The sequence below is a fragment of the Drosophila subpulchrella genome, chromosome X (genome assembly GCF_014743375.2).
Source record: "Drosophila subpulchrella strain 33 F10 #4 breed RU33 chromosome X, RU_Dsub_v1.1 Primary Assembly, whole genome shotgun sequence".
In the NCBI taxonomy this organism is placed as follows: Eukaryota; Metazoa; Arthropoda; class Insecta; order Diptera; family Drosophilidae; genus Drosophila; species Drosophila subpulchrella.
Window position 1 is genome coordinate 8,581,530 of NC_050613.1, and position 243,369 is coordinate 8,824,898.

Sequence of the window (243,369 nt, forward strand, 5' to 3'; positions counted from 1 at the left end):
GTGTCTTAACATTTTAAAATTAAGAACGGCATTTTAAATATAATATGATAATATATAAAATTTAACTATACATATAATTATGAACAATTAATTTCATTCTTTAAAAAAAACGACCATGTATTGGAACCAGGTGTATTTTTCGATCCTATTTTAGGTCTTAGCGTTAAGAACTCGCAAGTCCTAACCAACAACTCATTCATATAATCCCCTAAGTTACACCTCTTCCTTCTGAAAGAGGTGTCCTAACCTTATCTAATTGAGAACAGTGCTTAATTTGTTTATTCACTAATTGGAAGAGAATACAGGGGAACTGAAAAGTGTCGAAAAATGCGCAGCCTCATAAACATTAGACATCAACAGCTCGGCAATCCAATCAGAGATTAAAAAGCCGCCCGCAGAGACAACGCCCACTGATTGCTTCCTTCCGCTGCTCAAGGCTCATCCTGCGGATCTGCAATACAAACATACATGGGTATAACCCCCCTAGTCCACAGGAAAAACACCACCCCTGGGTGGTTATGTCAGAATGCAAAATTCAATTGCTTAGCCCTTTGTCGGGAAATTGACATAAGAATCCATTTGTCAGCCCCTTCAGATTAAAATCAAGGATTTAAAGTGTAATTTGATTCACGGCCAGGATGTACTGGCACTGGATGTGGAAATGGAGGTGGAAGTGATCAAAAGAGCAAAGCGTGACCCCAGAAAAAATCACACAATACAGGAGAGGCCGGAAGGAGGAGGTGACCAGGACAACAGCAATAAATGACAACAAACACACCCCTCCCGAGGGGTCGGGGGTGGCTGACAAGCCCCCTTCCATCCGCCACCAGCAGCCTCTGCTCGAAACGGAAGAGTGATTTTAACGCGACTCCTGCGGCAGCAGGACGAAAAGCAGCAGGGTGCCCAGGCACTGCGAGAAAAGTTCGAGTGAATAATATAGGGGAATATTAATCTATTTTCTAAATTTCTAAAATTCCAATTTAAATTGCCAAGAATAAAATATAGGATAAGATTTATTTTGTTCAAAAAGATTTTTATATATATTTGATATATATATTTACTTCAATATAGTTTGGTGTAAGTATTGTACACTTTAGTTTACAGTTACAGCCTTAAAAAATAATCAATAATGTAAATAAATTATTTAATTTATAACATTCCAAGCTAACTTGCCAAGAATAAAATATAGCATAAAATGTAATCATTGAGGGAATACATTTATAATTATTATATTGCTTATTACGTTTACAGTTTTGTGTTGTAAAATATTATGTAATATATTTATTATTATAAATAAATATTAATTAATTTTTAGCATCCCTTATTAACTTGCCAAGAATAATATATAGGAAAAAAATATTATCATTCAGGGAACATATTTTAATTTATTATATTGCCTTCTAAATTTACAGTTTAGGGTTAACATTGTATAATATATTCATACATTTTTATAAATATTAATGCATTAATAACGCAACTTTTCAACTAGCCAATTATAAAATATAGGATAATTTCTAGTTACTAAGGAAACATATTTCAATTTATTATTTTGTTTCTTATATATATTTACAATTTTGTGTTTATTTTCACATTTTACCTAACAATAGTAAACATTAAATAAATAAGTTTTTTAATGTGAATGTTTAAGAAAAGAAGCATATAAATATTTAATATTTATTTTTTATCTCATTGCTAGCTTATTTTCTCACAGTGCACCCATCCCCAGCCGTTCGATTCTCTCGAGTGCTATTTTATGCTGAAGTGTGCCAGACGCACTGTTCCTTCTGTTTTTTCCGCTGGTGGCAAGGATGCTCCTTTGGCGAGGATGTGTCCACGACGGCGCCACCATGGAGTGGATAAAGTCCTGGTGGCTGGTGGCTGGTGGCTGGGGGGAATGTGCTGTGCAACCGGTTGAGTCCATTAATCATTTTCTAATTTGTGGAATGCAGAGGGCGGCGGCGGCGGTCTGTGGGTGAATCGAGGGGAGAAACATCCCCCTCTGGAGGATGGCAGGAAAACAGGAAGGAAGGACGGAGGTTGGACACTGAAAATGAAATTTTCACATCTGTAATTTGTTAAGTGCGTTTGTTATTCCACCAAATTATTTCACTTTTATGGGTTAAGTGCTTTTTGAGTTACGACGCTGCCGCTCTGCACCAGTTCCAGGTCCTTGGGGTTACGATTACTTCGAATCCCCAACTCAGGCTGAGAATTAGGCATTCCCAGACGACTGACATTAATTAGTTGTGGGGGAATTGGCCACCGGAATTGGGAATTCTTCTATTGGGAAGGGGAATGCATCTAATGCAATTAGCTATTCATTTGGAGAAATTTGGGAAAATTGTTGAAAAAGGCTTACTGAAATATTGGACAAGGTTTAACTACGCCTTTTAAGACACAAAAATATATAATCCTTTTAAAGATCTTAAAAAAATAAACTCAAATCAAAGAAATAATTTTCTGAAGCTTACTATCTACTTTTGGAACTATTCACATCTGAAGATCTGTTATTTTGTTAACCTCTTTGTTATTATTTCAACCAAAGGTAGATATCATTTGATGATTTGCTCTGCGTAATCTCCTTGGGATCATCTTGCCGTATGTTGCAATAACTCCTCCTTCCGAATAGATCCACAAAACCGAATCAACATCATTATCAACAAGATGGAATGGCGATGGCGGTGGAGATGCTCGGATGGAGATGTCATCATCGATCACAACATTCTCGAGGCCCGAGGATGGAAATCAGACAACTGTAAACTAATGACATTTGGTAGAGTCGAAGTCGGGGTCGGGGTCCTGAGCCCTGAGTCCTGGTTACTGCGTATCCGCTTACAAACGAGAGGATGGGCCATCCACCACCAGTGGAAACCAGTAACCACTCGAGGGTGGTTTCCATACCAATCCCAATCCGAGTCCCAATCCCATTGACTCGAATCCACTCGTCTCCCGAGTCATTTGTTTGTTTTCGAGTGCTGCGAGTTGCTTGTCCAAATATGCGGCAGCTTGTAACAATTACCAAATGACACCCTCGACAATCGGAAATGGACAATAGCAGCCGGGAAGATACATTTATATATACGCAGGCATATATGGAGTGGGGGTAGAAATCGGATGAATGCGGCAACAAATGCGCACTTGTCGCAAAAGCAATGACAATATTTTCACCATTAGTTGTTCCCTTCACTAATGCTGTTGCTGTTGCCCGAGAATGAAGTAATCAAGCGAAATCAACTTAAAATTCAGTTTGAGGGCAAAGTTTATGGACTGGAAGTGCTTACGTCTCCCAAACGAGGCTTTCATGGGTTAAGGGGGAGTGCGATGGGGTTGAATGGTTGGGACAAATGGTTTTTGGGTTAAGCCGTTCCTTGGCGTGCAAAACTTCCAATCTGTTGAAATTTGTATCCCAAAAATACATGGGTTGCTATCTTTATAAATGTTGGCACCCTATGAAAATATCCTTACCTATCTTTTAAGATCTTGACCAATCATTATAATGAAAAAGGTGTATGGAATGTAGAGAACTTTCCAATATTTAATTAACTTTAATTCTGAAAATTCATTGTTGTAAAATTATAATATGGAAAAAGCCGATCTTTAAAACTTAGCAGCCTTAGCACTTGCAATAATACACAAAAATCCTAACAAAAGTTCTCACATCCCCCAAAAAGATCCCCCACCCTATAACAGCTGCCTTAGAAAAGCTTTTTCCCCAACCAAAAATTATGAAAAACCGACGACATCTGCTGCAGTTTCAGTTCGTACATCTATATCTATATCTTTTTCTCGAGGGGGCAACATCAGACGTCAATATGATTTGTGATTTACAACAGGTTTCAATTAACCAAAAGAATGTGCCCCAGGCTTTTTAATTTTGCATGTTTTCGGTGGGAGGCGGGATGGAGAATCCCGCATATAGGGAGGGGAATTTCAGAGGAGAAGGCGGAGCAGCTGAGAGGCGATGACAGGGACATAAATAAGCGGCGGTTAAGTATCGTGTAATGCTAGACGAATAGTTTTGAGTTTGTCGTGCAACTGTAAGTGGAGAAGTCGCTCCATATAAAATACCCACCCCAACTATTCAATTCCCGAAATTCCCGGGGGTAAACAGCCGCCGATGTTGCTGCTGTGCGCGATGTTGCTGCCGTACATGTTGCTGCTGCAGTTGCAACTAATTGAGGACAAGGCGGCATAAATTAGACAACGCTGCTCTAAGTGCATCGAGATCGGAGATTGGGCTCCATACGATACCAATATATACCATATACGCCACATCCGATTGACGCGCTGATGGATTGTCAAATTGTGTCTGCATCGTGGCGACATCTTTCAATTAAAAATGCATCCCACTCCCGCCAGCATCCTTCACTTCGTCCCCCTTTCGGTGATGTAATCTCTGGGCTCATTAAATTCAAATGGAATTTGTTTGAAAGGCAAAACTTAATCCGCTCGTAAACATCGACTCCCCACCTTCGTGACGTCGCTGGGCTCCAAACATAAATCAGCTGTAGCTAACCCGAGGATTTGCCAGGCTCAACTCAGCTGTATTCCCAGCTGCACTTGGAAAAATTACTAGAAAAAGTGGCAGGAAATGAGGTAAATATAAAATTTAATAAAGATAACTATAAATTATTACTTGAATATTAAAAAAAAAAAATTAAATACTGTTAAGTTGATTTAATATTCTATCATTTGTATACATTTTTTAACTATTTTTAAACCTAAACAATGTCTTATACATACATCTTTAAGTATAAAAAACAATATTTAAAAAAAATTTGTTTAATTATAGATTTAATCTCTAGTTTTGGGGTATATAATTTTGCTTAGCATCTAACTTGATAAATTATTTTTAAACTTTTTCAGTGCATAGAAATTAAAATAAATGAGGAAAATAAAAAGAAATATTCCGGTACCCTTAAAATACTAATGTTGATTAGCTAATTTTTGATCTTTTAGTAATCAGAATGGTTCCAATTCTTAACAATTTTTGAGTGTATGCGAATCGTATAACTGGCGAACTGGAGAACTGGAGAGCGTGTGCCGCCGTAAACCTCGTAACGAATGCTGGCCAACGGCAGAAATCTAATTTCAAGCACCAGAGAGCAGGAGAGGCAGGTGGAGGCTGCCTTTTCCACTTGGCTGGCTTAACGATTCGAACTGCTGTCGGGGTTTTCGGGCTTTCGCCGGGTCCAGAGAACACACCCAGAGAATCCGCAGACCCACCATCACCCATCCACTTTCACTTTGTTGTCTATTTGATGTCTTAATGCGAACCACCCAGCCAACCACCCCCCTGCATACGATTTTCCCGCCCGGGCATACCGTTTTAATCAAATGGATTTTCCTTCTATTTCCCATCCAATTTTCCCCCGTGGCGGTACGGAAATAGACCTGCCGAACAAGCCACCCACCCACTCGAGAGCGGCGACAACAGGAGCCACGATTTATTAGGTTCTTTCACGTCTGATCTCTGCCGGTATTAGCCGGCTATATGGTATAGCCTATGGGTGCCAGGAATTATTCATGGAGGCATCGATGGCCTGATGTCATATACAACATTTTAGTGGACCATATTTATTGCATCTCAAGTTGCTAGGATTTTCGATTCTAAAATTTATTAGATTAATACGTTGGCACGATTTAGTAAAATATACTATAAGACTTATATAAAGATTAGAAACAAAATGTATATAAATTTGTTCTCGATGTCTTAACAAGATTTAAGACTTTAGAAGTAATTTTTAGGGGTAAAATATTATATAATACTCTTTTCTAGAAAATATGAACATATTTTACTTTAATTTTAAGTTTAACAACATTTAACAATTCACAACAACAAAAATTTTTAATATTTCTGTTAAACGGGCTAGATGCCTGTTTTCTCGGCCCGTGGTAAACTAAGAATAGTTTTTAGCTCTAGAAATTTAAAAAATATGTGCACTTTGAAACCTACTTTAAGTTTAACATGAGAACGAGAAAAAACCCCTGTTAGAAGATTATTTTGATTTTATAGCACGACTTTATGGCTACCCAACATTTATAAAATTACTGGGAACAGTTTTGAAATGGTGGCCAAGCTAAGACACACACCCATAAAAGGTATTAAAATCAGCTAAGGTAAAATAGTTGTCAAGTAAAAATAAATCAAATGCAATACAATAATATACATACGAAAAGTTAAATAATAAAATTGTTAAATAAAGTATTCTCAACGGATAGCGATATATAATATATATAAATATATAACATTTTATATAAAACATAAAAAAATCGCTGTCCAAAGAGCAATCACTTTTCTTTAGTGGTTTTCCATACACTTGTCAATTTGTGAAAAATCTCATCGATGGACCGCAGTTTCTTAAGACTTACTATTCCTGAAACCCCGAAAAACAAAGTTTTACCCCAAGTCTAATTCAGTTCCGAAGTATTGTTAGTTTTGAAATGTTTTGTGAAATGTTTGACTGAAATCATTATACCCTCTGCAAGAGTATAAAAAAAAGCTGTTCATCGGGGAAAATTATCACACAAGTTGCTTTTTTTGGAACGCAAATATGGCAACGTGAATTCTTTAGATATTAACAATTATAATTAGTATTACATTGGAATTAACTGCATAATGGTACGTCTTTTAATTTTCAAATTCGGTTCCGATTTTCATGACTCTGATCCGAAACCGAAACTGTGCGTCCAAAATGTATTAAAATTAAAATTCATTAGGAACTTGGTTGTTTTCTTTTTTTATTAGGCGATGCCCAGTCGAATCAGGGTCTTGCGTCTCGATCAGTTCGAATTTTACCATCGAGAAAAAGATACCTCCCTCTGGATTAACCACTACTGAGAAGCGTCCAACTCTAGAACGAGGGCGAGAAGTTCACACGGAGCTTCCAGAAGAACAATTTCATTCTTCCTATTTTCTTTAGGAGCTCAGCGCTTTCCTCGTCGATATAGGTCAAAAGAACCCGGTTCTCTACCTCAATGTAGACGACATTCGAGTCGTATTCCGCACTATCAGGCTCTAGAACGGTTTGCTTCGCGATACACCATCTATCCGTTTTAAGTCCTTCGTTCTGGTTCTGGATAACATAAAAATACCAAGCTAAAGGGAACTTGACGATCATCGGCACAACGAAGGATACCGTCTTCATTTCAATATGACGAATGACAGATGGTACTGTTTGTGAGGGAGACATGGTGTGCGATTGCTCGAGGACGCGGTTGTTGGTCCCTTCATCTGCTCCTAAGGTCACCACGCTGCAGGCAGGTGGGTCCTGAGCAATACAGTGGCTGAATTTGATCGAGGATACATCGTCGGTCCTCCGCGAGTGCCTGCGGATAAATGCCAGGGTGCAGGCCACGCTCGCATCCGTTCCTGGACCCACAATTTCCTCGTATTTCTTGACCACTGGCATCACCTTGGCTACAGGTTTGTGGACGATGTCCTTCGAACAGACCGACTTTGATGATTTCGAGGAAGATGGCACCTCCGTTGAAGGGGAATTGCGGATGATGTCCTTAGAGCAGCAAGGAATGTCACTGACTGATTTCCTTGAGATAGAGAAAGTCGGCTCCTCCGTCAGTGGGTCTTTGACCGGATTATGGATGATGTCCCTTGAGCAACCTAACTTTGATGATTTCGAGGAAGATGGCTCCTCCGTTAAAGGGGAATCGCGGATGATGTCCTTGGAGCAGCAAAGAGAATCACCACTTGGAATGTCACATACTGATTTCCTTGAGGTAGAGGAAGTAAGCTCCTCCGGAAGTGAGTCTTGGACCGGATGGTGGATGATGTCCTTTGAGCAGCATGGAGGCGAATCACTTCTTTGAATGTCACGAACAGACTGCGTTGATCCCGCGGAAGAGGGATGCTGCGTCGGTATGGACTCTTTCGAGTCATTGGGCTTGGAAGTATCCATTGGGAAGCTTAAATGAAAAATTTGGAACCGAAAAAATATTCGTGTACAAAACATTATCGAAATAAAAATAACACCAATTTTTTGAAAATTTGTTCTACTTAAACACACAAAAATATAATAGTACTAGTCTGAACGAATGTCGGTTCACAGCCTAGACAAATGGGGAAACGGTGAGGTCACAGCATACTTTTCACAACACTTTTGAAAATTAACGACACTTTGGAACTGAATTAGATTTCGGGTAAAAAGTATTTTTTCTGGATTTTGGCATCCATACATCCGAAGCAGCCATCTCAATTAAAGACAAGAAAGGAAGTTAATTAAAAATTTCTGATATCAACAATTGTGACGAAAAATTATATTACATTCGATAAAATAAATAAACTATATTAAATTTATGATTTCGGCCCGCAACAGTAAATATATTATCGAATGTAATATCATTTTTCGTCACAATTGTTGATATCAGAAATTTTTGTTAAAGGCGCGTTCGCCACTACTTTTTACCTCGTTGAGAGGTGTTTTTGTTTGATTGTATTTATTGGAAAGTGGCCGAATCGGTCTAGTCATGTCCGTCCGTCCTTGTGAACGCTATGATCTCGGAAACCATAACAGCTTTTGGAATTACAGATTTTGGATTCCTTAGCTTCTGATTCAGCACCCACAAACCGCTGTGACTCTCACAGTTTTAATGCTAGAATACAATCTTCCTACAATCTCGATAAAATCTCCTTTGCGCTACCCTTAGATGAGTAACGGGTATGTGAAAGTCCTTGTTTCTTTTTACGAATCCACTGAAAATGTAGAGGTTTTGGCGTGTTTAGACCCAGAAATAAAACAAAATTATCAAGAACTGGTGTTTCTCGGACAGCTTTTTATAATTTCCACACTTTTAGGCCAATATACGCCAACCTCAATATTATTAGTACATTCGTAAGCTATCTAGTTAGTTACTTAATAAATATTTATTTAATAAATTTAATAAATAAATAACTAACTTTATTTACTATTTTCCAAAAGCTGAAAAAAGAAGTGTTGTAAAACTAAAGAGGTGGAAACCCTTTCCTTAAAACGATATATAATCGGTGTTGACAGTTCACAGATAAAAGTTGACCAGTCATAATTTTTCTTTTCGAAGGAGCAGTCGCAGTCTTAACCAAAATGGACCTCCACCAGGAACGTGCTTCCACAAGGCGGGGCCTGTCCCGCTGGCTGCCCCGTTGGCTGACCCTTCGCAACTCATCCGATGGTGATTCGCCATCCGAGGGCAAGACACCCCCCTCGTCGCCGCTTGCGAAGCGCAAGAAATACTCGCGCCGATCTTCAACCAAGCCTCGCGACTCCGCCAGGGACCTCTCTCCGATTCCGGGAATGGTGTACGATGGATCTGCTACTCCTACTCCCAGGAAGAGCCCCAGGCCAACGCGGAGCACCATGACAATCAGAATGGATCAGCATCGCATCGTTACGCTCCCGAGCACTGACTGTGAAAGGTGCGACAAGTTCATGACCTTTCATTCAAAATACAATCCGCTAGATTAAATAAAAGTCTTTCCTCAACAACCCCATGTTACCGGAAAAGCCAACAAAAAAATATGAGTTATTTATCTTTGGTTTTCGCACTACACTATATCTCTCCGACGAAGGGGCTTTCGGGTGTTATGTGCACTTCGGTAAGCCCCATGTGCCGTATAATCCGAAGTGGGGCAAATAGATTTTGACAGGCATTTAAAATTCATATATGAAAGAGAAGTAATATTGTTGAAATAGGTATTAGGATAAATCTTGAAAAGGCACACATCTCTTGGTCTAAGGTGGTAGTGTTCATAAAAAAAGCAAGAAAGGAAGTTAACTTGGGCATGCCGAAGTTTGTATACCCTTGCAGTTATAATTATTAAATTTAAAAATACAAAAAATGATATTCCCAATAGTATAGGATAATATGTCAAAAAACACCGAATCTATGATTTGTTTCATATAAATTTCCCACCAATTTTTCGATCGTTCCTATGGCAGCTATATGATATAGTCGTCCGATTTTGATAAAATTTAATTCGAAATTCAAAACTAATTCAAAAATGTTATTTCCAAGCTTAGGAGGTTATATGTTAAAAAACGTCAAAGATATAATTTTTTTAAAATTTTTTTTCGATTATTCCTATGGGAGCTATAAGATATAGTTGTCCGATCCGGCTGGTTCCGACTTATATACTACCTGCAAAAGATATAAGACTTTTGGGAAAGTTTCAGCTCTCAGACCAGTTTGCGGAGAAACGGACGGACAGACGGACAGACGTGCATGGCTAGATCGACACGTCTAGTCATGCTGATCAAGAATATATTTACTTTATGGGGTCGGAAACGTCTCCTTCACTGCGTTGCAAACTTCTGATTGAAATCAAAATACCCTCTGCAAGGGTTTAAATATATGTTTCAAACATATACAATCAACAATTATAAAAGTCGTGAAAAAATAAAAAAATTTTATATAGTCTTCATAGACAGCGATTTCTCAAGAATTCGCGTGACCACGGATAACCAGTATACAAGTTTTTCATCTAAAACTTTAAAACTCACGGTCTAACAAGGAACAACATTTCTTTTGTGATTTTTGGTCGTTACACTAGCCAATTTGTGAAAATCCTTCTCGATGGAGAGCGGTTTCTTAATACTTAATATTCCTGCTCTGAATGTATGGGTGCGAAAATTCAGAGAAACAACATTTTACCCAAGACTAATTCAGTTCCCAAGTGTATTAAATTTTCAAAAATGTTGTGAAAAGTATGCTGTGACTTCACCGTTTCCCTAGTTTCCTAGGCTGTGATCTTTTCAGGCTCATTCTAACAAAAGCATCCGAACAGACTAGTACAAAACGATTTTGGTGTTTTAAGAGAAAAATTTTTAAAGAAATTTGTGTAATTTTTATTTCGATAACATTTTTGTACTCGCATATATTTTGTCGGTTCCAAATTTCTCATTTACACTCCCAATGGATTCTTTCAACTCAAATGATTCGATCGAATCTATTTCGGCGAAGCAGTCCAGTTCAATTGGATCAACGATGTCGGGCAGCGATTATTTTGGTTGTGACTCTCCTTGCTGCTCTAAGGACATCATCCGCAGTTCAAGCGATTACCCTTCTTCGGTCAGTGACTTCCCAAAAATCGAATCTAGTTCGATGGACATGGTCCACAAGCCAATAGCCAACGTGGGGCCGGTGTCCAAGGAGAACGAGGAAGCTGTGGAAGCTCCGAAAGTGGATGCGAGCTTGGCATCCATTGCTCGGGGAAGTGCCTGCAACGTGGTGACCTCAGGAGCAGATGAAGAGACCAAGAACCACACCGTGTCTTCCTCACAAGCAGTCCCCGCTGCCATTTCTCATATTGAATTGAAGCGCGTATCGGTCGTTCTTCCGATGATAGTCAAGGAACCCCTATCTCGGTATTTAAAGGTGATACAAAACCAAAACGAAGGACTTAAAACGGATCAATGGAGGGTCGCGGAGCATACCGTTCTAGAACCTGATAGTGAGGAATACTACCGCAATGTCATCTACAGCGAAGTGGAGAACCGGGTTACTGTGATCCATATCGACAACGAGAGTGCAAAGTTCTTAAAGAGAACAGGTCTTTTTAAGTTCATGTTCTGGAAGATCCCAGTTAACTTTAAGCCCACGCCTTAGAGTTGGAAGCTTCTGAGTAGCTGTTAATCCAGAGGGAGGTATTTTTTTAATGAGTTCTCGATCGTAAAATTCGAACGACTCGAACCGTAAGTCCCTGATTCGACTGGGCATCGCTTAATAAAAAATAGAAAACAACTAAGCTCTTATTGGATTTTTTTGGGACACAGTTACGGTTTCCTTGGGACCAAGACGTACCCTTTGTGCAGTTGATTCCAATAATAATAAGCTGTAATTTGTTCAGCAGCAATTGAAGTCGTCCTCGACTATTACATAACCGTCACACAGTAAAAGGAACTGCGAGGGAGATGGAGAATATTTTTAAAAATGTTAAATTGTAAATGTGATTTTTCGATTATCAATACCTATCTAAAAAAAATTTCTCCATCTCCCTTGCGCTTCCTTAAGTTGAGTATCCTAAAGAATGATCTTTGTCTCTGTCCATATCTAAGGCAAACACTTTTCTGGAATCGGAAAACATGCAAATGAAATTAAAGGGTCATCGGCACACTAAAATACTAATCTAGACCAAACAGCATTATAAATGGTCTATTATTGGATGAATATATCAATTGTAGTACATGAAACACTATTTAATCACCTCAAGGGGTATTTCTCTTCACAAAAATCTTTATAAATCTGTGTTAAGTATCGGAATATTTAAGGAAATTCTTCTAAACAAGGAAATAGCAGTGCAATATTATCAATGATTCCTAGCTTCTAAGATTCATTCTTATATATAAACTATATACGCCTTAAATGGACAAAAACATTTCCTTACACATGGTTACATTTCCAATGTTTAAAAAAAAAAAACCGCCCTAATTAACATTGAACTTTAATACACAAATAAATACAGGAAGTTATGTAAATACAATACATATTCAGGATTAGCCTAGCGCGACGCTAGTCCCTGCAAGCGGGACCAAAACGGGTGCAATCAGTCTTCTTCAAATAACTACGGAAATTTGTGGGATATCGTTTAAGCCTAAAAGAGAATTGTGCTACAGAGATTTGGAAAGCAACTAGGGACTAAAACTGTTTAAGGATCTGTCTTCTCTAGACTCGGGGTCTAGAAACGCATGCGCTGCGGTCCCGGCGTGCGTTTGGGTGCCACTTCGTTGCCGTTGGTTGGCTGTTGGCGTTTCCTTGGTGTGTAGCTGCTGGTGCTGGTGCTGGTGCTGCTGCTGCTGCAACTTGGGACTTCCGATGGTCTGGGGGAATTCACGTCAGTGCTGGCCTCCTCAAGAGGTGCTTCCTCTGCCTGCTGAGCTGGCTGCTCCTGCTCCAGCCCAGCAACGGCAGAGGCAACGTCATCGGGGTTGGTATTGGGTGCCTCTTCTTCATCCTCGGCGTTCTCCTCTGTGAATAAAGTACGACGGACGCCTCGTCGACTGGTTGGTGGCGATAGAGCGTCGTCGGCCTCGTCGTCTGTGCTTGGATTATGGCGGGCATTGCCACGTCGTTGAATGGATATAGCAGTGGGTGGAGCCTCTAGAGTGGATCGGTTGAGGGAGCCTCTTAGACCCCGATCGTAGACGGCCAGACAGATCTCGATGCCGCGCACTCGACTGCTGGCCAGTTGGGTCATTCGATAGCCCAAAGTGAGATGGACCGCGGAGGATTCGCCCAGCTCCATGCCGCCGTAGCAATTGTCACGCTTTCTCAACCGTCCAACGGCCTCCACATATTTCAGGCTATCCATAGGGTAGCTCGAGGGCCGAGGGGGCGTGATCAGGGACATGCGAAACGCATGGGGTCCCGACTCTTCATCGCTCTCGGCACGCAGATGCAAATTGGTGGTGGTCTTGTCGCGCTCCTTCTGCTCGTAGATGCGACGTCGCTCCCGATCGAAGGACCTGCCGAAGCGCTCCTGCAAGAGGACTTCGTCGCCGATACTGGGACAAGCGGCCTCGTCGAAACCCTCGTGCTTGTAGCGTCGTGTCACCTGGGTCCTCAAAAATCCGCTTATGTCCTTGGCGCCCCGCACATTGCGGCTGTAGAAGTTAAGTATGCAATCCTCGGCCAGGTCGCGCCGCACTGTGCCATCTTCCACGCCCCTGATGAACTCATGGACCACCTCCAAGGGCGTCATCTCTGGAAAATGTGCAAAAAGCAAGAGAATGCGTTTCCTATTGATCAGCCATCTGTGCAAACCTATATACCGTGGGTAACCACTCACCATGATCTCCTGATGTGTTCATTGCTTGCGTTGTAGCCTCGGGAAGCGCCGATCATGCGGCTTCACTTAAAAAATATAGAAATAATTTACAAAATAAAGTACAACGACGTTGTTGATATTGAGAATGTTTTTGTTCTGGCTTCGATTCGGTTATCGCCGCCTATCGGCTATCGGCTGGGCGATTTACATTCCAGGGACTGCTAAATTTTGAGTTTCCGGAACTATCGAATAGAAGCGCATCGGCTTAACATTCATTAAAAAAAATAAATATGTAAGAATAACGATGGTTCCTGTTCATTATCAATCGATAGGAATATTTTAAATATATATAACATTTATTTCGCAGTATTTTATAACGAAATAACCTCAAAAATATTTGTTAAAATAAGGTTTTTATTTCTTTTACCGAATACCATAAACAGTCGACATATCGATACACTAGCGAAGTAAGAATATCGAATAGAAGCGCATCGGATTAGCATTCATACATAAAAAATAAATGTACAAAACTATTTATTGTTTTTAACGATGGTTTCCGATCATTATCATTCGATATAAGTACTTTAAATATATATATCATTTATTTCACACTATTTTTTATTTTTTTTACCGAATACAGTCGAAATATCGATATACTAGCGAAGTAAGACAGTGCACTCGCTAAATGTGGAGAGTGTACCCGCTAAGTGTAGAGTGGGATGGTGACTCGGCTAAATTAAACCGGTTGCCGCGACATTTTTCAACACTTTTGCGCGTTTTTTCAACGCAACGCTCTTAAAACCCTCATGCACCTTCTAGTATAAATGTTTGCCATAAAAAGTATACATTTTAAACATAGTTATTATTTTCTTGGCTCTGTTCAGTAGGAAATGACCGATTTTGAATAACCCAGAACAAACATTTCAAAAAACGTTAATTTAGTATGATTATAAAAATTAAACGGTCCTCTCCTTTAGAATAATAATGTTAATTTCAATCGGCTCAGCTTATTTAATTTTAAATTCGAAATGCGAAATTTTCCCAACAATTCAGCCATGGTGATTCAGTGGGTAATTGACTTAATCATAATTTTGGGTCAGTAACATGGCCAATATGCAAGCTCAACCATTTTTTTTTTTCATCACACTTCGTTTATTTATTTTGCTATTCGCAGACGTGATGACGGAGTTATTGAATGCCGGCGTATTTGAAATATGCAACCGGTTTTTGCACACTCAACGCTGCCTTAAAGGTTGATTGCTCCACAAACAGTAAATGAAAACCACACCTGAACACAGTGGGGTAAAAAGGTACATATATTGTACAATAGGCACAGAGTATGCAATAAAATTGTCTTACTGCGATAAATTCAATAAAGGATAACAAATGTAATGCTTGTTTTCATAAATTAAATTCTATTGTCCATGAGTTTATAAATTTAGATGCAAATCTGGCCTCAACATCTGTTTGTGTATTATTGCTCTTGCTATTTTTGTATTCTGCAAATTGCAAGTAATTCATTAATGTCGCATTACAAAATACAACCTGCCCCAGTTGATTTAAGAGCTAGGTCATCGCTTTCCACAAACCTCCGTGTGTGGCCCACTGTGCACGTGGATCATTTGCATACAAAAGGGGAAGAGTTGACAAACTGCTGATGGCGGCGATAGAAGATTGCGTTTCCAGTCCCACGACCACAAAGGTTTAAGCCACTCGGAGGCATCCGAATCCGACTCTGAAGTGGGTCACCATCACATCCCCACAATGCCATGCCCCGCAGGAGCACCCATCAAATGCGGCAATTGAAAGACGTTCGCTATTAGCTGGTTCTTTGTTTGTTTAGTTTCATTGATATTTGCCAAAAAGCTTTATTGTACGGTAAATATAAATAGTTTAGTGGTGGTTTGGTCAATGGCAATTGCCATCATCATTCGTGTATACTATTGCGGGTGTATTGTGTGAATATCAGGGGGGACTGTTATTTCTATTCTATATAGCTGCACATTAATGCCAAGTTTCAGTTTCGGTTTCATTTAATTGCCATTTCAGACAATTTTTGTTCCGCATGTTTATCTATAAAATGTTCCCGCTCTGCGCCATAAATTAATGGGCACGCACACGCCTCCAAAAGCGAATTATTGATATATTCCTTACGAATGCCATACATTATATGATAATTATCGTTAAAATACTCTTGCTCTCGCGGGAAGTCGTTCGAAAATCGCTTTCGAGGGCGTAGGCGTTGCTTTGCAGACTTTTTCGATATTTTCTTAGTTATAGGCTAAGTTAACAACAGTTTGGTGTTTCGTAGGGACTTAGCATCGATATAAGGGCTAGAACTTAGGGTATATTCGTTGTGAGGATACAGGGATGGGACTCGATTTCGGTTTGGGACAATTGGGTTAACAATCGATGTTTTTCATTCACATTTAAAGGTATTCAATATATATACATCAATAGCTTAGCCAATAGGGTGGTGTACAAAATACGTTTATTTACAATAGTCAATAGTTAGTATCAAAATTACAATCTATGTTGGTGTAAAGTATTCGCTGCCTTTGTCTCAGTCATTCGATAATTTCATTTTCGATTCGTTGCTTAGGATTAAGAGAAATGTATAAACTACATAGGAGAAGAAAGCGCTTTCCTCGTTGATTATGTACAAGTAAATATATATAAACATTCGAATCCTACCAGCATCAGTATGACCGCTCTTTAGTACGGGGAGAATTACTTTTGGCCTGAACACTTTGGAAGTTACACTACATAATACAAATGTTACTCACGCACGTTGAACGTGTAAACTCGTCGTAACTCGAGCAATAAATTAATATTAGGTTATTAAAAAAAATAATTAATTGATTAAATAAAAATAATGAGAAATAATAATTGTACTGCATTGTAGTTTCTGCGGTTGAAAGACCTAAAGTACATAAAATACGTTTGGGGGGGGGAATACAATACGGATTTATCATTGTTTAATTAAGCGCGCTTTCTTTTTTACCATTTAACCTTGATCGATAAGTATCGTTGATCTTCTGATGATCAATTTGTGGCGTTTCTGTTTCTGTTTATGCCTTGGAGTAAATAAATTTCGTTTGTTTACTCTAGGCATAAAAAAAACATTTTAAACATTTTTTCCAAGGAAAAAGATCATGCGGCAAACATAAAAATAGTTCTAGTCAGCATTGTTATTCCAGTATTTCAGTAAAAAGAAAAAAAAAACCAAAAAAAAAGTGATTAGGCAATGGAAAACGTCAAACACATACAAAAACTGGATGCAAGCAGTGTCAAGTGAATGGAAATCGGGGAATTCAAATCTGAATCAGCTAATTTAAATGTTAAACATCCGATATGAGTGTGCATGTGTGTCGGCTGTTTTTCTCACACTTGAGATTTGAGTCGGAAAAAGCAGAGCAGCGATCTTAACTAAACAACAACAAAAGTGCCTCAACAGCGAATTCCTTGTGGTTGCCAAACACATACATACATATACAGATTTTCTGTTGTTTTTTTGTAAATTGTTGCTTAGAAGTGCTTTGAAGAAAGAGCCAAAGCAACAGCAACAATAGCAATCTTTTGTTTTGTCCAATGTGAATTCCTGTTTGGCTGCACATTCCAGTTTCAGGCATTTCGCAACACTGACCAGAGTGTCCAATTAGAACGTGTTAATGTGACCCGAACTGCTCTACCGTTATTCTGCTTTTACTGCTTCGAGCAATGAAGATGAGCTGATGATGATGGTGATGATGATGATGATGAATAAAATAATACGTTTCTTTGTGCTGGCTCAAATTGAAGTTGAATACTGGCGTATACTGAGTACTTTCTGTTCCACAGCGGTTGTTGGCCGATTTCAAAATCACGCGCAAGACGCTTACACACACACACGCGCACGCAATTAGCTGGTCAGCAGCTCGGCTTTTGTTGTTGTAGTTTTTGTTGCGATTGCGCAAGTGTGTGCCTCTCTCGCCGCGAAACTCCAGCTTTTTGTTCGTTTTGGTTTTTCTTTTTTTTTTTTCTTGAGCTGCCCATTGCCATTATTTCGCTCGTTCGAGGTCTGGACTTTTGTATCCGGGGCCTGACTTTCGCATTGTCGCTCCGCGTCTCAGTTGTCTGCAAAAAAACGAAAGAAGAGGCACAAATAAGTACAACTTTTTTATATGATATGCGTTGTGCATACGCACAAGTACAGTGCGCTCAAAATATTAGCACCAGACGGCAGTGTTGGAAAGGGCACTAGTAATTTGATACTTCGGCTTCATTGAAGAAAACGATTTTAATGCACTTTTCTAGCATTTTAGTTTTCACAATAAACTTAACATATAGATGGGAATAGATTAACTCATGTTTGTAACATTATTTAATTCTAATTTAAGAATATTATATTCTTTGTTAAAAATAGTAATCGTGTGTCATAAATCGAAAACAAAAATGTACTATCCCAACAGAGAAAATCAAAAGAGGCATGGATAATGAGGCCCCAAGATAAAATGTTGTTCTTGGCTGGAACATCTGCGGATTGCTCATAATCTTTCGAGAAATAACAGCAAGGCGTAATCAGAATTTCCGAGATTTATTTTGTTTTTCAATTCTTGGTAAGAGATGCTAAATGCGATATGATTTGATGTGTGAAACTACTGGTCAATGGAAATCTTAGCATTTGCAGATCGTAATGTTATGTTTATGATATAATGTTTATAAGACTTAGAAAATAAAGTAGCTAGCACAAAAAGTGAATGAAAAATAGCATAGACATTTAATTTAAATCGATGAAGAATTTCTTTTATTCCTGTAATATTTCAGAGCTATAATATCAACCGCAATTGTTACTGCATGACAACAATACACTCCCCTTCCCTTTTTTCTCCTCCGACAAGGAATCAGATGACGACCGACGATGCAGGCACAAATTAAAAAAATAATGCCCTGCGTAAAATGTAAATGGGCCACAGTGCAATTATAAAATGAAAAACTGCAGAACGTTCAAATTAAAAATTGCCGCTAAACTCAAATTAACGCAGAGCACATGTGCGTGTGCGGTTGCGATTGCGTCTGGAGATGGACATTTAGCATTCTTACAACGAAATTTGTGCTAATTTGTGGAAAATTTAGCAGGAAGGAATTCATTAGGCTGTCAAGTGGGTTAAACGTTAAAATGTCAATGAAAAACTAGCCAGATAAAAGCTAACCCAGAAAGAAACTGCAAAGTGTTGACCTCTTTCAGCAGATTAGATAACTCAGAACGCATCAGCTCATGTTTCGCTTTTAACGGTTTAATTTCAGGGTAAGTCACGTTCGACAGTAACTGAGAATTATCTGCGTTTATAAAAAAATTTAAGCTAATCGGAATTTTGTCAACAATGAACATAGCTCTATGATTACCAGAATTATTATTATATTAATATAGAATTTCTCTTAATCATGTCAAACAAGTAAATGCTGGGCATCAAATTTAAATGTAATATTGGCTAATTGGTTAATAGAACAACGAATCTACTAAGTGCTGACGGGGATAAAAAGTGGAATCCAAGCGTAGCCAAGCTATTAGTTTTCATAACAAGCTGGAGTACATTTATATGTAGTTTTACGATATTTGATCATTATGAATACCGACCCACTCAAGATAATTAGGGAAATTATTAGTTGAAGAAAGTGATTTTTGGTGATCCGAGAAGTAATTTTAGGGGAACTTTCGATTTCGATTATAATTGGCAAACTAAAATGTCCCTAAAAATGTTTAAGATAAAATGTTAAGTATGAGAAATATCACTCAATCGAAATAAGTTGGATTCGATTTTTTTTTGAAACATCCTATTTAGAAAATCGGTTTAAATCGATCGTTTTCCTATTTTTTTAGAGGGTACTGATTCTGGGACACTATAATTCCCAACTGGTTCTAGCTAGGTGAGTTTATATTTTCGACGTTAATGATCAAGTGCAATGATCCTTCCTTAAAATATGACACGTCGATTTCCATTGATACAATAAATAAATGAATTGCTGTGTATTTTTCGTACGTTTTCCTGTGCCATTGTGCACCCGTGCAATTTGGTTGACAAACGAGGAGCACACCCTGCATCTCCATTTTTGCACCGTCGTGTTGTGATGAGCGTGACGGGGACACGCTGCTCTGGGATTATGCAGATGAACACAAATGGCACAGCAGCTGCAGTTGCAGTTGCATTTTCATATGCATTTTCTGTTGCAACACACGCACCTCTCACATGCAGGTCACAGTTTTAAGGCAACTGGTTTTGAGTCTTATTGCGTGCGAGCCACAATTTCAGGGGCCAGGCCAAATAACTCGGTTGCATAATCCCCGGAATGGGCCCATGGGCCGAAAACCCAGTGTTTGTTTTGTTTTCTCTTTCGTTGGGCAAAACCTCAGCTTCGGACACACAGTCATCTGTTTACCCTGACGGACGCGGATCCAAAAAAAATAATAATAAATGACGCGATCAGGGCCCAAAAATAAAAGTAACAAACAAAAAACACGAGGGCAAAGAAATACAGTCGTACAACAATACCTGGTACTTTGTGACCAGCTGTCACACTCAAAAGGGACACATAATTGCATTTATATCAACAAACCTATGAAATCTAATGTACCTTTGTATCAAAAATATTAGGGATGTTTTACTTAAAAATGTAATATAAAAATACATATAAGGGAACAAAACTAAAATCATTTAAAATTGTTTCGATCATATTGCTTTCTAAAGTTAATATCACTTGGGTGTAGCCCCCTTCTGAAGTTAATAAAAAAGTTCAATACAAATGTTCTAACCTTTCCTCAGGATAATTTAAAACGTGTCGTATAATTATATTTAGTCTTACAGGTAAAATATAAATATATATACCTCTATAAAAACAAAGCTAAAATCATTTAAAATTGTTTCGATTATGTAATACCGCTTAGAAGACTCACCATCTTAAGTTTTTCGAAAAAAGTTGTAAACCCTCCCTAAAGAGAACTTATAACGTGTGATAATGATTTTAAGTTTTACAGGTAAAATATAAAATATAAATACATTTATAAGAACAAAACTAAATTGATTGAAAATTGTTTCGATCAAATAATATCACCATCTTAGATGAAAAAAAAAACTATTTAAAAAAGATCTTACACCTACCTAAAAAGAACTTGAAACGTGTGATAATGATATTTAGTTTTACAGGTTGATATCCGATTTCCAGAACTGGGCTTCCTTTATAGCTCTGAGCTAAGATTTGTTTAGGTAGTGCTGGCTTTATTTGTTTGCCAGTCTCGATGACCGACTGTATGTAGTTTGTGTTGATCATTTTGGATGTGTAAAAACCACTTGAGGGGCAACCAAAGTAACAAGTAACAGAAAACTAAACAGAAAGGCAAACAAGACGGATCGCTACGCTTATCGTCGTTCGTCGTCGTCGCCGGTGAGTCCAATTTAAACTCAATTTTCCCTTTCGGTCCCGAAATTACCACTGAGATACGTTAACGCAACGATCCGGTCCCATTCCGTTCCGGTTTTCCATTTCTATCTCCTATCTGCGCTTGCGTGTGTGTCAAGGGTTGCGCTGATTACTTTATGGCCATGTGGAAATCGACAGGAAATCAGCCGACCCGGCGTCAGAGTTTTCCGATGAAAAACATAACGGCACAGCGGCAACATTTTCCTCTTTATGGACATACTCGAACTCAAGTGCTGCACGCGAAATCGTAAACTTGGCGCATGTTGTAAACAGAATTTGGGAAATGGCAATGGAAATGGAAACGGGCAATGGTCATGCAAATGGAACTGGCCGACCAATCGGCGGGTGAGCCCTACATGAATTTTCCCAAAGCCATAAAACAAGGGACACTGCGAAATAAAAAAAAATAGAAGAAAAGAAAAACGTGCTGGACTTTTCACCCGGCGCCTGGTTGGAAAATCGCCCCAGGTAGCTAGGAAATCTCAAACCCTGAAATTGCATCTGGATAAAATACGTTCGCAAAGGGGGGTGATTACCGATTTAAGGGGTATTTTCGAAAGGACACGTTCCAAGGGGAACTAAACGAATTAAACAATACTCCAACATTTTTCATGATTTTCCCCTACAAACCCCTAGATAGCAAAACGAGTTTTTTTCTCTTCGAAACGGTGGTAGGTTCATAAAAGTTGTCAGCGTAAACACACAAATATTTCCCTGACATACCCAGAGTTTTCAATTTGTTTTCAAGTTTTTTAAATGCATCATTGGTATTTGGGTTAAATCTGTAGACTGAGTAATTATCACATGAATCTCAAATTAAAGAGAATAAATAACATAGTATAATCTTCGCTGGCATATGTGATAACCACATTATCTACACTCTTAGTTATGTACCGGAAAATCCAGCTGAAGTGTTGATCTTTTCAATTATTCACAGATTCTGGTTAATTTTCGGGTTATTATAGGCGAGAATATGGAATTCTTTGAGACCTGATAGTAGCTACCAAATAATATTATTTCAAGTAACTAGTTAAATCCAAATAAATTATTTTTAGAACCAATTCAAGGTCTAGTACATATTGTATTAAAATATCTGAAGATCAAATTATTCCAGTTAACCAACTAATGAAATCTAAATACTTATTTTTGAAACCAATTCTAATGGTTCTCTTTATAAATATGATCCGTTAACTTATTATAAATTGTACTAAAACAGATTTTCTTTAATAATACAAAATGATTTTTGTTTTTAGGATCTCAAAAATGATGGACTAGACTTCAATTCATATTTCCTCAAACTAATTTTGTTGGAGATTTAAAAGAAATATATCTAAACCCTACGATTACATAACAAAAAGTTTTAAAATCTATGAAAAAGAACCACTTTAAACGACATCCGATGGAACTACCGCTATTACATTGGCCCCACCTGTACGTGTACTTTGTAGAATCGAACCGGCTGCGATGCATGGCATAACCGGCGAACGAACAAGCGACCAACTCATTGAAAATACTTTGCATTCCTGGTCGGCCCTGGAGCCCATTAAAGCCGATAAGTCTATCAGCGAGTGTGTGCTTAAAGCCACATGTTGTAAGCCACTTTGTAAACTCGGACGGGGGGCACAGCGAGCGCTTTGTTTGCCCTGGCAAATAGGGTTATCTCGCCAGCACTACGCTGACTATCGGGTGTTCAACTTACGTTTAGCAAACAGTCTCCATTTTGACGACGGGCACGGGGGGATTGTGGGTCTTCTCCGGTATGTCCTCCTCCAGTCCACTGTCCGCGGCCGGACTGCTGGGCATGGTGGTGTTTTGGGTGATCTCCGTGCCGCCGGCCATCGATGGCAATCCCTGCGAGCTGCTCGAGTGCTGGACTCCGTTCGTCGTGTTGGTGATGTCGTGTCGCAACCTCGGGCAGAAGATCCTGCGGCAGGCGGTCCACACTTGCGGCTGACAGCCCACCACGATGAAGATGAACACGCCCTGCAGGGCGTTGATCAGGTCGGTGAAGAACCATACGCCGTGGGGTCCACCCACCAGCCAGGACAGAATGTCCGCTATCCAGGTGACGCCCATCACGACCACCAGCTTCAGGCAGACCCTGCCCAGCGCAGACTTCTCCGAGGATGACTTCACATCCTCCCGCTTCCACAGGCCGCATGTCAGCTGATGGGTTGTGGATACGAAGAGCGCTATATTGGCGCACAGCAGCAGGCCAATGGGTCCGTAAAAGTAGGCGAAGATGGACAGGTTGCGATTGTCGAACCAGCAGTACAGCTGGCCAAAGCCCGGCTGGAGTAGCGTCGTCTCTGGCAGCTGATCCACACAGGCGGCCGCAAAGGTGATGAGCATCGGTCCGCCCCAGGCGTACAGGGAATACAGGAACCGCCGCAGCGTCTCCTGGTTGCGCTCCAGCGAGCTGGGTCGAAAGTCCCGGAAGGTCCACCAGATATTGAAGCACATGGTGTTCAGCCAGAAAAAGGCGGCCAGAAAGAAGAACTGCATCATGATGGCCAGCGTATGGCAGGTCAAAGTTCCCGGCTGCAGTGAGGAGCTCAGCTCCTCGATGGCCAACAGGATTTTGCCGATCAACAGGCAGGTGACATAGCAAATTTGGCACCGCCAGTGGAGGGCATGATGCGCAGTGGGCAGCAGGAAGCCGGCCGCCAAAGTGGCGGCTAAAAAGACGATGGACACGAGTATACCGCCGGTGAGGACGGCCTTCTGCAGGTTCTGTCCACTGACAGCCTCGACAACGTCTTCGGTGGATCCCTCCAGTGAGCCATCTCCCTCGGCCCTAAACAAATGCTGGCAGGCTATGATCTTGACCTCGCCCTTGCGCTCCGTGTGCTCCAGGCAGTACTGTTCGGCGCTGAGGTTCTTGTGCGGCAACTGGAGACCGCCCGTGATCCGATCCAGCCTGGCATCACGCCAGTCCCCGGCTATGGAGTAGCCCCCTGATCGGGCGCAGACGGGCAGGCCGTAGCTGGTCATGTAGCTGCCCTCGGGAAGCTGTGGCGCGAGTCGCAGGAGTCCATCGTTGGGCTTTTGGCCGTTGGACTGCAGTTCGCAGTTTTGTAGCTGAGTGTTGTAGCTGCCCCAGCGGCCGCAGCACTTGCTCAGGCGCAGATTGGCCGGAGCATCCTTCTGCGCGGCCGAGGGAGCCTCTAGCGCGTCGGCTGGCGGACTGTTCAGGCACACCAGGGCCACCTCCCAGTCGACACAGTAGTCCACCGGCTGGACCAACAGTCCTCGCTCTCGCACATACAAAGTGCCATTGGGGAAGAGCATAACGTTGGCGCCGCGGCTGCGGAAGAGCTCAGTGGTTTGATCGCTGCGGCAGGAGGGCCTGATGTTGGGCAGGAACTTGAGGAAGCGCGGACTGGCGCCGTGGGGCTCGAAGAAGCGCTGCTGCTGCACCAGGTAGACCATGGGCAGCCACAGGGCTTCGCTGCCGGCAATGCAGGCGCCGCTCGTCTCATTGAGGTACTCCCCCGAGTGGCAGCACTTGTTGAGCTTCACTGTGGGCGGAGGCGATGGGCGGGCAGCTGGGGGAGGAGCAGAAGCTGGAGAGGATTCCTCAATGGCCCAGCACAGGGAGCCCATCATCAGCAGCAGCAGGATCGCGCTCGTAAGTAGGCCAGCATTCCTGGGCAGGCTATACATCTGGCTGGTTGGACTGGCTGCTACCTCGTCAAGATCTCTAGTTTTCAGGTTCTTCGCCGTCGTCGTCGTCGTCGTCTTCTTCTTGCCTTGTCTTGGCCTCAATCTGCAATTTATGTGCTATGTACACATATCTCTAGATCGTTTTGGTTTTTTCGCCTTCCGTTTCGCCTCGTCGGATAACACTTTTCACTTTTCCTCTCTTTCAGGCCAGCCAGTAAACAAATGGGGGGGAAAATGGAAAATGCGAGATTTCACCTCCGTTTCACGTAAGTTAAGCAAACAAACAATTCGAATCGCATAAAATAAACACACACGGTTTGGTTCGAATTTTTCTATAGACGCCTCCAAAAATAAGAGTTGTCAGCGCATTATGTATGCGTATATCACAATTTCAGCATGCTCGTCGTTGTGGGAAAATACATATAATTTCGTGATAGTCCCACCGACAGTTTTTCGCCTCAGTTTTCAGTCGTAAACACTGCGCGCGGTGTAAAAAAAAAATAAATATTATTGCGCTCTGGTTTCAAGCCACCTTTCTTCGCGTTTTTTACAAGAGTACTCTCGTTGGCCAGGGGGGAGGGAACTTTATACGGGTCTGCTTAGAGTGACCGCGTGCCGTCCGAATACCTGCGGGCGCACGGTCACACCAGATGGCAGGGGTTTGGGGTATTCCCCTAACCAGGGATCGTGACGATTATTATTTGTAATATATGGAATATAATTTAATTCCATTGTTTGATTGTCATAGAAACCAACATATTTGAAATACACCATTTGGGTTAAAAGATATTTGCATTGAATACGTATTTTTAATTTTGTATAGTACTAGTTGATAAATAGGTAACAATAAATTAAATGTTATATTATAAAAGTGAATTCAAATGTTTTGTACTTTTGTATTACAAACATGTATAAATATTAGTGATCTATAAAATGAATCATCAAATGGTATGTATTAAATCAAGGGTATTTTTAGACTTTTTTGATACACAAATAAGTTGTTTTCAATTTGTATATTTAAAATTTGTAAATAAAATTTATTAGGTTTTATTTTTTATTACATAGTTCCCAACAGATTTTAGTGCATGTACATTTTATGTTTTTTTAATGCGGTTCCATCACCTGCCTAAAGAAGCCTTAAATTGCATTTCCAATCTGTTACATTTTCAAGCTTAGCAAAATCACCATTCTAAACTAAATCTGTCAAACAAACCCCATAATTTTTATTTAACAAATGGTATTTAAATAATGTTTTATATTTGACTAGTTTATTTTGTAATTTTATTGTCCAATTAACAAAAATAAATATATATGTCAGTGCGTGCCAAAAAAAAAGTGTTGGAAAACGGGGAATTGTGAAAAACTCATGTCCCGCCTTAAAAGTATAACCAGATTGATGCGATAGTATCGGCACAAGCCACACCACCGCTAGAAAGATAGTGTCATCTCTACTCTGCGGCCGCATTTTTACTTGGTTTTCGCGTTTTTAGCAAATTACAAATTAACACAAAATGTCGAAGGCCCATCCTCCAGAGCTGAAAAAGTAAGTGCAGTAAGGGGCTTATAGATTGGCTTCTTATGCATATAACCGAATTATATTTGCAGGTACATGGACAAGCGCATGATGCTGAAACTGAACGGTGGACGCGCCGTCACCGGCATTTTGCGGGGCTTCGATCCCTTCATGAATGTGGTCCTGGACGACACGGTGGAGGAGTGCAAGGACAACACGAAGAACAACATCGGAATGGTGGTAAGACGGTAGTCCTTGAGCTCCTCATTACTTTTAATTAACTTTCCCGCTTTACCAGGTAATCCGCGGCAACAGCATCGTCATGGTGGAGGCTCTGGACAGGGTCTAGCACCCGCCTCGGATCGAAATACCCTCAAGCACCCCAATCGTTAGCCGTAGTGTCTAGTCTTAAGGCTCAGAAACATTCATGCGCTTGTACACCGTCAGAAAAACACAAGAATTCTTAAATAAATTATACCCTACAAAGCCAATAAACTTGTACTCGCCTCTCATATATCGCCAGCTGTATCCCAAGACAAAGTTGGGTACTTTCGTCGGGTATAATAATATCACATGTTACCTGAAGCTTACAAGGACAGAAAAACATCTCCAACTTTATATCACATGAATTTCGAGACAATTATAACCTCACACAGTCATACTAAAAATATTAGCAATCGAAAGGGTGCTGTCATATAAAATATATTTTATAAAATATGATTTAAGTTGAAATATGGTTTTTGGACCCTTTGAATTAACTGAAATTGCATTGTTAGTTTTCAAAACATGATAATATCGTATTATATGATACAATCAAATATAAAGATGTAACCTTTTAATACGTTTTTGAAATATTTAAAATGGAAGCTAGTTTGGCAAGCAAGCTTTGTATTCAAATCATATTTCCTTATACTTTTCCGATCTTTCCTATGGCAGTGAATTTATATTGTCCGATATTTTAAATTGTATTTTCTTATTCAACAATTAAAAAAAAAACAATAATTTGATTCCTTATAATTTCGTATTCATTTTGCCATCGTTCCTATAGGAGCTAAATGAAACGGTCCTCTGATTTTCATTTAATTAAATTCGTAATTCTGAAATTTTAAAAATATTGTGGTATAACATATCTATAAGATTTCAGAACTACGAATTAAATTATATGAAAATCTGTTTCATTTAGCTACTATAGAGTAGAAGAGAATACCACGAAATATAATAGATATCCAATCAAGCCCGTCCGACTTAAATGTGTACTACCTGGAATGGAGCAAGCAACTTTTGGAAGTTTCTATTCAAACAGCATATAACTGAGTCTAGTTTGCGTAAAGACAGGACTGACATGGCAATATCATATGGGTTTTTGGAGCTGTTTAAGGATATATACTTTATGGGATCGGAACCCCCTCCTTCCCTTCTTAACATAATAATAATACCCAATGCAAGTGTACAAACATGGGGTTTTAAGGCAATACTTAGCTTCTTTATATTGTTTTTTTTTTTAACAACTTTTGGGCATCGTAGTTTTTGAAGGAATCATAAGTGATGCTTAGATGGTACTAACAAATCCAGATCTGACATGGTTAGCTAAAAAGTAGATCTTAAAAACATCTCCTTTTCTTAGTTAACTGGAAAACGAGGACATATTTTACGAAATATAAAAATGTTTGGGGGCGTACTAAGATTTTTTAGTAAAAAAAAACTAACTATTGAGTAGGTTATATAAATTCGGCATCTATAGCACTCTTTTTCCAGATGAGTATAAGAATAAAGAAAGCTAGCTTAAGACATAACTTTATAAAAATTATAATATCGAATATTAAAGTTTAACAGGCCCTATGGAAAGTTGTTGGAATTGACTTCAATTGGAAAAAGAGATATATGTAGGTGTTCCTCTTTTAATTAGGCCCATATTAATATTAGTTCACTAGGATTGTTTTCTTGATGAATATCTAATCAAATTTCCAACTATATCCCCATGAGTAGCAATACTTTTCCTTTAGAAAAAGGCCCTTTAACAAGACACTACCCTGGCGCATTAGCTTGCTAGTAAAGTACCTTATAAATGCATAATTCCTTAAACTTGAGAAACAATAGTGATCATTGTCCAGTCCAGACATTAAAAGTTCAGCCAAAACGCTAGTTTGTTTTCATTGCTAAGCAAGATCAAAGATATATTGGTTAATCTTGAGGTGAATGATCACATCGATGGTATTAACAATAGCTCCTTAACTCCAGGTGATAGTTACTCCCCTCATGGCAGGCAATATTAAAACTTAGAGAACATCGGAACGCTTGTTTCGTAGACTTTTACAAATTGTGGTTGGTTTTATTTCATCTCATCTCTGTCGTGCAAACAAAAAGCGCTTACAATGTGAAGTCTAAAAATGCGATTTTAGAATTCGAAAGGGCGCCGCGCTGCGTGATTACTTGGAAATAACAAGGGGCCCAGTCTGCTTGGCGGCATCGCGCTGCTTGACCACGATCTGGTTGGCGATCCGGTCCAGATCCCGCTGTCCGATGGAGCTCAGTTTGCGGCCACCGTCCGGGTGCTTCTCGACCAGGCGGGCGTGCTCCAGGGCCTGGAGCGCCTTGCGGGCAGCACCGTCGGCGGCGCGGCAGAAGTGCGAGGGGTGGACGCCGTTGCGCTTGCGTCCGCCGTAGATCTTGGTGATGGAGCCAACACCAGCGGGACTGCGGTGGTACAGATGGCGCAGGATCGAGGCGCAGCGGACGTAGAACCAGTCGGGATCGTAGGGCGCCAGCTCCTTGAATTTGGCGGTCTTAACGATGTCCATCTGGTCGGGCACCTTCAACTTGCCAGTCCTGCGGATAAACAAATAGGGGGTTGTGAGGTTATGTGGCTGGATTGTTAACCCTTTGACCATACTCACTTCTTCAAGAAGACGGCGACCGCCTTGGTAACCGCGTGCTGGTCAATATCCTTCACTGTGACGCCTGGCATCTGCGGGGGGAAAACGAGCAAAACAATGGGAAATCTATTAAAACTTTGCCAAAAACACGTTGTCGCGAGTTCTTCGACTCTCTCACACACACACACACGAACACACTAGGTCTCTCGCACGCACACACTTGCAGGGGCACAACAAAAAACTGCCAGCCGGGTTTTGGCCCGTGAAAATCACTCTGCTCGTGCTTGCAGCCTGCCCATTCTGTCATTCGCCGCCTGGCGGGGGCTCTTTCATTTAATTTCACCCATTCGAAACATAAAAAAAATAAAGTTCACTTGAAAAGAATTCGGGCACAACCTTTCTCGTTAAAGTCAACCGGAAAAAAGAACAAGGCGAGTGAAGTTGGCTGCGCTCTAGAGGTGGCGGTGGCGAAATATCGATAAGACATCGTAGAGACCTTTGGAAACATCGATGTTTGGTGGAATGGTCATCATAGGCGTTTCAACATCACTAAAATGTTACAGTGTCTAACAGAACTGTTAAGATACAAGCTGTTTAACAGTGGCTTCTGTTAAAGAGAGAACTAAGCTGTAAAGAATTTGGCGCGCAACTTTGAATTATTCAAAGAAAAATCTTAAAGCATCAATTTATCTTAGCATGTCCCTATACATTTAGAACATTATGTTAGAAATGAAGTGGTAATGGAAAGGTTTTATATGAATATGACATTTATCAAATGAGTAACATATCTCAAAACTAGCATTATTAGCATATTTAAAGTTTTCAAGGGTTGTACGACTTCCGGCAAAGCTATCACACTTTCATTTCTCACTCCCTGTGTATGATTATTAATACTTGATGTTTTAATCTTGATTTTTTTACATTTTATTTATTGTAAAATAAGGTGCGTGAAGTTGGCTGCGCTTTGAAAGGTGCAAAAACATCGATGGGTATAAATTGGCAGTCGATTATCCGATTTTAGGAGGGTGTATTTGCTAACAATAAATGTTATTGAATATGGAATATGCCCACCTGTAGGCTCTGATATATGAAGACCCCTCGCACTTGGCCACACTGCACCACAAGCTATCGATAGTCTGCGATATCTCCGATATGTAAACATAATTACGAACACTCAAAGCCTAATACAGATAGAGTCACTAGTCGAAAAATCGTATTCCTTGTAGTGTGACCGAAGTTTTTAAAGTTCACCCGCATTGCATGTAGCATGGTCTTACTGCCAAGCAGCTGGGTTTGTTTTGTTGATGATTTTAAAAAGAAGAATCTGCTGGTGCACATAGCTTAAGGCTTTCTTTTTGTGTCGGCAGAACATGCTTTCTTTGCATGGAGCGAAGTACTATTCGTCATGCTCCTTCCCAAAGCGCTCTCGATTGGATTATCTTCAGCACTTCCGCTATTCTGCGAATTTGTCCTGTTGTGGTATTGCTTCCTGTGGGACAAGTTCCACAATAATGGGCAACCTGGATAAGGCTTCCTTTTCTTTCGTCCTTTTTCATCTGCACTGACCTACTGCAGGCGTTTTGAGTTTTGCCTTCCATTTTTAATATTTCGATTCAACACCGCTTCTGCACGAACACACCAAAAGTTCAAATTTTTTATTCTTTGCGCGGTGGCTAAAGACGTTCATCGAAATTCACTCGCGAAATTTGGTATTTTTCTGGTATTTCCTTAGCTCTCTGAGTACCGCGCTGAAAAAAAAAACCGACGTAAAGCGTTAGCCGCGTACTTGCCTCTCGCTCACTCCCATGGTTAGCTCGCGACTTACGTCGATGTAAATACTACGCCTTACGTGGCTCTTACGTTTTCTGGCACTTACGTTTGCTGCGATAACAAATCAGGTGAAAACTATCGCGATATATATTATTCAAAAAATACCGATGTATTGATATTTTGGTGTACTTTGCACATCCCTAACCACAGCACCGAAACCGAAAGAAGAAGTGCAACGCGCAGCGTCTAATTAAAACCAAATTGATCGATTTGGCCGCGGCCGAAACTGGACATTCGCAATTTGGGCGGTCAGCCGCCCCCGTCCCGTCCCGCCCCCCCGCGCGTTTCCCCGCTGCCGCCGAGCAGCACGTCGGTGTGACGCACATCGGTGTGTGCGTGTGTGTGGTGGGCCTTGTTATTGTTGTTGTAGCGCTTGCTACGTTCGCCGTTCGCTGGTGAGCTGGTGTGCGAGCGAGTGGTGTGCCTGTGTGTGTGCAAAGAGGTAGCGCTGGAATTAACAAAAAAAAAAAAAAAAAGAGTAACGACGAAAAAGAAAAACAAGATTGGGAAAAACGAACCTAAAAGCCGAGAAACAAAGCTGATCCTTAGCATCCACCCTTTGGCCAGGCCAATCGATTGCAGAGCCAACTGTTGCATGCGGAGGACCAGTGTGGAGAATCCTGGCCAGCAGCTGCAGCTTCAGCCTCAGTTCCTCTGTTTACCTGGTCATCCTAGTAGCTCCTGCGGAGAAGGCGCCTTCTCCCGGAGCCGCCAGGCAACACAGGCACCTGGGAACACCCACCCGGGTGCTCGACTGCGTCCGCATGTGGCGTTGGCGGCACTCCACCAGAACAAGCCAGCGCCAAGTGGTGCAAAGCACCATCCTCTTCCGCACTTGGTGACCTCATCGCCAGAAGCACACTAACCATTACCATTGGCATTCCCATAACCAGACGACCATCTCCCATCAGGTGAGCAGCATTCTCTGCCTTAATCAGCTTATAGATTAACACCATCTCTTTCCGCCTTCAGGAGGAGCAGCAGCTAACCACCAGGAAGCAGCAGCAGCAGCAGTAGCAGCTGGACATACCCTCCTTTTGCATGCCAGCTGGACGAGAACCTGTGGGCAGCCAGCGCAGCATGGATGTGGAACGAAGGCGCCGGTGAGTGCTCGAGATGGCGGCCCAAAAGCGACTGCTCCACTCAGTTAATTGTCACCCGAATGGCAGCATAGATACGTGCGATCTGTACAGATAGATTTGCGATTCGTTCGATTTGTTCAACTACGCTGGCAGCCCAGCCTACAAAGCCTAGCCAGCACAATTCAGCGCAAGCCAAACCAAGCCTGGCCAAAACACAAATCAAAAAGTAATACACCGCTGCCGCTGGCAAACACCTTCCATATCTCATGTTCAAAGCGACAGCGCGGCAATCAAATTGACAAGCGAGTGAACAAAACGGGGGGCGACTTTATAATAAATTTGCCATTTTCGCATTAAAATTTGTAACCAAACCAAACTGAAACGAACGCAGTAGCTGATGCCGCCGCCGTCGCCGTCGCCGTTTTGTCAGTTGCAGGCGTCGCGTTGCATCGGCTGCATCGTTTTGGGCCAAACCCGAATCCGTATCCGTATCCGAATCCGAATCCCCGGTTCTCCCATTGGACAGCAGACGGTATAGGGCATGTGGCCATGGCTGTTGCCCGCCGCCCTCCATTCGAGCGAGCCGGAACGGTACGTTGCTCGTCCTGCTCCGCTTCCAAAAATTCAAGAATTCGATCAAATCCGCCATGCAAAACCAAAGCTACTACTTCTCCGCCAATCTAAGAATTCCATAGCTGCGACTATGCATATAAATTCTTTAGTTTTATTACCCATCCACTCAATATCTGTTTTGTAAGCACAAACGGAAAGGTATTTGCGTACCACAACACAAAGGCCAATTGCATTGCGCATTGCAGTCATAAAAGCCAACCAGTTCCTTTGTTTTTGGCCAAATCCATTAGAATTAATAAGGTGCGAAGAGATGCTGCAACGCAGATGCAAGAGCAGATGATCTATAGTCGCAATTTAAAGCGTTCAATTTGTTAACTTGAGAGAGAACTGCTAACCAGATCGAATTTGGCAACGTTGTATAAATTAAACTGAAAATTATATTGTCTATAGGTGACGATAATGTTGTCGTTTGCCGTCGTTGCAGCGGTTATTATGTATTATTATTGTTGTTGTTGTTGCTGTTCATAATTATGTTGTTGTTGCTGCTTTGGCCAAATCGAAATCAACAGCGGCAACGAAAATTCATCGCAGCATTTTTGAAAATTCCACTTTCCCAAGTTGTTTGCGTTTGCCGTGCTGCCATTACCCGCTGTTTGGACGTTTTGTTTTTGGCTTTTCTGTCATGCCGTAAGTGGCGATGATGAAATCACAACAATTCAAACACCTTTTAGTATCAATTTTTAGCGCCGACTGTCATCGCAGTTCGCCTGAGACCTGGGCTCTCTCGTCTCGAATCCGATACATCGTTTTCAGTTTTTGGGGGCAGTGCAAATATTTGCCTTTCTGCCAGCTAATTGCATATAAATCTTGGTTACTTTGGGCCCACGATAAAAAAAACTATCGGATATTGGGTATTACCTGATTATTGCCTAGAAATCCCCAGAAAATAGCTTTAATTGCTCGGCTCTTCTCCGAATAAGCAGTTTTATTTCCCCAGAATAGCACTTTTCCCATGGTCCACTAATCTCGAATGCAAATACCTATTTGTTATAATTAATTTACCAAATGTACCATAGCATCTCCATTTGGGTTCTTTCCATAAGTACATACATACTTCTCGTTGTTTTTGCATTCCAATAATATTATTTTTGATCATTTATTCAATATTCTAGTATGATTTGTTTGTATAAAGGGTACTTTACCTTGTTCAATATTATATATACTTTGTTCTTCAGATTTATTAATTAAACTTTAATGGCAAAAGCATCAAACATTTATTGAGTAATTTTAAGCATGCATTTTGTTTAAAATTTAAAAAGAATCGTAACTCAAACAACAAAGTTAAAAGGAAAAATATAAAAACCACATTTACTGATTAAGCAAATAAGCGTACTATGTGTATATACTATACTATACTTTATTTACGCAAATTTGTTTATGTTGAACACAATTTCATTCACTAAAATTTAAACTAAGTATTTTAGTGATAAACAAGTTTGAAGGAAACATAAAAATATTTTTTTTTTGATTATAATTCATTCTCAGTAGTTTATAAAATATTTGTTTTTATTTTATTTCATTCACAATGCGCCTGTCTAAACTCTTTTTTTCAATGGCATTATAAATATTATGAGAAACTGTTATTATGTATACTTAAAATCAGGGTTAGCACACAACAAAAGCACTATATTTTCCTGATTTTTTTCTTAAACACTTTGCCGAGTCCATATCTGCGCACATAAGTCTAGTTTTCAATGGGTGTCAGCCTGAAGGTGGCTGGTTCCATTCATTAAAAAACAATGCAGTCGGTAAGGGGAGGCAGAAAAACTCAGGGTGCTCATCATCATGGCTGCTCCCGCTGCTCAAGTGGGTCGTATCAACTGCAGTCGCTGTCAGTGGTCTGCATTCCATCCACATTTTATCAAAGTCAACAGCGTTGGGTGATAAAGTCAGCGCCCCCCTTCCCTAACATCCGGCCAGCTCCTCTTTCGCCAGGTTATCAATGACGAGCAGTGTTCTAAATGCCATATTGCATGCATTTCCCGGCTTGTGCCGCCAATTTGTCTGCCATCGAGCCACCAGATTGGGACAAATCTCCCGGGAATTCCGTGTCCACTCCTCACTGAGTCACTGCCACTCCAAGTCCAAGATCTGAAACCCCATAGCATTTCGGCTGTTTTTTGTTTACACTGTCAGCGCATACAGTCGCGGTCAACTTAATGGCATCTAAACATTCGACTTATTTTCCAAAACTTATTTTTTATTTGGGGCATTTTTAACGACTTAAAAGTATTTAATATTAGTTATAAATATTTAAAAACTAAGGAATCACTTAAAAAGTATTGTAGAAATTTAGATTCTTAAGGGTTATAAATCTGAACATAGTTTCCCGAAAAGACATGTAACCAAGGTCTGAAACCCCATATCATTTTAACAGCTTTTTGTTTACACTGTCGGCGCTCACAGTTGCGGTCAATATGATGGAATTTATAAATAATATTCGATTGGGGTACTATTTCAGCATATTATTTATTATTCGGGCATTTTTACTGACTTCTCTCATAAAAGTATTTTACATATATCGTCAAAAATTAGTTATAATAATTTATAAATTAAGAAACCATTTAAGAGCTATTCAAATCAGTTAGATAAATACTTTTATGGGTTATTAAAAAAAACTATTTTAATTATTAGATCTTAACATAGTTCCCCGAAAAGACATTTAACCGAGATTATTTTGTTTACGTTGTCAGCGTAGACAGTTGCGGTCAATTTAATAGCATTTACAAATCAAATTCGAATATGAAAAAGTTATGTGGGTATTTGTACTGACTTCTTTTTAAAACTACTTATCAGTTACATAACGTAAAAAATTATTTATAATCTATTTAGATCAGCTAGAAAAATATTTCTAAAGGGTTTTAAAATAAATGTGATACTAGGGGAATGGGCCTATTATAATTCCAAAACTATGCCACATATGTTCTCTTCCAGCAACATGGCCAATTAAATTCGCTGAAGCGGGAATAATAACAAATCTTTCATTTCGACGATGTGCGAAGTTATAAATGCCATTATTTGGACCGCAGCTGTAGGATTTGGTATACCAGGGGTACTGTTTATACGTCCATGAGTAATATGCGCACTTTTCCCTCATAGTTCCTGCTCGTTTCCCCCCTTTTTTTTTTTGTTTGTTTATGCGAGCGATTTGCATGACGACCAACGGAAGAACAGTTGAACACTCAAACACTCATCGAGGGTAAACAATGAACGAATCACAGATGATTAATTCGGATTGCTGAACGCCTCCAATTTCCCATTTTCAACCTTATTCTTCACCTTTTCCTTTTCCAGGGCGAATACGCTCGAGCGCGAGATGCGCGATCCGACCAGCATCTGCAATGTGGACTGCCTGCTGGACACGGTGTCGGCCTTGGTCAGCGATTGTGACCACGACTCCCTGCGGCGGCTGAAAAACATCGAGCAGTATGCGGCCAAATGTGAGTTGTCCTGGTTATTCTATCATTTGGAATCCCCTGATAATCCATCTCCTTCCATTGCAGACAAACCATTGGCCCTGCAGATCAACCAGCTGCGCATGAACGTCGAGGACTTCGACTTCATCAAGCTCATCGGCGCCGGCGCCTTTGGAGAGGTGCAGCTGGTGCGGCACAAGTCCTCCAGCCAGGTGTACGCCATGAAGCGGCTGTCCAAGTTCGAGATGATGAAGCGCCCGGACTCCGCCTTCTTCTGGGAGGAGCGGCACATAATGGCGCACGCCAACTCCGAGTGGATCGTCCAGCTGCACTTTGCCTTCCAGGTGAGCGGGCTGTTCAACCTCTATCTAGTTCAAGAAAGGGATTTAAGTTAGATGTAGTCAGTGAAGTTACCCCTGTAAGAAATTATTGTACCTAAACTTAAACATTCCCTAATGGGCTTAAGCTAGAAATGTAAACAGAGTACCTATTTATGACATTAATTGAAGCTCTTTAAGATATTATTACTTAAACATTCCCTTACGGGTTTAAGATAGAAATGTACTCGACTTAAGTAAGTTATTGAACCTTTCATAGATAATATTCTTCCTTGACTAAACTCAAATACTCCCTAAATAGCTTAAGTTAGATATGTAAAGAAAGTACATCTTTATGTCAGTAATATAACCTCTAAGTTATTATTGTACCTTAATTTAAACATTCCATAATGGGTTCAAGTTTGAAATGTAACTGTACCTTTTAAAGAATATTATTGTTCCTCAAATGAAACGCATCATGTTAGCCTGGTTATCTACAGGTTCAAGATATTTATTTACTTGCCACAAGTAAGCCTTGCCAAATACTTTAAGTCATATCACTACAATTTTCTATCTACATAGTAGCTCCAACAAAACGTATATATAATTTTGTGTCTGAAAAAAATAATACAAGAGCATTACAAAACGAGACCGTGAAATACCTGAAGAATATAGAAGCTATCTAGAAACCACAATGCACAATTTGATAAAGAGTCGCGCCCTTTTCGAGATCCTCAAGCGGCCTTTGCCGGACAATTACTTTGAGGACAGCGAGGAGGATTGCGAAGATACTACCATCGATCTGGCAGGTCCAAAGGCGGTGAAGCTGTGTGCCAATGCTCCGGAGTTTGTGCCGCGCTTCATGAAGGCAGAGTCTACCCAAGACGAGGATAAAGTGGATTTGACCGAATTAAAGAAAATGTTTGAGGCCTTGGACGAGCAAAAGATGTCCTTTGAAGAGAAAGACGACTTCAAAGTGGATTTGACTGAACTAAAGAAAATGTTTGAAGCTCTCGATGAACCTAAGCCAAGCAGGTCGATTAAAACGCTACCTTGGAGGGGATTCCCCAAGAGAAATGATGGAAGTAATGGAACCCTTTTCGTTTTTAAATAATGCATTTTGTATGCTCTTTCATTACTTTTCATTTTAGATACTCGCAGTACACAGGTGATTCTGTTGAATGATCTGGACTACATGATCGTTCCTCGCCACAAGATAAACAAAAATTCGCATGAGGAACACCTGGTTAATCCGTCTGAATGCAAGGAAAATATTGAACCCGATATCGCTTTCCCCACAACATCCTATTTACCAGCTCCCGATGACAGGCCCGCAAAGGCCTATCAAAGGCGAGTCGAACAGGAACGAAAGGTGGCCTTGGAAGCCCTGAAACTGGTGGAGCAACGACGCATGAGGGATCCCCTGGTGCCCTCGTCGAATCAGGCCAATGACAACTCGGAGAAAACCCAGCCGGTTGTGCATATCTCTCGATCGCCCATAAGATTTTCGCCAGAGGAAAAACTTAAAGTGGATCGTTTGCGAATCGCGAAGAGGGAGCGAATCGAAAAGGCCCTTTTGGAAATGGAAAGCGAGAAAAAAGAGCAGCAGCTATTGGAATTGGATCAGGAGAAACGAGTCCTGGCGCCCAATCGTCAAAGCAGCGTTCAAAATAATCCTGAAAAGGAGAAGGAGGTGGAGGTGGCCACCAAAAGATACATACCCACCGTCAAGGAATGGTCCGAGCTACGTCGGGCCAGGCACCTGGCCAAGGTGGAGGGCGATAAAGAGAACGTTAAGCCAGCTAAAACCAAGCCACCTGTAACCAATGCCAACGAAAACAATAGCATTCCATCAAAGTCTTCTAAAAAGGGCGATCCGGGGCAATTTGCAGCCAAACCGCTCTATTCTCCACCAGTCAAACTGCTCGAAGTGGAGAAGCGCAGGGGAAATCTAACCCATTTCCAATCGTTTCGCAAGTTTTCCAACCGTAGAGGTTCTAAAGCTCCGATAACGATAGTGCTCGATCAAAACGGAAAAGTCGTACAACGCTATAGTATTGAGGAACTGCTGCAGTTCGAACCGCAGCCTGAGGATCTTGAGAAACCCAACATCGATGGACACTTCGAACGATTTGGATTTCTGTGCAATTGATATGATCACCATTTAATTCTCTCCGTATCTTTTTTTTTCCGTATCTGTTTAGTTTCTGTTATGTTTTTTGGTTCCATGTTGATCAGTTTTCATTTGTTATTTATTTTGAATTCTCAATTTAAAAACCATTTAACACTTATGGGTATTCATATACAGTACATACATACATATACAGCTGAAGAAAAAATGCCATTCTAAATGTATGTTTTGTTTAAATAAATCATTGTTAGCCTGTTGTCAAATTCAAAATATTCTATTTCTCAAATAAGTAAATACCACTTTATGTTAAACCCTTTGATTTCAAAGATTATTGCTAAAATTAAACTTTCGTTATGAATAAGTTCATGTCTGAAAGTCCTCGATACTAAATGTCATAAGTTAAATACTTTTGTTCTTATCATTAATTTTTAATTGTAACAGAGTTAAAGCTCTGTAATATTTATTTAAATTATTTATATTCTTTGTCGTTTTCTTTCTTTCTGTCTTTAGATTCTTCATGAGTATAATTTCCCTATTTATTCAGTTTGTAAGGGGCTTGTTTGTTTTTATATTACCTTTAAAAGTACCCTGTATCTTGTAATCGAGTATGATTTCTACACTTCAGAAATATATTTATAAGAAACCAAATATATTTCTAATTTTTAAGGTCATCTAAATGTATATTATAATGTAATACATAAATTAAGTATAATATAAATTAATTATTATAGGTATATAAAATTAATTTAAAACGAACTAAGTTGAATCCACTAAACTTACCACTCAATCTCTCTCCGCAGGATGCCAAATATCTGTACATGGTGATGGACTTCATGCCTGGCGGCGACATAGTGTCGCTGATGGGCGACTACGACATACCGGAGAAGTGGGCCATCTTCTACACGATGGAGGTGGTCCTTGCCCTGGACACAATTCACAACATGGGCTTCGTGCACCGCGACGTCAAGCCGGACAACATGCTGCTCGACAGCTATGGCCACCTGAAGCTGGCCGACTTTGGCACCTGCATGCGGATGGGCGCCAACGGACAAGTGGTCTCCAGCAATGCGGTGGGCACGCCGGACTACATCAGTCCGGAGGTGCTGCAGTCACAGGGCGTGGACAACGAGTACGGACGGGAGTGCGACTGGTGGTCGGTGGGCATCTTCCTCTACGAGATGCTCTTCGGCGAGACGCCCTTCTACGCGGACTCGCTGGTGGGCACTTACGGCAAGATCATGGACCACAAGAACTCGCTCAGCTTTCCGCCCGAGGTGGAGATTAGCGAGCAGGCCAAGGCCCTCATCCGCGCCTTCCTCACCGATCGAACGCAACGTTTGGGTCGCTACGGCATCGAGGACATCAAGGCGCATCCGTTCTTCCGCAACGACACCTGGTCGTTTGACAACATTCGTGAGAGTGTGCCGCCGGTGGTGCCGGAACTCTCCTCCGACGATGATACGCGAAATTTCGAGGACATCGAACGGGACGAGAAGCCGGAGGAGGTATTCCCCGTGCCCAAGGGCTTCGATGGCAACCACCTGCCCTTCATTGGCTTCACCTACACGGGCGACTATCAGCTGCTGTCCAGCGACACCGTGGACGCGGAGTCCAAGGAGGCCAGTGCGGTGAATAGCGGGGCGGCCAGTAATAATCACGGGCACAACCACCGCCATCGACCGTCGAACTCCAACGAGCTGAAGCGCCTGGAGGCGTTGCTAGAGCGGGAGCGCGGTCGGTCGGAGGCGCTGGAGCAGCAGGACGCCGGTCTGCGGCAGCAGATCGAGCTGATCACGAAGCGCGAGGCGGAGTTGCAGAGGATTGCCTCGGAGTACGAGAAGGATCTGGCCCTGCGCCAGCACAACTACAAGGTGGCCATGCAGAAGGTGGAGCAGGAGATCGAGCTGCGCAAGAAGACGGAGGCCCTTCTCGTGGAGACACAGCGCAATCTGGAGAACGAGCAGAAGACGCGGGCACGCGACCTAAACATAAACGACAAGGTGGTCTCGCTCGAAAAGCAGCTGCTTGAGATGGAGCAGAGCTACAAAACCGAGACGGAGCACACGCAGAAGCTGAAGAAGCACAACACCGAGCTGGACTTCACGGTCAAGTCGCATGAGGAGAAGGTCCGCGACATGGTCGACATGATCGACACGCTCCAAAAGCACAAGGAGGAACTCGGCCAGGAGAACGCCGAGCTGCAGGCGCTGGTGGTGCAGGAGAAGAATCTGCGCTCGCAGCTCAAGGAGATGCACAAGGAGGCCGAGAACAAGATGCAGACGCTGATCAACGACATTGAGCGAACTCTGGCTCGCGAGCAGAAGGCGCAGGAGGACAATCGGGCGCTGCTTGAGAAGATCAGTGACCTGGAGAAGGCGCACGCGGGTCTCGACTTTGAGCTGAAGGCGGCCCAGGGCCGTTACCAGCAGGAGGTCAAGGCCCACCAGGAGACCGAGAAGTCGCGCCTCGTCTCCCGCGAGGAGGCCAATCTGCAGGAGGTCAAGGCGCTGCAGTCAAAGCTTAACGAGGAGAAGTCCGCCCGCATCAAGGCCGATCAGCATTCGCAGGAAAAGGAGCGCCAACTGAGCATGCTATCCGTGGACTATCGCCAAATCCAGCTGCGCCTCCAGAAGCTCGAGGGCGAGTGCCGCCAGGAGTCGGAGAAGGTAGCAGCTCTGCAGTCGCAGCTTGACCAGGAGCACAGCAAGCGCAACGCCCTGCTGTCGGAGCTCAGTCTGCACAGCTCGGAGGTGGCGCACCTGCGTTCCCGCGAAAACCAGCTGCAAAAGGAGCTAGCTGCCCAGCGCGAGGCGAAGCGACGCTTCGAGGAGGACCTCACCCAGCTAAAGGGCACCCACCACGAGGCGCTGGCCAACAACCGCGAACTGCAGGCCCAACTCGAAGCGGAGCAGTGCTTCTCGCGGCTGTACAAAACGCAGGCGAACGAGAACCGCGAGGAGAGCGCAGAGCGGCTGCTCAAGATCGAGGATCTCGAGGAGGAGCGCGTTTCACTCAAGCACCAGGTGCAGGTGGCCGTTGCACGGGCGGACTCGGAAGCTTTGGCCCGCTCCATTGCCGAGGAGACGGTGGCCGATCTTGAGAAGGAGAAAACGATCAAGGAGCTGGAGCTGAAGGACTTCGTGATGAAGCACCGCAACGAGATCAACGCCAAGGATGCGGCCCTGGGCACGCTCAAGGAGGCCGAGATCGAGCTGCACAAGAAGCTGGGCCAGAAGGGAGTGGAGTGCGAGGATCTCGTCCAGCAGCACAAGAAGCAGCAGGAGGAGCTGGCGCTGATGAGGAGCAGCAAGGACGAGGAGATCGCCAAGCTGCTGGACAAGTGCAAGAACGAGGTCCTCCTCAAACAAGTGGCGGTCAACAAGTTGGCCGAGGTGATGAACCGTCGCGACTCCGACCTGCCCAGTAAGTTGTATCTGTATTTATCACCCGACTCCTCTAATTCCAAACATAATGTACTTCCCGCAGAGCAAAAGAACAAGGCCCGTTCCACCGCGGAGCTGCGCAAGAAGGAGAAGGAGATGCGCCGGCTGCAGCAGGAGCTGTCGCAGGAGCGCGACAAGTTCAACCAGCTGCTACTGAAGCACCAGGACCTGCAGCAGCTGTGCGCCGAGGAGCAGCAGCTCAAGCAGAAGATGGTCATGGAAATCGACTGCAAGGCCACCGAGATCGAGCACCTGCAGAGCAAGCTCAACGAGACGGCGTCGCTCTCCTCGGCGGACAACGATCCCGAGGACAGCCAGGTGAGCATTATTGCCAGCGCCCAGCGTAAACACAGAACACTCACACAGAACCCACACCACACACACGCTCCCCCAACCTTCACTCCACTCCCGCGCCTCTCTAGCACTCCTCTCTGCTCTCCCTCACACAGGACTCGGTATTCGAGGGCTGGCTGAGTGTGCCCAACAAGCAGAACCGGCGACGTGGTCACGGCTGGAAGCGCCAGTACGTCATCGTCTCGTCGCGCAAGATCATCTTCTACAACTCGGACATTGACAAGCACAACACCACGGATGCCGTGCTCATCCTGGACCTGAGGTGCGTTTGATTTTGAATCTAAGAGAAATAAGTATTAATGATTATTTCTATACATGCAGCAAGGTGTACCATGTTCGTAGCGTTACTCAGGGCGATGTCATACGCGCCGATGCCAAAGAGATTCCGCGCATCTTCCAGCTGCTGTACGCCGGCGAGGGCGCCTCCCATCGTCCCGATGAGCAGAGCCAGCTGGATGTGAGTGTGCTGCATGGTAATAGCAATGAGGAGCGCCCAGGCACAATTGTCCACAAAGGTGAGCTGGCCATTTTCAAGGAACTAAACCAATTGATTTGACCAAACCCATCTCTTTCGGACAGGTCACGAGTTCGTCCACATAACCTACCACATGCCCACGGCCTGCGAGGTGTGCCCGAAGCCCTTGTGGCACATGTTCAAGCCGCCGGCGGCTTACGAATGCAAGAGGTGAGTTTACGATTTTATTTTGATGATCTATTGAGTTCCCATTACCGACTCTAACCGTGTTACCACGTTTCCAGATGCCGCAACAAGATTCACAAGGAGCATGTGGACAAGCACGACCCGCTGGCGCCCTGCAAGCTGAACCACGATCCTCGCAGCGCACGGGACATGCTGCTGTTGGCCTCCTCGCCCGAGGATCAGTCTGTGTGGGTTGCGCGCCTGCTGAAGCGTATCCAAAAGAGTGGATACAAGGCCAACTCGTCCAACAACAACAGCACCGATGGCAGCAAGATATCGCCCAGGTAAACTAGGCCCAGGACCTTGACGTTGCCAGAGAGTAAAGTCAGCAGCAGTCAGAGTGTTTCTCCAACCACCCTACTAACTGATCTAAATTGTGTGAATCCCCACGGCTTTTGTGTCCCCCGTATCTCTGTATTGTGTGTCTCTAATCTCGATTGGTATTTCTCTTTCTCTCTCTCTCCCCAACCCCCCCACTGTCGCTGCTAACCACCATCAATATCATGCAACCTCATCACCATTCATCATTCATTCATCACTCATCGCCTGAACCGAATTGGCAGCCAATCGACGCGATCCTCCTACAAGCCGTATGCGGTTAATGTGCAACGCTCCGCCACGCTGCCAGCCAATTCGTCGCTGAAATGAACGCCAAGCGATCCAATCCGATCCGATCCGATCCGATCCCAGATCCCAGATGCCAGATCCCAGGCGTGGCAATGCAGCTGGAGCCGGGAGCCGCAAGTCTCCAGCCCCAACGAAACTAAAGCTATGCAAACTGATACTGATATATAGAGAGAAAAGAAACAGAGAGAGCAACTGCAACTACTATCTTAAATATATATATGCTCTAAACATACATGCTACAGTAATCTACAAATATTTTTTGAGTAATTTACAAGCTAAACTAAACTACAACTAAACTGAAACTAAACCTAATACTAAAACTGTATCTTAAAGAACATGTGTAAAGCCAATGCAACTCGTTTAACGCTTACCTAACACATCAGGCAGGATGGTGAGAAGAAGGTCTAGAAAAGAAGTGGCAACGTCAAGCGGGTCAGATGAACCATGGATTGTACTTTATATACTATATAATATATACAAATATAAATACGATATGGTATTGTACGACTTGCTATTATTGTCACCTCAGCTCAGCACAACGATGAGAGCTGTACTTAGTTAAGTGAATCCATGTCGCAGCAAGGGAGAGGAACTTTGAAGGAGTTACTTCCTCCGTCGTCTCCCTTTTTACATATATTGATGCCTTGTAAGAACTTTTTTTTTTGATATATATATATATATTGTATACATATACTTGTTGTTGTTGTGTAGCGAATCTGATTGGCCAAACGTTGTTCTTAGTTGATAACAAATAATTGCATATGAACAGAGCTATACAATATATAGATATTCATATATACTCCTCCAAGAGCATATCCTGTAAGCCACATGCCAGCTAACAACAAACGAATCGAGCAACCAACAAACCAGAACTAAGTTAAAGCCACTTTACAAAGCTTTAACTTGTATTCCATTTAATGAGCACTCTTTTTACATAAATAACCTAGATTTACTTGTACAAGATCGAACGAATTGCGCGATATTGATAAAGGCGAATATCCAATCAGTTACTTAAATAGCAAACGCGATAGCATCTAAATATATAAAAGTCCTGTTTCAGTTTCCAGTTCCGATTCACAGTCGGTGTAAAGTAAAACCTACAGTTAATTTTTTCAAACGGAATTTCCCCAAGCAACGAACATGATGCGGGAACCGGAAACGGAAACGAAACGGAACAGAGTGTCTCTAGCCATGGACAGAGCGAAACATGAATCGAAACTAAACTAAAGTAACGTAAAGTAAATAAAGTAAAGTGTACACCTAACTATACAAAACGAAAGATGCGACACAGAGTTGTGTGTAAAAGGCTACATCTAAGTATTAAATATCCAATATGTTCTAGTTGTAAGCTAAGCAAATTATTTATTTATATCCTTGTTCGACGGCGCCATCTAGCGCCCGACAACAGAAACGGCAGCAGCTTAGCACTCTCCCAATTTGTATGATTTGTATTCCATTAATGTTGATTTTACTTATGATTTCGAACCCGTTTTGAGTTTTGTAATTTGAGTAGCAGTAGTTCGTTTAACAGAGTTTACAAAGTGAGAGGCGCCAGCGAATTGCATTTAAAAGTAACGATCATAGCGATATATATATTTCGAAGTTTCGTTTCGGGTTTTCTTTCTTTGAGCATCGGTAGTCGATTGTTGTTAATCGCTAATCGCTAATTGCCTATCGATACTTTTGGACTTTGATTTTGAAATCGAAGCGCTGCTTTCATTTTAACTTTGTATCTTATTTGCACTATTATTATGATGATCATTCGTATTACGTTTATGTTTAATTGTACTCTCTAGTTTAACCACGTTTGTAATTGCATTTGTCCTCGAATCTTATCGACAGGCATCCAAATGGAATTGCAAGCGTCAAGCAAATAAAACGATAATGTGTATAAAATCAGTATTCATTTGGTTTCTTTTGATCTTTTTTTTTTTGATTTGGTTTGGTTTTATTATCCCTGTATACGTGAATACCTCCCATATCATAGATCTTCTGGAACAGCATACATATACCAATGACGAGACTGTCCAACTGCCTTAAAGGTAAACAGGAAAACGGAAAAATCGACAGGAATCGGAGGCAATTTATTGCCCACATATAAACTACATATGTAGATCTGTCTTTGTAAAATGTAGTTTTAACTAGAGCTAAGCCCAACGGAAAGTCTGATCAAATGCGAACCAAAGTGGTTCATACAAAACTTGCATAAACTGATTTTTATTTGGGTCCGGATCTGAATCTGTATCTGTATCTGGGGGCATTAATCTGGCCCCTAAATACGAGATGGGCATGGAAATGTGCCAGTCGTTAGCTCTATTTGCATGGTGATTTGCATTTGGATGGGATCTTAATGGAACTGGGATGGAAATGGCAGCCATTGTCCCGCTGCATATTTGATTAATAATATTTTTAACAAGTTTTGTGGCTTATGCCTTGCAGCATTGCGTCGTTGTATCTGTATATCTACCATCTATGTTTCTCTCATTTTTATTTTATTAAATACAAACATGTTTTTTTTTTTCCTCCATTTTGGCAGACATTTTGTAGTTCAAGGTGAGTTGGCCAGTCTGCTGGAGCTCGAAGTTAATTAGTATGGCCCACAGTCGAGTGCCGCCAAAAAATCAACACCTGGCCGCAGAACATCTGCAAGAGTTCAAAGCGATCGTTAGCTGGGTGTGTGGAAGATTAATTAGCGCCCATCATTGTTGTCACCCGTAAAACGTCTGCAGACGTCACCCTTCAAACGCCGCCCCTGCCACGCCCCCACTACGCCCCTGATCAATCAGTTCAAGGCCGCGGCGAACCCACAAAATATGCATAAATATGTCTGGCTTATCTGTCTTTACAGCTTTTCAATTTTGAGCCATCCCATACCTTGAATTGGTTCAGGCCCTCTCATTTCGAGATCGATCTCGGCTCCTAAGATACTTTAATTGATTGCATTTTGAATACATTTTAAGTCATTTCAAGATAAATATTCACTTTAATGTTACTATTCGAATAACAAATTGTAGGTTTTGGGATTATAATAGAGGATTTACTTTACACTTATATCTTATTCGACAAGTAAAGCACACTCCATTTGAAGCTGTTAAGTTTTATAACTTTGAAATTGGTTCTTATTTATAAAGGCCCTAAATATAATGTTTTATTATGATAGAGATGTTTACAAGACTAAGACTAATAAAGGAACTTAAAGTACTACAAAACATGACAGCTACCAGTATATTATATTAAAATCAAAGCATATCAGGTATAAAAACGCAAAACCTTAATTCTTAAGAAAAATGTTTTCAAAAACTCTATAAAAATTGGATAAAAAAGTGTACTATCTTTGTAGCAACTTATTTTGGATGAAGTAATATATTTGGATGCTAAGTTTTTGAATAGAATACCAGATATATTTCGAGATACATAGGAAAATATACTTGTTTTAGGGCATTTGCAGTGCGTTGACAGTTGGCTCATCTTTTTCTTTAGTTGACTTTTGTGTGTTTCATTTTGTATGATTTTTAATCGTGAACTAAGAGATTTACATGCGGGACAGATGTGCCCTGTGCTTTTGGGCGGCGGGGCTTTGGGGATCGGTGGATGGGTCGCCCGATCGGGATTTACCAGATCGGCAAAGAGCCAAAACAACAATTGGCCTAAAATCAATAAATTAATTAATAAAATATACAAATTGCGAACGCTGAATTGAGTTGGCTCCGCTCAGCTCGGCTTGGATTGGCTTGGCTCGGCTTGGATTGGAGTGGATTGGGTTCGAAAAACCTGTCATAACCAGAGCCCAGGCCCGTGACAAATTGGCTCCGAAAAACCAGAAGTACTCCTGCACTCTCTGCCAGCATAGATCGCATGGGCACACGGAGAAAAAGCGGATAATTAATATCATTTTGATATGCAAATAATGGTAAATGGTGAGGGATTTTTTATTGGCAATGGAAGGCGTCCGAATGTGGATTCTTTTTGGTTCTGTACTTTATATGGGAGAAAGTGAAACTAGGCATACATTAATTCGAAATAATGAAACAGAATAAAGGTGCCACTTGCGCACTTTCATAAAAGATCTATCTAACAGCCTTTAAAATAAAATTCTAGGTTCGAAAAGTAAAGTGAATAAATACAATCGAAGCAATCCAAATTTTGTGTATAGTTGTGATTACTTAAATAAAATCATTTCTTAATGAGTAAGATTATTTTGTATTATTTATAACTAAGAGTTCAAAATTAATTAGAAAAAATTTGAAGTAAATTAACTTGAAGATCAATAACAAAGATAATTTATGAGAGGAAAGATTGGGTCAAAATTAAAAACTATTCTACAAACAAATTTCTCTTCTTCTTCAACAAAAAATTCTTTATCCTATACATTTTTAAAGCATTTCAAAATACATGGTAAGGTAAACTTGTGGGATGCTTAAAAAATAAATCTATGAATTTGGGTGGATAGTCTCAGACATTAAGGTCATATCAAATGGTACTTTGATTCAGTGCAGAGACAGAGAAGTATATTCAAATATTCGTATGCATGTTACGAAAAGTGCCTGAAGAAACTGAAGAATTCGCGTAAACATTTTTTTATTAACTTTTAGATTAAAGTCATATTATATTGAAATGTCTTTCTGTGCAAAAAGGTATATTTAAATATTAATGTGATCTGAAGACTTCGCGTGCATTTTTAAATACGATTAAGATTATAGTCATATCATGTGGAGTTTTCTTTCTGTGCAGAGGAATATATTCAAATAATAAACGACGCATGCAGTGTCTTAAGGATCTGAAGAATTCGCGTGAATATTTTTAATACATCTTTAGATTAAAGTCATCTTTTGTGCAAAGGAATATATGTTTAAATAATAAAATAATCATAAATAATAAAGAATCTGAAGAATTCGCGTGCATATCTTAAACGTTTAAGATTAAGGTCATATCATATTGAGTTTTCTTTCTGTGCAGAGGAATATATGTTTAAGTAATAAACGTTGCATGCAGTGTCTTAGGAATCTAAAGAATTCGCGTGAATATTTTAAATACATCTTAAGGTCAAAGTCATATCATAATGTGTTTTCTTTCTGTGCAGTGAAATATATGTTTAAGTAATAAACGTTGCATGCAGTCTTAAGAATCTGAAGAATTCGCGTGCATGTCTCAACAAATTTTAGATTAAAATCATATTATATGGAGTTTTCTCTCCGTGCAGAGGCAGAGCTTTGAGCAGAGATGGAGGGGCGAGGGCGGAGGCGGAGGCGGAGAATGAGGAGGTGGAGGAGGTGGGGGAGGAGGAGGCGGTGGCCACGGGTTGGAGGTGCAGGCGGTTTGGCTAGGGCGGTCTGAACCTGTTGCTCGGCCGCTGCCGCAGTCTCCGTCGAAGCCTCCGTCGCTGCCACAAAATATTGGATGGCCGTAGGTTAACTGTGTGCACACGGCATAAGTAACGTTCAGTCTGCCTCTAGAAGTCGATCGTGATCGTGGCCAGTCAGTTCCGCTCGCTAGCTAAAAAGCCGTAGCCCTCGTCCCCCCCAAAAAAATAAAAATACAAGTGTTTTTTTTCTAGTTTAAGTTTAAGACGCGCGCGCCTCGAGTTCTTACTTGTTGTTGGTCCAAAGCCCCCGCATAAAAAACACACACACATATCTCGACAAAATGAAGTACTTCAACATGTGAGTGATCCCTAAATATAAAAACCAATAAGATGATTTATTTTTTTTGCAATTTTATAATGTGACTGTCAGAAGGGAAAACCTATTTTTTTTAAGTGATGATTTGCATATTGGAGAATTTGGAAAATATCTATACATATTTTCTGTACTTTAACGAAATAAATGAGATATATTTAATGACATGCACTTGGAGGAATGATATGATATCCATGATCTTAATTAAAATTCTTTGGGATAGTAGTTTGATCTTAAATTTCTCTGGGATTTTTTTTTGCGAAAATGCAACTTAGTTGCCAGCTGTCGAAACGAATTGGCAATCGCCTCGGTTGCATACTGCAGGTTGACTTGCAACCTTTTTGGGGCACGACCACATGCAGGTGTAAGCTCGGCTTAATGCCAATTTGAACTTTAACACGTTGCCGCTCCAAACTGGAACTGAGCCGCAAATGCCAAAGTTTCATGGCGATGATGATGAAGTTGTCACGGGATGTGAGGCTGGCATTTTGCCGGCAAAGAAATGGCAAAAGTTAAGGCTTAATCTGGTAATAAAGATTGAGAATGAATGTGGGCTGATGGATGGATGGGTGGGGGAATGAGTTTCAAGGTCGGCGGATCCTCTTTCTATCTTCGCCCTCCTTTCTATGCTTCCAAATGCTACCCGTCACTAAACCCCCCTGACTTTCCGCAGCTGCAGCAAATTAAGTATATTGGATTAATTACCACGGTTGTCTTATAAATTAACGGTTGCATTTTTAATGCCAGCTGACAGACAGACCGCATATCTGCATGCATTTATCGCCGCATAAATGCAATACCACTCGGATCGGTTCAGCATATATATACACATATATATATATATATATATATATATGCATATAGCCGCACAGATATGTGTTAATCGCTGCGTTGTATGCGGGAATTAATCAACCCAGATCGAGATCGAAAGGGGCGAGGTGGAGGCGCCAGGCTGACGGCTAAAATCAGGATTTTCTTTCCATTACGCGCATTATGCAATTTGTATTTAAATAAATGAAAACCAAAAACAACGAAGCGGCGATGCCTTCAGAGAGATTCAACATACAAGATTCAAGGACTTTCGAGTCTCAAATTGGCAATGAGTGAGTCTGTGAGTCTGTGTGAGTAATTCGGTGCACTTCATAGGCCAGCGGCGAATTCAATGCGAACAAAAACATAAACACCACTCTGGGCCAAATCAAAAGACTTAGCCAGCGAACTCGATCGATTTGGCATGCAGCCAGCGGCCAGCGGGCAGTGGCAATAGACAACAACTAGAAAACACGTACTTGGCCAACTAACAACGACACACAATGCACCGTTATTGAACCCACTTGCCTTAAGCCACTTGGCTTTTTTCGCCTTAATTCCGACCAACTCCCCCCTCCCCAATCCCCCCCCCCCCCCTTCCCCCCCTTAACTGGCTTTCTTGGCTTCAAGTTGATCCAACACGGCAGCAATAAAAGCAGTTACAATCAAATTGAATTCGAATTTGAATCCGATTCGGTGTCGAATGTGCACGTTTTGGCCTGTAATAAGTGGCTATACATATGCCACAAGGGGCAGGGGTTTCAGGGGGGGGCAGGTGGAAAGGGGGAGTGAACGCGTAATGAGGGCGCCTGGGCAATTAGAAAACGTGCATGGATTAACTGGGGCAGGTGTCGCATTTGACGGGGAAAACTGACGGATCGTATCGGTTCGGTTGAATACTTCCAGCCCAGCTCAGAAACACTAAGTTCTGTTGAAGAAGATTATACAAGTGGTCCTTATGATCATGTGAAATCATCTAAAATATATTCTAATAACTCTAGGAAACCTAGTGAAAAAAAGGGTCAACACTAAGTTCTTCTGGAGAAGATTAAAAAAGAGTTAGTAATACTTGCTGAAATTAAAAAAAAAATCTGAAGTATATTTAAAAAACTCATTGAATCCTAGAAAAAAGTGTCTACAGCTAAACAACATTTTACCATCTAAAATATATTTCAAGAACTCATGGAAACCCAGACAAAAAAGGGTCAGAAACACTAAGTTCTTCTGGAGAAGATTAAATAAGAGTTAATATCACAAGCTAAAATTTAAAAAAAATCTTAGACATATTTAAAAAACTCATTGAGTCCTAGAAAAAGTAGGGTCTACAGCTAAACAACATTTTACCATCTAAAATATATTTCAATAACTCTTGGAAACCTAGAAAAAAAGGGTCAGGAACACTTAGTTCTTGTGGAGAAGATTAAAAAAGAGTTAATAATACTTGCTGAAATTTAACAAAAAAATCTTAGACATATTTAAAAAACTCATTGAATCCTAGAGAAAAAAGTGTCTACAGCTAAACAACATTTTATGAAATTATAACCAGATGTGCCATAGGTTACCATAACTTCTTAAAATAAACCCAATTTGTAATTGGAAAATAAGCAAGAGTCATTGGACCATTGGAAACTCTTTTTTCCAACCTTTTCCCAAATTTTTGAGTATCTAAGTAACATATTTTTATTTCTTTTATATTTAGTATGTGTATATTTTTTCGATCTTTAAAACAAAAATTGGATTTAACTTTAGACAAAGGCAGGAAGATTCATTAATTATTTTAATTGAAGACTAAGTTTTATTTAAATGCTCTAGATATTAATACAGATTTAACTTAAAATGCACACGTTTACAATATTTTAGAAACAGATTTTCCCAGATTTTTTCTTAGTTTTTCAAAATTGTAAATTGCATTTAATTCAAAAGCTTTTATTTTATATTTAAAAAGAAACCAAGAGCCCAGACATAAATACATATATACACTTAAATGAAAAGCAAACATAAAATACCCATCGAGCATCCGGTATTTAAATTTGCTAAGTGTTTTTGCCGCTTAAATTGCCAAAAGCCAAGGAAGTTCTACAGCGGCTTTCATTTGCATATCCGCAGTAGGCCCAATGACGCCATCCCATTAAATCGAATAAAACCATGAACCAACAATGAAATAAAATACAAAAAAACAAAAGCAAAAAAGAACGAAACCAAACAAAAGCGAAATGAAATGAAATAAAATAAATTAAAAGTCAAACCGATTTGTTGACCAAGCTCTCAAAGAAGATGATGATGATGATGAGGCTGCATTAAATAAGTGGTTCCGCCTGCCGCACGAAATTCTCGCCAACGCGATGCTTATCATAAATTCGCAACTAATGTCGGCTTATATAACCGGCTGGCACTAAAGACGCTTTGCAAACAAGCCCACGGCTAGAAATGTGCCAGGTACAAGTGCCTGGTACCCATGCCCGTGTCTACCTGTCCACCAGTCCACGAGTCCACCCAATGGTTGTGGGTGTGGACTGGGTCTCCGACTGGGACTGGCATCGTCTGCGATTGTTCCCGTTGGCCAATCCAGTGTAAAACCGGTTGCGAAGAAGCTCAAGCGCGGGCCCTAGCCAAATGTCAGGCCCAGACTTGGTTCGCCTAGAAACCAACGTTTGGAGACACTTCTTTTGGGACTTGTACGAAATCTCACACTTGAAAAAATCCTAAGTGAGGTTTATAAATGTGGTGAACTTCTATTTACTCTATTTAATCATATACGTATTTAAAATATACGTCGGGTAATATGTAAAATCGTTTTCATAAAATGAATAAACTAAGTATTCTCCAAATCATAATTATATATATGAGCTTCATCTAATTTTGGTTTTAAAAAAAACGTAACCTTCGTAAATATTGCTTACCTGTTCTGAAATCACTGAGAAATTTTGAAAAATACCCATTTCACACCTTTAAGCATCCGAAATGCCGGTATTAGATGACAACATATATGTAAAATAATACAATATATCCATGATAATTAGTTAATCATAATTTTACCCATATTTATTAAAAATACAATTATAATTAATAATTATCAGCCATTTTATTTTATATTAGGAAGATAAATATATTTTTATAATGAGAAAAGAAAAATTTAACTTTCATAAACGATAATAACAGTTAATTGTCTCGAATTCTTCAGATTCATACATAGATTCATACTTTCCACCTATTAAAAGAAAAACTACTCATAATGCAGATGGAAAATTTGAAGGCAATTTCTACGAAAGAAAAAAGGAATAAAAAAAAAAGTGGGTAAACGTGACCTATTAAAAATGCAAGACCTATTGATAGGGAGAAATAAAGTGTGGGACCAACCCCCTTTGGCAACATTTCTGGGCACGCCCCTGCTGGGGGGTCACTGTTTTTTTTTTGCCGGGGGAGCTGAACCACTGGGAAGTTGGAGATGCCAGGCACGCACCCACAAATTGGGCCCACGCCTTTCACCTTTGCCAGTTGCATAATCGTCGCTTAACTGGGCCATCCACAGCCACAGCCATATCTTCATATCACCATATTCGACAGATATCCAATACGATTCCAATCGGTTGACCCCAAAAGCAAATAAATAACCATCGGTGAAATGCAGCAGGCCTGAATGCAAAGTAAAAGAGCAATCAAAATATATATGGATAGGTGAATTAAATGAAAATGAACAACGGTGTTGGCTAAAAATAAAACTTGGCTTGCACATTTTACCGTTATTAGCCAACTGCAGTGTGAGCGCGCACTTAAATTTATTCTGGCGTGGTGCTGCTGCCAACTGGTTTCCCACTTGGTTTGTTGACTGCCTTTTGCATAAGCACCTGTTTCCTTTGGCCACTCCCCCCGCCTCAATCCGCTCAACCCCCCCCCCCCTCTCCAGACCACCCCCTTTCCAAAAACAACACACACTCTTAACTTCAACGTTGCCTAGGAAAGAATTTCAAAACGAGTTCGCTGCCTAAGTCTTTTGTTTTGCATAAAATATGAGCAATTGGAATGACTAAAGCCGACGGCGGCAAAAGAAAAAGGAGGAAAAAAATGCTTAAAAAATTAAATAAAACACAGAAACAGAGCAACATTCATTCGCATTCGAATTTGGCATTAAGGCGAAATCCATATCCATATCCAAATCGAAATCGAAAGTGAACAAACCCGTTTGCCTGACCTTTACACATTAATATCTGTTAGCACATCTCCGTCCTCCGTCAGCAAGCGACATAAAAAAATATAAGAAAAAAACTAACAAATCTTACAGGAAAACTGAATGGCATTCAATGGGCGACTACTTTTTGCTTAAGTTGCAATAAAATGCGGCTTCCGTTTTAATAAGCGATTGTCTGAATTGAAAATACCAACGTTTATGGCTCTGATTATACAGAAAAATCGTTAAAATAATGTATATACAAAGCAATTTTGTACCTTTGGAGTTAAAATATTATAAATTTAATTTGATTACAATATCTAGAAGGATTTTCTTTTCATAGTTCAATCCATATCTTGATTGAGAATCCCAATTGATTTATAAATCTTTAGTTTATTAAACTTATATTCCAAATACATGTTTTTCTATATTTCTTTGGAATTTCCCAAGTGTTTCTCCTAGCATATCTCCACTGTATAGAGAGGCGGGCACATATCTATCTACACAATATTTACGACTTCAGGTTCTGTATTGTATAACCCGTCCAACCAGACCTGCCTGATCGCTCAAGACTTGGGTTCGGGCTGGAAGTCACGAGGATTAGATGCGTGTTTGTTGGACAACCTTGCCCCGGGGATTCATCATACCGCAACCCGTCCTAAAATAATTGGACAACGTTCCATTAGATCCCTTTATTATCGTTAAATTTAATATTATTCAAGACTGGAGTACAATGTAAATTTGTACTAAAAGCTTCTTGGTAAATCAAGTTTTTCCAGTAAATTCTGGTAATTAATGAAACATTGTTCGTTTAACGAGGTGCACTCGTATTTTTATGGCAATTACCCAGGATTGATTTATGTAAAATTTGAATATTTATGCACTTAATCAAAATTTAAAGGGGCCTTTGCAATTAAATGCTAATGATGTGCATTAACTTTAAAAAGGACTGACTGACTGAGTAGAAAGATCAACATATTTCATTAGCATTTAAATAAATGTCTAGAAACCTTCAGACTAAAAACCAAAATTTCCGTTTACTGCGGAAGTCTTTTGAAATTAATTAACGCATTCGTTAGACTTACAGAAGTCTCTTGAAATACTCAATGGAACTTATCGAAACAGAAAAAAAAAGAAATGTACTGACACTTTAACTTAATGTTTACTGGTAAATGTAGGCAAAGTTAAATTGATAATGAAAATTGCAATCCCTTATTTAGCATCCTTAAGCTCTTATTACATTTTTTGTTGGTAAACCTTTTTATTCGATTGATGGTTTAAAGTTCCTTCTACATTATTAATAAAAATATACTCCGATAAGTGATTTTTTACAACCCTTATTCTTTCCAAATTTTAATTTCTAAATTTTTATTAAATACTAATTTATTTTATCTAATTAATTTTCCCCCACAGCTGCCTGCTCTTCATCGTCTGCGTCCTGTGCTACGGACTGGTGTCCGCCCAGGAGGAGGCCGGACCCTTGTCGCCGGCGAAGAGGATCTCCCTGCGCCGTCCGGTCGGGAAGGCGGCCAAGGTGACCACCACGACGACGGCGGCGCCAGCACAGGCGGATGCCGGCGGCGAGGGCGAGGAGTACGACGAGGAGGCCGGCGAGCATGGCGATCATGGCGAGGAGGGCGACGAGGCGGCCTTTGCCAGCTCCACCACAACCACCACCACGGAGGCGCCCAAGAAGGTCGGCCCGGTCATCCGGCCGTTCCGCTCCAACGATGACTTCCTCAACTCGCTGAAGCGCCGCCAGGCGAACGCCAAGAAGCATCGCGCCGAGAAGCCCCCCAGTCCCAGCAAGCCGTCCAAGAAGAGCGAGGAGTCCAACTCCGGCGAGCAGGAAGAGCCGGCCTCCGCGCCAGCACCCGCCCCCGCCGCCAGTCCCGCCAAGGGCTACAAGGGCAACTCGGCATGTAAGTTGAGCAGGGACTAGGGAGTTTATTTGGAAATAGCTATTTTGAAAAAGTATTATTTTCTTAAAGTAAAATTTATTTCATCGAACTTTTTTTTATTTTACTGTTAAAATAATAGGTTAAACATCTTTAAAATATTAAAAAACAAAAGGTTAAATCAAAAAATTAAGTAAAATTTGCTATTGTTCCATAGTTGGTATCTATTTTGTTAAAGCTATTAATATATTTTGAAGATTCATCCATTAAAATGCTCTTAATTATATTAAGTTTTGAAAAATAAAAATCCTGGCAATTCGGCATGTAAGTTGAGCAGGGACTAGGGAATTTATTTGGAAATACCTATTTTAAAAAAGTATTATTTTCTTAAAGTAAAATTTATTTCATCGAACTTTTTTTTATTTTACTGTTAAAATAATAGGTTAAACATCTTTAAAATATTAAAAAACAAAAGGTTAAATCAAAAAATTAAGTAAAATTTGCTATTGTTCCATAGTTGGTATCTATTTTGTTGAAGCTATTAATATATTTTGAAAATTCATCTATTTAAATCTATTTAAAGTTTTATAAAATAAAAATCCTGGCCTTTCGGCATGTAAGTTGAGCAGGGACTAGGGAATTTATTTGGGAATAGTTCTCTTGAAAAAGTATTATTTTCTTAAAGTCAAATTTATATTATCAAACTTTTTTTTATTATACTGTTGAAATAATAGGTTAAACTTCTTTAAAAAATTAAAAAACAAAAGTTTAAACCAAAAAAATTAAATAAATTATGCTATTGTTCCATAAATGGTATCTATTTTGTTAAAGATTTTAATATATTTTAAAAATTCATCCATTTAATGTTTAAATGCTCTTAATTCTATCAAGTTTTTTAAAAACAATAGCCTGGCTAACTTGTCGAATGAGTAATATTTTCTAAAATCTTTTTTTAATAGTTCTGAAACTACATAATATAGATTTTTAAAATTTAAATAATGGTAAATCAGAACAACAACGAATTTACCTTTCATTCTAATCGAAAAGGTTAAAATATATCTGAAAATCATAGGCTTTAATAAATATATTGAATTTCCTGATTTGTAGACTTCGGATTATACTTGAAATGGGATTTAAGTGATACTTGCATTGGTTAAAAATTTTGTTTCAGAAAATCAGAGTTTTTCAGAGATACATTTTTTCAAAATATCCTTAATGCAAATATGGTTTCATACATAAAATGTGAAAAACTGAGGTTTTCAAATGTGATTTCACATAGTTTACCACCTCTACTGGGGAACATTTAAATGGCTATCAATATTTTTGGGTGTCAGGGTAAAACGAACCTATTTCCAATACTAAAGTCTGATCCTTCCCCGCAGTGAGCCGTCGCAAACTGTCGAAGCCCGCCAAGGCGACGCCCGTGGAGGCGGTGGAGGATGCCGCCGCCGAGGAATCGGAGCAGCAGCAGAAGGAGGAGTCGAAGCCCAAGCGCCCCATCGGTCGCCTGGCCCTGCGGAAGCGCAACTGAGCGGGATCGGGAATGCCAAGACCCCACACTCCATGCCACAAATCCCGCGGAATACCCCCCCCCCCACCCCCCTTCCTCGCCAACCCATCAAATCATATGGCTAGCTATGTGGCAGCCCGACCTGCCCTTTAGTTCTTAGTTCGCAATTGATTCTTTGTGTATGTAATATATTTGTAATTTTATGTTCTAAACAAAAACACGCACACACACAAACACACACAACACTCACTCAATCACGCCCACGCCCACGACCACGACCACGCCCACAATCCAGAGCCAGCCCCATCCTCCATGTCCGCGATAAATACGCCTATATATTTCGCGAATATATAGGCGGACATTTGCACGGGCACAATTATGTATTCTTCACAACCATCAATCAAACAATCAATCAACCAGTAATAAAAACAACAAAATCGAACACTTGACGTTTTCATTCATTTAAAAAGAAAACACTGGGAAAATCAAGAACTTCGTATGCTTGGCATTTCCAAGCTGAAGTCGAAACATTTGATTTATCAATTTCAATCCACATCCCAAATTTCACATCAATCAAGGAAAAACAATAGTCACAATATTAATTTTTGACTCCTTAAATACATACATACTCAGAAGATCTACTTAGTTTATAAAATATTAGTGAATGTTGAGTGGGATGATAATTATATATGTACAGAAGCAATCTATATTAACTAAATATTGCCATTGCTATAATAGCTCTTTCTATATACTCCTTACAACGATCAATATATCATTCAATCAGTTATAGGCATAAAATCGAGCACTAGCCGTTTTTGTTTATTTAAAGAAACAGTTACTAGTTAGTAACTAACTAATAACATTAGAAAAAAGATAATGCAATCTTTAAGATTTTAACATATCTTCCTATAGAACACAACTTTTGGATACTAGAGATTTCCAAGCTGAAGACGAAACCTTTGATTTCCCAATTTCTATCCACATCCCAAATTTCATAACGATTGAACCAATACTATAGACACAATATTTAAAAATAAACATTATAACCTTTTACTTCTTACATACATATTCAAAAGATTTCTTTTATAAAATATTACATGTGGATTGGGATGATAATATTGATATATGTACAGAAGCAATCGATATAAATTGGTATTATAGCATTTTACTTTAAAAGATCCATTTAATTTATAATATGTTATTATCATCCCAAATTTCATATCAATTGAGCAAATACTATAGCCACAATATTATTATTTTGCTACTTACAAACATAAATACCGAAATATTAATGTAATATGTAATATAGGTAATGTTAATAATATGTACAGAATGAAAACGATATTAATTAATTATTGCTTATAAATCATATAGTTTAAAAGATCGACATAATTTACAAAAAATTCAGCATGGATTGGAAAGTTATATCCAGAAGCAATCGATATTGATCAAATATTACTATTACACTTTCTATATACTACCTACAACAACAGATATCATCCAATCAGTAATTAAAACAACAAAATCGAACATTTTTGCATTTAGGTTTATTCATTAATTAATAATTACACGGGTTAAATCAAAAAACAGAACAAAGAATGTAAGCTAAAAGATCTAAAATATTTTCGAAATCGGGAATGTGTTTAAATATATATGTCTGGAGCGTTAACATTTCACACGGTTATGTATATATGTTTATCAGATGCATTAACGTGGGGCCTAATGTAGATGATGTTTAAAAATATGTCCAAAATTTAATATGCTTCTCCACCTCTCTTTTCATCTCTTTCTTTCTCGCGCATCCGTCTCTTTTCGATTCACACCTTCGTTGTTTTCGCTTTGCTTAGTGTAAGGTTTTGTTTTTATAAAAAATATATGTGTATATATATATATATCGATTTTTAACATTATCTCTTAGCGTATATAATATATATTCGAACAATGTTTTATGGGCTTGTTAAAAAAAATCAAACACACATGCACACACAAATTAATATTGACAAGAAGAGAGCAAAATGCAGAAATAATTATACATAATGTAAATGATGATACCCGGGGCATGCTAAATGCTACATATATCGATTCTTGGAGGTGCTTGAAAGGCACATTGCATTCTCTTCTGGAATGGCAGTGGGAGTGCGACAGGATATGGATATGGGGGTAAGTGGCTAAAATGTGGGTGTGCTGCCTTAAATGACTTTACAACGTTTCGAGGGATTTTCGGGGTTTAAGTACAGTTGCCAAACTGAATGTTGTTAATACTAGAATTTCATAAATGGATGCCCACGGGTCGGCGTGGACCGTTGTCAGTGGGGCGAAGTGGGTTTGGTGTCCTTTGTCTACGGATGGTGTCGCGCATTGCGCATCAACGGCACCAGCAGCGACGGCGGGCCCGCCTGGCGCAGGAAGGGATGGGCCAGCAGCTCCGCGGCGGTGGCACGCTGCGCCGGATCCCGCACCAGCATCCGGTCGAGGAAGGATTGCAGACGCGGCGAGACCTTGTGGGCGTTCTTTAGGTTCGGCGGCTGCATGTCACGAATGCGGCGCATCGCCTGCAGCGGCGGTTCGTTGAAGAAGGGCGGCTCGCCGTCCACCATCTCGATGACCATGATGCCCAGCGACCAGATATCCACCTCCGGTCCGTAGGGCAGGCGTGATATGACCTCCGGCGACATCCAGTACGGCGTGCCCACCAGACTCTTGCGCTTCGGCAGCTCCTGGGAGACCTGGGCGCAGAAACCAAAGTCCGATAGCTTCACCCGTCCATCGGCGGCCAGCAGAATGGAGTCCGACTTGATGTCGCGATGGATGACGCCCTGTTCGCCAATCGGAAGCATAGAAAGCACCAAAAAAGAGAGACGTAGAGAAGGGAAATTGGTTAAAAGTGCTCACAGTTTGCGGTTTTCCCCCACCCCACTCCCTTTCTCCCAGACACTTATCGCATTACACGAGCCAACGTGGGACAAAAATGCACAAAAGAAACCAGCTCAGCTCTGTGACGCCCAAAAAGAATGCCCTGCCCATGGGAACTAGTGCTTACTTTACCTAGAAACTACAGCTAACTGGTTCTAGTTCTAATTTCATTCAAATCCATCAAATATTGCGCTGGTTTGGGATAAAAAATTCTAGGTATCTACAGAATATAATAGATTGCCATTTAAACTTGTATACTAGTGGAACTTAAATCTTTAATTGACAACTTTCAAATAAAAAACAAAAAGAAAACTAACCAAAAATAAACTATTCTGCAACTTGTTTCGAATTATGGGCCTTAAAATGCAACATTGAAATGGTTTTTTGCTAAATATTGACCATATTGATTTATAGTTTATACATTTTTAAAGATTTACCATCTTAAAAATGATCTTTGATTGTCTAAAACTTAGGAAGACATTGAGTCAAATGAATATCTATCTAACATCTTTCATAGAAACCTATTTTCAACGAGAAATTTAAGTTTCCTATTGGAAATAACTAGTTCTATTGATTGAAAAGCGCTGTTTTGGGGTAGGGCATGCACGTGCGATTTCACCCGGCACTTTGGGCGTGCAACACGACTGATTGCCCCACTGTGCGGCCGACGACTCTTGTTGGTGACAACATTTAGAAATTGAAACCAAAGCCACGCGAAAGCGTAGGGCGAAGAAAGCGCCGCAAATGGCACAAAGAATCGCATGGCGAGTACAGGCAGGGCTGAGTACTTGGCCAGTTTGGCCAGACAATGGTTAGGAAACCAACAGCAAGCGATGAAGGGAAAGGGCAGCGCGAACGGGAGCGGGAACTGGGCAGCGACATGCTGGTCACGCACCTGTGAGTGCAAATAGGCCAAAGCCTTCAAGCACTGCTTGCAGACGGTGGCTATCTGCTCCTCGTCCATCCGCGAGTGGGTGACAATGTCGGTGAGGGCGCCGCCCTCGAGGTACTCCATCACCACCCAGAGCTCATCGTTGACCAGAAAGCTGGAGTATGTCTCCACGATATTGGGATGATGGTAGTCGCGCATGATGACCACCTCATTGAAGAGCAGCTCGCGCCGCTGCTGTTTGCGCAGGTCCATCTTCTTCACGGCCACCTGGCGACCTGGCGACAAGAAAACCATTAAATCAATTGCTAGCCAAGATTTTTAAGGGTGTGTTTTCTTACCTGTCGATTTGTCTGTGGCAATGCACACAGTGCCCGTTGAGCCCTCGCCTATTTTATTGAAATGGTCGAGATTCTCGCGCGGATCTCCGGCGGAAACGACCATTTGCAGGGCGGCACGGAACTGTTCGTGGGTTAGGCGCTGATCCTGCTTTGGCTGACCACTCGCTCCGCCCGCCTGCTGGGCAGCACTGCTGGCACCGCCGCTGGAGCTTGAGGCCCTTGAGGCCGACTTGGCCAGGTGCTGGTGAGGATGCGGATGCTGGTGCGGATGGGCATGTGGATGTAGGGGGTTTTGGTTCTGATCGCCGCCCTGTTTGGCCTGCTGCTGCTGCTGCTGATGGTTTGTGGAATACATGGGAGGATAGCTGCCGCTGTTGCCATTGTTCGTGTGCGAGTGATTGGATCGCGTGCCGCTGGCCACCGAACCCACGGGCGAAGTCTGCTGCTGCTGCTGTTGTTGCTGGGGAATGGAGCCGCCGGATGGCGGGGCCAGATTGCTGCGATACTGCTGCAGGTTGGTCTGATCCGTGCGCACGGCCAGCGGACCAGTTGCTCCATTGGCGTGCGCATGCTGACTGGTATAGAGCAAGGCGGGATGGCCACCAGGATTGGGAGGCTTAAAGGCGCCAACTCCTCCTCCTCCAGCTCCGGCCGGAGGACCCTCCTCCTCTGGCACCGATGGCGGCACATTGGCCACCCGTCGCACTCGCGGCGGACTGGAGCTCCTCAACGAATTGGACCTGGCCACATGCGAGGTCTTGGGCAGTATTATGCCGCCCGCCTCGGGTGGCAGCATCATGCCGGGGCCATGGTTCATCAGGGGATGCGAGCCGGGTGCCATGGGGTTCATCGGTGCCATCATCATGGTGCTGCTGCTATTAAGCGATGTGGTGTCCGCCTTGTTGTTGTTGTGATGCGGACGCACAATGGTCTTCAGGTCGAGGATCTCCGTGGGCGTGATCTCGGAGGGATCGACGAGGGGCAGCGGGCGATTGGAGGACTTGAGGATCTGGTTGTTGCCCACAATGGAGGCCCATTGGAGGGGCAGGCCCACATATTTGTTCTCCCGCTTGTCGAAGCCCGTGTGGACGCGATGCTCGAAGTTGCTGGGCATCGAGATCAGCGGTTTCTTTTTCTTCTTCGAGAACATCTTCAGCGACGACTCGGATTTCCCGTGCTCCAAATTTCTGCCTTCTGTTTGCCGCCCTTTTCTTCGGTTTCCCCCTCTCTCTCTCTCTCTCTCTATCTCTCCTTTTTATTTTCCTATTTTGCCTTGCCCCCGCGACAATGGAAAATGCACTAACAACAAACGATGGCAACGGCAACGGCAACAACAACAGTAACAACAACTTCTTCCCGATCCGATCTCACTCACACACACACATGCACGGACACGGGCACGCACACACACACATAGCAGCGGACGCGACTGGGAAACTGCGCTTGGATTGTTGGCCAAATGGAAATCCGCAACCGAATCACCCGTCACTCCAGTGGTCAGCACATATCGCTATTGGACGACAGCACGAGCAATTTGGGGAGCAAAAAATAAAAACTTAGGGAAATAATTGCCGATGCCAGAAATAGAGGTGGTGTTTATCGTGACTATTGGCGATGGAACGGCAGTCGATGGTTATCGGTATCGCCTATCGATGTTGGCTGTGGGTGTGTTTATCGGTCGATCTGTGGTGAGTTTCCAAGTGGTGAATTGGTTTTTCAAATTTGATTGTTTTGCTGATCAGTATAAAATCTTGAGTTTAAATTACTGAAATTTCAAACTTTATTTAAATATTCCCCATGGAACTCCTAATTTATGCACCCCCAAAACCCAGAGCAAAATGCACAGCAAGGTTTTAATTATGGTGAGTTTCCCAGTGGTTAATTGTCTTTTCAAATTTTAGGTTTAGCTTATCAGTTTTAACTACTCAAATATCAAGCTATAATTAAATAATCCCCATGGAACTCCTTATCTAAGCACCCCCAGAATTCAAAGCAAAATGCACAGCAATTTTTAAATTATGCTGAGTTTCCAACCAGTGGGATTGGCTTTTATTTTTAAATTTAAATTAAATTTTATGATTAAGCCATCAGTTCCACATTGAACTCCTTATCTAAGCACCCCCAAAACTCAGAGCAAAATGCACAGCAAGTTTTAAATTATCATACCGCATATATTTACTTATTTACATTATGATACCTTTTCTTTCTCAACATTAAGACTTCTGATTTTCACTTCTGTCGTCGACTTAAACATGATCAATCTAAAATTATAATAAAATATTCAATGTCCATCATGAATATATGTATATAAAAAATCGTAATCGCTCTCCATCATTGCCAACCGACGTCTCAGTATCCCACCAATCTTATCTGTTAGCTATAGGTTCTGTTTGTTTACGTTGCTAGATAGTTGTTTGTTTTAATTTGTTGGCTTGTTTCCACCTTGGCTGCTGCACTGATGCACTGCCGCACATTGCTGTTGCAGGTCTCCCCTGGCAACTCGTGTTTGCATCGTACATAAATCTAAAATCTAAAATCAATAATCAATAACAAAAACTAAGACTTAATGCAATCGTACACCTCTATCTCTCTCTCTGGCTGCAACCATTATCTTCTCGGCTCATCGATCACCGATCACTCTGCGTTCGAAAATTGTCTAGACAAATGATTTTACTTTAATAAATGTAATATATATATATATAATGTAGTTTAGTTTTTGCGCTATTATTTTCTTTCGCATCTGTCTGCAGCACTTATTCGCTTCTTTACAATTTCACAAAATAATTATTACATAATTATCGTATAAGCATTATGGATCAACAAAAATCATTAATTTAAAAAAAATGTATAAATCTTAAAAGGTAGACAACACACGACTGATACTCCCATTTCGGGGCGTGTGAATAAACCAACGAAATTTATATAATTTATAATCATGTAGGTGTATTAGTTTGGAGTCATCGCTGCTCCTCCTTGATCGGTCTCATCCAGGTTTTTGCGTCGTCTCAGTCGTCGTCTCGCTGCAGTTGATGCGCCGCACTAGCTTGTAGCGACTCCTTAGCACGTGTTCTCCGGCTGTTCCAGATCCTGTTCGTCCCGTATGGTTGATGACCTGGTCCTCCTGGTCGCCATTTGGCCTCTGGCCACGGCCCTCTCTGCCGTGGAATTTGTTGCGTGGCCTGAATGCGTATGGTGGGGCTGGTGGTGGTGCTGCTGCTGCTCCTGCTGGGGCGCCACCACCCACTCCTTCTGTCTCCGGTCCTATACTCTTTGTAGGGCCTGCTCCCGCTCCAGCGAACGTGCTGCTGCCGCCGCGGACGAACCGGTACCTGTCCAGACGCGGCTGCTGGCACTGACGCTTGAGCACTTGGTGCAGCAGGCCCAGCTCCAGCTGCTGATAGTGTTCGATGAGCGGGCGATTGCGCTTCTTGACCAGGTCGTTCTTGGTAACTCCAGCTACTCCATCTCCTCCTCCCACTAAGCCTAATCCGATGGCGGTCTCAGCAGATGCATTTGCTATCTCGACGACCGACTGCGATGCCATTTCTACCGGGGCGGTAGGCGGCGCACTGGATTCCGAATCTTGCGACGTGCCATCTGCGAATTCTGCGCCGAGTTGCCGGCTGCTGGCGGATTGAAGCTGCGGATTAATAAACGATTAGTACATCATGTTTGGGCCACCGTTTCTCGAGACTTCTGCGGGCGGCTGTGGCGGAGCGAGTATACATAATACATAATATATATGTATTCATTTCGTTCGAGTCTTCACACAACCGCAAAATACTAAAAACATTAACCAAAAAGATATTATGGCAACGAAATGGCAAGTGCTGTGGACAAAACGAAACAATGGAACGCACACACAAATAAGACAAACACAAACTATATAGAGGAATACGGCAATCGGATGGTCAGGGTATATTGAAAATCGTATAACCCATTTAGACAGAAGTACATATAACATTAAGATAGGAATGGATGCTATAAAAACGTGTCAAGGCAACATGAAATGCACAAATCAATTTTAACTTGATGGTGGCTAGTCTGTAGTCCTGGTAAAATTATATCTTTTAACATGAAATGTGCTTTTAATGGGCCAACCCAAACTATATTATTGTTTCCATATGAAAATGCTATGTAAACGTTAACTCAGATGTGGATTATGGTCGCATTTAATGTCTCTTTAAATTTTTGGTTTAAAGCAATAGAACCCTTAGCTTTTGGCTCAAATGAACTTTTAAGCTATATATAAATTAATGTAAGATATATATCTATAATTTTTTTATCTCATCTAGTTTTCTTTAAAATATATCATTGATAAAATTTCTTAGGGTTCTTTTTTTGATAAATATCGAATTTGATTTGACTTTTAATATTGTATTATCATCTGAACTGTTATACAAATATGCTTAGTAATTACATGCTTTTCTTTAAGAAAAATACTACTTATATATAGTAATACTATCAAATTCTTTAATCTCCGATTAACAGAAACTTCAAAAACCTCAAAATACAAAAATACCGTTAAGAACTGTCTTGTAAATGTTAATGTAAGATCTGTTTAAATATGTCCATAGATTTCTCCTACCTTTTCTTACTTTTTTTTTCCTTTTTGCTGTAAAACAAAGACAAAGAACGCACAAAAACAAAAACAAATGCCTTACGAATTAGTTAAACATAAATGCAATTATAACGGTTAATTATGCAGCTGTGTGTGTGTTTGTTGTGTACTAAAAACATCTGTGGGTGTGGTAGAGTGTGATTGTTTTCGTGTTGGTAAATTGACCAATTCAATGTGGGAAAGAAGGAGACGAAAAAGAAATAGATGCGTGATCATCTCCTCTCTCTGTTTCCCCGCGGTGTTTCTGTCTCGCTCGCACCCGTTCAGGTGTGGGGGGATGGAGGGTGGTGGTGGTGGGTTTGGTGGGGTTGGGTTCAGCCGCCCGCCAACGGATCACCCGTCTCTGTCTTACTTACGCAAATATATTGGCTGGCGCTGGGGAACCGGCGCTAAATTGGAACGGTGCATTGGCATTCGGCGTTGACTGCAAGAAGAATATTTTTGGTTTGTTTTCCTTGGTAAGTTGGTTTTGTTTCTTTTTTAAGGTTTTTCAAGTAATTTTTTTCATAGGCGACGGTTCACGATGGTTTGGTGGGTTTGGTATTTTTTTTTTTTCATATGGGTGGTTATTTACAGAAAGTCTTCATATAAGAAGACTTCGGATCGAGTGCAGAAAGGAATGAAAAATGACAGCTGGTGTGGATCTGTGTGCGTGTGTGTGTGTGTGTGCGTGAGCGGGGTTTCTGTATAGGTGTGAGTTGGGTTAGGGAGGGGGGCGATGCAGGTGTGCATGTGTGAATGCTTGCCAAAATATTACGGTAAAAGCATGCTAAACTACACTTAAAACAATTGACACTCTAAACATAAACTAATTTTATTCTAAAAAATCATTTTAATCAAATAAAAATTTGACAAGCCCTGCGACACAAGCACTTTGAGTTCAAACAGCTACGCAAATACGTTAAACTAAGCATGCGGTTTAAGTTAATGCTAAAGCTAAATGGAGCATGACGAGATAAGCACGATTTAAATGGTATGTATATTTATGATTTTTGTACCAGGACCTGTCATAGAAATCCTACCACTCAGTAACAGAAATAAGCTTTTCATTGAAAGTTAGAAAAAATTATTTTGAAAGTTACAAAAAAATCATTTTCGAAGTTACAAAAAAACATTTTGAAAGTTACAAAATTTAAGATCTTGATATCAAAACAAAACATAGGTATTTACAATAATTTTATATTTCAATTTTATAAATCTACTTGAGATTTTTAGGACATTAATTGATATATTTTAAGATTCTAATGATAAAAAAAAATAAAATTTAAAAAAGGTTACCAAAATCATATTCTTTAAAGCCAAAACTCTTATAAAAGTACGTAGAGGTTTTTCAAACTCAATTGTATAAGAATAAAACTGAAAATATATATATTTTAACATTAAAATTACAACAAAACTTTGAAAAACGAATGGATTTGCAAAGTGGCAAGCAATTACTACACCTAAGAAACACAATATCATACATAAAACTATATCTAGGCAGATTTCTTTGACATTCCCCAATGGTACATTTCAGTGCATATAGTGGTCGAGATAAGCAATCGTGAATCGTTTAAGTCGAGTCGACGGAACGCTCTCGAAATTGACCATGACTTCGCATTACCTGCATCTGCGGCGCCGCGGCGCTAAAATTGAACATGCCGGCGGAGGAGTTGGCTCCTCCCGCTCCACTGGCCTGGTTATCAACCGCCACTAAAGGATTACCAAATTGGAAGATGCGCGGTTGCGCCTGCGTTTAAATTCGGTTTCGGTTTAGGATTCAGATTCAGATTCATATTCAAATTCAGATCCATTGGGTTCATTATTATGTTCATTTAGTGGGTTCGTTCATTTGGTTCATTTTCATTTTTTGTGTTCATTTAGTGGATGGTTCGTAATCATAATCGTGGTTTTCATAGGTGGTAGTAAGATGGATGGTAGTAAAGTTGGTTCGTGCCCGTGCCCACAAAGTTTTTCAGATTTCAGTACAGAGAGTGTACATTACAGATTTATGGAAGTGGCGTAGTTAAGGAGTATACATAAATTACATGGTACACGACAATATTTCAACAGTAACAACACGCACGATCGTTTGTGTGTAGAAAGGGTTGTGGAAAAAGATATAAAAAAAGAAAAGGAGAGAAGAATACAAATAAATATATGTATATATAGATATTATGTATAATGTTAAGTGGTAAAATCAATAGTGTAAATAGGTTCTAAATCAATATAATCGAATCGAATTGGTCAGTTATGTTAGAAGGATCGATCGATTGTCAAGCGCATTGTTATCTTCGCTATAACGACGGGGGGTGTGGCATGCAAGACGGAAAATCAAAAGGAATTTTAACGGACAGCTACGACTACAAACAACCGCGAACAAATTTGCATGGATGAAAGTGAGAGATTGTTTATATCATCACATTGGGCTCTGCTCCCATCGATCATCTCTTGGTTTTATCGGGATACTTTGTAAGTGGGTCAGGTTAAGTGGGTGGTTAGCTGGGTAGGCTACTGGGAATATTGGCATTGCAATATACTTACATCGCCGCCAGAAAGACTGGTGGCTGCCGCCGGATTGGCCGTAAAGTTGAACGTGGCCGCCTGAGGTGTTGAGCTTGTCGTGGAGCCCGAAAAGTTGAACGCAGGTTTGGCCGCCGTCTCGTTGGTGGTGCTTCCAAATTTAAATGGGGCACTTGAGGGCTGCAAAAGTACGATAATGGTATTAGCCACATTTAATCAGAGAAACATTTACGTTAGGACGGGCTCTAAAGTCACATATACTCACAGCTGGCGTGGCTGCGTTTGCTCCGCCAAAGTTAAATGCTATCTTCGATGCTGGTGCCGCTGTTGTGGCCGCCGCCGCCGCTGCAGCTGCTCCGAATCCTCCGCTGGTGCTGCTGCCGCTGCCAAAAACAGGCGCTGCCGCCGCAAAGGGCGCGGGATTGCCAAAGAGGTTGGGCAGCTGAGCAGCGGCTGAAGCAGCGGGCGTGGTGGCAGCAGGTGCTCCCGCAGCCACCAGGGAGTTGCCCACATTCCCAAAAACGCCAGCGAGGGCTCCGTTACCGCCCAAACTAGCTGACGCCGGTGTGGCTGCGGCTGTTGTTGCCGTCGATCCGAAGGGTGAGCTACTGGTGCTGGTGCTGCTTCCGGCTCCAAACATGGAACTGCCGCCAAAGACTGGCGTGGCCATCGTGGAGGCCGAGGAAGAGGATACCGCCGCACTGGTGATCGCAATGCTGTTGCTCTTCGACGCGGCTCCATTGCTGGACCAGCCGAAGCTGGGTGTGGTCGTCGTTCCCGATCCGGCTGGCGATCCAAAGGCGAATGCCTTGGCCGCGCTGCTGGTCGTGGTCTCCGCCTTCTTTTCACCCCAGTTGCCCCCAAAGAGCTGCGGGGTCGAGGTGGGCGCAAAGCTTGGTGCAATTGCGTTGGCCGTGCTGGTGCTGGAACTCGAACTGGAGCTGGCCGTGGTGCTCACCGCTGCCCCAAAGATGGAACTCACGCTGGTGTTGGCTGGCGTCGCTGGCGGTGCAGCTGGTGTCTGGCCAAAGAAGAAGGCTCCAGCGCTGGGAGTGGTCGCCGGTTTCGGCTGACTGCCAAAGCTAAAGTTGACAGCTGGAGCAGGTGCTGAGGTGGCCGCCGCTGGCGCTGCTGGAGCTGGAGCTGCTGCCGGTGTTAGGGCTGTGGTAGAGGTCGTCGTTGTTGTAATGGCATTCGAGGAAACACCAAAGCTCAGAGTGGCCGATTTGGGCGTGGGCAGCGTGCTACTGGTGCTGCTCACGGCACTGCCGGCTCCCGAAAAGCTGAACATGGGCTTGACAGCCGTGGGGTTCGCACTAGTGCTGGCCGTGGAACTGGAAACGGTCGAGGATGACGATGGAGCACCAAAGCTAAAGCCACCCAAAGCAGGAGTCGCGCTGGGGGCGGTGGTGATGGTGCTGCTGCTGCTGCTGTTGGTAGTGATTGAGCTGGCCGTGGTAGCAGTAGTTGGAGCCTTGAATACAAACTGGAGGGCTGGAGCTTTTGTTTCCGTGCTGGAAGTTGCCTGCGTTTCCTTGGTGTCCGCCTTAAAGCTCACCGTCTTGGGCTGTTCCACTTTGTTTAAGCCAAACGAAAAGGTCTTCGTGGGTTCCGTCTTTTTGCTGTCCGCCACATCCTTACTCTGATTGTTGTTCGTCGGGAATCCAAAGCTAAACGTACCGGTGGCTGAGGGTGGTGCCGGGGTCGCTTCCAGAGCTGGCTTGACAACTTCCTTCACTGCTGCAAATCCAAAGCTAAATTTGGGCACCGAACTGGCGGTCGAGATCGCCGAACCGCTGCTGCCGGAGGAAGCCGAGTTAACGGATGTTGTGGAGGCGGAGCTCGATGCTCCCGGCTTCAGTTGCTCGCAGCAGATGCATTTCACTCGCGACATATCATTTTGGGCCATGCACGCATCGCAGTCCCAACTGGCTGCCTTTTGTGCTGCCACCAGCTGCTTGAATCCATCATCCTGCTTGGGCGCCTCGGCTGCTGATCCTGGTCTGTAGCCATTCTGAGAGCTGTCGCTCGAGGATGCAATGCTGATGATAGACGGCGATGATCCTCCTGATGTTGCAGCGGATGATCCAGAGGATGAACCAGAGGATGACCCAGAGGACGATGATGAGGAGGACGACGACGACGCGGATGGACTCCGGGCGTCTTCGTTCCTTGTGCTTTTCGCTTGTGCATTAGGCGTCTGGCAGGCAATGCACTCGGCGGCGCTAGAATTGTTCATTACCAGGCACGTCTGGCACTCCCACGTGTTGGCCTTTGGCTTAAAGGCCATACCAAAACCGGATCCAGTAGACGCCAGATTGTTGACGATCAGCGGGAAGCTGTTAACCTTTGGCGCCGCTGTTTTTCGCGGTGTTTCGCAGGCAATGCACTTGCTGGCCTCCGCCTTGTTGGACAGCATACAGGCGTCGCACTCCCAGGCAGACGAGGATTTCTTAAAGCGGTCTCCAAAGCCACCACCCAGTGGAACAATAGCTGGCGTGATTGGTGCTGCCTGGAGGGGAGCAGTGGGAGCCGGATTTGCTCCCGGTTTGGCCGTCTCACAGGCCACACATTTGCTGACCTCCGCCTTGTTGCGCACCATGCACACATCGCACTCCCACTCCTTTGAGGACTTTTTAAATTGCTCTCCGAATCCCTGCGGGGTATTCTTAGGTGGCTCCACTGACACTTGCTGCAGCTCATCAAGTGAAGCCGGTGCCGTGAAGGAGTACTTGCGCCTGATATCCACTTTGGCGACACAGTTCTTTTGCGAATTTGACAAAGGTATGGGCTCCGAGAAGCTAAATGTGCGTCCCGCTGGTTTGCTGACGGCCGTAATGTTTCCATTGGCCGAAAAGTTTACAACGGGTGCCGTTTGCTGTGGATTGGCCAGGAAGTTGGGCAGCTGCTTGGAGTTCGTAGAAACGTTGCTGATGCTGGTCTTATTACTGATGATTGGGGCAACGGGAGCTGGCTTTGAGACAACTGGCACAGTCGGTTTGATCACCAAGTCGAACTTTGGCGCACTGGCCATTTCTGGGAAGCTGATCTGGGGTAAATCCAGCGGCAGGGGTGCCTCGTCCAGTTCCGCGCGTGGCTCCTTGTTGCGCGTCTGATGTGAGAGTCGCGATCGCATCTTGTTTGTGTGATGACTATGGCTGTTGGGCTGATCCACCGGAGCAACATAAGGTGTTGTTGCCGTTGTTGTTGTTGCTTGACTGGCTTGCTTCTCTTGGTTGTTCTCCGTGCGAGGGCGTGTGCTTTGGCTTTGCACCACGTCTCGTGAGTTCTGGGTTACGCGGTGGAGTCGCCGACGTTCCAGTAGCTGCTGCATTGTTGGTACCAGCAGTTTGTTAGAGCGCAGATCCGACAACTCGGCAGCCAAACTGGGCACTGAAGTGGGGCGACTGGCGTTCAGGGGATACGAAGGACGCGGATACGGCGTGGCCGGAGTAGCCTGGCGTTGCTGGCGACTGCTTTGGTGCTCCTTGAGGGTACTGCCCATGCGCTTGGCATCGATCAATGGCGTGGAGTAGCTGTCCAGCAGGTTGAGGATGCGAAGCGTGGTGTTCGACAGGCCGGAACCGGACTTCTTGCTGCCACTTTGACCCACAGTGGTTTCCGAAACGTTACCGCCATCGGAGGGTCGCATGTCCACCGCTTTCATGCCGTATCCAATGCCACCGGTCAAGGAACCCTGTAGCGGATGCGCCGGTGAACTGCCGGCAGAATTAATGGCCAACGTGGAGGATGCGGCGGAGGAGCTCAGATTGCTGCGACTGAAGATGCGATTGTTCGCGGAATTGCCGCCAAAGGTGGTGCGTCCCTGGTAGAAGGGCGAGCTGGAGGCAGACGCAGAGCCGGAGGTTGAGGCACTGCGGCTTAGCAGGCGACTGTCACTCAGCGCCGAGGTGCTGCCATAAATGGAGGCATTGAAGCGTCGTCTCTGGTTTAGGGAATTCAGTGACCACGTCGAATTCCGATGCGATGGCTGTGCGTTGGTGTTGCTTCTGTTAAATATCGACTTGGTGCTCTGCAGATTGCCGTAGAACTCCAGATTGCTGTTGCTGTTGTGATGCGCGTGCCGTAGTCCATCGTGGCCCTCGCCATTGTCGTGGTAATCGTTTACATCGCTCTCGGATTGCGAATCTCCGCCAGCAGCACCACCTCCCGCCGCTAACAGTTCAATTCGTCTTGACTTTGACTTGATGACATTATTGTTGTTATTATTATTATTGTTGCTAATGTTGTTGTTGGTCTTGCTGATCCTCAGCAAATGATCAAGGCGTTCTCCGTCCGCATTGGATATTGAGCCCAGGCCCAGTCCAGCTCCCGTCTCGTCCATGGTAAGGTCACGACGATGGGTTCGCTGGCCCAGAAGCGAGTGTCGCTTGTGGTTAGGAAGGCTGGAGAGGCTGTTGTGGCTGGTGGCGGTGCCTCCGAAAGGTATGTTCAGCGAACGGCGGATGCTGAAATTGAATTGCAAGAATGGCATTAGTAAGTTGTCTAAGGAGTTTATACTGTTTGGAAAAGAAGTACTTAAGTTAGGAAAATCGTTTTATGGCCTTTCAGTGGACCACATCCCCTTTCGTTTGCATTTACCTGTGCGGCAGATCCCCGGTGCTGCCCTCGGCGGCTTCGTTGCCCGTGAAAAAGTTGTAGGCGGGTTCGCGCTGCCGTTGATTGCCATACAAATTGAGGTGGTTGCGCCGGTGTGGAGCCAACTGACTGCCGATCCTGGATCCAGCCATCTGGGAGCCGGAGGAGCTGGTGGCAACCACGAGTGGAGCCGCAGGCGTGGATGACAACAAGGGCAGACGACGCATGTTGGGCAAGTTGACGGTGGTCTCCAGCTGGAAGGGATTGATGATTAAGAGCGGATCTTGGACAGAATTTAAAGTGCCACGCTTACCTCCAGACGTCGACGCTTGGGCTGCACTGCGGCGGCCTGTAGGAGATTATCCTGCTCCTCGTCGTCCTCCTCATCGCCTTCGTCCTCCTCCTCATCCAGTTCATCCTCCTCGGCCTCATCCTCGTCGCCGCCGGCAGCGGCAACAGCCTCGCGTCGCTTGCGCAGCAGGAAAACATTGTACTCGCTGCGCCGCGTCTGCTCATCCTCGGCGGCCAGGTCGTGCTCGGCTATATTGTCGGCCAGGGCCACCTCCTCGTAGTTGAGCCCTTTGGCATCGGAGCCGTCGTCCAGATCGTCGGCAGCATCCGCATCCACTTCGGCAAGCATGATGCGACGGCGTCCACGTTTCCGCTTCGTGATGGAGCGTCCGTTGGACTGGCGTGGCTGTGGCTGGCGGAGATTAGCTGAGGATGATGAGGCGGAGGGGGATTCGGGGCCACCTTTGGACGAGGGCGAGAACCAGCCGCTCAAGGAGGCGGGCAGAATGCTGGATACGCGCATCTTCATCTTGCCCATGATGGACTGGAATTGGTAAATGGCGGGATTAGGAGATGGGAGCGAAACGAATCCCAGAGATCAACATCCATCGTCATCGACAACGACGACTGTACTTACGTTGTTGTTATTGCCGCCGCCGGACTGCAAGCCTCCCGCCGAGGATTCATCCTCCTCCTCTTCTTCCTCGGGCAGCTCCTTAAGCGGCGTCATCGGATGCAGCTTGGCCAATTCCGCTTGCGAGGATTCTCTTTGCTCCTGTCCATCCTCCATTATGCCAATTTCAAATTTCGGGTTTCCTTTTTAGCCGGCGAAGCAACGGCACAAAAGGGAGACACGAAAAGCCAAAAAGAAGCGCCGCCGCACACACAACAACAAAACGTAAGTGAAGAAGAAAAAAAAAAAAGGAGCACACACTGTTGCAATTCCTGCCAGCGAGTTTATGTGTGTGTGTGTAGCGCTCGCTCACTTGCTCTTGCTCTTACTCTGCCTCTCTCTCTGTCTGTCCGTGTGCGAGAGTGTGAGTGCGCTTACGCACGCCGTCGTGGTTTTTTTTTTTTTTTTTTTATTCTTTATTCTTGTGTTTCGCCGAGATTTCACACACGCGGCGATATATTAAAAACTATTCCTTTTGGCGCCACAAACTAACTGCAGCATTCACATTGGCTTTGACTTTGGCCACCATTTCGACTAGGCACACTGGATTAATGCTGGACACTGGAAAGGTAGAGGCGGGAAAAGGGATTTTGTACCAAATACGGGCAAAGCGTTTGCGTTTCGGGTTCTTCGTTTTCGTCCGGACTCGCCCTCCTTACCGCTCTCCTGCATGCCGCTGCCGCCTTGTTTTGTTCCTGCCTTCCGTTTCTCTTTCTTTTTTTTTTCGATCGCCGGACAGCAGTGCCGCCTGTCCGATTTTTTATCGCCTCCCTTTTGTCTTTGTGCTTCTTCCGCCTTGCACACACTGCTTTCGCAATTCTTCGCTCCTCTTCTTCACTCTTCTCACACACACACACGCGTGCTGCGAATCGGTACGAATTTTGGCATTTTCCTGCTGGCGAATACACGCACTTGTTCGCAACTTCAACTCTGTTTCGTGCCCGCGCTCACTTTTTCGATGGCTGTGCAAAAATAATGCAACGCCGATTTGTAACAAACGAAATTCGACCAAAAAAAGCACGATTTGGGAAAAAACGCGTGTGTGGCCACAGTCTAGAGCTGGAACTTGAATCGATGCCCGATACTATCAACGTTTCCAGAAATGTGTTACTATCGATATATTTTTCATGAGTCCAACGATTAATTTTACTGTTATGGATTGCCAATTTACAATGATTTTCAAATGAAAACTCAGTGAAAAGTAGATTTTAAAATAATTGGTTATATCTTCTTAGGGGGGAATTTACGGGATTGTTCTATTTGCTCTTCTGTGATTTTGAGCATGGCCTGGGATGTTTCTAATATTTAAAGAACATAATATATTTAGCTTTTGAGATCAATTATTAGTTTTTTAAATCCATACAGATTTGTGGATCATAAGGCACTTAATGCAAAAGCGACGATTTGTGGATGGAAAAATATTTAATTAAATTTGAGCTTGCACCGTTGTCTTAATATGAAATCGATTATAACTCAAACATCTTAATCGATAATTGTCCTAGAGTAGTTCAAAATGGCGAGTTAATTTGACGAGTGCTAGTGTGACCAAGGCTTTGGTTTTTGAAATTACCAAAGGACATGCGATAAATGTAATAAAATAAGTTAATTGAAGGAGTTGAGGCGCTAAATTTAAAATGCCTTTGTTCACTGACTTAATGCTGTTTTAAAAGTGTTTTTTGATAGAAATTGTATAATTTGTTTTGTTTTTGCAGTATCCCTGCTATGTTGATAAAATTTACTTAAATGTGTGTTTTTTTATTGCATATGTGTGGCAGGGTCTTGGAATCACCATAATTGGAACAAATATTAAACAAATATAGCAGTAGGTCTTCAAAAATATATCACAATTAACCATTATTTCTGGTTTTGGTCTTAATTCATAACGTTAATCGATAGAAATACTAAACTATTGCCATCTCTAGGTGTTGTTGCTTTTGCTTTCGCTTTGTTGTTGCTGGGCAGGGCAAACAAGTGTTAAAAACTATTTGTGGTGCAATATCTTTAGCAATTACCGCTCGGCGATCGTCTTGGCCGCTTGATTGACCACGCCAAATAAACGGGATTAGGGCAGCAAAAGGCCGCGGAAGCACCGAGAATCGGTTTACCCAACAATCAGCTTAATAGGTAAAAGGTAAACAATTTGATTGCTTTGAACAGCTGGGAGAGATTAGCACCTAACCACTGGGCTGCTTTCCATTCGATTTGCATAGAAATGAGCCAGCCGGAGGCCACCAAGTCGTCCACTATCGCGGACTCGGAGCCGGACGAGGCGAAGGGCAGTGCAAAGCAGCTGCTGGAGACTTACCGCGTTTACGTGGTCACCTGGAATGTGGGCAGCCGTTTCCCGGATAACATATCGCTGCGCCAGCTGCTAGGCCTGCAGGATGTGACGGCGTCGAAGGATTCGGAGGTTCCCACTTCCCACCTGCCGGACATCTACGCCCTGGGCCTGCAAGAGGTCAATGCCCAGCTGGAGCAACAGGTGATGGGCCTGTTCAAGGAGGATCCATGGACGCGCAAGGCCAAGGAGCTGCTACGCGGCTATGACTATGTGGCCGTGAAGACGGAGCAGATGCAGGGACTGCTGCTCAGCATGTTTGTGCGGCGACAGCATGTCGAGCACCTGCAAGACATCGAGGCGGAGTTCACGAGAACCGGCTTCGGTGGCATTTGGGGCAACAAGGGCGCCGTGAGCGTTCGGTTCACCCTGTACGGCTGCGGCCTGGCCTTTGTGGTGGCCCACCTGGCCGCCCATGACCATCAGCTGGACGAGCGCATCGAGGACTACAAGCATATATTGGAGAACCATCATTACCATGTCAAGCGGTACAGGGAGATCTACGATCACGACTATGTCTTTTGGTTTGGCGATCTCAACTTCCGGCTGCAGGGCGACGACTCCTCGACGGAGGTGCGGGAACTGCTGCGCGATGAGTCCCAGCACGAGGCTCTCATCCAGCGCGATCAACTGTACCAGGTGCGCGAGAAATCGCAGCAGGCCTTCCAGGTTCTGCACGAGCGCCTGCCCGCCTTTCCGCCCACCTTCAAGTTCCGCGAGGGCACCTCCGAGTACGACCTGAAGCGGCGGCCAGCCTGGACGGATCGGATTATGTACGCCGTGCAGCCACTGAACAGGCAACCCGGCATGCAGCTATCCATCGAGCAGTGCTCGTACAAATCCCATCCCGTCTACACCATCAGCGATCACAAGCCGGTGACCAGTGATTTCACCCTGAAACTCTATCCCAATGTGCGAGCTCCAGGCGTGGTGTTCTCCCCCCTAACGCTCTGGAAGATTGGCGACGAGAACACCGTGGAGTATCGCAAGCAGGCGGAGTTCGATGAGGGTCCCAACGACTGGATTGGCATCTATCCGGCCGAGTACGCCAGTCTGGCGGACTATGTTGCCTACGAGTATGTCAACCAGGCCGAGTCGCCCACCTCTTCGGACTCCAATCACGAGGCGGATCCCTTTGACACGCCCTCGCATCACCGCAGGGGTAGGCATCATCATAAGAATCGCCAGCGATTGCGGCGACAACAGGAGGCCAATGCCCAGGAGCAGGTGCGTCTCGATTTCGCCGACGATGTGGAGCTGCGGCATGGCGAGCAGTATCTGTTGATCTATTTCCGCAACACGGGAGTGAGGGGCGTGACCAGTTTGGCGGGCATCAGTGGCGTCTTTGTGGCGGAGAAGCGACCAGGTTCGCCCCATCGGACGATGTGACATTTCGACCCCCACACGGGCTATGTGCATTAACTGAGCCTACGAGACCGTCTTAAGTTTGTTTGTTTGGCTGTTGACTCAGCGTTACGTTTATATTTGTAATTATACAATTATCCAACCAATCATGTTTGTGTATGTACTACCTTTCCCGCCGCCCATTCCCATTCCCAGTCATCCCGCACCCGGATTGCATCCTGCCCCGTTTGCTCATGTTCTTTTGGCTCTGTTGTCATTTTGTTATTTTTATTTGTACGGTGTCATGGCACTAGATATGCATATTAAACCGGTTTCGCAAAGGTTAATTACGCCACATATTCGCGCTATGACACACCCGCGCACAGTGGGTCAAAATAAACACTTTCTTAATTAGATTTTCAGCCAGGTTAATAAGCTGTTTTAGGAAATTTTTTTGAAATTCAGTTTCAAATGCAAATACATAAAAGTTAGTCACAACCGCAAGCTGAAAAGTGATATTTTTGAACATTTCTCAAGTAGAAAATAGAAAATCTATTTAATTTAATGATATATGCTTTGATTTGTTCCAAAAATATTTTTTGTTTAAATATAAGAATAGAGCATGTTTCAAACTTAATTTATTTTTAAAAGTGCGCTTTAAGAAAATGTATTCACTATGATTCCACAAGTTATAATATTTATTAAGTAAAGTAGTGTCCAGTTATTATTTTATGAATTCTTAACAAAATGATAAGGTTTTCAACCTGAAACGGAATAGACTATATACGAATGACTTGAAAACGATAATGATACGCCCTGTTTTCTATTATCTGATGGGTAAACATTTCAATAAATTATTTATGACCAACTCTTAACAAATCATAACGATATCTTAGATAAGAACTGCACTTTTATGATAGTTGAAACAAAGTTAGACCACCAATTAGACATTCTAGGCAGTCTGTTTTAACCTATAACCACCGTGCAGTGGGTTATTTGGAGGAGCACTGGTTCCATAATTGGTAAGGTTTCAAACTATTGTTACAGCCTACCATGGGCCTTAGAGGTCAACAGGGCCCACTGTACTCGAACGATTTGTGGTCCGAAAACAGAAATGATAGCATAAATTTATGCCGGATCGGTCAATTGAAATTCGTGTGGCTTAGTAACCTTCAACAACAATTAGATAACTATTACTATACCATACCCACACACCCGAAGACACTTAACCAACGCACGGGAATGCATTTACCACATACCCTTATATATAGTATATACATACGCCTTATCAAAGTGTACATTAATCAATTTACTTAATCAAGTGAAAACATTTACAAATGTGTAGTAAAATATATATATGAATACATAGAGCAATTTCGCTTGTGGGATTTCGGTTAATGAGCAGTTGGATGTAATGGAATTAGACTTGATAAACCAAATGTAATGCCCAATAAAAGTAAACTAGCCCATCTATGCACTATGGATCATTAAAATATGTATGAAATATAAGCAAAGTGATAAAATCAAGACCTAGCCTGTCAACTTTTTAAGAAAATAACTACTTTTACATAAATGTGAAGATGGTGTAGATGTTTTATGCAGCATATTTTGGGATCTTTTCAGACTTATCCGATCCTCCCTCGTGACTATCTACCCCTTAGGTAGCAGGAAAAACCCCTTCTAGATCCGCTAAAGCATTCAAGTGGGGGACGAACTGCTGCCTGGTTGTGGTTGACAGTCGATTTTATTGCTAGGTTCTTTATTTTTGCTAAATTGAAACGTCTTTGTCGATTCGCTCGACGTGGGTTTGAGGGAACTGTGGGTTAGCATTTTTTTTCTGTGAGGCGCAATCTTGGAATCGTGTTGTTCAGGATAGAAAGTATGGGTCGACGGTGGTGGACAGGGTCCGGTTCCAGTTCGTGTTGATCATTTACGGCGGCAGTCCGAGGGTTTTGCGCACCAGGCGCCGGGCGATGGCGTTGAACTCGTCTCGTCTCTCGCGCCACATAATGGCGGCATCGACATTGGCGCCGCTCTCATCGTTGGGTTCTATTGGGAGGGGTGGAAACCCAAGATTAGTGGCTACTTTGGATAGGGATGGATTGCCCATGCCCTTCTTACCCGCCAGCATGCTGACCACGCTGAGCAAGATCTTCTCCACGCTCTGGACGGGACTCCAGCGCTCCGCGGACAGCTCATAGCCCATGGGATCGTCGCCGGGCGCGTGGAGTATTGATATGCAGACCCGCCCGTCGGCAAAGATGTTGGGATGGAACATATCACAAGTGAATTTCATTTTTGGCGGACTCAGTGGATAGTCGGGGGGAAAGACGAGCCGGGCGGGGAACACGCCGCCCTCAAAGCAAGTGCCCTCGGGTCCGCTGCAAAGGGCAAAGGGCATCGGATTAGTCTTATCCAATGCATTTGATCTCGAGATCTTAACTCACGCAATCAGTGCCTCCCACTCGAAGAAGTTGTCCTCGCTGATGGGCCCGGCCACAATGCCCTCGGGCGGGTCAAGTGTTAACTCTGGAGAGGATTGGGTTTTTTGCAGTGAGAGTGGGTAAAGTGCTTAGTACTGGACTTTCGACTCACGTTTGTACTCCGCCATTAGGCGTCGCAGCGCAGATCCCGCCATCCTCGATGTCGTCTTCGATGGTGAATGGTGATGGTTTCCGTTCCTGTTCCTCCTCCTCCTTCTCCTTCTCCTCCTTCTCGCTCTGCCTGTGCCGACTGTGCTTCCTTTGCGTTTCCCGCGGCTCCGCCTCCACCAGCTGCTTGTCCTCCTGCTCCTGCTCCACCCGAATGGTCAGCCTAGTGTCTTGGCGGCGATCGCGCACTTTCCAGATCCTCGGGCAAGGGGTCAAGTGCAGACACGTCGTAATATAATAAACACAAGCCTTTCGGTGTTTATGTATATCGAATGTATCGAGTGGGTATTTATGACAGTATATTATAGGTATGACACACTTCGCTGCGCGGCCTTGTGTAGTCGAATATATTCGATATCGGGCGACAGATAACCCATCGATGTTTAAGTGTGGTCGCATTTCAACGATTTCTTGTGGTTGAAAACAAATAAGTAAATGATATTAATAAAATTATATTTAAGTCACATGGGCAGCGGAACATAGTCACCGCCGCGGGAGACAAGTCTCGGAACAGGATAAAAGCCATGGTGAACAGCAGGAGTCATCCGGCGGATAATGGTCCTGGTCCGGGGTCTAGTGGTGGATCCTCCCGCCTGGCCCTGTGCCTCATCCACTTCGTGCTGGCCATCATCTCCGGCTGGGGACTGAAGCGGAGCACCGGCCGCCAGGCAATGGCCGCCTTTGGCATCTATTTTGGCCACAGCCTGCTCTGCCTGCTGCGGCACACGCATCCCAATCCGGGTGCAGTGCAGCGTCTGTTGTGCGACAAGTCGAGGCGATACTCCTGCGTCCTGTTTGTCACCCTGGTGGTGGGCGAGCTGCAGACCGTGAATCCGGCCACCCGAATGGGTGACTTCTTTGGCGCCGACTGGGAGCGCCTGGCCTTTGGACTCTGGAGCTGCGTCCTGGCCCTGGCTGTGACCAGTTTGTGGTTCGGTGGAAGCGGTGGTGGCAATCGCAGTTCGCTGGGCGCCACCTTTATCAAGCTGGATGCCGCCCAATTGGGCCTCTGTGTGCTGTGGAACGTGCAATGTTTGTGGCGCATCGCCATGGTCGATGAGCACTGGTGGTCACTGGGCCTGGCGCTGCTCGTCCTGCTCAACCACTGCATCCTGTGGCGACTGCCGCTGCACTACAACATCACCCAGCTGGAGGTGGCCACCGTGGGAATGTGCTTCAGCACCATCTTTGCCCTGAACGCCATCCAGGAGCAACTGGACGCAGTGGCGAGCTGAGGACAGCTGGTCGGGCTACCGGGCCTGGAGCCTTCGTTAGCCAGTTATTAAGCTCTCATTTACTTTCTTTTAACTATTAGTTGTAAGTTGTTGAACAATTCTTTTGTATAATAAACCAATTTTCATGATCTAAAGCCATATTTTATTTAAAAACTAAATTCCAAAGGTTAATGAAGTTCTGTTGGGAGTTCTTTAGCTGTATACTAAACTAATCACTGTTTTTAGATGCAGCAGATGTAGTTGGCTAAATAAGTGTTAAAACGATAGGAAATGTGGAGTATATACATGTTCCAAACATAAATCACTCAAAATACTTAAGATCTCAAATGTAAATACAGTTTCCAAACACTATTAATCATTTTTCCATTCTAGCCTCAATTTTAGCAAGTTTTCAATAGAATTAATTATTCAACTGCAAGAAATTCCTTCTTCCGATCATTATATTCCTTTGAAGCAAATATAATCTGTAGTTCTATTTTTACAAGACACACATTCAAACGGGTTCGTTTTGCATAAGCTTTTTAATACACACTTTTATTTTAAATATAATTAATATTACTTCTCTATGTGCTTTATTACATATTGATCTGGGTGTAGAGTTGCTCAACTCTCGTTTTCCCCGCTGCCCGGAGTGTTTTACGCCACGGGCACGGCTTAACCGAAAACTAACTCGCATTGTTAAGGAAGATTACAAGTAGCAAATATGTTTAAAAAAAACCTATATATATGTATATGGATCAAAATAATGTGAAAACAAATCTTAGGCCTACGAAACTAATAATTGGTCCGGTTCGGCCGGCTGGGACGAGGGATGGGTGAGGGCGTGGTGGGTTGGGGGCTGTGGATTTGGCTGGGGAAATCTCCTAGGCGTGGGTGCTGTCGTCCTCGACAAAGTCCTTGGCCTCCTCCCGGGTCACACAATCAATGTGGCTGACCTTGTTGCGGAATCGCACGCCGTAGAACTTGTGCGCATTCTCCAGCAATTCCGGCCGGAACGTTGTCGTAATGAACTGGGCCGTGTCGCTGAGCTCGTGGATCATGTCCGCCACCGCCTTCCGATGCATTGCATCCAGAGCCTGCACAAAAAAGGGAGTAATTCATAAGCAAAGGCAAACAAATAGGTAGCCTGAATCATTAGCTCACTTGATCTATCTCGTCGAACAGGTAAAAGGGAGCCGGATCGCACTTTTGGATGGAGAAGATGAGGGTCAGGGCGACCAGGGACTTCTGACCACCGGACAGCTGGTTCATCTCACGCATCTCAGCCTCAACGCCGGTGAATGAAACACGAATGCCGATCCCCGTGAAGGCATCGGAATTGGCCACCTCCTTTTCCATCTCCTCGCCCTCGTTGTCCTTGGTCTTCAGGATGAGATAGCCCGCGCCCATGGGCACCAGCTTTTTGAACACCTTCGTGAAGTTCTGGGCCACCTGCCGGAACGTAAACTGGATGGCCTCCACCTTTTGCATCTCCAGCGACTGTATGAGCATGTGAATCTTCTGGTCGCCAATGTCCAGCTCCTCTTTGCGCCGATAAAGCTTCTCCTTCTGCTCGGAGAAGCTTAAGAACTGATCCAGGGCCTTCTTGTTGACATGATTATACTTTTTTAGATGCTGATTGGCCTTCTCGAGCTCTTTGAAGATGTTCTTCAGCGACATGCGACTGTAGGCGGGATCCACCTGTGGCACGGCGCCCAAGCTGGCGATCTTTTCTGTGCACTCGTCGATCTTCTCGTTGAGCATGTTCTCCCTGGTCGACCATTTCTCCAACTGCTTGGAATCCTTGTTGAGATTCTCCTCCGCCTCCTTCTCCTTGCGCACATGTGTTTCCAGTTCGAGCTGCAGCTCCTTTTGCAGCTGCACCGCTTCCGTGACCCGCTTTTCGATCTCCTCCAGATCCGAGTTGACCTTCTTGATTCGCTTTTCGGCGGAAACCAGCTCCGTCTTGCAGTTGTTCAGTTTGCGCTTGCGATCCTCCACGGAGATCTCTTGCAGCGCCTGGATGAGTTCATCGCGGCGGCGAAACAGATTGTTGATCAGCAGGTTGTCCAGCTTGTTCTTGCGCACCTCGAACTGCATGCGCTGCGTGAAGGCCTCCTTGTTCTCCTGGTTGAGACGACGGATATCGTCGTTCAGCTGATCAATCTCCCGCTGATCCTGCGACGACAGCGTGGACATTAGCTCCTGCTTGAGCTCCGCCTCCAAACTGGACTTGGTACTCGTCATCGACTCCAAAGAGGCCTTGCACTGCGCCAGGGAGCGCTCCTTGGGCGCCCGGTACTGCTCGATTCGCATCAGCTCCTCCTTCATCAGCCGAATCTCGCCCTGCACCTTCTCAAACACATCCTTCGACTTGCCCTGCTTCGTTTCCGTTTTCTGCATCTCGGAGACGATCGAATTGATGTTGTTCTCGGTGGACTTGAGTTCGTTGCGCAGCTTGCCCAGCTTCTTTTCGAACTCGGTGATCTGGCTGGTGTATTCCGTACGCTTCTTTTGCATCTCCAGCCGCGAGCGTGATGTATTGAAGTAGCCACCGGTGAGGGATCCCTTCGAGGACACCTGATCTCCGTCCAGCGTGACGCAATCCAGCCCCGTGCTCTTGGCCAGCTCGGTGGCACGCTCCAGATTCCTGCAGATGAGCGTCTTGCCAAAGATATACCTCAGGGCCTTGTCGTGCTGCTCATCGTACTTCAGCTTGGAGATCATCGGTATGGAGTCGGGATCATCCGGATAATCGTGTATTTTCACCTGCAGGCGATTCAGTGGCATGAAGGTCACTTCGCCGGGCAGCTTAAGCTTGTTCATCTCCTTGAGGATCTGCGTGCCCTCGTATTCCGACTCCACAATGTGATGGAACAACCGATTGGCGGCCGTCACCTCCACGGCCGTGTAGATGGTCTTGTCGCAGCTAAAGTTCTCGATCACGGGTCCATAGTAGGCGCGTGCAATCTCCGCCGATTGCCCGCCACGCTCTACGAAGCTGTCCAGCACTTTTCTCACCGAATCGCAGCCATTAAGGATCGGCTTGCCGGCCATACTGCGCAGCGCCTGGTCGGCCCGCGATAGCTCCTCCTTGTGCGTCTGCAGCTGCTGCGTCATCTGGGTTTCCTTGCGCCACAGCTCGTTGCGCATGGACTGATGCTGGTCCTTGGTCTTCTTCAGCTCGTAGTACTTCTTGTTGTGCTCATCGATCTGTAGTCGAAGTTGCTCCAGCTCGGACGAGTGCTCCTCGATCTTCTGGCCCAGATCCTTCTCGGAGGTGGCGTCCTTCTTCAGATCCTCCACCAGCTTGGCATGATGGGCTATCTTGTCGCGCGTCTGTTTGCTGATCGATTTTAGCTCGTTGGTGATCCACTTGTCGCGATCCTCGCGAGAAGAGAACTGCGAGCCGCGACCCTGCTTGGCGTAGAGTTCCTTACGCTTCTGCTCCTTGAGCTGCAGCTCCCGGGAGCAGTCCTCCTCCTTGCGCTTCATCGCCTCGTATTTGGGTTTCACGTCGTCCAGTTCCTTTTCGCGCTCCGCTATCGTCACCTTGAGGTTCTTTAGCTCCTGGTCGGCCCGCTCCTTGGACTTGTTGTCGCCCTGAACTTCGTCGTTCAGATCGACGATGGTCAGGTCCAGTTTGGTCTTCTCGCGTAGCAACTGCTGCTGCTCGGTCATCAGCACGGAGCGCTCCTCCTTGGTGCCCTGCACCTTCTTCTTGGCCTCCTTCAGGTTCTTCTGCACATCCTTGATCTTCTCCTGCGCCTTCTGGATCTCGATGTTGTAGATCTTCTTCTTGTCCGAGGAGGATTTGCGCTGCAGCTGCAGCTCGTCGAGCGCCTTCCTGGTGTCCTTCAGTTCGGTCTCGTAGCGTATGTACTCGAGGGTGCGCCGCGTCTTGTCCCACTTCTGGTACTCCTTCAGCTCCTCTTTCTCCTCCTCGAGCGTCTGCAGGCGATCCTCGATGGTCTTCAGGTACTCGCTGATCTTCTCCACCTTGCTATCCGTCTCCCGCAGCAGATTCAGCGACTCCTCCTTTCGCTCGTCGTATACACGCGTGCCCGCTACCTCGCGCAGCAGCTTGAGGCGATAGGAATCGGCCGCCGTGGCCATCTGATTGATCTTGCCCTGCTTGACAATGTAGTAGGGATTGGAGCTGGAGAAACCGGCCGATTCCAGCAGATTGACCACCTCGTTGCGGGGCACCACCTTCTTGTTGAGGAAGTACTGATCCTTCTTGGCGCCAATCACGCGCCGCAGAAAGATCTCCTCCTTGTCGATCTGCAAGAGAAGCGTAGTCTTAGATACTATGACTCATAGTTAGGATTCCTCCCCAAGTTGGGTTCATCAAGAGATTTCTTCGAGGATGTGGAACACTGGGTTGGACTACTCACTGGAACCCGGTTATCCGAGTTGTCGAAGATGATCTCCACATAGGCGGAGATGACGCGGGCACCTGTTCCCTCGTGGAGGAGCGACTGGCGCTGCTCTGGCCGCAGGTGAGTGAACTCATCGCTCAGCACGAACTGGATGGCTGCAAAACGAAGGGGTTCGGATTAGGTATCGTTTGGCTGTGGAGCTGTGTGTGCCACACTGCTACCCACCGTAGAAGAAGTTGCTTTTGCCGGAGCCATTACGTCCAACCACAACATTGTGGCGCTTGTCGAATGGTTCCACCACCGTCTGGTCCTTGTAACTCTTGAAGCCTTGTATAATAATCTGCAATTTGGGGGGGGGGGGGGGGGATTTGAGTCCTGCGGTGACCACCGGGCTGCCCGGCGCTTGGCCAGCAGTTCAACTCACCTGCTTGATGTGCATTTTATTATAGTAGACAGCGATTTTGCACAAAATCGCGCTCTTTTTGTTTACAACAAATACATAAATAATATCGATTCGGACACGGACTTATCGATGTTTTCAGTTTTCCTCATATATCGATATTACATTTGAAATGAGAGTCGATGAAAAAATACTGGAAAAATGCGCTAAGGTTGTACAGTCTGGCAACTCTGGAGTAAAGTATTCGATTAAACTATGGCGAACAATTTGAACTATTTCGTTATGTCAAGGGGTGGTTACCCTATAGGTACAGTAATGCATGAAAATATACGTTAAGAGATAAATTACGTTAATTTATCAGATTTAAATCCTAAATCACGATAATCCGGTGACCACGCTTTAGATTTTTTTAACATTTTTGTATTTAATATATGGATTTGAAGACTGCTAAAGTCTTAATGGTCTAAAAGTTGAACTAAAAATTACCCATACGACAATTCGAAATAGATTAAAATAAACTTTAAATTATAGGCAACAGTACGTATGAGTGATAAACTTGTTTGGAAATAAATTGTAGTATACTAAATTGGGCAGCCCAGCAATCTAGCAAAACACCGAGCAACAAACAGTATGCTACGATTTTTAACGACTTAGTCTCAGAAAATTTTCATATAATTTAAATAGAGTTTCTTAACAAAATATTTAAAACATTACAAAGCTTAAATATAGTGATTTACATTTCTTACTTGAAAATTAAATCAATAACATAATTGTTTTTGCAAATGAAAAGTCTTGAAAATTGTAATAAGAATATTAATGTAACAATTTTTTACAAGCAGATCAGCAAAAATAAAATACCTAATCGTAGGTAATTTTCAGGTTATGTAAGGTCTTCAGGTCTATTTATTCCGGTTTCTTAATAAGAATTTGTAAATTTTGTTGTAGCCCTCAAAATATTTAAAATATTAACCTTTTACAAATATTGAAGCCACGATAACAATTTTTAATAAATTCAAAAAGTATTCATTCTCTGAAGATACTAAAGATGTGAGAAATGTATTATGAAGTGTGCTAATAGGACAAGATTATACAGTCATATCAAAATGAAACGTTTCTTTTATTATTTTTAAGGTATTTGCTTGGATGTATAAAATTTATTTCCAGTTTTTAAGCCAAAATTAAACTCAGGATTGTGTTCCATCTCTAGAATTCAGAGCTTTTTCATATTTTTAAGCAATCCGAAACGGTCACACTTCCGTCCAATCGAAATCGACTAGTCGAGCGAGCGTTTTATCGAGTGCAACATTTCCGACATTCGATATTTCACACCTCTATCGATTTATTGTGAGATAGAAAACGAACGAGTCGAGTGCAACATTTGCGAATTGCCCCTGCTGCGCGCGTGCACTTTTTATTAATCTCCCGTATAAATCAGATATCGCAGCGCTTTTCTCTCGTGTGCATTTCAAACGCGCTCCGCTAACACACAAAAAAAAAAAAGAAAGAAAGAAGAGCAAAGCAAAAGGCAAGAGCTTAAATCGTCGAGAGTGAAAAAAAAACCGAATAGAATTTCGAGTAAAAGCAAGCGAAGCTAAGGTAAATTGCAAGCAGTCTCTGTTTTTTTTCTCGTGCTATTTTCTACATCTCATCCTCCCGCATCCCGCCACCCCCCTCTCCGCCCACCAACCCCCTTCGTCCGCCCCGCCCCCTCCACGCCACCAACCAATTGTGCAACACACGCACGCACACAGACGCAAATGGGAGGCTTGGAGCCGTTTCAAACCACCAACAAACACACGCACACATGCCCAGCAACACACGCGCGCATATACATATACCAATATACATATGCATACATACAGCTGTATGTGTACATATTCCAATAAGAACGGGCCAAGACGTGAAATGTTTTTTTTTTGTTGTGTTTGCATACATACATTAATTGCATTAAACGGGCCAAAAAAAAAATGGAGGAAAAAACGCAATGTCAATGTCCGCTCCTGAGCGTTTCAATTAATTTTTCTGTCGATTTATGACAAAAATAAATATTTAAAAAAACAGCGAATATTACGCGAGTGCAACGGGTAAAATAACATGATACACACAACGTGTGTGTGTGTATATATATACACAAGTATATAGGCAACATTTTTTTCTCTTAGTCATCTTTGGAGTGTGTGTGTGCGGTGAAAAGCGATGAAATTTCAACTGAAGCTGTGTACGTACATCCCCAAAAACAATTTTTTTCGTGTGCAAAAACCAGCAAGAGAAAAAGTGAAAAGAAAAAATCATAACGGTAAAAGGCTGCCAAAGGCAACTGAAATGGAAATATCAGTAAAATTCAACAAGAAAACTTTCGTGTGTGTGCCTGTGTGAGTGTGTGCAAACAAGAGATTTTCTCGGAGAGAGCCGCACGTAAATTACGGTTCTCCTCGTCCTGTCCTGCGTGTGTGTGTGTGTGAATGTGAGCGGCAGGACACCAAAGCAAAAGCTACGAAAATTTTCATGCTGTAGCAGCAGCACATAACGGTCCTTCCTTCGCTTTTCTGAATGTGTGTCTGTGTGTTTCTGTTTTTTTTTCTCCTTTTTCTGTTTTTTTTTGTCCTGCTCTGCTGCTGCGCAGTCACTGCCGACGTCGCATACACAGAAAGAAATGTGTGATGATTCATTTAATATTAATAGTTTATTTTTGATAGGTACAAGACAACGTTCTTTTTAAATTTTAAATGTTGTAGGAAAATACTATCTTAAAGAAATAGGAGATTCCTTTGGTAGGATGGTAGTTTTCAACTCGTGCTTTGCCAAAACAAAATATTTTTTTTTTAATAGCTCATTTTATAGCTAGCAATGAAAGTATCTTTGGGTAACTAACATGTTTTTGTTTTATTTCGGAGCTGTTTCTTTTTTGTTTGTCCAAGCTGGCCCTCTCTCTTCGCCAGCTAAATCTCTCTCTCTGTTGGCCTCCTTGCTGTTTGTTGTCCTTCGACTCCTGAGCTGAGCTCTCAACTCCAGGGACATGCCACAAGGTTCCACTGTGCGCGTGTTTTCATTCCGAGAGCTTAGGCCCAAGGTCCCGGGCTCATCTCGTCACTTTTGCTCCATATTCCCCATGATTCCTCCAAAAACCCAATGACTTTCCACTCTAATCGATCCCCACTGCATTCGATGCATTCCTGCATTCATGCATTCCTGCATTCAATGCATTCCTGCATTTCATACATTCCTGCATTCCTGCATTCCTGCATTCCTGCATTCCATGCATTCCTGCATTCTGCTCAAGCTGCTTTCTATCCCACGAGGAGCGGTCAGGAGGTGCCAATTGGCGCGCTCGATTCGAGAACTGCTGCAATTCATTATTAATTGTGGGTGGCGTCCAATGCAATCATCGAATAATTGCCCCATCGACGTTCCAAGCGATTCGCAATCGACGTTTCGCCATTCCGAATTCCCCCTCCCCCTAATTAAAAGTCCACCACCAATAATTGTCGCCAATGTGTCTGCTTAAGAACCTGGTTAACATGCGGTTTATGCGTCAAGCAATCCGAAAATTTCCAAACTGCAAGAGCATACTTAACTTTCAGCAGGATAACCCAAGTAACTCTCATTTTAGAGATGGTTTTAAATATCCATGCCTTCAGAAAATATTTTTAAAAAGTTGTTAGCATAAAAAGATTAAGACATAGGATCGCAGTTACATAGTTTGAGGTGCAAGGCCCTCTACTACCCAAAAATTATAAGGGTTTCGAAATCATTAATATAGGTGCTTAAAGTTTACAAACAATATATTTAAAGCCCTCAAGTCAAATGAATTCATTTTAAGACACCTTTACTTTGAATTTAGATGGTATACACTGGTCGGCATATGTATTTTGACAAAATAAAAGTTAAGTATACTCATAACTTGAATATACTTCTTGTAAACTATAGGCATCAATGGAAAGGTAATTTCAATGCCGTTTGAATGATACAATACATTTCTTTACCCATTCAGTACTTATTGAAAAGGACGAATTTGTGTAAATCAACTTTGAAATTTAAAAAAAAAACTTTTTTCCTCGTCTTGAAAACTTAAATTTTTTGATGCAAAAAGTTTCTTCAAACAAAAATAATAGTAACTGCAAAAAGAATTTTTCAAAAATCATTTTTCTTATATTTTTTATGAATTTTTGAAAATGCTTAAAAACAGGCATTTGAGCCATATTTTTGTCTTTTTCATACAAATTTTTTCCGACATTGTCACCTTCAAAAAATCATAAAAAATATAAGCAAAATGATATTTGAAAAATTCTTTTTGCAGTTACTATTATTTTTGTTTGAAGAAACTTTTTGCATCAAAAAATTTAAGTTTTCAAGACGAGGAAAAAAGTTTTTTTTTTAAATTTCAAAGTTGATTTACACAAATTCGTCCTTTTCAATAAGTACTGAATGGGTAAAGAAATGTATTGTATCATTCAAACGGCATTGAAATTACCTTTCCATTGATGCCTATAGTTTACAAGAAGTATATTCAAGTTATGAGTATACTTAACTTTTATTTTGTCAAAATACTTATGCCGACCACTGTATATCACAGTTATAGTGAAAACATATATGGTTTCTAATTTTTTATTGATTTAAAATTTAAAACATATTCTTTATATCATTCAAATGTTTCTTTCTGTGCATGTTAATCCCCGTACTCACTGCAACAAATGGCGCCTGTCCAATTTACAATTTTTAGAAAGTTCCTCAAAAAGTTTATTCAAAGCGATAGGATGGAAAAGTCATTTATTTGAATTGAATTGGCTTGTATTCAAAAACTATTTGTATGGCAGAGATGGTAAGAAAAGCTTAGTTGGACATAGGCAGCATATAAAGTCATCACCATGATAGTGGTATCATAGGAAAGCCTGTTCCATTGGCTATAACTTTTTCATACACCACATTGAAGTTTGCTGCAAACTCTTTGAGAAATGTTGCAAAATGTCTAAATACTTTTTTAACTTATAAATTTACTTCCGCTGAAAGCTATCTATTTAGTTCAACAAAATTATTATTATTATAATATTATTATAATACTTGCCCCAAAGGGAGTTTTTTGAGTTGTTGCATAATAACACCAAGAATGAAGAGCATAAAAATAATGAAAAACAGGTACGCGTTTGGCACAAAATATCACTTTAGATAAAAGTACATTAAAAAATCTTACGATGTGCAATAAAGTGTCTTGAACAGAAAGAAAACATTTTTTTAGATCTGACATTAACAGAAATTTTTGAAAAATTTGAGCTTAACTTCTTTAATTGATTGCGTATAAAGCTGAAAATTTTGGTATTCCCCCTCTAGTGCTCTAAAGTATCTTCATTAAAAACGGCACGTATTTTAAAAAAGCCGTTTAGTAGCAAGGGTCTTTACTATCCTTACCCCATTCTCCCCTATCACATATTTTCAATTGCTTTTGTATTCCATTCTATAAGGTTCTTAGAGTTCTAAAAAAATGTTGTTTGCTTCCTGGCCTATTTCTTTAGATCCCCCACCAGTTTCAGAATGGGATTATTTTTTTTTATGTATTATTAATGCTGGCCATGCTCTTGTTTTTCAATCAATTGTTTTCGATTGAACAGGTGCTTCGATTAAAATCAGTGTGAGCTGTTTTTCGCCAAATTACCGAGTGCGCGGCATAAACATCACGGTAATTTTAGCGTTATATTCAAAGCACTGGGTATGAGAGTTTTGGGTGGTAGGTGGTGAAGTGGTGAAGTGGAGGGCTTTTTAAATGGCCTCGAGTGCCAATTGTGTCATTTTAAAATGCCCTATAGCCATGGAACCCCCCCCCCCCCCATTAGATTCCCGGCCAATTGTCGATAGAGTGATTACCTATGCAAATATGCAGTTCGGCAGTTAAACGGCTTGCGGTTTACGTGCCATCATTTACCAGTTAACAACTGAGTGGGCTAATTACTGGAACAAACTGTAGCTGTTGCAATTTGCAGATGACATTTTTGACATTTTTTTTTTTTTTTTTTTTTAACCAATTAGCTGGGCGACAATTGCTGAAAGTGGCAACGTGAGGCTGCGTGGGATGCCGTTGCCAATGGGAAATGACTCACAACGCGAAATGGGCAACAGAAGCAGCCAAGCTAGGCAGACTAGATAGAATACAATACAATTGAGATGGGGGAGAAAAGAAAAAAATTCAAATAAATAACAAACTACAAAGAATGGAAATTGAATGGTAAAGCACCCGCCAACACACAGAATTTCAAAGCAGAGCGATGCGATGGTCGGTCGGTGTGTTTTTCTGGCTTTTCCGAACACACACAAATTGCGCTAATAATAGCCAAGGCGGCAGAAGAAACTATTAGAAGTACAGAGAGTTGCGCCCGAGTTTTCTGCCATGGGAGAAAATAGCACAAATGGGAACGCGAACATAACAACAGCGAAAAGAAATGAAATGAAATGAAAATGCTTAACAAAAAAAAAAAACCGAGTCGGTTGCAGTTCGCCCTGGGTCCCAAATCATACATACATATGTACACATACATGTTGCACTTAAAGAAATTTAACCAGAAATATCCGTATTAACGATTGTCATTAACACTGCTAAACTATCAATTAAAACCGAGGAACCTATAACGTCGGTGGTTAAGCTTTTATTGACTTGTCATAAAGCTTGCTTCTGGTGCAAACAAACCTTATATGCGATGCATTCAACATTTTTAATAACCATAAAAGCATTTTCATTAGCTTATTGTTGATATTATTATATATCAATATACCATCTCTTAATAAAAAATATTTCGAGCGCGACATAAAAAAGCTTAAATGCATTTTATCACCAAGGATTAACCTTTGAAATGATCTCTATATAATATAAACCTTATCTGGTTCGCTGTGGTAAACTTTTTCAACTAAATTTCAACCTTAGTCGGTTAGAATTTCATTGAAGCAATTATAATAATAAACTTATCAGAGAAATAGGCAAAGGAAACATTATTATTTTTTTTAAATAATCCATACGATGTTTTTTGCATATTCGCTTTCAATATGGATATTAAACGAAAGACAACATGACCTGAATTGCATAATCGCACCCTTTTTGATCATTTTCAAAATTTAGATTAAATATTTATTTAACCCTTTTGCATTTCGAGAAAAGTTTAGGAGCGTTTGCTTGTTTCGGAATGCAAATATTTTTGTTGGCATGCTCAAGCATAAGTTTCATGCACTGATCATACAGTTGTGTTTAAAATAACAGAAAAATCTCTATAAATACATATTGCTTTTATAAATAGTTTTGGACCCTATTCGAAAAACTTACGATAAAACTAAAGTTAATTTTATATATTTTTATGTAACAAGTTAAGTGGGAGCGTTTTCTTTTTTTAATTTATAAACCAATATAGAATTTTTATAAAATCACGTATACGCAGAGTAAGCCAATAATTACCGATGATAAATATAAAAATGTAGGTAGCACTTGCGGATCCATTTTTTTTTTTTTTGGGGAGGTTATTGATACTTGTAGAATTCCTCATGTTCCATGTACTTTTCATCTATTTATTTATTTATTTATTTATATAATGCTAACAAATAATTCGAAACTAAATGCTAACAGTGGGCATGATCTATAGCAGCTATAGGCCTTCCGCTCTTCAGGTTTAATATCATTTCATTTTTTTTTCTTTGGTCTATTTGAATCTAGCTTAATTTCTACTTGGTTAGATATTTATATTGTTTTTTTTAAGCTTATTTCTAATATACATTTATTATTATTTTGTTTTGTTCTTTCAATATATTTTTAATTCTATTTTTATTTCATTTAAATTATATTTTATTAATAATTTGTGATTTGATCAGAAAGTTAAAGATGTTGTTGATGGATGGATGTTATATGTTGGATTACATGTAATTCTAAGTACAATAACTTTAAAAATCATAGGGTTTTTTAATTTTTAGTGAATTTGGTTGCCGTTTATATCAAATCCATACATATGTATATGTTGGAAAAGGAATAAAACTGCAATCGTTTAAAGTTGAATGGAGGTGGGCATTGCAATTATTGTGATTATACAGCTATATTCACATATTTATACATATATATATATATATATATATTTATATATACCTACATATATACAGTTATTCCCAACAGTTTCGGGTCAATTGACTTTTAGTGTAGTGCTGCACACATACATCCGCTTTTTCACCGCTATGTGTGTGTCTGTGAGTGAGCAGAGGCGCAGGGAAAAAGGAAAAAGCTCGCAAAAAGTATCAAGCAACACGGCAACTCTGCTGGCGTCGACAGAGGCAGTGGCAGCGGCAGAGCACGCAACAAATCGCCTGAGCTAAAGCCAAAACCTAAGCTCTCACCGATACATGTGTATATAGCGCACACAGACACTGACACAGTTTCTTCCTCTTTCACTCCCACTCCCACCTGCCTCTCCCCCTTTCCCTCTCTCTCTCTCTCACCCATGCCTCACAGCACTGTGGGTGTGATAAGCTCAAACATTGAGCCTTGATTTCGTTTTTGAAAAGTTTTCAAGCTTATCCCTATAAAATTTCCATAAATATTTAACGGTATGCGTTTTTCATAAGAACAAGAGCTCTTACACAGAAACAAAAATTTGAATGATGATTTATTTTATTAATTTAATAGGTTATTTAAAAGCAGATATTTAAAAATTGGAGTATTATAATTTTGAAAAGTTCAATTAAACAAATATCAAAACTAAATTTATAAGTCTAAACAATTATTAAATAAATTCTTAAGCAGCAATGGTAGTTGAACCCAGGACTTTGTTTCCAAATTGAAGTATTTTATCTGATAAGAAAATAGTTACAAAAAAATTCTTGTGCAGCAATGGTTGTTGAACCCAGGACTTTGTTTCCAAACTGAAGTATTTTATCTGACAAAAAAATAGTTGCTACTTTAGTATAAGGCTAAACAATTATAAAAAAAATTTTTGAGCAGCAGTGGTAGTTGAACCCAGGACTTTTTTTCCAATTTAAAGTATTTTATCTGACAAGAAAATAGTAGCTAATTTAATTAAACATTACTCATATCAAAATTATATGAAGCCTGAAAGTTTATCGAATTGATTTTTGCACCTGTGTTCTACGATGTTTTATGGAAGGAGGTAGAAATGGGCAAAGCTCGGTATAAATTTAATTCGTGTTAACCCATATGCGGCCACCTGATTCTCGAAACCTCCGTGTGTTCTTTGTTGTTGTTGTTGTTGTCGATGACATCAGCATCATTTTTACGCCCACCACCCCATGTTGTGACCCATTGTACTTGGCATATTTACCCATTTCGGCTTCATCCTTCGCATCCTTTTTCTGCTGCAGATGACGTTTGGGGCCCAAGTAAAAGGATACGTGGAGATGAAGGTACTAACAAAAATAAACATAAAAGGAAATTCACGTTGGCCCTTGTGAAGTGCCCAAATTAAAATTCGAAATTCGGGTAGCAATTCAAATCTTTGCCAGTGCTTAAAAGGCAATTAATTGCTCAATTTAAAATCAATTAACTTCAAATGAAGTTCTATTCGACGAATACAGTAATTACATGTTTTAGAAAAGAACCAGTAGCAATTCTAGAAGCTTAAATTAGATAACGATAAATAAAACAATCGACATGGCTTGATATAAAGTAATTTCATAGCTAATGGAATGGAATTCCACGATTGTAAATACATTTTTCGTTGTTTGGTTTTGTATTCATAAATACCAGTCACGGTTATTATTAATTTGTGGCTTATGGCGCTAATCGTTGCTGGTCAATTAAGCTTTTTGTACCCTTTATTGGTATAATTTTGTCATGAGGTTAGCAACGCAATGCCAATTTATATTTTGTTAAGTACAGAAATTGTTGATCTCTCATTTTTTAAACTATGGTAATGAATCTTTCAATGGGATATAAATTGATTTGATGATTGATGAACTATTTCAGTTGCTAGTTGTCGGTTATGTCAATATATTAATTGCAAATCAGACTAATGTGGTGTTTATAAACCATGAGTACTTAACTAATTACTTTTTCGTCAACCGAAGAGGGTAGAAAACCTTATACATATGTATGTAGCTACCCATGTCCTTTATTTTTGTTTAAGCATTTTGGTGTTTTCCTTTCATAGGGACGTTGCATTGTTTTCATTTTTATTGGCGTGCCGTTGTATCTGTTTTTTCCCAGTGCCGTTGTTACTGTTGCTACTGCTGTCGTGTTGTTCTGTTGCTTGTGTGCCAGCAACAGGACGTAGGACACAGCACACAGGACTCAGGACGCAGGACTCACAGGCAGACAGAGAAAGGCAAAAGCAACAGTGGAAATAGAGGCAGAACCAGTGGGTGGCATAGGCATCCACTTTCACATCCACATCCAGATCCACATGCCCCAACCACATCGTTGTCGTCATAATGACCGACTAACTGAGTGACTGCGTACGTCTGTTATCCTGATCCTGGGCGTGCGTGTGTGTATTTTTGAGCCTGTGTTTGTTGGTGCCTTAAATGTGCCTGTATCGTATCTCTCGGTTCGTGCATGCGCCTCAACAGCGGTCAGGGTTGACTTTTTGCAGGAGGAAAGGACATCAAAAGGAAGAAGATACAGGTTCCGAAGCCCAGGACCCAGGCAATCACCCCTCGGTAACCCCCCGGGTAACCCCCGTAACCCCTCGTAACACTCAAGGCAGCGCAACGGCAACGAAATTAAGTTGAATCCCAACGAAATCCGCGCGCTTCTCCGGTCTTATTGGATTTCGGCGTTTGGTTGGTTTGCTGTGCTGGGGAATCGATAAAGCATACTTATTTGGATTTTTGGTGCAACATGCTTTAAACTACGTATACACACAGCCACGGATACAGAATACTGGGGACTACACAGAAAAGAAATGCATATGATATGATCAACTTGGGGATTTCATATATTCTAATTTTTTGTAAAAAAAAAAATTTTCCAATTATATTTTTAAAAATTTAATGTATGTACTTACCATACAGTTGTGGTAACTTTGAAATTGTAGTTATAAGGATGATAAAACACAAAAAGTCATTGCTAAGCCTTCACAGAGAATATTCTGACGTTCTCATCTGAGTTGAAAATGTTCTTAAAAATAGAACGACATTTTTAAGTTGAAAATGTTTTTATTTTGCTCGAATCAAGTTGAATTGGCGGTATTTAAGTACATTGTATGTACGAATAAACTATTAGCTCAGTCCTTAGTGTAAACTTATCAAAAAGTTGTTAAATAAACTCAATTTAACTTTTCTCTTCTCACCATTTCGTTCTTATATTGATACCAAAATGTATTTACACGGTTTTTAAGAACGAATGTTCTCAATTCAAGAACAATGTTCTTGGATACTTTTTTCTGTGTTGGTTTGAATTTTTCCTGTTGCCCAAAATAATAGGATTTGTCATTTTAGAAACTCTATGGAAAGGGTAAACGATTTTTTTTTTGTGTGTACTGAGTACTGGGTACGGTGTGTCATATTTCAGCGTTATATTCTGGGCACCCCACCGCACATAACCTCAAACCGCGTTATGGCCGCGCCATCAAAAGCTCCACTGTCTTGCCTTCTCTCTCTTTCGCTGACTCTCTGTGTATAGCCCTCTCCCTTGTCCCAGTTAGGCCAACTCGAGATTAGCTTCCGGTGGGGATATAAATCATCTCTCGGTTCGTTGCTCAAGTTATAAATATTAAATATTCAAAAGCGACTTTTTCCCATTCTTCCTTCATCTCCTGCTGAGTGGATGCATGTATACGTATGTATATGTGTGTGTGTTTTCTCTCAGCTTGCTTTTGTTTCGCCCTTTCGCTTTCAGCTTCGCAATTTAACCAGCTGCTCCTGCTCCTGCTCCCACTTCCGACTTTTCCCCCCACCCCTTCTCCTTTCTCTTCTCTGTTTAACGCACTCTCCCGGAGCTTCGTTACAGTTACTTTACGCATACACTGGTGGTCATATAAACCGCAACGTGAATGAATGAAACAACAAAAACCGCTTGGGGAATCCCGTTCTGGGGCTCTCTCTGTGTGTGTGTGTGTGAGTGTGTATGAGTGGGTCGAGAATTCCGAACAAAGGGAATCCAGGTTAAAGATTATGTTATTCACTCTACCAATATTAACCCATCGCAGCACTTAAAATTAAATAACTATGCTGAAAATGTCAAGACTTTACATAGGGTAAAAATGCATGAAAATATACAAACGAAGTATGAGGATATTGCCGTTTATACTTTTCTAAATATATAAGCAATGCAAAGGATAGTTAAAAAAAATAATAAAACACCTTGTTATAGCTTTTAAAGAAGTTACGTAACTTTCGATAACGTTTTTGAATAACAATTCTCCAGTTTTCATTATCCCATTTATAAAATAACGATTTCGAACAAAATTTCGTTAACGTTTTTGATAAAGGAACGTTATTCCATACAAAAGAAAATAGTATTCATATTGAAAGTCCCGAAAAAACCTACCATACAAAGGAAATATCTATAAACAGTTCTCTAATATCTACAACTTAATTTAGCAATGCAATTTATTTTCTATTCTTCCCTTAGGGCACCATTAGAAAAGAATTATTATAAAGTGGAAATTTCAAATTTTCTTTCAAAAATACAAATATTTGAGGTTTTATGTAAGGGTATTCCAGTTGACCTTTGTTCATTGTGAGCTTTAGCCCATTTGTGTGCATGGTAAAAAGTTGCTTCCTTGTTTCTGTTATTGTTTTTTTTTTTTTTTAGTGTTGGTGCTTTTTCTGTGTAAGTTTTGCGTTTGTGCTACTTAACCTTTTTTTGTTGGCAGCATTTTGCAAAGTTGTTGGCCAAAGTATTTTATGCTATATGAAACTTTGGAGTGCGTTGTTGTTCTTCTCATTTTTATACCCTTTCACAGAAAAGCATTTTCATTTTGGTCAGATGGTTGTAATGAAGATGTGTTCTAGAATTTATAGCAAATCAAAATGTTGTTACTGGCTTTGGTAGCAAAAAACCGTGGTCAAATCCAACGACTTTCAATATATATATATATATATATATTTTTTTTTACTAATTCTTATATCCTGATGTTTGGATCAAAATTATATTTAAAATACTAAAATTGATCATCATATTTTGTGTTTTTTGATTCACGCATTTTCCTAAAACTCGTGAGAGTATTTAAAAGTCGTTTTAGAATTTTTTTTTTTATGGTATATGTTTTGGTCATGCCGCTTGATTTTGTGCTCAGCTCTTGGCCATCGAGTGGCGGAGCTACTTTTCCTTTTGGCCTCCCTTCGCTTTGATTGTGTGAGTGCACTCAGCATGCAAACAATGCCGTTAGCCAGCAACAAAGGCGGTTGCTTTGGTTTTGTTAGCTGGCTTTGTTTTTGTTTTGTTTGCTGCTTTGCATAAATTTGCACACACAAAACTGGCAAACAAAAAAAAAAAAAAAACAAGGGAGAACGCTATAGTCGAGTACCTCGACTATCAGATACCCGTTACTCAGCTTAAGCGACCAAAGGGAAATGGAGATATGCAAGCAGCAAAGCGAGATTAAAATGCGCCACCTACCGGCGGAAGACAGATTTAAGCGTTGTGTGCGTTAGGGTAGGCGTGACAAATTCATTGTTCAATAGAATAAGTTAGCCGCGCACTTTGCTCTCTCTGAGCGCCGGCAGTGCTTTTCTCTTTGCCGCTAAGTTCGGCCGGCAACTATTTACATACACACACATACACGCGTAAAAACATTTCGCACTGTCTGGCTCTGACGTCATAGCTTTTTTTCTTGGGAGGTTTGTGGGCGTTAGAGTGGGCGTAGAAAAATTTTTTTTGGGTCAATCGATAGGTATGGACAAGACTAATACATTTCAGTTAAAACTTTCTATCTAACATCAAAACTGTAGGAGCCACAGTTTTGGGCGGTTTGTGGGCGTTAGAGTGGGCGTGGCACTCTACTGAAACAAACTTGCGCTGCGTAAGAAGCTCAGGAATCTGCTCGCCAAATCTCAATAGCCTAGCTCTCATAGTTTCCGAGATCTCAGCGTTCATCCGGACAGACGGACAGACGGACAGACGGACAGACGGACAGACGGACAGACGGACATGGCTAGATCGACTCGGCTAGTGATCCTGATCAAGAATATATATACTTTATGGGGTCGGAAACGCTTCCTTCTGCCTGTTACATACTTTCCGACGAATCTAGTATACCCTTTTACTCTACGAGTAACGGGTATAAAAAAACGATCGCTAGAAAGCACAGCGTAAGAAATTTTGGCTAAGCTGTTGCAGTTTTTATGACCGCCACTGTGCGACGAAGGATAATGGTTATCGTAACGATGACGTTGCCTTGGCCGTTTACTCTCCTTTCCAGTGACAAGTCGCCATCTCTTTCCCACCGCAGCTCGCCGTCTCTTTCCGTTCGCCAACGTGCGAGTGTGCGTGTGCGTGCGTATACGTGATGTTGCATTTTACGGTTACTCGTTAAAGTTAATGCCTTTAAATGGCTTATAGGTAATTTGTTGCTGTCGTTGACACCTATGCGAAGCATTTTACAAGATTTGCCCTCGCTGCGTGCGTATGTGTTAGCTGATTGCTTAAATGTGGTCACGATACGCACATCAGCTGTTTGCGCCGACTTAAGCCGCGTTTTCCGTCCTCGAAATCATATTTTAGTGCCAGTCTCATGCAGTCTCATTTCCATACAGCTAAAATATATAAACGGGTTTTGTGTTCAAATACCACAAAAAATCTAATATACGAATGTGGCGAAAGTGGCAAATTCAAAGTAGATAGGGACATTAGTAGATACATATAAAAAAAAAAATTTGAACTAATCTATTTATAGTTTCTTGGTTTTTTTTTTTACTGTTTTAGCAGCTGTCACTAAGCCAGTTAAGTAATCAGTTTTATGGGCTCGTGGTCAACATAAACTATCGGGGTTTTGTCGTTTAGATTTCAGCCAAAGTAGTTAGGGACAGTAGTAGAAAAAAAAAAACCAAATTAAACGAACCCATCTCAGCAGTTTGTACTTAACAAGTTGACCTGTTTCATTTGCATCTGGCTAAAATAAATTATCGACTCAAATGTTTATCCGAAGTATTAATTGAATAAAATAAACTAAAGTGTATTTTCTGGTTTATGAACTATTTTTATAATCAGAATACCATTAATGAAATTTAAAGTTGAGCTGTTTTATTTGATTCTGTTTAAACTAAATACTCGGCTTAGATGTTCATCAAAAGTAGATAGGAACATTAATAGTCCACTGGAAAAAATGACTCTTGAATCAATTAAAGAAAACTGTTGTTTCTTGTTTGTGAACTATTTTGATAATCAGAATACCATTAATGAAATTTAAAGTTGAGCTGTTTTATTTGAATCTGCTCAAACTAAATACTCGGCTTCGATGCTCATCAAAAGTAGATAGGAACAGTAATAAATGCCTCTTGAATCAATTAAAGTAAACTGTAGTTTTTTGTTTGTTAACTATTATGATAATCAAAGTACCATTAAAGAAATGTCATATGAATGAGCCTTTTGTAATTTGCTCCGATAGACAGGACCAGGATATTGGTACAATAAGAACATCATTTGTGGCTTGTGTAGGTATTTTTGGGGGTGTTGTTTACCAATAACAGCAGGCAGATCGCATGCACTGATTTAGCCATGCAGTGCATATTAAAAGAGACAGCTTAATAGGAGGGATTTATTTATAAACATTTGCATGCGCATTCTAGCTGGCCACTTTGCACACCTTCGCCTGAACCGGTGTACGGCTACCTCTGAACCTCAACGCCCAACCACCAAATTCCCCAATCCACCCACTTAAAACCGCCGCCAGTTGAGCAGCCAGCAAGCAGTAGTTTAATGCTAATTGCCGGGTGGAAAGCAAAGCAAAAGCAAAAGCAAGAGCGAGGTGGAAAACAGAAAACACATGATATAAAGCACACCAAAATTAGGTCGAGTAGTAATAGAGGAAAACCGCCAGTAGAATACAATTTGCCAAAAATAATCTCGCTGTGCGACAATTTTCATGCACCAAACAAACAATATATGTATATATACACATAGGATATGAAAAATCGTTCAAAGTGAAAAAAGTGCTTGAGTTATTGGGGAAGGCAGCCGACCAGGAGGGGGGGGGGGGGTGTGTTGGGGTTTACGTTGGATATAAGATAAATGGGGGCGTTGGGGTCTTGGGGGGAAGTCGAGAGTCCGAGAGCTGTCAATCAACCGGACACCAAAAAAGTGCGAGGCGTTGATTTGGACTTATTTATTTTCTTCTCTTATTTTCGCGTGCTCTTTAGAAACGATAAATTAATTTCAACATTGAGTTGAACAAAATCTGTACGTTAAATGTATATTTCAAAAGATAAATAGAGTGAGTGTACGCGATAAGCAGGTTCTATAGTGACACAATATATGTGTCACATGCTTGTTTTCGAAAATATTATGTTGAAAAAATTTGATAAAAAGTCTTTTAACAAAACATATTTTCCGAGTAGTGAGCACAAGACAAAAACACTTTTTTTATAATATACATTTTTTTTGTAAATTTTATTATGAAATATAAATACATTGGAGTAAAAATTATTCAGTTTTCATAAGTCCAGAAAGATGGAAATAACGGGAATGTCCTCAATAGGATAATAATTATTATTTAATATCCATGACCCAGTTACGAGATTTTTATTATATGGAATATTTTATTGTATTACTTCTTCGATACCATTGATTCATGTTCCTTAAATCAATTTAAGTACAGAGTTTAAAAGTCCTAACAGTTTTAATCCAAACCCAATTATTAAACTTCTATATTATCCAGTAGTATTACCCATTGAAATGCAGGGAAACTTCTTTCCACACTGTTGTATTTGACAATAAAGGATTTTTTTTGGAATAGACAGGTCATGACGTGTGTATGTATTATAACCGATTTCCACTGTGTCCTTTTCCGTGCGTGTGTCCAATGTTTTTTGTCGTGTGTTTATGTGTATGTCTGTATGTTTCAGGCCCTATGCCGCGGGTAACGGTACTCTCTGTTTGCGCCCTAACGGTAAAAATTGGCCGAATGGCGTGCGACCAACGTGTACAATAATTGCTAGCGACAAAACGAGACAGAGAAGGTCCATCCCCCCCCCCCCCCCCAAAGAAAAAAGAACAAAAAAAAATAGAAAAAAAGAAATAGGAAAAATATAAAATCGCTTCAAATTTCAAACAAATATGTTTTTAACGCCCGTATGTCTTTCGTTTTTTTCCCCCATTTTGTTTATGTGAAAATAAAAATTTTTACTGGTCGCGCTGTCTGTCGTGTGTATCAGAGTGTGTGTGTTTTGGGTGTTTGTGCTGCTGGGTGGGTGGTTGGGTGGCTTGGGGCTATCTTGTGGGTGACATGTGCATGGGGGGCTGTTTGTTTTTGGGTTATTTGTTTCGGCCTTTTTCCTTTTTTTTTTTTTTTTTGGTTCTCTTTTGGCAACAACGTGACTTCATCATCATACAACATGATCATTGTCGACGACTGCGTAACGTGAAAAACAATTGCATGAATATTTATGTGTGCTCATGTGAGCGTTTTCCGTTTGCGGTTTTTTGTGCAAACATTTTCTAGCCCCATGCCACCCACCATCCACCACCCATTTATATCCATATACATACAAATAACCCATAAAGGCAACGTCAAAGGATTGTCCGGCAAATTGGCCTCGGCCGTAAAATGCGTTTGCGTGTAGAAAGCAAACATTTCTCCTTTGTCGCTAACTCGCTTTTTTTTCATTTTTTTTTTTATTTTTTTTTTTTTTTTTACTATCTAACCCTGTTTTCTGTTGCCGCTGTTACTGTTGCTTAGTCGCAACGTATTTCTAACTTAATTATTATAATTAATTGGCAAGAACAACAACAACAACTGAGCCAAGGGGAAAATCCAGATAGGCACGCAACCAAGCCACAAATGTATGTTGTATGTGTAGTACCCACTTGGGTTCAACAGGCGAAAAATGAAGGGTCTTGAATATTCTAGATTCTAGATTCTAGGAATTGGACCACGATGCCGGGAAAAAGCATTTAAATTGGCCTTTCAACGCTCTGGCGCGATTCCTTCAGCCAGGCGACAAAAGCCAACAGTTTAGCGGAATAATTTACCATTTATAAACGTTTTTCCACCATGTGTTTGCGCTGTGCCAGTGGAAAACAATGCCACACACAGACAATAGATGGTATAATATGAAAGCTAAAAAAAAAAAAAAATAAATAAAAAAAATAAACACAAAGAATAACACGTAAATGTTTGCTTATAAAAATGAATAAGAACAATTGCTAAGCCATTTTATGCGCATGAAAGCGGAATTATGTATGCAAATGCATATGCAAAGTAAGCCAAGAACAGCAAACAGGGGGGATATCATAACATTTTTGCACTGGGTGCTGTGACAGCCAGCTTTTGTCCGTCTGGCGTAGTGCCATGATCCGTTTCCATTTCGTTTCGGGGTTTTAAGGCCTCCTTAAAAACGAGAAGATATATTTATAAGTATTTATTAGTTTTAGGACAGTTATAACAGTTTTGGTCGCATTTTAAAATAATAGTAGGTCTTAAACTAAAAATTTGCATACAGTTTTTGGTTTAAAACCTGCTTTTACTTTAATATAAAGACGAGAAATCGGCACTAAAGAGTTATAAACCTAGATAAGCTTAAATGTCGTACTTGGAAATCAAATAAATAAATAAAGAGTCCTGTTTTCTCGTAGGCAAGAAGTAGATTTTAAACACAAAATTTTCCTACAAGAGAACGGAAAAACGCCGTTTATCCTTAAATAACTTTTGATTGTGTTTGCATTACACTGGTTAAAGTGTTTTAAATTGATATCTCAACTGCGACTATATTTTAAGAAATATATGTATATGTAAGAACTGGGTATCTTTTTTATAGCTCTCCTTAAACTTATTAATCTTAAAAAAAAATCAATTATAGACACGTGGAAGAAGGGTACAACAAAGTTCAACAACCCTTGAAAATAATTTTTCCTAGAGTTCGGATTCTATTTTTATTTAAGTTTAAATCAAATTTAAGGAAAAATGTTAAACAATTTCAGGTTTGTTAAGTTTTATTTTTATTTTATAGATGCCCATTTTTTCGATAAGTTAAAAAATAGATAAAAAGTAAACCTTAAACAAAGTTAAAAGAAGCTTTTAAACTGCAACCTACTCTTAGCTTGGGCACATAATACAAAGTATTCAAAGTGCTCCACTTGTGATGCAAATCGAACTTAAATATTACGGCCATGTCGCCCTGTTTTCAATAACGCTCCATTGTTCATAAATGCAAACAAGAAATGTTGTTGGCGGTATTTTGTGGGTTGTTGATATTTTACTTCTTTTTTACCAGACACACCGCAAAGCAAACACAGAAACATGGAAACAAACAGCTGCCTTTTTTTTGCTGTGCCCCTCTTAAGTTGGTTTTTTTTTTTACGTTTCGCTTCGGTTTTGGTTGGGGGTCGATTCGTTTGGTTCGGTGTCTCGCCTTTTGTTCTTGCCATTGGCATTCGACACACTTTTTAATTAGTTTTGCCACATTTCGCAAATAGTTTTAAGCAAATACAGAACACTTTGCTCGCTTTAATTAAACGCTGCTGGCTCCGATCGGTTGATTTGTTTTCCTGCATTCAACAATAAATATTTACACATTTTTTTTTATGTTTTGTTTTTAATTAAGTAATAGGGTAGCCGAGCGAAGCAAGATATGGGTGCTTTTATTGTGGGGGTGGCAACCCTAAAACGATATCATGCATATACATATTTGTACAATTCGCCAATGGTGATGCAAACAATCGAACGCCGCGAAAGATGCAGGCATGCATGTATTTACTTGTTGGATAAACATTGAAAATACGGAACACTGAATTTATGGATTCAGTTTCAGACAAAACATTACAAACGTGTGGGATGTTGGAGGTTGAATGGTTTTCGGGCGGGTCTTTCGGTTGGCCAGACCTGGCACACATGTTTATCGCATGATATAAACCACCGACCGAAACAAAATGCCTGCCAGAATTTAAACCGCAAACCCCGCCTAGCAGTCGTCTAAAACGTAAAATAAATACCCAAGAGGCGAAACGTGAAAAATAACCAACAGAAGGCACAGAAAAAAAAAATAATAATATAAAAACCAGCGAAAAAAACAGGGAAAAAGTTTTGTCTCTAAAGGACTGGACACCTGTACAAAGTGTCAATAAGTGAGGGCAAGTGGGCTATTAAATGCCAACTTAATGGGTTGAACAAATTGTTTTTACCACTCGGTCTTGCTATTTTACGCCGTGGTTCATTTCGCCTCGCTTGGAGTAGACGCATTAAATGCATCGAATGACCGACCGCCAATCTTATCGATTAAGTATGTGAATTATTCAGTCTATTGGCCCAATGACTTATGTAGATTCGCCGTTAAGCAAGTGAGCGATAACAGTGAGAAATTGTGTCAATTATTTATTGGACATGTGTCAAGTTCAATTAATTGGCATTTGTGCTTTTCCAATAGATAAAGGGAAGGATTTAACAATTTCTAGTGGATGCCACTGTTCAACTTTATCAAATAAAGTTATCGATTATGGTCGATCGATTTCAAGGATCAATTATCCAGCGATAATTAAGTAAGCGATAGCAGTGAGAAAGTGGTCCAAGTATTTGTTTGGTCCAATATCATGTTCAAATATATAGTTCTGATTACCTAAATAGAAGTTTTAATTATAAATTTTGTTATCAATTAAAGTAACAAGTACCCTTGAAAAATAATCGATTGAAAAGTAATCGATTATAGTCGATCGATTTCAAGGATCAATTATCCAGCGATAATTAAGTAAGCGATAGCAGTGAGAAAGTGGTCCAAGTATTTGTTTGGTCCAATATCATGTTCAAATATATAGTTCTGATTACTTAAATAAAAGTTTTAATTATAAATTTTGTTATAAATTAGTGTGAAAGTTACGCGACTTGAAGTAACAAGTACCCTTGAAAAATAAAAAATTCCTTGTATCTCAGTGGGAATTCTTCTTGAATAAATTTATTGCTGAATGCCAACCGTTTACGCTTTTACGACATTTAATGAAAGCACATACAGAAACGCGTGCCAATATATTTATTGCAATAAATTGAGCAAAAACATTAGCACAAATTACAATTGACACGGCGCGATTGAATGGAAAGCACAAACATGTGCGGCCATCATTGTTTGTGTATTGTGTTCATTACGCGGTCAAACTGTTTTATTTGCATTAAAATTGAGGTTAATAACTATGGCGCAAATTTATTGCAACTGTCAATGCATATCTATTCAAACGCTTGCGTTCAATTTGATGCGTCAAATGCTCGATTTCATTTCAGTCTAACCACCACGGCATTTCGAAATTACGCCATTCAGCCCCCTTAATTTTTAATGTCTCTCTGTGCCTAAGTGCTAATTTGAAGCGTTTGCTGGTTTCTAGCTTAGTCGTCATTGCGAAGACAAAGTCGAGTAAGTGGAGCATTATTGAAATATTAAAAGTGTTCTCAATTTTAGAATTCTCATTTATTCAAGAAGAAACATTCTTAAAATCAAATCGAAAGTACTTTTTACTTCGTTTTTCGAGATAAGGCAATCTTTAAGTAGTCTCGATTTTGAATGTCACGAAGAAAGGAGTCTCGCCAACTGAGTACACTTAGTCTCAATTTTGAGAATTGTAGAATTTGGTCCCACTTATTTGAGAAGACAAATTCTTGAAATTAAATCAATCTTAAAATAGAGATGATTATAATCTCGATTTCGTTTGTGGAGGCACAAGTAGTTTCTCAAACCAAGAACACCTTATCCCGATTTTGGGTTTGAATTGGTCTTGGCTTACTTTTAAGATCGAGACCGTTTTTTTTCAGAGTGTAATCTCCAAGGTATGGAGGGTTTACCTTTCAAGAGATGATAATAAATTGAAAAGTTTGTGTAGGAATCTTTGTATTTAACCAATTTTGGAAATGTATTTTCTTTTTACTTTGGTTGGCATTATTTTTAATGAGACTGGTATACTTATTCCGAGTCTACAAAACTTAAAAACTTATATTTAAGAATTAACAGTTAAGAAAGCTAGATATTTAAATTGAAGGTTATGCAAAACTTTGATTTTCCGAAACAGATTAGACCGGCGGTCGGGAGTTTACCATTTAGCGGTCATAGGGAATTACTGCTCGTCCTTTGCCGCCACACAAACAGTGTAATACAGCACACACACAACGATAAGCTGCCCCCAGCAAAATACTCTCATATATAAAAGAGGTAATATCATTGGATTAGACCCACCGACGTTTAGCGATATAAACTGGACTGAGTTAATTTAATTTCTGACACACTTTAGCTGGCTTTTGGGCACCGGTTCGCCCCGATTTGTGGCGCCCACCGCAGCACATTACTGCACTCGGGAGATTCCAATAACGAGTGCTGATATAATTACGCTGCCATGCGAGCCGGGCTTCATACAAAATGAAGACATGCCCATTTATGCACATTAATGTGTGTGCAACGTAACACATAAATTGCACGTTGGGGACGAGCCCCTCTAATATGGACGTGCACGAATGCACAGCATATCGTTCATCTGACAGCCTGAATTAATTCAATAAAATCCGTAACATTTTATGAGCTATCAATTAAGGTATTATACGTAACAAGACACGGTTGTTTAAGTGGTTTCTAAATTAATTGATGGGAAACTATTATTGAAATTTTAATGTACCACATTGGGCAATTGAGCTGTTCACACCCTAATTGCTCATAGATAATTGAGTATTCGTTGGGTTAAAGTTTACAAAAATCATTTAAATTGTTTTGAAAGGACCATAATTTAATTAGCATGGATTTCATTAGGTTTCACTTAGCTTTGTTTGGCAGATTTACAACGATTTTTGGTATAATTAATTTTAGCATTTTGGTACAAACTTTTAGGGCACTTAAAGTGATAAAATATAATGAATACGAGAGAAGAAATCGTTTGCGTAATTGCCTTTTTCATTATCATACACTGCATGTAAATATCTATATAAGATGAGTAACAGACCGCTACATATATTTTTGGTTACCGTAGATCCTGGAATTTTTGACTATTGTAAAGCACTACATTTGGAAAGTTATTATAAGTACCAGGTTTTGTAAAAATCACGCATACGCCCTGTAAAAATATCAGATTTTTATTTACCAAGTATTTTTATTTAATTGGGTTCGGACTAATATTTTAAAAGTGCTAAAAGGTGTTGCTTTTTGGATATAATCGATTTATCATTAATGTCTAACATAAAAAACACATCAAACGAAATTATGTTAATTAACTTTAGGGTGAATTCGTATTTTTGTATAACAATAAAGATAAACATGCTTCATATTTAATGAAAATACCAAGGAGCCCATAAATAATCGAGTGTTTACTCTTTCGAGAGTTCACTGTTTGCGCGATATCGGTGGAAAAGTAGCACAGACTCTGTGGAAGTAAACAAAAAGTAATATTTCATTAGCCCCGTTGGCAGTATTTCTGCTGCAATTTCAGTTTTCCGGTCGTTGTGTCTTTTTGCCATATTGTTTTTATTTTGTAAGTAGGGGAAGGGGGTCCTTTTTTTTGCTGAGTGTAGGAGATGGGGGGGGACACGTTCGGCAAGGAATTTTTTTGTAGTGGGCGTGTTGATGCGATCGTGTAAACGCAAAAATATGCGCAAAGCAATAAAAACCTAACAATAAGCAAACAAATGGAATGTATGCATAAAATTAGCTGTGTTGGCAGTGATAAAATGTTGTTCTCCCCACTTTGCAAACTTGTTTAATAATTAAAAACCAGCACACACTCAAGTCATTTTGTGTGTACATCAACGCATATATGAATTTGCATATTAAATAATATGTCTTTCTCGTGCTTAAAATATGTCAATTCCCGATTGATATCATTGCATTTAAAGACATATTTTACATATGCTTTACCATCTTGACATCAATTTCAAAGTTGCCCTTACTCGTAGTGAGCAGCTAAAAAACTGCAAACCATCATGTTTGTAATGAGCTTTTCGCTTGTAATTGTCTTTCAAAAAACCAAAAACGAGTAATTTTTAATGGCATTTCTTGCTTTGGAAACAGCCATAAAATCGACTCGTTAACTTACAATGTTAGAAAGTAATTGATTTTGAAAATTCAATTAAATTTACGTCGTTTTCTATTACCATCCTGAACAGCTAGTATTTCTCTTTTTAAAACTGGTGTTGTTCGACTTCGATCTTTATTTACACTTGTTAATCGTAGAGTAAAAGGGTATACTAGATTCTTCGGAACGTATGTAACAGGTAGAAGGAAGCGTTTCCGACCTTTTAAAGTATATATGTTCTTGATCAGGATCACTAGCCGAGTCGATCTATCCATGCCCGTCTGTCTGTCTGTCCGTCCGTATAAGCGCTGAGCTCTCGAAAACTACAAAAGCCAGGAAGTTGGGATGCAGATTCTTGAGGTTCTGGGGCTGCGCAAGTTTATTTCAGCAGGGTGCCACGCCCACTCTAACAAGGTCTGTCTAGCGCCCACATTTTTGAACATTTTGTAATCGCAATTTTGTTTTGATTATCAATATCTATCTTCATGCCAAATCGGACCATCCACTAAAAAGTTATAAGCAAGTAAATAAATCGACGTCAGATGGCGCTGTTGCGCTGCTTGTACATATATCTCCATCTCCCTCGCACTCCCCTTAGCTCAGTAAGGGGTAACTGATAGTCGAGGGCGCTCTTTCTTGTCTTAGTTATACAATCAACTAGATTTGCATTGAATTAGAAACAGTCGGCAGGTTCATTTCTGCGTCATTCTATCGCCTGTTCAATTTGAAAAAGACAGCTCAGCTTACTTTAATTTGCAGATACACTGATAAAAAATGGTAAAAAAAAAGTAATAGTAAATACATAAAAATACTGTATTAAATTCAATACATTTAAATTGCCTGTTTTAACATGAAAATCAAATGAATCAAGATAAAACATATGAGACAAGATGCCAATCACATTTGCTTTAAACCGTTTAATTTAATTTTAATTTTAATTTCTTATATTAATATTTAACGGGCTTGTTAAATGTAATATTTTATTTATCTAAAAGTATGCAACAATACATTTTAAACTTAAAAGTTCAATGAATTCATTCTGAAACTCGAATATAATCTATATGCTGCATACTTTTAGGCACTTTTAAAAATTATCTCAATTGTTTTGTTAAATATTTAAAATAAATTACCGTAAGGGCAGAAAATTAGAGCGAAGAATTGTTGAATTTGAAATGAATTGCTACGTTTTTTTTTTACCAGTGTACATGGATATGTGGAAACCGAAACGAAGTGAACCACGGGGCGGATGGGTAATGTTTTCAGATGGGCGCTCGGCAGGACGCACGTGTTTTTGGCCTGGCCCTATTGTTTTAGCCATTACTACTGGCTGCTCTGCAGTTGTCAGTCAATACGTCACTTGCAGACTGGTAGAAGTTACTGTATATGTCCGTCCGTCAGTCAGCCAGTCAGTTTTGCTGTCTGTTTGTGCAACCGCTGCGGTGATGATTGTTAGCGCTATATTTATTCAGACGGCGTTGATTATTTTTCCAATTTATCTGCACATATTTGCATTTGTGCAAGGAGGGATGACAGCCAGCCAGCCGGCTACCAAGTAGAAAAATGTGTGTGCACTTTCTTGTTATTATTGCTATTGCGAAACACTGCAATTAATCAAAAAAGCCAAGACGATGCCAAAAACGTCGAAATGTGCGAAACATGTAATGGCCAATCAGAGCACAAATTAACTGTTACTTGACACCTGTCGTGTGGCTTTCGTCACTTGGCTTTCTTTCATAATCTGTTAAAATTGATATATATATAAAGTAAAATCTTGTAAGGATAGAAATATCTTAAATATGACGTCCTTTATGCGGCTTTCGTCACTAGTTTTTTCTAACAACAGCAAATTCATTTTAGTTAAAAATTAACACATTAGATTAAATATGCTTTTCAGTATAGAATCAACTATAGCTTGACATATTTTATGTTTCTTTTATAACTAGTATATAAAGAAAATATAAACGATACGCTCCTTGATTTAAAAACAACTTTAAAGTGATAACCTTTTTACAGCTTTCGTCACTTTTTTTTTTAACCTGACCTTTAATTATTATGCATGTCAGATAAATATAAATTATTCTGCTTTCCAATCCAGTTAAAATATAGCCTGACCACTTTATTGTGGCTTTCGTCGCATTAGAAAATGCTTAGATATTTTTGTTTGTTTTACTGCTACTTAAATTACTGGAATTTCAAATTAAACCAAAATAAAACAAATTATATAATTTGTAAAATGACTGGATTTGAATTGCTGCAACATCTAAGCTGCAATTAAATTTCACCCGACTCCCTAAACATTTGTGGCTTCCCTCATTTGTGTTAACCTTCAGAATTTGTTATGCCCTTTGTAATTTTTATTACTGCCCTTGACATTTAAAATGTGTATAAATAATATGAATAATGTATTTTTAACGTTGAATATTGGCTACCGTCATTCTTAGCGTTTGAAAACGTTAAGCTTTTCAATTTTGAATTGTATATGAAAACTGTATAAATAATATAATTTATAATTCTAATTTGGTTTTTGATTTACTGTTGCAGTTGGCATGCGATGATTTTTCGTTCCTCATTTCTGGCTAATAAACTGCTGCAATTTCGGGCAATTGTTTAACTGTAGAAGGCCACCCACACACCTGCCAATTGTGAGCGTGAGCATTACAGTTGCGGTCAAGTTAACAGCAATTTATAATATTTGAAATTTATTTTATTCGGTTTAAGTGCCCAAAGCACTTACATGTTGGAATTTAAATTGTTTGAGTGATTCAGACAAACAAAACTTTTCTATACAGAACATTTTATCGATGCTAAACGCTGTTGTACACTGTTTGTGTGGCGGCGCAAAACGAGTAGAGCTATGCCCGCTTATAGGAAAGCTGCTACTGGTTTGCTTCCTATAAAAAGAGTTTCATTTCCCTTTGCTTTTGGATAATCATCAAATACTAAACAAAGATTAAATCTTAAAAACTCGTAAAATATTTTATAAGCTTTCATGTTTAGCCTTCATTATTTAAATTATTTTTCCTTCAGTGATGCTTTTGTAAACGCACTGTACGAGTGCATCATAATGTATGTGATTCATATGCTCGTGATGAAAAAACAAGAATAAATATATATTTGAGATGGGGCTCCATTACTATTTATACCAGCCCGTAATGCGCGCCAACAAGAATATAAATAAAAATGCTAACGCTGCTCTACCATTTTTCATTGCAGAGCACGAGGAATAACAGCCAGCGAAGGTGATCCCAGCGAGTCCAAGACAAAAAGCAGGAACAAGGAGCAACACCAGGTGGTGTGGAGCAGAAGCTGGCGCGTCTGGGGCAGTGACACGTGATTAGGTGGGAAGCCACATCCAGTCTTCAGCCAGCCAGCCAGTCAGACAGACAGCAGCAGCAGCAGCGGCGGAACTCCGGAGCAGTCAGCAGTCGAGGACGCAGGCGGGCCAGTCGAAGGATCGGGCAACCATGTCTTCGCCGGCGGCGCAGAGCAACAGCAGCAGCAGCCAGTCGCAGTCCGCAGCCCAGCAGCAGCAGCAGCAGAATCAAAAGGCGAACTCCAACAACACACACGACAACAAGAATGCAGCGGCGACGACGGGGACATCGGGGGGATCGGCTGGTGGGGCAGGATCCGCTGGAGCTGGGGCGGGCACACAGCAGCAGGGGCAGGGCGGTAGCGGCACCGGAAGCGGTAGCGGACCATCGAGCCCCACCAAACGCAGCACAATATCGACAAAGGAGCGTGTGATCGACAGCGTGCCATTTCCGCCAAGTCGCAAACTCACCTGCGCGGATGTCTTTGACGCGCGGACCGGAAAGCCGCAGCACGATGTCCTCAAGCAGCACTTCATCCTGGAGGGCAGGATCGAGGAGAGCGCCGCCCTGCGCATCATCCAGGAGGGTGCCACGCTACTGCGCACGGAAAAGACGATGATCGACATTGAGGCGCCGGTGACGGTGTGCGGCGATATCCACGGACAGTTCTACGACCTGATGAAGCTATTCGAGATCGGCGGCTCGCCGGCGACCACCAAGTATCTGTTCCTGGGCGACTACGTCGATCGGGGCTACTTCAGCATCGAGTGCGTCCTGTATTTGTGGTCGCTGAAGATCACCTATCCGCAGACGCTGTTCCTGCTGCGCGGCAACCACGAGTGCCGGCATTTGACCGAGTACTTCACCTTCAAGCAGGAGTGCAAGATCAAGTACTCGGAGCGCGTGTACGACGCCTGCATGGACGCATTCGACTGCCTGCCGCTGGCGGCGCTCATGAACCAGCAGTTCCTGTGCGTCCACGGCGGCCTGTCGCCCGAGATCCATGAGCTGGAGGACATACGGCGACTCGACCGCTTCAAGGAGCCGCCCGCCTTCGGCCCCATGTGCGACCTGCTGTGGTCCGATCCGCTGGAGGACTTTGGGAACGAGAAGAACTCGGACTTCTACACGCACAACTCCGTGCGCGGCTGCTCGTACTTCTACAGCTACGCCGCCTGCTGCGACTTCCTGCAGAACAACAACCTGCTGTCGATCATCCGGGCGCACGAGGCGCAGGACGCCGGCTACCGCATGTACCGCAAGAGCCAGACCACCGGCTTCCCCTCGCTGATCACCATCTTCTCGGCGCCCAACTATCTCGACGTGTACAACAACAAGGCGGCGGTGCTGAAGTACGAGAACAACGTGATGAACATCCGGCAGTTCAACTGCTCGCCGCACCCGTACTGGCTGCCCAACTTCATGGACGTGTTCACATGGTCGCTGCCCTTCGTGGGCGAGAAGGTCACCGAGATGCTGGTGAACGTGCTGAACATCTGCTCCGACGACGAGCTCATGACCGAGGAGAGCGAGGAGCCGCTCTCGGACGACGAGGCGGCGCTGCGCAAGGAGGTCATCCGCAACAAGATCCGTGCCATCGGCAAGATGGCGCGCGTCTTCTCCGTGCTGCGCGAGGAGTCCGAGTCGGTGCTGCAGCTGAAGGGCCTGACGCCCACGGGCGCCCTGCCCCTCGGCGCCTTATCCGGCGGCAAGCAGTCGCTCAAGAACGCCATGCAGGGCTTCTCGCCCAACCACAAGATTACCTCGTTCGCGGAGGCCAAGGGCCTGGATGCCGTCAACGAACGGATGCCGCCGCGGCGGGATGCAACGCCCTCGCCGGCGGAGGAGGGCCAGAAATCACTGTCAGCCGCGGCAGCAGCAGCGGCCAATGCAAATGCGAATTCAATCAATGGATAATTCTAAGTCAGTTAGCACCAGCTACAGCTATATAACAAGTCAAGTTAGTCAGATAGTCGGATCGAAGGGCCGATGGATCGATGGATCTCTAGATCCAGGGGATCGCAGGATCGTCGGAGGAGCAGGAGGAAGAGGAGAAGGAGGAGGAGGAGGAGCAGCAATGTCAGTTAGTAGTCGACAATTAAGCAGCGAACGGTGGGAGGGAGTCAGCTTAACGGTTCGGAGTAGAGGAATGGTCTCAAGTTCGGCTCAAAGAAGATACAAATTGGGCATACTTACATACAATACGGCTAATTGAAGGATCATAAGATATAGGAAACGAAGTTGATCAAGGATAGTATGGATCAAGATCAAGAGCAGAGACACCACAACAACAACACAGCAAGCGTTAACGAGTACTTATTGGTATTAAATGCAAACAATTGAAAGCAAAAACACCCCCCTAAATGGAAGCTAATTATAAAGTTGAATGATTATAGAATTATATATATAAATATATATATATATATCAAAATTTTGTGCAACGTTATATCAAAAGAGCAAATGTAAAAGCTAAGCAAAAGTTTAAAAACGCCCGGCTTTTGGAAAGGAGTTGACAAGGAGCAGTAGACAGATGCAGTTGCAAGTTGCGCGCATTCCCCAAATTTAAAAAAAGAAAAAGAAAAACGATTTAAAACCAAAAAACTTAATGCAAGCAAATTAGGTATTTCAATTATTTGCTAACAAATTATAAAACGAATCGAAAACCAACTCATCACTGTAAAGTCAAACTAAACGAAGTGACAAAAGGTAAAGAGAACTAAATCTAGCATCTAAACTGAAGCAAAAAAGCTAAAGGAATTCTACTACTTTCGTTGTGTGGCGTCTGCGGCGACTTCTTCTCAAACCGAAAAAAACAAAAAATTCAATAAAACAAATAATATAATGAAACAACTTCCTACTACTACAACAACAACAGCAGCAGCAGCAACAATATTTTACTATAATATTTTAATACAAGAACAAGAAACGACTGAATCTCTCTCTATCTATCTAACTATCCGACTCTTTCTCTCTCGCACACACAACATCAAACATTAAACATCAAACATTGAACACTGAAAACCACACACACAAAACATATACACACACCAACAAGCGGGGTGATGATCCAACTCAAAGTTGATCGTCCCCTGCCGATCGCCGATCGTTAAATCTCGATCAGTTATCGTTTATCGTCGCCATTGTCGCCTCACACTCTCTCTCATCTGGTGATTGTGTATGTGGTCTTTATATACGTGCCATCTTTGTAGTAGTCATTAGCTGAATATATAACACTAGTTTACAGCCAAAGTGTCCCAAGAAGGATGACGGTAGTTCCTGTTAAAGTTGGACCCCGAGATCACGAAAAATAAGTTACAATTAATTTAAATTGGTTAGTATTTTTAAAGATTTTTTTAAGAACATTTTTTTGGTGTCTTGGAGTTTTTAATTCATCTCGAGTTACGCTTTACCATTTTAGGTGATAAGTTTTAGTTCACAACTATAATGTCACCTCTTAATTTTGCCGAATAAATGAATATACTCAATGTAGCCTATTCATTTATTGGGCAAAACTTAGGGGTAACATTCTAGTTGCAAACTAAAACATATATCACCTAAAATGGTTAAGCGCAACTCCAAGTTAAATTAAAAACACAAAGACACCAAAAAAGTTTTCTTAAAAAAATCATTAAAAAAATGTATCCATTAAAAATATTTGTGACTTCTTTTTCGTGATCTACCATCATCATTCTTGGTGCAGGTTCTAAATATTATTTTGTAAACTAGTGTAGTTAATACATTTGCATGGGCCGCAGCGATGCAGGCCCCAGTGCTGAGCCACCCCACCACCTCCAGCCTGCCACCAATCGAACTAATCGTTGATCGAAGTTATCGAAATAATCGAATCTCAAGGCGCGTCGATAGGCTGCCCCCATTCTTCCTCCCCGTTACCTTACCCTCCAGCATTTGCGCCTGCGTCGTCGTCGTAGTCGCGTGCAAATCCTTTTTATACTTAATGGAGTTTTAGTTACTTTTTAAAGTCAATGAGATAAAAGATGTAGAGAAGAAATAAATGGGGGATACGAGTATGAACAGAGCGGATAAGTAATGAAGCCTAACTAAAGATGATGTAATTAACGTGTGCAAAGGGAATTTTGTTATTTCTTAAATTTTTTTATATTTCTTGTTATCGTTTTTATAATTTGTATTTATTGTAAACTATTTATATATACATATATATATATATATACACACACAATCAGCAACACACATAATATAAATACATAAATATATATTTATAAACTAAATTGTTGTTTCTACTTCATTATTGTTTACTACACCTTTTTCTATAAGCGTTAAGTAATTTAATTAAATGAATTTAATAAAATGAAAAATTAAACAAACAAAAAACCGCCTGCAGCCAAACAAGGCCAGGCAAAACGTTTTCTTAAACAAAAATAATTATATTCTACAATAAGAAGTAAGGGAATAATCATTAACAACAAAAAACAAAAACCGAACTATGTGAATTACCTATTAAGTTTAAATTATACAACAGCAACATGATGAAGATTAAACCAAATAACGTTTACAACCATTAACAAAAAAAAATATGTTGAAACCAAAAAAAGCAAAACAATTGTGCAGCATGCAAAAACAAAAAAAAAAAACAATTTTTCAAATTCGACAAGACAACAAACAAACCCAATTTAAAGTTTAAAGAAAATGTAATACAAAATGCAAACTTATAGCAATTTGAAGTACTTTATAAACAAATATACATACATACGCCTAAGAGAACGTATATACACATATTTATATATATTTGAAATAGTTAAGGGTCGAAGTTGGTACTACGATTATACGCACGGCCTATTGGCAAATGAAACTTTATCGTTAGTCCACCCATTGGGGTGATAACTCTCGGTTTTAGTCGGCAATCACTAATTAATTACTAATTTGCAAATAGGAATGTAACTACGATTATTGGGCAACAATTGGTTATCGATAAACTTGTATTTTGGCCGATAGGCCGTGCGTATAAGCCAAGTATGAGACGAAAAGAGATGGAGATAAAGAGCGAGCGGCAGCTAATCGAATATGACAAGAAAAAGCAAAAGCGAAATGCAAAATGCAAAAGTGCAGCAGCAATCAGAAAAGGCAGTTAAAAGTCGATGACAAATTCAAATTAAGTTTATAAGCACCCTTGAACACAGCCACCCACACACACACACAGAGACGCAGCATTGCTTTTTGCGAGCGAGAGGTATGGAAAGCATAAAGCATGCTTGGCGTGCAAAATCGAAAAGCATGCTTGGCTACGTTTTCTTGCCATTTTTCAATTTCCGCTTCTTCCTCGCGTGTTTTTTGCCTTTGCGCGGGTGCCCATGCGCAGCAGCAGCTACGTCATCATGCAGTTAATGGTTACAGATGATTTACATTTATATATATTTACATATATATATAGTATATATATCCATATACAATATAAACCGATCTAAAGTTAAGCGTTTCACAGACAACAATTTACAAGACGTTTATGCATTTCGATTCAATGAAAAACCAAGAATAATACAAATATTATAAACAATAATTACAGCCGATAAAGGATTACAGCAAACAAGCTCTTACTATTATTTTTAAAGTAAATGAGACATTTTTAATAAATTACCGCAACCCATATACATATGTATAGCATATAACTGAATACCTTTCTCCTCCAACGTTCCCACAATGCAAAAGAAAAAAAGAAAGCAAAATGGAAAACCAAAATAAAAACAAATTACAAATTAGCGCGCTCTTCTAAAATAAAAAGCAAATGCGAAAACCAAAGTAAATTAAATTAATATACACCTACATATATGAGAAGAAACCGAAAAACCAAAATATATAAAATATTACAAGCGAATAAGATATAAAAAATACTTTTATACTATATACACGAAGCCTAAGAACTAAACAAAAGCGACAAAAAAAATTATAATCATAACCTCCCCTCTCGCTCTACCCACTCCATTCTCCTGCTGTCCTGCTCTTTACTCTCCCGTCTCTCTCTCTCTCGCACTCAGAAGCTCTTCGACCTTGACCCTTTCTCTCCCAATCTCTCTCTCTCTCTCTCTCTCACTCTCTATGTCTTTCTCTCGCTGTCTTTTCGATGACCTAAGAAGAACCCAGCATAAATGCGAAACCAAATTAAAACCAAATGGAAAAAACAACACTTTTTAACGGTACATTTTCTACTACACCATATAAATATGAAATACCAGAGAAGAAGCGAATATAGAGTAAAAACCAAATTACCAATTACAGCAAACAACAATTTCAAAAACAAAATGAATCGGTCTTGTTTTGAATATAACTTTTGGAAAGATTTTGGGGATTGAATCTGTGGAGGTTTGAAACCATTTTTAAAGCAGTCCAAAAGTATGCAGTGAAAAGTACATTTTAGTTCTTTGGTTCTTCTTTATGAGACCTTTGTACTAACATTTATCGTAGCATACATTTGGGAACTTTTTATGGTGATTAAATACCAAACAAATCGATTTTCCAATTTCTGTCGAAAGTTTTATTCAAAAACAAAAAGAAACGGTCTTGTTTTGAATATAACTTTTGGAAAGATTTTGGGGATTGAATCGCTTGAGGTTTGAAACTATTTTTAAAGCAGTCCAAAAGTATGCAGTGAAAAGTACATTTTGGTCTTTTGGTTCTTCTTTATGAGACCTTTGCACTAACATTTATCATAGCATACATTTGGGCACTTTTTATGGTGATTAAAATCTATTTCCAATTTCTACCAAAAGTTTTATTCAGAAAACGGCTGGTCGGAAATAATTCCACTCTAAGTTTGATATCGAGCAAAAATCGCATATTGAACTTTTACGTTCTGAGTTTCATTTTTCGAATTTCCGTTGGACTTGAACTACTATGTACAATCAAATACTTAAGTCGTTTTAAGTAAACCCTTGTGTTAACCAATTGTGTTTTTTTTTATAAACGTATATACACTTATTAAAATTTAAAGAGAATAAAATGAAAATGGGAAGATTTTGTGTTTTTCGTTTTCACTCATCTTCATTGCAATGCAAATGAAAACCTTTTCATCATATGTATGTATGTATGTAATTATATACGTTACCTTAATTTTTTTGATACATGTATTTTTCAACATCTACTTCCTGCCCTCGAATGCTTTAAAACTTTACACGAAAAAAGAAAACAATTTAATATATATTATAAACAAGAAAAAAAAAAAAGAAAGGACAAAGAAAAACCAAAAAAACAAGAAAAACTAAATGAAGAAAAACCAAAAAAGAATTAAAACTTTACCTTTTGGATAAATCAATTTAAATGCATATTTTATATATATTTAAACATTTATTTATATATAACATGTATGATAATTATAAGTTGGAAAAACTTTGTCAAAGCAAAATGTTTATATACTTATATAAAAACAAATGGATGAAAGGAAAACCAAAAAGAAAATAAATAATATTAAAAATGCAACATAACAAAAATTAACAACAAGAAAACATCACATCTAGATAAATCTCTTAAACATTTTCAATTTTATTATTAAACCGAAACCAAAGTTAATGGATAAACAAATTTATAACTGCATTGCAAGGGCAGATGGCTGGCAAAAATTACATAATAATTGCGCCGTTGTGACAAACAAATTGTATGCAATCCATGGAATAACAAATTAATTTACAAGATAACGATAAAGATAATGGAGAAGTAGACGGTGGTGGATAAATGAAGGCAACAACAAAATGCAGACAACAAGTTTTAACCTTAAGTGAATGCAAAACAAAATGAAGAAAACCAAGCAAAACAAAATGATTATCAATGTTATTAACATAATTAATATTAACAAAAAGGAAAAAACATGCAAAAAACAAAAACAACAAAAAAAACAATACAAAAACATTAAAAAAATATACAAGTACCTATCCTGAGAATAAAATGCGCGCACATTTATTATTTCCTCTAAAAGTTCGTTTGAGTATCTGCAAGTCCATTTCGCCACCGGGAAATTTTAGAATAAAATCTAAGGACTGGACGGGGGCGCATCCAGAACGTGGATCACTTGGACGGGTTTGTATGGGTGGGGCGAAAGCGACAGGTGCTTTCAAATATCCAATAACACTAAGTAATTGCCTTCTACTTTATATGAAACCAGTTTATACCTTAGTTACATTTCCAGGCTATAATATACATGTTATAGTCAATAAACTGGTTGTCTAAAATTGGTATTGGTTGGAAAAATTGATTTCCTATTCAGTCATGAAATATTATCCTTGGTTTTGTTGGACCTATGCAAATATAACCATGAGCATCTAATTTATCACCGGTTTTATCTAAGCCGGTTTGTCAGTTAAGCCTAATCCATATTATACGATGTTAAGTACACTCGAATATATATACTTATATTTTTCAACAAAAAAGTTTTATGTTTAATTATATAATTTAACGTTCTAAAATTGAATATTAGTTCGCGCTGAATCCTTATCAAAACTGTGGTATTTTTTTCTCCCTTAATCCCAACTAATTTAAAGAATTGTTTTAAATAAATGTATCGTTGTAAATGTTGGGAAAAAAAGTGAGAGTAAAATAATCCCACGTCTAGAAGAATATAAATAATTTTTGATGTGTACTTTCTCTAACTTCCATTCAATTCCAGGTTCGAGACCCGACTAAGGGTAACAGAATTAGAGATGGAAGAAAATCGATGTTTGCACACATCGATGCTATCGATAGTTTTAGAGGAATACAACGAAATATACCAAAAACTTTCAAAGATCCAATCAAGACTTTAACATTTCTTATCACTTATCACTATTTGCCAATGTATGTACTTCTCCTAATGTCGAAGAATGCGATTTGGACATATAACCGCATTGCCTCGGAACTTCTTTTGGGCTTCAAGAGATTTTGTTCTCTTATGAATTTTATTTGCGGTCCCTGCCAAAAATACTAATTTATTTGAGTATATAAAATTTAAAAAGGCACCGATGATTTTCTGCCAAACATCGATGCTGGCGATGTTTTGAATACATCGATGACCGCGATGTTGGCATCGATGTTTCTCCACCTCTAATTAGAAAACGAGAAAAAAAATCGTAGCGAAAGAGAGAAATTACGACGTCTGCAGGGCCGTAGCGAAAAAAGCAGCAAATACTGAGACAGAGTGACTATGATTGTTGTTAAGTGAAAGCAGCACTTTGGAAAACGGCCAGGCCAGCGCCAAAGGGAAAGCAGCGGAGTCAGCGTTCGAAAATCGAGCCAGCGGAAAGCGAATCAAAGCTGGAAGGCGATAAAGCGGCTCACCAGGCACAGGCAAGGCACCACCACCACCACCACCATCACAAGCAACACCAACAACAACAGCACCACAGCAGCAGCAGCCAGGGAAAGTGCGAGAGTGTGCGTGTGAGTGCAAGTGCGAGGCGAGGGAGTGTGAGTGAGTAAGAGTAAGTGTGTGGGCAGTGGAAACTGAACGGAACTGAGCCGAGAGAGAGCGAGAGAGGAAGAGAGAGAGAGAGAGAGCGAGAGCGGAGTGCCATAGTGGAAGTGGGAGCGGGAGAGGAGCAGTCCTATTCCGAATCCCGGAATAGAAAACCAGGAGCAGGAAGATCAGGAATAGAAGGGGGAAGAGGAGCAGCCACCGGAAGCCCCGACCATGTCTTCGAGTAACCAGAGCAGCAGCGCTGCCCAGGCGGCAACAAGTGCCCGCACCGCCGGTGCCAATGCCAGTTCCAGTGCCGCAGAAGCCACAGATGCCAATAGTACCGCCTCGAACAACAACAACAATAATAATAATAGCAGCAGCACCGCTGCAGCGGGCGGCGCCACCTCGCAGAGCAACAACAGCGAAAACAGCAGCAGTCCCACCACTGGAACGGGCACAGCAGCGGGCACTGGAAAGCTGCACGGCGGCCACACGGCGGTAAACACCAAGGAGCGGGTGGTGGACAGCGTCCCCTTCCCGCCCAGCCACAAGCTGACCTTGGCGGAGGTGTTCGACCAGCGGACCGGTAAGCCCAACCACGAGCTGCTCAAGCAGCACTTCATTTTGGAGGGCAGAATCGAGGAGGCGCCCGCCCTGAAGATCATCCAGGATGGAGCCGCCCTGCTGAGGCAGGAGAAGACGATGATCGACATCGAGGCGCCGGTGACGGTGTGCGGCGATATCCATGGCCAGTTCTACGACCTGATGAAGCTGTTCGAGGTGGGCGGTTCGCCGGCCAGCACCAAGTATCTGTTCCTTGGTGACTACGTCGATCGGGGCTACTTCAGCATCGAGTGCGTCCTGTATTTGTGGTCGCTGAAGATCACCTATCCGCAGACGCTGTTCCTGCTGCGCGGCAACCACGAGTGCCGGCATTTGACCGAGTACTTCACCTTCAAGCAGGAGTGCAAGATCAAGTACTCGGAGCGCGTGTACGACGCCTGCATGGACGCATTCGACTGCCTGCCGCTGGCGGCGCTCATGAACCAGCAGTTCCTGTGCGTCCACGGCGGCCTGTCGCCCGAGATCCATGAGCTGGAGGACATCCGGCGACTCGACCGCTTCAAGGAGCCGCCCGCCTTCGGCCCCATGTGCGACCTGCTGTGGTCCGATCCGCTGGAGGACTTTGGGAACGAGAAGAACTCGGACTTCTACACGCACAACTCCGTGCGCGGCTGCTCGTACTTCTACAGCTACGCCGCCTGCTGCGACTTCCTGCAGAACAACAACCTGCTGTCGATCATCCGGGCGCACGAGGCGCAGGACGCCGGCTACCGCATGTACCGCAAGAGCCAGACCACCGGCTTCCCCTCGCTGATCACCATCTTCTCGGCGCCCAACTATCTCGACGTGTACAACAACAAGGCGGCGGTGCTGAAGTACGAGAACAACGTGATGAACATCCGGCAGTTCAACTGCTCGCCGCACCCGTACTGGCTGCCCAACTTCATGGACGTGTTCACATGGTCGCTGCCCTTCGTGGGCGAGAAGGTCACCGAGATGCTGGTGAACGTGCTGAACATCTGCTCCGACGACGAGCTCATGACCGAGGAGAGCGAGGAGCCGCTCTCGGACGACGAGGCGGCGCTGCGCAAGGAGGTCATCCGCAACAAGATCCGTGCCATCGGCAAGATGGCGCGCGTCTTCTCCGTGCTGCGCGAGGAGTCCGAGTCGGTGCTGCAGCTGAAGGGCCTGACGCCCACGGGCGCCCTGCCCCTCGGCGCCTTATCCGGCGGCAAGCAGTCGCTCAAGAACGCCATGCAGGGCTTCTCGCCCAACCACAAGATTACCTCGTTCGCGGAGGCCAAGGGCCTGGATGCCGTCAACGAACGGATGCCACCGCGGCGGGATCAGCCTCCCACGCCCAGCGAGGATCCGCACGCGCACAGTCAGCAGGGCGGCAACAATGGGGCCGGGCACGGGTAAGCTGTGCCCTCTTGTGCGGCTGCCGAACACGGATGCAGACGCGGTGCGGAGGAGTCTGGCGAGGAGTGGTCTGGAGGAGGGGCCGAGTGGAGCGGAGCGGAGGAAACACAAAGAACACCAACCGAACGGAACCTTAATTAAGCTTAATGTGGCAGAGCAACAACTTAAATACTAAAACCAATTCTAATTCTAAGTAATTGTCATTACCCCCTTGCATTTCGTAAGTGATCCCGCGCCAGCTCCATGCCCACGTCCATGTCCATGGCCCAGAGCCTCCAAACCGACGGCACGGAGCAGAGATTTGTTTTTAAGCGGGCGCGCGCACATTGGATATTAGAATTATGTGTGGCATACTTTGGCGCGCCGGCCCCCCAGGAAAATTCCCTTTCTCGATAGCAGAAAACCAACCGTAACCCATAACCTAGCTTAAGTTGTAATGTATAAACTGAAATGGGAAAATTTTAAAGTGAAAAATGAACAAAACCGAAAGCAAACCCCCTACAACCCCAGCAAAAAAAATATAGGAAGCGAAGAACCCCTAGAAGCAAGAATCACTAACCTAAATGAAGAGATAGGAAAAAAATCCAGCGCTAATCTGTTCCAAACATTTAGCAGCGCCAAAAAGAAGCGTACATATATGTATACATATGATTATATAGAAATATTCGAAGTATAAAGCCGAGATGTAACCGAAAGTGTAATGAAATTCAAAATGAACAAAGGTCATTTTTGTAATAATCGTAATCCTTGAACTCTAGAAATGTAATCTTGCATAGAAACAAAACAAAAAACGAAAACAATTTTGAAACCATTTGCAATATGTGCCGCAATAGTCCATAAATGTTCCTTATACGAATTAAACATTGAAAGTGAAACCAGAGTTTATTTTTTTTTTAATATATTAAAATATATGTATATGTATAATTGTTGCATAATCTAACATTCGATTTAATATGTTACATTTTTGCGTGTACGACTGTGTGTGTATAAATACTTGCGTTTTATCAGTTGCTTGTCAAATGAAAACAGCAAGGAAACAATAAGGATAAAACCGAAATACCGAAGAGATCATAATCGTTGTTTGAGGATCAAGTCTAGCTAATTAATCAATTAATGAATACGATCGATTACATGACGTAAATGCATTTTAAACAACACACTCACACACAGAGAGAGAGGGACGGATCGTTAACCATTTTAATAGCAAATCAAATATTTAACTAATAAATTACTATGTAAACTTAATAACGTATAAAATATTTCTTCGTGTAAATTGAACTAAACGATTAAATAATTTAGCGAAGCGATTTTTGTTGAAAGCGAATACACACACTTAAACACACAACTAATTTCCCCAGACTTATAAAGCTAATTGAAAAGAGATTAGGCGAAAAAGAGATGTATTTAAGTAAGTATAAGGCTAAGGCATGGAACTATTAAGAAACGGATGAGTTTCGGCGTTTCAGATCAATTCAATGATAATGATGGCAATCAATTTCTCAATTTCCGCCTGCACCTGTTCCAAAACTGATGGTATAAGCTTCGCCATTATATCAATATCAAATCAAAATATATACACACGCAAGAAATGCCTTCATCCGAATCACACCTATCCACGTCCCAAAAATATTTACGCTGTACTTTGCTTCGACTCTTCAACCACCAATAATTGCATTGAACTCTTATCTAAATATTTATACAGATATAAATATATATATATATATGTTATATACCGAGTTAACATTGAAAACAAATAGTTTTTAGTGATCTATGCACGTATCGTAAAAATACCAAGATTATTTAAATCGTAGCTAAAAGAAACAAATCAAGAATGAGCCGCAGCCTAGGAAAGAAACTTAGCTTTTATAAAAAAAAAAATGGAAGTGAAAAACGGAAAACAATTTACTCAACTAATTGAGAAATATACACATATATATAGCGTTTTTTTAAATTCGCAACCACAACTATATAATTATTGACAAGGTAAACAAGAGAAGGACGTTTAAGTTTCAATAATTCTGTTCTCTATATGGTTAAATTGTTGATGCTGTTATGCCGCAAATGCATGTTTTGCTAGTACCGCGTGGAGTGGGGAATCCCCTCGAATTAAATTAAATTGCAATAGACAAGAGAACTAAATGAATGAACACCAACAACAAAAATGATTGTATACACTCAGAAAACCAATCGGCATAAAATTTTAAAAATCACCATATTTTTGGTGCCGAGAAAAAAATACTTTGTTATTTTGGAAACAAATGCTAAGGATTGTAAACATTTTAGATGTAGTTTGAAGAGCTTTTTTTTTTAAACATTAAAAAAATTAAATATCAAAATATTCATATATCAGGAATTATCTTTTGACAATGGCACTTTCTACTATATTTATCACTATCCATTTCATAAATATTGAAATTTTCCATAGATTTATAAAGATTCCAAGCCATTGAAAATTTCAGAAATGTTTTTCCATTTAAACCTCTGTCCGATATAAATTAATTGTATATTTTTAGGGCGATTTGTATTCCGAGTGTATCAAAAGCCATGGTAAAGTATTAAGCTAAGGAGTAATAATAATTCTACATTATGTATAACTAACGATCCATTTGATTAGCTCCCTCGATAATGAAAGTACTGCATGAGGCATAGTAAAAACTTCCCGGCACATAGCGAAATTAAATAAATTAATAGAAAGATAAAGGGAGATGAGTAGATTTTGATAATACATCAAGGCCATTCCAACATACTTATGGAACTATTAAAAAGCATTAAAACTTTCAAGATAACGCATAATAGCCAGAAAAAAAGCAGAATCAAAAGTGCGGGAACGAGACGGCTGCATGGTACATACATATATATGTAAGACATTTCGCCTCTTAAAGCAATTATAAAGATAACAAATGAGTAACGTTTATTATATTATTAAATTATACATACATATACATACTATATAAACGGAATAAAATAAATCAGCAGCAAACTTTCCATTTTATGGCGGTAGATTGATTATTTCATTTTTTCCCAATGGGTTCGAAAGAGGTCCTATACAGCACAGGTTGGTACAATAACTAAGGAGTCATACGAAATATTCCTTGAATTTGAATTTTACCATAGACCATGGTACACCTTCACATAAAAAATATAACCCAAGTCGATAAATTGGCTTGCAATTTACCCAATAACTTTCATTTTTTTCTCTTCATTTAAATTCAAAAGATAATTTTTGAAAGAACGGAACCATACAAAAGTTGAGTTTTTAAAAATTGTACTTAAAAGTTAAAAATGTAGGTTTGTTTCCTTATTCTACCGTAGAATAGGAATACAATAAATGGGTATTAATTTTCCCATAAAATGCATAATTTTAAATGAATACAATACAAAAGCATATACTGTTTTTTAAAGAAAGTCGCTTTTTAAAAAGCGTTTCGCAGTGAAGACGGAATTCCCCCCTTTTGGATAAACACTCGTCAAATAGAAATTGATTTTCCCCGCAGCGCGATGGGAGTCCCCTAAAATACCGTTAGGAATGCGAGTATGAATTTTGGAGTGTGCCCGCAGTTTTGTTGACTAAACTTTATAATATTTAGATAATTAAATAATTAAGCATTTAATATATATGCAGTTTAATTTATTTTAATAGCCGCCTAAAATTGAATAAGAGAAAACGTTTTGGCAACCTTTGCTATAAGAGGGACACCGCTGCCGAGAAAGCATCTGGGGATGTGGAAGAAGAAAAACTACAGTCTTTAAATGAAAATTTTTAATTATTATTATAAGCAAAATATAAAAATGCAAAGAAATTGTATATATACATATATACTGACATTACAGAAAACCACATAAATATAAAGTAATTTGAATTATTTTACTATTTTCCTACACTTCTGAGATTTCAAAAAAAAAGACAAAAATCACCTTTACTTAATTAAAAATACTGAAATGCTCTTTACAGCAGCGAGTTTCTGCAGTATTTCGTTTCAGTATTTTTACACTTTCTGGCAACACCGATAGTATCGTGTAAACATCGAATTTTGTTCCACCCCTAGGAAGTAAAGAGCTACTTTTTGTACCGCCCAAAATAACTAAATTTTAAGTGTTTGCTAGTCGCCAAAGACAAGACATTTGGCCGCAATAAATTTAAAGTGCAAATTAATAATTAAATTCGCAGATAACAACAAGCGGAGCGGCTGATAAACGTAAGAGAGAGCGGCGAAGAGAGGAAAACAAATGCTCCCGCCCGCGTGTTTGCGATTGTATGAGTTCGCGGCGGGTGTCCATGTGTGTGTGTGAGTGTGTACGAATGGAAGTGGAAAGTGTGTGATTAAGTGCTGTCGCTCTCCGGCGGACCAAACGAAGAAAAAAAAAGAACCATTCAACAGTAGTGTTTAATGAACGGCTGAGCCAAGCCAACAGGAAACGCGATCGCTCAACTCCTCCGCCACGCTCTCTGTATTTGTTGTTGTTGCTTTTTGTTTTGTTTTATCAAGGAGAGGCGCCGGAACCAATAAAAAAGAAACCAACACCCACAAAGGCAACCAAGTCGCGTCATCATCAGTGGAAGTGTGTGGAAAGGCAGTAGCAGCGGCAGCAGCAGCAGCAGCAGAAGCAGTGGTTTTCCAGCTCCGTTTAGAGTCCTTATAACATGGACAGCAAGGGTCGAAATGTCATCGTCTGTGATAACGGCACAGGGGTAAGATAAAAGGGGGAGAAACCCCCCACCACCCACAAGCATACATACTCGCACACCTGCACAGTCGTCGAGTGTGTGTGTGTGACACACATTTCCAGCAGAGTCAAGCCGCGTTGTTGTTGTTGTTGCTCCTCTTGCACTGCGCTTCTTTCTATCTTCTTCTACTTTCCAGCCCAGCGGGCGTTGACGTCGCGGTTAGTCAAGCAGTTGCGGCAGTTGCAATAACGCCTGTGCCCCCAATCTGCTTCTTCTGCCTCTCGTTCTGCTTCTTCTTCGCCGCCGCGCTTGGCTTTAGTCACTGGAACACAAGCGATCGTCGATTACTCAGCGGTTCGGTTCCAGCGTTACTCAGTGTCACCCACACATGTATACTTGCACACCTATTTGCACCCAAAGAGCGGCACAGCAACAACAACACAACACACGGCTATTTTATTTCCAACATTCAGTTCTTATCGGCAAGCCCGAGAATTTTTGTTTTGTGATTACGCCCGATTTCGATAAGAGTTCGATAAACCAAAGCAAAAATTATACACTGAGAAAACGAAAATGAGAAGAAGTAGGACTACCTAGAAATATCTGTCAATATGATCTAGTTTTTCATTTAGTTTTATTATCACTATCTTAAAAAAAACTATATAGGTCCTTTGTAGATTTGATTTGACTTCCTTAATAATTAATGTATACCAATATTTTCTAAAATAGTTATTCCATTTAAAATTTTTAAAAAAAATTTCCTATGTTTTCTGCAATATCCGAAGTTCCACAATATTGGAAATAGGGAGATTAAATGTTATATAAATGTAAAATACCGTCGACTGTTGCTAAAGTTTCATTTGATCCAAATTACGGATACATTTAGGTCTTTAATAATGGTTTTCATATATCATTTTTATCTGTTAAGTTGTCTAATTGGCATTTGACATTCAAAGAATGATTCTATATCTATGTAATCTTATGTAAATATGAACATATAATTTATTTTACCCTCTTTACATTGCAGTTCGTCAAGTGCGGATATGCCGGCAGCAATTTTCCCACCTTCATTTTCCCCTCGATGGTGGGACGACCCATGATTCGGGCGGTGAACAAAATCGGCGACATCGAAGTTAAGGTATGATCCATCGTACTTGCCAATTTAACTCTTTTATAATTAATCAACTACATGAAAAGATAGTACAACCATACACTACACAAACTGAATTGTGCACAGGCCATCAAATACATTACCATATATAATATCATTTTTTTGATGTAACTTATCCATGACTAGTTAAACGGCAAGAAAAACATTTAGCGCATCACCCACCATATATTTTGACCCCCATCCCATCTGATTATTGAGTAAAATTGCTCTGTTTTCTATTCTGTCTATTAGTGTGGCATATCTTCTTTGCTATATATATAATTTGTTTTCGATCTACCCCGTTCACATTTCATTTCACTTTCCATCTTGATTTCATCACGGGGACTTTTATCCCAACATTGCATATTTTGCTTGAGTTGCATTGGTCCCGGTGTGTGGGTCTCTCATATTATATACGCATACTACATATATGTATTATGGTTAAAGAATATAACGCTGGTCCGAGGATATCTTGTTTTAACCCAGACTTAGGCCTATTTTAAAGATCGATGGATATGGAGGCCGGACCACAAAAAAATGAAGCTTTTTTTTAGTGCATCACTGATATTCGATATTCCCGAAAAACACATATTTATATTCACTTATATAGATCCTACTTAGCAGTTACTTTAGTTCAGACAGAAGAAACAACCAACTCATAAAAAAACACATCTTGAATAGCAACAAAAACTGATACAAAAAATATATTTTAAAAATTGTAACCTTTCTGTTCTTTTTAATATTCTTATACATTTTTCTGTTCTATTTTTTACATATTTTTTTGAAAACCAATATTTTGCAGGATTTACATGTCGATGTAAGTCAAATTTGTATAGTTTAAAAAAACCAAACCAAAAACCAACTACCACTAAGAAATCTAATCACCAAGCAACACAAAAATCGAATACCATTCGGCAAAGGTTAAATAATAAAAATTTTTATACGATATACACGAAACGAAAAAACATAAAACAACACACGCTTGACAAAACATTACGAAATTTTCTAGAATAATTCTAGTTAAAGCTACGCACTTAGGATAACCTAATTAACTGTTCACATTTCTCACTAGTTGTTTGCCTTGAATATTCTCCCAACTATACTCCGGCCCTGCCCAACTATCTTGTTGCTTCCTTTTGGCCAATATCTGTAATTGTAATCCATACATATAAAAAAAAATCTATTAAATCTTATATCGGATCAATCTAAGGCGTGTTAAAAATGAAATCAAATCGAGTTTAATCAATTTAACGACAAATTTACGTGATATAATTTTTGTTATTTAACTTGTCTTCCTTTGTTTTTTACCAAAACGATTTTTTTTACCCAGCTTTCCTATTGTTTTGTGTACATATTTTAAGGCTACCTAATTCAGTTGTTTGTTGTTTACGTTGTTTTTACATTTTTAAAACCGATTATTTATCGACTGCATGATGTCCTTGTTTTTGCTTAAGCCAAGTTTGTTCCCCAGTTTGTTTTGCACGTCTGTGTTTTGACCCTTGTTTACTTGTGATTTCAGGAACTCTGGAGAAAGTCTTTCCCCAGTGTTTCTCGCTTATTGTTGCCTCTTGTTAACTGTTGATCGTTTAGCCTAGTTTAGTTGTAGTCCTTGTAATGTGATCGCTGTTATTGTGCCCACCCCCTGTGAATGTCTATCCCCGACTAACGCCTACCATCCCAACCACTAAGCAAAAGCCCGCCTGAATCCAAAACCAATCCAAACCCAACCAAATCCTATCCAAATGAAAAAACCCTTGGTGATCTCCATTGACCAAGCCACGGACACTAACGCTGCGTCCTCTGACGAACGAATTTACAGGATCTGATGGTCGGAGATGAGGCGTCACAGCTGCGATCCCTGCTAGAGGTCTCCTATCCCATGGAGAACGGCGTGGTGCGCAACTGGGACGACATGTGCCACGTGTGGGACTACACGTTCGGGCCCAAAAAGATGGATATCGATCCGACGAACACAAAGATCCTGCTGACAGAGCCGCCCATGAATCCCACAAAGAACCGCGAGAAAATGATAGAGGTGAGTCATCCACCGCATGGGTCCCTCTAAAGAAAGTCTTTAATTTATTTTTTGAGATATATTTTGGTCTATTAGAAGCAGCATTACAAGTTTTTACTTAAAGCTTTCAAATAATCCAAATAGTTTATTCATTGGTGTTTTAAAATTGCTTTTTTAAAATATCATTGAAGGTGTCTAAAAGTATGCAACACTAAACTCTGAAGTTCAATATATTCATTCAGAAAGACGATTATCTTTATTTACTGCATACTTTTAGGCAACTAAAAATACCAATTTAAAGATTTTTTAAAGCCCTAGTGAGTAAGTACAGGAAACCTGTCTTCAATTGCCTTCTAATCTTTTGGAACTTGACTATTGATGCTTTTCCTATCATTTTTCCCAGGTAATGTTCGAGAAATACGGCTTCGATTCCACATACATTGCCATTCAGGCCGTGCTGACGCTATATGCCCAGGGTCTGATCTCGGGCGTTGTGATCGATTCGGGCGATGGTGTAACGCACATATGTCCCGTCTACGAGGAGTTTGCCTTGCCCCATCTGACGCGGCGATTGGACATTGCCGGTCGCGATATTACTCGTTATTTGATTAAGGTTCGTTCGCAATTGGATTTCCCACAATCGGTGGCTTACTTGGCATTCAATTTCCTCAATAGTTACTTTTACTACGTGGCTACGCTTTCAATCATTCCGCTGACTTCGAAACGGTGCGCATTATGAAGGAGAAGCTCTGCTACATTGGCTACGACATCGAGATGGAGCAGCGATTGGCGCTGGAGACGACGGTGCTGGTGGAGTCCTATACGCTTCCCGATGGCCGGGTAATCAAGGTCGGCGGTGAGCGATTCGAGGCACCGGAGGCCCTGTTCCAGCCGCATTTAATCAACGTCGAGGGTCCGGGCATTGCGGAACTGGCCTTCAACACCATCCAGGCGGCAGACATCGACATCCGGCCCGAGCTCTACAAGCACATAGTACTGTCCGGCGGTTCCACCATGTATCCGGGTCTTCCCAGTCGGTTGGAGCGAGAGATCAAACAGCTGTACCTGGAGCGGGTACTCAAGAACGATACGGAAAAGCTGGCGGTAAGTCGCCTAAATATAAGTATTTAAAATAGGTATATCAAATTTGATATTTCAATTTTTAAAGAAAACATCAGTAGACAATCGTCAAATGTTATATTTAAATCAGGGAATCAAGTCAAATCCCATTTCAGTTCTGGTTCCGGTACCGGTTCTGCACCGAATCGTAACTTTCAGTTAAAGCGGTACTACAAGGTTCAGAAAAAAATAATTTGTCTATTGACCTATCTCGGGATGCTAATCAAGAATAGGTCAAAATATATGATAATATAATATATGATACGATAAATATATTTTTGGCCATGGTACAATACAATTTTGTGTTGATTTCGGTTAAGTGTAATTTGTAATTTGTATTTTGGTTCTTGTATAGGTTCAAATTCCCGATATCAAATCGGTTTATTTAGGTTAAGGTTTTTTTTTGGTTTTATTCGCGAATTTAAATATTATTTCTAGAGTTTTATTTATTTCCGTACTTATATACAACTTATTTTACTATTTTGCAGAAATTCAAAATTCGTATTGAGGATCCACCGCGACGCAAGGACATGGTCTTCATCGGCGGTGCTGTTCTGGCGGAGGTGACGAAGGATCGCGACGGCTTCTGGATGTCCAAGCAGGAGTACCAGGAACAGGGTCTCAAAGTGTTGCAAAAGCTGCAGAAGATCAATCACTAGAGACGATTACTAGTATGAAAGTGTGTGGGGACCCTGCAAGATAGGATGAACAATTGTATAAATTTCTTTTGGCTAGTTTGTATAAGTTGAAAATGTTCAGTTTAGCGTGATGTATCTGTCTATATATGTGTGTGTTTTTTTTTGTTGTGTGCCTGCGCGCGGTGGGCGTGTCTGTTGATCAGAATTGGTCCACTTGTCTTGGGATCACCAAGAACATCGCAGACATGCTGTCACCGTTCGATCCCCGTACAATGAATTGTAATATTTCTTTCACCGCGAGCCGAGCGGCTTTAAAGTGTAAACCGATAGTCACCTAAATTGTGTAACCCTGCAGTAGTAAGTTGAATTGATTATATTTACGCCTAAAGTCCAATGCCCTTTTGCTTTGATTATTAATATACATACATTTATATATGAATTCCCTGCACCTCAAGGTGTATCGATATTTTTGTAAACGCAAAATGTTTCATTTCGAGCGAGTATTTCACATTAAGTATTAACTAGGCCAAGTCTGCTAGTAGCAGCGATTATAAATCGTGTGTGTTTGAGACGGAGACAGAGACAGAGAGAGAAATACACGGGGCGTCGAGAAGGTTGCACAGCACAGAAGGAGAAAGCGAGAGTTGGAGTTATCCAGCTCTCGTTGACTAAATAACCCTCACTCGGCCCGACACCCAAACTAAATCTAAGCATTTCTGGGTTATCTCTAACTAGACAAAGATAAACCAAGTCACTCACAAGTTTATGCATTTATGTTGCCCAATAATCGAAAATATTACCAATTACCAGCCGAAGTGTTTAATTTGATTTAATTTCCCAACCTGCCTTTTCTAGTTAGTTGCAATTTGATGATTGTTGGGACAAAGCGGACGCTACACATGCGAAACTATCGGCATATATATTAAATATATATATATGATTAATATATATTTATATATATAATGAGTGTGGAATGCCAATTATATAAGTAAATGCAATAAACATAATTACGTATGTATGATGTATACTGTATACTGTAGTCTAAAGCTAAATCGTATATGACTTGGTTTTTTTTTACCAACTTAAAACAAAACAAGAATCACAATAAAAACAAAAAAAAAACAAATCCAATCTACGCTGTTTTATGACTGGGTGGCTTCCAACTTTCCCCTAGTAAATAAAACAATTTATAGCCCCCCCTGTTTAAAATGATATTCTAACAATGGGAATGGTCTCATTGGCCTGCTTTGCGGCCGTAATCAGTAGCGCAGTACTCAATACAAATTGTTTAGATCCCGTCTAAATAAAGTGCAATATAATGCAATACAACGCGAAAACAACAAACAAAGAAAATCCAAAATATGAAAAAGTAGAGAGCTCTCGATGAGGCAGCAGGGAGCGGATCTACATGTTTGGAGGTTATCAAAAAACATTCCATTATAAACCAGTATGAATATCTTCGTGGAATATTGAACTAAGTTTTGGTTTTATTTTATAAAATGTACCTTGAAAACTATGTATTTCCTGGCTTTATTATTAATTATTTCCTAAATTTAACTTATGTATGCTCTTCAGGGAGCAGAGGTTTTAAAAAAGAATCCATTATAATTCACTGTTAAGATCTTTCATGTGTTATAATTTGTTTATTAAACTAAGACTTGGTTTTATTTTATGAAACGTACCTTTAAAACTATGAACTTTCAGCTTTTAGAAGATTATGTCGGTTTTATTATAGTTCGTTTTTTAAACTTAACCTATGTAAAAGTATTTTATAATTTTTATAACCTCAGAATTTTTTAAAGAGAATCAGGTTAAATATCAATGCTTTCAATGTATTTTTATTAGTTTTTTTTTAACGAAAGGCATTGTATATTCTAATAACCTAATTTTTAGTTATTCCAGTATCACTTTCTAGACTTTCTTACTGATACGTAATTTCTATTTATCATCACCTATATAGATAAGTTCCAACTAATGCTATATATAGGCTGATTCAGGGTTTTCTTTAAGACCTTTACATTTACAAACCTTCCTGATTTACGGCCCACTATTATGCAGACTGATTGACTTACCTCCGGTTCGCACCTGTGGACTGGACTGATAAGACCAATCCGGTCCGACTGCTCAATGGCCAGATAAGGTCTCTTTGTGATCGGCTCACCTCTCGAAAGCGTTGGAGTGCCCACAACAGTTGGAAGAACGACGCAGCATGGGCTATACGAAGAACCGCGTACTGCAGATCCTAACTTTGATTCTGGGACTGCTGGGACAGGTAGTGAGATCTGAATATGGCGACCTGGCTGGCGATTGGCTGGTGGATTATGGTCAGCAGGAGCTGAAACTGCTGGAGGGCGAAAGTGAGCAGGTGGATTTGCATATATACAATGTGATACCCAAGGATTCGTCGCTGGATTATTATTTTATGGTGTACTCACGAGATGACCAGCGGGCTTTGTCTCTGGTTACGATACTGAAAGAGGATTTCGATTTGCTGGGCAGCTGGCGAGGATTGATCGATGTTACGGGCGTACGATTTGGATATAGTTCGCTGGAAGTGGAGCTGAAATCGGTCGGATTGACGGAAACGTATGCCAATCCGCTGCGAATTGCGGTGTTAAGATCGCGAGTGGTGGACGAACGGGTGACCACCTATGTGTCCGCTGCCCTGGCCCTGATGATGTTCCTCAATCTGGGCACTGTGCTGGATATGCATCGCCTGGCGGGGATTATCTGCCGACCCGTTGGACCCGTTGTGGGCGTGGTCAGTCGGTTTCTGCTTATGCCCGCCCTGGGATTCGGATTGGGGCGTGGCCTTTGGCCGGGCTCCTGGGCCATGCAGTTGGCCCTCTTCTACACGGCCCTGGCTCCCAGTGGCGGGCTGGCCAACGTGTGCGGCGTCTTTCTCAAGGGAAATATCAATCTTTCCGTGGCCACCACAACGATCAATTGCCTGCTGGCCCTGGCCTTTCTGCCCCTTTGGATCCTGGTTCTGGGCAGGCTGCTCTACGAGGACGATGAGCTGGCTGTGCCGTTTGGCCAGCTTTCGGGCGGAGCAGCTGCCCTGGTGGCCTGCCTGGCCATTGGCATTTTGCTGCGACTCTGCGTCCCGAGGACCACGCGGCTCATCTTCCGCTTCCTGAAGCCACTGTCCGTGGTCCTCAGCTTGTGCCTGGTGGGGCTGACGGTGGGTCTCAACTGGTTCGTCTTCCTGGAGTTTACCTGGCAGGTGAGTACAGCTCCTCTCCCAACCAAAGTCAAACACATCATTAAATAGAAAAGTGACTTGATAAAGGATAAAAGATAAAATAACTTAAGGGAAATACATAGATATAAATAGATCCTTAACAGTCCAATAATAAATATAATGTTAATAGTCCAAAAATACCTTTAAAATATTTTTTAAAATAAATCATTATAAGAAAAAATATAAAAAAAGGATGATGATTAGATATCGGATTTTATGTGATCACTGTAGACGGCAGTCCACATAGTCCAAATATGACTTGATTTAAGAATTATTGAAGACCGAAAGGTTCTTAAATCTAGTATTTTCGGTCTTGAAAATTCGTGCTCGAAAGTAGTATTTTGTTCTCGCGTTCTGTATTTTCCATGCTTAGCGAAGTTTTGACACCAAAAATACTAGGTTCAAGCACGAAATACTTGATTTTTTTTCTGAGTGTATATATACACGGGGAAATGAAATTTAAAATTTTTGATTTTGGATTAGTTTTTGTTTTTCAGAAGTTTGGCTTAAACATCAATTCAAACATTTATTAAAAAAGTTAGCTAAATATATATACGAAAAGATGAAAAAATATGTGAAGGGTATATATATTTGTGAAGGGTATATATATTTGTAAATATTTAAATTTAAGATGTCTTTATTCCAAATATTTCACATGAAACGACTTTTGTGATCAAATAGAATTCGTTTTTAGCCATTCTTTGTAAATATTTAATCCCTCAAAGTCCACGACTAATGATGATTATTGGAGATAGCAAATTGGGTTTCCCCAAACATTATTTAAACTTATTTACCCCCACAGGTTCTGGTGGCTGCCGTGTGCCTGCCCCTCGCTGGCTACCTGGCCACCTATCTCCTCTCCAAGCTCCTCTGCCGATCGGCCACCGATGCCCTGACCCTGTCCATCGAGGCCAGTGTGCTGAACATGACCATGCCCATTGTGTTGCTGCAATCCAGCCAGCTGGAGCAGCCGCAACTGGACCTCATCCTGGTGGTGCCCATTGCATCCTCGCTGCTGTCCCTCGTCCTGGTGATCCTCTTTTATGGAATCCGGCGTTGTTTTGGCTGCAACAAGCGGCAGGATGCCGATGGTTTTGACCACAAGGAGCTGATAGCGGAGCATGAAGAGCACGAGGGTGCTTGAATCGTTTCCTAGCTTTAGTTTTAATTGTTATGAAACGAAATGTACTTTTGCCAAGACTATGCACTAAGTAATAAGAAAGATTTCTCGATATGATTTAAATTCAGAATAACCATTTTTCATAAAAAATATCCCTTTTTAAATATTTTCCTATTTTTGTGTCATACAATATCGATATCGTACATATATTATTAGTTGTAAATATAGTTATGAAGCAGTAGTTACTTGATATTTATAAAAATAAACTTACTTGTAAGTAAATGCATAAATATTATAAAATTGTCTTATTAGAATCTCTTACAGCGGTAAGTATGCTTTTTTGTAAAAGCGCGCCCTGGTAAATTTAGGCTTTGCCATGATTGGCATCATTGTCTTCGCGTACTTGGCAGCACTGCCTTTTGGTAGGCGCGGGAAAATCAAATTCGCTGGCTTTCAATGTATTTTTGATGTACGTACGTTGCCTTGTGAGTGTGTGCCTGCATGCAAATTTGGTTTTAGGCCAGCGCAAGGCAGTAAAATAAAATTGTGTGTCACGTAGCTGTTGGTCACTGCGTATGTACAAGGAATTTGGAGCATTGGCCGCTGGACAAACAAGCTCGACAATTGGGAACCCAGGAACTCAGGCGCATGATGTCATCAGTTAGTTCGCTGCGATGCAGGGCTGCCAATTACGACACACGAACATGGTATATAGTACATATAGTACCTAAATATATACAAACATATATATATATATATATATATATATACATATTCGTGTATACACGTGTTTGTTTAGGGAAGAAGATATAAAAATAAGTGCTACCTTTGCCTGCACACGTGTGTAGTGGTGTTGGTGTGCGTGGTCAACTAACGGTTCACGCGCGGAACGCATTACCCAGCCCCATCGCACACCTACTGAACCACACCACCACCCCACCACCCAGCCATCCCAACGATCCCGCCCGAATCGCCGACCCACCGACCCACCGACCTCGTTAGCCAGCCCTGACAATGTCTTTTTGGTTATAAATACATTTTTCAAAAGGTGGTAAATGACATAACATGTAGCATACTTTAACAGGAAGCTCTAACTATCCCTACCTGCAATGAAACGTTATATTGTACTTTATTAGCCAACCATCAAATATTATTTTTATGGGTTGCCTTTCATTGAAGTATGTACATATTTTCTTATGATAAAAACGTAAACAGAATGGTTCCAACTTTGAACTTAAATGGATTAGTTAGTCTTAAATTCATATTGATATTCTGTTTTAATGCTCTTCAGCTTTTTGACCATTGATTGAATTCATTTGATGTCCGCTGCCTTTAATAACAGCTGAAAAATACCTACCGCCACACACACCGTGTACGTACGCCCTTCCCTTCCATAGCCCCACTTGAATAACTCTCTCTGGAGGCCCATTGAAACTTACAGCTTTTTATGCCACACTCAGCTGTGATTCAGTTACTTTCCAGATTTTATTAGCCTCGTTTTGGATGGGCTGGGATCGTACCCAATTCCTATACCTATCCCCAATAGGGAATCCCCTATTCCTAACCATAACCATTCCATTCCATCCCGTGCAGCATATTATGCGATTCCATTGACCGTTTTGGCCTGCTGCTGCGCATTGCAGTTAACCCCAAAAGGAACAATGCAGCAAGCACACTTAAAATATTACTATTTCTGGGGTTAAATGGTGGGGATTTATGGATTGAAGGGTATACAAAAAAAATACACATATGTTCGTATTCAAGAAACTGATAAGAAGTAAATATGGAATAGTTTTTCAATTATTATAAATCAGCTCGATTTTTATTTTCTTTCCTTAGTTTCTTTCATAGTTTCTAATTTATTTTAACATTAAAATTGCTAATGGCATCAAAAAATTATTAAATTTTTAATATATCTTTTATATTATATATCTATTATATCTTTTTATGATATCATATGTATAATTATAGAGTTATTTTACCAATTAGTTTCTAATTTTTAATAAATGTATGACTAAATGGCAGTTCATTGGGTTAATTTAATTTAATTTAAATAATTTTTTTTATTTAAATCTTAGTTTTGTATTACTTTTATTCTCAGTGAAGCCATAGTGCTCCATTTTCGGGCCGTGCCAAGACAACTTTGAAAAGGAGTTGCAGCACTTTTTCGATGAGGCAATTTCATTCTCAGCTGGGCTTTTGCCCCAATGCCAGTGCAATTGCACTTGAGCGAAGAGGGGGCGGTGAAAGGGGGTGGTGAAAGTGGGAAAATGCTAAAATGGTAAAGGGGGGGGGGGGTAAATGGTGGCAGGCGTTGGTGGGGGCCACAAGTCAAAGCAAAGCATTTGGTTTCGTTTCGTTTCGTGACATTTGGATGATTTCTGCCTATTTCCTGGCCTAAACACCCCACCCCGAACCCCCCAAATCCACCAAACCCCCCCCCCCCCTGTGTCTTAACCCTCTGGCCGACTTTAATCGCGTGCTTGGCTCACATTTTAACGCTCGTCGTTTTCAGTTGACGGTTGCCACAGCAACACAACACGAACTGAACTGCAAATGCAATGCAAAAGAGCAGTGGGCAAAATTCAGGGGGCGGTGATGGTGGGTCAATGGTTGGGTGGTTTGGTGGTTGGGTGGTTGGGTGGTGCCTGGCAGGAGGTGGGTGCTGTTCGGCATCTAACCCATTTGCAACCGAGGAAGGTGCGTTGGCAAATCGCTGCCTCTCGCTGCTCTTCATTTCCTGTCTCCATTTCAAGGCGCATAAAAAAAAAGAAGAAATGCGAGGAAAATCTGCCAGGAAATTCACTTGCAGGCCAGTCGCTTGGATACGAGTGGGGCGGGGGAAAAACAAAAAAAAATACAACCAAAAAATTGCCAAATAAAAACGGGCAGCAAAATATTCAAGTCAATTATCCCACAGCACGTGTACTTGAATATTAGGCGTAATTATTACGGTCGAGATGGCGATGACATAATTAGCCCTGTTACTTGCGTATTCGCTTATTATGGGCTCAGTCCTCAAAGACCCAAAGCCATTGGGCAGCAGAAACCAAGCTTTCAATACCCCTTATTATCAAAAAAATTCTAGAAATAATCAGCTACGAAGGAGAGCTAACTTAGCCTTATGTCCTTGCAATCGAACCTATGATCTATACAGCTGAGCTATATCAAAAAGTATGATTTTAAAATATCTATGGCCATTTGACATGGGTTTAAATTACAACTTACTGACTGTTTTTACTTAAAAAAGTAATGACAAACTTAACAAAATAAATAAGTTTATTAAATTTTGATGAGCTATAGAATATATTTTCCATATTTTCTTTTTCCGCACAGTTGTTAAATCAAATGGTAGTTAAACTAGTTTTAAAAGACAAGATATTGATTTCCTATTTTAAACTGCTGTCTACAATTATTAAATAAAACCTCAAATAATTATGAGTTAACTATATTGGGGTACCAAACCTTAATACGCTTAAAAGTTTGATTTTTTAATAACATGCTTAACAAATTAAATATATTTTATAACAGAATAGGAAATCTCAAGGTTTTAAAATCAAATTGTGGAGACTAACATTACACTAATATTTTTTGCAAGAACATTTTATAGTGATAATAGGATTAATAAAAATTTGTAAATTGTAAATATTTTTAAAAAATGTTTTAAAATGTTTTAAAAACAAGTGAAAAATTCATCAATTCTTTACAACCTTATAAACGCCTTGTTATATTTTAATTCTGATTTTTCATTTAATGCAGGGTATGACTGACACAAAAACAGAAAGGCAGGATGCTAAACACGCGCGTCTCATGAGCCAAAATTAATGCAAATTCGCTTGTTCCCATCCTTTGTCCTTCGGTGGCCCCTTAGTCCTACCCAGTATTGCCACTTGCCCCCTGCCCCCTGCCCCCTGCCCCCTGCCCTCTGACCCCCATTCACCTGCCCCCTGGCAAAGTGCAAAGGAAACGCACAGCTGAATAATGTAGGGTTATGCTAATGTGCTGGACTTGGCGGGTGTCGTGAGCTCAGGTACATACGCACAGGTGTACATTACACATTCGCTGCATTTGCTTTGGCATTTATGGGGGTCACCTGTCCACCTGTCCACCTGTCCAGCGGTCCACCCCAGCGCCACACCCTCATCCCAGATCCCATCCTCATCGTCGTGGAAATGGAAAGTGCAAGTGGAAAGCGTTTGCCATAACCGAGAGCGATTAAATTAAATATTCAATTTCCTTTGCCCAGCCGGATGTATTTGAGATCGGCCAGCAGGAAAGACCGGAAAAACACAGACAGTTGTCCATCCTTATCAGGAATCACAGAAATCGTTGTAAGAGTACAAGGAAAGTGCAATTTAATGCTCAAAATTTAAAAGCCCTTTGGTGCAAATAGTTAAATATATTTTATATAAAAGATACATATATACATTCAAAAAAGCTTAAAATTAAACAACAGATTTGTTTTCAAATTATAAACTTAATTTTGATTATTAGTATACATACGAAAATAACAAGGGCTTAAAAAAATGCTCTGCAAAGGTGCTATAATGGACATTTTTAATTTAAGCACAGGTTCATTCACGTATGTTCATATATCAAGGTCAGTGCTGCCAATTTTTCTTTCGTTAAGCATAAAAATGTCAATCAAATCATGTCTAAAATTCGTTCTTATGTTTAAAAAAACTTAAAACTGCAAAGGTATAAAGAAAGGTTTATAAAAATAAGTTTCGTGATATGGTTAGGCTGGTATTCGAATAATAAAAACAAATAAGATTAGATTAGACCTGTACGTCAATAAACTTTAAAAAGATACAAATGTAGGTTTTTATATCTGCACTCCATGTTCCGACTAAAAATACCAAAAAATCCATTCCAAAAATCTACACAAAATGGTTCATTCGTAGATGATTATTATAAAGATGATGTGGGCAATATATCATTTTTAAGGGTATTTAAATTTGTATAAAATATACTTTTACCTGATTTGCAAATCTACTTTTAAACTAAAGCGAAGCTGGCAGTACTGTTGTACGTACATATACCCTGTGTATATCAATGCGCGAACAAAGGTATAGGAAATTAAGTTGCACTTGACAAGATGATGGACGACAGATACCGCTGCAGTGCCACTCCCACTTTCACTCCGCCCCCATCCATTCGACATTAGGTATAGTATGGTATTGAGGTTCCTGTGGGAGCCCCAGCACGATGGTATGGTGTGGAAAAGTGTGGGTGATGGTATGGGGGTCTTGTGGCATTGATGGCTGAGTAGGAGTTGGGTTGGGAAACGTAAACGTTGCCGCTGTCAAAATGTCGTCATTGTTCATTCATGAAATGTGCGCCTTTTTACATTTTACCCAACATCAGCAGCAGGAACAGAAACAGCAGAAGCCACGGTGATAGCAGCAACAACACTGAAAGAAACAGATTTCAATTTTGGAGTTCGACCTTAAGTTGAAACAAACAAATGATTTTTTATAAGATCTCATTCATTATATATCATTTTTGTAACATATTTCTGGGAATTTGGTCCTGAATATGTTTTAGCTCTTAAATTATTCAGGTTTTAATTATTTTAATTGTTACATATAAGAGTAATTAAAAATTGTGTAAGTATTTTTGATTTTGTTATCTTTAACATTAGATAAAAACGATCCTTAATACTGCTTAATTTTTAATTTCACGTTTTGACCATAAGTTGAAACGATCAAGTGGCTATAATTTTAGAGGGATCTTAAAAAATGTATTTAATTTTCTTAAATCTGACAGATTATAAATTAATTTAACCCCTTAAAATATTAAATAAATCAGGTGTTAATCATTAAAAATAATACAATTTAAAAATGGTTATAATATTTAATCATATAAGAACATTATAATAATGAACCCACAAATAACTATATTTAATTTTAAATTGTTGGGGCTAATGTTTTTTTTCAAGTGCCGCAACAACCGCAATGGCCGCAAAATGAAATGGGGAAAAAAAGAGGAGAAAGGGGCAATCCAAGCAGAGGAGCGAGAAAGCGGGAAATCGAGAAAGAGAGAGAGAGCGAGAGGCAAGGAGAAAGCGGGTAAAGCTGTGTGATTGAGTGTGTGTGCGAGGACATGCGACTGTGTGGCACACAAACACACACACGCACGCTGCGCCACACTCGCTGACATCATCCGCAACCACTCATGGGGCAAAATAAAGGAGAAAGGGGCAAAGCGTGGGGCAAAGAAAGTGGCAAGGAGCGAGGAGCTTGGAGCAAGGAGAAAGGAGCAAGGAGAAAGGAGAAAGGGGGCTAATAATATCTTGTGGGCGGGGCTGTGCGCTGTTGTTGGCGTAAATATTGTCATTTGTTGCGACATTGAAGTTATTGTTTGTCCGTTTGACGCTGTTCAAATTCCCTCAACTACACACACACAGTATACACTTTCACACACACACACACACTAAGGAGTCCTTAAAGGACATTTGAATGTTTGCCTGCAATTAGGTAGATCAACTGGCAGGGGGCGAATACCGATCGCAGCCACCTGGGGCCCATTACCACTTCCGGCTAATTGGGGGGCGAAATGCGACATGGGTAATGGGTAATGGGTAATGGGAAATGGGAAATGCCACGGCAGACATTCACACAAAGAAAACAATTAAGTATTTGCGGTATTTAGCCCATCTTGCCGCAATTGCTGGTCGGCAAACAGTGCTGAAGCGAAAGTGGAGGGTCTTTAGTCCAAAGAAATTTAAGTTAGCCCTATGGTCTATAAAAAAGGGATTCTTGAGTAAATGACTTCTAAATAGCTATCTATTTGTTAAGAATCGAAGAAAAAACTTGGGACTTGTAATCCTTTTCATAATACTTTAAAGAATACATTTTAATATAAAAATAATATTAAAACAAGGAAGAACGCTATAGTCGAGTACCTCGACTATGAGATACCCGTTACTCAGCTAAAGGGACCAAAGGAAAATGGAGATATGCAAGCAGCAAAGCGAGATTGAAATGCGCCACCTACCGGCGGTAGACAGATTTAAGCCTTGTGGGCGTTAGAGTGGGCGTGGCAAAGTTTTTTTTGAATCAATCGATAGGTATTGACAAAACCAATACATTTCAGTTAAAATTTTTTATCTAGCATGGAAATTGTGGGCGCCACAGGCTTGGGCGGTTTGTGGGCGTTAGAGTGGGCGTGGCATATTCGCGTGACAAATTTGCGCTGCGCTCAAGACTACGGAATCTAAATCTGAAATCCCATTTACTTATCATTGATATTTTCCGAGATATCCGCGTTCATACTTACGATTTTTTGAAGTTTGTGGGCGGTTTGTGGGCGTAAAAGTGGGCGTGGCAAACTTTTTTTGGGTCAATCGATAGGTATTGATGAGAATAATACATTTCAGTTAAAATTTTTATTCTAGCATGAAAACTGCAGGAGCCACAGTTGTGGGCGGTTTGTGGGCGTTAGAGTGGGCGTGGCACTCTGCTGAAACAAACTTGCGCTGCGTAAGAAGCTCAGGAATCTGCACGCCTAATCTCAATAGCCTAGCTCTTATAGTTTCCAAGATCTCAGCGTTCATCCGGACGGACAGACAGACGGACAGACGGACAGACGGACAGACGGACAGACGGACAGACGGACAGACGGACATGGCTAGATCGACTCGGCTAGTGATCCTGATCAAGAATATATATACTTTATGGGGTCGGAAACGCTTCCTTCTGCCTGTTACATACTTTCCGACGAATCTAGTATACCCTTTTACTCTACGAGTAACGGGTATAAAAATTAAAAATGTATTTGAAAAGTAATGAGTGTATAAACTTGAAACTTGAAATATCAAAGAAAAAATATTTCATTTACAAATGTACAAATATTATATTTACATAAATACCTTACAAATTTAACTAAGCTACAATACTTGGTCTAAATGCAACTGGACTTTAAATTGTATTGCGCTGTATAATATTGCATATTACTTTTTCCCATTATTAAAAATATATTTTTAGTAAACATATTTTACTTTACAAGAAAAAAACAACAAAATTCGAGGAATACTCTTATTTTAGGCGCATTTATTTCTGGGGCAAATGCATACATTTCTGAGAAAAATAAAGTTTGTTTATGCAGACAATTTTGAGCTTTTATTTTCTTGTAAACCACTAAGCTATTAATATTTTTTCACTATAATGTTGAATGCAATGGCCATAAATAATAATCGCCTTTTTGAATTCTAATAAGTCAAAATAAATTCTGCCCATTTCCTTATAAAAGTGAAATAATAAACCATCTACTACTACTACTATACTAAATATATTTCAATCATATATATTCTGGCATGTATACATAAATCATATAATATTTTTTGCGTATCAAACATTTATTTGATTGTTAGAAATTTAAATATATGTTTGCCCATTGTGAATATATTTATACCCGTTACTCGTAGAGCTAAAGGGTATACTAGATTCGTCGGAAAGTATGTAACAGGTAGTATTATATTATATAGTATATATATTCTTGAACAGGATCACTAAAATCCACGCTAAAATCCTGTCTAGCGCCCACATGTTTGAAGACTTTGTAAAAGTGTAAATACCATTTTGTTGTGATTATCAATATCAATCTTCATGCCAAAAATTGTTCAAATCGGACCATCCATTAAAAGTTATAAGTTATAAGCAAATAAAGAAATCGACGCTAGGTGGCGCCATTGCGGGGCGTGCAATTGCGAACAGTCCCTGTGCTGCATATCTAAATATAGTGTTTCCGTTGTTTTAAAATTCATATATATTATAGGATATATATTAAATAAAATATTTTGGATACTATACATTTTTAGTTTATTTTCAGGAACACGAAATATATATATTTTATATATCGTATATTTAAGGATGTTTTTCGAGAATACATTTGTGCCTGTGCAAAAGGCTGCGTTCAGCTCTGAGTGCAGCTGCATTTGCGACTGCCCCTGCAAAGCCACATGGTATCCTCGTGAATTTGTTCTTGCCAGCGCCTCGGCTTCCTTGGTCTTTGGTCTTGTCTTTGCCAGGCGGCCTGACGTATGCCACTTGCCACATGCCAACCCCTACACCCTATACCCTATACCCTATACCCAATACCCAATCCCACACAATCCCCGATAACCGATCCCCGCCTAGCTGTATCCTTCCTGGCGTAGATGGCGTAGATGGCCCTAGCTGGCGTGTCCCTTTTGCAGCCTTTGCTGGGTTCTGTTGGGTTGCTGGGCTGTTGGGTTGCTGGGTTCTTGGGTTCTTGGGTTCTTGGGCCTGTCCCAATGACCGAGTGGCGGTATGTCGCGTCGCTCTCAGCCGCAGAAATACCGAATGCCCAAAAACCGAATGGCTAGCTGGGGCCCGAGTCCCTGCAAAGTGGAAAGTGGCACAGGCCCGAGCGGCCTCGGGTGAGTGACGAATGCCCCTCGTGGCCAGCCGAAGGCGTGACGAAGGCACCACGAAGCCCATGGCCGAGCGAACTGAACGAAAGTCGCACTCTGCGGACGCACACGCGCTGCGGCAGCTGACAGTTTCAGTAAACCACGGAGACGAACGGATTACGGGTAACGAAGCAGCAGCAGCAGCAGCAGCAGCAGTTTTAAGCAGCAGCCAGGGAATAAAAAATAAAGGAACCCCAAAAAAGAAAGCAAAGAAAAAACAGCACTTATCCTAAAAAAAAAAACCATTAAAAAATATAGCAAAGGGAGGACCAAAAAAAAATAGAAAACTGAAAGAAAAACCTCAAATAGCTCGCAGGCCTGAAGACCCAGCAAACCTCGAGCCCTGAGTCTTAAAAAGCTAAAATAAAAAAAACAATATCATATATTATATATTTATATATATATATATATGCAATATATACAAGTGCCTTGAGCAGTGCGCAGGCAGGCGAACGAGCAAAGGAGCCAAGTCCAAAGAAAGTTTTACATAAGTTCTCCCTCCTCAATCAGGCACCTTTTTTTTTCTATAGTTTTTTTTTCTGTGAGTGTGACCCAAAAACAAAAAAAGAAATAATCAAAGAGAAGAAAAGCCAGCAGCAATAAGAAGAAGAAGAAGAAGAAGAAGAAGAAGAATAAGGAGCTAAAGAAGAAGAAGAAACAGCCAGCCAGCCCTGCAGGAAAACACAAAAGTCGAAATAGACTTAAAAGCTATATAAATTATATGCCCAAGCTAGTGTGTGTGTGTAAAAGTGTGTGCAGAAGAGAAAGCATCTCCCAAAAAAAAAAACACTATTTTTTTTAACTTGAATTTAGTAAAATTTTTTTATTTGTGTAAAAGCGCGTGTTTGCCATGGCGTATGCTTGATGTGACCGCACCAGCAACGATTGCGTATACGCCTAGTGTGCCCCGCTCTCAGCGTGTGTGTGTGTGTGTGTGTGTGTGCGAGTGTGTGCTTGTGTGCGTCACACACAACGTGTTACGCAGAGTAAGCCCCCCTTACCCCACCCCCACCCCCCCTCAACCCTGCCTGCCAAGAAAAACTCTTGGTTTGTTGTTTAGACCAAAGTGCTCGGAAAAGTAGGCAACGAAAATGGTTACAACAAATTGCAGGACATGCACGCACACCACAACAGAGACACACACACACACATGTATATTTATATGGCATAGGGGGGGAAAAGAAGAAGAACTATGTGTGTGCCGCGGACTTTCGATTTTTCGTGACTCGGTTTTCTTGTGTATGTTCTCGAGTGTCCTTTGTTGTTGCTCCTTTCTGTTGTTGCTGTTGGCGATGTCGCCCCATCAGCCCCTCTCCCCCCTTCAAGCCCCCTCCCCTACGCCCCACCAACTCCACTCTGTATGGCTTTCGCCTGCTGTTTAGGTTATGTGTATCTGGCATGTCCTTTTCGCCTGCCTTTCCTTTTTGGAGCGCGCATATGCGATGTCTGCGCTAGCACGAAAACCCAAAACGAAACGAATTGAAACGAAACGAAACGGTACGAAATTCAACTCAACACACAACACAATTCAACTTAACTCGCCCCGAAAATCAACAGAGGGGTAGGGTATTCACACAGTCGCTCAGTCACACACAGTCACTCAGTCAGTCAGTCAGTTGGGCGCCATTCGCTGAGGCCCAAAAGGATCCCCTACCCCATCGAATCCTTCGGCTTTTCGGTTCGAGTCGCGCGTGTGCCATATCGCGTTTCGTTTTCGTCCTTTCGTGCGCAAAAAGAGCCGAGTTCCAAAGATTGGGGGGCCTGCAAAGTGGTTACTGGGCACTGGGGGTACTGGTTGATGGGTACTGGGTACCGGGTTCCGAAGACTGAGGACGAGGCCACGAGGAGCCCTCCAAAGAGAGCCCAGTACCCAGAATCGAGAGAACCAGAGAGAGCGAGAGCGAGAGAGAGAGGAACTGTCGTAAAAGGGACAAGGGTGTCGCAAATTGCCTTGGTTTGGCTCACCAAAAAAAAAAAAAAAACGAAATTGTGCAACGCTTTTGAAGTTTGAAGTTGATGTCTGCTGGAAAATATATAGCCTCGATATGGCAATATATATATATATATAGCCATACCTATGTGTTCATATACTAGACACAAGTTAATTGCCTGAAAATCGGATAATTGTACTTGTTCATATATGATTTACAACAGCCATTAATGGCAGTTATTGTCACGAAAGTGCTGTCATGAACATTTACCATGAATGTTTTTCCAAGCAACTGGAAACCATTGAGTTGGACTTAAAGTTATTCAGCAATGACTAATGGTTAAAGCGAATTTTGGTTAACTTTGGCTTACCTAAATACCATAAATCCAAGCACATTTGAGTTTTTTTTTTGCTTAAAAAATGATTTGAATCAGATTTGCTTTACAGATAGTAATGTGGGACTTGCTAAAATTGTTTGTCATATATAGTACGGAATTTTGACCCCTATATAAGCTTAAATGGATGTTATTTCATAGCTTATGATACAATAATTTAGAAAATCAATGGGGAATACATTTTTAAATCACTCAATATGGTTTTTATTTTGATAATGGTTTTATAACATCACATTTGTTTAAAAAATCTTAACTAAAAGCTATGCTGATGAAGAAAAATATAGAAAACTTATTTAAAATATAGACAAATACACCAGGAATATAAAGAAAAGCTTAAAAATAATATGAATTTGTATCCACACAAGCCTGTTATTTTCAACACACAGTTGAATGGGCTTATGTGCTTAGCTTTTGAGAACTTGTGAGGACCTCGTTGAAACCGAAAGGACACGCAATTGTGGCCCAGAATCGAAAGCGAAGATGTTCCTTTCTTTGGCCAAAATCTATAAACTTTCGACGCACCAACTGGCATTCGTGTGTGTGACTGTTCTTCGGTTTTTTGTGTGCGTTTTGCGACTTTTGGGCGCTAGAAAAAGCCAAAAAAGCAAGGGGCTCTCGAAGTAAAGGTTCCTGGTAAAATGGTGCTACTACCAGGGCCCAGCGGTTGGAACCACTTGGCCCACCTTGCCCGCCACCAGCTAGTCCTGCGGCGAAGGCTCCCCAGGACTCCCATGCCAAAGGCAACATACAGGAACACCACCAGTTCAATATGCCACCGGGCTGTGCGTGTTCAATTGCTTTTCCCACCATTGTTGTTTGCTCGGCTCTGGCTCTTGTTGGTTTTCGGTGTAAAAAATTTACATAACCCAAATTGACGCATAAATAAATTATTAAATACGTGACGTGCAAATGGTCAAAGACCAGAGACCATCGAATGGGAAATAGAAAACAGCAAACAGCAAACACAGAAGTCGAATGCCATGTGCAGGGCACCATTGTGCGAATCCCCAGGGTTCGCAATCAGGGCGCAATCCAATAAGGAGATTGTGTTCTCCGAACTGCGAGCCATACTGCCATTCGGCCATATGCCATATGTGGTATATATGTGACCTGGGCCAAATCAAATGTGGGCGCAGATCCTCGCCGGAAATTCAATTAGAACCAAGGCCGAGGCTATTTAAGCCACTGGAAATGATCGAACCAATCAAAATCAATCGGATTTTGGGTATTTTAACCATAAGTGAATGTTTAAAATGCTCTGTTCCAATTGAAAAATTCCCTTAATTCCTTTAAAGGCATTCTATGAAAAATAGTTCATTATTATTAAAATTTTTTTAATCACTGCCTAGCCCATTTTACTGAGTTAATAGCATTTTCGAAGTATTTTGTCTAAAGATACTCTGTTCTAAGTAAAAAATTCCCATAATTCCTTTAAAGGCATTCTATGAAAAATCGTTCATTATTATTACAATTTTTATAATCACTGCCTAGCCCATTTTACTGAGTTAATAGCATTTTCGAAGAATTTTGTCTAAAGATACTCTGTTCCCAGTGAAAAATTCCCATAATTCCTTTAAAGGCATTCTATGAAAAATAGTTTATTATTATTACATTTTTTATAATCACTGCCTGGCCTTTTTCACTGAGTTAATAGCATTTTCGAAGTATTTTGTCTAAAAATACTCTGTTCTAAGTAAAAAATTGCCATAATTCCTTTAAAGGCATTCTATGAAAAATCGTTCATTATTATTAAATTTTTTATAATCTTTGCCTAGCCTAACTGAGTTAATAGCATTTTCGAAGTATTTTGTCTAAAGATACTCTGTTTCAAGTGAAAAATTCCCATAATTCCTTTAAAGGCATTCTATGAAAAATAATTCATTATTATTACAATTTTTAAATTCACTGCCTGGCCTTTTTTACTGAGTAGTATTTCCAAGTATTTTGTCAAAGATACTCTGGTCCAAGTGAAAAATTCCCATAATTCCTTTAAAGGCATTCTATGAAAAATCGTTCATTATTATTTCAATTTTTATAATCACTGCCTAGCCCATTTTACTGAGTTAATAGCATTTTCGAAGAATTTTGTATATACATTTACAAGAAATTGTATTTCAAATAACTATTGCCCTTAGGTTGTTTTAGGCCTTTAGAAAAGTAGTTATTTTTCTTATAAAGTAACAAACTGAAAATAGCAAATCCAAATTACATTACAAATTGCCCTAATGCTTTATAAGTGCATTATATAGTTTTTAATTGTACTATGTGAAATAGGTTAGCCCATGGCAAATGTCATTTTCCCAGATATTATTTAAGGTCTTGTAATGTTGTGTAATTTGTCTTACAGGCTGCTATTACCATAAAATAAATATTTAATTTAGCACAGTGGTAGGAAAAATTAATTGCCAGGCAACTAGTAATGCCATAATTATTCCCCGAATTAGTGACCCAAGTTATTAGCTTTATTTCAAATTCTATACATACATATCCAAGGATTTTCCGATTTGGTGTCCCAATAAGCTTTATTTTCAAGTTCTATACATTCTGTTCTTAGAACATTAGAAACGCAGCGTTTGTGCAATGGGTTGACAAACGGTAGGTGACGATTTGGTGACCCAAACTATTAGCTTTATTTCAAGTTCTATACATACATATCTAAGGATTTTCCGATTTGGTGCCCCAATAGGCTTTAGTTTCAAGTTCTACACATATTTTTCTTAGAACATTAGAAACGCAGCGTTTGTGCAATGGGCTGACAAACGGTTGGTGACGATTTGGTGACCCCGCCACCGCTTGGATGCATAGAGTTCGGATCGATTGGTCGCCGTCCAAAAGCGGGGTCCTCGAAAGCGGGTCAGCATGATTTGTGATTATAACTGTTGTTCCATTTTCGGGGCACATGAGTTATGAGCCCAGTTCGAAATTGACCAGTCCAACTGGTGCCAAACGCTTGAAAATAATGGCCCACTGTCGCAATTTTTCGTAGTCGTTGAGAAATCGAGAAAGGCATTAGCTTGATGACCTAAAAATAGAATAAGTCAGAAAACGGCGGCGAAGGCGAAAAGCGAGTGTGCGAATGGGGAAAGGCGAAAGGATAAGCGGCGAAAATGGGGTGGCAAAAGTAGCACAACAAAACCTGTGTTGACAACGACTTTCGGTTGCTTTGGGGTGGTAATATATGCTAAATCGCATTTGGGCGAAAGGACACACACACACACACATTCAAAGCTTGCGGCAAATTCGATTGAAAGGAAGTCGCGGCGAAGCAGGCAGCTGCATTCTTCTTCTCCTTCTTCGCCCGAAAACGGAGTTACCCAGAGAGTCCTGGCTCTCAGTGGAAATCGCTCGAACTGCTCGGTGTTCTGTGCTCGGTGCTCGCTGCTCGAGGTTTTCTTTCCCCGTGTCCTTTGTATCCTTTGTGTCCTGCTCTGGGTTTCACGTGTGCGCGAACAATGCATAAACATAAACAAAACGCTAATCGCTGTGCTACATCCCTTTTTTTTACCGTGTAATATCCAGTGAGAGATACTATTATCCTGTCGTACTTAGTGTGCTTCATTTTTTTCGAGTGTCTCAGTGCAAGCCAACCAAGTGTGTGAAGCAAAAATAATAATAAGAAATATAAACAATCGAGATGAGCTCTGCAAAAAGCAGTAAAACTAACACGAATAATATCAAATTACCAGAAAGACTAAATATAAAAAGAAATGTTTAAACAATAAATGTAATAAAAAATATAGAATAACATTAGAGACTTATAAATTTGTTTGTCCTTCCGATAAACCATAATAAGAAATATAAGCAATCGAAAAAAGCCGTGAAAAAGCAGTATAAATAAGAAGAATAATATCAAAAAACCATAAAAAAGTATATATATAACAAGAAAAATTTGAACAATAAATGCAAAAATATATTAAAAATCATAAGAGACTAATAAATACTATTAAAATTAAATTTGTTTGTCCTTTCGATAAACCATAATTTTAAATATAAACAATCGAAAAAAGCTCTGAAAAAGCAGTAAAATAAAACACGAATAATATCAAATAACCAGAAAAAGACTATATATAACAGAAAATGTTTGAACAATAAATGCAAAAAAATATAAAACATCATTAGAGACTTATAAATACTATTAAAATAAAATTTGTTTGTCCTTCCGATAATTGTTTTACAGCCTTTCGAGCTGGGTTTTCCAAACATATCCCTTAGCATTCCGTAAATTGCCATTCGAGTTTCAACAACTTGTTCGCTTTTCCGCAGACGACGGCGGCGAAATTTAAACTAAAACCGCAACAGAAACCACAGATAATAATAGTAATATTACCCATAATTATGATAATAGCCAGCAGTTAAGGCGAAGGGCAAACACACATCCAAACACCACAACCAAAATTAGTATAGCAATACACGAATAATACAAATAATAATAATAATAATAAGTCGAAACATCTCTGGGAACAAAACGCAACGTTTGATGAAAATTGGTTGTTGGTAATCACATCCTGCTAACGCCAAAAGTCCGAAAATAAAATTCAACCAAATATCCCCAATATTAATACAGATCAAACAAAAAACAAAAGAAACAAAAAAAAGCAAGCAAAAATAATACAAAAAAATAAAAACAAACCAAAAAATACAAAAAACAAATTCATCTTCTACTTGTTCTACCGCTTCAACTTTATTCGTCTTCGTCTCCGTAATAAAAATATATATAAAATATACATATACATACATGCATATGTGTGTGAGTGCGTCGCGTGTGTCTTGGTGCCTGTAAATGTGTGAGCCACAACAACAACAACAACAACAGCAGCAGCAACCAGCGCCAGAGCAACAACCACAGCAGCAGCAGCAACAACAACAACAACTGTAGTTAACAACAGCAACAATTCTTAGCAGCAGCAACAACAACAACAACACAAGCAAGCACCTTCACAACAAAAGCCACAACAACCACAATAGCAAACACAACAACAACATCAGCGGATAGAGCGAGCAGCCAAGCACAACATCGATTGACATCGATTAACGGTAAGTTGTTTATCGAAGAAGTTCAAATAATCGATCTATTTTGGGTCCTTTTGGTTTCATTGAATTTCCACCTCTAGTGCAGAAAACCTTTTCAAAGATCATACAATACCCCAGATTCTTGGCAATAATAATGATATGACTATTTCAAAGTCTCTTTTATTACAGCTTTTGATCCTATAAATTTTGAATTTCAGTTGTTCTTTTCTGTTCTTTAATAAAAAACAAAAATATTTCGTAAAATGTATGGCTATTTATTTTTAAAATCTGAAGATCTGACGATTTTTATAAATTGTTTTTTTTTTCAAATAAAAATTCAAAAATAAAGATTTTTAAAAGATATAACTATTATGATCTTAGAACTATATATTGGGAATTTGAAACATAACCATGATTCAGATAAATAAATTTGGAACAGCACTTTATTTTTATTTAATAATTTTAACACATAGTACATGTTTATATTGTTTTTTCTGAAATACAAAGTGGGATCCTATAAAAAAATGGTCTAGGATGGTTATAAAATATCTATAAATATAAATATAAATATAAATATATTATTTTTTCTGAAATACAAAGTGGGATCCTATAAAAAAATGGTCTAAGATGGATATAAAATATCTATAAAGTCAAAATCAGTGTTCTGAAATGTGGCACCAAGTTAATTACATATAATTTTGTAGATTAGATTAAAAAAAAACAGAAAAATAATATATAATAGCCATTAATTGTGGTCCGTAGATAAACTTTAATAGAACATCGAATAATGGAGAGTTTAAGCTGTAGAATTGATTTTTACAATACATGTGGGGTGGTAAAATTTACAAATTAAAGCTAAGACACCGAAGCCTATTGGCATACATTTAATTCCGAGGATTTCAAGAGAGCCAAGGACTTTGAGGCTCATCTAGAATGTTTCCTTATCGCTGGTTATCCAATGTAGCCTACCTAAGAGGGCATTTTGAGCGGTTCGGCATTTCAATGCATGAAGATGATATGCAAGTGTGAACTGAAACTGAGCGCTGGGCGACTTGATGAACTTGGCTTGATTATGTCATGCCTTCTTGGTGAAAATCCCAGTTAACCAAACCCGACCTCAAAGACCATCAATGGGGTATCTGCGCCCCCTTTTTCCCGCCCACCGGCACGCCCCTTGCTTTTGGGCTACAACCTTTTGCTGGCTTTTGGAGGGCAAACTTTCAGCAGCCACAAAAAAAAAAAACGAATAGGGGGAGTGGCAGGGGGGGGGGGGTTTTGACGAGGTCTAACGGAATTCCTTTGCTCACGCACACACCGACAAAAAAACACGTTCGTTAAGAGAAGGAAACCCAAAAATGTATTGTTGTAGTCCGCGTTTGTTGGCGGCAACAAAGCGAGAGCGCATCCTCTCTCGGCGCAGGTGAGAGAGAGTCCTTTCCCCGTCCTGGCCTCCTCTCTCGCCTCTCTCGCGCGCCCTCTCCTGCTAGCCCCATTTCGCTCTCCCATGCAAAATTCATTGACTAACAACATGCAAACTTCGTTCAGTTTTTCGCTGTTTGTTTTAGTCTTTTTTGTCCATTTTTTTTTGTTTTTTACTTTGCCCCTCGAATTTGGTTCGGTTCAACAATTAAAAGGGCTAGGAAAATTTGTCATATTTGATATAATCGATTTTTGGTTTTAACTGCAAAGGAAAATGTTTTGCTTTTGTGTTCCTTTCGTTTTTATTTTGTTTTTGAATGCTCATGTGTTTGACATGTCATTTGCATATTGACACGAATTCCGGTTTGGTTTTTTTTCGGTTTTTATTTGCGGTTTTTATCATGACTCATCGCCAGCGATTGATTAAAAAATTAATTCGGGCGAAAAACATTTTGCGAGTGTCATGAATGAAACAGACACACATAAATATATGCTCATATTGGCACACCAGTTTGTGTGTTTGTGTGGACGCTCTTCTATGCTTCATGTGTGCGTGTGTGTGTGTGTGAGTGGCGGAATATCGAACTGACCTACTTTTATGCTCGATACACACACACACACACAGACAGATTGGCAAATGGAAAAAGAGTGCTTTGACCTTAGCGAAGGCTGCTTATATAAGCCCAATATCCGATACAACAATCCGTAACTAAATCTAGTTTCGATTGTCCTGCAGAAATTAAATGATAGAAATTGTTTGTTTAATTAAAAATATATATAATTAATTATAATACATATTAATAGATATATTTCTAATAACTATAAATGGAATAATAAATAAAATAGCAGTTTCTGATATAATGAAACAAGAGATGTTTTAATAGATATACAGACCATATCTTCATAAAACCATTTTATTATTTCAGCTAACCTAACAATCCCGACTTCCAGAATTTCCCTAATTTTAAAATTAATTTTATAATTTCAACTAACCCAACTATGTTTTATAAGACCCCCTCTTCCGACTTCCAGAATTTCCCTAATTTTAAAATTAATTTTATTATTTCAGCTAACCTAACAATGTTTTGTAAGACACCCTCTCCCGACTTCCAGAACTTCCCTAATTTCCAAATCCTGTCCACGCCCCGTTGTAAAATAAACACACGTGTACACCTATGTTTGTTTTCCTCTTATTGATTGACCATTGTTTGTGTTTTGTGCAATTTTCTTTTGATTGCATTTCATTTAATGCGAATTGCCGCCTGCGGTAATCCAATTAGCCAGCTGTTGAGGTTTCGATTTCGGATCGGCACCATGGGATCAATGTGCTGGCGTTTTCCTATAACCAATTTAGCCCACGACTAATGGCCAAAACCTATTCAATTTACTTGCAGCATCGTGCTAAGCGGCGGGCGCTAATCGAACATGGCGCCTCGGATATAGTTGTAGCTTTAATGTAGCAGGCGACATCCATGTGCCTCATGTAAGTACACCCCCATATTATATTATACCCCTTAGGTTATGCGTCACAAATAGTTATGTCCAATCCTTTTCGCCACCTCTGGTTCTGCGAAAAGGTAATTGACTTAACATCTGTGTGCAATCCAGTTTAAGTTGTTCCAACATAATATGTAATTGTAATTTATTCAGCTTGCGCTTAAAAGAATTGAATTATAAATCGATTTTTAGGAAATGTCAGCTGCACAAGTTGCAACAAGTTTGAGGCTAACACTTCTTGTCACATGTAAAATGAACTCATCTCAATTATTCGTTGTGCAACAAATTAACATTCCTGTTTAACATGATTGGGCAAATCATTTTGTGCAATCTGATAATGAATCATTGCTAATGGAAGCTGGTTGATGGAATTGTAATGAAAGTAAATTTTCAATTGTAGTAATGCGAAGAGATTTACAATAAAATGATTGATTGAGAATCTGTTGTATACTGTATGGGGTTTACTTAGTTGCGATTAGGTCTGATTTAACAACTTAATTTCCACTTGATTCCAAAACTGCGTTGGCCTAATTTCATTATAATAATTACTTAGTTCGCAATAACGAATATGATAACGGACTTTCACTACTACTATAATTCATAATCGGTGGTGACAAAAGAATCCTACCTACCAATAAAGATCTGTGAGCATCCGAATACTAATGATTGGTTTTTAGTTGTTCAGCATCATAGTTTTAGATGACTGTACGATTTGCAGCATTATATTTTTTATTATTGACAAAAAAAGTCGTTTATAAAGACTTGTAATGCAGAAAGGGCTTGCCAATCAATTAAAGTTTTTAAATTCAGATGCCAAACGAATATTAGAAAAATCTTAGTATTATAAGAAGATACTGTTTCTAAGATGTATATATACCATATGACCAACCATAGTGTTTCTGATATTATTGATCTCTTGGTTTTTGATGATCCCTGCAAACATTCCCCTCTTCTTTCCAGGCCTTGGAAATCTAAGGCTCTCATCGTTGGCCGCATAGACAATGACAGAAGATTCCGACTCGATATCTGAGGAAGAACGCAGTTTGTTCCGTCCCTTTACCCGCGAATCATTGGTGCAAATCGAACAACGCATTGCCGCTGAACATGAAAAGCAGAAGGAGCTGGAAAGAAAGAGAGCCGAGGGAGAGGTGGTAATTATTTCTAGCTGAATGTGAATAGCTTCCTACATTTTGTGTGCCTACTCTACTACTCTTTCTGTATCTGTATCTGTATCCGTATATGTATCTCTCTCTCTTCGTCTAAGTGAATTGACTTCCAATTGAGAACGAATGCCAAACGGTCGATGCTGATCGCTGATCGATTGACGATTATCGGTCGATCAGCGATCGGTGATCAGCGATAACCGATAACCAATCGCCGCTACTGTGCGCTTTTGTTCGTGCTTCAACTTAAGCCTGAACGTCTATTTTACATATATAATATACTTGAATATGTTCTACTAACTAACCCCAAACATACATATCTACCCGAAATGAAACCGCATATCAAGTTAACAACATAACCATACAACTCACAAGCAGTCATCCTCCGTATACATATACATATCTGTATATCGAATGCGTCTGTGTCTACAGTTCTCTTTATAACCATATCTTTCCCCCTCAGTTTGTCATATCGAACCTCCATCATCTCAGCCTCTGTAAATGCAGCAGCCATTCATTTAAGCCTCAGTCTCATTTCATATATCGGAGTCATGCCATTGATTCACTATGCTTGACCCCTGCCATACAACCTGAAAACCCGAAAAAATAACTATGCAGATCCCCAGCTCTAAACGCCTTTTCTCTGTCTGACCCCTAACTGGACCTCAACTGCTAACTGTCAACTGTATACTGTATAATCTTTTCCGTAATCTCAGCCCTACAAACACCACTGTCATTTCACCTCTTTCAAAGTCTCAAATTCGTAAATGTTTTAATCGTAGCTAAGACCCCATTCCAACCGTACTCAAATTTAAAAAAAAAAGCATACATCCACCGACTTTCGTTTCGATCTTCAGTTCGATTTGTTCTGTTTTATTTCCAACAAAATTCCAAAACGTAAAAGTGTCTAAAAGAATAGTTAAGTGATTTCTGATTACCCTCTTTGGTTGTGTGTACTCGTATTTTGTATTCAGCATAAGAACCCGAAAATCCCCCAAGCAATCCCCATATGCTGTTGTACGTACCGATATCGTAACGTATTACTATCGAATCTGTAAAATTTCTTTCCTGCCATAATCGTTGTATGTTTGTTCGTTTGTTGGTTTGTTTAATTGTTTATCCGTTTATCTATTTGAGAGTAAGAACTGTGTATTCCGTAACCCATTGGCTTCGTAATGTGTTCTAATGTGTATCCTAATCGATAACCTAATCAATTTTTGTATTATTGCGTAAACATATCATTTTCAATGCCAGCAACCCCAACAATTAAACATTGTCATTGTTGTATCGTTATCGTATTGTACTAGTCAAAGGCTACAAACGTTTAATTTATATTTCTTGATTTCTGTTTGGACTTTTGATTTCATTCGGTTCGATTTAACGAGTGGCTTGGGTATAAAATCCCCGGCCAAGTCCACGTCCACGTCCATATCCATGACCCACATGTCCTTCTAGTCTCAGCAGACCTCCAGGTATCGTCCTGTAAATAAACGACTCGCTTGTGAATACGTGTATCAAATCTCCACAACTGTGTCCATTGCTGATCATTAGTGCCAGTATTCAGTTTCCAAATCAGACCATTACCAACCGAATCATCAAAGAGCTTGTATCCATCTTTTGCAGTAGTGCCTGCTATAAAACAAAGGAACCAAAGTTAGCCGACTGCTCTGAACAATTTAAAAAAGACCAATGCCCAAAAATGGAACCGATGAAGAGCATTACTGCTTTAAAATAACATGGTGGAACTCTTAATGGATAAGAATCTTCTATAACAAAATAGTTGTTATAGACGGATTCTGAAAATATGAATATTATAATAAGGCCTATATCTATAAATACAGATCTCAAAATCCAATAGCCCAACTACGCAAATGCCAGTTATTAATGAACATTGCTGGTAGCTCTCCCAATAAACAAGAGCCATTGAGGAAAAACTTAAAGTCTACAATTTATGAAAATGCTATAACCTATCGAAAACGATAAATTTGTCTGCTACAAAAATTGGAACTAAATTCAAAGGACCATCAAACAGATCCAAAGATCTAAACCATGAGAAGTTGGAACAGCAGGAAATGTTGGGGCTTACATCAACTGAAAAGGAACCACCTTTAAATTAGAGAGTACTTAAATTATTGGATTCGTTTAAACTAAAAGCTCAATCAACCCAAACTGATCGTAGCTGTAAGCGGCTTGCTATGATATCTTGTACAAAACCATCAAAGCGCATTGTCATTAGCCACCTACACATTGAAAAGCAACGACTTAACCCATGCGCACCTCAATAATCTTTCAACTTCGATCCTCAAAATTTATAACTTCAATCCTAGCTCTGTCTCTGTCTTCGCCTCTGTCTCTGTCTCTCTCCCACCTCCGACCTCACACTCTGTAAAGCCCATTTTCAACACCCAGTCACAGATACAGACACAACCACACTAGAAATAGAAATCAATCAGAATTCAGATATCAAAGAATCATTATCCATGATTAATGCATTGCGAAGATGCGCAAAAGCAATTATTAGGGGTAGCCCGATACCGATAGCGATACCGATATCGTGATCGATATCCCATATGTATATCCTCCCTGACATAATGCTGAAAACTGCTCGCCTACATAACCACTTTCTACCGTTTGTTTTTTCTTTCGTGTACTCTTCTTCCGTTTCATTTACAACTTTCTCTCTACTTTTTGAACGCTCTCTCTCAACGAATCTTTTGCGCGCTGCTGTCTGGACCAAAAATGAATATAACCATGATTATAAATGAATATAAATGCCATCAACAATGAATGTAAAATGCGAATTCGGCGCTTGCATAATGCAATCAAACAAAATTACGAAATACCAAATCAAAATCAATACCAAATCGAACATGAACATTTCTCTACTACTACGCTACTTTTTATTGAACTTGATAATATGCTCGTAATGAATGCCCTAAACCAAATACCAAATCCAAATCTTCTTTCAGCCGCAATATGGTCGCAAGAAAAAACAAAAAGAAGTAAGATTTTGCTCAGAAAACCCAAAAAAAAATACAAAGAAACCACAACAAATAAGAATAAGAAAACCACCCCCACCACTTCCCCCAAAAAACACTACCCGACCTTCGAGAACATACCCCACATATACACACACCTTGAGAGAATCTCCATCTCAATCCGAATCGAAGGAAAAGTTTTATGATTTCACCTTTATCGTGCCTTTTCAGTTGAGACTTTATTGCCACAAATCGTTTTCCTTTAGCCGAACAATTTTGCGTTGCAATTTTCCGTTGTTGGTTTCTCAGTTCCTCTCAGTTTCTTTGTGCAACTGCTGCAACTTACCAATCAAGCCAGCCAATCCACGCCACTTAGCCCAGTTTGATCCAGACCCCCACACTGGTGTGCCCCCAGACTCAACATATATAACGTCAATCTCGTACCCAGTATCTACTGTATATGCATATCTTTGTATCCGCTCCCTAAATGTAGCCCTTGTACGTAAGCTTGTATCTATGTATATCGTAAATTCGTACTATATCTTTGCCGTTCTATATCTTTCCCACCGCCCCGGGACGCTTAATGCAAAAAGAATAATAACAAAAAAAAGAAAACCTAAAGCTCACCCTTAAATAGCCAAAAAAAAAACTACTAATGCAGCTGAAAATACGCTTTTAACTTTTTCGCTTTACGCAGTCTGATTTGGGTCCTTGCAAAAGGTTTTCACTGTACTGTTGGTCTGAATATAATGGATTATCTTTAAATTTGACTTAATGCCTGGTATCTTGGATTAAAGTTTAATTGATTTGAACTCACTTAAATTGTGTCTGAAGATAGTGATATCACTTATTTCCAATAACAATATAAAATATCATCTGATTTCTAACAAAATTGGGCAGTTATGAAATATATCTATAAAATATTTCGGTGGTTCTTTATTATTTAAGTTATTATTTTAAGCTAGGATTAATTATCTAACTTTTATTTGTTGTCTGGGATCTTGGAATAATTCTCAAGTGATTTGAAATCATTTAATAAGCGCCTACAGATAATGATATTAAATATTTCTAAACATCTAATATCAATATAACAATATTAACATCAATCTTAATTCTAAATAAATTGGGCAATATGTAAATAACAAATATATTTGTTGTAATTCTTTATTATTTATGGTATCCTTTTAAGGGCCTTGCAAGGACCTAAGATGCTTCGGCTGGCCGATGAAAAGACCAAATGTTTTTCTTGTTCTTTATCCATTTATTGCTGTTAAATATACCGCTTCGGGTTACAAGTGAACCAATATCCCTTTGTCATGTGCCGTTTGCCATTTCCCATTTGGCATTGCCATAGTTATTGACTCTGCCCGGGGGCCTCAACTACTTATCAAGGTGGAGCCCCCGAAGTGACTGAGTGGCTAAGAAGCTTAGCGAAACGGGCCGAATGGTCTGGTGGCCCCAAGGCAGGAATCAAAGCCGCTAACACACACACACACACATAGACGGCACTGGGTCCTGGCTTGGGTGCATCTGTGTGCGCGCCCGAGAAGTATTAATGGCAAATCAAGGGCTCCAAGTGTCCCTGTACCCAAAAACCGAACCGAAACAGAGTACCCCCCCCACCCAACTATGTGTATTCGTAACCGTGTCTACCATATATGTATCTGCTATGTTTTTGCCAGCTAATACTCAAATAATTTGTGTGTGTTTTTGTGTACTATTTGTTGTTCTCAATGTGAGCAATATATATGTATATATATATGATAATATATAAACCAGTCCCCACACACTGAACTAACCTATCCCGATCCAGCTCCGAACCCTATGAACTTACGCTAGGCGCAGAGACCAAAATGTTAGGGCTAGGAACTCGTTTCTTTTGACCATACTATGCAGATGTCTGATGATTTCAAAGGCGGCGAGCAATCCGCAAAGATTTCCCCAAGCGCAAATTTTTGCATTGCCCCGCATCCGACCAATCAACCAACCGACATACATAAGAAATTCTCATAAATTTCGGCCCATAGAATTACGATTACATAAAAACCAATAAAGAACGAGTAAAAATGGGAGCGTAATGCGGGAAAGCGCAGGAGATGTCGAGCAAACAAAGCAGATGAGTCACCGAGTTGCCAGCGTACTGTAAGTTGTGGGAGGTGAATCGAGTAAGTGCCAGCCAAAGTATCTCAAAGTATCTCAAAGTATCTCATCCGAGGACAGCCACAGCTAGGGCCAGGCATCCCCCACATATTGCTGGGATCCCGACACCCCAAACTCAAACGATCACAGAACTCATTGCCGAGCATGTAAGGCATCCACACTTGTCCAATCCCACATCCCAGCAATATCTTGGCCTCTATCGTTAGTTATTTCCTAGCGTTAGATGAACATCATTAAGAGGTATATCAGCTTCGGTTCAGTTTCGGTTTGAACTATCATTTGTAGTTGGCTTCAGACAAAACAGTAGAAACCCCCTGAGCCCGAAACCCAGTCCTAGATCCAAAAAAAAAAACCGCCTGAAACCCCTTCCAAAAAACCATCTGCTATGTATATAAAGTAATGGTGTGCCTGGGTGTACGTGTACATAAGTGTGTGAAAGTGCGTGTGCTTAGGAGTGTGCATGTCGTTGTAGTTGACGTTGCATGGCGCATGAAAAACTTTCTCTTTTAGCTACTTTCTCCACCTTTTCAACGCCCCAGCAAATGTGCCCCACCAATTTTCCCCACCATCTCTTATTGGAATTGCTACGTATGTATCTAAGCATACTTCACCTTACTCCTAACTATCCATCCCCATTTAATTCCTCTATGTTCCTTTTGTCAAAACCTCCTCAATAACTAACCCCAGGTTAGCCTATATAACTAATAAGTATGACTCATTTGGATCCTGTGTTCTTTTTGTCAAAACCTTCCCAATATCTTACCCCAGGTTAGCCAATACAACTAATAAATATAACTACTTCCTTGATTGCTCATATTTTTTAGCCCATCCAAACCTCCCTTTTCGGTCTACAGCCTATATCTTAAAAATATAATATTCCACTTGTATCCTAAACCAGGCACAAGGTTAAATATTAACCCTAGGTGAACTATAAATAAAGTGAAATTACCGACCTTAACTCATTTTTTTGCTTTCCTAAGCCTTTCAACTTGGGAGCTTGCGTTTCCTGTATAGGCCTCTAATATAAATTTCAATTTCCGACCTAAACACCGCTTGATCTAACCATGCAGTTAGCTAGCCCCAACCTAACCTCATTTCGTTAGCGTCCGGCGAATGCGTCATAAATTTGTAATCGGTACGCGGTCCGCGAAGGCGCAAGGACGACCTATGTCCGGTCGGATCCGGCTGCAATATCCAACTATCTGCCTCTCTTTCGCGCCACTTTGCGGCTTACCTTTTATTAGTTTAAATATAGACTCCAGTTGGATGTTTTAAAAGGCCCGCCACCCATCGAACCACCAACTCCGTGTCCGTGTCCGGGGCTTTGTAGTCCTGGTGTCCTGGTGTCCTGGTGACTGGTGAGTGCCGCAATTGCGTCAAAGCCTCGGCTCCACCAGGCCCACATATATACACCATTACATCCTACACACACATACTGGGAAAATCTAATTGTCACGCCAAGCCAACTATTATGGAATTTTTCCTTTTTCCTTTAGTTTTCCATTCTCTCGCTCTCCCTTTCTGGCCTTCTCCCTCTGTTCGTGTACACATAGAGTGGGTCGCACCCATATAGTATAGCCTGGTATAGTATGGCTATATGTGGTACATGTGGCCGGAGCGAGAGGGCGAATCGAACGATACGTTTCATAGAGTGACGTTAGAGTTTCTGTGCTTTTGGCTCTGGGCTCTTGAATTTCGCTTTTGGCACTGCACGTGCCCGCGTCCGTGGAAAGTAAAAACAGTACGTTTCAGTACCGACTAACCCCGAGCGACTGAAATCGATAGGGAGGCGGATAGTATAGGATGAGAATGAGGATGGTATTGTATGGAATAGAAACCAGAGAACCCAAAAAAAAACAAAAAAAAAACAATGTCATACAATATGTATGGCGGGGCAATTAAAACTTACCCGAACATGCAAGAATAATGTTTGTCTGGGCAATCAGAGAATTTTTTGAAAAACGCAAAATGTCGACGAGGTGACATTGAATTCCCCATCCGGTTTTCCTGCTTGTGATCCTCTCTCCAGATATTCCAACCCTACCCGTAATACTTAGTATAGCCTAGTGTTTTGCGCACTCTAGCTAATCGTTTACCAACACTGGACACGGTTTTTGGTTTCTATTTTATAAGGGCATGCCACATATTTAAAGAACAACATATACACACACATGGAAAGGGACTCCAACACTGGTTACCTCAGTTTCCTCTTCCGTTTCCATAAACATTTCCGTTTCCGTTTCGGTTCCACCTTATACATGAGTTTTATTTCAGTTTCTTTGAACCTGACACAAGAATAATGATGAATCAGAAACTAGATGAAGAAACCATTAAAACGATGAAGCGCTCTAAAAGGTCTTAGGCCAGATATTGGTCGAACCGACTTGGTGTTACTTTTGCATACCAACAGAATCGGCTGAGCCCCCAAGACCCGTCCCTAAGCTGCCTCCCACTCCCCTATTGCTTCGTCCATCACCCTGTATATATACTTACTATATTAAATGTATACCACACTATATATATAAATATATATACATATATAAACAAACCTCTGATATGATATGCAAAACTGAAACCATCACAAAATTCTTTAATTCGAATCGAAAGCGCTTGAAATTGATGTTGATTTGTGTGCCACTCACTTACTTCTGACTTATGATTTTCGATTCTTTCAATTCCGTTTTTGAGTTGGATTCCGGGCTCAAAGAGAGCCGCGTGATTGATAGTGATTGATGTCTTGTGCGAAGGTCCTTGCTAATCTATTGTCGTCCAACCCGTTCTGTTCTCTCCGCACAACGCACACACTTTACCGCACTGCAAACAGATCCGATATGATGACGAGGACGAGGATGAAGGTCCACAACCGGATCCTACACTTGAACAGGGTGTGCCAATACCTGTTCGATTGCAGGGCAGCTTCCCGCCGGAATTGGCCTCCACTCCTCTCGAGGATATCGATCCCTACTACAGCAATGTACTGGTAAGTCCGCTAAACGATCTTATAGGAATCTAAGGGAGGGACTCAATCTTTTACTCTAATGGATATCCCCAATATTGAAAACCCAAATCCAATGATCTCTCTTGCAGACATTCGTAGTTGTAAGCAAAGGAAAAGATATTTTTCGCTTTTCTGCATCAAAAGCAATGTGGCTGCTCGATCCATTCAATCCGATACGTCGTGTGGCCATTTACATTCTAGTGCATCCATTATTTTCCCTATTCATCATCACCACAATTCTCGTCAACTGCATCCTGATGATAATGCCGACAACGCCCACGGTTGAGTCCACTGAGTAAGTGCGCACTATATGTATAATCCTTATTTGAAAATATACTCTATATGTAACCCCCGACTGAATACACTTGATTTGGTTCCTTTCCCTTAGCTAAATTTGATTTTCGATACTGATTTCAGTTTATTTTGGTTTCCGTTTTCGGTTCGACTTTGTTTTTGGATATTTTACAACTAATGTTCTTATACTCTGTACTAGTCATATAAGTATATATATACATCTATATACCTATGTGCTATATAATCGACATACCTAACTATATTTAAACCATATATTATACAATATTATATATGTAACTTTTTCGATATTTATGCAGATGTGTATTTAGGTCAAACTTGAATTTCTTTCCTCTATGATTTAAACAAAAGCCAAACGAAAAGAAATCGACAAACAGCAACAAACCAAAGTGCAATCGATATGTAAACACACCTGTACTATATCTTTATGAAAAACAAAACCCATTTAACAGTCTAAACAATCTGAATAACCTACGCAGGCGAAGGTAAAGGTGTCGAGTAAAGTAAAGATCCTAGGTAGCTAAAACCATTTCCAGTAAGAGAACCTTGATATCATGATGCATTATAAATAGTAGCGGTACGACTACTCGGTGATGGCCAGTCCATTGACAACCGCGACCTGTTGCGAACATCCGCTCTTGTATGATATGACACCACTATCGCATCAAACTGCCTACATACCTATCTTCTATCTACCAACTATATCTGTATATCCTCATATCCGTACTCGTTTCTGTCGTGAGTAACTTTGCAATAATCGATCGTTCGACCATTCGATAACTGGATCGTAGAGCCACCACTACTCGCGTCCCAATCTCAGATCCATTCAAATTACTCATTCCAACTGTAAATTTGCCTCGCTAGTCCATCTGCGGTTCTGCAATCCAATCTCCCCGACTATCCGAACCGAGTTTCCCGATCCGATCCAGAGCTTCGGTGATTCGTAGAGGTCCAGCTGGGACTGAACCAGTCGAACTGGTTGGTTTTGGTTTGTTCACGTTTCGAATTAAATTCAATCGATATATCATTTGTAACTGAAGTATCTTTGCTCCGTATACTCGATCGTAGTTCCTAGCTACCTAGATTATTTATACATACATGTATCTTAACCATGCTTCGAACATACAACATAAAATTGAATTTATATCCATAGATAGAACATATGTAAATTGTTACAAATTGAAATTATATCCATAGATAGAACATATGTAAATTGTTAAAAATATATCTATATTAAGTAAACCTTTTAAAAACAAAAGTATTGTAATCTAAGATCCCTAAACTATTCCCATACTAGAAGCAGAACTTAGTTAATTTCGACCATCGTATCTATGTAAATCATATGTAATCATAGCACTAGAAATAATTAGTTAAGATCCCTTATAATCGAATTTAGTTTTAGAGAGTGTTTTGGTACCGTACTATTCACAGATCGCTCTGGGGGTGAAAGTAAAGTAGAGTTTTGTGTGATACTTAGCTGACTTAGAAAACTTATAACCTTTAGAAGAGTTGAAGGATCCTTGGATCCCGTATATAAACATTTATTTAAATATTCCATTAGCTGGCAGGACATCTGTCTCTCGCTCTTTTCACCTACTAGTCGACTCCCAATCGATTTGAAATGTACCTCTAGTTAGACTCGATTCGATTAGTGCTCATCTAGAAGTCGCTTAACCTAGAATATTGCGTATACGTAGTGGTAACTTGTACATAGGTAATGGTAAACCCTAGCGACAAAAAAAAGGAAAGCCAAGCGAGCAAAAATGCTTTGAAGAGAGCGCCAACGCCAAGAAAGCAATATGTAAAGTGAAAAGAGTTACGTCATTTTTCTAGCTGATATCAAAGTTATTGTCGCAGATTTGGTATCAGAATGGAGCACCCTGAGATAGACAGAGAGATAGAGAGCGAGAGAGAGACAGAGCACATAAGGAGAACTTTAAGGTTAAGAATACGGATAAGGATAAGGATCAGGATGAGAAGTAGGTGGCAGCCAGATGGAAGTGCAAGCGGAAGTGTCACTTGAACTTGGCTAAGGGTTGGACGCGTTCGAGGGTTCAGGAAGTAGGTGGATGGGGGTATGGGTGCCTGAACAGCAGGTGCTGCATAACTTGAGACACGCATACACACACACGCACACCAGGAAAAAGGGAAAGTACGAATGTGCGGAATAACCAGAGAAAGGAAGGCCAAAGGACGCTTCTTAAAGTGGGTCGAGATGGGCATGCACAAAGAAAAATTTCATTGAGAAATGATACTACAAAGGATTCTATTAAAAAATGTTTTTTTTGTTTATGAGCGAAATATTAAGGAACTCTATATATTTTTTGTAACTTAAGCAAGGACAATAATATTATTTTAAAGATACCATTTTTTTACACAATCTAGGAATATACTTTTAACTAGAGGGTTTTCGGAGAGTGATTAAATTCCAAATGCTCCATTGTTTTCGCCAGTGCAGGGGTCACACTTGTGCGGGCCCCTGAGAAAGACATAATACCTGCAATTAAAACACAGCTCGAGTGTCCTTCACAGGCATTGGGGCCTAGGTCAGACGCATTCCCCGTTTCCCAGTCCCCATTTCCCATTTTCCATTTTCCCTGCCCCCGCAGCGACTTTAAACTGTCTGAAATCTGTCAAATGGCTAACTAGGCAGCGGGGGGCGTGGCACTGGGGGCGCGCCAACAGGGGGCGTGGAATGGACAAGTGGGCAAATGGGCGGACCGTTCGGCCGAAGGTCGGATTATTGATCTGACACCCACACGAGCAGCTTCCCACACAAAAGCGGCTTCAAGCAGCTGGCCGTTAAGTATTAACCATTATTGACATTGACAATTGTCTATCTGCATCTGCAATTCAGTAATTGGGACGGTCGAGCACTTGCCAAGTGTCCTTTTGATGTGGAACGGAAGGCATTTCATGCACATCTTCTCCACCAATGCACCCAAGGATTATCTGAAAAAATTATGAAATATTCATGGATTAGAATTGATGCATCTTGATATCTTTTAAAAATAAATTATTTTATTTATCATGTGATGTGTGTTCGAACTGGGAGTTAAAGCTTAAATTGATAAGGGGAAATCATTCCTATGGACAAGCAGCTGTTCTTAACTAAGTAGGGATATTAAAATAATGCATTATGAAATATTTGATAATAGTTCGTGAATTATTAATATTTTGTAGGAATACTTATTTAAATGTTTGAATTGGAAAGAAATAAGAAGGTTAAGCATAAAGGCATGATATGTAGGACTTAAAATATTTGAGAAAATTATTCCTGATGAGTGGCCAACCTTTTCCATAGAGTATGCTTACTAAACTTCAGTAAATTAACCATTATAGGCTATACTTTGCAAATGTTGGACACTGTGAGTCCGAAAGATTCAGGAAGCCTTTCCCTTTCCCAAATTCTTGGTGGGTGTGTTTGTGTGGGCGCTGGCTTTTTGGGGTTCTAGTTGAATGGATGGTGGTAGCAGTACATCAACCTAAGAAAAAAGCAAAGGCAATTTGTGAATCTCAATCAGATACGGATACTATCGTTGAACTCATTGAGGCTGTGGCACGATTCACACAAGCGTTTAGGCTAATCACTTAAGTTAGTTTTAAAACGTACGTTTATACTAAATCTTGGAGAATGATCTTGGAGAACTGCGATAAGGTCTGTCGATGGAGGCGAATATGGTAAATCAACGCTGGATTGAAAAGTGCCAGCGACTGGAGAGCACATCACAATTGGGAGCCGGGAGCGTAGCCTACTTTTAAGCGCCATTTCTCCTCCACTTCGCAACTACTCTATTTTGAATATTTGATTTTCGATTTCTATGTAACAGTTAACCATCTATTTTCTTGGTCAACCTTTACCAATTGGTTTTAGTTTTTGTGTGTCTGTTGTTCTTCTTCTTTTTTTTTGTTTGTCGATGACCCATCATCAGGCAGTCTAACCAAAAAATATATAAAAAAAAATAAACATTTCAAGCAACATTTGAAGTGCATAAGAACCGAGAAGACAACAACAAATTGCATTTCGAAATTCAATTCGTTTTTAGGGTGATATTCACCGGAATCTACACATTTGAATCAGCTGTTAAAGTGATGGCACGAGGTTTCATTTTATGCCCGTTTACGTATCTTAGAGATGCATGGAATTGGCTGGACTTCGTAGTAATAGCTTTAGCGTGAGTTATATAAACCTATATATAATAATATCTTACTTATTACAATTGAATAATAAATTATCATCCATCGTATATCACGCTTTCAATACCCATTGCATACTGCTTTAGCACCGAAAATAGTGTTTACAAAATAATTTATCAAATAAAACAAGAAAGGAAGCTATCTTCGGCAAGCCGAAGTTTCTATACCCTTGCAGGTCGTTCACGTGGGGGGGTTGTATGTAAAGAGCTTTAAAATTTTTAGAAAACTTAAAACTAATTACAGAAATCTTAAGATAATGTTCCATTTCAATTAACTACCGTATATGTTTACTTCTGATCGAAATCAATTTACCCTCTGCAAGGGTATACAAACATATGAATATTTAATATTATATAAATTGAGAATATTGCAAGAGCCATATGATAACTAAAATAAAGATATTATTTCCTAAAAATATTTACTATTTCATTTGAAATGTAGCTTAAAAAGCTTTCCGATTTTCTTATTGTTTAAATAACTAAAAACTTTTGTAATTATAAAAGACTATTATAATAAATGTCATATGATATGATATTAATATTAACATTATTAATATCAGCCTTAACTCTAATTGCATAGTATTATTTTCGGTGTTGATCAGTATCTCCACTCTCGCACCAATGTATCATCTATAAGGATCAGTTCTCGTTTTTTGTGTTGCCTTTGAATTACAATTTGCTTTCGTATTGGTATCTTAACTGAATCATCCATGGTATAAACTGTAGACACATGAATCTGAATAGCAGGCCTTTTCCGTCCAACCACCCACTCAACCCGGACTTCCTTCCAACCCCTTTTCCCACGCCATGTTTTCCGTTTCGGTTTTATAAATTTTCTTTTTTTTTCTGTTTCAAGTTTACAGGCAGTTGACTTCTGATTACAAATTAGCGGTATTTGCATACAATATTTATTATTATTATCAATTTATGCAAAACATTCACACACACACCCACGTACACACCTCATTAACATAATCATGGCTGTCCCAGTACTATATGTGTGTACATATTTGTGTGGGAGTTGCGCAATTAGCAGCATCAAGTTGAGTCAATCAATGGAAGCGATAAAAAAATCGAATAAAACGGAAAAATGGAAAAAATGAGGCTGAATGCCGAAGGCGAATGAATGCGGCGTTAACCGACTTACAGACATATGCATATATGCATATTTTGCCGGTCCATTAAATGTAATCAAAGAGACAGCTGTGTGTCCTATCAGCATCAGCAGTTACATAAATGGGCTCAAAATATGGGAAAGCGCAAAAAATTCAAGTAAAATCGGTGGCCATAGAACAATGCTTACGTTTGTCGAGGCAAATGCACATGAACATGACCAATTGACCGAGTTAAAAACTTTAAATTCCTATGGAAAAATCGAACATAACGATTTTTAAATAGGGTTTTCCCCAAATTAATCAATTTACTTCTCTGCTTAGGAATAGCTCTCTATATATATGAAGCTATCCACTCAAAACTAAGAATCAATGCCTCAAATTTCTTATCATTCAATTTTAATAACTGTAAGTTGACTTAGGTAAATTTTGGCTTATTAAGCCCAAGCAAATCTGGTCACTCTAAAAACATAAATAAGCTTGTTTTTTGTAAAGCTAATTGTCCTCGTAATATAAGAAAATCGGTATGTTTGTTCTTAATTCAATAAGTACTGATAGACTTATTAAGAAATCTATAGAGTTAGTTATGTGGAATTTTCCGAATTAATCAAAGGGGAGAGGTCATCGGAAAAATACAAAAAAAAGGAGCTGAACCAAATTAAAAAGAAAATGGGGCACAAGACCAAAGAGCAAATGGAATTACATTCATTAGAGTCAGCAGTTGGAAAATAATAAAAACGGGGAAAAAAACAGAAAATAGCAGCCACAAGAAAACCGTCATAAAATTCTATAGAATTATACGATACACGCGAGGGAAACAAAATAAGTCGCGTTAACGGAGCATTTTTATTGATTTATTTTTGCCGTTTCTAATGACGCGCCCAACCAAACACATACACATATAAATTATATACACACACATACAGGCACATGACAGGATTTTCTACGATTATTTCACACACACACACACACACACATTTACAAAAGCCATAAACAAATTTTTGGTCGCTCAAGTTAATTTTTGTTCCATTTTCCATCTTTTGGTTACCGCTTTCCCTTGTTCTTTTTGTCGTTTCGTGACAATTCCATTTCATTGCTTTCTGCTTCATTTTAAGCATTTATTGGAGCTGTCTATTTGCCATACTTTTTTTATTTTTCTTTTTCTTTTTTTTTCTTTTTCCTGGGTGGCCCACTGAGGGGGGGGAGGGATGTGGGGTGACTACTGGGAGGTGACTGTGTCGTGCGGCACATTTGCCTGGTGGCGCCGCCAGGACGCGCAGCCTTGGCTCGTCAATGCCAGGCACGACATTTTAAAGCTCCGGCTTAAAGCGTTCGTGTTTATTTTTTATATTTTTCCCACTCGGACGTAGAGCGATTTTTGCCAAATGAAGGCCACTCGTTCCCGCACAAGATTTCTTCTCACCCGAAAGCCAGGTTTCGAAAATAGGTCCTATACCATTGTTAAGCCGAATTCAATTAGCTGGACTGTAAAAGGGGTATTTTTATACCCGCAGAGTGAAAGGGTATACTAGATTCGTCTCGTAGAAGGATGCGCTTTCGAACCCAAAAAAAAATACATATTCCTGAACAGTCGAACTAGCCATGTCCGTATGTCCGTCTGTCTGTCCGTCCGTATGAACGCAGAGATCTCGAAAACTATTAAAGCTAAAAAGTCTATTTGGCATGCGAATTCATGAGGTTCTTGCGCAGCGTAAGTTTCCGAGATGTCTTATTTGCTTATACATTTTTAATGAACGGTCTGACTTTTTGGAGTGTAAATGGGTATTGATACTCAAAACAAAATCCCATTTACACTTATAAAAAATATTAACTAAAATTGTAAAATTCATTAAATAAACTTGCGCTGCGCAAGAATCTCTAGAATCTACATGCTTAATCCCAGCTTTCTAGCTTTAATAGTTTCCAAGATCCCTGCGTCAAGTGAAACTTTTTACTTTTAGAGGTGCAAATACTTGTTTCTAACGTTGAAAAAGTTACTTGGTATTTCAAAGTTTTATGGTGTATACATAGTTATGTATACTTTTTCAATTGTCTGAGTGCTTAGTTTTAGAAACCACAAATCAGGATTCAAAAGAATGTTATATGCGTAACTTAATATTTATAAAATCGATGATGCATTTAAAATGAAGGCCGAATCAACTTTTGTAATAAGGACTTACTTTTTGAAATATTGTATCTTGACAAGGTGGTGTTATTTTATATTCCCAATTGTGACACGCGAAAATGATCTTACATTACACCATTCAAAGTAACTGTGAAGCTAAGCAGAGTTAATGATAACGAACAAAGTTTCTAAACTTAAAATTTACCTCGCTTCACATTTTACACTCATATCTGTCCTTTTTGATCCGTTGTCTTCGTTTAACACCGAACCGTCTTCTTCAATTGAACAAATTTAATTGACTGTTCCATTGGTATTTGACAACGTGGAATTGTTCTACTTAATATTAAGAAAAACTTGTTCGTCCTCGGAACAACTTTCAGCAGTTTGTGACATCTTCGAATCTTTCTGCTCGTCAAATATTGAAATGCTCTTTGAATCTTTGCTTTCAATAGTTAAACACGAAGACTGTGAATCCCCTTGTCCCATGCCATTCGAATGCGAAGATATAGTTTCATTAGAATTTGCCTTGCTTTCTGTTTTATCCTCTGGTCTTATAATATTAAATACCATAGCATCTTCTTCATCAGAATACGCTAAAACCTCCAACAAAGTTTTGCCTTCTGTCTGGGACAGTTGCTCTTGCGGGCCCTTAGTTATTTTCTCCAGAAGACTTTGTTGGCATGCTTTTTCTTTATCTCGTTTAAAAACTAAATCAACGGCCGCTTTTATTTCTTCGTCTGGGAATTCGTCTTTTAGAAAGAATCGGTGTCCACTCTTCTGGATGAATCCGCGCTGAACGCCAACCTGCGTGGCAATCTGTATATCGTCTTTTAAGTCGTTACTCTGAACACCAATATTGCAGGCTATGTGTTTCAAAAGTTCCCGGAAAGTCACAGGTTCACCCATTTCCCGAAGAGCAGCCAGAATCAACCCACCGGCGATAGAAGTATAAGCCATTTCACAAAAATGACTAACTATAAATTTCGATTATTTCAAAAATTTCTTGTTTGCTATTAAGCAGCGTTTGGCTAATAAAAGAAAAAGTTAAGATCTGACATCAAAATCACTGCGTACTTCTGAAAATATAACAACTACTTATAGAAACAAGAAAGGAAGCCTACTTCGACAAGCCGCTATTTTAGACATTTGCAGGTCTTTCCAATTTTATGGAAATTAATAAATGATCATAGAAATATTAAGATAATTTTAAATTTCAATTTGCCACCGTAAATGTTTTGGCGTAAACGAAATATAACGATTTTTGACATCATTTTTGCTATCCTTCATATGGCAGCTATATGATATAGTTGTCCGATTATTATAAAATTCAATTCGCAATTCTGAAATAATAAAAAAGGCTACATACCATAGTAGAATGTGATTAAAAATAAAAGCTTTAATTGTTTTCTTATTATTTTCCATCTGTGATCCTATGATCCTTCTAAGTGTAACTTACTTACCGACGAATCTAATGTACCCTTTTTCTCTACGAGTATCGTAAAAGAATTGCCATTTAATGTTACGTAAACGTAATTCTTTACCATTGCATATAAGCATATAAATGTTACGTATACGTAAAAAATTATTGAATATTTGAAGCCATTCCTAAGGCCCTTAAACAATTCAGCAACTGATCTTTTAGATCTCTAAACCTTGCCCCTCACATTATCCCCCCTTCGCTCTGTCTTTTATCAAAAAACTGGCAATTATACGACAGCACTGCACGCAATGGCAGACAAATCGATAAATATTCATGAAAAATAAATGGAACCGCTGTTGCTAGTGGCACTTTCAGTTTGTAGGTGGTACAACCACCCATTGGCGAGAATTCCCAAAGGATGACGTACGACGGGTCACAGCGAACCAGCGTACTTCTGGTTGAGGAGGGGCCCAAGCTCTTTTATGGCCGGCCACGGGGAGAAAATTGATCGGTGGGCCCCCCAGGACGGGTGGGAAGTGGCCCAGGTGAGGCTAATTTACAAAATGTGTAATAAACTTGGCCCGGCCGCAGCTTTATTTATTTTAGTACCGATGTTTACTGGCATATGTCAAAGTTCGCATTCATTTGGGCTTCCAATGGCATACATATGTACATGCGAACACTGCTCACCCTTCATGCATTTGCTTACAAACACACACTCGTTTGATTTACCTTAATTGCTTTGTAAAGAACAACGAAAGAATAATGAACCCACAACATTTGTAATTATATCGAATGCATTCGAATCCGATCGAATCGAAGCAAATTCTATAAATAACCATAACTAATCGCATGCCTATAGCACTCTAATTACTAATACTCGATGACATTCTGTGTGTATATCCGTATCTGTATCTGTATCTGCCGACCCTGCCATCAAATTACGTCCCTCGACAATCGACCATCGACGATCGATCAACGAAATCGAAATCTATAACCGATCCGCAGTTATGTGACCATGGGTATAGATTTAGGTAATCTAGCAGCCCTGCGAACGTTTAGGGTGCTGCGAGCGCTTAAAACCGTAGCCATTGTGCCAGGTATGAAATATGAATATGAAAGACTATTACCATATTGTATTATCCCTCTGAATGATGAGAGTAATGTACACCAATCCACATTAAACCATTATTTTCCCACTGACAGGCTTGAAGACCATCGTCGGCGCCGTCATCGAATCGGTGAAGAATCTGCGCGATGTGATAATCCTCACCATGTTCTCCCTATCGGTCTTCGCGCTGATGGGCCTGCAGATCTACATGGGCGTGCTCACGCAGAAGTGCATCAAGAAATTCCCGCTGGACGGCTCCTGGGGCAATCTGACCGACGAGAACTGGGACTATCACAATCGCAATAGTTCCAATTGGTACTCGGAGGATGAGGGCATCTCATTTCCGCTGTGCGGCAATATATCTGGCGCGGGGTAAGTTGTGTATTTTGTCCGAGATATCTTAAGAGATCTCAAAAAGATCTCACACAAAAAAATGCATTCTAAAGATCAAATAGGCATTCCCATGGTTAACTTATGAACCAATTACATTCACCATTGAATAATGTTAACTTGATAATGAAAAATGCAATTTCTCTCTACGGGTATATAAAAATATCGCTCAATTTCAGCCCGAACTGAACTAAACTCTGTTCTTTCTTCGTTTCTTTTCATGAACCAATCGATCTCCAATCGCTAAACAAACCAATCGATCTGATACGATACGATACCAGGCAATGCGACGATGACTACGTGTGCCTGCAGGGGTTTGGGCCGAATCCGAACTACGGCTATACCAGCTTTGATTCGTTCGGCTGGGCCTTCCTGTCCGCCTTCCGGCTGATGACACAGGACTTCTGGGAGGACCTGTACCAGCTGGTGTTGCGCGCCGCCGGACCATGGCACATGCTGTTCTTTATAGTCATCATCTTCCTAGGTTCATTCTATCTTGTGAATTTGATTTTGGCCATTGTTGCCATGTCGTATGACGAATTGCAAAAGAAGGCCGAAGAAGAAGAGGCTGCCGAAGAGGAGGCGATACGTGTAAGTAGACACCCAGACCACTGCAAGTGCCCCAGACAACTGCAACAGCAACTGCAACTGCGGCTGCAACTGCCACTGCAACTGCAGCAGCAAGTGCCATGCAGTGGGACAAGAACAGACAGAGAACATTGAACAGTACAGAACCACGAACTGTAATACCCGAACTATATACCACTGCCAATACCACCACACAACCTCAACAGCCAATGGTAGATAATTTCAATTTCGATTGCTGCGGGAACTCGATCGAATATTGAGAATATCTACCCGTACCAATGACTACAACAGCAACAACCACAACAGACTTGCTTTTTTCTTTTGTATGTACCATATGAATATCAATATGAATATGAATATGAATATGAATCGACTACTCGTATGTATATCGTATGCCCTAATATCGTATGCTTTAGCTAATTGTCTATCAAATCTAATCAACTATCGCAACATCTTATCAAAACTACTATCTCTCCTGTACTTTTCAATCATTGTATAAAGTGTCGAGCTCGGTTCCGTCTGATACCGCCATCTCGAACCAGTAACTGCTCTATAAGACCTGGTCTTAATCACAAACCATTTAGCTTTCAAAGTTCCTGGAACTTGCCCTTTCTCTCTCTCTCTCCATGTATACTTATATATTTTATCTTGTATGAAAACTCTTTGGAGATATATGTACTCGTACTTACTTAATATATACTTATGATTTTAGTGCACCATTAGTTCCGATCCTGTCACTAGTCACAAATGATTAACGAATATAACAAAAGAAGAAATCAAATTACTCACAACCTATACTTACTATATATATATATATATATAAATATGTATCAAATAAGATCCAGCCCTGAACCCAGTACCCGAATCCCAAGACCCCAAGCCCCGTCCTATGCCAAAAACAAACGATCCTCAAGACCCAGCACAGCACCTTACTGTATGATTTCATTTGATCTGTGTACCTATCAACCATAACCGATCAAAGTAGCGTAGTTTTGCTTTTCGTAATGTACCAATTCCGAACCCCAACCGAATGATCCGATCCCTAACCAAAGAACCTCCTCCCCAAAGACCCCCGAACCTCCGGATGTGTGAGATTGCGGAGTGATGGGACTGTATATAATGGCTAATCATAATAACAATTGTTGTAGGAAGCGGAGGAGGCTGCCGCCGCCAAAGCCGCCAAGCTGGAGGAGCGGGCCAATGCGCAGGCTCAGGCAGCAGCGGATGCGGCTGCCGCCGAAGAGGCTGCACTGCATCCGGAGATGGCCAAGAGTCCGACGTATTCGTGCATCAGCTATGAGCTTTTCGTTGGCGGCGAGAAGGGCAACGATGACAACAACAAGGAGAAGATGTCCATTCGCAGCGTCGAGGTGGAGTCGGAGTCGGTGAGCGTTATACAAAGACAACCAGCACCTACCACAGCACACCAAGCTACCAAAGTTCGTAAAGTGAGCACGGTAAGTATTCCGAGCGCAGGCGCATCATTTTTCTTTACCTTCCTTTCCATTCCAGTCTTTTGTGTTCCGTTCCGTTCTGTTTCGTTCCATTTGACGAGTTTCCTTTACCTTTACCTTAACCTTTTCCGTATCCGTATCCGTTGTTATCGTTCCCCTATTCCGTTTCGGCTTTTATCGTTTTCCTATTCCTTTTACGTTGATACGTTTTGGTTTTTTGGCTTTTGCGTTTTGGGCTCTACTGTACCCAATGTCTTTAGACCTAGATATGTTAACTGTTAGCCCGATGGCCTGAAGCATATAAAAATATACATATATCCTTTGTCTTAAGTTGCTTTTGGTCTCGATAAGGTTGATTTTTCGTTGCGTTTTCATTATTCTTGCCGACTCCTCTGCAAGGGTCTCCTCGTCTTCCGATCGCCGCCTATCGATCACCGATCACTGGGCTCCAGTTTCAACTTGCGTTGCAGCTTCGTGTCCTTCTATGAGCTATCGATTAATTGCGTCACCGCTACAGCTACAGTTAGAGCTACAGTAAAAGTTACAGTTATAGTTACCGCTACCGTTGCATTGCCATTGCATTGTTATCGACCCTGGGTTATCGCATATCATTTCTTTTATCGTTTCTCGTCGACTTTCTTTTGATTAGTTTGATCATTTTGTTGGATCTCTCCCTCTTTTGATTGGATCGTACATTTCGTGCCTTATATGCTGTATAAATTTACCCGTATGATCATGCAACTAGATATTGAATCCTTTCATACCTGTATATGGATATAGTGTTAGTGCGTGTCGATATGTATGTATGTACTACGATCTTTACCTATCTCTATAACTCTCTTTCGCTCTTTTTTTTTTTTGATGGTTTTAGTTTTCTTTTTTTTGTTAGATTTCCGTTCTTTATGTGCATGCGAGTACCTGTGAGTGCGTGAGTGTCGGTGGGATATAGAATCCCAGGCAGTTTTGTAGTTCTATAGTAGGAGCTTTTGACAATGTTTTTTCCATTTGCCTAGCTTCTGATTTAGAACTTGTTTTAAGTTTTATTTGATTTCGAGTGATTTCGTTATTTCCTTTGTAGTTTTTGTTTAGATTTTGGTTGGGTCATTGCTCGGAATGCTTTAGGTAACATCGAAAAACTCGTTATCTACATATATTATGGATTCCTTAATAATTGGCTTCGAACTGCATTCTGCTACGCCCGACATTTCAACGCAAGCTTAAAGAACCGAAAATAAACAATAGGCTTCAGATTCGTCAGCATGGCCTGACCATTGGACCTGCGCTTAAAGGCTTTGAACCCATATAAAAACCACTAAGCTTTTCGGTTTTCGATTTAAATTGATTTTCGCTTTTGGTTTCGGTTCCGGTTTTAAGTGCTATCCTTGATCCCTGACCCTGGTCAACGATCAATGTTTTATTTGAGTTAAAGTTCCTGTTCTTGTTTAAATTTCTATTAATGTTCCGTTCCAATATTTGTTGATATATTGTACGATAGAGTTTCAGATTTGATAATTTCTGTGGCTGCATAACCATTGCATGCATTGATCGAACGTTACATTTACCGTTATAGCATCTTTAAGTGTATAACAATTATAACAGTTGACACACGCCACAAGCGAAATCCGAAAATTAGAGTCCATCGATTGGAGAACGTTGCCATTCGTGCAATCAGCACCAGATCGAATAAAATCAAATTGAATTAAAACGAATCGAACCGATCACAATATCTATCGGGCGAGCGATAACCAATTGCGATAAACACCGATCTTTCTCTTTCTTGCTAAGCTAACTATAGATACCGCTCACGACACACGAACTTTTTGGCATATGGCAAGCGTTTGCTTTTCCGCACAGCTATACACACACATAAATGCGCGCAATTGGAGGATTTCCGCGATAGCCGATTACCGATAACCAATAACCGATTATATGCGGTTCCCTTTTTTGAGCAGCAAACTCTCGAATGTTGAAAATGTCTCGGCTTCTTCCGTTTGAGTCATAAACCCACTAACACAGCAAAGAACTGCCTTGAATAACTAAGAATAACACATTTTCACACGATATATACCTAACCGATATACTGATTGATAACTCGCTATCGCTATCTCGCTCTCGCTCGCTCGCTAGCTCGTTCTAACCAACTATCAATTTTGCTCAGGGCAGCCTCAGATAGTTTTCGATGAGAGCAGAAACTATTTGGGATTGACCGTTGATCGTATACCGATAAGTCCCCAGTTGCCTCAGGTAGGTTGCTCTCTCGCTCCCTCTCTCTCTCTCTCTTCCACACACACACTCTTTCTCTCTCCAACTTTCTCTCTGTCTCGCTCTGTTAAACCAACCAAGCGAACTCACACAGACAAGAAACAACACGCGTACACCCCCTCAAAAAAAGAAAGTCTGTTTAGGACCCGCAGCAGAGCCAAGATCTATGTAAAACCGTCCAGACATACCGTGTAGATATTATATATCCTTACTTTCGATCCGCTAGCCGCCCCCTGCCATGCCCGCTGAGTATGCAACGAAAAGACATCGAAAGCGCAGTAGATTTGTGATTTGAAACTAGAAATGCATCCGTACGAAGTTTGGAAGAGATTTGCCTAGAGTTGATTGTAGAACTTACCGATTAACACTTGATTCTGATTTTCGATTATTTTCGTTACCGTTATTGAGCCGGCCATTCCGCCAGTGGGACCGATATCCCAATCGACGTTCGTTCAAACCTGTTCTTTTTCCGTACTTTTCCATTGAAATTTTCTCTTTTGTTGATTGATAATTCTTGATCTAAGAACCGTATAAGTATAATCCTGTTAAGAACGTTTCAGTTTTTTCGTTCTCCAACCCCGACCCTTAAATATTTAGCTAAATTAATCAACCTTTAAATCAAACGCTACGCTGAAGTAGAACCGAAATCACACCACAAATTTAAAACTCAAATCAACCGTTCACAATACTACAAAATGTAAAATAGTTGCTATCTTATCATGTTAAAAGGAACACATACTTACAAACATAGTGACACAATATGTATACACACAACAGAGACACAAGAAACACACACAAACACACAAGTATTCTCACCACTAAACGCTCCAAGTAATAACTTTTCCTTTAAATCGTAGACAACCAAACCGAATAATTTATGCCAAAACAAAAGAAAAGAAATTGTGCGAAATATAAATATACATTTATCCATAGATAATAAAACCGCAATCGAGGAATATATATATTTTATTTGAATCATTTTTCTTTTTCTTCTTCTATTTATACTTTGTTTGTACAACAAATGAAAACGAACCGAAAAAAAACAAAACTTAGACATCCTTATCCTTACCTGGTTCACCGTTTAACATACGCAGGGGATCACGTAGTTCTCACAAGGTAAGCGCCCAACACACACACTCGAACACACCACACACCCACTGACACCTCACACAGATACACCGACCACTGACACAGATACACATCCACGGATTTGCGTTACACACGTACATGAAAACCATCCATCATCGGCCAGTCCCAGTCGATCATATCCACGCGATATCGATCTCGATCCCTGAACCATGGAATTGGCCATAGATCATCACGAATCACAACACCCGTCGACCATCTGAGATTCACCGTCCTAGTCTTAGCCAAGTAACCGTATCTTGTAGGCAGTTGCTACCGTACAGCGTTTAGAACATATAGTTTTCGAAACGGTTTCCATTCAACACTGAACGAAGACTTCGGATCATCTCCCATATAAGCGACTAGTTAGCGTAGCACCCGAAACATCTGTAATACTCCGTAATACCCGAACATCTTTAGATCTGAGAGTTCATATGTGCATATATGCACCACCCCATATCGATAAGCTTTCGCCTTAGCATTACCATAACATAACCATTTGTCATACTCACCTAATCGTCTATTACTGTATACATGTTTTATGGTTTTCTAATCTTCGATAATTGTTTCCTTGTTTGGCCTTGTTTTGTGTATCGCTGTATCCTCATATCCCTATATATATACTGTTATACATATATACTATCGTGCATATCCATCTAAAAACGTATAGTCGTCTAACTAACTGTACTGCTCTTTACTGTACTCGGTTGTAAGTGTGTCTGTCTCTGTGTGCCTGTCCTCAGTTCCTTTGTACACCTGTACACCAGACTCTGGTTAGCTTGATCTCAGCAGTGGGCTTCGATGGGAACAGTTCTCGTCCGGATGTCACTCATCTCACGGTCACTGCCATAGTCGCAACTCACTGTCACGATCACGGCCATGATCACGTTCACCTTCACTTTCATGTCTCAATGTGCATTCTTATGATCGTTTTGCCTTCTGTTTTTCTTATTTTTCTTTCTTTTTTTTCATTAGTTTTTATTTGTTAATTGTAAGTATCTGTGTAAAAATGTCTATGTATTCGTAGAAAAAAAAATACATACAACAATAAAGAAATCAAGGAAGAACGCTATAGTCGAGTTTCTCGACTATCAGGGGATATGCAAACGTCATAGCGAGATTGTAAAGCGCCACCTATCGCCAATTTCAATGTATGGTTATCTGGACGGCAGACAGACTTAAGCGTTATGGGCGTTAGAGAAGGCGTGGAAAGCTTTTTTTAGGTCAATCGATAGGAGTTGACGAGACAAATGTCTTTTAGTTAATATTATGTTTCTAACATGAAATCTGTGGGCGCCACAGTTTTGGGCGGTTTGTGGGCGTCAGAGGGGGCGTGGCATGTTCGCGTGGCAAACTTGCGCTGCTTGGGAGGACAAGGAATCTAAATCAGAAATCTCAATCGTCTAGTTCTTAAAGTTTCCGAAGTCACAGACAGACGGACATGGTTAGATCGACTCGGCTAGTGATGCCTATCATGAATATATATACTTTATGGGGTCGGAGACGCTTCCTTCTAACTGTTACATACTTTCCCCGAATACAATATACCCTTTTACTCTACGAGAAACGTGTATACTAATAACTGAGTTATATTCCAAAATCCGTCTGTGGTCCGTTTCCTATATATACTGAAGTTTGCACTGCAAATAACCGGATTCAGCTCAGATACATTTGATACTACCTGAACTGATTTCGTTGAAAGCTCATTTGATTTATTCGTCCGCTCTTCATTTATTATTGTTGCCTATAATTGCTCATTTCAATCCCATCGATAACGAGTCTTTCTATTAGAAAAACAGACCTATAGGCCGAAATAATGCCCCGCGTCATAACTATCACCACTCTCGCCAAATACCACCTAATACCTACTCCTACTACTGCCCTCTACTGTATTACTACTTTGTAATGACTTATTACGACTATATATCAAAATATATATATAATATACATGCTGTGTGGCTTCACTGAATGCGCGAGTGGTGCGTGTGTGTGTGCGCGAGTGAGCCTGTGGATGCCAGTGTGTTTAAGCCGATGAACTAACCAATCCTAACCCTGTAACTATGACCAGTACACGATACGGAACGGACGTGGCCGCTTTGGTATACCCGGTAGCGATCGCAAGCCGTTGGTATTGTCAACATATCAGGACGCCCAGCAGCACTTGCCCTATGCCGACGACTCGAATGCCGTCACCCCGATGTCCGAGGAGAATGGGGCTATCATAGTGCCCGTGTACTATGGCAATCTAGGTAAGGTTTTCCTTTCCCTTTCCTTAATACCACCTCAAAACAATCCATTTCGCTTCCAGGCTCTCGGCACTCATCGTATACCTCGCATCAGTCCCGAATATCGTATACCTCACATGGCGATCTACTCGGCGGCATGGCCGTCATGGGCGTCAGCACAATGACCAAGGAGAGCAAATTGCGCAACCGCAACACACGCAATCAATCAGTGGGCGCCACCAATGGCGGCACCACCTGCCTGGACACCAACCACAAGCTCGAGCATCGCGACTACGTAAGCCCCTACGGTCCATTGATTGTTTTGTCATCGACTAAATGATCGATTTTATCGATAATTACAGGAAATCGGTCTGGAGTGCACGGACGAAGCTGGCAAGATTAAACATCATGACAATCCTTTTATCGAGCCCGTCCAGACACAAACGGTGGTCGACATGAAAGGTATAACATTTTCGATTATTTTATATATCGGTCTACATTTAATCAATTAAGCCTCAGATTTCAGATATCAGTTTCCTAGTGTGTGTTTATTACCTCTTAAAATGTTTTGTTTGATACTTTTTACAATTTGTTCGATAATTTCGATAACACATCATCCTCCTTGTTTCCTTTCAGATGTGATGGTCCTGAATGACATCATCGAACAGGCCGCTGGTCGGCACAGTCGGGCAAGCGATCGCGGTGGTAAGTGAATTCATATATGCCTGCCGATAGCTGTAACTGTTTACTATCGATTAATCTCCATTCCGTTCATTCTGTACATTATTGCATCCCAATCGATATCGATCGTCGTCTCTTTTGTGTTAACCCTTACATGTGCATTGTTCCATTTGGTTTCCGTTTCCTGTTTCGTTCGTTATCATGTAAATACAATACTGTAAACAGCCTTGTGAGAGCGCGGGAAATAAAAATTGCCAGTCGATTTTCCCCGACAATCTCCTCTTTTAAATAATTTACATTTTTGGCTTTACAAAACCAGCATAATAGCTTAAGATCATCTCCAGCCCAGATTTCTTGTCCAAATATAAAAAAATCCAATGGATTGACAGTTTCATTGACCTGGCCAATTTGGCTGTCACGACAACGATTTAATTTAATTTCCCCTCATGGTTTATGCATTTCATTTTGCATTTTAAATGGGGTCTTGTTTTGATTTTATCGGTTCGCATGCGTTTTGTGACCCGGCCTGTCTGAGTCCATCGACTGTTTGATTGATTGATTGATTGATGGCTGAAACGAGTGACCACGTGTCCCGCTCCTAGAGCTCGCATGCGGCCTGCATCCTGTGCATCCCGTGCATTTGTCGATTGATAGTTAATCACTGATTACCGACAATTGACAACCAATTTAACCCAATCGCGTTGCGTGTGCCTTTTTTTTTTGTATACGAATTTCACCCATTTGCATTTTCCTTTGTGTTCTGTTCTGCATTCTATCTCTAATCTCTTGTGCATACATATATATATATATAAATATTTTTGATTCCTCTTTTCGATTCCTCTGCTCTGAACTGAAGAAAAACAAAAACAAAACATAATCAAGCTAACATATATATATATACCTATGCATATAACTCCATTTATATATATATACTCCAATGAATGACTTCTTTGACTCGTCCATTTTATTTAATGCCGTTGATGCTAACAGAAGAAAGCGAACAAACAAAAAAACAAAACAAAATGCCAAAACCTATACAACAAATGTTTAAAAACAAGCAAAAGCAAAAGTCCGTTAAAAAAGAGCTGCCCGCTAGCCACACACACACAGCCAAACAGCCACACGTATATGATTAGAGTTGTTTCCCCACAAACACACTTACACGAGCGTATAGCGGGAGAGCAAGGACTTTCTTATAGCCTTTCTCAACTCTCTCTCTCTCTTGAACTTTAAGCTTTCGCATTTTGCACGCTGCTGATGCTGCCACCCACACAGAAACACCTCAAACATACACACACTCACACACTGAGCAGCCGGAGAGGTGACGAAAACTCCTACTCACACTTTCCAGCCAGCTGTGACGTCACGAAGGCTGCTCCTTAGAGAGGCTCAACTTGACACATACGTTTCGAAAGAAAGTTTCGAAAATACCAATCAAAAAAGCAAGCAATTCGCGAGATTCGGTTTTCTTCCTATGTTGGTTACAATGCCTTTATGTATTACCTTTCGTTACCTTTTTTTTTAGTGCATGCCTTAACTAGTTACCTGTATATTTCTAATATTTTAGACAAATTCCTGCCCAAAATACTAGATGATTTCGTTTTTTATAAGTAATTTTTGTCATATTTCGTAGTTATTTTGCATTTTGGCCTAAAAAAAAAAGAATAGTTTATTTGTTAATACTAGAGCATGCTTTTGTTGAACAGTTCGTAGAACATTATTTAGACCAATCACATTCACTGTTATCTAATGATTTCCATGATTATGAAAAATATATATTATATGCTTAGAACTAATTTAACTGGTAATTGAAGCGTCGAGCAACTATTGTATTGGAATATAATTCGAGTAGTATCATTGGCGTCTTTTCAGAGTGTCCGATTTGTTTCCGACGAACGGAGAAACCAAAGTTATAGAGTAGTTAGTAATCAGAATTAGTCGCATATAGACATTCAGCTTTTAGTAGAGAAATTCCAGGATTAAGTAGCTGAATACCAAATTGACGGTTGAATCTTCGGGTACCGAAGTGGAGATATTCTTGCCGTAAAGCTGGCAAAAGTTCAAAAACAACATTCATAGAATAGCAATATTTTTGGATTTACCCCTTAAAAACAAGTAATCGTAATATTTGATGTCTGTATACTTAAAATCAATACTTAATCCTACACAGAGAAAATTCTGACGTTCTCATCTGAGTTGAAAATGGTCTTAAAAATAGAACGACATTTTTAAGTTGAAAATGTTTTTATTTTGCTCGAATCAAGTTTAATTGGCGGTATTTAAGTACATTGTATGTACAAATAAACTATTAGTTCAGTCCTTAGTGTATACTTATCAAAAAGTTGTTAAATAAACTCAATTTAACTTTTCTCTTCTCACCATTTTGTTCTTATATTGATACCAAAATGTACTTACACGGTTTTCAAGAACGAATGATCTCAATTCAAGAACAATGTTCTCAATTCTAGAACAATGTTCTCAATTCAAGAACAATGTTCTCAATTCAAGAACAATGACATAATTTTTATAATGAAAACCATAACTGATCCTTTTTGTTGGGTGTAAGGTTTGAACAGGTATTATGTTTTAGAGATTTATTAAGTGTAGTATGGTGGACAGTGGGATGGTTGGTACATAGTAAATCTTAGTTTCTCTATCGATACCTTGTCAGCTTTACGCGAGGACATCAATCAGTTCCCGCCAAGTAGTTCAGTTGAGTTACACTTTATGGTACCTTAAAATTTGAATTAACAATGCAATCCTACCTACAAACTTTTGTTTTCGTAATGTGCAATGTGCAAAGCAAGAATTGCCAATCAGTATCTCAAAGCCAAAGCCTCTCTCACACAAGACACAAACTTTGAACCGTTTGAACCGCTTAACGAATAATATCCAATGCAATGAGCTTCAACAAGATAACCAAAAAAAAAAAAACAGCAAACCAAAACAAGAAATTAAATGAAATGAAAACGATTGTAAATCTAACTAAAGTAAAAGCAATCTGGCTGAGTCAAAGTTGGTCAAATCACCACTAATAACAAATTTTTGTATGGTTCAGTCTCCGTTTACTATTTTCCAACAGAGGACGATGACGAGGACGGGCCAACGTTCAAAGACAAGGCACTCGAAGTGATCCTAAAAGGCATCGATGTGTTTTGTGTGTGGGACTGTTGCTGGGTTTGGTTGAAATTTCAGGAGTGGGTCTCGCTCATAGTCTTTGATCCCTTCGTCGAGCTCTTCATTACGCTGTGCATTGTGGTCAACACAATGTTCATGGCGATGGATCACCACGATATGAACAAGGAGATGGAACGCGTGCTCAAGAGTGGCAACTATGTGGGTGTTATAACCTTGACTATCACAAACTCTATATATATTCTCTATATCTATCCTATACAGTTCTTCACGGCTACATTTGCCATTGAGGCCACCATGAAACTAATGGCCATGAGCCCCAAGTACTATTTCCAGGAGGGCTGGAACATCTTCGACTTCATCATCGTGGCGCTATCCCTATTGGAGCTGGGTCTCGAGGGTGTCCAAGGCCTGTCCGTCTTGCGTTCGTTTCGATTGGTAAGCCTCCCTTTCGTTTCGAAAGGGACTGAAACAAACTTCATCACTAGCCTAGTCCTAAGTTAGTTCTAAGATCTTGCGACTCTAATCTCTAACCCCAGCAGGTTCTAAATAACGTGTTCTTACGCGATCCTCGTGCTACCGCAGCAATCGTGATTAACTCAAACTCGTACTCGTGCTCGTTTATATAAACCCCTTTCCTTTCCTTTGCCCTGCCAATTTGCAGCTGCGTGTTTTCAAGCTGGCCAAGTCCTGGCCGACGCTGAATTTGCTCATATCGATTATGGGCCGCACTGTCGGCGCCCTGGGCAATCTGACCTTCGTCCTGTGCATTATTATCTTCATATTCGCGGTCATGGGCATGCAGCTGTTTGGCAAGAACTACACAGGTACTTTAGGAGAAGGCGTACGCCACACCCAGAACTCCCAGCCTCCGATGCTCCTGTTCCTTCCCAATTCCTCGAATTCAAAGCAAAGTTCTAGCGTGCAATGAAACTATTTTCTTAGTGCAACCTTTCTCAACCTTTTTGCCTCCAACTTTTTCAACTTACATACGTTTTTTGACTCTACATACTAAATACATATTACTTCTTAGCTATAGTCTTGAAAATACACCTACGTAAGACCAAGAATTCGCCTAATTCGAGAACTCGTTTAGAGAGCCACGCTTTGGGCACGGTTTATCTTAAGTTTACCACACTTTGGTTTGATTTTAGTCTATTTCTTAAGATTCTGCTTTTGCTGCCTAATAAAAACAAATTATTGCGGAAAATCTTGCCCGGACTATGTCCTTTTGTCTAGAGAGATTCTTAACGCATTTTAAGCGAATGTTATGTTATAACCTAAAAGACACCTTTTATAGGCCCGGAAAAACCCCATTAGGCATAGCCTAAGCCTAAGTAAGAATGATAAAACCTGTATATATAGCAATTACTTATGTATGGGGTTCCATCGTGCACAGAAATGATGATTGCAGCTAAAAATGGCTGTGCACGAACCATCGGAGACATTAAATGATATTTTACATTAATTTTTAAATCGATTGTTTTTTGGAATAATTCTATATAACCTAAATACAATTTTTTCCACTATATTTTCCTAATGCTTTGCCCGGCTTTCAAACCAAATCAAATAAAATCGAATCGAATCAAATCGAACCGAATCCTAACCAAATAATCAACATGCTCGATTAACCAATCGAATCAAATCGAATCGAACTTCCCATACACCAATTGTCAATTGAACTATGAATGATCCCCAAAAAAAAAAAACCAAATCAAATCAAATCGAATTCGCAAACTGCAGCTGCGTGTATTTAAATTGGCCAAGTCTTGGCCAACACTTAATTTACTCATTTCGATTATGGGACGCACCATGGGCGCTTTGGGTAATCTGACATTTGTACTTTGCATTATCATCTTCATCTTTGCGGTGATGGGAATGCAACTGTTCGGAAAGAATTATCATGGTAAGTGATCAAGATCAAGAGCATCCCCAACTCTCATACAAGTCTTTATTCGATGTGATGTGTGTGTTATGTGTGTTTCTGTTTCGGCCTTTTATGTTCAATATTCGTACTCGTTATCGTCTATGTGTCATGGGAATCACCGTATCCCCGATATATTTAGCCTCACCTGTCTGTATGTACTGCGTTGTTTGTGTTCACCAAGCTCAGTCTAACACATAAAAGGAATTCAAATAGAATGAGAATCATAAAAATCTTCCATCTATTTGGATTTCTGCTAGGATAATATCTGCAAATCCATCGTACCATGCTACCTTATCATTTATTATACACCAATGAGTTATTGTTAGTTTTTGCGGTCTGCTTAACTCATCAGTCCGGTCCGAATAAAAATGCTATCCCACTCAATAGTCGATCCCCAGCGACTATAAGAATGGCTTTATGATTTACTTGGAGCTTGAGTTCCATTAGATCCAGAGAGTTCCAAGTGCCCGTGTCCTCCGTAAGTACTGGCCAGCCAGTGATGGCGATGGCGATAACCATCTTTTCTCCTAGCTAATTTACTCCAAGCTCGTCTATTTGATTTTTTCCTTCCTAAGTATTATGTATATGCGAACGCAACCGCAACCTAGCTACACACTTTCGTAGCTCTAGCCTGAAAAACAAATCATGACGTTGATGGTGATGAGACGTGCGATACTTTGTGCCACCATTTTCGGTATTCTGTTTTCTTTTTGAGTTTTCTGTGTACGATTTTTCTGGCATTTTACCTTATAACCTCACCGTTTTTTGTGAGTGCCCGCTGCGCTGAACACTTTTTGCACACGCTTTTGTATGTGGCTTGACACCGAACCAAAAAAAGAAAAATAACACCTATTGAAACAATGTCCAAATACCCCCGAGAAAATAAATGAAATAATACGAAGAGGATCAGGAGCGACAATAACGATTTTACTACTCCTTCGTCAGATCACAAGGACCGCTTCCCGGATGGCGACCTGCCCCGCTGGAACTTCACCGACTTTATGCACAGCTTCATGATCGTGTTCCGGGTGCTCTGTGGAGAATGGATCGAGTCCATGTGGGACTGCATGTACGTGGGCGATGTCTCGTGCATTCCCTTCTTCTTGGCCACCGTTGTCATCGGCAATCTTGTGGTGAGTAATCGAAATAATCGATATCTGCATCTAGTTATAAACGATGCAGCTGCAAAAGTGGAATACCATACACCCGCTGCTGCATCGTTTAGAAAAACCATATATCTTTCTAATGACTAATGGACGACCTTTCGTTGCAGGTACTTAACCTTTTCTTAGCCTTGCTTTTGTCCAATTTTGGCTCATCTAGCTTATCAGCGCCGACTGCCGATAACGATACGAATAAAATAGCCGAGGCCTTTAATCGAATTGGCCGATTTAAAAGTTGGGTTAAGCGTAATGTTGCTGATTGTTTCAAGTTAATACGTAACAAATTGACAAATCAAATAAGTGATCAACCATCAGGTGAGAGGACCAACCAGATCAGTTGGATTTGGAGCGAAGGTTTTTATCCACTTGTTTTTCAATTACTAAACTACTTTTAATTATATGATACTCGTAATACTCGTATATTGCCAACGATATAATTGCGTATACCGTTAACGTTAACTTCAACTCACTATTGGCCAGTAATTGAATTGCGTAATCGATCTGAAACCAATATCAGTAACTAAATCGAATACAAAAATCGAACCCAATTCGCATTCTGTAAACAATTAAAAAGAAAAATCCCCAAACTAAAAATTCGTTCTTAGCTGACAATTTGCAAATTCTCTTTAGTTAGTTTCAAGTATAACTCTCCCCCCTAGACCTAGACCTGTAACCTTTAACCTTAAACCTCGACCTCAGCCTCAGCCATTCTAACCACTCACCAGAACATGTATCTATAAAGCCAAAAGTCTCATCTTGGTATTCATGTCGATCGAGAGATTGCGATTGCTTCCATTTCTTTGGTTTATTCGTATCGGTTCCCGTTCGATTTGAACCTAAGTGTTGTTGTTCTTCAGCCGGTCACTGATCCTCTGACCTCTGACCTCAAACCTCCTCCGACTCTGACCAATCCGGCCAGCCAGCGATTGAGTCGCGCTGAGGAAACTGTGCCGTGCCGTGTCATTTCCGATCACATCATACCCAACAAACAACTAAAACAAATCGTAACCGTAACCGTAACCGTATCCGTCATAATCTTAGCATTATTTAGATAGTCTGTATTTAGCTGAACCGAAAAAAAGTAACAATATCAGTAAAACCAAAAACCAAGTATTGTACTCGTATACGTATTTTCCTTAGATACATATGTATTATTAAAGTTTCTAAACATTTTATAAACTAGTTTGATCCTCGTCGTCAATGCTGTTAGCAATTGAATATTTATAAATTTGGTTGAGTTCTTTGAATCTAGCTTAAAGTTAGTAAGCCTTGTTTTACCTCACCTTTTGATTTCGGATTTAGGTTAATGGTTTTGGTTTCACAACAACCACTCCCCCACATCCTTGTACATTTGCATTTTCAATATTCCTCGCTAGACTCGCAGCGGAGATTGATTGGCTGTGCCGAAAGAAAAGAGATTGATTTCAAAATAAATTCCCAAATGGCAAATTGAATTATGTGTCTAGCTGTCATTATCGAATCGAAAAAAAAATATGCGAAAACAGTATTAGATTCACATTGTAATATGGAATTATATAAATTGAAAGTAAAACAGTGGATTTGATCCTTCATAGTGTTATGAACTTTTCTTACTCTCGTTACTAAATTTTTTATTTGTTCGATTTACTGTCTGTGTACTAGTAATATGTATGGATTTTCGTTTAAACCTTAGCAACTCGAATCATCCGTCACCTTAAGTTTCATCCACTAGCTGCGGATCAGTTCAGAAGTGAAAGTGGAAGCGGCTTGTTCCAACTGATGCCAGCTAGTGGAAACACTTTGGTTAATTACGGCTCACCAGCTTATTCAATTAATCGATCAGTTACGTTCATTTCTCGGTATCAGTGATGCGAGAGCAGTGGAAACGCTGAGCCCGACCACTGATGCCGACTAGTGGAAACACTTTAGTTCAGTTCTCTACAGTGATGCGTCAAGCAGTGTACACTGCTTGCCCATTGATGCTGACTAGTGGAAACGCCTTAGTTACGTTTTGCTCACTAGTTTATTGAGTTCATTGATCATTTTGCGATTTGTGTTGTTCGCTGTTGTGTTGTGAGCGTTCCACCTCCTCCGTTCCCTCCCAGACACTAACATCCACCCAACCAACTTACCAACCAGCCACACGACACGAAATACGAAACAAGATCCATTCAATATGAACCACTGACACCACCACGAACCACCAAACGAACCGCGTATACGCTGATTAAATGTGTTTTGTGTTCCTTTTGTGTGTCCTTATCGATTTGATCCCAATAATAAGAATTAACCGTAATATCTATCTTCATTCTTTTCATTTATAATAACTTGTCATGATTTCCAAAACAAAAAATCAAAAATTCAAAAACAAACCCAAACTTAAATCTTATCGCATTGGCCGACGTAACGAACAACGCTTAAACCAAATCGAATCTCGACTCATCCCAAATCGACTCAAATCAATTCAAATCAAATTTTCTGAAAAAAAAAAAATCAAAATCAAATCAACCAAAACGATCGACAAACAACCAACAACAACAACAACTTTAATGCGAACGGCAACTGCTTGTATGAATTATGAATTCGTTTCGCTCTTTATGATTTCCCAACAATCGATAACCGATCAACAATCGTCATTGCCCATCCGTACAACTCAATATATATATATGCCATACCTCTGTTACGTTACATATGTATATATCGAACCGATTATGTAAACACTATCTATAAACCTATTACGATCGAATATGGGATACGAAAGGCAAAGGCGTTTGTCGTTGTATATCTGCAGAGCATGGTGACAACGAACTGGAGCTGGGGCACGACGAGATCCTCGCCGATGGCCTGATCAAGAAGGGAATCAAGGAGCAGACGCAACTGGAGGTGGCCATCGGGGATGGCATGGAGTTCACGATACACGGCGACATGAAGAACAACAAGCCGAAGAAATCCAAATATCTAAATAACGCAACGGTAAATACAATCCATTCCAATGCGGATCGCAAGCAATCGAATTGAAACTTGAACTTTAACCTGAACCTGGAGCTTGAGTTTGGCTGCCATTTTGATAGTCGAGCTCAAGTTCCCGATACATTCTCGTATGTATTGATTTGTGATATCCCAAACCCGATTCCACACCCTCCATACTATATGTATAACTACAACTACTACCGCTACTACTCCTCTTAAATACTTTGTTATTATATAGAATATTTTCGTAACGACAAGAAATTGATTTACATAATTTGTTCGTTTCTCTTTTTCGTTCATTAAATTGTCACTTTTTTTCTTATAACATATAACTGTCTATATGTGTACTGTTATGTGTGTGTATTCCACCACCCAACCAATGAAAAAAAAAAATACCGAATTTACCAAAACAAAAATGATAAAAACTCAACCAACCAAACCAACCAACTGAACCCAACCAACTGAAAAACAAAAACTGAAACACATGAACTGAAATCTTGCTAAAAACAAAATCAAAAACAAAAAAAAAAACAAAAAAATATATACCGATATATATAAATATAAATATATATATGTATAACTATAACTATAACTATACAGATGATTGGCAACTCAATTAACCACCAAGACAATAGACTGGAACACGAGCTAAACCATAGAGGTTTGTCCTTACAGGACGACGACACTGCCAGCATTAACTCATATGGTAGCCATAAGAATCGACCATTCAAGGACGAGAGCCACAAGGGCAGCGCCGAGACGATGGAGGGCGAGGAGAAGCGCGACGCCAGCAAGGAGGATTTAGGTCTCGACGAGGAACTGGACGAGGAGGGCGAATGCGAGGAGGGCCCGCTCGACGGTGATATCATTATTCATGCACACGACGAGGATATACTCGATGAATATCCAGCTGATTGCTGCCCCGATTCGTACTATAAGAAATTTCCGATCTTAGCCGGTGACGATGACTCGCCGTTCTGGCAAGGATGGGGCAATTTACGACTGAAAACTTTTCAATTAATTGAAAATAAATATTTTGAAACAGCTGTTATCACTATGATTTTAATGAGTAGCTTAGCTTTGGTAAGTCAACTACAAAATTAAATTAAATTAAATTTATCAAAAAAAAAAAAAAAAAAAAAACTTAAAAACTATAATTCAAAAGACTCTAAACCAGACTCGAGACTATTGTTTGCCATTTAGATTGTTGCAAATTTGTGTCATTTGCTTTTTTACGTGCTAAAAACGCAAATCGTAGCTTGCAACAGATCACTAAATTAATCAATTTAATTCAAAAATCGAACAAAATCAACCATTCAAAATAAGCAAAAGAATTGAAAATGTAGTTATCAAGCCATGCTTAAACTTTACCAAAGTTGATTGCTTCATTCAACCCCCACCCGACCCACTTTTCAGTTCGATCCCAGACTCTACCCAGTATAGCATAGCTTAGCGTAGACATTCTCCGATTGGATCAGAGTTTTATTTCGATTAACCCAAGCCGATGGCAATGCTTGCTTTGCGTTTAGATACAAAGCTCCTCAAGCCTTCCCATCGACCTTAACCACCTTGAAAATTCAATATTATACCCCAGTATGTTGAAACGAGAGAATATGATTTCCAAGTAGCTTAAATAGGTTTGCCTCTTATGCCTAGGCACATTCCTGTCAAACGGCTTGTGTCTCCGCGTAAGCTCGCAAACTTGAGTCAGGCATCTCTGCTTGACTTTCTAGTAGATCGATTAGCGTTAGCCCTAGATGTTTACTTAGACATTCGATAGAGAACTAGACGTAGACGCTTTGTGCGTATCATTTCAAGAATTTTGTCTTCAATTTCTTTGAAAATTTTTCTTTAATTGCGTTTGACTTTAATTTGTCCGCCCAAGAAGAAGATCAGAAAAAAAAGAAGGAGAAGCCGACTGTTGTACAGCAGTACAGCAATGCTTTTACTACCATTTTAATATTCATTAATGTTATATAGCTTCTTATACTGCTTCTAGATAATTGTTATACTCGTACCCGTCTAATGTTACCTCATACTCTCCTAACCACTCTATAACGTCAATGTAAATGTCCATGTGTTTCTTCTATGAATACGCAACACCAACGAAACAACTAAACAACGAATCAACGAAACCGCAATCCTTCTTCGAACCGGAACAGGCATTAGAAGATGTACATCTGCCACAAAGACCCATACTGCAGGATATTTTATACTATATGGACAGAATATTTACGGTTATATTCTTCTTGGAAATGTTAATCAAGTGGTTGGCGCTCGGCTTCAAAGTGTACTTCACCAACGCGTGGTGTTGGCTCGATTTCGTGATTGTCATGGTAAGTCAACCGGTTACCCAAGTAGATCGCTCCCCATTCTGCTTTCGGACCTCTCTATTTTGTTTGCCGAACTTATCTGAACGTGAAAAACTCAACCTAAACCACAAACCTATCTCAAGACTGAACCTGGACCGAAATGAATTGAATTGAAATTACTCGAAGACAATTTAAGACTTTTCAGTTATGCCCTATCCCAGCCAACCCCCTTTCACTGTGTGCTGCTTAGGACAGTGCGACAGTCTTCTTGAGAAACCAGCTCTCCCCGACTCTGTATCTAAACTGTATATTGAGAACCTTTGTATGATAAACCAATGAGCCAATGAATAGTAAACAGTAAAGAGTAAAAAATTTGTTTAATAACCATAGGTTAGATTAGTTATTCACCATAGCTTAGAACGATAAGTGCCTAGACCATAGACCATAGACCATCCCTATAGACATACTTAGCTTATCCAACTTTGAGTTTCGTTTTGAGTTACCCGCCAATCTAAATCGCCCATCTAGCTGTCGCTAATTAATTTGGCCGCGGTCTGGTCCGGGGCCGACGATGTGCCCGCCTTTCGCTCGATGCGAACTCTGCGCGCCCTGCGACCTCTGCGGGCCGTTTCGCGCTGGGAGGGCATGAAAGTAAGTAGCGTCCACCACAGCCTCTCTCTCTATCTCTCTCTGTCTTTATTTCCATCTCTGTCTGTGTCTTTCTCGCTCTCTCTTTCGATCTTTCTCCTCGATCGCAGTCAAACCTTCTATCTATGTTTCTCTCTGTGTAGCTTTCCCTCATTCGCATTCTCTGTTGTCTTTATGTGTGTGTGTGTGCGAGTGAGTGTGTGTGTGTATGTGTACCAAGTAACTTAATAATACTATGCGATAACTATAAATCCGTTAAATGTTGTGGCTTCACTAACAAACTAACTTCTCCTTTGAAGCTCTTTAAACTCCAATGCTATAAAAAAAAGTGTTATACTGCATTCTTCAGCTGGTTGTATACGGTGCAGCGGCTTAAATGAGATTGTATTTTTCACAAGTCTTATTATACACCGTCTACGACCACCTATGTAAAGATTTGAAGGACCAACAGCAATCGCAAAATTCGTTGGCAAAGCGCTTAATTCCCTACCGAAAACTGTTATACACACACAAAACACATATCCGAGCAATGTTATTAATCACCGTCTTTTAAATTGTTGTGTTCTAATCATATATTGATATTTAAGCCATTCATGTGCGTGTGTATCTATGGGTGTACGTGGTTTTCTTTCGCTCAATATGTGTGTGTTATACGCTACTATCCATCCAAGCCGAATCGCTCACATTGCGCCGAGGGCAGCGCCATGCTAAGTGTTATACCGGCCAGTTCTGTAAATTTTCTGCTGCCTGTTAATGTTGATGTATTTACTCCTACATATGTATGTATGTCCCTATCAACCTTATAAATATATATATCTATATCAATGTCCCTATCTACTCATACTGTTGCCTAAATGTAATGTAAAGTTAAAGTAAAGTATTTAAACCAATCAGCTCTAATACAATAACAATATATTCAAGAAGCTTTGTAGGCATTGTATTTCATTGCTGCCGTCGCGTGCTTCAGCTTAGTTGCGTAATTAATATAACATGAGCGTAATCATATTTATATAGTATATTCAAGTATTTTAGGACCATTGATCGAGACATACCTAGGTCAGTCATAGCTTTTAAATTGTACTATATACTCGTACGTATTTGTAATATCATTAATTATAACTAAGAACAATACATGCAATACAATTGGCCAGCCGACGTAGCTGTTATACGGATATATAAAGAGTATTATTACTTGTGTATTAGTAGTTTGGTTCAATAACTAGCAATAGCTTAGCTATTGGTAGAGATACCCAGCCCTTAACCCCCTGAACCCCCAGATATCCACCCATGTACAAGTCCGAACCACTAGATCATTTTGATTGTCTTAGACAGGTAGTCCTAGATACCCCATCTCCGAAGCCACGTCCACATGAACACAAAGAATATGAACAGGAACTGGACCCCTTCCCTCGCCACGACCCCCAACTTAGCGGCACCAAACTATATTCATCTGTATATGAACAGGTGGTATGTACATACTTAATGTATATCCCCATAATTGTTGCAAGCGTACTGCGCAAAAGGGCCACAACTGCACTGAATTGTACAAACAAGAAGTAAAACAGTATAATATCCAAGAACTTCGCGACGCTCAGTCGTTAGTGTATAGATATCGATATCGTTTACTCGTATATGTATATATACTGTATATTCAACCACAAATCAGTACAATCAGAACAACCAGAAGTCGAGCATTCGACAAATCGCTCATACGCAGTGGTGGCAGTGTTTTACTTACAACAAACGACGCTCTAGTCGCGTCCCGTCTCACACCAAATGATGTCGCTTGGTCTGGGCTAACTTAACTGAGCTCTTATCGGGGGCTAGACCCCACCCAACCCCCAAAATACAGTCAGTCCAGTGAAAACTGGGATCCACAATACCCAATCGAGTCCGGCAGCAAAGTTTGAGCAAAAATGTGTCAACATAGAGACAGATCAAGACAGAAAACCAAAAGCCGAAAGCCATTTTCAATGAGAACCTAGTGATGAGGTCGCACGACTGCACAATGGACCCATCGAGGTCCCTGCATACGCCCCGACCAACATCCGATCCCCCTCCCAACGCCACGAAGTAAAGTCTGTAAATATTAGAAGAATCTGCCGAATCACGGAACATCCATCTATTCAATCTTTCGTCTCGTTTTGTCCACGGCGTATGCATGCCGAATTCGTCCATTGTGGAGTGTGGTGCGGCTGGTGGTGCAAATGATCGTTGTAGGAAACTATCGATTTAGACAAAGCTAGCTTAGATCCCAAAGCCATCTCTCTCTCTCTGTGGATGTTTCGTCCTTCCCAAATGTGCTAAATATCGAAAAGGACCTACCCGATTTCAGTACTCCGTATTCGTCCCAAACAACACACACAAAACTCTCGTCTCTCTTTCTCTCTCTCTCATCCGGATCAGTAATCGTATCCCTAGCCTTGGATTGAACCGAAACTACTTCCAAATACACATCGAACCAACCCAAAAACCAATCGAAATAAACCGAACCCACAGTAATCTACATATACGTACTTTATATGCATATGTGTTAACCTTTTTTGTGTGTATGTGTCTACGTCTATAAGTGTTACCATATATGTATTTGCCAGAAGACCTATATCTATCTATATATACTCGTACAAACTATATAACTTATCAACTATCGTACTACCCTAGGCTATTGATTAAGAACTTGTTTTGTCTAAGTCAGAACAGCGCATTGGTAATATGCAAGTAAGTTCTTCGAACCCATAGGGCCCCGCCACGACCCGCCCCGCCCCATTTCCATGCCCCTTTTTGTCGAGCAGCAGCTGCAACAACAACAACTACGGCGCGGATTAAACTCTTTAAAGCTTATTTTTGTTAGACAGACAGAACTAAAACCAAAATACCAAGAACCTTAAACCTGATACCAAACCGAACAAAGAACCAAAAACAATTCACACCGAAAAGAATGAATACACTTTTGCTTTATTTACAAAGATCTCTGTATGCAACTAAATATGTTAAACTTGGCACTATTCGAACTATATCGAAACTAGGTATCGCTTATCAACTTCGTTGCTTCACTTGTTGGAGCTGGTGGTATTCAAGCCTTCAAGACTATGCGAACGTTAAGAGCACTGAGACCACTACGTGCCATGTCCCGTATGCAGGGCATGAGGGTACGTACTTTCCATACATACTCGTAACAACCCTTTACCAAAACCAAAATCAAATAAAAACCAATTACCACAACAAAAAACCAACAAACAAACAACTTCATCAATCAGTATCAGTATCAATATCAGTATCAGTATCAGCATATCGTAAATCGTATATCAATCCTGCTAAATGCGCCAAATCTCATCATAACTAATACTGGCGACTCATTTCGTTCAAACTAACAGCAACCGATCCGAATTGTGTATCTAGAGAAATTAAAACGTAGCTTTACACAGTTAACTATTTGGATTGATGGACTCATACCATGATTATCTATCTGCATCAGTGCAGCAGTTAATTTAATTTGTTGCATCCGTAATCCGTAATCTGTAAGACATAAACCATAAACCGTAATTGATTGACTGATTAGATGCTACTTACCCAATTACTTACTCTCAAAACTCTCTCTCACCGATCAGTCGAACACAAAAAACACACTCCAAGTACTAGAGTTAATCTTAGCTATCGTTAACCGTTATTCTTATACTTATCCGTATCGTTATTTATACTCTTACACAAGTTGCGTCTTGCTCGCTCTCTTTTTCGCTCTCGCTCGCTCGCTCGCTCTTTCTCTCTCTCTGTCTCTCTCTCTATTTTTGTCTTACTATCCACATCTTTTATTGATCGTCCGCTCGGCTCACTCTAAAAACAATTGGCTCATCCAAACATAACCAACTACGAAATTCGCTTAACTAGCTTCAATCGACATTCAGTCGAGTCTTTTTGCCTGCCCTGTATTGTAGAAACCGATCGAACTTAAAGCTAGAATTATCATCGTCTTATGTACCTACACCACTTTTGATTCTACTCGTACTTATCCCATCCCATCTAGTCCGAATTCCAATCGGAGTCACGTACTTAGTCTCTAGTTTAAGTTAACTCTTAGCTAAATTTGCTGTATTTATATATTTAACTACTTCAATTTGATCATGTGCTTGCTTGTTCTCCAAAAAAAAACTGTTATGCAGTTGCCTGTTGTGCCTAACCGTTATACATGTAGTGTTGTAAAGTGAACTGCTGCTTTGCCTTGGCTCAGTGTTGAGAAACGCACGCTGCCAGCAAGTAGTGTTAAACAACACCAAATCTCCATTTGCACATACACTCGCTTTTACCTCATAAAACTCAAACATAATAGCCATCTAAACAGCAATCACATTCATTCACAATACAACCATATACACGCAATAACACACCTTTGTACATCCCCATCTATTTATAAGTCTGATACTAACTTAGTGTATACTGATAAATATATATATATTCCCAACTGACTGAATAACTCTCTGCATTTATTGTATTATATTCTATCCCCTCTCCCCCGCCCTCGCCTCGCCTTGCCTCGCATCACCCATACACCCATGTATCCCAACTACTACAACAACTTACCAAACCATCGATAACTCAACTCCCAATCATCATCGACGTTGCCAACGACGACCCAATCGGTTAACGATCGATTGATCGATCAATCCACGAAATCTGAAACGAACGACTACAAAAAAAAAACCAAACCAAATTCAGGTCGTCGTTAATGCGCTGGTACAAGCTATACCGTCCATCTTCAATGTGCTATTGGTGTGTCTAATATTTTGGCTAATTTTTGCCATAATGGGTGTACAGCTTTTTGCTGGAAAATATTTTAAGGTACGTGCAAAATGTTTCAAACTAAAACCTGAACCAAAACCAGAAACCAAGCCAAAACCAAAAACCGAAACATAATCAAAACAGGCCAAATATCGGAGGTAAAATGAATACAAGTCACCGGCTTGTGCTCCTTTCGCTTTCCAACGGCTAAAATTGAATAAAGAATTCCAATTCCGAGCAGCATTCCATAATTAGCAATAATCAAATCAGTCGAATCGAATCAAATCAGTCTTGAAAGAAATGCGTATCTTTGCATCTATTTTTCGTAAATAGTTGAGTTTTAAACACGATTCAAAACGCTAGGTCCAGAAGGAACGAGCCAAGGCTTTGTCCAAATACAAATGACAAATCCTTGCGGACTGTACATAAAATCAGAATCCATTCAAACGCAAGTCCTGAGCAAGAACCAGAATCGGAATCAAAATCAAAATCAGATGAATCAGAGTCCGATTCAGCTTGGGCATGCTTATCGAACGTTATATAACTATACGAGTATGCGACCTTGCGAAAGTTGCTGCACTAAAAACGTTTCTTAGAACACTCCTTAGTAATAGCCTTAGTCAGTACATTGCCTTTTGCACTGGAAATTGAAAAAGAGCAAAACATAAACTATCCAATCTATTTAAATATAATCAAATATAAACTAATCCAATTCAATTGATGCCGAGCTTTTTAAAATATCGTTTAGTCAAGAGGCCAAGCTAATTAACTGCTCAAACACTAACACACCCACAGAACCACTGACACTATTAAAACTTAGTTAGCATCTATGTATAGCTGTTTCCTTATGTAACCTGCCCCGCCCATATATATATCTATTACTATATCTATCTGTATGTGAAATCCCGCATAACTGAAATACATTTTTCCGAAATCAACTCGATAAACAAAACCAAACCCATCGACGCCAACCACCGATGACCCCCGAATCGATAACCACGATCGATAACCAACAGTGCGAGGACATGAACGGCACGAAGCTCAGCCACGAGATCATACCAAATCGCAATGCCTGCGAGAGCGAGAACTACACGTGGGTGAATTCAGCAATGAATTTCGATCATGTAGGTAACGCGTATCTGTGCCTTTTCCAAGTGGCCACCTTCAAAGGCTGGATACAAATCATGAACGATGCTATCGATTCACGAGAGGTAATGTACAACCCTTACAATCCACATCACTCCAAACACCCAAATCAGACTGCATTTATGTTTGCCAATGCGCTTTGCCAACCACAAAAACAAGTAAAAAGTCTATAATTCAACACGCCAAATAGAGCAGAAAACCGCTATGACAAAGCTATGTTGCAAACGAATAGTTAGTTTATCCATACATACTGTAAATGTAAAGAAAATGTCTATAATCTATACCTAAGTCCAGTCTATGATACTTTTTATTAATCAACCAATTTTATCTATAACTTTTTCTCTTTTTTATATATGATCAACAAATCTACAACTACAACAACACTCAACACTTAAAAACAACTACAAACAACAACAAATACGGTCACACCCATCCAAAAAAACTCTGGCCACACCCACAACAACAACAACACGAGCAACACTAAAAATGATCCATTCACCAAAAAAAAATCGAAACTAAATGAAATGAAACCCGAAACTGAAACCAATGATGCCATACTACAAAATTTCCCCGCAAAATACTAAATTCAACAACGATGCCTGCTGCTATCGATCGATATCGAACTGGCCAAACAATCGATAACAGGTGGACAAGCAACCAATTCGTGAAACGAACATCTACATGTATTTATATTTCGTATTCTTCATCATATTTGGATCATTTTTCACACTCAATCTGTTCATTGGTGTTATCATTGATAATTTTAATGAGCAAAAGAAAAAAGCAGGTGGATCATTAGAAATGTTCATGACAGAAGATCAGAAAAAGTACTATAATGCTATGAAAAAGATGGGCTCTAAAAAACCATTAAAAGCCATTCCAAGACCAAGGGTAAGACAACAACAAAATACAAAAAATAAACATAATTAAGAAAACCAAAAACCTAAAATCAATAAATAAAGTATAACAACAATAAAACTACAAAAAACGTAAATCAATATAACATGATAAGAATAAGAAATTAATGACAAATAATATACAAAAACTAAATCAAAAATCTCTAAAGAGGGGACATCAAAGCCTATTGTACGAACTACAAGTAGTACAAATTATCCAAGTAAAATACTTGCCAAGTTCTCAAACTTTCCCTTTTTAACCGATTTCAATTTATTTGATGCCCCATGAGCGAAATCTACAAACGCATTTAATCTATTAACCTATAAGAAATATGACTTAGACATATAAACTTAACAAATGAAAGTTAGGGAAATAAGAGAAACAAGCTTTTGATCTCGTAATCTGTGCCAATCGTATCAATATTGTATATATAACATTTTGCATATATGATAAACTTTTTTCTATGTTAACTTCTATTAAAGAAACACCGAACTGTGCTACTGAATCAGACTGTTATACCAGACTTATAAACTCAAATAAAAATCGATATATTTGACCGGCCCTTTGGCCCTTAAACAAAATATGAAGATTCGACTAATATTCAAAGAATTAGTACGAAACTGCTATACGGACTCGAACTTCGACTAAAACCCTTGCAATCCGTTGAGTATATTTATGTTCCAAACACATATCTACGTACGCGCATATGTATGTATGTATGTGAAAGGCCCTGTTCTCTAGCAATATTTTGTCAAGTTAATTGATAGATCTTTGAAACAAGAAAAACAACATGAGAAACATTACGAAAACGAAAAGAACAAGAAGATGAAGGCAGCGCACCAAGTCGAGTCTCTGGAATGGCTGCCGTGGTGCGAGAGAGAGACAACGCCACTGTTGCCATTGAGCGACTCCTGCGTGCGACTGCGAGTGCGAGTGCGACGACGATATGGTCGCATTAAACCGTTTTCTTTTCTACTCTAATACTTAATTTCCACTAGCTGTATTTAAGTATTGTGTCCGTTTGGTTCGTCTGTACTTAAACATTTTTATGTCTGCCATTTATCAGCTGGACCTTCGTTCTATCAAATTTAAAATTCCAAAAGCAAAGCAAAACTACAATCTATCTATATATGTATATACCTAACTATGATACCCCACTCGCAACACTTCTAACTTAGATATGGCAACCAATGCATGTTTCTTTACTACTCTCGTACAACTACTACTCCTTATCTGGATGTGTACATATCATACATCTTGGCACGTCTCTCTTTAATCTCTACTCTACTCTACTCTGGGCATGTTTAGTGATAGTCACAGAACGATAACCGATAACTAAAATCAAAACTATATCGATAGCAAAATCAAAATAGAACTACCAGAAATTAGAAGTGCGAGGCAACGGCTAGCGTCTGGCATGCTGACGTAGAAAAGAGACGGACTGACTGCACGTTTTCAAACCGAATGATCTCACTCCCTCTCTCTCTCTATTCATAGCTCCGTAAATGTATCCGTCTCTGTCTCGTGGTATGTCGCCAAAGATTCGTGTAGTGCTCTGTTATATAGCCTTAACTTAACCGTTAACCGATAAACCTTAACCGATGCAATGAATGAGTGTTTTATAGCACACTGAGTCACTGTCTAACAATGTTACCCAACTGTTTTACTTTTATACGCCTACTCTGTACGTCTGCAGGTGCGCGAGAACGGGAAAGACCCTCCACAGAACATCACATCATGGAAAAAAGTTTGCAATTGGCACAGATCTACAAACGTTATGTAATACAGACAAGAATCAACCTCAAATCAAGAACAAAGCTAACAATAAGATAAACCCCTATAAAATAAAAAAAATTGAAACTAACTGAATAACACTTATAAAGCGATCAACTGAGCTGATAACTCTTATCCCATACATAACTAATAAGAAAATGCGACGTATTTAACCAGATGTACTTATACAAAACTCTTCTATTCCTTTTCTCTCTTCTCTCCAATGTGTTTTGTCGGTGTCCAACGATTGATTACGTTTTATGTTTTTACCTTTCCGTATTATTTCCCTTTTGATTTTAATGTTGATCTTTGGTTGACTTCTTTTAACATTCCAGTGGCGACCACAAGCAATAGTCTTTGAAATAGTAACCGATAAGAAATTCGATATAATCATTATGTTATTCATTGGTCTGAACATGTTCACCATGACCCTCGACCGTTACGATGCGTCGGACACGTACAACTCGGTCCTAGACTATCTCAATGCGATATTCGTAGTTATTTTCAGTTCCGAATGTCTATTAAAAATATTCGCTTTACGATATCACTATTTTATTGAGCCATGGAATTTATTTGATGTAGTAGTTGTCATTTTATCCATCTTAGGTAAGTAAAACCGAAAATCAATTTCCAAATTAACCCCACCAACCAATACCCAACCGCCAAACCAAATAGCCAAAGTATGCAAATCGACCCCGAGCTCTAAAGCAAATAAGCAAACACTTTTTGAATTCAGGATCATTACTGTGATCCTCGAGTCGTAAACTCCCCTCTCTCCCCACTCTCTCTATCTATATGCATATATTTGATGTAAAAACCAGTCTGTTTCTGCAACAGTACGCTCCTCTCTCTTTAAGTATTATCCTTTCCAATAATTGTTGCTAATTTGCTGTCGTATAGGTAATGCGTAATTTCATTGTTCGATGTTGATTCGTATTGAAATCCCCCATTCCCAGCAAATGAAATTAGCAATGTATCAATCCCCTCCCAACCGATTTGTTGTGTATAAAAATTGTTGTATCGCGAGTGCTCATATTGCGATGTGGATCCAACTGTTATACTTGTATTTATGACAGGATCACAATCACTATATGAGCAGCTCAATGTTGTTGTGCTTAACGTATTCCAAGTTATGTTTTTGTTTTCGCTTTCGAACCGCTTGCCATTTGCATAATTAGCTGAAGATGTAATAATTATTTTTTTAAAAAGTGATATAAATCTGTTATATCCAAAGCTTTTATATGTTTCAATTCTGTTCAACATATCCGTAAATTTGTTTACAAAAATAATGCTAAGTTATTCAAATCTTATTAAATAAAGCTATAAGACTGTGATACTATATAGGCTGTGTTTTTTCAAATCTTTTAAAGTAAAGGCTTTATGCTGTTATACAAACTGTATATTTTTGTGTTAATTAATACGGCTTAACATCAAAAAATATGACATATAAAGAAGTAATGTTTTAAAATGTTTACTAATATTCTGCAATCAATTGTGCTTTATTGCTATACAGAACTCCAGCTAAAATTGCAAATGTGCAATCTATTAATTAATGTGATTACTATTTAAAATGTTGTTGTTGTTATTGGCAAATTTGTATGTAAAATAAGTAAATCGATGTTACATTTTTATTTTAGCCTAAGTTGAAAAGTAAACGTACTACGTTGCCATATTGGTGTTGATTTAGTTGTATTTTCCAAGTAATTGTTGTCGTTCGTAGTTGGCGTTAAATTCGATATATTTGTATTTGACCATAAACTTGATATATTTTTCGTTGTCAATCAAATATTAATACTAACTATTGGCAGATTTCAAATGAAGTTTGTCGAAAAGAAGTTATATTTTATTCAGCTTTATTTTTTACTATTTTATTTAATCTTGAACTACAATTAAAAGACCGAAAAATTGCGCATACGTAAGCACAAAAGAGAACGAACAAATGGAAGAGCTGAGGCGAGATATTTCCCACCACTCAAAATATGCGGAATTATATTCTGAAACTCAAGTACGAATTGGCTTTTGGATACAACCAGAAACGAGAACTATAAACTCTACAAAAGATGGCTTAAAATATGCTTTACTACATTGACCAAAGCAACAGAGAGAATCCTTTTTGGTGCCGAGTGCGTTGAAAAGGATACTTTCCACCATTCTGTTGCTGTCGAAGGTGTTGTCCCGATTCGAAATGCGCCCAAAAAAATATTTTGTCTAGCGAAAGACCCCGAAACCCTCAAACCCCCACCCCGAAGACCTTAACCTCAACCTTAATCCAACTCCAAGCCAGAACCGAACCAAAACCAGTAACCAAGATAACCCCCAAAAAAAAAAAAACGGAACTTAAACAAACCGATCGTATTGTGTTTTTTCCATACATGTACAAGTTTTTCTTTTCACTTTTGATATAACTATAGTTTGTGCGAGAGAAGCTTCAAGTAAACCTTTACTATTTAAGAGCTGCGAAACTTAAATGTTGCTTACGCTTCCTTTATCTCATACGTATCTATATATATGTTTACTACTCGCAAGAGATTCACGCGCCCCAACTTGTTTTCAAGCGCACTTTCCAAGAACCAAACAAAAAAACGAATCTTTAATGCTTTAAATTTTTTCGAACGCTCCAAAGTATGCTTCCTTATTTGGCTTCGATGTTGCGACAGACGCAAAGTGATATCCTCATAGACGAATATATTAATACACGCTTAAGGCAAACGAAAACAATCCACAAAAAAAGAAATAAAACAAAAAAAAAAGAAAAGAAAACGACGACTGAGCTTTTGTAAATGCAAATTCTTTAAATAACAAAATAACATGAATAACAATAAAAAAATCAATAAAAAAAAGCAATTGCTAATACACTCTCTCACACACACACCCACACACACACACAGAACTACACTCTTGAACACGTTAAATGGCTTGCACAAAAAACGCATAACAAAATATTAAACGAAACGAAATGAAAGTTAAAATCAAGATAAACTCAATCACACAAGATTCATTCAGAGTTAGGTGTCAATGGGCATTCCACAAGCATTCCACTCTGTGCGATTGTCGGTTGCATAACTCTGTAAGCTACTGCATATGGTATCCAGACCGAAAACCAACTGGGGATCCCGTTCTCACAAAGGGATCCGCCAGCGATCAGAGCCAGGTGCTCTGAGGGCGGGGCCCCAGCCAGGACAACGGCCATGCGGACTGTCTTAGCGTGCAGATCCTGCAAGGCCGTTGAACTGGATCGGACCGGACCCAACGGCAATTCAATCCAAACCAACCCAGCCCGAATCGAACCGAATCGTATCGTATCACACCGATCCCCAGAAACCCGTTCCGAGCCCCGTTGATAGTGTGTTTAGTGCGCCCATGCCGGTGGGTTCCGCCCATAATCAGGCCCACAATCTCTGTTCATTTTCAAAGATCTACTTTGAAAATCTAAAATTTAACCAAATCGATGGATATACCGTAGCAATAGCCTGAATCTTCTTAATGGTTTTGGTCCAATCTACGATGGAGATTATGTACTTTACTATGAACGTAGTAAAAAGCATACAACTTTGTATATTCTATAGACGAGTACCCCTCCAATGGTTCCCAAGCCATTCCCTAGTGCGGGACTTTACCCCACCCAAATATCCTACCATTTTTTTTTTATCTACAACTCTTTGTACCTAGTTATAAGAAGCTTCCACCTTACTACTCTAATTTTTGTGTTCTTTCAAGTTCTTAATCCTTTTTCGAGATCGCTGTAATTTCGCTCTCAGCTCAAAATTTCAAAAGTCCTGCAAATAGTTCGTTCGACCACGCCACCGCCCTTCCAACGCCCTTTCGTCATTGTTAGAGCCATCAAACGAGTTATAACAAAATTAGAACCAATGAACATTTTGATTAGCAGGGCAGCGAACGAACTTTGCAGTGTATAGTATTTGGCACATATAAAATATGCTGCGGATTATCGCTAAAGAAAACGTAACCACGCATTCAAAAAAAAAAAAAAAAAAAAAAAAGAAACTTTTTATATATATTGATAACGGTTTCCGATATACTAATTTCGGGCTCCAAGATTTTGTTTTGATGCTACTTTTGCTGTCGCTGCTTAAACCAACGCCAAAGATCGCCTGCTCCTGCGCCAGCTGCTCGCAAACAGCCAAAGGATATCGACTGCTTAACCTGTTAACCGTTTACTGTTAACTGTTCAGCGTTTACTGTTTACTCTAACCTTAAAGTCTTTAGTTTTTAATATTTTTTATTTCATTTTTGATCTTTTTTTATCTATATCTCTCTCTTTCTCTCTCTGTTTTGGTTTTTGCGCAGCAAAATCTCTAATTTGATCTAGGCCAGCTGTAAAAACCATTTGTGTTAACCAGAGTTTAAAAAACTGTCTGAATTTTCCTATTGAAAAGTTCCAAAAGTCACTCAAGACTGTCACTTTTGCCACTTCGGATAAAGCATTTTAAACACTGGTGTTAACTGTACTGCTAATCTGTATACGTAACCACTAACTGTATTTTGACTGTATATGTTATAAATGTAACTGTAATTTAATTGTACTTTCTTCGCTCCACGACGATTGACATTGCTCTTCGATTGATCGATTGCCCTGTTTTTATTGTGTATTTTTGTTCCGCCTGTTTATGTTTTGTGTCAACTGTACCCAAGAGTAACTTTTGTCCAAACTGTACATATAAGTTTTGCGTTTGTTAATGTACCCTTAACCCGTAACCCTTATCCCAACTATATGTGTGTGCGTATCTGTTTGTACATTGTTTACTGTCGTTGGAGAAAATGGAGGAGCGGAGTGTGCCGACAACCTAATGCTTTCCATATTTCAGCTATGTCAAGTGTTTATGTCTTGAGCTCCCGGAGCTTTAGTCACCAGCTTAAAGAAACCCCGTCCACAATGTCCCCCCAAATTCCCAACCAAGATCCACGAATCCCGCCCCCGATTCTATGTACCAACTCAACTGATTTATCTTGATAAACTCAATCCCCAATCCGCTGCCAAATGTTTGCCGCAGGTCTCGTACTTAGCGATATTATCGAGAAGTACTTCGTGTCGCCGACCCTGCTCCGAGTGGTGCGTGTGGCGAAGGTGGGTCGAGTCCTTCGACTGGTGAAGGGCGCCAAGGGCATCAGGACACTGCTATTCGCGTTGGCCATGTCGCTGCCGGCCCTCTTCAACATCTGCCTGCTGCTGTTTCTGGTCATGTTTATCTTCGCCATCTTCGGCATGTCGTTCTTCATGCACGTGAAGGAGAAGAGCGGCATCAACGACGTCTACAACTTCAAGACCTTTGGCCAGAGCATGATCCTGCTCTTTCAGGTAAGAGGCCCAGCCACAATTCCGTTGACGGTTTATGTTGTCTATTGTTGTTGTCGTTGGGTGATGTTGCCACGACCCCGTGCTGAAATCGAAAGTTCTTAGTTACCAATGAAAAAAAAATCAAAAAAAAAAGAATAACCAATACCATACCTCTCCGATCTGACCATCGATCGGCGACACTCTATCGCTGGAGTTTGGGCGTCGATCGATGGCCGGAAACGGAAATGGTGCCGCCATTTTGGGTCGGCCTTTGTTTGTTCAGTCTAGTGGCAACATCACAATGTTGATTAAAGCTGCGGTAGTTGTTGGTAAAAGCTAAATTAGTGCAATTTTTTGATAAACCTCCGATTTAATTTATCGATTTGTTTAAATCTCTGTCTATCTGTCTGCCTATCGGTTAACCATTTACTCTTTTTACGTTCTCTGTACAAAGTACCCAAACGATCTAAACGATTCACTTACCTATTTACTTTGCACCCCGGCATCATGTAAAGGCCAACATTGATTTGGTCACGAAATGGTGTCGTGTCAAAACAGCTTTTCGGTTATGTTTTTGCGCTTCTTTTTTCTTTCAATCAATTTGTATCTAACGTATATGCTTATCTGTATATGCATTATTTTAGTAAATTGTACAAAAAAAAACTAATTCAGCTCTTTCAACAAACGCCAAATGAAATGTTAAGTTTCCTCAAGACACCCCCTCCCCCCAGAAAACAACAAGCCCACCCCCGAAGTCTCGCCACCTATGTATAACTACATATTTGTATGTAAAGGCAAACCGAAAGAATAGATTCGATCTTACGATCCAGGGAACACGAACCCTATCCCTCTATCTTTTTCAATCTCTCCCTCGCTCTCTATATCTATATACTTTTAAACTATCTTTCTATCGCAAATGCTTTAAACATCCTACTCTTTCTACTTTCACTCATTTGGAGTCCATCGCCTCCTCAAGCTAATACAAATGCTTGCCACGCTTACCGCTTTGAATCCCCAAGTTCTGGGGACAGAGTCCCCAGCAACTACCGCCCTCCCAGCCAAGCCCCTGATCGCCCTAACGACCGGGCCCAAGGGTTTTTATATGGCTTAACGGCTTGCCCCATTTTCGGGGCCGGATCAAAGCAAAGCAGCCGATTATCCGTAACGTAATAGCATACCGAATACACACTCAATGTATAACTACTAACTATAGCCGTAACTGTACTAACCACCTACCGTATGCCATACATAACTAGTTTGCTTAGCCCAGCGATCCCGGTGCCGAACGTTTGACTAATGATGACTCTTCTTGTTATTGTATCTTCTGTCTTAAACTTCTCTCTCTCTCTCCCACCGCCCACATACGAACACACCGAAAAAACACACCAATAACACCACGAACGAACGACTTGACATGCATCAATAAATATTGATGTATCGAACCATGCCCAACCGATCGCACAACTGCCAATCCAATCCTATCAATTTGTATTTGCTTGCGAATCGATAACGCTCGTAACTCTCCAAAATTACTACTTGCAAACCTTTAATCCCAATATCGACTCTTTGATCCCAATTTGCACCATCCCAAATCGTTGATCCTGAACTGTGATCCTAAATCATTGGTCTTCAATCAATTGACCTTTTCCAAATTACCAATCCTCGAAATCCAATTCCAAATCCATATCCGATTAAAACTGGCAGATGTCGACGTCAGCCGGTTGGGATGGTGTACTGGACGCCATTATCAATGAGGAAGCATGCGATCCACCCGACAACGACAAAGGCTATCCGGGCAATTGTGGTTCAGCGACCGTTGGAATAACGTTTCTCCTCTCATACCTAGTTATAAGCTTTTTGATAGTTATTAATATGTACATTGCTGTCATTCTCGAGAACTATAGTCAGGCCACCGAGGACGTGCAAGAGGGTCTGACCGACGACGACTACGACATGTACTATGAGATCTGGCAGCAATTCGATCCGGAGGGCACCCAGTACATACGCTACGACCAGCTGTCCGAATTCCTGGACGTGCTGGAGCCCCCGCTGCAGATCCATAAGCCGAACAAGTACAAGATCATATCGATGGACATACCCATCTGTCGCGGCGACCTCATGTACTGCGTTGACATTCTCGACGCCCTCACGAAAGACTTCTTTGCGCGCAAGGGCAATCCGATAGAGGAGACGGGCGAGATCGGTGAGATAGCGGCCCGTCCGGATACGGAGGGCTACGAGCCGGTCTCATCGACGCTGTGGCGCCAGCGTGAGGAGTACTGTGCCCGGCTGATTCAGCACGCCTGGCGGAAGCACAAGGCGCGCGGTGCGGGTGGTGGGTCCTTCGAGCCGGATACGGATCACGATGGCGATGCCGATGGCGATGGCGGCGGCGATCCGGATGCCGTAGACCCAGCGCCCAATGAGCAAGCGGATGGAGCCGAGGCCCCCGCCGGTGGAGGATTAGATGGTAGTGTTAATGGTACTGGAAATGGAACTGGAACTGGAGAAGGAGCTGCCGATGCCGACGAGAGCAATGTAAATAGTCCGGGTGAGGATGCAGCGGCAGCAGCAGCAGCGGCGGCGGCGGCGGCCACGACGGCGGGAAGTCCCGGGGCGGGCAGCGCCGGACGACAGACCGCCGTTCTCGTGGAGAGCGACGGGTTCGTGACGAAGAACGGCCACAAGGTGGTAATCCACTCGCGATCGCCGAGCATCACGTCGCGTACGGCGGATGTCTGAGCCAGGCCTCGCCCCCCCCTTCAAGATGCACGCGAGTATTAGCATGAGTACGTGTTGGATGTTGCATGTTGCATCGGCGATGTGCAGCAACAGTGAGCTAACAACAACAGCAACCAGGCGAACAACAAGCATAATTTTCTGCTATATAATGAAAGTACACCATACAAACAAAACAACAATAACAACCAAAATCAACAACAACATCAAGAGAACAACAACTACAACAGTAACAGTAACAACAACCGATGATATAACGAAGAAGAACAACAACACCAGTGTAATGTCTCCTTGAGTTACATATTTGTATACCCGCATTATTCAGTTAACGTCAGTCAGCAACCAACAACAATCATACTTAAGCTAAATCGAAATGTCTAAATAATTTGTAAGCAGCTCGTAGTCCAACCATTTAGGCGTTTTTCCAAACAACTATTTGCCTAAGCAGGTGAAAGAAGAAGGAGTTAGACACATCAGTGTACACAAACACATTACACACAAAAACATATACACACACACACTTACATGACCATAAACAATTATTAACCCCCCTTAAAAAACTACAAGCCGATAACAAAGTTAAAGAACGACGAACAAGCTCTAAAAATTGTATTTGCCAGTAGTGGGACAACAAACAACACGCTTGATTTAATTAACTACCTACCAAACAACCAAACCTAAAAAGCAAGTAATAACAAAAGAAAACGACGATCATATGACGGTAAAGTTATGGTAAGCAAACAAAAACAAATCCCCCAAAAGCAACATTCTTAAATAAACAAGATGAAACTTTTTAACTTATTCCAAAAGAGACGAGAACACCAATTTGCATAGTTTTTATTGTACATTTATCCAGCTAAATAATGAAAAACCAACGGAAGTAAATAAATAAAGCGGACCCAAAAACCAGTAACTAAAGCAACACCAATAAAAAATACCGCCCGAACTGCCATTGAAAGCAATACGAACAAAAAAAGAAAAACCAAAAAAGAGGGACAAACAAAAGCGAAAGCGAATGCTAAATGTCAAAGTATATTCACACAACATCCATACACCCACTTGTACGTACACCCGCACACACAGAAGGAGGGATAAAGGTCACCAAGAGAGTAATAGGCAGACAGAGTTATTTCACATTCACATACGATCGTACTACCTATCGGGCATTCCCTTTGCAGTTTCGATTTAGGCGATAACATCCCATTGGGCCAGCAAGAAAGTTCAAAGCAAACATTTCACCCATAGATATCGGATTTTTGAGGTTATGTCCTCAGTTTGAGGTTATGTCCTCATTTTGAGGTTATGTTCTCACATTGAGGTTATGTCCCCGCTCACATACTCAAACCCACAAACACACACACACAGAAACACCGACACAAAGCGACAACAGTACCAAACAAATCCTTGGAGTTGGGGCGCATGGAGCCAGAGGAAGTGAGTCGAAGTCAAGTGTAACCTAAACAAAAGACCTTAGCAATTCAAATTAGAATTCGATCAGTCAAACAATGATCAACAAAAACAATTAACGAAGAACGTCGAACGAAGAACGAAGAGAACGCGGTAGAAGTGTCTAGCAGAATTGAACAATACCAAGAATGTGAAGTGAAAGAGAACCAGTACCGAAACAAGTTCAAAGCGAGTGCTAAAAGACGAAAACAAAAAATGGAAATTAGCAGAAGAAGCGTTTGTGCCTAGCACAATATAAAACTAAAGCAAATAGTGAAACGAAAACGAGTGAACAATTTGAACAAGTTTTTGTTTTCAAAGTGCTATATTTTCACATACTTCTTTTTTATCTTAACCTACAAGTAGAATCGAGAAAAGATCGAGATTAACGCTTTATTACACAGTGAGCAAGAAGAGTTAATACGAAACGAATATATATTACACGTAATTATAACATAACTAATTTAACTAAAATACGATATTGATACTGAATTGAATTCAAACAAAGTTTTAGCCCGACCGCTTGAGAGCGTAGCATACTTTTCAGCGGCAGCCGCCTTCGCATTCGCTTTCCTTTTCGTATCCGCCGCAGCCGCGTTATAACGATGGACAAGGAGAGATGAGAAAACCGAAAATCGATAACCGATAACCAATCCAAAAGGATGAAAAAAACAACAAAAAAACGATAAAGTATTCCGCTCAGTTGCGCCCAATTTCGCCAAGCTAAGCTTTGTTTGAATCAGCTTTACTGCATATCATTTCTTTGGTTTCTCTGTCGTTTCATTTACTAGCAATGCCTTTTTCAACGCTGTTCAGTTATGTATCGACAAGCAAACGATTACCGATAACCGATTACGATAACGTTCAATGAAACTCCATCGAACGGCCCCCGCTACACCGAAAGTTGTGAAGCATTTCGACCCGAGTGTCGCTGGAAAACAAATAATACGTGAGGTTCCATTGCGCGCACACACACAGTACAGTACACTCTCGCAACATTCACCCACCCACTCACCCAAAAAACATATAAATAGAAACTCAGACACATTAAAATGCTTTGCTTTTGCTTCGAAATTGCTGCATTCGTAGGAGGTGAATGAAAAACGAATACTTTGGGATCAATGCGCTTTTTGGTTTTGACAATAAAAATTATTACCAAATTCACCCACTGACACTCACGTACACGAGAAGTACCTATGTACACAGAGACAGACGTGGACATTGAAAGGACCTTCTTTCAGTGGCGATCCTCTTCTCGCTGACTTGCTCTCACTCGATCTCCAAACTGTTATACGAAACATGCTTTCACACACTGCCTGACTTCTAACTATCTGTTAAATCAAATACAAATGCGGAACTTGTTCTAAGCACATCCACATCCATCCACAGAAAGATAAATAGCATCGTACCAAGTTTATCAACACTGGGAGTTTACAAATCTCCCTTGGTCAACCAATGTTGTTTTTTTATTTTGACTGCAAACAATTTTGATTCGCCAGACTCTTTCATTTAGTTTCCCAATATGTTGATATTAATAGCTCACCCTTTTTTACACAGTTGTTTTATTGCAAATGGCCAGAGTGTTAACATTAACTTTCTGTGTTGAATAACTGTTGTATAACCGCTTTATAACAGTTTTTTAACAGTTGTATAACAGTAATAATCCTGTTGTACAGCTGTTAAAACAGTTATAAAACATTTGTATGACGGTTGTAGGCCACAGTATAAGAGTATCACATGTATAACAGTTTGCTTTAAATGCAAAACTCAGCTTTCTTTACAGTAAAACACATGTATAACCGTTTTCTAAACGACAATAAACACCCCAGTTACATTGGTCACTTCGCATCGATCAACTCTCTCAATTTGGTCGTACAACAAATTTGAAAAAACAAAAATGTTAAAGCAAGCCACAATAGTTTCCCAATACTAGACCGTTCCGATTTCACCGTCTTAAGGCGTTAAAACACTATTTATCTTAGCCAACACAAAAAAGTAACGCAGACAACAAAAATTATAGAGTAATTAACTTGTGTACATTATGGGGACCAGTTTAAGCGTTGCCTTAAAGTCCAAAAATTAAGGTTTATTTAATTGCGCACGCGTTTACAAGAGCTTTTTCAATGATCAGATATCCGAATTATTTTTGACCCTTTGACCCCTGAAGCCCTGAACCCCTGAACCTCTAACCCCCTACCAACCACGAGACGAAACGCAATCCGACTCGAACAGACTCCGCTTTGGTTCGCCTTAAATTCATCGTATTACGTATTTGAATTTCCCCCCACATTGATTTAACGCTTGCCAATTGCCAATTTTGTAACGACTTGAATGTAGCTTCATTATTATACATTTTGTTGGCTGTTTGACAAATAATACGAGTACCCACTTTGATAAATAATAGAACACATGGAAATAACGCAAATGACGATAAATCGCTATGTCGAGAATAATAAACGAAACATGCTATAAACTAATAACAGAAAATTAAGTTTGAAAATTCCGTACAAAATGCATAAGTTTAACGAAAAAAGCATATAATATTGAGAAAATTAAACGAATAATATATCTACTTATACTGAGTGCACTGTTATAAACGAGGGGCGGGGCGAGATTAAATAAACAACAACAAAAACGAATCAAACGAAAATGAAAACAAAAAACATATATTATAATGGTATATATGTACTTAAAGATATTGTACTATCTATGTGTGAATAACATCATCTGCAAACCAACAGCCACACATGAAGCTTATGCGACAAGCAAAAAAAAAAAAAAAAAAGAACAGACAACTTACAAGAAGTCGAGGACGAGATACTCTATAATAGACGTGTAAATTTACAATAATACTAGACGAGAAAGGGATATGAATTTTAGCAAGCGGTAAACTCAAGCGAAACCGAAACGCAAATCGAAATCGAAAAGTTGAAAAATATATATGAGGACAAGAAGACGAAAAGAAGACGACGTCGTCGTGGATGGATGGTAATGATATTGATAAGGAAATCTATTTCATATTTTTAGCATACGTGTAAACATATTTTTTGTGCCGAGGTTACGTTCGAAGCAACACGCGCATCATTGCCATTAGACAAAATAAAATTAATTATATATACAATATGCCTAAAAATAATACGGGAAATCCAAAAAAAAAAAAAAAAAAAAAACTACAACTAATAATTATAAAACAACCAAAAAACAAAACAAAACCAACAACTGCATATTTTGTGCTGCTGAAGAAAGTCACAACGCAACAAAAAACATGATAACAATAAAACGTATATAAATTTCTAACAATTTTAGAGCAATAAAACCACACACAAACACACAATCACACGAACACACACCCTCACCACAGAAGTTTGCCGAATTTTTGCACCGCCACTGTTGCAACAGGGCCGTGCGAAAGAGAGCGAGATGGGGCGCAAAGGCACTCCGCACTGCTCTCGCACACGGCCGCACAGTGGCGTCGCAATGTTTGCAACCAAAAACAGCCAGCAGCATTCTCAAATACAAAAAAAGATACCAAATGCAAATGCAAATGCAGATGAACGGAGATGTTGCAGTTACAAAAACGATAAAACATTTTTTAGATACACTTCAAAAATCAAAGCGTGGAAATTTCTATATTAGTTAATAATAAAATCCTTTTTTGTTAACTCACTATATTAAATGGAAAACAAAGATGGACAAAAACTTTAGCTTTATACTCGTACATTTGTAATATATTACATAAGTCTAGATAATTACATAAAAAAACAAAGGAAAATAGAAAATATATTATAAATTATAATTATACAAAGGCAAAACCAAAAATTTTACAAATAAAAAAAAAATGCAAAAACAAAAAAACAACAAAACCAAATCAAACGAAGCATAGCAAAGGAAATTCAAAGTAAATTCATAAATAGCAAACAAAAATCGAAAAAAAAGGAGAAAACCAAAAACGAACTGTAAAAAAAAGCAAAAAGAACATTTAAATGTAAAACAGCCAGTTATTATGCATAGCTAATAAAAAATTCAAATACAGAGCAGGAGCAGGAGGCGATACCAAGAAATAAGAACAATTATTGCAATTAGATATTCTACATAAAAAATTCGAAATCTTTAGTAAAGCATAGGTGGCATATACAGCCACACGAACACATGAACACAAAGGCCCACACACACATACGCATTCCCGTATAATCGAATATGAGTAAAATGTTTCTTTTTCAACGACCTACACAGGTCGTTATCCTAACTTTGAGTGCTATCAGTTGCCAGCCCACTCACCCAACCACCCACCCACCCAGCCACCCACACACCCACACAGACACTAAGACAGACAGACACACAGACAGACCCCGGAAATACGAAGCCAAGCAGCAGAGATTAAGATAAGAAACCAGGCCTATCTATACGATACCAAAGTCAAACCAATCCAAACTAAAACCAAACCAAACGGAAACTGATACCGAAACACAAGAACACACAATTACGAAAGTTGCCATCCAGCGAAATATTTGCAATTTATATTGAGAGCAAGAGTTAATAGCCGTTTATATAAAGCCCGTTGAACACGAAAACTAAACGAAAAAAAATGAAAAACCAAAAACAGACTGATGAAAATGAGAATTATTTAACAAGAAAATTTATATATATAATGATAGCCAATAGAGACGAGCGCATCCAAGCTATATGAACAGAGTCACAAATTGCCAAGCTGCTTTTACATGCATCCAGAGCTGAGCCCATACCACTCACTCACACACGCGGGACAGGATATCCTGCCACGCCCACAAGCATACAACCCACCCACCCACAGATACAGACACAGACACTGACACAGACACAGACATACACAATGCAGATGGAGTAGCTCATTAAAAAGATTAAGATGTGAGGGATATATGTATTTATATTTATACACCAGCAAGCTAGCGAAAATGGATACATGATACTAATGGAGCATTACTTAAATATACACATTAAAGGAAGTCTTAACTAAAGCAACAGCAAAAACTGACAAAAACAAATTAGCGAGATTACAAAAAAAAGAGACGTTTGCGATGAGACACAGGCACCGTTAGCATATTTTTTTTATACAAATACAATTTAAGCAAACGAATACGAAAATCAACAAATTGAAGTAATTTATTAGTGAGAAACCGAAGCAACTGATGATGTCTTTGTAAAGACTTTATATATGCCTGCCATATGCCTACATCTGCCTAGCTGTCTGACTCTAACACAAACACACGAACACAACACTTTCTCCCCTTCCTTTTCTCTCTCTCTCTCTCTCTCTCGCTTGTGCCGACACGAACAGAAAGACAGACCTTTTGAGTAAAATCCATTCATCATTCCGAACTAGGACTCAGGTGCCCTCGATGAGAAGCGCGGAGAGAGGCGCACTGGAGCGAGGACTGGTTGTAAACGATGCAGCGGTTGCACGTACCAGCCGATAAAGTGTTCAGGCTTCTTCTTGTCTTTGTATGCGTTTTTTAGCTCACCTCCCATTTTTGAGCCTGTTTAGGGAGCCCGCCGAACAGTGGGTTTCCCGACCCCCCAATCCCCGATCCAGAGCCGTTGTCGAGCAACTCTATTTGATAGCAACTTCCCCGGCTACAAATTCCAAGTGGTTCAGATGGCTGTAGGACGACCAGACAACACATACGCCCACACAGACACACACAGATTCTCCCCCAAAAAGATGATAAAGATATATACATATGAATATGTATAGATTATATATGTGCGATCAAGTAAAAGCAGCTAAAAAATACCGAAAAACTAAATAAGAAATGCTAAAAAATTATGACACCCGCCACTTTTCTACTAAAAAGAAATCGACTGTATATATATATACAAATATATATATATATGAATATATATATATATGATAATATGAGTATATTTATGTAGCCGTATAACAGTATGTGTAGTATAACACTTTGTCCATTTGCTTGACAAACAGACTCACACACTCACAGAACCACAACACACACACACACATACACAAAGGCACACGATCTGCATTTTGTTTTCTAGTTTTTTAAAGGGACATTAACTTGTACTAGCGATACTCTTAACAAATAAATCTTGCAAAATAATAAGAATAGGGACATCGCTGTCATACATTGTAATGTTTTCGCCGGCACAACCTTCGATTTTTGATTGAAGCCAGCCTCTTGTTATCAATTTTTTCGATAGAATACGTGTATTTACCAACCACAGATAATCCATTAAGTTTGCCCAAACACACATATTAATATAAATATACCTGCATATATATTTTTTTTATAGCAACGTATGGGAAATCTATATGGGACAAATGAAACACAACAGTTTTTGTATGTATTCATTTTTATTAAAAACCAAAACGGGAAAAAGGGAAAATACAAACCGGAAACCAATACAAAGAAACACTCGTAAAACACACTGACAGACAAAAATTGTTTTTATAAAGATATATTATCGATTAATAAATTTAAAATAAAGTAAAAAAACGAAAAGAAACAAACGCCTGAATTAGTTTATTACGCAAAAGAAAAGAATTATAATTAGTTAATTCAAAATAAAATTAAAAAAAAAAAACAACCATACCCAAAAGAAAGGAAACCAAAACTGCACAATAACATCTAAATGTAAAAAATATGAACTAAAACATAAAGAAAAGCAAATGCTAAGGAAAAAGCCCAAAGAAAACGAGATAAAAAGTAAACGATTTTTATTTTCATTATATATAAATAATTAACGCTTTTTTAGTTCTCAAACAAGTTGCATAATTTATGTATAATTTATAAAGGAAAGAACGACAAAAACAATTTATAATAAAGCAAACCAAAATAAATCAAATTAATAAATGGGAAACCTAAAAATATTGTAATGTAATAAATTAAAAAAACAAAACAATACAGAAACAAAAGGATATATATATACATAAATTAAAAGCGAAATTTTTTCACACTTTAGCTTAATAAATTGTAAAAAAAATACAAAAAAACAAACAAACAAAACTGAAATAAAATGAGATTTAATTGAATTTGTTATGCAAATGAAAATCTATTGTTTTATTGGATGTGGTTAAATATTGCAAGGGTGCTTTCTCTTAAGATGGAACTCTAGAAATACATTAATAGATCTTTCTTAAATGCAAAATCCAACCCAGGGAAAGTGAAACAATCAGAGGTGAGTTGTATTATAATTTCTTTTATTTATTGATTTAGTTATGTGTATATATTTGTATATATACGTATCGTACAAAATGTTCAAACAACAAAAAATATATATATTTATATATTTCGTTATAATGTTGTGTACCAAGTTTGTTTAGCGTTCGTTCTTCATTTACTTAATTAAACATCTTGTTGTCTGTTGATTTGACTTTGTTGATTTGTTTATAACCATTTTGTTATGTAAGTTACATGGAGTTAGCATTTGCGATGTCTGCTGGTGTTGTAATTGGTAAAAATTTATATTTCGTTCACGTCTACGATTGTATCCTCTAACTGCTTACTAATTTCGGTTAGTTTCTTGTTTTTTTAATTTATTGCGGTTGCTAAGAGTAGAATTGCTTTTTAATCTTGGCTTACTCGATCAGTTTCGTCATTAACCATAGCGTATATTTATTTATATCTGTGTATATATATTTAGATGTTTTATGTTGTATGTTAATGTCTAACTCTTGCTTTGTATAAATTCTCGTTTTAGTGTTGCTTTTGGTTTAATCGTAATTTAAACAATTCTTTGTCTTTATGGGCGTTTTAAAATGCATATCAAAGTTCTTAATTAGGTTTAGAGCAGCAATAAATTAAGTTGTCAACTCGATCTCGTTAATCATTTCATTTATTTTTGAGGAGTTACAAATATTGTTTGTCCATTTTCGTTTAGTTTTAGTGTAAATCTTTGACTGCTTACGGTATTAGTGCTAAAAATTATGTGTTAAGTTTATCTTTAGCTTTAAAGGTATATTAAACGTAATCTTTACTTTAACTGTTACACATTACACTCGTTTGTATCTCTATTTGCTTCTTTGCTGCGCCTACTGGTCGCGGTTAACTCTGTTTTAGCTTGTCGGTCAAGTCGGTTTATAGGTTTCTGGGTATCTGGGTTTTCGGGGTTTGTGTCTTTTGGGGGAGTGTCGCAAACAAAGTGGGTTAGATACCGGGGAATCCGGAGCAGGACAGCCGATTCGGACAAGACAACACAACAATTGGTACTCCCTGTGGGGCTGGGAGCGAGGGAAGTTTGCTTATTTACTTGTATATACAAAGTGCTGAGCCGCACTCCGAAAAACAATTCCGAATAGTCCGAAGGAAAACACCAAACCGATACGGTACAATCTTATGTAAATTTTTTTTCGCTTTATTTTCAAATTAATTTACAACTTTCGCGTTTTTTTTTCAGCTCTTGCAAGGTACAAAAAAAAGTATATTTAAAAAAAACTTGTGAGGAAACTAAGGTCATTAAGAAAGGAAAAGCGCTCTCCGCTCACGTACATAGTGGATGCAAAGAAAAACCGAAACACACAAACAACAATTAAATTTATACACATTATTTTCCATACTTTCTGAGTGTTATACAAAGGTTATCTACAAAGAAATCAGATCTGTGTGCAAGTAAAATCAATATTAGAAAAGTGAAAGTACAATTTTGGCGAAGAAATAATCAAATGAGTGGCCTATAAATGATACAGATAAAAAGGGAAAGTAAGTGTAAGGATATCAAAGTAAAAATCTTTTGGTCTGCGACATAGACTTCTGCTTCAGCTTCATAAGATCTATGTAGTTGATTGCTATTCATCTTTTTTTATAGGGTTGGTATTGTTATTATTTCTGCGTATTTCTTCTAGTTAATCTTCAACGATTACTTCGCCGCTTGTTTTTTTTTTTGTTTTTTTTTACGTACGTAGTTGGTGTTCTGCCTTTCTGCGATTTGATTTGTTAGATCTGTTTGTTGGTGTTTTTTTTCATAAGGTATATATGTTCAATAATTGGTTTCGGTGTTTGTTTTGTTTTGTTTTTTTTTTTTGCGTTTTTCTTCTTTTTGCTATATATAAACTGTATAAATTGCCTGCCTGCTACGCTGAACGTTTTGTCAAAAATGTTTTTGTTTTCGATTTTTGCTTTGTTTTTCGAGTTTTTTTTTTTTGCGTATTGTTTTGTTTTGATTTTTTTGTTTTGTTTTGTTTTACTTGTTTTTTGTTTACTATTTATACCTTAATGGTAGAACTTTTGTTTTGTTATGCATTACTTAACTAACAAATAGCAACGTGCATACAGCTGCTGTACATGAACCGCACATAAACGTATATATACTATATATATAGGCCATATGCACGAGACTAAAGTTTATCGCTGCTTAAGGACTAACATTTATAGACTTTCCATTGTTGTTGCGGATGTTCTGGTTGCAGTAAGAGTAAGAAAGGTTGCTTGGTTGCTGCTTGGCTTTGTCGCTGTTGCTGATGTTGCTGGTGTTGCTGATGTTGCTGTTGCTGCTGCTGCTGTGCTGATGTTGCTGTTAAGTTGCTCGCTGACTGACACTGGACACTGACACAGAGACACAGAGGCCAGCCTGTTGTTTCATCTTCGTTCTTGTAATGTAGTACATATCATTCGTATATAATAGGTATGTAGCGTAGTGTTATTAATTAATGTATGTGTTTATATATGCATGCTGCTGATGCTCCTTCTGATCCACCTCCTCCTCACTATCTCCATCTCCGCCTCCGCCTCTCCGTCTATCTCGGCTTCTCTCTCTCTCTCGCGCACACCAAAATATCATATCAGGCATATTATATTGCGGACCGACTTCTGCCCTCTAGTTATCGCCGTTGTGATTGACATTCTGCTGCAGCTCCTTCAGCTTCTCCTCGCGCGGCTTGGCATTGCCAAAGATCGAGGCCGATTGCTTGGTTTCGGCCACCGCGTTTATGGGCGCGGCAATCGTCCGTGGCTTCAGCTGCAGGCGTGGCCGCTCATTATCGTCTGCAGGCATAGAATGGTCAAATGGATGGATCAGTCAGTGGGGCATTTCGTTAACTTAATAGTACAACAAATTCACAAGCAATAAACGGTTTAAAAGGGGCCATAATCAACAACAAGAAGAAACGATATAGTCTCGACCATCAGATACCCGTTACACTGTTTCAAATTTCAATTGAAATTATTTCTATTTCAACCATGCCAAAGACTGCTTTACTTAGTCATTCATAACTTTTAAAAGAACAATGCGATTCCCATTCGCTTATAGCTTTTATAGTTTACGAGATCTCGGCGTTCATACGGACAGTCAGACGAACGGACATGGCTAAATCGACTTGGCCATTGATCCTGGTCAAGAATATATATATTTTTAAAGGTATAACTACTTTACTTATAAAGGTATTTTTTAATTTATATGAGATAACTAAATAAACATTAAATCAACATTTGGACCAAAAACTAATAGTAGTAAGAGAGTATTTACAAATATTAAAAGCTGAAACTTTAGTGTTTCAAAAGTAGGTCACATGGTTATAGTCTTGGTGTATATCTTCCCTTGTCTTTACTGTAACAATTTTAAAGTATTTAAAATATATGGCCTCAAACAAAAAGTAGGTTTTAAGCTTCAAAGTTCCTTACGCTTTCTAGGTCTAAGACCTACTTTAAATAGTAATAACATTTCTAATACATATATTTATTTACGAATGTCTCTTTGCCAGACATACTATCAATTTCAAATTAAATTTTTTTTAAGGCCTTCCTTTATATTTCCAATATAATATAAATTCCAATGAAAAACACCAGGACCATAATGTCATTGCTTAGATCCCAAATACTTGTGCAACTCACCAATGGCGCCCATGGAGGGACCACCGCCACCGCCACCGCCAACGCCCAGGCCGCCAGATCCGCCTGAGCCGCCGCCCAGACCGCCCATTCCGGCGCTGGGACGTTCGCTCTGCTGGTTGGGATTGTAGTGGGTGCGCTCGCGGTCGCGGTGCCGGCTGAAGTTGTTGTAGCGATCGCCGTCGCGCGACTGATTGCCATAGCTGCCTTCCCGCTGTCCGCGCTCACGGTCCTGGTTGCGGTCAAACCGATCATCGTTATTGAAGTTGCCGTACCGACCCCGATTTGCCGGCCGATCTGCAACGGAAGCAACTGGATTAGCACCTGTTGGCCAGGAGGAAACCTGCTTAGAGTTAGGCTCAGCATGCTGGCTAAATGCAGTTCAAAGTTAAAAGCGTGCGGGTGGAAGAGTCGTTTCAAATCTATCAAAGTGTGTGCTTGGGCTACTGGTACAGGGGAGCTAGACGAGGTAGAAGGGCGGTCGTTTTCGATAAACGCAAATTAGGTAATATAAAGTAGGCAATAGGCGCTGAGGTGAGTAATATCCTGTAGACCACTCCCACATACAAATAAATTAGCTTGGATTTGATATTTTTATCTGGATCTGATCTTGTACTAGCTATTCTTCATGTGATACAAAACTTAAAAGCAAATCTTTATATGTATACAGAACCCCACATCCCATCAATAGTTCAATAATTTCAAGTGTCAATTGTACTAGCTTATATAAGTAAATATATCGTAAAGGTAGAAAAGATGTCTTTAAGAAGGTTGTACTGAACTGCATGTAATAGATCTTGCTAAAGAAATGGATACTATCCATTTGGAAGGGCTAAAAATAATATTACACATGGTCTATAAGGTTTAAGGAAATAGTTTAGCGATGACCAGGGATTAGATTACCCTTACAGGCCTAGTGGAAACAAACTGCCAAAGGAAAGTAAAGCAAAATCAACTCAGTATCAGTAGCATAAAAAACCGCAAGAGGACAACAAAAAATAACAGAAACGGAAACAGAAATAGATAGGGGAAATTCTGGGATCGCTTTCGAGGACTGCAGCATGGATGTCTTTGTCTTCCTGCCATGCGACCGAATCAAATTAGTATTTGGTATTTGTATGAGGAGTCGGAATCGGAGTCGGAATCGTAATACGTTATCAGAATCAACTACTTTTTGGCGGCACTACGAGGGATGCAGCTACGTGTTGTTGGTTGAGTTGAGTTGATTGATTGATTGATTGGTTGGTTGGTTGGTTGATTGGTTGGTTGGACGGCAGATAAAAATGCTTTACCATTGTATCCTCTATTCATGCCACCGCCGGAGCCCGCGCCGCTGCCTCCGCCGCCGCGACTTCTATCATTGTGACCACCATAACTATCATTGTACGAACCTCTACTATCGCCGCGATTACCCGATCCGCCGCCGCCTTCGCGACCGCCGCCAGTGCCAGGACCTCCCCGGCTGTAGGACTGACTGCTGCCGCCTTGGCGGGGTGGGCCGCGCTTCTGAAAGTCTCTGCCATCGCCGCGGGTCATGCCTCCGTTGCCACCGCCGCCAACACCGCCACCAGGGCTGTAAGGGAAGGTTAAACAAAAGATTAAATAACTCATCTAAACACTGAGTATGAGTGTGAATCGATTTGGAATTCGTTAGGGGAACGTATTTAATAAACAGAAATATTTAACCACTTGCTTAGAATGTTTGCTTCCGATGTATAAGCTTTAAACGAAGGTGTGTTACAGGTACCACCTCGAATCTTGTATTATTTCTTTTTTAAGTACTTTTGATAATTTCCCCCTAACGATCCACCAAATCGACCTGCTACAATGAGTTCGGTCTGCCTACATACCGATCATTTTTCCGACGATCGGCAATGTCGATGCGCAGCGGCGCCGACAGGTCGTCCAGTTTGATCCGACCATCGCATTCTAGCGCCCGCTCCAGGTTTTCCAGCGTCTCGAACTCCACGTAGCAGAAGCCTTTGAACTGATCCGTCTCGCGATCCTTCACTAGCCGCACGTTCTTCACCTCAAAGTCCTGGAATATTTTGATCACATCGCCCTGCACCAGGCCTTGCGGCAGATTGCCGACGAATGCGATAAAGGGCGGTTCCGTGGGCAACTGCTTGGATGCCCGATCTCCACCGAATCCGCCTCTAAAATGGTTTTAGAATGGTTGATTAATCGAGTTATTTTCTAAGCCAACTTAGTCTTGAGTAGGAAGTTATATATTTTAAGGGATTTACCATGGGTTTATTATAGTTCTTGAATTATCAGGTGATCTAACCAAAGTATCCAATTGATATGGGTCTTGCTATTATATGGGGGGCAGTTCTTATACTGGTAGGTTTCGGGTCAATATGGAAAGCTGATGATTACTATTTCTTGAATTTTGTCGATGGTTTTCGTTTAAGCCCTTTGATCCTAACTATAAGTCATTCTTATCGTACATATGTATGGTATCGTTAGAGTAGAGGTTTCTGCTCTATTGATTCTAGGATTTTGAAGAATTATTCGGTAACTGGAACGATTGGATTTTTGGTTACGGAACCAATTTATCTTTTCTGCTTATAAGGTTTGTTTTTAATATCATAATATAATTAGTTTAATGATGCTGAGACAGCAAGGCATTTATAGCGGGTATTGTTATTGCTTGATGTTAGTTATGGTTACTTGAGGGCCTGAATGTTCTTTGATTCAGAATCTTGAGTAAAGCCTTCCATGATCTATAAACGATTTGGTTAACCAAGATAGCCAAAAGTGGGGTAATATGTTCCTGGCGTAACCCGAGATCCATTGTTTGGGGGAGCAGTTCTCTGGAACCTGGGAACCTTGAAACCGTGAATCCAATTAATGGGGGTGTGTCTGCGTCTTCTTCTTCTTCTTGATTGTGGGGGCGCCACCCCCCGAGCCGAAGGCGAAGGCAAAGGCGAATCGCAAACGCACATGGCTGGAATATCTAGGTAATGCTGGCTCGGATTCCCGGCGAATAGTCAACAAAGATGCAGGCACAAATGACAACAATAACAAATGCGGGGGACAGGTGTCGAATGGAGGGGGAAAATCGCGCGCGCTTTTTGCCAAAAAATGCATTCTGCATGGATTTTTCATCTATTTTTGTGGGCTTTTTCTCTTATATTTTTTTTTTGGGTGGGGGGGCTAATGTAAAATCCGCCGGTGCGCTCTCAGTGCCGCAGTCGACGTCGAAGCCGACGCCGGCAGCGGCAGAATTTTCCGAAAAGAAAAACATCGCAGGCGGTGGAATCGAATCGAAAAAAAAAACCGAAAAAGAATGTTGGAAAAAAAAAACACGCACACTGTCCCGCACACACACACACACCGCCTTACTCACGCGCACTCACACAAAAGCGGCGGCGACCAACGACCGACACGTACACGGCATACATATACGCGTTCGTGCGCGAGTGTGCGAGCGGCGAGGCGAGAGCGTGCGCGTGTATTGGTGGGCTGGTGTTGCCTTTTTTTTTGCCCAAACCCCAAAAACCGCGTGCATTATCACACATTTTAGCCGAATTGCCGTCCCTCGCGGAAATCGATCGTACCGCAACCACTTTCACCAACACCGGCACACCGCGGCTCACAAGTAGCGCTGGCGATTGCCATAATAATTAATAATATTTACCTAGCGTGTTCATAACCACCTCTTCCAGCCATGTTTTTTTTTTTCAAATGAGCGAATCTTTGGGGATGGGACGGGAAAAACATCGATGCATCGTGCAAGTTTTATCTGATATCGAAGTTTGTCCATCGTTGATAATGAACGGAAATGTTCGGTATTTTGCCACTTCGCCGGCCTGGTCGCACCGATATCGAGTACACCCACCGTAATATCCGATGCACCCACCAACATCTACAACACTCCTTTATCATAGCGGTGTCACCCCTTCTGACATAATAGCCTATTCAGACTGAAGATGTTTCCGCTTCAGCGACTTTTTCCACCATAAGAAACACACGTTTAGAAAAGAGACAGAGAAAGTCACTACAACACGCTGCAGCGGAGCACACGCTAATCGATTCAGTGCCTTATTCAGTATTTTTTTTACGAGATTGGGTGATTTTTGACCTAGGCATTTCGCGATTTTTTGAGAAGAAAATGCATTTGAACTGCAATTATGCCGTTGTAAGGAAATTGTTGTTGGTGCAGGTCCAAGGAGCCTCCCAACGGCTCGGAACCCAGCAATTGATCTCATCTTGAAATATTGCTTTGCTCTTTTTTAAGGCAATGACCAACCTCCTTCTTGGCAAGAACTGACACCTGTTGCACCAAAACGTACATTATTTATCTAAAAAAAAACCCATTTGAATGCGCAGCCACCTAACAACACTGTTGCCTAAAAAAGGATAATGTCAAAAAACCGTCTGCAAGGAAGGTGTTAAAAATACTAAAAATAATCCAAACGGTTCTATCTTGTGAAAACTATGGTGGCGTCACTGTTGGTTTACAAAAGTCCCTCTTAAATTTCCACAAGGCTTGACCAAATGGAAATCTCATTCTTGATCAATTCGCCAATAGCAATAAAACTATCATTTGGCGCTGAAAATATTCCGCATGCTAGCGTTCAAATCGTATTTAGTTTTGCGTTGTTTTCTATTTTTTTTTGGAGCAACTGAATTTGCACGTCCTCGCCCTTCGGATACTGTTGCTTCTGGCGATCAGCTGTTTGCTTCATCGATTATTTTATGAACAGGAATCCGCTAAAAGTTGCAACAGCGATTTTTGAGCGGCTGTGTGCAGAGGATATTAATGATAAGGTCTGTGGGACTAGGCTATAGGAAAGGCGCACGATACATCGATACAACCATATCGAAATCGACATTCTCCCGAAACCAAAATAATCGATAGCATTGGACTTAGGTTTTGGGTAGCAATCTTCGCAGTCTCTGCCGCCTCTTCAACATGTCCGGATGGTCAGAGGAGCAGAAATACTTATATTTCTTACATTTAATATTAATAATCATTGGCAGTTATTTTTCATCTATTTTTCTTCATTCCTGGGGACATGAAAAATTGGTCTCGGTTTTCTGCTGATAAAGTACCAACATTTTAAACGGCTATCGCTTGCTTCGAAAAATGTTGACAAAGCTGTTTAATTTTACTTACGGCTGACAGTGATTGAGGCCTCGAAAGACTCTAAGCATGTCCTGACCTTCTGGTTTGACAAAGCTGTTTAATTTTACTTACGGCTGACAGTGATTGAGGCCTCGAAAGACTCTAAGCATGTCCTGATCTTCTGGCTTGACAAAGCTGTTTAATTTTACTTACGGCTGACAGTGATTGAGGCCTCGAAAGACTCTAAGCATGTCCTGATCTTCTGGCTTGACAAAGCTGTTTAATTTTACTTACGGCTGACAGTGATTGAGGCCTCGAAAGACTCTAAGCATGTCCTGATCTTCTGGTTTGACAAAGCTGTTTAATTTTACTTACGGCTGACAGTGATTGAGGCCTCGAAAGACTCTAATCATGTCCTGATCACCGAGAGCGTAAGGTTGCATCCATTAGCCAAGTAGCAAAAGCATTTCTTCACCATATATTAATTTCTTTATATGAGGCTGACTTAAAGCTTAAAACTATGAGCTAACTGGTGAAAAAATTCTAACTCTTCTGGTTTGACAAAGCTGTTTAATTTTACTTACGGCTGACAGTGATTGAGGCCTCGAAAGACTCTAAGCATGTCCTGATCTTCTGGTTTGACAAAGCTGTTTAATTTTACTTACGGCTGACAGTGATTGAGGCCTCGAAAGACTCTAAGCATGTCCTGATCTTCTGGTTTGACAAAGCTGTTTAATTTTACTTACGGCTGACAGTGATTGAGGCCGCGAAAGACTCTAAGCATGTCCTGATCTTCTGGTTTGACAAAGCTGTTTAATTTTACTTACGGCTGACGGTGATTGAGGCCTCGAAAGACTCTAAGCATGTCCTGATCTTCTGGTTTGACAAAGCTGTTTAATTTTACTTACGGCTGACAGTGATTGAGGCCTCGAAAGACTCTAAGCATGTCCTGATCTTCTGTCCTGATCTTCTGGTTTGACAAAGCTGTTTAATTTTACTTACGGCTGACAGTGATTGAGGCCTCGAAAGACTCTAAGCATGTCCTGATCTTCTGGTTTGACAAAGCTGTTTAATTTTACTTACGGCTGACAGTGATTGAGGCCTCGAAAGACTCTAAGCATGTCCTGATCTTCTGGTTTGACAAAGCTGTTTAATTTTACTTACGGCTGACAGTGATTGAGGCCTCGAAAGACTCTAAGCATGTCCTGATCTTCTGGTTTGACAAAGCTGTTTAATTTTACTTACGGCTGACAGTGATTGAGGCCTCGAAAGACTCTAAGCATGTCCTGATCTTCTGGTTTGACAAAGCTGTTTAATTTTACTTACGGCTGACAGTGATTGAGGCCTCGAAAGACTCTAAGCATGTCCTGATCTTCTGGTTTGACAAAGCTGTTTAATTTTACTTACGGCTGACAGTGATTGAGGCCTCGAAAGACTTTAAGCATGTCCTGATCACCGAGAGCGTAAGGTTGCATCCATTAGCCAAGTAGCAAAAGCATTTATTCACCATATATTAATTACTTTAAATGAGGCTGACTTAAAGCTTAAAACTATGAGCGAACTGGTAAAAAAATTCTAACTCTTCTGGTTTGACAAAGCTGTTTAATTTTACTTACGGCTGACAGTGATTGAGGCCTCGAAAGACTCTAAGCATGTCCTGATCTTCTGGTTTGACAAAGCTGTTTAATTTTACTTACGGCTGACAGTGATTGAGGCCTCGAAAGACTCTAAGCATGTCCTGATCTTCTGGTTTGACAAAACTGTTTAATTATACCCGTTACTCGTAGAGTAAAAGGGTATACTAGATTCGTCGGAAAGTATGTAACAGGCAGAAGGAAGCGTTTCCGACCCCATAAAGTATATATATTCTTGATCAGGATCACTAGCCGAGTCGATCTAGCCATGTCCGTCTGTCCGTCTGTCCGTCTGTCCGTCTGTCTGTCCGGATGAACGCTGAGATCTTGGAAACTATGAGAGCTAGGCTATTGAGATTTGGCGTGCAGATTCCTGAGCTTCTTACGCAGCGCAAGTTTGTTTCAGTAGAGTGCCACGCCCACTTTTACGCCCACAAACCGCCCAAAACTGTGGCTCCTACAGTTTTGATGCTAGAATAAAAATTTTAACTGAAATGTATTGTTCTCATCAATACCTATCGATTGACTTAAAAAAAAGTTTGCCACGCCCACTTTATCGCCCACAAACCGCCCCCAAACTTCAAAAAATCGTAAGTATGAACGTGGATATCTCGGAAACTATCAAAGATATAGAATCAGGATTTCAGATTTAGATTCCGTAGCTTTGTACGCAGCGCAATTTTGATACGCGAATATGCCACGCCCACTCTAACGCCCACAAACCGCCCAAGCCTGTGGCGCCCACAATTTTCATGCTAGATACAAAATTTTAACTGAACTGTATCGGTCTCATCAATACCTATCGATTGACCAAAAAAAAAATTTTCCACGCCCACCCTAACGCCCATAACGCTTAAATCTGTCTACCGCCGGTAGGTGGCGCATTTCAGTCTTGCTTTGCTGCTTGCTTATTTCCATTTCCCTTTGGTCCCTTTAGCTGAGTAACGGGTATCTGATAGTCGAGGCACTCGACTATAGCGTTCTTTCTTGTTTTACTTACGGCTGACAGTGATTGAGGCCTCGAAAGACTTGAAGCATGTCCTGATCTTCTGGTTTGACAAAGCTGTTTAATTTTACTTACGGCTGACAGTGATTGAGGCCTCGAAAGACTCTAAGCATGTCCTGATCTTCTGTCCTGATCTTCTGGTTTGACAAAGCTGTTTAATTTTACTTACGGCTGACAGTGATTGAGGCCTCGAAAGACTCTAAGCATGTCCTGATCTTCTGGTTTGACAAAGCTGTTTAATTTTACTTACGGCTGACAGTGATTGAGGCCTCGAACGACTCTAAGCATGTCCTGATCTTCTGGTTTGACAAAGCTGTTTAATTTTACTTACGGCTGACAGTGATTGAGGCCTCGAAAGACTCTAAGCATGTCCTGATCTTCTGGTTTGACAAAGCTGTTTAATTTTACTTACGGCTGACAGTGATTGAGGCCTCGAAAGACTCTAAGCATGTCCTGATCTTCTGGTTTGACAAAGCTGTTTAATTTTACTTACGGCTGACAGTGATTGAGGCCTCGAAAGCCTTTAATCATGTCCTGATCTTCTGGTTTGACAAAGCTGTTTAATTTTACTTACGGCTGACAGTGATTGAGGCCTCGAAAGACTCTAAGCATGTCCTGATCTTCTGGTTTGACAAAGCTGTTTAATTTTACTTACGGCTGACAGTGATTGAGGCCTCGAAAGACTTTAAGCATGTCCTGATAACCGAGAGTGTTAGGTTGCAACCATTAACAAGGTAGCAAGAGCATTTATTCACCATATATTAATTTCTTTATAAAAGGCTGACTTGAAGCATAAAAACATGAGCTAACTGGTGAAAAAATTCTAACTCTTCTGGATTGACAAAGCTGTTTAATTTTACTTTCGGGTGACTGTGATTAATGCCTTTAAGACTTTAAGCATGTCCTGATCACCGAGAGCGTTAGGTGGCATCCATTAGCCAAGTAGCAAGAGCATTTCTTCACCATGTATTAATTTCTTTATATGAGGCTGACTTAAAGCTTAAAACTATGAGCTAAGTGGTGAAAAAAGGGTCCTTTCATGATGTCTCGGTAGAGTTTTGGAATGTTCTTTTCACCGAGAGATAGAGCAGGGTATCTCTGGCCTGGTCGAAGATAAGCGAATCGGAGGATCTACATAGGTCTTTGACATTCTATATTTGATTTTATATGAAGTTTTTTGTTTTGTTGGGGAAAGTCAAATAAAAACACATCATAACGAGGTAAGGGGTCGTGACGATCGCTCCTTTAACTTACAAAAGTATTAATATCAATTTTGTGACGAAAAATGCTTGGAAAGTCGTCGAAATAAATACAATTGCTAAATTGTTTTCATTCTGCCCGCTTCAGCAAAATATTTAAGCTTCTTGCAGCGTGCCGAATGAAAAAATGTTAAAAAGTGTATTTATTTAGCTTTGTTTTCAAGCATTTTTCGTTAAACAATTTGATAAGAGTTCTTTTGTAAGTTAAAGGGGGATCTCTAATGCCAAGATGCATTCGGTAGAATCTATGACCTTTTAAATACCGTTATAACAATATATTTTGATACAAAGAGTATTGTTTTGCTTCAAGTACTTACTATAACAATTGAAAGGCTTAGGGAGATTCTCGTATTTTCGGTCACACCACAAAGACTAGGGTTTTAAAACTAGTAAACTGTTTGTCGTCCTGAGCACTACACTCATAGAAATTTTACTGTAAAACCGGCCTAAAAACAAGAAAAATCGCCCAAAACGGGGGCCAATGGCGATTGGGTAACAAAATAAGGACAACGTTTTCTAAAAGTTGGCATGTATTGGTCTTACATTTAGGGCTTTTTTTTTAAATCTAAGTTTTCTTAAATTTAGGGCGATTTTTCATATATTTATATGAAAAAAGTATTAGGGGCCGTCCATAAACCACGTGGACAAATTTTAAGCACTTTTTGATCTCCCCCTCCCCCCTCGTGGACAATCTTGGATTTTTAACTAAACCTGCCCTCCCCCCCCCAATTTTTGTCCACGTGGACTTTTTATTGACATTTTTTAAAATTAAAATTAAAAGTGTAATAGATAACATCACTGTGGACGGCAGTACACGTAGTGGCGAAGCGCGCAAGAGAGCGTGCGAAGACAACTACTATATATAGCCGCAGAATTGAAAATCTGCCATTATGGTCCGATCGTAACGAGTGATACACCAATCAAAGGTATCGCAAAACCTAAGAAGATTGCATACCAAGACTTTCGAAATATAGATTTGCTTGGGAGAAAAGACGGTGAAAGTGTAAAAGACAAAATTTAGAAAATTGGAGCTGCTGGATACGGTGGGAATAAAAGCCCCCGGCTGTTTAGCTAGTTTTATTCTTACTGAGAATACGCGTCGAATGACTTCTCATTTGTTGAAATCCGATGTTCCGTTCAAAAGTAACAACACTGTTGCCTAAAAAAGGATAATGTCAAAGAACCGTCTGCAAGGAAGGTGTTAAAAATACTAAAAATAATCCAAACGGTTCTATCTTGTGCTATGGTGGCGTCACTGTTGGTTTGCATAAGTCCCTCATAAATTTCCACAAGGCTTGACCAAATGGAAATCTCATCCTTGATCAATTCGCCAATAGCAATAAAATTATCATTCGGCGCTGAAAATATTCCGCATGCTAGCGTTCAAATCGTATTTAGTTTTGCGTTGTTTTCTATTTTTTTTGGAGCAACTGAACTTGCACGTCCTCGCCCTTCGGATACTGTTGCTTCTGGCGATCAGCTGTTTGCTTCATCGATTATTTTATAAAAAGGAATCCGCTAAAAGTTGCAACAGCGATTTTTGAGCGGCTGTGTGCAGAGGGTATTAATGATAAGGTCTGTGGGACTAGGCTATAGGAAAGGCGCACGATACATCGATACAACCATATCGAAATCGACATTCTCCCGAAACCAAAATAATCGATAGCATTGGACTTAGGTTTTGGGTAGCAATCTTCGCAGTCTCTGCCGCCTCTTCAACATGTCCGGATGGTCAGAGGAGCAGAAATACTTATATTTCTTACATTTAATATTAATAATCATTGGCAGTTATTTTTCATCTATTTTTCTTCATTCCTGGGGACATGAAAAATTGGTCTCGGTTTTCTGCTGATAAAGTACCAACATTTTAAACGGCTATCGCTTGCTTCGAAATATGTTGACAAAGCTGTTTAATTTTACTTGCGGCTGACAGTGATTGAGGCCTCGAAAGACTCTAAGCATGTCCTGATCTTCTGGTTTGACAAAGCTGTTTAATTTTACTTACGGCTGACAGTGATTGAGGCCTCGAAAGACTTTAATCATGTCCTGATCTTCTGGTTTGACAAAGCTGTTTAATTTTACTTACGGCTGACAGTGATTGAGGCCTCGAAAGACTCTAAGCATGTCCTGATCTTCTGGTTTGACAAAGCTGTTTAATTTTACTTACGGCTGACAGTGATTGAGGCCTCGAAAGACTCTAAGCATGTCCTGATCTTCTGGCTTGACAAAGCTGTTTAATTTTACTTACGGCTGACAGTGATTGAGGCCTCGAAAGACTCTAAGCATGTCCTGATCTTCTGTCCTGATCTTCTGGTTTGACAAAGCTGTTTAATTTTACTTACGGCTGACAGTGATTGAGGCCTCGAAAGACTCTAAGCATGTCCTGATCTTCTGGTTTGACAAAGCTGTTTAATTTTACTTACGGCTGACGGTGATTGAGGCCTCGAAAGACTCTAAGCATGTCCTGATCTTCTGGTTTGACAAAGCTGTTTAATTTTACTTACGGCTGACAGTGATTGAGGCCTCGAAAGACTCTAAGCATGTCCTGATCTTCTGGTTTGACAAAGCTGTTTAATTTTACTTACGGCTGACAGTGATTGAGGCCTCGAAAGACTCTAAGCATGTCCTGATTTTCTGGTTTGACAAAGCTGTTTAATTTTACTTACGGCTGACAGTGATTGAGGCCTCGAAAGACTCTAAGCATGTCCTGATCTTCTGGTTTGACAAAGCTGTTTAATTTTACTTACGGCTGACAGTGATTGAGGCCTCGAAAGACTCTAAGCATGTCCTGATCTTCTGGCTTGACAAAGCTGTTTAATTTTACTTACGGCTGACAGTGATTGAGGCCTCGAAAGACTTTAAGCATGTCCTGATAACCGAGAGTGTTAGGTTGCAACCATTAACAAGGTAGCAAGAGCATTTATTCACCATATATTAATTTCTTTATAAAAGGCTGACTTGAAGCATAAAAACATGAGCTAACTGGTGAAAAAATTCTAACTCTTCTGGATTGACAAAGCTGTTTAATTTTACTTTCGGGTGACTGTGATTAATGCCTTTAAGACTTTAAGCATGTCCTGATCACCGAGAGCGTTAGGTGGCATCCATTAGCCAAGTAGCAAGAGCATTTCTTCACCATGTATTAATTTCTTTATATGAGGCTGACTTAAAGCTTAAAACTATGAGCTAAGTGGTGAAAAAAGGGTCCTTTCATGATGTCTCGGTAGAGTTTTGGAATGTTCTTTTCACCGAGAGATAGAGCAGGGTATCTCTGGCCTGGTCGAAGATAAGCGAATCGGAGGATCTACATAGGTCTTTGACATTCTATATTTGATTTTATATGAAGTTTTTTGTTTTGTTGGGGAAAGTCAAATAAAAACACATCATAACGAGGTAAGGGGTCGTGACGATCGCTCCTTTAACTTACAAAAGTATTGATATCAATTTTGTGACGAAAAATGCTTGGAAAGTCGTCGAAATAAATTCAATTGCTAAATTGTTTTCATTCTGCCCGCTTCAGCAAAATATTTAAGCTTCTTGCAGCGTGCCGAATGAAAAATGTTAAAAAGTGTATTTATTTAGCTTTATTTTCAAGCATTTTTCGTTACACAATTTGATAAGAGTACTTTTGTAAGTTAAAGGGGGATCTCTAATGCCAAGATGCATTCGGTAGAATCTATGACCTTTTAAATACCGTTATAACAATATATTTTGATACAAAGAGTATTGTTTTGCTTCAAGTACTTACTATAACAATTGAAAGCCTTAGGGAGATTCTCGTATTTTCGGTCACACCACAAAGACTAGGGTTTTAAAACTAGTAAACTGTTTGTCGTCCTGAGCACTACACTCATAGAAATTTTACTGTAAAACCGGCCTAAAAACAAGAAAAATCGCCTAAAACGGGGGCCAATGGCGATTGGGTAACAAAATAAGGACAACGTTTTCTAAAAGTTTTTTATACCCTTGCAGAGGGTATAATGATTTCAGTCAGAAGTTTGCAACGCAGTGAAGGAGACGTTTCCGACCCCATAAAGTATATATATTCTTGATCAGCATCACTAGAAGAGTCGATTTAGCCATGTCCGTCTGTCCGTCTGTCCGTCCGTTTCTACGCAAACTAGTCTCTCAGTTTTAAAGCTATCGGGCTGAAACTTTCCCAAAAGTCTTATATCTTTTGCAGGTAGTATATAAGTCGGAACCAGCCTGATCGGACAACTATATCTTATAGCTCCCATAGGAATAATCGGAAAAAAAAATGTTAGCAAATTATATCTTTGGTGTTTTTTAACATATTACCTCCTTTCCTTGGAAGTAACATTTTTTAATTAGTCTTGAATTTCGAATTAAATTTTATCAAAATCGGAAGACTATATCATATAGCTGCCATAGGAACGATCGTAAAATTGGTGGGAAAATAATATGAAACAAATTATAGCTTCGGTGTTCCTTAACATATAACCTCCTACGCTTGGAAATAACATTTTTTAATTAGTTCTGAATTTCAAATTTAATTTGATCAAAATCGGACGACTATATCATATAGCTGCCATAGGAACGATCGTAAAATTGGTGGGAAAATAATATGAAACAAATTATAGCTTCGGTGTTCCTTAACATATAACCTCCTACGCTTGGAAATAACATTTTTTAATTAGTTCTGAATTTCAAATTTAATTTGATCAAAATCGGACGACTATATCATATAGCTGCCATAGGAACGATCGTAAAATTGGTGGGAAAATAATATGAAACAAATTATAGCTTCGGTGTTCCTTAACATATAACCTCCTACGCTTGGAAATAACATTTTTTAATTAGTCTTGAATTTCGAATTAAATTTTATCAAAATCGGAAGACTATATCATATAGCTGCCATAGGAACGATCGTAAAATCGGTGGAAAAATAATATGAAACAAATTATAACTTCTGTGTTTTTTCACATATAACCTCCTACGCTTGTAAATAACATTTTTTAATTCATTCTGAATTTCGTATTTAATTTTATCAAAATCGGACGACTATATCATATAGCTGCCAAAGGAACGATCGTAAAATTGGAAATAAAACTTTTAATTAGCTCTGAATTTTTTTTAAATTTAATTTTATCAAAATCGGAAGACTATATCATATAGCTGCCATAGGAATGATCGGAAAATTGGTGGAAAAATAATAAGAAACAAATTATAGATTCGGTGTTTTTCAACATATAACCTCCAACGCTTGGAAATAACATTTTTTAATTAGTTCTGAACTTCGAATTTAATTTTATCAAAATCGGAGGACTATATCATATAGCTGCCATAGGAACGATCGGAAAATTGGTAGGAAAATAATATGAAACAAATTATAGCTTCGGTGTTTTTTGACATATTATCTTATACTATTGGGAATATCATTTTTTGTGTTTTTATATTTAATAAATATAGCTGCAAGGGTATATAAGCTTCGGCTTGCCGAAGCTAACTTCCTTTCTTGTTTTAATCTAAGTTTTCTTAAATTTAGGGCGATTTTTCTGTTTTCAAAGGTAAATAACCTTAATATATGAAAAAAGTGTTAGGGGCCGTCCATAAACCACGTGGACAAATTTTAAGCACTTATTGATCCCCCCTCCCCCCCTCGTGGACAAT

General features: G+C 40.1%; 19 protein-coding genes and 1 long non-coding RNA gene across 78 annotated transcripts; 11 read left to right on the plus strand and 9 right to left on the minus strand.

Moving 5' to 3' along the window:
* Window positions 1-12,420: 12,420 nt before the first annotated feature.
* Window positions 12,421-13,930, minus strand: LOC119556535 (cell cycle negative regulator roughex). Its single transcript, XM_037868815.1, has 2 exons — window positions 13,778-13,930; window positions 12,421-13,692 (listed from the first exon to the last, which is right to left on the minus strand). Exons 1-2 carry the CDS (start codon window positions 13,797-13,799, stop codon window positions 12,668-12,670), a joined length of 1,047 nt encoding a protein of 348 aa, XP_037724743.1. The 5' UTR covers window positions 13,800-13,930; the 3' UTR covers window positions 12,421-12,667.
* A 1,667-nt stretch (window positions 13,931-15,597) lies between these two features.
* On the minus strand, window positions 15,598-25,438 carry LOC119556790 (probable G-protein coupled receptor Mth-like 1). The gene is made up of 2 exons (XM_037869226.1): window positions 22,911-25,438; window positions 15,598-17,872 (listed from the first exon to the last, which is right to left on the minus strand). The coding sequence occupies exon 1, from the start codon at window positions 24,875-24,877 to the stop codon at window positions 22,913-22,915; it is 1,965 nt and encodes a 654-aa protein (XP_037725154.1). The 5' UTR covers window positions 24,878-25,438; the 3' UTR covers window positions 15,598-17,872; window positions 22,911-22,912.
* Window positions 25,439-26,284: 846 nt separating this feature from the next.
* On the plus strand, window positions 26,285-26,885 carry LOC119556891 (probable small nuclear ribonucleoprotein G). Its single transcript, XM_037869371.1, has 3 exons — window positions 26,285-26,420; window positions 26,483-26,630; window positions 26,689-26,885. Exons 1-3 carry the CDS (start codon window positions 26,389-26,391, stop codon window positions 26,737-26,739), a joined length of 231 nt encoding a protein of 76 aa, XP_037725299.1. The 5' UTR covers window positions 26,285-26,388; the 3' UTR covers window positions 26,740-26,885.
* Window positions 26,886-28,693: 1,808 nt separating this feature from the next.
* Window positions 28,694-29,740, minus strand: LOC119557901 (40S ribosomal protein S19a). Its single transcript, XM_037870907.1, has 3 exons — window positions 29,660-29,740; window positions 29,285-29,355; window positions 28,694-29,216 (listed from the first exon to the last, which is right to left on the minus strand). The coding sequence occupies exons 2-3, from the start codon at window positions 29,353-29,355 to the stop codon at window positions 28,817-28,819; spliced, it is 471 nt and encodes a 156-aa protein (XP_037726835.1). The 5' UTR covers window positions 29,660-29,740; the 3' UTR covers window positions 28,694-28,816.
* A 2,131-nt stretch (window positions 29,741-31,871) lies between these two features.
* Window positions 31,872-45,698, plus strand: LOC119555945 (rho-associated protein kinase 1). 3 transcript variants are annotated; one of them, XM_037867648.1, is made up of 11 exons: window positions 31,872-32,004; window positions 32,066-32,196; window positions 36,103-36,248; window positions 36,312-36,568; window positions 39,473-42,095; window positions 42,159-42,433; window positions 42,538-42,731; window positions 42,791-42,984; window positions 43,049-43,154; window positions 43,229-43,453; window positions 43,733-45,698. In XM_037867648.1, exons 2-11 carry the CDS (start codon window positions 32,135-32,137, stop codon window positions 43,815-43,817), a joined length of 4,167 nt encoding a protein of 1,388 aa, XP_037723576.1. In that variant the 5' UTR covers window positions 31,872-32,004; window positions 32,066-32,134; the 3' UTR covers window positions 43,818-45,698. The 3 variants fall into 3 exon arrangements, with proteins under 3 accessions (XP_037723576.1, XP_037723579.1, XP_037723577.1); XM_037867651.1 differs by having other exon boundaries at window positions 42,565-42,731; XM_037867649.1 differs by lacking the exons at window positions 31,872-32,004; window positions 32,066-32,196 and adding an exon at window positions 32,669-32,766.
* LOC119555946 lies at window positions 37,082-38,904 on the plus strand. The gene is made up of 2 exons (XM_037867652.1): window positions 37,082-37,626; window positions 37,693-38,904. Exons 1-2 carry the CDS (start codon window positions 37,236-37,238, stop codon window positions 38,691-38,693), a joined length of 1,392 nt encoding a protein of 463 aa, XP_037723580.1. The 5' UTR covers window positions 37,082-37,235; the 3' UTR covers window positions 38,694-38,904.
* Window positions 45,699-49,232: 3,534 nt separating the features above from the next.
* On the plus strand, window positions 49,233-58,296 carry LOC119556258 (nucleolar protein dao-5). The gene is made up of 3 exons (XM_037868302.1): window positions 49,233-49,456; window positions 55,860-56,368; window positions 57,727-58,296. Exons 1-3 carry the CDS (start codon window positions 49,440-49,442, stop codon window positions 57,873-57,875), a joined length of 675 nt encoding a protein of 224 aa, XP_037724230.1. The 5' UTR covers window positions 49,233-49,439; the 3' UTR covers window positions 57,876-58,296.
* Window positions 58,297-59,384: 1,088 nt separating this feature from the next.
* On the minus strand, window positions 59,385-63,609 carry LOC119556256 (serine/threonine-protein kinase PAK mbt). The gene is made up of 3 exons (XM_037868301.1): window positions 61,998-63,609; window positions 61,663-61,934; window positions 59,385-60,670 (listed from the first exon to the last, which is right to left on the minus strand). Exons 1-3 carry the CDS (start codon window positions 63,145-63,147, stop codon window positions 60,194-60,196), a joined length of 1,899 nt encoding a protein of 632 aa, XP_037724229.1. The 5' UTR covers window positions 63,148-63,609; the 3' UTR covers window positions 59,385-60,193.
* Window positions 63,610-64,147: 538 nt separating this feature from the next.
* Window positions 64,148-75,796, minus strand: LOC119558270 (nuclear pore complex protein Nup153). 4 transcript variants are annotated; one of them, XM_037871640.1, is made up of 9 exons: window positions 75,343-75,796; window positions 74,648-75,244; window positions 74,033-74,554; window positions 73,723-73,973; window positions 69,386-73,589; window positions 69,142-69,300; window positions 68,222-68,347; window positions 66,975-67,042; window positions 65,406-65,637 (listed from the first exon to the last, which is right to left on the minus strand). In XM_037871640.1, exons 2-9 carry the CDS (start codon window positions 74,798-74,800, stop codon window positions 65,544-65,546), a joined length of 5,577 nt encoding a protein of 1,858 aa, XP_037727568.1. In that variant the 5' UTR covers window positions 74,801-75,244; window positions 75,343-75,796; the 3' UTR covers window positions 65,406-65,543. The 4 variants fall into 4 exon arrangements, with proteins under 4 accessions (XP_037727566.1, XP_037727567.1, XP_037727568.1 ...); XM_037871638.1 differs by lacking the exon at window positions 66,975-67,042 and having other exon boundaries at window positions 64,148-65,637; window positions 75,343-75,795; XM_037871641.1 differs by lacking the exon at window positions 68,222-68,347 and having other exon boundaries at window positions 75,343-75,795.
* Window positions 75,797-76,620: 824 nt separating this feature from the next.
* On the plus strand, window positions 76,621-79,831 carry LOC119556349 (inositol polyphosphate 5-phosphatase K). Of its 2 annotated transcripts, none has more exons than XM_037868452.1 (2): window positions 76,621-76,814; window positions 76,894-79,831. In XM_037868452.1, the coding sequence occupies exon 2, from the start codon at window positions 76,896-76,898 to the stop codon at window positions 78,408-78,410; it is 1,515 nt and encodes a 504-aa protein (XP_037724380.1). In that variant the 5' UTR covers window positions 76,621-76,814; window positions 76,894-76,895; the 3' UTR covers window positions 78,411-79,831. The 2 variants fall into 2 exon arrangements, with proteins under 2 accessions (XP_037724380.1, XP_037724381.1); XM_037868453.1 differs by having other exon boundaries at window positions 76,621-76,807.
* Window positions 79,832-80,086: 255 nt separating this feature from the next.
* LOC119556351 (ubiquitin-conjugating enzyme E2 G2) lies at window positions 80,087-81,295 on the minus strand. The gene is made up of 4 exons (XM_037868455.1): window positions 80,961-81,295; window positions 80,813-80,894; window positions 80,487-80,746; window positions 80,087-80,414 (listed from the first exon to the last, which is right to left on the minus strand). The coding sequence occupies exons 1-4, from the start codon at window positions 81,001-81,003 to the stop codon at window positions 80,296-80,298; spliced, it is 504 nt and encodes a 167-aa protein (XP_037724383.1). The 5' UTR covers window positions 81,004-81,295; the 3' UTR covers window positions 80,087-80,295.
* A 91-nt stretch (window positions 81,296-81,386) lies between these two features.
* On the plus strand, window positions 81,387-82,385 carry LOC119556350. Its single transcript, XM_037868454.1, has one exon. It carries the CDS (start codon window positions 81,541-81,543, stop codon window positions 82,249-82,251), a length of 711 nt encoding a protein of 236 aa, XP_037724382.1. The 5' UTR covers window positions 81,387-81,540; the 3' UTR covers window positions 82,252-82,385.
* Window positions 82,386-82,753: 368 nt separating this feature from the next.
* LOC119556965 (structural maintenance of chromosomes protein 3) lies at window positions 82,754-87,160 on the minus strand. The gene is made up of 5 exons (XM_037869474.1): window positions 87,037-87,160; window positions 86,838-86,952; window positions 86,628-86,767; window positions 83,395-86,514; window positions 82,754-83,327 (listed from the first exon to the last, which is right to left on the minus strand). The coding sequence occupies exons 1-5, from the start codon at window positions 87,049-87,051 to the stop codon at window positions 83,115-83,117; spliced, it is 3,603 nt and encodes a 1,200-aa protein (XP_037725402.1). The 5' UTR covers window positions 87,052-87,160; the 3' UTR covers window positions 82,754-83,114.
* A 1,191-nt stretch (window positions 87,161-88,351) lies between these two features.
* LOC119558277 (serine/threonine-protein phosphatase 2B catalytic subunit 3) lies at window positions 88,352-120,156 on the plus strand. The gene is made up of 2 exons (XM_037871652.1): window positions 88,352-88,608; window positions 114,323-120,156. Exon 2 carries the CDS (start codon window positions 114,574-114,576, stop codon window positions 116,338-116,340), a length of 1,767 nt encoding a protein of 588 aa, XP_037727580.1. The 5' UTR covers window positions 88,352-88,608; window positions 114,323-114,573; the 3' UTR covers window positions 116,341-120,156.
* A 3,314-nt stretch (window positions 120,157-123,470) lies between these two features.
* LOC119556362 (serine/threonine-protein phosphatase 2B catalytic subunit 2) lies at window positions 123,471-127,048 on the plus strand. The gene has a single exon (XM_037868524.1). It carries the CDS (start codon window positions 124,049-124,051, stop codon window positions 125,801-125,803), a length of 1,755 nt encoding a protein of 584 aa, XP_037724452.1. The 5' UTR covers window positions 123,471-124,048; the 3' UTR covers window positions 125,804-127,048.
* A 2,793-nt stretch (window positions 127,049-129,841) lies between these two features.
* LOC119556739 (actin-related protein 2) lies at window positions 129,842-136,436 on the plus strand. 2 transcript variants are annotated; one of them, XM_037869148.1, is made up of 8 exons: window positions 129,842-129,999; window positions 130,291-130,493; window positions 131,497-131,607; window positions 132,422-132,436; window positions 133,439-133,654; window positions 134,037-134,246; window positions 134,309-134,737; window positions 135,241-136,436. In XM_037869148.1, exons 2-8 carry the CDS (start codon window positions 130,446-130,448, stop codon window positions 135,409-135,411), a joined length of 1,200 nt encoding a protein of 399 aa, XP_037725076.1. In that variant the 5' UTR covers window positions 129,842-129,999; window positions 130,291-130,445; the 3' UTR covers window positions 135,412-136,436. The 2 variants fall into 2 exon arrangements, with proteins under 2 accessions (XP_037725076.1, XP_037725077.1); XM_037869149.1 differs by lacking the exon at window positions 132,422-132,436.
* Window positions 136,437-137,589: 1,153 nt separating this feature from the next.
* Window positions 137,590-139,927, plus strand: LOC119556710 (P3 protein). Its single transcript, XM_037869108.1, has 2 exons — window positions 137,590-138,616; window positions 139,437-139,927. Exons 1-2 carry the CDS (start codon window positions 137,600-137,602, stop codon window positions 139,776-139,778), a joined length of 1,359 nt encoding a protein of 452 aa, XP_037725036.1. The 5' UTR covers window positions 137,590-137,599; the 3' UTR covers window positions 139,779-139,927.
* A 9,342-nt stretch (window positions 139,928-149,269) lies between these two features.
* LOC119556356 (sodium channel protein para) lies at window positions 149,270-221,164 on the plus strand. Of its 50 annotated transcripts, none has more exons than XM_037868464.1 (32): window positions 149,270-149,313; window positions 156,080-156,549; window positions 159,339-159,427; window positions 160,402-160,592; window positions 163,574-163,606; window positions 168,567-168,722; window positions 168,830-169,035; window positions 173,099-173,227; window positions 178,914-179,005; window positions 179,112-179,388; window positions 179,688-179,997; window positions 181,143-181,451; window positions 184,764-184,826; window positions 186,904-187,084; window positions 187,144-187,355; window positions 187,423-187,522; window positions 187,697-187,765; window positions 190,800-191,077; window positions 191,141-191,314; window positions 191,541-191,703; window positions 193,749-193,936; window positions 194,077-194,320; window positions 196,737-196,918; window positions 197,516-197,998; window positions 199,078-199,251; window positions 202,902-203,024; window positions 204,586-204,708; window positions 205,665-205,859; window positions 206,440-206,685; window positions 208,800-209,070; window positions 213,477-213,781; window positions 215,465-221,164. In XM_037868464.1, the coding sequence occupies exons 4-32, from the start codon at window positions 160,443-160,445 to the stop codon at window positions 216,500-216,502; spliced, it is 6,474 nt and encodes a 2,157-aa protein (XP_037724392.1). In that variant the 5' UTR covers window positions 149,270-149,313; window positions 156,080-156,549; window positions 159,339-159,427; window positions 160,402-160,442; the 3' UTR covers window positions 216,503-221,164. The 50 variants fall into 50 exon arrangements, with proteins under 50 accessions (XP_037724392.1, XP_037724443.1, XP_037724395.1 ...); XM_037868515.1 differs by having other exon boundaries at window positions 197,591-197,998; XM_037868467.1 differs by having other exon boundaries at window positions 194,077-194,281; window positions 196,707-196,918.
* Window positions 171,347-177,574, minus strand: LOC119556358. 2 transcript variants are annotated; one of them, XR_005219968.1, is made up of 3 exons: window positions 176,691-177,574; window positions 176,541-176,641; window positions 171,347-172,004 (listed from the first exon to the last, which is right to left on the minus strand). It is a non-coding gene; the product is annotated as an uncharacterized LOC119556358 (long non-coding RNA). The 2 variants fall into 2 exon arrangements; XR_005219967.1 differs by having other exon boundaries at window positions 171,349-172,004; window positions 176,541-176,633; window positions 176,691-177,569.
* Window positions 221,165-226,790: 5,626 nt separating the features above from the next.
* On the minus strand, window positions 226,791-232,502 carry LOC119556357 (eukaryotic translation initiation factor 4H). 2 transcript variants are annotated; one of them, XM_037868519.1, is made up of 5 exons: window positions 232,409-232,502; window positions 230,616-230,921; window positions 230,157-230,338; window positions 228,769-229,062; window positions 226,791-227,922 (listed from the first exon to the last, which is right to left on the minus strand). In XM_037868519.1, exons 1-5 carry the CDS (start codon window positions 232,489-232,491, stop codon window positions 227,756-227,758), a joined length of 1,032 nt encoding a protein of 343 aa, XP_037724447.1. In that variant the 5' UTR covers window positions 232,492-232,502; the 3' UTR covers window positions 226,791-227,755. The 2 variants fall into 2 exon arrangements, with proteins under 2 accessions (XP_037724447.1, XP_037724446.1); XM_037868518.1 differs by having other exon boundaries at window positions 230,058-230,338.
* Between the last annotated feature and the right edge of the window lie 10,867 nt (window positions 232,503-243,369).

Coding starts and splice junctions, on each gene's coding strand:
- LOC119556535 (XM_037868815.1), bottom strand. CDS start 13,799: ATGAACACATCAGGAGATCATG. Junction 13,693..13,777: donor GAACACATCAGGAGATCATG/GTGAGTGGTTAC, acceptor CACATTTTCCAG/AGATGACGCCCTTGGAGGTG.
- LOC119556790 (XM_037869226.1), bottom strand. CDS start 24,877: ATGTATAGCCTGCCCAGGAATGCTGGCCTACTTACGAGCGCGATCCTG.
- LOC119556891 (XM_037869371.1), top strand. CDS start 26,389: ATGTCGAAGGCCCATCCTCCAGAGCTGAAAAA. Junction 26,421..26,482: donor CATCCTCCAGAGCTGAAAAA/GTAAGTGCAGTA, acceptor TTATATTTGCAG/GTACATGGACAAGCGCATGA. Junction 26,631..26,688: donor AGAACAACATCGGAATGGTG/GTAAGACGGTAG, acceptor CCGCTTTACCAG/GTAATCCGCGGCAACAGCAT.
- LOC119557901 (XM_037870907.1), bottom strand. CDS start 29,355: ATGCCAGGCGTCACAGTGAAGGATATTGACCAGCACGCGGTTACCAAG. Junction 29,217..29,284: donor GTCGCCGTCTTCTTGAAGAA/GTGAGTATGGTC, acceptor GTTTATCCGCAG/GACTGGCAAGTTGAAGGTGC.
- LOC119555945 (XM_037867648.1), top strand. CDS start 32,135: ATGCCAGCTGGACGAGAACCTGTGGGCAGCCAGCGCAGCATGGATGTG. Junction 42,732..42,790: donor GTGCTCATCCTGGACCTGAG/GTGCGTTTGATT, acceptor CTATACATGCAG/CAAGGTGTACCATGTTCGTA. Junction 43,155..43,228: donor GCGGCTTACGAATGCAAGAG/GTGAGTTTACGA, acceptor CCACGTTTCCAG/ATGCCGCAACAAGATTCACA.
- LOC119555946 (XM_037867652.1), top strand. CDS start 37,236: ATGCACAATTTGATAAAGAGTCGCGCCCTTTTCGAGATCCTCAAGCGG. Junction 37,627..37,692: donor CCCCAAGAGAAATGATGGAA/GTAATGGAACCC, acceptor TTTTCATTTTAG/ATACTCGCAGTACACAGGTG.
- LOC119556258 (XM_037868302.1), top strand. Junction 56,369..57,726: donor CTACAAGGGCAACTCGGCAT/GTAAGTTGAGCA, acceptor CCTTCCCCGCAG/TGAGCCGTCGCAAACTGTCG.
- LOC119556256 (XM_037868301.1), bottom strand. CDS start 63,147: ATGTTCTCGAAGAAGAAAAAGAAACCGCTGATCTCGATGCCCAGCAAC. Junction 61,935..61,997: donor TGCCACAGACAAATCGACAG/GTAAGAAAACAC, acceptor TCTTGTCGCCAG/GTCGCCAGGTGGCCGTGAAG. Junction 60,671..61,662: donor TGGCCTATTTGCACTCACAG/GTGCGTGACCAG, acceptor ATTGGCGAACAG/GGCGTCATCCATCGCGACAT.
- LOC119558270 (XM_037871638.1), bottom strand. CDS start 74,800: ATGGAGGATGGACAGGAGCAAAGAGAATCCTCGCAAGCGGAATTGGCC. Junction 69,301..69,385: donor CAAACGCAGCCACGCCAGCT/GTGAGTATATGT, acceptor GTACTTTTGCAG/CCCTCAAGTGCCCCATTTAA. Junction 65,638..68,221: donor CCGCGGCGCCGCAGATGCAG/GTAATGCGAAGT, acceptor ATTAATCCGCAG/CTTCAATCCGCCAGCAGCCG.
- LOC119556349 (XM_037868452.1), top strand. CDS start 76,896: ATGAGCCAGCCGGAGGCCACCAAGTCGTCCACTATCGCGGACTCGGAG.
- LOC119556351 (XM_037868455.1), bottom strand. CDS start 81,003: ATGGCGGGATCTGCGCTGCGACGCCTAATGGCGGAGTACAAAC. Junction 80,895..80,960: donor CCTAATGGCGGAGTACAAAC/GTGAGTCGAAAG, acceptor AATCCTCTCCAG/AGTTAACACTTGACCCGCCC. Junction 80,415..80,486: donor CGTGGTCAGCATGCTGGCGG/GTAAGAAGGGCA, acceptor CCCTCCCAATAG/AACCCAACGATGAGAGCGGC.
- LOC119556350 (XM_037868454.1), top strand. CDS start 81,541: ATGGTGAACAGCAGGAGTCATCCGGCGGATAATGGTCCTGGTCCGGGG.
- LOC119556965 (XM_037869474.1), bottom strand. Junction 86,515..86,627: donor ACTCGGATAACCGGGTTCCA/GTGAGTAGTCCA, acceptor CTTCTCTTGCAG/ATCGACAAGGAGGAGATCTT. Junction 83,328..83,394: donor TGTTCGACGAGATAGATCAA/GTGAGCTAATGA, acceptor TTTTTTGTGCAG/GCTCTGGATGCAATGCATCG.
- LOC119558277 (XM_037871652.1), top strand. CDS start 114,574: ATGTCTTCGCCGGCGGCGCAGAGCAACAGCAGCAGCAGCCAGTCGCAG.
- LOC119556362 (XM_037868524.1), top strand. CDS start 124,049: ATGTCTTCGAGTAACCAGAGCAGCAGCGCTGCCCAGGCGGCAACAAGT.
- LOC119556739 (XM_037869148.1), top strand. CDS start 130,446: ATGGACAGCAAGGGTCGAAATGTCATCGTCTGTGATAACGGCACAGGG. Junction 134,247..134,308: donor TTACTCGTTATTTGATTAAG/GTTCGTTCGCAA, acceptor TTTCCTCAATAG/TTACTTTTACTACGTGGCTA. Junction 134,738..135,240: donor ACGATACGGAAAAGCTGGCG/GTAAGTCGCCTA, acceptor ACTATTTTGCAG/AAATTCAAAATTCGTATTGA.
- LOC119556710 (XM_037869108.1), top strand. CDS start 137,600: ATGGGCTATACGAAGAACCGCGTACTGCAGATCCTAACTTTGATTCTG. Junction 138,617..139,436: donor TCCTGGAGTTTACCTGGCAG/GTGAGTACAGCT, acceptor TTACCCCCACAG/GTTCTGGTGGCTGCCGTGTG.
- LOC119556356 (XM_037868464.1), top strand. CDS start 160,443: ATGACAGAAGATTCCGACTCGATATCTGAGGAAGAACGCAGTTTGTTC. Junction 160,593..163,573: donor AGAGAGCCGAGGGAGAGGTG/GTAATTATTTCT, acceptor ATCTTCTTTCAG/CCGCAATATGGTCGCAAGAA. Junction 187,085..187,143: donor CGTGTACTATGGCAATCTAG/GTAAGGTTTTCC, acceptor TTTCGCTTCCAG/GCTCTCGGCACTCATCGTAT.
- LOC119556357 (XM_037868518.1), bottom strand. CDS start 232,491: ATGTTTTTCCCGTCCCATCCCCAAAGATTCGCTCATTTGAAAAAAAAA. Junction 230,339..230,615: donor GATCGTCGGAAAAATGATCG/GTATGTAGGCAG, acceptor CTTCCCTTACAG/CCCTGGTGGCGGTGTTGGCG. Junction 229,063..230,057: donor CATGAATAGAGGATACAATG/GTAAAGCATTTT, acceptor CTTCCGTTGCAG/ATCGGCCGGCAAATCGGGGT.